This window comes from Cyanistes caeruleus, chromosome 6 (assembly GCF_971803275.1).
Source record: "Cyanistes caeruleus chromosome 6, bCyaCae1.hap1.1, whole genome shotgun sequence".
Lineage (NCBI taxonomy): Eukaryota > Metazoa > Chordata > Aves > Passeriformes > Paridae > Cyanistes > Cyanistes caeruleus.
Window position 1 is genome coordinate 6,762,216 of NC_141706.1, and position 269,383 is coordinate 7,031,598.

Here is a 269,383-nt window from a genome sequence, read left to right on the forward strand (position 1 = left end):
TTGGATTCTTATACAAATATCTCTGCCCTTAAAAATTGCTAGGACTGCTTACATAATACACAGTGTAAAGAGGGCTGGCTAGGTTTTGGCCATTCTTGGTGTAAAAATAATTCTGCAATAGAAAGTTTTTGGGACTTTGACTGATAATGGCTGAGGTCTGGAGTGGTCTTGCCCAACCTCCCAGTCTGTTCTCTGTAATGCTGGTGGTTTCATTTAAGTGTTATAAGATTGCACTGTGTGAAGATGATGAAGAGAGTTTAGCTCATAACCGGTAAAGTGTCTGAACGTTTATTTTCTGTAAGGGAGTCACTGATACTAAATAATTCTGCTGACAGCATGAGGGCTTGTGGGCTGGCTGTGCTGCAGAATATACAAAAAAATGGTTACAGACTAGGGAGAAGCGGTGTATTCTTCTCCCTAACTGCAGTCATCCCTTCATCTGTTACATTGTTTTTATAGCAGTGAATTGAAACATGCCTTAAAAAAGGCAATTAAGTGTTCCGAGCACCTCCTCCCTCCCCAAAAATCACAAACAAATCCAACCAAGCAAAACATCAACAAATGTCAACTCTGTCTTTCTTTTAAAGAGGATGTGAAAATTAGGGATCTCAGCAGAGATTAACAGTAGATTTCTGCATTATACTACAGCATATTTTTGATAGGCACTTTGTAAGAAAGGGGTAGAATTCATTAATCCTTCCCCCTTACCGTGAAAGGAGAAAGTTGTAAAGTGATTTGACTTTGGTTTGTCTCAGCTTCAACCTTTCTGTGCACATTTCAAACCTATTTATTTGTCACACCCTGTGGTGGTAAGCTTTTTAAAATTTTCCTTAATCTGAACTGTAACTGGTGCTGTTTTTTGCCCTGCAATTAAAGGCAGAAGCCTAGAGGACACTGAGCTCTCTTAAAATGCCTTTCCTGCCCCTGCAGTCCTGCAGTGCAGTAGATCCATGGGGAGTGGAAAATTGAGCAAATGTGTGGCATTCAAAGTCAGGTTCTGCTGGGTTTAAACCAGTGAGGTCAGGATGTCCAGTCCTGGGAGAAACAGCTCTGGCAGCCTCCATAGCAACTGGGAAACACTGGCAGCAAAGGGCTCCCTGTGTCCAACAGGCAAAAGGATGAGATTTCTGCATTCAGACTAAATCCAATTGGACTGGGTGTATTGTTACCAGTAGCTGGTAAGTCTAAAATACTGCTGTGCCAATGTACTTGGAAATTGTCCAAGAAAAGCAGCATAATTGCCTTTGTCAATGCACTGTTTTTTGTAAAAACAGGGGTCCTTACTCTGTGCTGATGTGCTTTAATGTAGAAGTGATAGTTGCCTTTCTTTGCAAAGTATTACTGATTCCATCTTGTTTTGGTTTATAACAGGAGTTTATGCAGTTGTGAAATAAGTGGATATATTGTGCTGATTTTCTGACTTAAATATGAATTTTGCAGCTGTTAATCCACTCTTCTTACTGGGTTTGCTGTGCTGGTTTTCTGAAGTTATGTATCTGTCTGGGAGTCTCCATAAAAAAAGACCTCCAGATCATATTTCTTAGATAAGAGACAAAATATCATCTAAACATGAGTGCTTAAACTGCATTTTGTAAAATAAATTAAGCACTTAAATTTTATAGGTTGTTGAATTTCCATGCAAATTTTTTTCTGAGTGTTTCTAAGCAATATTTAAAAAGAAAAAAATTAATGGAAGCTTGCCTACTACATCTTTTGAAATTACCAGAGATAGCATCATATCATTGATCTTACTGTGACAGCCTCTGAATAGTTATCACTTGTCACATCTGAGCATCTCATTCTTTCTCATTGCAAGCCATAATCCTACTGTTAATAAAACATGACAGGACAGCTGAAAGATCAAAATATTTCCTCTTAATACATCACTATAAATAAATAACAGGGAAATATAATCTAACATCAAGTTCAAAACCTGTCACATTTACTCAGCTTGTCAACTTCAGCTCTAATTTCTGTCTCAACTTGTAAAATAGGGAAGGTTTGCCTGGGTTTGTGTACAAGAAAGCTTTAAAGGAAGAATGTAGGTACAAAAAAACAGAGCTGGGTGTTACAGAAGGAAACAAATATTGGAGGGAGATGAAAGTTATTATTTTCCTGGGGATTTTCACAGCATTTAGAGTTTCCTTGGGTGTTTCTACCCTTTTCCAGGTTAGGATTTGGGTGAGTGAAGATCACTGAAGTCAGTGCTGTAGGCTCATCTGGCCAAATGCCAGTCTGAATATTTTTAATTCAGTGTTTTTAAACAAAAACAAACAATTAATCAAAATTACTGGATTCTTGAGGCAGCACTTGCTTGTGTTAGAAATGCCAATATGCTGTCTCTTTTCTTCCCACAGATCACGACTGAGTCCTGCAGGTAGCAGCTTTTCCAAGCATGGCTGCTTTGGAAGGGTGCCTGCCTGGGGGTCCCAGGTACTGCAGTGTGAGGCCAGCTTTGAACAAGTTTTCACGTTCCACTGTCATATCCACAGTTAACCCCTGCTGCAGGAGCTCTTTTCTTGTGTATCCTGCCTGGATTGCTGAGCCCCTTGCCCCCCAGAGGTAAAATCAAGTTCCTGTTTAAGTCTGTGGTTTGTTTTTTTCCATGATAACTAATAGGATAAACCAGGCTGGTGTGTCAGATTAATAATTAACAGCTTGAACATCATTTGAGCTTTCCCACGCCTGCACTGGCTGTTTTTGAGATGTATTAACTAAAGTTATTTGCTGCCTTGGCGATTATGAAGAGCATAGCCTGAGTAAGCCTCCTATCAAAGAAACATTCCTTTAATATTATTGGGATAAATAAAAGCATCTTGCATTAACAGTCATCTTCCATAAAATGTTTCTAATGCTTTGTGACAGGGGATTATTTTCCCAGTTTTGAGCTAGAATGTGTCATCAAGCAGCAGCTTTGTTGTTTACTTCTCTCCTTTGCTGTTCCCTGAATGCTCCAGTGTGAGCCACCAGCTCAGGACTCTGGAGCGCACCTATGCCGTGCTCTGTGCTGCAGATCAGGATCTTTTCTCCTGATCCCAAGGGTTGCATTGTCTTGCTAGCTAAACAGCAAAGGGGCTGGGGCAAGTAATGCTGGCCCAGGATGCCATCATGCTCCCGGCTCACTTCCTGTAATCCCCGAAGCAAAGAAATCTGAGTAAAAGCAGGCACTGATGTATTTTTCCCAAAATCAAGGATTTATCCCAGCACAAGCAAGTTTTCTGTTTCTTCCTACACTATTTGGCCTGTGGGAGTGCTACAGAACGAGGTGAAGTGTTCCAGTTCTTAAATCTTACAAGGTTGTTTTTTTTTCATGACCTACAGAATCTATTTCTTCCAGGGCTGACCCATTTTCTTTTCTTGGAGGTGCCCGTGGATCAGCCACTGCGTCCCCTCCCCTGGCCCAGCATGGAAGAGACTGGGACAATCAGGAGGCACAGACAGCAACGTGCCTGTGCTGGCTAGAGGGGAGCAAGATGGGTTTTATTACCATGGCACAGTAAAAGAGGAGATAGAGGTGAGTGATGGTTACTGTGTGGTTGTTGGGGGGGATGTGTAATAGGGAGCAGTCCTCACACACCACCTGAGTTCAGTGTAGCACTTTCTGGTTCAGCTGATGAGCTGAGAGAACAGACCACCAGGACAGCAGGTGCTTGAGCAGCCTTGTGCTGGTGCTGGGCACTGAGCCAGGCTCAGCCAGCCCGAATGCTGCTGCCAGCAGTGTAGGGGCTGCTGTTGTGTGTAGACACAGAACCATGAACAGCACAGGAAAAGGGTTTGTGTTTTATGTACACACGTCCAGCTTGAGTCAGCCACAGACCAATGGCTCAGGGTCTTTCCAGAAAGGTTAGTGAGAGCTTTAATTCATTGGTTTGTTGGCACTTAAAACTGAACACAAAAAAGAGCCTGTTCTTTCTCAAGAACAGGGAAGTACCATGTCTCATTGTTGATGGAAAGTCTCTTGACAGGCCTTAATATAAAAGAAAATAAAAACTCCCAACAATCCCCTCCCAAGAAGCAGAGCTAGTGTTGTATGTAATGAGGAAGGAATTGGGCATGACTGAAGAGCAGGTCTGAATGGTGTCAGTGTCCCTTGTTCCTTGGCACACACAGCATAGTTTGTGAAATACACTTGTCTGTAGCTTTTTCTCTTGGGAAAGGAAATCCAGATCCTAGTAGCAGTGAATCTGAACATATGCTTCACTCATCTTGCTTTCAAGGTGAGGCTCATGGAGGTTTTTTGGGCTGTCTCAATGCTGAAGTCACGCCACACACTAGCTGCTGTTCAGGCTTGTTTTGCCCTACTCATATAGGCACAGGATGGCCTTCTAACAAAAGTTGCATTACCTGGCACATTATGGACTGTTCTTCAGTGGAATTGTTATTTTCTTCCTGGTAACAGGGTGAACGAGGCATGTTCCTGGTAGAGTTTGCCAAACCACTTGTGTCACGTGGAAGGCATCCAGTGAGTGTGCAAAAAACAGCACAGGATGACATCCTGGAATATGTGAATGGGATGAAGCACTCCTTGCTCCCTGGAGACAGAGTGCTGGCACCCTGGGAGCCAGACAGGGCCAGGTACGGCCCAGGAACTGTCCTCAGGGGCATTGAGACAAGGGATCCCTTACGAGGTAAGAAAAGAGCTGCTCTCTTCCTCCTCTTGTTCCTCTGGCACACCAGGGAGGCTGTCAGGATAAACTCTTGTCAGGGTGCTGCTGCCAGAGAAATAACAGAGCACAGCCTACAGCTTAGTGCTGCTCCAAGCCTGCAGGAGCTGATGGATATCTGTGTGTAACCTCACCAGAGGGACCCTAAGGAAGTTGTGACCCATAAAAATGAAGTCATCTGTGTCTGTGGGTGTAGCTGGGGCAAGGCTGTGTTTGCCATGTGCAGGACTGTGGCCTTTTCATGACAGATACAAGTGAGACAGCTTCCAGGAAGCATTCATCAGAGCTTAAATGCTCACATTTGTACCAAATGGTACATCTGGGGGTGATTTTATCACCCAGACGTAGGAGATTTCAACAGCTCATTCATTTTTCCTGTGTCTGACAGTCAAGCTCCACTGACTTAAAAAATACTATTCTCAGAGCACCACTGCTAACTTTGGCAGCAACAACAAAAATTACTGTCATCGTTTTCTTGTTCATCTGATGACAGACTGGGAGGAAAGATGCTTCCAGGCCTGTTGTTTTAGTGATGGTGCCCAGGCTGCCCACTCACCTCTGTGACCCTGTGGTGAGGTGTTAGAGAGGGGCAAGAGTTGATCCTACCTCTTGAAAGTGCATAAAGCTGCAGAGCCTGATCTGCCAGTGTGCACTGCCCAGGCAGGCCAGCTGCTTAAGGCTGCTTACTTTTTCTCTTAACAGCCTCAGAAGATGAAGAAATTGTTGTCCAGTTCTGGAATGACAAGCAAGTGAAACTCCCCTGTGGTGTGGCTCTGTGGATCCCTCCTAGCCTGTGGGAGAGGATTGTGGAGATGATCCACATGCCCTTCACCAGCAGGGTGAAGCCCAGACCAAGCCAGGACACTAACTCTTGTATTTTTCCCTGCAGTCCTAAGCCAGCCCTGATTCCTGCTTGTGCTGTATGTAGCCTTGCCAAGCACTGCTTACTCTGCTCTCCCTGCTGGCCACATTTCCACCAGCGCTGTGCTGGTGGGATCTGCTGTTCATCAGCCTGGGTAAGGAGCATCTGCTGCTGCCATCCCTGTGCTGGTGCCTGGTGGCCTCTTCCCTCCAGATCTCTCATCTTTCAGGACAAAGCTGAAGAGGCAGAGTCCAGCAGTGAGCTCTCTCCAGGCCTTCTAGAACTGAAAGGCACAAAACAAGGAGAAGCTGCAGCTGTGGCAACATCTTCTCCCTCTTCTGATTCAGAGTGGGATCTGAAGCCATCCCTCACTAAGAGTACTGTGGGGGACAGTGCTGTTAACCCAGGCTCCAGCTGTCTTGAAAAGCCCAGGCTAAAGGATTCTGCAAGACCTGAGGGGAAGTACTGGAAAAGAAGCCACCAAAAGTCCCATTCCAGTAATTCAGGTACCTTCAAACAACCCCACAGGGAAGCAGTTGTCAGAGGGAACAAAAAAGTCTTCTGGGCAGGGCAGTCACTTTGCCTGCAGGTTATTTGAATTAATACTGTGAATTTGCATATCAGACTGATCCAATTCTTCTTCTCCCCAATGTTTCTGCTGCCTCATCTGCCTCCTCCTTTGGCAATTCCTGCCATGGAAAACTACCAGAACAATTAATTTCATTTGGAAGCACAGATATCCCTCTCTGTTTCCTGTCATTTTCCTACGCCTTTTATGATGCTAACATCTTCATTAACCTGCACAGTTCCCATTCAGAATAATCCAAAAATATTCCTTTTAGGCTTAAAGTGCATTTTTCTCTCTTCTGAAATGAATGTGTCTCCATCTCAGTTCTGGTTTCACTCTTAGATACGATTTTGCTCCTTCCCAGGACCTGGAAGTTGTAGCAGCACATGTACAAAGGGCCAGCTGGAATCCAAAGCCGTGTCCCCTGGGGGCACATCTAGCGTGGCCCCAGCTCAGCAGAGTGCAATGTTTGAAAGCATTGAGCAGACCCCCAGAGGGCAACTCACACTGAAAGAGATCCTAAGAGACCAAGATTTCAAGCCATCATTGAGGGTAAAGTAATCTGTATTAATACTGCAGTTATGTAAGCAGGAGGCTTGTATGAGTGAAAAAAAATATTGTAAACTGTTTGGAACCTGGCAAGAAAACGACATTGTAAATTAACTGCTTCCTAAGGCCATCCACCTGTTTTGTGACAGGTAGGAAAGTTCTCCACTAATGAAACCAAAAATCCCTAAGCCTTAAGGAAGGGTTGAAGCTACTTGGTAAATTGGAAGCAATTGTCAGTAGCCATGTGAGCATTCAATAATTCAGATTTCAGTTCAGAAACCTGCCAAATGCCCATTGACATGTACCCAATGAAGCCCTATGTTAAATCCATGGAAAAGTGCTGTGCTCTGCCAATCAAACTGCGATAGTCACAATCTCTGCCTCTGAGAGATAAAAGCAGATTCTTTAGTAAAGAGTCTTTGCTGAGTTTCTTCTCTTCTTCACTAGAGGCAGCCAGTTTAAACAGCAGATTCCTACTGTGAAGCTGGGGCATACAGAGTAAGTAAACTGTGTCACAGCTAGGAAAACCACCACTACCCTGGTTTGTAGGCCTGGTTTCTCTCATACTTGAAAAAAAAAAAAATTCAGAACATGAATGCTAAAAGAAGCAAACACAGAAATGAGGAGGAAAACAACTTACAGGAAGAAGGGGAAGATGAAAGAGAATGTCAGGATCAACAGAAACAGTGCTCTGCACAAGAGCATCAGGGTACAATTAGTAAATTATATACGTGAAATCAAATATTAGCTTCTCTGTACCTTCATGCTCTTGCTACTGTGAGCTGACTTCAAAGTAAAACTTGAAATGTTCTAAACTTGCATGTTTAGAGATGAATCCATTAATAACATGTCTCAGTGAATGGAGAATATAGGAATACATCTTGTATTCTCACAATTGTACTCATTCATTTTAAGCAGATGCCAGCTTTTCAACTGTATGGTTCCTACTTTCTATTCTACTTTATTGCTAAAATAATCATAGTTACATAACTACACACCTTTGTAATTGATTTCCTAGGTTTTTCAGGCCAGTATGGAACTCCAGGCAGGCATACTCTGTGTTAGCAGTGTCAGAGCTGTGCACTGAAGTGACATGAGTTGCCTTTCGGTAAAACTAATAAGAAAACAGAATTGTTTCATTGCAGCCCCAAAGCAGCAGCATGAATCACAGAAGTGGATGCAGAGTGGTAATACAGGGCATAATGACAGAATTTCGTTCCTGTAAAATAGCCCTTGGTGATTTTAAACCCAGAAGATCCATTGCTACTCTGAGATAGCTGAAGCAGTTTTATCACATGATACAGGCTGCATCAGAATTGGCTTGCAGCAAACAAGTGGAGTTAGAGGACAGGCTTCCCAGAGGAACTCTCTGGGGGGCTGATGTCCCCTCACTGCAGTCAACAAAATCCTCCTGACTTCTGAAGTAGGAAAGTTTATAATCAAGCCCTAACAGCTTCTGAAAATCCTTTTGTTTTGTGAAATTGTGTGTTTCAACAGTAAAGTTTTAAAGTCTGCTTTCTGTACTAGCACAGAAAATAGACTAGAAAGGCTATGTGAGGCAGAGGTACAGCCAGCAAAGCAGCAGTTAACAAAGACACTGATGCTTTTTTTAGACCAGACTTCTGAGGGATTTGTTTTCTGTCCTCCAGGAAGAAGGCTTTGCAGCATCAGAAAAACAAAGTTATAAAGCAGCATCAGATGATAAATGTAAAGTGACTTCTGCTGGAGATGACAAACCTGATGTTACAGACCCTGTCAGACCTCACTTGCAACAAAACTGAGAGTCAGTTTTGTCTGGTCAGCCAGAATTCAGTACATGTACAACTGATCAAGTTCAGGGGCTGAAATTTCAGGTAAACTGCTTCTACTGTATCAGTGTTATATCTTTTAAATTAACCAAGTTCTGATTTAGGTACTGTTTCAGTAGAATATCTTAATGGATGACTATATAATTTTAATAAGTGAGAAGCTCTTCTTTCACTGACATCAAACGTACGCATTCTCATTCTTTATTCCAAAGTGCTACTATAAATTCCTAATTATTTGGAATTGGCTTTACAATTCTGGAGAGATCAGATGAACTAGTATAAGCACTAAAACCTGAACAGATGCACAGTAAGAGGCCAATAAAGCAAGAGACCCCCCACTTGTCTACAGCTCTCTGGAGTGAGGCACAAAAATTCAGCAAAGCAGTTTCTGTTTGTAGAAAGCCAGGAGGAACAGAGAAACAATACAAGCTGGCAGCTGAAAGAATTTTTTTCAGGATTAAAGCACAAGCAGAAGTAGCCAGAGGCTAAAGGACCTGCTACTGTAGATACAAACAACAAAATGATTAGCATTCAAGCCACTGATTTTTATTTCTGATGAAAATGAACTGAAACCTTAGTACTATCAGCTACAAAAAGATAACATCTATGTAGATCACATCACTAATTCTAAACATGGAATCTGGTCCTTTGGGAAAGTTAAGCATCCAGGGAGTTCTGTTAGTGTTAGCTCATGTTTAAAGCATATGAACTCGGCCCCAAGCTGCAGTGTGCAGTTGCTCAGCACTAAGTTGGATAATTTAGGGTACCCCAGAGCCATCAGAAAAGGGGTTTAGCATGGTCTGCAAAGAGACAGAACTTGAATCAATAACTCACATGCCTAGACTGAACAGCTGACACGTTTCAGCACATTTCTGAGTTGGGGTTCTAGGGTAGTGAATTTCATTTGTATTTCACTTTAGCAGACTAGCAAAAGTACAGATAGGAGAGTGGCTGGTGAGCCAGCTTCTCTAAAATCAGTGCTAGCCTACAGAAGCTAATGTCCACCCATATTCATACCACATGGGTCATTCTTTCTCTGGTCAGCACTGTGACATGGGGGTTCTCTCTGAGGATAATACAAAAGAAGCTGTCATCACAAAGGCTTGATCATGTATTTTATTCCACTGATTGTATCTTTAATTGTTTAGAGCAGAAGAATCTGGAATTACAGTCACATAATTAGATTTAAAAGGCACACAATGTACAAATATTTATAAAAATCAATGTACAAAGTGAGCTGCATATAATTGCATTAAGTAGAAAACAAATATACAGGCCATAAAAATGGAGTCCCAAAGAGGAAGCTACTATTAAAGTGCTAACAAGAAAAAGATATTTACAGTTCATTAAATGCATTAAAATGAGCCTCGTGTTTTATTCCTGCTATTGCCAGGAGACAACAAATATCACAGAACAAAAGTTAAATCAATACTTTGTCCTGCATTGACATCTACTACGTGGGTTTGTTCCACCATGTCTTCTGAGATTGCTGTGACAGAATAGACACCAGGAGAAACTTCAATGTAGAAGTCTTTGGAAGGTCTTCTGGGCTTTAAGATAAAAAAAAAATATTGTGTTTGGGTAAAAAATTATATTTCAGCTGCTGTATAAATGTACAAAGATTTTTCTAAATATATAGAAGGCAGTGCAAACAGAACTTCAAAATGTTTTTGTCAGTACAAAAATTAGCAAATGCCATACTCAAAGTATTTCAGCTAATGTTTTGATCAGTGGAAGTAATCACTGTGCTGTAATTTATGTCTTATAAAACTGAAATTTACCAACCTAGACAGTTCTGAACATAAACCTGGGAATTCCCATTCCCTATATCAAGGGTGCTCTCACTAATTTATACTGTGGTACAGATTCAGTGTTTCTCATCTTTTGTGGCTTAGAAGTTCCTGAAATTGAATTGCTGAGGTGTTAGGCTTTGAAAAATAAACAGTTTTGTTCTCCTTGAGGAACAGGAGTCTCCAGAGCCTGTGGGAGGGCCAAGTGCAAGAATGCCACAATCTGGTTCCTAACTAACTGTGCAGGTCTCTGTATGCCCATTTGATTGACATGATTGTGAATGCACCGTTGGTTAAACTTCTGTGCCAAGGTCTCCAGATCTGTCACAATTTTTAACCAGCTTGATTCAAAATGATAAAAGAAATGCTAGTAAATGCTTCCACTTAAAACCAAAGTATTCTGCACACTTACTCTTTGACAGCAAGTTTGAGCTTGGCGGGGTTCTACAGAACCTTCAGTCCTCTGGAAAGAAAAATATAATTATTTTCTAATGATCCAGCACACAAGGCAAATCCAGGCCAAGAGAGGGGATGCTTTAGGTGCATGAAATTTTCCCCTCCAGAAAAGGATGGATAGGACACTGATTGGTGCCACAAGAAGTGACTCTGCCTTCCCCCAACCCAGCACAGGCTTGGATCAGTCCAGGTGTTTTTATGTCCATAAGGTCAACCTACATACATGAGTGTGAGTGTCACAGACATCAGGGGGATATAACCCATGCCCCACAGCAAGGGAAAGGAATAACCTTCCATCAAAACCAGAAGTTTCCTACTTACCTCTTCTTCTGTGGAGTCTGTCTTTCTTTCTGCTGACTTGCCATGGTATTTGCAGAAGTGTTTGATTTCATTCTCTTTGTACTTGTTGGCTGCCACAGCACCATAGTACTTCTGGACAGAAAGAAACAGAAAATATCATGTGGGAGGTATCAAACCACACTTGCAGCTGCTGCAGATTGACAATTGAAATTAGAACTACACAGATACTGATGCTGTGTATGAGTTGGCTGTTTGTTCTCTGTGAGGGTGAAAACAGTGTCTGTATCTCCAGAGGCCACCTGCCTTCTGGTACAGGACTCCATCAGACAGGCTGATTTGAGCTGCCTGTTTCCTGACACAATATGTAGGGCAGGGACTCCGACACCTTAGAACTGAATTAGTGAAAATGTCAGAAGGAATACTCTGGAAATGCCTCCCTGACCAGGCAGGTCAAGAGAAGCCCTGGTGGAAGAAGGCATTGTGTATGAGTCCTTAGGAGGATATGTATGCAAGGCAGGTGCAGTGAAGATGGGTTCTGCAGGGCATGTACAGCAGCAGTGCTCTAAAAGCAGAATATGTTAATACTGAAAATGAGTCAGTAAAGAAGCTGAAGTGTCTTCAAGGCTGGTTTTCACAGCAGATTTGGGAAGTGTATTTAAGCACACAGCAGCCTTCTTCTGGTCCTACTGCAGACATACTGGCATCTTCCTCACTGCAAATTCAACACTTGAGTACAGTTCTGCTGCCATCTGTTGTCACCACAGAACTCCTCACAAGGTTACCTTTTTAATCACAGGGACCAAAAACATCCAAAATATCTCTTATTTTACTGATGTTTTTCTTGTCCCTGACTGTCAAGACTAAATATAACAAAAATAAGGCAAATAATTCTTGTTTCCAAATCTGCTGCTGTGCTTTATTTCTTGAGCTTATGCACAAATCAACGGATCTGGTTGCTCATATTGCAGTTTTTGTGAAGCTACAAAATATATCAAATGCTCTGACCTTGTGCATAATGCTTCACAGAGCATCTCTTTTACATGATGGCACAGAGCAAAGATATGAAATCCAACTTTTGGTGAGTAATGGGTAAATTTTGATGCCTCAGTAGCCCCAAACATCTCATCTTAAACGACAAGTTTAATTATTTGCATTCAAGTGCCTAAATTGTTGTGTCCAGCTGTGGATTTTTATTTGCACTTTGTAAACTTTACTTTCATGGTTTCTGACAGTTCCCCCTTTTTATGACTCTTCTCTACAGAAATGACTGAAGCAGTACTGTCCTGGCTGATGCATAAATGTGGAAGTCATCCACTGCTTGTTACAACTTTAATACTCTTAAAAAGGCACAAGATAGACCCAAAGAATAATTTAGGTTGGAAAATACCCTTAGATCAGAGTCCAACTGCAAACTTAGCACTGCCAAGTCACTGATAAGGATGAGTCTCCTTTGTTTCATCTTGTGTAAAACTCTATTCTGCCCCAGTTGTTTTAGGATTAACTGGTTACTTTGAAATTACAAAGGAGTTGCTTAGGAGCTAATCGCTTGGTGTGCTGAAGTACTGTTTTCTCTAATTTAATTGCAGACTTAGGCTCTGTATTAGCCCTGCAGGCAGTGAGCTCCCTGCTGTGTTAGGATAACAGATCCCAAGGGGCACAAACTGCTATGGAATCCTCAGACATCAGTGCAGTAGCTGGTCTGCAGGGCTGTGCTCACAAGGATGGGCTGGCAGAGGCTGGCTCCCAGTCTGAGCAGCAGAGCAGTGACACCTGCCAGAGCCAGCACGAGAACAGTGACCTGTGCATCCGGGCACCGAACCTCTCAATTTCTGCTCATCCCAAACAAAGAACTGAACCCACACTCCTTACCCAGTAGCAACTTCCCAGATCCAGTTTGACCTGGTTTTGTCTGGGCTAGAGGAAGTTTTCCTCCTAGTTACTGGCATGGTGCTATGTTTTGGATTTAGTACGAGTTAGTGTTGATAACAAACTGATGTTTTGGTTTTTGTGGAGTAGTGCTCGCTCTAAGTCAAGGACTTTTCTCATGCTCTGCCAGTGGGGAGGTGCACAAAAAGCTGTAAGTGAGCAGGGCTGTGACAACTGACCCAAACTAGCCAGAAGGAAATTCCATACCATAGAATGTCATGGATATAAACAGGGAGAGTTGTCTGAGGGGCTGAGTGCTGTTTGGGGACTGGCTGGGCACGGGTCAGTGGGTGGTGAGCAACTGTAGCGTGCATTACTTGTTCTTCTTGGGTTTTATTTCTCTCTCCCTTTTCCACCACAATTATTACTGTTATTATCATTGGTATTGTCTTATTTTACTTTGTTTCAGTTAATAAACTGCTCTTGTATCAACCCACGAGTTTTATTTTCTCCAGGCTCTCCTCCCCATCCTGCCAGGGGAGGTGGGCACGGAGGCAGTGAGCTGTATGGTACTTAGTTGCTGGTGGGGTTAAATCACAACAGCAACACTGCTGGGGGGAGAAGGGTTTAAATTCAAAACAAACTCAGGACACAAAGCATCTTCTTCAGTCAAGATTCAAACTCTCCCTTACTTCCACCACCTGGAGCAGGACAGCAGCCAGCATGAGTGGCTCAGGTTCCCCTGAGGACAACAAAAGGTTACCATGTGTTCAGGCCGCTTCCCAGCAGAGATACTTTGGAGCACTGGAAACATTCCATACCTTGTGACACAATGTATTTTGTGATGTCACCTGACATTTCCGTCCCTCTAACCATACTGCCCTTCCACCGACAAATGGAGAAACCTTCTGCTGAAGTCTGTACCGAGCACATCACGAACATTCCCCTTTGGACGGGCCCGGGGGTGACCCCTCACCTGGCATTCCTTTGAGACTCCTCTCATCAGCTTCACAGTCGAAGCGAACGCTGCATTCAGGCGCTCCCGCTCTTCGTCCTGCAACGAGAGACGTTCCTGGTCACGGAGCGTGCCGCCCGTCGCTCAGAGCCCGCGGCTGGCGGCACCGAGCCCGGCGGTGTGTCCGGGCAGGCCGCGGGCCGTTTGTATCTCTGTGCATCCATGGATGTGTATCTCCCTGTGTCTGTGGGTCTGTATCTCTGTCTGTGCGTGTGCCCGCGGCTGCGCGCGCGCCACTGACCGGGGCCGCGCCCGCCGCGCGCCGCCGCGCCCGCTCCAGCACGTCGCGAGCCGCCTCCATCCCGCCTTTGCCGCCGCTGCCGCCGCACTGCGCATGCGCCACGCTCCTCCCCGCCGGGGGGCGCTCCCGCCCCGCCCCACCCTCAGCCCGGCCCGGCCCGGCCCCGCCCCACCCTCAGCCCGCTCCGGCCGCGCCCGGTCCGGCTGGGGGCACCGGTGCAGCTCCCGCCGGGATGAGGCCCCGCCGAGGGCTCCAGGGGCTTTGTTCGTCCCTTACACCCGCGCCCTGCCCTGCCGTAACGCGGGAAAGACGCGTCCGGACAGGCTTTCCCTGAAAGGGTCAGTGAGGTGCCCCTGGATGCTGCTCCCCGGATGTCGCCTCTGCGCTACAGCGGGGACGAGCCCATAGAAGCCGGAGGTGCCGAGCCCCGCCGTGCCCCGTGGTCCCTAGTGGGAAGCGGTGCTCCCCGCTCCCTTTTCGTTAAAGTTTTGCGGTACGAGCTGGCAGCGACAGCAGGTGGCGATGTCCGGCCGAGCGGCGCGGGTGCGGGTCAGGGGGCAGAGCTGCTGCGGCACCCGCTCCGCCAGGGAAAGCCCTGGGGCGGTGGGAGAACCACACAGCACTCGGGCCCCTGCCAGCAGCGTTCGCCAAACAAGCCGGTTCTCTCTGTGGGAGCTGGGACTGTCCCAGGAGTGACCAGTAGCCAGGCTACGGTCACCGCTCGGAGTTACCGGAATGGCTTGGGAAGTGGCTGTGGCTGTGTGGGAGTAGAGCTACTTTGAGCCTTCGCTAACCTCGTGTGCACCGAGGTGACGGTAGGAAGGGAAAATAAGCACAAAAACTTCCTTTAAGTCTCATATGGCCAAGGTTAACATGGAGGCCCTGATCCTTCAAGTCCTTCATTCTTGTTGAGAGCTTTGCTAGCTGTAATCTCTTTGACAAGCAAGAAAAATAACCCTCTCCTAGTTTATATTTTATTGTCATCTCCCAGTTGCTTAAGCAGAGCAGCAGCCAGTCCCTGCAATAAACAAGTCCTTCACAGGCTGCCTGTTCGTTAAGACATTGAAAGCCCCCATTCAGTGTTGAAATCCAGCTTAACTTTAAGTTTGGTCTCCTGCACTCACAAGAAAATTTAGGAAAGTTGCTGGAGCGCTTGAGGTCTGGAGAACTGAATGCAACATAAAGGGGGAGAAAAATAATATTTGATAAAAGCAAAGTTAGTGTGTTTGATGTGGTGGAGAAGCAGCCAGAACAGACTGCTTCCTGCTTAATTGGGAGTTGAACATCTTGGCATCGTGCCTTGTTAGCAATGGTCTCCTGGAGAGGTGAGTGGGTTTGCTATGTTGCCGCTCTTGTGAAATAGACTTGGAAAGGCCCTCCTATGTCGTTTTCATAACACGGAGAGAAAACTGTGTTCATTTTTTATTCCTGTCAGGTACTTGTAGCAGTAGCTTGTTGCTCAGTAGGTAAATTATTCGTGCTGTGTTGAAATTTAAACTCCCACCATTTTTTGATGTTTGGTGACACAGTACTCCTTTTGCAGCTGAGTAAATACATCTGTCCCAAGAAGGCTGACAGCTGAAATAGCTTTTGCTTTGAAACACACATTCACATCAGAATCCAGATGAGAGTTACCCTTATTTCCTGTACATTCATTCTTTTGAAAAATAATGGAAGTTTGTGAAATGCTGGGCATTTCCACCAGATTCCTTGTTGTGTGGGATGACAGATCAGAATATCTGAGGACAATGTATTTCATTTTGCTGGTGAGGTGGCAAAGGCCAGCAATAGTTTGTCCTGAGCGCTTGGTTCTGGGCTCAGGGAAGTATCCTTGAGTCGGAGAGCTCGTAAGCATTTGCCTGATGCTGAACACTATTTTGCTTCCATTTCAGTCAAAGGAAAGAAAGTCAGCAAGTGTTTAAAAGTTCCAGAAAGGTGTCGTGCTGGAATTTGTATTTCAAATTGCAGAGTACATGCTGCTCTTCATTTTTCTTCTGTACCTAATATAATTTGGTTAATCTATTGTGAAGCGACTTGTTTTATCAATGCTTACATAATGCTTCAAGATCTAGGAGCAGACTCTGTATTTTGCAATACTCGTGGTCCTGCTAAGAGCTAGCATCCTTGCCTCTTTTGGATTATTTTATATCAAACGTTTTGGGTGGGTTTCTCATCTGCCAAACCATCAGAAGCCGTGGACACGTGTGCCCGGGAGGTTGCCCGCACAATGCTGTTGGTGGCCTGGTAGCCAATGTGCCATGCGGGGACTTTCTTCAGCCCCGGTTCGCACGATGCCCTGGGGGGCCCTGGCTGGCGGGGACACCTCGGGCTGCGCTGCCCAGGGAGCAGAGCATTCCACACGGCTGCTAGGAGCTGCTCCCGGGGTCTGGATCGGAACCGAGGCAGCCGGCATGAAGTTCAGAGGCACACCGCTGCCTTCCTCGCCCTCCACAGGTGCTGTTAGAGCGAGGTACCCCGCGGAGCTCGGAAAGGCCCGGGAGCTCCGTGGTTCGCAGCTCCCTGATGGGAGCGGAGCCATCTGCCCCGCGCCTGGCGCAGGAAGCGCCTCCCGCACTCCTCCTTCCTTCCGCTCTGCCCCGCAAGCGGCTCCGCAAGGGCCGAGAGGAGCCCAGCGCTTGTAGTGTTTTAAATAAAAACCAAGCGATATCGGCCCTCTGGGGGAGAGCGAGGAGGAAGGCTGTCAGTCGCGAGGCTCGGTCCTCCCCTCCTCCTCCTCCTCCTGTGCCCGTCGCATCTCCCCGCTGACCGGCCGGCCCTGCCCGGCTGCTCCCCTCCCTCCCGCCTCCCTCCCCGGTCGGGGACCCGGGTTTGGGGCTGGGGGCGGCGCCCGCCCCTCGGCCGGACCGGGGCCGAGCGCTGCCGGCGGGAGCGGTGGCTCGGCAGCCCGGGGCTGCAGCCCGGGCCGGGTTGCGCTGCGCTGGGGGAGCAGGTTTCTTTGTTGGCTGCCGGGTGACTGGTTCCCATTAATCTCCCGCACTGGTCGTGGCCGTCTCCACTTCCTGCCTTTGCATACTTCTCTCTCCCTCGATTTCAGTCCCTTCCCACCCCTTTCCCTCCCCCCTTTCTTTCCCTCTTCCCAGCTTCTCCAAAAGAGCTACGATCGCCCGGGCTGCGGGACGGGGGCTGCAGGCGGCCGGCGGAGGGAGCGCATCCCCGCGCACCTCGGTAAGGGCCGGGGAGCCGTGCTGCCGAGCGGTGATCGCCTCCGGGGACCCGGGCAGGGGAGTGGGACTGGGGGGAGAAACGATCGCTCGTGCTCCGGGTGGCCGTCCCTGAGCACCGAGAGTCTCTCGCGAGCGGGGCGGGCCGGGGATGCGCGGCGGCGGCGGGGGCTCGCCGGGCGCTGCGGGTCCCGGACCGCGGAGCCCCCGCGGCAGCGGAGCCGCCGGAGGCCGTGGCGGTGCGGACCGGCCCCGCGATCCTTGCGGGACCCTGCCCTGCCCTGGGGGAGCGCAGAGGGGCGGGGGTTCCTTTAGCACGGGTGGAGCGGGGACTCGGTGCTCCCGCGCTGGTGCCACCGTCGTGCCTCGCGGGACGCTGCTTTCTGCGTGGGTAGCGAGGGCAGAGGCACCGCGGAGGGACAGAGCCCCCGGAGGGACAGAGCCCCCGGAGGGACAGAGCCCCCAGAGGGACAGAGCCCGAGGGACCACTTTGGCCAGACTAGGGTAACTCCAGCCCGGCTGGCGATCCAGCGCGCCGAGCGTGGGGCTCTGAGCTGCGGGAGACGGGGAGCTGCGGCACTTCTCTTCCCTTTCAGTGCCCGTTCGCATCGTCGGTCCAGCCGGCTGCGGTGTTTGCGTGCGTGCTGAAAAGTGTAGAGGAGCCACCTGGACTCCGGCGGAAGACTTTAGGATCCCAGGACAGATTTGGCTGAAGAGCTAAGGGAGTTCTGCAGCAGTTCACTTGGTGGGAAAATCAGATGTCCTGCTCTTGGCTCGGTACCAAACGTTTGCGTTACTAAGGTCACTGCAATCAAAGAGTAGCAGTTACATAGGAGAGAGCTTTCTTGTGTTTACTCCAGTTTTATCACCCGAATGTACTTCAAATTTAGTAGTCAAGCTGAATGAAGCTGGGTTCATAGTATTACTGCATGGAGTATGTCAGTAGTAGTGTTTTCTACACCCTGCGCTGACTTGTGGAATAGGTTTTCTTTCATTTTTATGCTGGCTAGTCAGACTTTAGACATACATTAAATAATCCAATAAAACTGGAGTGATCAAAACCCATGGAAGATGAAGGATGAAAGTTAGTTTCTGTCTGGTTTTTCATTATAAGATGAATTGAAGTGAGGTTGATTTACCTTTACGACTTAATAATGTTTTGTTTATATATGATTAATTTATAGTTGGTGGATGAAAATTTCCATATAGTGGAAGGGTAAGTTAACAGGGCAAAGGTAGGAGCATCACGCATTCAAGGTGAGATTTGAGGAAATAATTTATGTTTTAGAAGCACCAAAATTTAACTTTCATTGTGATGATCAGGTTATGCAGGTGACATAGTGGAAATCTGTTACCAAGTTGACATTTAAGAGTAAGATTTATGGGTTTGACCATTCATTGCCCTCTTTCTTTAAGATTAGTTATTTAAAATAAAACTGAAACATATTTATAGCAATGTGATGACTTGATAAAGTTATCCAGGAGTATAGTAAAGCACCTTTTAACATTAGCTACAGTCTGTCCACTGTTAAGAGTGACTAGACTGACATGGAACTGATACCTTGCTTCTGGGGTGGAACCAGTTTCCTCAAGATTATGGAGTGAGGAAAGGGGCTTTTGGGAAGGGTTGACAGGGATGGTGGTGCTGGGCCTCACTGGGGCATGGAGACTGTCCTGCTCCGAAAGAGATGTAGCATGTGTTCTCCTCTTGTGTGCAGAAATGAGAGCCCTTGCCTGGCCTGGCTTTCTGCTGCTCCCTTCAGGGTGCTAAACTCCCCCAGCCAGCTTGTGCAGCGTAGTCACTGCCCTTCCTGGCTCAGGGCAGGGGGAGAGGTGCCTTCTGTCCTCTCCTACCCCTGCAGCATGTTTGTGCTGCGGTTGCCAGCATGTGCTCCAAGAAGCTCAGGATCAAGCATTGCTCTTTCCCTTTAAGCAAGTGCCTTAATGTACACTGTAGCTCTTCAAGGAGAGTGTGACCCCTTATTATTGGTGACCCTGTAAACCATTGTGTAATCTATTGACTGTAACATACCATGCCAATTTATTCTTGGTTGGGAAGTCTTGCCAAGGACTTGATGGAATAGCATGATTTTATCCACTTTATTGTTTTCATTGTGTTTCATAAACATCTAAGACCCTCTGGGAAGAATCACTGGGGCGGCTGGGCCTCCTTTTTTTTAATTGCTGGTTAAACAAGTGTTGCCAGTTTAAAAAAAATTAAAATGGTATGCAGGATCTCAGAATGCCTGGAACTGCTAAACATTCATTTTTAGGAAGCAGGACTATTTTTAGTGTAGGGGCATTTAAAGAAATGATACAAGCCCCTTGTGAAGAGGTCACTGTGAAGTACACTGAAGAGCCTGCTTTTAACTGGAAAGTAAACCCAAGTTTCCCACAGCTGAGTAAGGTAAAAGAACCAGATTCGTGCTTTTCCTGCCTAACTGAAGAGGGAAAGGATGGATTTTTTTGTTAGTTTACTGTAGTGGGAGTAAGGATGCCCAAGTTCTTATCATACAACTACAAAAACAAAAATGCTGGTCTTATTGACACCCTCACCTCTGATTTCCTCCAGTGAGTATCTGCAATGGAGATGTAGGACTGAAAGACATTTAACACTTCCAAAGAGGGACTGGGAACTGACAACTAAGAGTATGGTGTATCCCTTGGGATGTGTGTTTGTGGGAGATCAAAAGTTCCTTAAAAATGAATCCATGGTTGCCATTCTTATCTATACTTAAAAGAATAGGGGTAAAATTAGAGAAGATCATGTGTGTTGAGAACTCCAGGTCATCTGGGCTCCTAAATCACTTCTGAATATGGGATTGAGGTTGCCAAATAAATTACAGTGATTCCATGAAGTCTGTCCTCAATTCCTCTCCCTGAAAAATGGAAGTCCTTGCTTTGGATGGCTTAAGAGAATGTGGTTTAGGTCAATGTTATCACTGTGTGCTACAAACATCATGTTGTCTATGATGTCTTGAGTAATCTATCTATGTTTAATGTAACCCAGGCTCCTGCAGGGCAGAGGACCAACATCTGGACTGATCAGACTTTCAAAATGTATGAAATGATAGCAGAGTTGATTTTTGGTCCAAACTTCCTTGATGTCTTGTTTAGAATAAGTTTAGTTTAGATTACGAATTTGGGGTTTTTCCTTTTTTTTTTCCTTTTCTTTTTTTTCCCCTGTTGCTAAGTGCCATGTAGTTAGTTTTGTCTGTGTACTGTAAAGTGTGTGCAACTGTTGCTTTTCAGATTTTTTGGTCTGCAGTTGGGATTTAGTTGGCAGTCTAGATAGAGACAAGTTTGGGGAACTGAATCCAAATATTTACATTCTCAATTTGGCCTAGTTTTTGTGCTTGTAAACATTCTTAGTCAAATTGAACTTTGGTGAGGTTATAAGTGGCTTTGCCAAACCTTGGGGAGTCACACCCTACAAGACCTGAAATTCCCCGTTTTGGCAAGAGTTTTGGATGCTTTTTGGGTGTACATGCATCATCTGAGAGTTAGAACTCATCATTTTCACCCCTTATTTGACTGCAAAATATTTTCCTGTTTGTTGCTTTTTTTTTCCATGTAGAAATGTTTCATGCTAGTGTGCTATGTCAAGTTAAATGTCATGGAGGAGAAGTCCTGCCCACTTATGAGGTCCTGTGCAGATTCCATAAATCCTGGTCTCCTATGCTGCCCTAGGCTCTGGCCTGGCAGAGAGGGGCCATGGTGGAAATTCCTCTCTCTCTGTAGCTACTCTTCTCCTGGTCCCTGGAGTTTCATTGTGCAGAAGTTTAAAGACTGATTTGAGCAATGGGGATGCTTGCTTATGGAGCTTCAGATTAAATCCTCTCTTCATTCATGTAGGCTTTGAACAGCTGTCAGATTTTGCTAGAAACCTTTTATTCACTGAGGACTGAGCCTGAAAGATGTGTTCTCCATTAGCATTTGAACTTTCTGAAGTCAACACTACTATAAACTGTGGGGATAGGGATCAGCTACCACATTAACGCTTCATGGCCAACCCTCCCTCTTGTGTGGGGATGCCTTCCTGTTTGGGGCTGCTGCTGATAATCTGAGTTTGCAGTTAGGATAGTTCAGTGGCAGCGAGCTGGAGACTATTCTGGGATAGAGGTGACTGAGTTGCAGTGAGTTACAATAAGAGTTCTTGCTCATCAGCTGAGGTCTGGAGCTTTGTGCTCTTAGCCAGCCAAGTCTGGCCTGCCTTAGCATAATCCACGGTGAACATGTTTAGAGTAATGTAACTTGTTCTCCATCTGAAGTGTATTCTCAGATAGTTAAAGCTGTTCAGGGAAATGAATGGTGTAATTCCTACAGCTGGTGCTTTTGCTACATTCTGCTGTGAGCTTCTGACCTTGGAGATGTGCTTGGTAGGCTGAGGAGCACAGGACAAGAGTAGGTGTTCACTTTTAATACCACCTTGTAGATATGTTTGGTTGAGCTGTGTCTGTAGGCTGAAAAAGCTGCTGCAGTCTAGTTAAGAATTCAGTGAACTTTTGCAAATGGAGAGGTCCTTAAGGACACAGGGAAAACACAGTGGGTTTCTGTCAGAAGTGCACTTTGTCTGTGTTCACACAGACAGGAACGGGATGTTATTTCAGTGTGAGTATATCTGTCTCCTAATTGCTCTTAAAATGAAGATGTAAGAATGCTTAATGTGTTAACATTTAGTGTTAGGATTGGTGCCAGCACAGGAAACCAGGTCTTTGAGTTGAAGCTTTTAACATTATTTTCTAACTCCCACGTTATTAAAAACAGTCAGTGCATAAAGTTTCAAAGCTATAATTCATTTTATCATTTTGATGAGGTTGTCACACTGAATTACTGGTTTGCATTTTTTCCCCTTAGGAAAAAGATTAGTAGTCTTCATGGGACACCAGTGACAATCACAGGGGACAGATGTTAACTGACTTGCACTGTGCAGAGCACTCTGCTCAGTCTGCTGTTACAAACATTAGGGCAGAGACCAAAGATTTTGGGAGGATTGGCCTGGAAGATCTTGCAACCTCCTTCAGTGAGGAGCAGATGTTTCAGACTCTGACTCTACTCATTGTTCTGGGAAGTCCTTCAAGTTAGGAGATGAATCTATCTCTTGACATTTTTGCTTTCAACATTGTTATTACTTGAGGGAGTACAAATAGTTTTTGCAATACAGGGTGAAATTAATGAGGAATTCTAATGATTTTGATCCTTTGTCCTGATGAAAACTCCTATCATTTGAAGTCACGGGAAAGGGCCTAAAGTTGTGTTTCTTTCTATGTGGGCACAAAGAGAAATGAGACATATTGACTGACTCACTGTATGTGAAAGTGCTTCTCATTTGTGCTACAGGATTTTAATGATTGAAGTTTCCAGTTTGCCTCATATCTTAATCCTGACTCTAGGCTCACAGCATCCTGCTATATCCAGTGTTGTTCAAATGAGCTTCATGAACCAGGAATATTGTTCTGAAGATATGGCAAATGAATAAAGTGCAAAAGCTTACCAAATAATCAGCAAGCTCTGATTATTTCCACTGTGAAGTTGCAAATTGAGCTGCAGTTCCATACCACAGCTTGTGTTTTTACTCCCTGCTGTATTGTTAACTTGATCTTTGAGCAGAACATCACCTGTGCCACTCAAACTGTCTAAGAAATTACTGACTTGAAAAAGAGTTGAGGTCGGGATAAGAAAGGAAAAAAAGGGATCATAAAGAGGAGGTGTAAAATCATCTGCACCTCCCTGAAGGCTGCTTGTAAAGATTACTTACTTAAAAATCTCCAAAACTATTAAAACAGCATTCAGTTGTCATAGATAGAATTCGTGCAGCTTTAGGTTAGTGTGCATATTTTTGTTGGTGTTTTACGGATGTATCCATCACCATTTCTCCTGTGGAAGTGAGTAAATATCTGGAATCATTTAATTGCACTTAAGGGAAAAACAAGGACAAGCACAGGGAGCTCATGTTGTCTCTTTCTTGTCACCTGTCTTGTCTGAAAGCCCTTGGGACACTCAGGGGTACTTGCAAATTTTAATGGCACAACCCTGATTGCCTGGTTTTGTTATTACTCAACCTCAGGGTATCTTCCAACCTCCCTCCTACAACACAAGGTGTTGCACTTCAGCTTTTCCCTTCCCAGTGCTAAGGACTGGTGCAGAGGTGTTTCCTGCTGGCTCAGTGTTTATTAGCCTCTGAAACAGCGCTGCTCTTGCTGATGTAGTTGCAGAGCAGCTGGCAGCGTAACTGCTCCTTCTCTCCGGAGGTGTCCTTGGGCCTGGGAAGCAAAAGGGGATGTTGCCAGGTGGCAGAGCTATCTTCCCATCTAGTGCCAAAGTGAGCTAGGAATAATCTTCTTTTGCCTGCTCTGCTTTTCCTGTGGCTGCATAACTTGGATAACACAGGTAACTCTTCAGAAAAAATAAGTTCAGAAGAGGCAAGAGCTCTCCAACTCCTGCTGTTTTGCCTGTAAGGCTTCATCTAAACCCTTGTTCTTTGGGCAAAGTTGTCACTTAGCTTCCAGGGAAATGTTGGGAATTCTTTTCCTTAGTGTTCTGCTTTTCTTTCTCCTTTTAGCCCTTAGCTTCCCTCTGAAAGCACTCCAAGCACAGCAGCTGGGCTGTAATGAACTCTGTGTGTGCCATAATCTCGATTTGTGCTGCTGCTTTCAAGCTGTAGACGGATGTGAGATCTACATTTTGTGGATACCACTTCCACTGTGTCTTGGGATTTGTTAGGCCATAGAAAGGGGATAAACAGTGACAAATTCTTCATCCACCTGAGAGCATTGGGGCTTCCTGTCTGTCACAGACACTCTGTGATAGCAACTACTTGAGCTGCTGGTGACATACTCCTTTGTTTATCTGTTCTGATATTGATATTTGTATTTTGTGGAATGCCAAGAGAGGTATGAGACTGTGCTTTGCACTGTTAAAGAGTATCACATAAGATTTAATTGTGATTTCAGCTTTAATTCTGGCATTGTTAGCCATTGAGTTGTTTCCCTGTGAGACAGTTATCTGTGAGCTAGAGAAACCAACAGAGAAGTTGGTGAAAGTTCAGCTAAGGCTCTGTCTCCCAAACAAAGCAGTGAGAGAACCATGGAGTTTTCAGTGACAGGCACATGCTCCAGAGAGAATAACAGTGGAAGGTAAAAAAATACGAGGTAAATACACTGTCTCCTATACACCTCCAAGAGGTTGCACCTGGAGTGGGGGAAAACTGGGATATATGGCTGAGGGGCAGTGTGTTTCTTTTCACTTGTGTAGATCATTGTATATTGTGATATTTCTGGCAACTGAAAAATGACAGGAGTTAATATGTAGCTTAAAATCTTGGTCTGTGAGAAAGATGGGCGAAGCCTCTTGCTACTCTGGGTGAAATCAGCTTCTCTTTTGAGGTTTAATGGTTTATATTCAATCCATTATCATTATTTTTAATAGAGAGCATGATTATCTACAGAGAGCGTGAGATGAATCTGACTGATTTTTGGCATACTAGTGTTGACCCAGAAATGCTGTGGGTAGACTGATGTGATAGAGGAAAAAATCTGGCCTATTCCTAAATTTGGAGAGACAGCAGAATGTTTTGCTCTGTAGAAGTGTAGCTGAGCCACTGAGCTTGGAGGAGTGCTCTGGAAGCAGGACAATTAGAGGTTAGTAGCATATTCATGTGAGAAATTCAAATGTGTAATGTATATTCATGAGCCTATGGATAATGGCTAAAACAGCAGGAATCCAGCTCGGCAAAGCCAAGTGCTTTGTCTTGGACTAAAATCTTCCTTTTCCCTTTCCCGTGTGCTTTGCAGCAGGACAGGTTGGCAAGCACATCTGCCTGTCCAGCCCAGACAAACATGTAGTGGGAAGGTCAGCTGGGGTGGAGACCACACAGAGCAGCTGCTTAGGACCAGATGAATTATCCCAGCAGTGTCTGCTCACCTCTTCCTCACCTGGAATTGTAGTTCTGGCCGGTTTTCCAATTTTTCCTGAATCTACTTTTTAAAAATTAACTTTCCCCTCCTAGTTAGGCAAAGAGTAAGGGACAAGTACATGTTAAGGTTTTTTTTCCTGTGGAGATTTAGGATAACCCTAAATATTGGATAGTCAGCGAGAGATGTTTTGATCCAGGATTCATTGACATAAATGAGATTTTATAAATAAATAAATAAACAAACAAATAAATAAATATGTTTTTGTTTTCAATACACAATGAAGGCTTACCTCCATAACTTCTAAAAACTGAATGGAGTGTTCCTTTACTGGGTCTAATGCATATAGGTTATTTTTATCTCTAGGCTTTTTCATGTGGATTTAAAAACCTGAATAATGAGGGCCTCTGAATCAAACTAAGATTGGTGGCTTTTAGGAGTAGAGCAAATGACAATAAAAAGCAGGAGCTGAGTTCAGATAGTAGCAGAAAGATGATGAGCTATAGAAACAGAGTAACATCTTTCATTTGTTAATCTAAAAGCATTTAAAAAAATGTGAACAAATGATTAAAGACTGCATCTGACTTTGGTGGATGAGGGAAGCATCAGTGCAGATGAAAAGGATTGGGAAGGTAGTTCTGGGAACAGATATTTTTTTTCTTTATTTTCAGTGTAATTCTTAGGAAAATCAGAAATATATTTTGAGGCAAAACATTTTCTTTTGTATTGAACTACAAGTATGCAGAGTAGTGCTTTTCAGATGACAATATTGCTGCTACCCTTCAGTGCTTCACAAATGGCTTCCCACTGCTCCCACGACATAAGATGTGATTCTAAGTGAAGTTACTTTTCTTCTAAAGGTCAGGTGATGAGAATATCAGGAAAATTTAGGTTTTTAAAACCGTTTCTTCACTGTGTAATCTCAAATGTTTATTAATGGACCAATGTATATACAAAAATATGATGTTAATACTTCTTTTTTTCCTTGAAAATTATGAGTCTTCTGTCTCTACTTATGTCTGATTTTTTGAGTATTAGTCATAACTTTTATTTCTAGTTACAAGGAGGCAGTTATTTTGTATCTACTATCCCCATCCTTCCCCCTATTATAAACCTGTGCCAAGAGGCAAAGATACTTTCTGGTACATCAGTGTTCAGCACAGGCTTACATCTTATGTAGAGTATATTTATCATGACTATTCAAAAGATATTAATTTACCCATTTCTTTTCACAGCTATTTCAAATAGTGCTTTCTGTATGTGGATTAAATTAGCCCTTTTTATGGATGGAAACAGAGGTTTGCTTTGACACACAAGTTATCACAGCAGATGTTTAATTTATCCCTAAAATTCGTTTTTATCAGGGAGTGGAGGACATAAAGACCCTTTCTGCCTTCACAATTTCTGATCTTTATTAAGAAGTCCTCAGTTCTCTATAAAGCCTTTACTAGGTTAGATTCAAATAGAACAAAAAAGGCTCTGGCTTTTTATACAACCCTGCTGAGATTTTCTAAGTCACTTATGATAGTTAGATGCTCATTTTCCATTAAAGTCAGTTTGAACCAAATACAAAAATCCTCAGTGTGGCTTTGGCCTAATTGTTTAACAATAAAACATCCACATGTTCCTCTTAGAGGGGACTTGAGACCTTCACATTAGGAATGTGCAAGCAAAAGACAGCAACTTATTGTTTCAGTGTTTTCCTTGTATTAAAGATACTTCTACATGTCTGTATATATTTCTGTTGAAGCAGAAAAGTACCTCTTTCTTAAAACAATTCGATCCCAAAATACCTGCTTTGCTTCTGTTCTCACACTTGGAAGAAAACAGGTTTGCTCTGTAGTGTTGGTGTTTCTGTACTTTTCTCCCTTTGATTTTTAACCACTCTGGGAATAATCACTCAAGAGGAAGAGCATGCTGATCTTTCTCTAAAAGAGAATAATTTATTTTTCATAACAACTAAGTACACTTTCCACACTGTCTGTGGAAAGAAAGAAAGACAGAAGGAAAGAAATATGGGTAAAGAGTTACTACCTGGCAAATCTCTTGTCCAGTTGCTGCTTTTTTGCCCACTCATTCAGAGGTCCTCTAAGTCATTCCATTGCCTGGAACCTCAGTTTCCCTGTGTGTTTGTAAAGCAGTAACTGATATCTCCCCACATATTCCTGAGATCTGCACACTGAAGAAGCAAAAATAATCAGATGTTTGTATTTCGTTGTATCTTATGACCTTAGGTACCTTTGCAGTTTGCTGCATTTCTTTTGTAACCTGGAAAGGCTGTGATGAGCTGTAATTGCACTCTGAAGTGTGGTGGCAATTTTCCTGTACAGTTTTGGTGAGCCTGAGCAGTGCACGTGGCTCTGAGAGCTCTGAACTTGGGAAGGCTGAAACTCGTGTTTGTTCTGCGCTGACACCTCTGGCTGAGCAAAGAAAAGGTGTTGACGTTGGAAGGAGCTGCGGCTCTGCTCCCTTGCCAAGTATGAGGTGAAACCCTGAAGGAAGGAATAGCAATGATGTGTGACCCAGCAAAGGGTGTTCAAGACTTCTCCCTGTGAGTAGTTGGACCCTCCGAGGCATCACCATCTGCCAGCCAGGTACTCTTGTGAGAGGCTCAAAGCACCCAGGTTTTATAGGCCTGTTAAAGCAGTGCTGTGCAAGATGCTATTTTTTTGTGATGCAGCAGATCTCTGACTTTTCTTTTTCTCCTCGTATTTCCCATTGTCCAGGAACTGTAGCATCTATCAGGTTACACTTTCATTTAAACAAAATGCTACCAATATGCTTACAGTTAAACATGCTACATAAATACCTTATTTTACTGCTTTATTAAATGTGTAACAAATCTGTTTGGCAGCCACCTAATAGGAAATGGTGTATAGGTCTCTCTTGCGCATTTACTTGGCTCTAAAGTTTTCAGGTTCAGGTTAAATTAGGTTTTGGATATCACTTTCTTTGAAAAACTTTTCATATAACCTTATTTCTTTCTCAGTCCTTTGGATTCTGTAGGGAATCTGATAGTTTTTCATATGTGCTGTCCTTTTGAGTTGACTTGAGTCCCCTGAAGCAAACTTTGCTGCAACTTATTTCACTTTTGTGTAAATGGATTGCATTTGGGTCAAATATTTTTAAGCTACACACATAAAATATAGAAGGGGAGAATAAACAGGTAACAGGAAATTTGTTTACGTCCTTAGCTGTGCTTTGCTTTTGCTGTATCTTTTTACAGATGTTTGGTACCACAGCCATAGTTTTTCTCCTGTACCCTCTCCTGTGGAGGGGATGCAGGCTGGAGAAGTAATCTGCTCTCTTTTCCTCTCCCAGTATTTTTTCTGGTATTTTTCTACATTTATGTAGACATTTCCAGAGCTTGTATCACAACCTGGGTTAGCTGATCTTTCCTGACAGCAATTTATTGTAGTTACTAAAAATTTCTTTTAGTACCTTACTAGGTTTGTTGGTACTCTGGAAACTCTCCTTTCCTTGTAAACTGATGGTGGGAGATAGTTTCATCAGGAGACCAGGCTGGCTGTCAATTTCTGGCTCAGATGGAGGAAGAAGGAACATTAAAGGGACAGAAAATGCTTTTAACTTGTGTATTGTAAGACTGAATGGAGGTGATTTAGTATACTGGCTGCTTGTTTTCCTCAGAGCTCTTCACTGTCCTAAGGGAATCCCTTCTGCAAAGTCTTGGTTTAGGCAGTTTGTGACCTAGCCCTGGCCCCACAGCTGCTCCATCCTCAGGCAGTTTGGGCATGTCATTACACTGGGCCAAATGCCAATTACATATTTGGGACTGAAACCCCATCTGGGTGGTGGTTTGTTTTTTGTTTGGTTTTTTTTTTTTAGCCAGAAAAAGAAATCCTGAAAATGTGTCTGTTTTATGTATTTTGCAAAGGATGTTGTTCATAAAAAGGGCAATGGAAGTCTAAACCTTGAACTACATTAACACACATGCATTTTGCTGAGGTAACTCAAGTGTTTAAGTGCATGCAAAGAGCATGATACTGTGTTTCTTAGAAGAGAATGATGAGGCAATGATAAAACTCCCAACAAGGTGAAAGTGGATTTGAGCCCTTCCAGTGGTTTTGTTTCCCATTTGGAAACCTGATCCATTGATTGTTTTCTCTACTGTACTTAGTAGCAACAGCAAGTGAATTGAAAAGCAGGGACAAGCATCTGTTTTTCCGTAGCTGATACTTAAGGAGATCAGATTCTATATCCTTCTGTAAGGCTGAGTGATGCCGAGTTCATGCCACCTGGGAGTGTAGTTGTAAGGAAATCAGTGCCTTTAATACACTGGGTTTCTGCTCCATTTGTTTAGAAAGCTGCTCCTGGGGCTTCGCTGCACAGTGAAGATTGTGCTCCTGGCTGGAATTTGCCATGCCCACCTACAGTGTCCTTCCTCACTCTGGATGTCAGTCTTTTCTGCAATGTTGTTTGAAAGACCAATGCATGAAAGTAGCCCGTACCCCACTCCCCTGCTTCTCAGGGTATTTCTTACTCCACTTAACGAAACAGGGTGAAAGTATCCCAGTGTGATAGCGTGTTACCCTTGCTTGAAGAAGCAGGATGACATTTACCAGCAGGCTTGGAAGCAGAGTGGGATCTGCCTTTGAATAGGACTGGTGGCTTTGGGAAAGCAAGATGTGTGATATGAGACTGGTTTTTGCAAAGTCCTCTAAAGCATTTTGACTAAACAGTTTCTTGTAGGCTAAACAGACTGGGAAAGGCTCAGTCTGTGGGCAGGAGAGCTCCCAAGAGCCTGCTTGGTTCTGTGATTCAGCTCATGGCATTCATCCCCTGACCAGAGAAGATGTGTGCCAATGGTCCAGCAAGGAGCTGAGGGCTCAGTCTGCTTGGACATAATGGTTTTCAAATGAGATCTGGATCAGGTGCTGGGCTTAACACTTGTGCCTGTCTGCTCGAGGAATAATTACATCTCTTGGATCAAGAGATCAATTGTTCAAGGCACCCTGAGCTCACAGAAATGTAATGATGACTGCCCTGCAACATTAAAGTGTCATCTAAAGATAACACAAGACCAGCCCACCAACACTGTTAAACAATCAAAAACAGTACAGATTAAGTTAGCCACTAAATCAAACAAGGAAAATGCTCCCTTCTACCCTTTCCGACCCCTACAAAGATTTGTTGCTTTTGACTCCTCCTTGGAAGATTACCAAATTTGGAAATGTGAGCTATTTCTGACCAGTTTGGCATCAAGAATAGGGTGCTATTTAAGCGCTTTTATTTTATTTTATTTTGGTTTACTGCACTTATGCCTCCACAGACTTCCCTTCTTACTCTAAATGGATACAACGATATTTTGTCCTTTGTGCCTTCTATGCTTCTGTGTTTTTGCACTGTTGAATGAGTATTGTGGTTTTTTACCTTCAAAAACATCTGTATTCTAGCAGATGAAGCAATTTGTGTGAGTGCCCAATTTTCACTATTTATTTTTCAAAGGTGTTGCAAGGTTAGTAATTGTTAAATGACTTGAAATTCTTCCTTGAGGAATATCCTATGACTTGAAGCAGTGTTTAAGTCAATGAAGGCATAAAGATGTTGCCCATATGTATTTTGAGGTCTTTAGCTCATATTTGTGTAGGTAATAATACCTAGCTCTGATACTGCACTTTCCTATGCAATTCTCCAAAGTGCTTTGCAAAGCTGGATGGAACCATAACTAGAGTTAATGAAAAGGTTTTGATTCAATGAAGCATGATTAAAATATGCTGTTTTGCTTGTGCTGAACACTTTCTGGAATTCATTTGATGCTGGGAGAGCTTTCTGAGGGGCCAGAGTGGGCTAAAGACCTAACTGAAACAGCAACAAACCCAGCAACTGCTTTTTATGAGAGAATGAACATATCAGCACAACTGGTTTGTTGTGCAACATCAAGTTTTTTGGTTTCATTCAAACATGAGATAAAAGCAAGGAATGACACTGCGGATATTGTAACGTCCTTGAATAACTTTAGCCAGTATCTCCATTTCATAGGTTAAAAAATCAAAGTGGAGGAAAATAAAATTACTTGCATGACTTGAATTGCCCAATATGCCAAAGATGGAGCTGGGGCTTTGAGTCTTGTGGCCACAAAGCTGCCTCTGATGCTTTACCATAGTTTAACAAGGCACTTGCTTTACCACTTTTGCATAAAATCCATTATTTCCAGAAATTAACATTCCAAGCAAATTGAAATGTGTAGACCAATTGTAACAATGAATTTCTCCTGATCAAAGAAAAGGGAAGTTAGGTCTACCTGTAGTGTTAAGTGCTTATGCTGCAAATGAAGACAAAGCATTCACTGTTTCACTGCTGATGTATTGCAATTTGTGTGGAGCTTCTTGGAGTTTGGGAGCGGAAATGGAACTGGAATTAATTTCCTCAGAATTATAGAAAAATAAAATATATTCCTGCTGTTTATCAGTGTCTCTAACAACATACCTGTTACGACATCATAGAATCGATGCCAATAGAATAGTGAGGTATACCTGTGACAAAGTGGATTTCAACTAGAAATTTTTGAAGGTAATTGATCCAGCCAGGTATCTCTGTGCTGCCCCACTCTTTGTTGAGGTCATCCTGAAGACTGCTTACTCTGCAGTGCTTTGCTGCTGGGAAGTGAAAAGAAGGTGCTGCCCTCAAGTCAGAAAAGGCAGAGATTCAATGCCCCATTTATTGTCTTGACATTTTGTTTTATTGTTCCAGTTTGCAGAGCAGTCTCCAGAGGTTTCTAAAGTATGCATGAATAAGAGAGAGAAATGAACTCCTAGTTTATTTTGGGAATTTTATCTTGGAGACAGCCTTGTCTATTGAAACACATCTCTTGTTCCTATTTGCTTTGTCAGGAATCTGGGTGGCACAGTACCTTCCTACCTCATCTTCTACCTTTTCTCTATACCTACCTTCATTGTGCATGCTGTTTGTTAACAAGTCTGTGGTCTCCTCAGATCTTTTTTTAATTTGCTGTCTTTTATTGCTTTTATTTATATTCCAGTGTAGTCTACAAGCACCAATTGGTGATTGAAGCCCGATTTCTCAGTCTTTCTACATGCATGAACCATGTGTGTAAGCAGTATCAAAGGTCACTTTTTGATGTGAAAAAGTCAGATACAAGAGGTGGACAGGAAGCAGAGAAATATGTGTTAACTTTTATTAATTTATTGGTAGTATACTAAAAAGAGGTCAATGATGTCACTCACTAAAAATTCTCAGAGGTTGTGGGGTGACTGGGCTATAAGTAGGTTTATGCGGCGCTGGCCTTGAAAAATTATATATGGGAATCTTCATCACATATGGGAGAGAAGTTATGTTTATATCCCAGAATATAAATGAGATGCTATCTGGAACAGCTTTGTAGCATGGAATGTCTCTCTTTCCTTCACAGCTTCACATAGTTCAGTGCTTCCCCTTCTTCATGCCCTCATGCCTAAGGAATGCAGACGAATAGCTGGAAAAGGTTTGTCTTAGTGCTGTTGGGTCATTAAGGTTCTTGGCCAAAATACATCCCTGACCTCCCTGGTCAGAGGAAAGTTCATCAACGGCAATAGTTTCACTGAGACTTTAGCTAGAGTGTCTCAGCTGTTGAGGATGAGGCCTGAGGGTGCTGAAAGGGATAGATCAAAACCTGCTATAACTCTTGCTAAGTGTGTGTCTGGTGAAAAACTTTATGCCTCATTTCATGCAAGGAGAATGCCTGCAGACAATACGGAGAGGCATTCTTCCTGTGTCCATGTTTTTGTAAAACTTTAGAATACCTCTCATCAAAATCCCTTTCAGGTGACTGTAAGGGAGTGGACCTTTACAGCTTCATTAGAAAAGGTCACATGAAAGCACTTGGTCCTGTGCAAAGTGGAATACCTGAATGTATATCAACTGAGCCCTCAGCAGATATTTCTGTGATGCTGGAAATCCTCTCTCATTGTCCCTCTGAAGAACATGAGAAGAGTAATGGAAGAACATGTACCTTAATTGCAGATCAATGTGCAAGTCACATCTGTTATTTGAGAGTGTATTGCTTCACCCTTTCTGAAAAGGAACCCATATATGGGGAGTTGACATAATCTTCCTCAAATCATTAGTAACAGATTAGTTTCAGATAAAGTTTATTTTCTTGCAGTTATTGTTGTTCTTAGTCCCAGCCTTTCCTGTTTTGTGACCCTTGTGGGAAGTTTAGGTCTCATGATGGGGCCAGGCTAATTTTGCCACATCCAGAAACCTAATGATTTAAACTTCTGTAATCAGTTCCAAATGACCTCTGTTCCCATAAGGCTTGTGCTCATTGCTGAGCATTGTTATATGTATTTTCTCTATTATATTAAAACTTTATGAATGTGGTCACTGTAATATACAAGTACCTGCAGAACTGACTGTCTTTTGGGGAAGCTGAGTTTTGGGTTTTTTGAGCAAGCATGCAGTGTTGAAACAGAGCAAAGCAGAAAATGTTAGAGCCCTAACTTTGTCCTTAGGGAGAGAACATACAGGATCTCTCTTCTTCCTCCAGGTTTCCCTCCTGGAAACCTGGACTACCTGTGGGACTCCCAGGACAAACATTACAGCCCACTTTTGCGCTTTATTATCTCATACATTCCTTGCACATGTCCGCAGAATATGAGTGTGACTTTTGTAGTCATCTGTGCCTGAATAACCATCAAAGGCGGGAGAGCAAAGCCCCCTTTTTAACTTCAGGGGAATAAAAAACTCTACAGTCTTCTTCCTCCCCCCCCCCCGCCCCCAAACCCCCAATCCTCCCTGCAAAAAATAAGAAACCCAGATTATGTAGGCAGTGATACTGCAAGAGCTTTTGGTTGGTTATTTAAAGACACCACTATCTAGGGGTGGGGTGTGGGTGGAATCAAATAATGCAGGTAGATGACTTAGAAAATAGACAGCTGTATGTATTTGGTGTCTCTCCCAAAACAAAAGAATCTGTCTCCAGAAATTTGATCTTGTTTTGCTGGTAGCATATAGTGTAGAATGTCACCTATGAAGGTGCCTATACAGTTGATACTATTTTGAAGAAAACCCCAGATTTGAAACCTGCCTGTGTAATTTCTCTGTTGATCATATTCTCCATTTTTGGCTTGTATTAGTTTTGCACATCACTGTGCCACTTTGCAGAACCTGCAATAACTTCTGAAGTTCATACAATGCAGCTGGTTCTTGGTGTCTGCTCTTAGTGGAAATCAGCTCTCTTGATTTCTCTGCCTGTGAACAGGAAAGAGAGAAAAAGATTTGTTTGTTTGTTTTATTTGAAAGGATGATATGCAAAGTGGAGGAGTAACTCTCCAAGACCAAAAATAAAACAGCTCCAAAACTGGACTCCAGTTTTCTTCCAGTGCTTCCAGCCTGCACCCCCAACAGGCAGAGAGAAAGGCAAGGCCAGAGTGCTCACAAGGATTGCTGCATACCCTGAGGAAAACTCTCTAATGCAGTTCTAATTTTGCTGTGGGGCTGTAAGGATGCTCCCTGCTATATTGCATTCAGTGCAAATGGCAAAAGCTTTTGCAATTTTTTTTCTGTGGACATAAAAAACTTATTTTAAAATTTTGGTCTTACCTCAGGCTAGCTAGGAAAGTCTGGATAGCTGAGAACCTTGCTGAGTGCGAATAATTAAATTTATCCATCAGTCCTTTTTGTGAGCAGAAAATTGTTTGTTTCTGTGATGCAGTATTTCTGTTTGAAGAGAGATGATTGCTTGCAAAGGTGCCTTTCCTGTTCATACACGTGATTGTATTAGTAGAGATGTTTTGAACTCTGTCTGAATATGGGTATCTTACCCTGGAATTAATCACCAGGAAAACCAGTGACCCAGTTTCCCAAAGCTGCTCTGATACCAGGTCAGCTGCTACTTCTTCACGTTTCACATGGGTCAAAACCAAAGTGCTGAATCCCTCTGAAAAGGTGTTCTGATATTTCTCCTTCCTTCAAATTTCCCTTTTAATGTCAGCCCCCAGCTATCATGTGATGCTTGTCCTAATCATGCTCCAGGGTCCATCAAAGCAGGGAGGGTGACTGGCAAATGGAAACAGTGTGGGGTGCATGGCACTGCCAGGGAGCAAAGGCTGGACCATGAGACACGATGAGCCAGGAGCTGAGGGTGACTCCAGCACAGGTAGGACAATGCTCTCACTGACCTCAGCAAAGTCCCATGGTGCCCAAGTGGGACCATGTTGGTGGCAGTGCCAGCTGTCACTGGTGGCCCAGTGATCACTGTGCGGATGCAGAGAGAAGAACTGGGCCCAAGATAATCCACACAGCAAGTCAGGCCCAGCAAGGACAGGACTGGGGAGGGGGGTGAACCTGCAGCATGGCTGAGCCTGAGCTTACCCCGGGCTGCTGGTCCCTTGGGCAGTGGCTTCGGGGGTGCCAGTCCCAGGTCTGGCTGGACAGGGCATTTAAAGGTTTTTGGTGCACTTGGGGCCCTGACAGCTGCTCTGATGTGGGCCAAGCACTGACATAATTAATGGCACATGTTATTTACTATGTAAGAATTTCTTCTGGGCTCTGTGAGACAGCTCAGTGACTAAAGTGCTACTGAGCATGGAGCAGCAGGGTTTCTTTCTGGAGGCCAAATGATGAGTTACAAGTGTACCCTGGGCCAAAGCAAGGAAGAGTCCAATATCTCACTTCCTGAGGAGCAGACTGAGAAAGTGTTTGAGTCTTGATGGGCTGGAGCTTCTGCCTGTTGATGTCCACTGCAGTCCCAGGGTAAAGCTGCGGTGAGCAGTTGTGTGTCAAAGAGAGGGACATTTCTGTGTTAATGAACGGTTTGGGTGAATGCAAGTTTTGGAAAAGGGAAGGAAAAGAAAATGTTTTCTCCAAATTTCTAGCCTAAGACTCTTCATGGCGAGTTTGTGTCTAATTTTTCTCTGTGTTGGTGAGAAGAAAATGAACACAGTGAGTGCAGTGAATAAGGTCAGCCTTGAGGGCTTGTGGAAAAAGCTGGCTGAGCAGGTCACTCTCCTGGCCTTGCAGCAGTAGGGTGGTGACTCAACACTTGCCTGAAAATCAGTACAGTTCTGATGTCCTTTAAAATGTAGGAATGTGGGTCTGGCCTCAAGCTTGAAGAAGCCTCTGTGGAAAGGCCCATGATGACTTCAGTGGTCTTGAGAATGAAGCTGTGCAAGGTTTGCATAGATCTGGCGCCAGATGCGCCTCCCACCCAGAGCTCTGGCGATGAACATGTGTGCACAAGGTCGCTGCAATTATGAGAGAGTTCAAAGGGAGCTCCACATCCAAGGAGAAATGTTCACGGCTGATCTGTGCCTCAGCAATGCACTTCCACACAGCAGCCATCCACAGCAAGGGGCTTCCCCACAGAAGGGAACATCAGACTCACCCTGTCCCCCAGGGCTGAGCTGTACACATGTTCTCTGGGAGATGAAATTACTGCATGCGGGCTTCACAAAATAAACGTGCAGAAAAGTCCTGCAGCTTTCTTGCTTGCAGTTTGATCTGTAAGAAAGGTCTGTGGTAGCATGTGTTTTTGCAGTCAACACAGATATTTTTGGGGAGTGAGGCTGAAGTGTAGGCAGCACGTAATGATACACGTGGAAGCATTTGCAGGAGTCACTGTGGAGGGGGTTACAAGAAGAGCTAGTGAATGAGAAGAAGATGTTCTTAACCATCATGGCCTCTTGAGATAAGCCTGATGTGCAGATGAATATGTTGATATTTGCTCCAGGAAAATACCAGAAAGTTTGATGGCGTGATGCCTCCTGCCCTGGGTTGGTGGATCCCATCTAAGTTTTTGTTTTCCATCTCTAGAAGTGCTCTGGTGGATCAGGGAAGAGTTGACCTTCATTAGGTAAAATCTGGTGGGTTTTGTCACATCTTGAATCTCTGTAAGGACACTACAGCTGTGTCACACCCCCAGAGTGATGGCTGCATCCTGCAAGAAAGCTGTCAGCTTTCACATAGAGAGACAAAGCTATAATTAAAACACTGCATGGTTATCAAATATCTCTCATTTGTGTCATCAAAGGTGGCATTGCTCACATTGGGTCAGGGTGTGCTGGTCTGGCCCTCCAGTATTCGATTTCCAGACTGGTTGATTTCTCTCCTCTTCATCTTTACACATCCTGTGAGGCAGCCATGCTGTGGTCCAGGTGCTGCTGTGTTTTGCTGGTGTGTGAAGCAGATCTTGTTTGCTTTGTATACAATTACAGTGACTAAGGAATTTTAAAGTAAGACCTAGAAGTGTTGTCGCAATGTGCTCTTACCCAATGTTATTGTGTGGGAGACAGTGGGTGGTAAATGCAAAAGAAAAAATCAACCGTTTTTCTTCCTTACTCTTGTCAACTCTGTCAATTTTAATGTAGGGTTTTTTGTTTTGCTTTGTTTGTTTGTTTGTTTTTGTTTGTTTTTGTATACAGGTTTTTTCCTACCTTCTTTTAAGGCCTGACTTCCTGGAGCTAAGTGACTATCAGAAATTTTTACCCTCTCTGGGTTTTTTAGCTACACAGGAAAGCTTTAAAACATGAGTCCCAGAGGCCTGAGATCTGTAAACCTAATAGGAAGAGCACCACCTTTATCTATTCCTAAAATTCTGTGATTAGTTTAGGTCATCTCACAGCATCTGGGGGATTTACTTCAAGGCATAAAACACTTAAACCCAGTAAAATTAACTTCTTATTTTCATTGCCCACTTGTTGTGTGGTGTTGGAGAGAGAGCAGGAGATGGGTCTGTGACTCAGCCCCTCTCCCAGCAAGCAGAGAGGTGTGACAGGAGAAAATTGAGTCTATCTGGAGTGGTCAGAGATTGTGTTCACTGAAGGGAAAGGAACTGGCACTTTGCTCAAGGGCTGGGGTGAAGAGAGAACTTCCATTTTCTTTCACTTTGCTGAGTATCAGTAAGGGATGGACAAAGACACATTTTTTTCTAACTTATTATTTACAGGACTGTTACTTCCCTACTGATGTCACTGGAAATATATTTAATTGCTGTAACCTCCAAGCATGTCCAGAGGTCATTGAGAAGAGAATCTGGTACTCCAGAATTCCAGCTTTGTGTAAATAAACAAATATTTTGGTAAATTCCTGAGAATGGAAGCTGGGGGCCATAGCATGACAAGCAAACCCATCAAAAATAGACTTGTTGTTGTTTTTTGTATTTGATTTTATTAGCAGACTGAATTTTCCAAGCAGGAGGATAGCACATACTGTATGCAATTTGTCTAAAAACTACTTTCTCTAGAAAGCTGGGGGAAGGGGAACAGGAGAAAATGAATAACTTTTCAGAGGCATTCTCCCACTGCTTTTGTCTTTCATTTAAAAAGAAATGCTGACTCATAAGCAAGAAGCTTTCTCCTGCATCAGGGTAGTACAGCCTTATGGCCATGATCTCTGCTTTGCTCCCATTTCAGGAACTGCACTGAAGGTGAGCAGGGCTGTTTGCACCCCAGGCACTCTCCTCCAACAGTATCTGCTTTTCAGAGCAGAGCTTTGCAGGAAATCAGATGTGATTCTGCATTGACACTTTTTATCTTCCTGCCACTCAGATGAGGCTAATTTGCTTCCAGAGTTTTTAATCTGGAATAAAGCATTTTGAAGTTTCATTTTCAGACCCTTGAAAGTTTGATTGGTCCTTGGCACCTTTCACTGCCTATCCAATAATATTTGATAAAATACAAACAGGTAAAAAACACTGAACTATTAAAAAAAATAAATTGATCCAATCCTCTACCAGCCCCCTCCCTCCAAAACCCTTCCAGGATTTGAAATTCCATAGAAGCTCACCTATTGATTCTGGTGGCATGGCATGTGGGAGAAAGATCTCCTTATAATCAGTGACAACCAAATTGAGTAGGGAGTAGCTAGTCACTCTGCTGTATGTTTTTTGGGTGTCCTGTAATTTGGCTGCATTGTTACAGCTTTAAAACTGGGCAGATTTCCAGGGTTCTGTGTATATATTTAAATAGCTGTACGCTCCTGGTCAGCTTGGGAGCCCAGTGGCTGCTGTGGTGTCTGCGTTTTTGTGGGCCCATTAAGGGCAAGAACAATCATTCACCTTCAAGTGTCTGCAGATAGAGCTTCTTATCAGTTATTTCAGCTCTTGACTAGCAGGTGCAAGCAGGTACTTGTTCCTCTAAAACTCTATCTGAATGAACTGTGCTTTCAAAGCTACATACCCCACTTAAAGAAGCAGCCTCTCTTGGGTAGGTGCTGTGTCTTTGTAGAGGACTAGCACAATTTTCCCTGTATTACCTGAATTTACAAGCTTAAACCAATATTGCCTAATATGTGTTTGCTTTGTTTTAAATAGGTTTTACAGGGCATCATTTGTTTCCTTGATGATCTCAGTGTGCAGGTAGTGGTTACAGCTTTATAAAGCATCAGAGGAGCATTAAACATCTGCAAATGGTAACAATCTGGTTATTCTAAACTGCATCTTTATCATAACCTATGTATTAGGTAAACAAGTGTTATAAACAAGTGCAGTGCCTGCACTGAGACATTGAGATGTTCAAGTGACTTTGGATAGGTCAGTGGTACCACGTTAAAATGGAACTTAGGAAGGTCCATGCTGTCACTGGCTGACTCGTGGCTCTGAGCTTGCTTCTAGGTGACCTTTTTAACTGAGGATTGCAGAATCTCTTTCTTCTGACATCTAGCATTTTTTATTTTGAGGAAAAGAGGCAGAAAATCAGGACAGTTACAAATAAGCTAAATATAGCATTGTCAGGAACGAGAATGGCTTTACTTTGCCAGAAGAGAGTCATACGTCACATGTGAATGATCTTCTTTTGACCTAAACTTAAACCATGAGTTCAGGGAACAGCCATTTATAGAATTGGTTAGGTCTGTAATTCACTGTGTGAATAACAGGATGGTCTGAAAGAGAAAACAAAGATCCTTATTTCTCAACAATGAACAGAATAAAGACTATCAAATTCTCTTGGGTTTTCTTGTTGCTACTTGTGTTTTTTTGGCTGGGTTGTTTTGGGTTTTTTTTTTTTTTGTTTTGTTTTTTTTTGGTTTTGTTTTTTTTTTTTCATGGAGAAGAACTGGTGGGGGTTTCAGAAATACTTTCAATCAGTGCAAACCATTTCCTATTGTGGCTGGCAGCTGTCCTGTTTTTCAGATGACAGGCACAGCAATACTCCTTAAGAAACAATTACTTGCAGAGAACAGATGAGTCTGAGGTTATGGTTAAGGGAGAATACACTCCCATAAATTACTGCATTATTATATATCAAGAATACTTTTGTCTGTTACTAAAGCAACTGTTGAGTGGGATTCTGCATTCCATAATTGAAAATGGTCCCAGCTCAGCCAAATACTGGAGCATGTGCTTGGAAGCTGAGCATTAACTTCAGCAGCTTGCCTAAGGGCTGCCTCAGGTTCCACGCTGGCCTGGAAGGCTAATGGAATTCTCACAACAGCTCTCATGTGGTGTTTCCTCTGGTGAGAGTGGACAGCAATATTTGTGTGCTTCCTGTGCTTGTGAAATGCAGGGATCACTCCTCCTTCTTTTACAAAGCTTATTACCTGGCTGGATCACTGAGGAGGTGGGTGGGTGGCGTCCTGGGGTGATGTTGATCTGGAGTGGCTTGGGCTGTGAGTTGCTCGAAGCTCACCTGCTGCGAGATACGGAGTTGTGTGACACAGGGAGCAAGGCTGACATGGAGCAATTGTTTAATTGGTGTAGCTGCCTCCCATTAAGGAAGGAGAGCCAAATTAAAAGATACGAAGATGATTGCTGAAGACTGATTAATGCTCTTGGTTTTCTGTGCCACCAGCCTGACTCTTGCAGCATGTGACTAGCAGGGGTGATATGCTTTAGTCATGATGTCTCACCCTGAATAGCACAAGATGTGGTATTACTGTGCTGAGTATGGATATTCCCATAATGATGTTATTTTTTTCCACCTTCATAATATTGTTTTATAGTTTTTTGGTTTTTTTTAAGGATAGGGATGGGCTGTAACCTATTGAGCATATACTAGCTCAGTTTCTGTACAGATTGCTGGGAGATCAAATTCACCATGCTTATTTATTCCTTCTGAATTGATTCAGAGTTCTAAAGCAAAGATAGTTCAGTGCAGAGATAATAAAGAGAAAACAAGTCTGACAGACATTTTGTCATTTTTGGCAAAAGTAAATAACGAGTTTGCAGAGCTGTACAGCCCTGCCTTTGTGTTTGGAGAGTGCACATGATTTACTGCAGGAATCAGTTTGGCATAGCATAGCTGTGCCGATTCAGCAGGACCTACCATTATCTTGTCATGTTTTTTAGCAAATTGACTTTTACAAGGCAGCCATTCAAAAACATGAAAGAGAAATGTGCTGAGCAACCCATCCCTTCTTGTCCCCCCATCCAGTGTGTGCTGGCAAATCTGCCACAGTCGTGCCCACGGGCATGATGATGCTCGGTTCCTTCATTCGCTCTCAGGCTTTGGGCGTCCAGCATGCGTGAGCTGGTGTGGGTCTTGACTTTATTATTGTGTTCTCAAGCTCCCAAGTTGCTGACTTTTCAGCTGAGTGAAACAGTTCACACATGACTTTCTGTCGTGCTTCACTTTACAGACTTAATAGGATTTTAGCGGTACAGCAGGAGTAACAAAAGCACTGTTAGCAACATTTTGTAAATCTCGCTGCTTTTCAGCTCTGCTCACCCACAGCTTGCAGTCTCCCATGGACAGAGAAAAATGGCCAGAAAGCAGCGAGGTTCCTGGGCTTGTCCTGACTAGCACTGCCTTTCACTGCTTCTGAAGGCAGAGTATTGAGCTAGAGGCACTGCTGGTCTGACCCTGAAGGGCATTTTTGGTGTTTTTAACGTACATCTCTATTCCAGTCTTAGCACTGAAGTAGCTGTAGACAGAGTATTTCTGCATTCTTATATGTTTGGCAAATGTGCATGGACTGTGTTTATTTTTAAGGAGTTAATTTAAAATCTGGAAAACTTTCCTACTTTAAGTAAATTTGGGATGTTCAGCCCCATCTATACCTCAGTGAATGGCTTCTATTTGATAATATCTTTGTACATTACCATTGAGAGATGGTTATCTCAGAGAGCTAATCTGTGGATGTGCCCAAGGGTGAAAAAAGAGCCAAAAAAGTGAGGCTGAGAGGAGGGAAGTTGGGAGAAGGAACATTCTTTGTGCAGGTTTTTTCAATGGATAATTGTGTGGGAAGGGTAGGGACAGAGATGCTCAAAGAGCACTCTGAGATAACAAAACAGCTTATTTAGCTAACCAGGATGGAAATGACAGCCCTACCCATCCTTCTGTCTTGCTCTCCTGTGAACTAACTAGTGCTCAAGCAGCATTCTTCATGCTTGGGACGGGACTGTGCACAGCTCCTTTTTCTTTTCCTTTGGGTTTTGAGATGACACTGCAGGGCTAGTGGGGTTTTCCCTCCAGCTCCTGAGCACAGCAGCTTCTGTCTGGAAGCTGATGACACTGCCAGCTCCTCGTGTTTTGACAGGTCCTCTGGCACCAGCGTATGCCTGTGTGTCATCACACTCCATGAACCTGCTCCACAAACCCTGTCTCAAGCCACAGTGGTCTTTTACCTGAAGGCATGACTATTTCCTCAATAGAACTTTCCTCTGCAGTAAGTACTTGTTTCCTTTCCCTTCCTCTGCAGAAAATATTTGTTACTTAAAAGACCTGTTCTGAGGATTAGCCAGGCACACCAGAGATGCCAGTGAGGGAGACCCATCCTGAAGCAGCAGGTTTTGGATCATGCTGCAGCCCATCACTTGTGTAGGTTTCCCTTCCTCTCTCAAGTAAGGTCTTAAAATCCTTTGGATGACTCACTCAATAGGAAAAACTCTACTCTGTACTAATGGGTCTTTCTAGCAGATGTAAAATGCAGTGAAACATAGGCAGTTTCTTTAGTTTTAAAAGGAACAGATGATTTAATAAGCAGCTATAAATCTCTTGGGAATGCACTGACATAGTCCAACAGCAAACTTCTGCCAGATTTTTCACTGACTAGACTTATAGCCTATGAGTCATAGCAGTCTGCTCTACTCTCCACCTCAACTGCCTGTTGTTGTTTTGGCTTTTAGAGGTGCTCTGTGCTGCATATGGATTTTTTATCACCTTCTCCTGTTAATGGGCTTGCTCTTTCATCCAGGAGACAGCCTGCAAGCAGTTGACTCTTATTCTCTGTCTGTGCATGACAGTGCATGACATTTCTTTTCCATTCCCTAGCTCACCATGTGATTTTAAAATTGTATAAGGAAAATGTTCCAAAGGAATGTATTAATACAGCCTCTTAAATGGATCTAGTAGGGGGAATCCAGTTAAATTAAAAGATATAGCCAATCTCTTCTTAATATAGTAATGCTTTCCTTCCAGCAGTCTGTGGCCATCTTATGAAGGTTGATAAGTTTATTGTAATAGTATTTCCAGTAGATTCAGTTATTATCAGCTCTTTAGCGATAAGGGAACAGGCAGAAAGCAGAAAGTTGTTTCAGTTGCCTATGTCTCATGCTGAATTGCAGGGGATGCTTGTATTTTCTAAAGTATTGAGCTGCCATTCCAAAAGGATGCCAAATGACACAGTGTTTTACAAACATCTTCTACACTGTGCTGGCCTGCTGGCTCTCTGTGAGTGTCTGAGATATCTGGGAAGGGGAGCTGCAAGCTCTTGCTTTATTTTATAGCTGGTTCACAAGTGTGAATTATACTTGGGAGCCACTCTAGAGGCAGTGAGGAATTAAAATTGCTAAGATTTGCTCCTGGTCATGCCCAGGTAAACTGGAGATAAAACTAGTGATAAGACAAGACTTTGTGAGGAAAATTTAACCATTGTTGAGGCTTTTACAAGACAAGTGCATTGCAGCTTATTTTGAATGCAACTGGGTGGAGGAGATTTTAAAAATGACCCACAATATAGGTTTTTGATTTTTTTTGTTTGTTTTAAATCTGACAATGTAACTACAAAAATCTAAGAAAAAAATCTGCAAAATTCTGACTTAGAATAAACAGGCAGTAAAAATCAGGTTCTAATTCTTTCAGTGTCTCAGGGGAGCATTTACATTTGTTGCTCTCTGAGACCATGTAAATTGTGAGGGAAAATTCTTTTTTCAGTGGTAAGGATGATAAGGAAACCCTGTTCATATTTGGCATTTTTCAGGCTGGAGTGAGTAGCAAAAATGTATAGAAGTGAAGCAGGTTAAGAAACTGTAAACAGCTTAGAGGTTGTTTAATGTACAGAAGTGTTTAACGTGACCAAAAATAGATGCTGTTTGAAGTTCATGGTGGGATTACAATTTACTGCATTCTTCCAACACCTTCAGAAAGCCAAACAGCCTCATGTTACCAGGCAAAGAAAACTATCCAAGGCCATGTACCTGCATGGTGTCAAAAGCAAGAACAGCATTTGACTCTTGTGACTCCTTGTTAGGTCTCTCCACACAGGACAGGAGGAAGGGAAGAGGTTTTCAACACCATGCATATGTGCAAAATAGCACTTTCAGCTCTTTCTGGCAAACTGAGAGCGTTGCTTTATGCTTTCAGTAAGCACAGAGCTCTCATGTTTACTGATGGGACTTTCACACATCAGGAAATCAGAAAACTGGAGACGTAATCAGCGTGTCTGTTCTTGAATGGGGAATTTTCCCCAGAGCGAGTTGTGATGCTCGCTCCTAATGATTTGCATCTTACGGTTCAGACTTTCCATGAGCTGCTTCCAGCACTGTAGGCACTAACTCGTGTTTGCAGTGCACACACACACACACACCCAGCTGCAAGGGTAACAGCCATAGCTGGAGCATTTAGATCTTGGCACAACTATGGGATTGACTGGGGATGTCCAATTCCTTGGCAGCCTGGCCCAGCTGTGGGGTTTAGGTGGAGATGTCGGTGCAACATTCAGTGCTACCCCAGGTTAGAGGTTAGCTAGAAACCAAGGCTTTTAAGAGAGGTTTTTTTAAGAGAGGTTTTGTTTGCTCTTCTTCACTGGCAGCAAGATGTTTTGCAAACTTTCTGGTGTGTGGTCTGTGCACACTGAATGGCTGACACTGAGCCTGTGTTGTGGGATTTCACCACTTCCATAGTATGAACAGCAAGCAGCAGCAATTCCAGGGAGGGAATTTTGTCCATCTTCTTAAAACAATGTACATAGCAGTGGGGAACATCATGTGACTACATGGACCTTATCCAGTGTTTTAAAGGGAAAATATCTCTAACAGTGCCCTGGTCTATGTAAACTGTATAGTTTTCCCAGATTTGGAGGAAAAGCACTGGTACTTTCCCAAGTTCTGCCCTTTTTAGTTTGATGTGGGAAAAAAAAAAAAAAAAAAAAGGAGTTGATTCTTGCTTTCCTTTTTTCTCTAAAATGGAAGGTAGTTTAATGAAAATAAGAAATTATGCTTTTTCATGTCACAAGGCAAAATCTTATCTCTGAGCTCTCTGTTTTCATGAGAATGAAGCAGAATATGTACTTTTTTTCTTAAGTAATAACCTCTACTCTTAGTGGTGAAGAAAAATATGTTGGTGTGTGATTCTCCAGCAGCCTAAAAGTGGATGTTGGGACGGCCCATCCTTGGGTGTGGGGTTATTTTCAGAGATATCCCCTGGCTTTGTCTTGAAGAATGCACAGACTTGAGGGAGGAAGGATGAATTTGCTTTTAAAGCATTCATCTGGACCTTGGGTGCTGGGAGCTGAATTTCCAGCGCTGGGACTGGCTTCCTCTGCAGCCTGCAGTGTGTTGCTCTGGGAATGTGTGTGCCACACAATGGATGTCAGCACAAAGGGCCCTGGAGGTGACTCCAGGAGGTCTGCACCACCTTACACTGCAGTGGGGCACTGCGTGGTGCCACGACCCCCTTCCCAGAAAATGCAGCTGCACCAGTTCAAGCACTGCTTTGTGCTGTTGGAGCTGTGCTGCTCCCAGTTCTGGAGTTAGGGTGGTCGTGGCGCATTTGGATGTCTCTGTACCACACTCCAACTGTAAACCCAGGAAGCACTGAAGTACTCAGAAAGAAACACAGAGTTCATAAAATGTTTCTGAACTGTCTGCATGGTCTGGTTTCGGATTTCTTTTGTTTTGCACAAGCTCGTCCTAGTCACTCCAATGTCACTGACTTTCATTCCCTCTGTGGCACTGGAAGCCAGCTAGAAAAAAAGGCCTTGTTTTGGCTGTTTCCCATGCCCAACCTTTTTTCCAGAAAACCCCAGTTTTGACTGACCCCAACTGCCTTCCAGGTTCTAACTCTGGCCTTGGGGCAAGCAGCAGAGCCTGGTGTTTAGAACACTGTTGGTCATTCCAGGGGGTCACTGTGCAGACTTGCACACAAAGCCATTGAACTCCTTTTTTCCCAACAGCCACACTGGAGTGACATTATGCGGCTTTGCAGAGCACCCTGAGGGCCTTGAATAAAAGGAGCTCTGCATATTCAAAGCAATATTATGTTTATCTGTTCTATCCAAAGTAGAGAAGAAAATGCTTTATTGTCTGTGGCTTAAAATCTGCCTGCTATGATGTTTATGACAGTACAAAAGACAAACTCTTTTTTATCCCTGAGGAAACACACGCTGCCACTGGCTTTGATTTCCATGGGGTGAAGGTGATGGGAGTAGTCCTGGGCCAGTGCTTGCACTATCCACCTTCCTCAGACATGAGAGATGGGGCTCACAGGCATTCCCCTAGCATGTTAGCAGCAGTTCACAGGATCTCCAGGCCAGTCTGGAAGTTCAAGTCATGGCTAATATAAAGGAAGCCAACTGTGTTAGCACACAGAGAAGTCATTGCCTTTTGTCCAAAGGAACATCAGGCTGACACTTTTTTCTTGGAGTCTCTTGGCTCCTACCATTTGGAAGATAAGATCTGTCCAGTAAGAGGGGGTTGTATAAACTTCCTGTGAACTTTCATAGCTGATGATCAAAAGGAATCACAAAACATGTTGTCATTATTTATCTATTTATTTATCAATTTAGAAGTTCAAAGAGTGTACAGTGCTATTGGTTGTGATTTTTTTTTTTCTCATGTAAACAAGGTGATATCATACTGGATGCACAGTCTTAGGCCCACATTTTCCATTTTGAGTTTACCTTAAGAATTCTTTTGCTCTGGAAAGCATCTTTGCAGGGGGAAAAATGTGAAAAATGTAACCACCACCCATATTCTGCTTCAGAAGTAATCCCAGCAATATTATCTGTCCTTGTGTCCCTTGCTTTGCTAAAAGATTCTCTTCCATTTGTTAGCTTCATATAGCCAATAAAACAATAGAGATGGTTCCCAACAGCATCTTTTTCTTTGTCCCACTACCTGGATGCAAGTACGGGTAGTGGGATACCTTGACAAGGGTTTGAAAAGTTCCCCTTCAGCTGGGGATTTGGCTTATATTCCCATAATTTATGTGCTCTGAGAAGGATTCTGCCCCTCTGTTCCCATTAAGTCAAAGCTTTGCAGTACTTGCTCAGATTCACACAAGATTTAGTCCTCCCAAAGTTATATTCTTGTGTGTTCTGCTTCAGTGCAATTCCAGGTGTGAGTGGATCTGTTTTTTGAATTGTCTTCTAGTCCCACGTGTAGCATTCTGTGTCACAGGATGTGTGCTGTGAACAGGGGGAACAGAAACTTGTCCTCTCACTTCTACTTGAGAGAAACAGTAGTGAAGTGAGACAAATGGAGATCTCACATTCATGTAGGGTCAAATCAGAAATCCTGTGGAGTTTCAAGAAACTCATTGACGTCTCTCCTGATATGGATGGTTCCCAGAGGAAACCTACTTGCCTCATTTGCCCTTCTGCTTGGGGCATAAATCCACCCTTGCTGGGGATATACAGACAGGACAAATAACCTCTCCTCGAGGGCTTCTCCCCCTCCATCAGTTTTGGACCTACAGCTTCCTGTCTCTCCCTTTTGGGCATGCCTGGGATGCAGCAGAGCCATGCAAGGAAGGGAGGAAGGGTGTTGACTGGAAGGAAGATTGGTTGCAGCCAGGGCAGGCTCTGGAGAGTTAAGGAGCAGAAGGACTTATTTACACGAGATTCCCACCTTTTGGTTATCCCTCTGGCTTGTCTTGTGCCTTGGCCAGGTGCCATCTGACACAGTTTGCAGCACTGGGATGTTGAGGGCTGGCTGAATTGGCTGCCTGGGCCCAGAGCCAGTTTGTATGGCTTGTTTGGCTTTGCACTGCTTTTCTAGCAGGGTGAGCTGTAATATGTGTCTCCTGTCATGAATCAGACCATAGGTATGGATAATTCTCAAACCAGGCATTCGCATGAGTTAATTCCACGCTGTTCACATTTAAAGTTGTTTTATTAAGGAATTATTCAGCTTATTGCTCAGCAAATTTTCAGCATCATCAGTAGATTTAGCATGAGGGTTGTGTCCCAGTATGACCAAACAGTGCCTTAAAGCTTTAATTGCCAAATAAAAGCTCTTTCCACTTCTCTTCTCTAAAATATATGACCTTACTAAACCACCACTTTGGTAAAATATTGTAGCCCACATTTGGTGTATTTTTAAGTTCTTTTGAAGTCAATGTTTAAGTGCTTTGCTGAATCAGGGCCTAAAATAATAATAGCCACAAAGTTAAGCCACTTTATTTTTGAATGAGTGTTTGCACAGCAGTTGAGTGCATGTCAGCTTCTTGTCATGACCCCCAGGTACAGATCTCCCCTTAGTTTTAGTGAATTAGAAACTTTTTCAAACTGCTGTCTTGCACACAGTTGCAGTGTCAGGGTCAGATGCAAGAATGGCAGGCTCATTTGCCGAATTAGATCAAACTGAAATGGGATATAGGGCCATAAAAGGGTTGGCAGCATCTCAAAGAGAGCACAGCTACGATTAGTCATTTCCTATATACATACTATATAAATACTGGGGATATACACACACAATTTTTTTTTTTTTTCTGGGTTAGTGAAACCAGTACAGTGCTGCAAACTTGATCCTTGCTAGATCATTGAGGAGGTCATGGAAATTTAATTCTCCTGTTAGAAGAGAGTTGTGCATATACTATGAGTAATGGATCTGAAATGGGGGACGAAAACAAGTCCGTAGCTGACTGATCTTAGTCTTTCACCTGTGCAGTCCCTTTGCAACTGGGGAGCTCCTATGTTGAACCAACTCTTTTGCTATTGTTAACAAGGCTACAATCTTCTTTTGTGCTACTTACTTGGATACCACAATCCTAGCAAAACACACAGTGGGGCAAAATTGAAGTTAACATGCCACTGAAGGCAGTGGAAGTTTCAATCACCTCAGTATAACAATACCTTTGGGGTCAAATGTGTTATCTTTTGCCACTTGCTTTGTTGTTGTGTTCTTACACCATCATGTTGGAGTGTTACCAATAAGGGCCTTATTGAGTTCTGTTAATTTAAAGAACTCAGTAGTGCTATGGGACTGCTTCAGAGTGTGTGGTGCCTGCTGCCCTGCCTGTCATCACTTTGCCCCACCTGGTAGTCCACAGAATTCCCCATGCAAAAGTATTGAGTGCTGGCTCTCTATAAAAGGAGCAAAGAACACAGTTTTTGTAGTGCATGTGTGCTTTACATTAAGAGCTGGCTCGGGCTTTTCCCCTTATTTCCATACCTCTGCAAGTCACTGCCTGGTGGTGAGGAAATGCTGCTCCCAAGCTCCCTGCCTCTCCCAGTGAGGTCAGCAGGAGCTGCAGGCACTTGCAGCAGTATTGGCTTAAAAACATACTGGGACAGACTAATTAAGTTTCACTTTTCGTTGTTGAGTCTTAAATGATGGAATTTCAAACAAATACATATTTGTTGAGGTCTCTGGAAAGACGGTCAGTAAATGTGTAGAGATGACATGAGGTAGAGCAATCAGATGGCCATCTTCAATGGAAAAGGCGAAAAAGCCCTTGTGAAGGGCACAGAGTTATTTGAGAAGAGGAAAAAAATACTAAGTAACATTGCAAGAGTGTTTTTTATCTAAAAAATGCAAAGGAAAATGTTACTGAAGTTGTAGCAGTGATTAATTTGAATTTATACCTACCAGAGATTTGTGCTGCTGTTGTGGCTGGTTTAGTCTGGAGCTCACCTCTGATACTGTGTTTTCACCTACTGAAAGTGATAGCATTTCATGAGGAACAAGTCTGATTTTTGTTTTCACTCCTGTTGCTGCTGATGGCTGCTTGGAAAGCATTCAGGAAAGGATCTCAGGCCGGGCAGCTCATGTTTCTCTTGCTGGTCTCCAGGCAGAGACTCCAGGTGCGCCTGGTGGGGGCTCCTGCTGTGCACTCACCTGCCCAGTTCGTGTCTGCTCCTGCGCCTCACGTGGCTGCTCCATCCCAGGGCCAGGAGTGTAGGAAGGAGTGTGTTCAACCAGTCAGAAAGGGAAGTGTGTCAAAAACAAGAAACCAAACATCAGCTGTGTGTGAGTAATGGGTTGTCTGTCTCCTGCAGGGGGTGAGGGTACACACTCTGATGCCTTTTGATGGCAGGGTAGCCATGACGTTGTAATTAATGCAAAATCAGCTGTTCATCATGTCCTCTGTTTATGATTTCAGACTCTGTCCAGAGCCTAAATTGTGCTCTGAGGTATTGATGTACTGTGATCCCAGTGAGTAAAATGTGGGAATGGCTCTTGTTTCACTGGGATCAATCTGAGTGACATATGTCACCTTTTGGCAAGGAACTAATTTTGGGCGTTTTCATGGTATTCATGGGGCTTACAATAGAAATGTGCTTGTCTGAGGGCTTCTGTTGTAGTCACCTGCCCAAGGCCAAAGCTTGGGTCATGGTTTTACTACTGTGCCTTGTTCCTACACATTTGTGTGTGCCTGATATGTTTTAACAACTTCACTTGCTTTGCTTGGAATTTTAAACTGTAACAGAGAGTGTATATAATGCACACAGCATTTTCAGTGATTTATGAGTGCCAGCTTGCCTGCTCCCCCAGATCCTTGCCATATATGCAGATGTGATCATGGAATGAAGTGCCACAGAGCCTTGCCATGAGTGCTGGAGATGGTACACACATATACATATTTTCCAATATGATGCAGATGGTACACACTCCCATGTTATCAGTGGTAGGGTCTATAGAAGAGCTGAGCATGATTAGCCATTTCACTTGTCCATTGATCAAATTTTAAGAGTGTTTTTTTTTTAATTCAGTGTCTTTGAACACTCCCTCTGCAAGTGATGCTGTGTAAAACGTTACTTTCCTGTGAGGAGTTAGCAGTTCCCCTCTTTCCCCAGTCACACTGCTGAAATTGTGCCCACTTGCAGCATGTGATGAATTTATCTTGGTAAATACACCAAAGGAACTTTCCAGGACAAAACCAAGTCAGAATTCCTTAATATTTGGCTCTCATGGCTCTGGCTGGGCATCACTGGTGCATTCTTAGTGTATCTTAGTGTGAAATTGCAAACTTAGCATATGGTATTTTCATATCTAGGAACTATTTGATGTGTTGTCATTTCAGCATCTTCTGGATCCTTGACAGCTTAAGTAGGTGTTTTGTTTTATTTATCTACCTGTGAGCAGTCTGCACACAGTTTTTGGTAACAGTGTAAAATATGCCTATGTGTATAGGCATATTTTTTATTTATATATATATATATATATATTATATATGTGTGTGTGTGTGTGTATGCTTTTGTGTGATGTTCTTGTTAGAGAGAGGTGATTTAAGTGTGCAACCTACTGGGAATCACAAAATTCAGAGTTTTCTGAAGTACAGGCAGTGTAATATGCTCTGGTATAGTTTGTATGTCAGGATGGCTACATGGAGAAACAGGTGTTCCCATGAAACATCTTGGCTATCTCACACAACCAGAGGAGTAATATATTGGAACTCTTCAATCTCCTCATGTAGAAACCTAATTATGTTGGTTATATCATGTATGTTTTCTTGTGTTCAACTTCCAAAATAATATATAAAGGTTTTCATATGCCAGTATTGGGTTTTAAATGCAGGGGTGGAGCATTAAAACAGCACAATGAAGTGGTTAATAGATACAGAAGAAATTGATTTCCTATTTAGCTTGGCATAGGCAGCTTTGCAATTTTCTGCCCACTAGAGGGACTGCTGCTTATACTGCTCATTGCAGAACACAGACTCATGAAATCCCTTCAGTATCTTTAAAGAAGTCTTAAAACTTTGAATGACTGACTCTGATTAAATCCTCTGAAGAGTAGGTCTTCAAGGTATTTCTCAAAGTGTAAAAACTTTGGGCACAGTACCCTTACTCTGAGTCTCCAAATATTTTTTTAACTGAATTTTCTTAATAAATGTTCTTTCTTTTTTATTAGGTATTTTCTGTTCTCTTGATTTATCAGCCCAGACTTTCCTATATTATGTTGGTGGGGATTAATTTGGATACTTTTTGTCAAGGAAAAATGTTGTAGGTTTTTATTTATGTTTGGAGTAAGTTTTGTTTTGCAACCATGGTGCCAGTGAATATGGTAAACTAATCAGTTCTTGTATTTGCAAACGTCAGTGAAATGGGTTTTTCCTTTAACTGGGAGATAACAAGTTTTGGGTAAGCAACACTTAAACTTACAGTCAGTACGAGAAAACTTCCAGATGTATCTCTGTGTTCTTGTTTAGCTGGGGGATTTTCTTCTGTTTGTTTGTTTGAGCTGCATGTTCCTGACCTGCCCAATTTTCTTCTTAATTACAGAAACATGAAAGAATACAGGAAATCCTGCATGACCTTATGAATACCTGTGCTAATTAAGTCACTGGCTTGGTACTGGAAGAACAGCAAGGTAAGCAGTCAGGCCATGCCAGCAGCATTTCTTGTAATCTGCATGATTGTATTTCAACAAAGCTTTAGTGCTTTCACATATCAAATTCATACCCAGGCAGGCAAAGACAAATAGCCTGCAGGTCTGAATGAGATAGATTTACTTTTAGTTCAAAGCTTTGGTGAGCAAACATCTCTTTTTTTACTTCGGGGGAATTAAAAAAAAAAAAATCAGCAAGTTTTGTGGTTGTTTTCTCTTTTTCAGAAGACAATATCTCTCATTTCCACAATCAATTCCTGCCCAAATCTCAGCTTCCTGGACTGACTCTGGGGAGGGGCTGGAGGAGGGGTGGAATGTTTCAAAACTTAGCTGATGAAAAGGCATGCTGTTTTGTGGATGCCTCCCAGAATTGTTTAAATCTGTGTGTGTGTGTGCGCGCGCGCTTATGAAAAGGGGGGGTGGGGGGAGAGAGATCTCCATGACAACTGGCCTGGCCAGTCTGTGTTCTCTGCAATCATTTTAGCTGGAATCAGTGCTGTGAGAGGTCATATGAAGGAGTTATGGGAAGCACAGCAGGTATTAGACACTAAACGACTGGTTTTCTGATTGCCTCAGATAATAACACAGAGTTTTGTCTGGGAAATACAAATCTGAGAATGGAGTGGAAAGGGAAATGCTCCAAATTTCAGGTAACAAAAATTGCCTTTTTAATGTTATGTCCTCCCATTGTAAAGTTTGATGATTTTTAAATTTTTTTCTTTTTTTTTATTGGTGGTGGTGTTTACTCTCAGCCGAGAGTGCTGGAGTGATCTTGGATTCCCTAACTCTGGGGAATGATGTCATGCAACAGTTGGATTCTATTAGCCAGGAAAAGAGGAAACATCCTGCATTTTTTGTTTTTGGGGTGGGAGGGGGGAAGGGAGTTACTTTGGCTCTTTGTTGAATTTTGTGCAAAGGCTAGAAGAAGTGTTTTAAATAAAAAGTTTGTAACAAATTAACTCCCAGAAAATATCATTTAGGACCCAGACAGCACCAAAGCTTAAACCCACTGAAACGATTACTCCTATATGCAAGAAAATTATTATGTAAATATTACAGAAATCAGAAGACTTTTCTTTCATCTTGAATGCTTCTATATTCATCTTTAATGAGAAAATTAATTAAACTATAATTAAACAGAGGATTTGGAGCCTCCCTGCACTTGGGATCCTTTAGTAATTGTTTGGAGAATGTGCTGCTATAGTTTCTTCTGGGTTGGGCTCTTTCTCAAGCGACTGCCCATGAATAGATGATGCCAGCACATTGTCCTTAATAAGGTTTTCAGTCCTAGACTGTGTATTTTATAGCTGTAGACCAGCCTTTTTGGGAGAAGGCAGTGAGGAAAGAAAGCAGAAAACTCATAATTTCAGCAATTTGGAAGGGACTTTCCTTCCCAGCTTTCCTTCTGCAAAATGCCGTATAAAACACTCAATGCTGGGGCATGATGCATAGCATTTTAAACTGAAAAATACCTAATGAGTGTACAACTGCTGTATCCTAATGAAAAGACTTAAAAATTTAATATAATCCTACTTTGCCAAACATCACAAAACCACATGGTATCAGCAACCATGATGAATATATTAGGTCACCATTGTGCTGTTTAAATTCCCCTTTGGAGATGCTCATTTCTACTTTTATGCTGCTTTGTTCCCTTCAGTGTGTTTCAGGCATGATCCAAAGCTTGCTGGAGTCCATGGGAGTTTTCCCTTCAACTTCAAAGGGCTTGGGATCAGCCTCTGCCTGAGAACTTCCCAGCCTCTCTGTCAGTCTTTTGACTGCAGGACCAGGCCACAGGCTCTGCCTTTTCTTTCTTGAACTTTCCAAACAGAAGGTCTTTTGTGTTGCTCCAAACAATGCCAGACGCTGCTGACTGGCTTCTGCGTGGCTGCTAATAACACATGCTGGAGATAATGGTGCTGCTGATCTCCACTTTCTCCTCAAACCTTCCTAGAGGGGAAAGAATGGAAATCAGATCCTTCCATCCCACCTCCCCTCCTCACACATGGCTGTTGTGTACGAGCCTGTGTGTGTGCAGATTGTTCCTCGATTAAAGGGCTGTGCTTCAGAGGGGAATCCCAGGAAGACTTTAGGGAAAAAGCGCTGTCATAGCGGTGACCTACCCTAGAGCGCTCATGCAGGAGCAGCAGGCTGTGCTGGAGCAGAACTGACAGCTGTCATCTGCAAACTGAGGGCTCACCAGCACTGCCTAACTTTGTGTCTACACCTCTTGCCTGCCAGATCCATTCCATCAATAAATACTACTGTTAGCAAGTATTGTTAGACTGGTTTGAAAACAATTTTATTTTCATCTCTTTGATGGTTAGGACCAGTTTAATAAGAATCCTTGTGCTGTTTTTTACTAAAAATGAAGTATCTGTGGAGCTGGTGTGCTAATTTGAACCAACTCCCTCCTTAAGAAGGAACACTGTGATCATTTCCCAATTTTAAGGTCCATTTGAGGGAAAAATGCTATTAGCTGAAATTTCTAAGACAGACAAATCTAATGATTTTCAATGTTGCAACCACTGCTTTTAAGCACTTACATTTTACTGATAATCAGCTTGGGAATCCTGAGAGATCTCTGCAAGGTGTTGCAAACCGGGTACTCCAAAGGCAGCAGTGGGTTTTTGGTGTGTTCCTGTTTGCTGTGATGCAGCAGGAAGCCTGGTGAATTCTCTCCCAGTGTTTCTGGCTGAGTGGCATTTCCCTTAATAGTCTGTGCTGTAGCATTTGCAAGTTACTTTGAAAAGTGATACAAGGCATCATTCACTTGGTCCTTTAAGATAATTTCCATATGTTCTAGCATTCTGAATGGTTTCAAATTAAGTTTTCATACATTATGTTATGTATACCTTACAAGTAGGAAATAATAATAATAGAAATTATTATGTATTTGTAACTACAATTGTAACAAGATTGACCCATTGTTTTTTCATCTGTTGAGGGAGTGGGCAGTTCAGGAAGGCTGCTGGTATAGCTGGTAAGGCAGGTGGAGTTCTTGCAGGAGTCTGTGCAGGTGTAACAGCTCTGTGTTCAACACAGCACCTCTGGAAAGGTCCTTAGCTCAGCATTTACATTTTTGTAGTTGTCACTTTAAAAGTGCATTCATTTCTGTATTTCAAAGACAGTTTTGTGTCATCCTGATATAAATATCCTCACTGGTCCCAGGTGTCCACCATGTTTCTGTCAGTAGCTGAATGTCTATATTCAATCTGTGAATAATCAGTGGCTCTGAGTTTTGCAGAGAAATTGGTGAGGTTCTTTGGTGGGATTAATTGCTTTCTGTCTCATTGTACTTAAAGGAAAGTGAAGGGACACTGTAGAAATATTGTTTGTTCCCTGTTCTTGACTGTCTGCTGAGTAATTTTTATATTCTGAGGTATAGTGTTTTAATTGCTTGTTTCATCTTGCATAGATCCTGTCTTCTGTAACTCCTTGTACACCCTCTATCCATAGGCTGACAGCAGATGTTCATGTTGTCTATTGAGGTCAATTCCAGGTTAGCTGCTATCCTGACATATTTGTCTTTATTACTTAGAAATACACTGCTTTGCAAATGAGCTGAGGCTACCTAGAAGCCTAGGACTGACTTTGTATCATTAAATACTAGTTTCTGCTCTTATTCCTTTCTTTAGATTACTACAGATTCTATTTTGACATTATACAGATTTTATTTTTCTTCTTAGGGAAAGTCTGTGAGACATCGGAAAAACCCCGTAGTTTTCTTTGGTTCTGCTGTTTCTGTTGAAGGTTGATCTTTAGAGCACCTGGTGTTGTGGGCAGATGTACCTTTAAATTCTTGAACACAAGATCAGTATTCTTCATCTGTAAACTTATGCCCATTATGGGTAGAATTGGATTGAAAATAGCACTGAAAATTGGATTGAAAACAACAGTGCTGCATGTTTGTTAGAGCTGCTCATGAGGATGCTCAAATCTTTCCTGATTTTCTATAAGTTAATTTCAATTCCAGTAGTATGAACAGTGAGTTCTCAGTTGTTTCCTCTCATGTTCTCTTTTCTGGTCATGAGTGACTTCCCAAGGTGTAAAATCTGACACACAAAAAATCTGTTTTGTGCAGCTCACACTGGAAATGGGTATGGCTACCTTTAATTACAGCAAGAACCTCGACATGATGGCACTGTCATTCTGCTCTACAGTGAAGGCTCTCATTAGTACTAATCAGTGATCTCTCTTTTGGCTGTGCATCTTTGACCCAGTTACTTTGCTGAACTTAACACAGTTGCTAGTATGACACAAAGCAGACTCTTGGCACAGCCCTGATCACAGAGCAGGGCAAGATCTGGCAACTTTCACACAAATCCATTATAATTAAGGCTTCCGCTCTGGGATTTAGACTGCTTCTTTCTCTTAAAAGCCTGAGGCTTTTGAAAGTATTTTTTCAGGCTGAAAATGGACCCACTTCTGGTAGAGGCAATGTCCCCAGGTGGTACTAGGTTTATGCAGACCTGGAAGAGGCAGGTGCTGCTCTTGTTCCTTCATCAGGCTTTGCAAACATACTTCCAACCTGAGTGCTTTTTGAACAGAGCCTCCCAGTTGTTCCTCAATTTCATGTGACAACAGAGTCCCCATAGCAGTTACAGGAGTGTTGCACAGTTGGCTTTGCTCCAGTGCCAGCTCTTATTCTGAGTTCAAGCCTCATGTAACATCAATCTTCTCTGCCCACTTGGAGCCAAACTGCTGTAGTCAAGGGGCTGTTCAGAGGAGCCCTGCTATCCCATCCTCTGAGGCAATGCTTCCTCCTGGAACCCTTTTTGCCCATCCTGTTGCAGTTTGATGACAGGAAGATGAATTGGAGGTTACAACTTCTGCCAATGGCAAGAGCATAGTTTGGCATCCCCTGTGCAGCTGGAATCCAAAGGATACAAGCCATCAAGTTATCTGTGCTCCTGGACCAGCTGAGCCTGATGGTTTATAACCAGAACATCCCTCCTCTCTTTAAAGCTTCCTTGAAATTTAAAAGGCATCACTAAGCATTTACCGCATTTAAGGGCATGGTGAGGACAGCAATTTTGATAGTCCTGTTCCCTACAATGCTGTTTCATGCCTTCTTGGTAGAGAGTAAAAAGCAATTTGAGAGCTGCAGCAGTATAGAAACATTTGCAGCTGCACAACTCACATTCCCATGTTTCAGTCTCTCACAGGCTCATGCAGACCTTCTATTATTAGTTTTAAAAGAATAGCTGACAGCTGATTAATTTGAATGGCGTATTCCAGAGAGAGCTGTTTTATGACTGTCAAGGGTGGCAAGCCAAGAAAATATTGACTGAAATTACAGAGAGAGGTTTCTGATGTAGAGCACAATCCTGTTTATCCAAAAGATTTGTAGGGGACAAAACCATCTTCATACCACCCTGCTGTCAACATGTTCAAACCCATTCTGGGGGAGGTGAGAAACTGAAAAGCTCAGCCAGTTTTGCATTCATCCCCTCACAGTTTTCTGGGAGAGTTCCTGGGGTTTTCCTGGCATTTTGTCACAGAGCAGGGGCTGTATTGCAACTCAGTCTTTAGAAGCCCACCTGAAAAATAATTTCAAGTGACTCATTCTGGTGTTGGTTTTCGAAGAGTCAAATTGGTTTCAGAGGGAAGAGTGAAAATAAAACTACTCTTGGACAATGGATATGCTCTTTGTAATCAGCTGATGCTCTGGATTAGGGCTGCTCTGCTGTGCATCAGACTGGGTTTCACTGACCTTGCTGTGCTTAGGCTCAGGGCAGCAGAGGGGCTTTTGGAAGGGTGTGAAGATCTAAGAGCACACATGGGTTTTTCAGTGGTGTCTGGTCACCCCTTTCATTTCCTGTGGAAAGCACTGCCCTTAAGTGCCACTTGTAAGCAAGACTCTGCTCACAGCCTGGGCAGCTGAGGCACAGTTACAAGACTCTTGCCCTGATCTGAGGCTTCAGTGGAGTAGGAGAGCCAGTCCTGTCCCTGAAGATGGCCCATTTAGGCCTTCTGCTCCCTTCAGCATCAAGCCTCTCCTATGATGTTGTGATGTCCCTTGCTTTCATGGGCCTGTTTTCCTTGCCCCACCTGTGGGACACTCTAATGTGGCAGGAGTCACAAAAGGTTGGAGTGAAAAGAGGCTTGGGGCAAGAAGACAGAATTGTCCCCTAGTCATGAGAGTTATTTTATATAAAGGTTGGGTGAAGGCAGAGGTTGAACCAACTGCATTTAGAAACACTGATTTTGTGCCCAGATGTTTAGAGGTCCTTGTGTGGTGAGGGGGCTGTTCTCCAAGAGAGAGCAGAGAACCCCATCAGCAGGTTACACTCTTTTCTGCTCCAATCTCGGTGCACAGTAGAATGTACTGTCAGATTTGGCATGCTCTCCTCTCCTATAAGAAGACATTATCCAGGTTTCTGCTGAAGCACATCAAGAGCTGAGGTCCCTGCTGTGATTTATTTACTCTTGGCTGACGTGTAAGGATAGCAGAAGACAAATGTAGACATGACTCAGTAAACAGATGTAAACCTGACTTGGTGCTGTGTACTGCAATAGCACAGGATGCCTCCTGGGATATACAACCACATGGAAGAGCAGGGCATTCAAAAAACAGCCCGAGGTCATCAGCCTGCAGCACCATATCATCAGTTCCCAGGGCAGTTCCTGTGTTTGTGACTCTGATAATGGGTGTGCTACATGTTCAAAAATTATGGTGAGATCCTCAGGTAGAGGAAGGCAGTTATGCTAAAGGTTTTCATAATTTTTTCTGGAAAATCTATGCTGTTCTTGTTCTAGGTAGGGCAGGCTGATTGAAAAGGGTGTGTCTATCCAGAGATTTCAGGAGTCAGGCAATGGCTGTTCTGGTCAGGCTGTGAAATGTCCTGAAATTCTCAACAAATTCCTCTTTCTCCATCTCAGTATTTCCATCTACAAAACCAGGCTGCATTAGATGAATTATCCTCTTGTACCAGCCTCTTGCTGAACTGTGTCAGGAGTGTAATGTTGTTTTGGCAGCTGTACTGCTGGTGTAATCTTCTCTACAGTAGCAGTGCATGTGGGCTGGCTGTCTTCTGAGACCTGGCATCACATGGGCTCCTCAGGGATGCAGTGACAGGACAGACTCCAAAGTGAGCTGCCACTGGTTCCTGAGCAGGGTGAGTTTTTACTACCTGTATTGGTGCCAAATGATATGCTGGCTTCTGGAAGTGTTAAAGTGTTTACAATTAAGAAATGATTTGTCACAAGAAAAGAACAAACCTGTTGCGTGCAGTGAGGGAACAGTCAAGTGCTCCCAAGTCTGGGCAGAAAAGGAAAATGCTAGGAAATAGCTGGAGGAACGGGGCAGGAAAAAAATCCAGCTGATATTGTGTAGAAGTTGAGAGAACCTTGTTAAAATATAATTATTCTTCTGGATAAGAGGTGGGCTTTGTGCAAGGTGGGCAGAAGTGGAGCAAAGTCAAAACCCAGGCTTCTGGCTCAGCTTATCATTTCAACACCTATCATTGCAAGATTTGCTTATGATCTGATTTAAAAACAAACCGAACCATCATTGTATGGGAATCCTGCAAAATATCACTTCATGGACAAATGGTGTTTCCAAAACAAAACAGTCCAGGGCACCTGGAGCAGAGGGATGATGCTGGGACCTGCTGGGCTCTTTCACTGCTGAACAGGAGCAGCAACACTTGCCTCAGACAGATTGCCCTTGTGACAGTGGCTCATTAAAGATTGCCCCACCAGTCATGTTTCCATGACAGCCTCAGGTCTGACAAATGTGACAAAGCTGTGTTTTATCAGCAAATCCCCTGTGGGACCTAGTCAGGAAAGCATATGGATAAGGAGAGAAAATTATTTTTCCTGCTCTTTGTTACTGACCGATGGTGCTTTTTGTGTGTGAAGCAGCCAGCTATGACTGGCTACATTTCCCTGCAATTTGCAGTACCTCCTGTGTGGGGCTGAACCAGTGCTGACTGAATATTTTTTCCATTTGTTAAGAAGTTTTATTTGTTGTTTTGGGGACCAAGTAAGCTCTACTCTGAAGTTCTGGAGATTGAAGCACCAGTGGAGGTGCTACAGGGAGACTTTGGCACCCTTGAATTAAGACATGAAATCAACTTGAATCAACATTAAAATTTTTTTTGCAGAACAGTTACAGAAATTCAGATAGCTATGTTGGCCAGGGTTGAACCTGTGGGGTGAGCAGTCAGACTTGTTCTCTTGCAATTACTTAAAATAAGCAGAACAGGAACATGTCACTTATATTCAACTAGTATCTCCCTTTGAAATTCCTCAGTAAACACTACAAGATGTAGCACTCTGCAGCCACTTGTTTTCTGTAGGTTATCTATTAAAATGTTGTATACCAAATCACACTCATACAAAAAACATGGAGAAAACAAAAGGATAAAATTATAGACATGGAGAGCTCTCTTTCTGTAATGTACATATCAATCTTGATTTCTAGAAGGATCTGTAATAACAGAATTTTTCTCCCCTATCCAGGGAACATAAAATAAGGGAAATAATAGTTGTATAAATAAGATAATATGACATAACTAATAAAAAGGAGGAGGGCTTTTTGAAGTAGAGCATGATTGCCCTTTCCTGAATAGTCAGATTTGCTTAGAAGCATTCAGTCCATCTCTGAGGGGAATTGCAGACAGGATGCAGCTTTGCTAATATTGGCAGGTATTGGAGTTTTTTTTTAACTGAAGTGGTAGACCCTGGGTCTCTCTATCAGAAGGTCATGAGTTGAATCCTGGTGCTACACTCAGGAGGCTAAAGAAAAAGCAACCAGGATGTCTCTCAGACAAAATCTTGTCACGTACAAATTTCTCTAATTTCTGAGGGAGTGGTGAGACAGAGCAACAGGTTTCCCAGAGAAGCTGTAGTTGTCCCACCCCTGGAAGTGTACCAGGCCAGGCTGGATGGCACTTTGAGGAACCTGGTCTAGTGGAAGCTCCCTATTCATGGCAGGAACTAAATGATCTTTAAAGGTCCCTTCCAGTCTATACCATTTGATAACTCCATAAACTTTGTGACACACCAAGCACAGTCAGTGGGTAAATGAAAGGAATGCAAATGAGTTTGTTCACAATGGATGCTATGTACCTCAGCACAGCTGGGTATTTTATGAGGGAATACCTTTGTTTTGCAGTTTTAACAGCATCAAATATCTATTTTTCAGAAAGAGGAAAAAGATTTCTTAAGAAGGAGAAAGTGTTGCTTAATGAATGAAGCATTTCTGTGCAAGATTGACATTCTGTTCTGTTTTTGGCACTGAAAGTAGAAAAGGCAACATTTGAGGACAGTCAATCAAAAGGAGCTGACAGCCATTTTATAAGGTGTGACCTTTGTATGTAGGCTCTGCTGGCAGCAGTGGTGTGCAGCATTACCAATCATGTTGTATATTCTTTTGCAAAACTACAGCAAAATGAAGCATTAGGTGACTCATGAAGTTTATTGCAAAGTTTTCTTTGTTGCCTGGTAACAGCCAGCCCCAGCAATGTACCTCTTCCATTGCACCTTTGCAGGGATGGTGTAAGAAACTGTGTGGATGACATCACTGCAAACTCAAATTGCCACAGTGTTTGAAGAGAAACTACTCAAGTGAGACCAATATTTTGAGTTTTGTTTGTATAGTGTTCACTATGCTAAGCCTTACTCTGTTTCTGAGGTAGTGAAGGTAATAATAACTGGGTTAATAAAGGTCAGGCCTGAGGACCACCACTGTTAAATTGAGTAGAGTATTGCCTTTTTCTAGCTGTAGCTTTTCTAAAGATACACACATTTTGATCCTCAAGAGCCATGAACTATCTTTTGGTTAAAAGGAGAGGCAAGGTGAGTCAATGCATAATCAACTTGCTCTTCACTTTCTTCCAATCCTGTCACAAATCTGTGGCTGAAAATGCAGTACTTACAAAATCTCTCCATCCTGTATCTTAACAGGAAGTTTGCATTTCTGTTGTTTTTCTACAGCCAGCACATTCCTGTTGGCAGTACAGGTGGGGAAGTGGAAAACCAGCTTAGAAATGTGAAAAAGTGCTTTGTCTCTGCTGGCTGGATCATAGCTTGCATTTTTCATTCTACCTTCAAAACCTTTCTTCCCCCAGAAAAATGACTCTGAATCCCAGACAGCATTCCTGTAAAAGCAACTGAGTCATCTTCCTTGGGAATTGAGAGAGCACTGTGATGTGGGGTTACATTCTTAGTGGCTAAGATGAATGGGTAGTTAGGAATTTACTGTAAATCTGTATTATACTGTTCATTATTGGGGTTTTTTTTGTGTATTCATACAGGGAGAAAACAGACAACATTGCTCTGAAACAGGTTGGGTTTTTTTTCTGGGTTTTATTTGTATTAATGTAGTAGCAAGCAAACCAAAAACTGGTGTGACTCATAAGATGTGAAGTGGAGAATCAAGAAAGATATTTCTCTTTTTTCCTCTTTCCTCATCATCAAAAACTTCCAACCAATATATTTTTTGAAGCAGTTCATGTTTCACAGCTAAGTGTTAAATTTCCCCCACTTACACTAGCTAGTTGGATCATACATTTGCAGTTTCATAGCTGAGATTATTTATTAATAATCTTACGTATTCAGGTAAAAGTACATGTGGCAAATATATTTTTGCAACAAATCTGTGGTGTATGCAAAGCAGCACCAGGTTTCAGGTCTCAGCAAAGTGTGTCTGTGAGTAGGTGATTATACAGATTTTTATTCTTCCTCTCTCCCTAGGTAAAAAGGACTATAACTAAAGGGGATGTGCAGGCTATTGTATTAAGTTCTCTTCTTGATCTCAAAGCTGTTATGGGTGGGAAAGAAATAGCCTGCACTTCCAATTGTGGGAAAGACATGTGGACAAATGCCCTGAAGGGCAAGAGGTGTGTAAGGCTGTCAAGAAATACGTAAAAGAAAGACGTTAAGACTAATTGAATAATTAGATCTCATTCAAGCAGTGATTCATAGAACTTAGTTTTGGCTGTCTTTGGATAGAAACTTTGGAAGAAGCAGTAGCCAACAGATGAATGAAAATGCACCACAGATCTCTTGATATATTGCCTTCCAAAATAGATGGTGAAGCATCTCATGGAGCTATTAGCTGCTGTGTTAAAAATGTTTCTTGGTCACAAACAGAGCTACCCAGAGGAGTAGCAAAGGAGATGTGGCAGTGGCTTTGACTTATCAAATGGAAAACTTCTTACTGGCATGTAAAAGTTTTGATTGTTAACAGATTAATAAATTTTACTGTATAAGAATTCTGTACCTGATAGTTGTCATAATTTCCTTTTTCTTCATTTAAAGGTTTATGTTAACTGAAGTCTAGTTTCTACTTCTCCATGTACTGTAGAAATCTGATTTATGGTGTGGTATAAGTAAATTATGATCAACCTGGAGATTTCTGGTTCAATAAGATCTGTGAGAAAAATTAGTATTTAGAAATGACATGTTAAATCACAGGTTGGATTGCTGGATCACGTCCTTGAGCTGAATGTCACCAATTTCCCTTCTCTTTTTCCAGAAGAGGAAATTGTTCTAGCCCAGAAGTTGATGGGATTTTTTTTGTAATTATTTAAATTGCTTTTATCTTGTTGTATCCTGGCAGTAGATGCTTTCATCTTGCTGTATGTGGGGAAATCTCAATGAAAATGTTTTCAGCTCTGTTGCAATTTTGGAGAGGTCTGTTTGCCAGAGAAATATTTCAAAACATTGGAAAACCGTAGACAACTGGTGCAAAAAGCAGTGACCCTATAGACTGAAATTTGTCATACCAGTGTTTTTGAATCATAAAATTCCTTTTAATTTGAACATCAGAGAATAATGATTACCTTGAGAGCCCTAAGGAAGTTCCTGAAACAGCTCAAAGTTTAGCTGATGTAAATAAGCCTGTGCCTTTTCTAGTTCATCTTTGCTGCAGAATATGCAATGACTGGGAAGCACTGGTTATTTATTTTGGGGTTTGAAGTTGTCAGGGAGCATTGCTGTGATCTTATATAGGAGTAATAGAGCTGGGCTGCTGCAAAGACAGTCTAGTGGTAACTTAAAGACAGAGCCAAAGTCTGAGACCCCACTTATGCTGTTATTGAGCAAAAAATTTGAGATCCCATTTATGCTGTTACTAAGGAAAGGACCTTTCTGATGCCTTTCCAGCTCAGACTGTTGAAGCTGTGTTTACACAGTAGGTTTTATTTTCTTTTAGCCATGTGGTGAATAACTGGACTTGCTTCTTCATGTCTCTGGGCAGTTGGATCCTGCTGTATTTTCTCTTTATGGATGGTCCTGGTTGAAAAGTCTGCTAATCTCCATTGGACTTGACAGAAAAAAATGTTAGGGATATGATTTTGAAACTGAAAAGTGCAGCACTATAATAAATTGTGGCTCTCTGGTTGAACATGAGGATAAAATTCATTCCAGACCCTGTGTTCAAATGGAACAGTTTATGAATGGAAGCACAGCCCCTGGATTGTATTTCAGTATTAGTCTCTGGTTTGGAATTGTGCTGTTTCCAACACAGACAAGGATATATATTTTGTAAGCTTTCATTCTTCTACTCTTCAGATTGTTTGAGATAAAATCTCTTGTGCTGGAGTTGGCTTATATTGGAGTGGATTATATGCCATAGGAAAAATATTTTAGTTTTTTGAAAATAGCTTTATATTTGGCTAAAAGAGAATTGGCTAAAACTTAAGAGATATCATATTTTTAATTTTTCTGCTTTGCCCTAATTTCTTACTATCCATGTCTTGTTTTATGTTCATCACCTCTGTCCCAGCTCTGACACCTGTCAGATGGGGATAACTCTGTCAGGTGAAATCACAGCCATGTGTGCTGTCATTTGAACAACTGATCCTCAATGGAAGGCACCAGCTGCAGTAAATGTGAAGAAGAAGAACTGTTGGTTGTATTCAAATGGGCAAGTTGGAATACAATCATGGTGTAGTTATTAAAGAAACAAATCAAGAAAAAACATGCTTAAGAAGCACATATTAAGAAACTAGGAGTCTTGGACTGAAGTCTATGAATGTTTCAGCCTCTGCTGCAGAGAAACAGCAGCTGAGTAATAGATGTTTAAAGATGGAGCTGGAGCCAAAACCTCCTGTCAGTTTAACATACTGTGGTTTCACCCACTGCTTAGAACTGTTTCGTTTTAAATCTCTCAGATGCTTTATGTTACAATGTTGACAGAAACAAAAAGGAGATGCAAAAAGAAAAGCTTAGGAAAAAAAGCTCAAGGTGTGACTTTACATATGTTAACTGCAAACTTAATTTTTTAAAAATATATTCCTTCTCACTGGGATATTTAAAGATGCTGAGTTCCTATAACTTTGGCTGAGAAATGTTTATTGATGTCTAGCAATTTTTTCATCTCAACTGTCAAGACAGAGGTTTAGTCTTGGTTTTACTGATTAATAAGGAGGTGAAAGACCTTTGTTCAAATAGGATGCTTATTCAGTCTTTCAAAACATCAGTTACTCACATTTTTTGAATAATTAGAAAGAATTAAAAGGGGGACTATGACAAGGCTTGTTATTTCAAGTTGAAAATTGTGACAGAGCCACAGCAGCTAGTTTGTAACATCAGATGGGCTGGATTGTTCAGGTACCTAAATATGAAGGACACATGAAAGCAACTGTTCCAGCAAAAGATCCTCTGGAGATATTCAAACCCCACCCTGGACAAGATCCAGGTGAACCTGCAGCAGAGATTTGGGACTGGATGGTTTTCAGGGGTCCTTTCCAACTCCAGTTATTCTGTGATTCTGTGACTTTTATAGCATGCTTGGAAATTGCAAATACAGTATATTTTCCAGAAGAGGAAAACTGAGGTCAGTGATTCTGATCATGATAAACCAACTCTGAGGGAAAGGACATGTGGATCTTTGGAGTTTCAAAGTAAAAGATAGACTGTGCTGGGCAGTCTGATAACTCTGATCTCTCTGTTGAAGACTCAGAGAAGTGGCATATTTGGTCTTTTTGGACTTTTTCTTGGTAGCAGAACCACAGAGAGAAATTTAGAATCAGTAGAGCAACTGGAGAGTGCATTGATAAGGATGTTAAGAGAAGACTACTGTTGAGAGAACAATACCACGTTGTACGGAGCTTATTGATAAACTACCACAAAAGTATCTTGAGACTACTTTCATCCCCTATCTCCATAAAAATGTTCATTAAAAAGAATATGCAGTTAGAGTTGCTCCTCATGCACAGCTGAGTTGGTGATTTTACAGACTGAAATACAGGAAATGGCATGACACTGCTGTCACTTGAAGATGAAAACAGCCTGGGTGGGACGAGGACAAGCCAACACAAATTTAAGCTGAAACCAGTCTTGTCACAAGAACTAGGGACTGTATGAACTGGAGAATAAGCCAAGATTGCTATTGTGGCTGATCCTTCAAGTCCCTTGTTTAGTATGTAGAAGAAACACCCTTCCTTTCAACTACTGATTATGACTTAAAATTTTTCTTATTTTCATTTTTAGTTCAGCTTCTTTTAATAGCCCTTATTGGTAAGAATATGTGTAGGCAACAAAGTGGGAATGGATTTTGTGAGTCTTTTACTGACATTTTGAAAGCTGTAACACAATTGAGATAGATTAGTACTACCAACAGCCTGTGAACTCTTCCCAAGAATGTTCTCTTAAAACAGAGGGTAGGAATCTGGGTCAAATCCATTCGTTAAGTGATGTACTTTTTTTTTTTTTTTCTTGTTGCCAAAGGGTTAGTTTAAATAGTTATTTGCCTGCAAGTTTCTATTTTTTGTTTCTTAATGGAAGCATTAACGTGTCTTTTAAAAATGTTTTTCTATCTGTAAACCATAACTTGAATATTTTCCAAAAGAATTTTTAATAATAGTTTCTGCTGAAACTAGTTCTTGGGGGATCCATTCGCTGTTTGATGGAGGAAGTGTAGGTTTTCTTTGTTGTTTATAGTGCCCAAAGAGAACTTTAATTTTCACCCCCCTCAACAAACCCCAAAACCCCATGTTTTGCCCAGGTTCTCAGAGAGTACTCAGTGATAATCAAATTGCTTGGCTAATCTGGACAGGGCTGTAGGACCCCTTCAATCAAAGTCAACACTTCTTTTCCCCTTTCCAGTTCCTTTTAGAGAAGAGTATTTCTAATTTAGTTTTTGTTTCTCCTTAGATGACTGAGTTTCCAGGTGACTGGGTAAGTCAGGCAATAGTAATAATAGAAATTTTGCACTATGTAGTTCTAGATAAAATAAAATACCAATCAAAAGTAGATAAACTTTATATGAAACAAGTAAAACTCTTGACTAAATTAGAACTGAGTAAACACTTTTTACCTTGGTTTACCTTGACCTTATCACTGAATTTTTCAGACAGCTTGCTGTCTTAAATCTCCTGTATGATCTGTGGACATCAAAGCAATCTTGTCTAACAGCACAATGATTAATGGGGCTTGGATGAAGCAGGGTAGCTTTGAAGGAAAATATTTATCTGGCAAATAGCTTTTACTTCTTCCAATAGAAAAAGAAAATTATTTATTAAAATATATTTGCTTCTCCTTAACATGAATAAAGTACCTTGCTGACAGTGTTTTGAAAGATTTCTGTCATATTTTTAATGAGATTGTTATGGTGTTTCCTCATGTGAAATTTTGATTCCATGTTTTTTTGTCTATTTTCATTGAGCATTCACATGTGGAATTGCTCTGAAAACTGTATTGAAAAGCTGTACTGAAAACATGCTGTGTTGAATGACATACACTGAAAGTCTCCCCTCTTTTCTTGTAAGAAACAAGATTCCTTTTGCAACCTGAAAGCCTCATTGTGTGTGGCAGGAGTGAAATACCTTCTGAGAAACATGAAGCTCAGCAGATGCTCCCTTGAAGGTGCCTGTGCAGCCATCCCCTGGACTGACTGCTGAGCTTAATACTTTTGTGTTGAATGAATTGTCTGCTTAAAGCAGCACTGAAAATTAATCCTCATCCTAGCACTTGTACAACACCACGAAACGCATAAGATGCAGAAGAAAATACTCTTCCTTCCCCACAAATTGTGTGTAGGGGAAGGATGGATTGATTAATCTCAGTGTAGTGAAACAAAATGCTGGGTACATCACTGTGCATTGACTCATCTTTAGTTATAGATTTAAATGTTGTACTGTCATGTAAGAGTGTAGCCATAGTGAGCATCTGAAAGGACTCACTGTCAACAGCCTGTTGAGTTTCAACTACGTTATTCATAAGATTCTTTCCTCCCTCCAGCTGTTTCCACAAAATGGAAAGGCTTTATTTCAATTTATAAATGCTATTTCCCCATTGTTCGTGCCCACAGATATTTTCCATGCCCAAATATCCATCCTCCCGAGAAAAGAACTCCTGGCCCTATAAAAGAAGCCATGTGGAATGATCCTTTGAGGAGAAAGTCCAAAATGGCACAATATTGGATTTGCCATCTGCAAAACTTCAGCAGCTGGTATTCCTCTGTTGTGTATCTGTGGGTGGGGACATACAAGAGCAGAATATGAGGGGTGTGGTTGCATTTCCAAAGAGCTCTCATTTTTTGTGTTGTGGCTCCAGCTTTCCCATTAAAACTGGAAGGGCCAAAAGTCGCTTCTGTGAGAACTGAATGGAGTAGTTACTTGATGTTTTGCTGCAGCATGAGATGAATTTATCACACTCACAGAAACTCCAACTGTATTGGCTTTTTGATGAAAAGACTGATCAAAGTATTAAGAAAATGCAGCTGTGTGAAACAGCAGAGATAATGCCTTGAAACTGCCATAAAATTAAACTGCAGTTGGAAAAAAAGCTCTCAAACCTCAAACCATTTTCTCACATATAATTTCTTCAGAGCCTCACCTAGACTACAGCTACTGTGAAGAATCAGCCAAGGTGAATTTCATGTTTTTTCACACCTTTAGATTCCCTAGGACCAGAAAAAAACTTCTTAACGTGACTTTTGCATCTAAAACATAGGAGAATGAAAACCTGCTGCATATGGATGTCCCACTGTTTCTTTAGGCTAAATAGTAGAATATTTGTTTGGGGAAAATGAGATAGAAGTTCAGATATTAAGTAATAGGCAGACACTAGAAGACAGAGGCAGTTATTCCATCAGGAAGCTTCAGGAATTCATGCTCTGTAGGAACCTGTGAATCCTGGTGCATTTAGAACACCTACAAATTTCAATACAAATTATCAGTTAAAACATCTCATCCCTAAATCATCAAATGAGTAGCTAGCCACAAAAGGTATTTGAAGTGGGTTCATAATCTTATAAATCTTTACCTTTTGAAGTAGCAAAAGGCAATTATTTTTTTGCAGCAGGGTGGAATCTGCTGTCCACGGTACACTAGGCACAGGTACACTTTTATCTGCCTCTATAATACAAATCACCTTCCAGGAATGACGGAAATGTTCATAGGTATTTATCTACCTTTTGGAGCATTAGGACTGAATTTTGAATGAACTGTGGCCAAGTTTGTGGTACCAACTGGAAACCACATGGAATCTGGAAATGCAGATTTCATGCCAGACAAAACAGTTCAGTATCAGTCTTGAATGTTTTGATTTGTTCATTAATCAAACACATAAAATATGTTCACAGGAAACTGACACCGAAGAGTTTCTGTGTAATAGATTTTTTTTTTTACCTTTAAAGATGTATTTGTCTTGTGATGATGGAATTTTTAGTAGGAAAGTGTTGTTTATACTCTGTGTGTATACTTTATTCTGCACAATTTACTTATTGGAAAAGAAGTTTTATTTGTGAAGTTTTTTTTTATTAGATTGTGTATGCAGTACCTCTATCTGTAACAGTTTGTGTATTTGTAGTTGCACACTTCTAAATTCTCTGTTTACTGGTACTGGGAACATGACTGTGCATACAACTGAACTGAAGGAGGAGCAGTGAAAAGAGTAGGAAACAGGAGAGAAGTCTTAGCTGTAATTTCCTTTTTGGTATCACCCTCTGTGAACAGTAGCAAAGGAGTGTCTGAAACTAGAATTAAGGTGAAAACTATAAGCATAAACTCCATGAAAGCAGAATAGAATTGCAGTTTTCCCTTTCACTAAATGAACTATATGTTATCAGAGAATAAGAATGAGTTGGAAGGGACCCATGAAGACCATGGAGTCCAGCTCCTGGCCCTGCACAGGACACCACAAAAGTCACACCATTGTCCAAATGCTTCTTGAGCTCTGCCAGGCTTGGTGCTGTGACCACTGCCCTGGGGAGCCTGTTTCAGTGCCCAACCACCCTCTGGGTGAGGAACATTTTCCTGATATCCAGCCTAAACTTCCCCTGACACAACTTCAGGCTGTTCCATAATTGATCATAGCAAAACCTGCTTTGACATTTTTGTTGTGAGTAGACAGGCCCAATTCTGAAGGTCTGGTTGATGCAGAGTTTTCATCTATAGTAACCACACTTTAGAAGAAACAATAAAAATATTTTTGTATAAGGAGCAGATCCAAATTTGACTTCTGCTGCATTCAGCTTAAAACCATAGGAAAGAAGAAAAGAAGGATGAACGCCAGCTTTAGTGCCAGTGCTGTACTAAAGCTTGCTCAAATATGGATTCCCTTGAGATGGGGAAAGTTTGAGTCAAACTCTGCTGTAGGCTTATGTTCGAAGTAGGAGAGTGTGTTCAGATAATAGATTTTACACCCTGACCTTGTTGTGAAGAAGATATTTCCATATGGGTGCTATACCAAATTTATCCTACTGTGTGTGGAATGCTTTCTGCTTGGCAAAAGGCCAAAACATTCCCTGCAAGAGAAAAGGGGCTGAAATTTTATCTTATCAGAGTGTTAATCTGTGTCCCTTAGGCTTATCTTGTGGCTGTCTCTGTGTTGCAAGGGCAATGCTGCATATGCCTTTTCAATGAGATCACTGCAAAATCAAACTGCTATTAAATGATATTTTAGTCACAGTTTTGAACTGAGCTAAAGTAGGAGCACCAGTGGTGAAACTTTGAGTAGAAATGCTGGTGGCTGGAGCAGCATTCCAAACGCTGTCTGGATAAAATTAATAATTTCACACAAATATTTCAAGGTTACATGTTTCAATATTGTTAAACATAAGTGGTAGCACATTATGGCACAGCAGCCAACTTGGAAACAAGGAATGGGACCCTACTCCTGCACGCTCTGGCTACTTGTTATTCCTCGACACATCCAGCTGACTGTAAGGGCATGGGATCACATTTTCTACCTGACACTTTTCTGAGCCCATGTTCTTCCATGCCCTCTCTGCTATTACAGATGTTCAGAATTGGATTGCAAGCAGAGAAGTGGGATTTGGGAAGCTTGGGAACATTCTGCACTTGCCCGAGTGATGGGGGCAGCGCTTGTCTGACAGCCCCTGTGGGTCTCTCTCCCCAGTCTGAGAACAAAACAGTTCAGGCTGTAACGCTCCTTTGTGTCAGGTTTACTCCTGCTCTGCAGACTGTGAAGAAAGATTGTTCCCTCAGCAGAACTCTCCAGCACAGTGGGTCTATTCAAGCCTACATCTGGGAAGATAGTTAGTGCCTTCATTTATGAAATTCCTATCATAGAAGTGTGAGTTCTTTGGAACAGCGGCTGGTCTCTTGAGAAGTCTCCAACATGTCATGTACACAGCTGCATGTAAATCATTTACATAAAAGAAGAGAAGCTACTTCAAATCATCAAATAGCATCTCCCAGCATGTGAAAGTTTAAAAGATATGTGATACCATTCACAGTTTGTGGATTTGTTTTTGTGCATTTGTTTGCCTCCATCTAAACCCCTGTGGTTCTCTCCTGCCACTCTGGTTGCAGCTCACATGGGAACAGAGCTAGAGTTTCTGTGGCTGCTGCTTGGTTTTCTATTTCTGCTGGGAAATAGAGTCACTGTCCAGAGTGGTTTGGTGGCTGCAATCAGCTCCAGTGGGTGGATGGGGAGGTGTTTCTCTGCCTCCTTCTACAAAGAATGTTAAAACAGGTTTAAGTATTTCCAGCTGTTTCTCTGGCTAGTGGTTGGAGGCCTGATGAAAGGTGATTTATAACACTTCTGCTTGTGGTAGCTTGTTGAAACTTTCCTTTCATGCAGATGACAAAGGTCAGTGCTGTGGGAGCTGAACCCTTTCCTTGGGAAAAGCGCCTCTGCTGATGGCTGTGTATACCTGTGGCTGAGCAATAGGTGTGAAGGTACTCTCTTCAACTCACAATCAGCTTGTAATAGTAAGGGAAGAAAGCTTATTTATTTACACGGTTGTTATAAAGCCAGGGGATATCACTGAGGACCATGATATCATTTAATTTTCAATGCATCCAGTTCTTTATCATTTTATCTTATAAAAATATTCTTTCTAGGAAGAAATTGCTCCTTCTCTGCTGTATATTACTGGCATTTTTTTTTCATTTGTGAAGGGCAACTCTTGAAATTCCTTATGTTTCTTCTACTGGCTTTTCAGTATAGATTCACACTTTCCCCTGGTTTTTTTTTTTGTTTTGTTTTGTTTTGTTTTGTTTTAGTGTGGAAGAGTGAAATTCCTGCAAGGCTGACTTAGTGAAAACTGAATTAGTGTTGATGGCTGTAGAGAAATGTAACTTGATCTTCTGTCTCCAGCGCTTGAATCAGGAACTGAAATAATTGTTCTAAGACTCTGCTCAAGTTGCCAGAAAATGGAGCGGTGCTTCTGCCAGATGGTCACCGCAGAAGTGCCAGACATTCCTCCCCTCTTTGAGCTCGCAAGTGTGTGTATTTGAGAAGGAAAATACTCACAGGCAGCAGGGAACTGAAATGCTTTTCTCCCCGAGATGCTTGCTGAGTGTGCAGGGCCGTGCTGGGCAGCATCCATAGGGATCTCAGTGTGTGATGGCTGGCCAAGGGATGCAGGCACAAGGGCTTGAGCACAGGAGATGTCTCTGCTGAGCAGTGACATTAGGCACATTGCCACAGGGCTTGACAGGCTATATGAGGTAAATCCACCAGAAATAGGGCTTCAGGGCACGCCATACAGCAAGAGAAGCTAGTTCAGTCCCTGAAGGAATCGTGGCTCACTTGAAGAGATGATATTGCCTGTCAACTGCTAAGCCCAACTGCAGTGGTTAATGATTGGTGCCTTTAATTGAAACCATTGTGCACTACTGCAGTCCTGCCTTGTAGGAGCTGCTGGTGCCATAAATCTTGATTTTTCCATATTAGAAAGCAGTGTTCTTTGGGGATATTGAAAAGTCTCAGGCTTTTTTCCTCCCTGCCCCCCTTTTTGTTGCTATAGCTACTATAATTTTGTTAACAAAGGTAAAAAGTAGTTTGCTGTGCTCAGTTTGTTAGTGTCATTCTGCTATATTGTCATTCTGCCAATATTCTCTCGGTCATTTCTCCTCTTTTTCCTCCAATCTCCCTTAGAACCAATTCTGTAAAGAAATTACAGGAATCTAGGAACTGCAATTCTCCTGCAGTCACTGCAGGGCTGTGTGTGTGGGGGATGAGGGGGAATTAAAATCCCCCTGTGAATCAGGGACTCAAAAACTGGAATTTAGATTTGAGTTTGTGTATTGAATGACCAGCTATGCAGACCCTGCACCCACTTCTCACTCTCATGGACTTGCACCTGCTTTGCAGGACTGCAGGAATTTCTGTCTCTTTTGTGAAGTCTCATGTCAGGTTACCACAGTATTGCAGATCCATTTTTCTTGAATTATCTTCAGAAAAATTCAAAGTTTATTCTGTGAGGAAGATTTATCTGTGAAATGAAAACATCCTGGAGCATGAGGAAAGGTGGGCTGCTTTTCCTGGGGGACACAGAGTGTGTTCCCAGTGTGGAGGGGAAGAAGGGGGCTGCATTTCTCTTCCCACCTGGGGTTTCTTATTGCCTTATCATCTTTCTAGAAAAATCTCTTCACTTTCTTCTTTCCCATTTTTTTCTCATAGTATGTTAGCTATCCTTCACCTCACCTTTTCTCTACCAGTCTTGAACTCTTCTGAAGTTTGTCTGGACCTCACCCCTCATCTCTGCTGCTTCTTTTGCATACATCCTCTGTTTCAGCAGCTAGGAGGGAGGCTGGGATTCACTTGTTTTGCTGGGTCCATGCTTCTCTCTGATAATTCTTTACTTAGCTGTCTGAGGTGGGAACTTAGGCAGGGCATGGACTGCACCCTTTCAGTCAGGCTGCTCACACCTCATTGTAGTTTATTGTCCTTGGAGCAATGGGAACTTGGGTTTGTTTTTTTTGGCTTGGAACATGTAGAGTTTGAAGGAGAGGTAGGTGGTAGCCAAGGTGTTCATAGACATGAAGGGGATCTGAATCAGAAAACCACTGTGCATGAGAGATCTGCTCAAATCAGGCCAGTTTTAAGCCTCTACCTCTGGTACAGCAGTGATTTTTGGATAGATTCCTGAGGTAGTAGGAAAAATAGGAGTACCTTTGAGAAAATGGGCCATTTAGCCAGATTCCAGAATGTGGGTGGTGGGCTTTCATCTCTGGCACTGAATTTGCAGATCTTACCTCTAAGCAGGTTTGCTAAGACTGCAACTGAACTCCATGTCAGAGCTCCAACAGAGCTCAGAGCTTCTGCATCCTGCAGATGTTGCTTTAAGTGCAACAACATAATTTCTAAATGTAAACAGATACCTTCCTGAAAGGTCCCTGCACAAATCCCTAATACAAACAATGGATTTACTTGCCATCCCATTTGTTGCTGCTAATGCCTGTGTCCAGGTTCACTTCTGGATGTACTTTGGATACAGGGGAATTAAGATCTTCTCTAGGGGAATAAAATTTTTTTGTGTGCCTTTCTACAGATTCCCTGGGTAACTGCCAAGAGGTAAAGAGACAGACCCAATGTTGTTCTCATATCTTTGTACAAGCCAAGACAGCTTTGGCCAGTGTTTTCTACTTACATCCATGAGGTCTCCAGCCCATATCTCATTCTCCCAGAGTGCTTTTATATCATAATATTGAGACAGTCCATGCAAATTAATAGTTTCTTCACTGGAAACATTAGCACTGGCAGCTTGGATATCATGGACAGGACCTGCTTCTGGGAGATGCTGGCTCAGAACCGTCACTAGCACACAGTGATCTAACCAGAAGGAGATTCATGGTATCACCACATATCAGCTCTTGACTTTTCTGAGGTATCCAAAGATGATTGCCCTTCCTCCCATCATGTAAAACACTTTGCAAGGCCTATAACTGCTAATAGTTTTACAATTCTTACTCTAGCAGGGCTCTGAGTGGGAGCCGTGTGTGCCTGACAGGCAGGAAGGGAGCTGTGCTGACAACTCTGGGCACAGCAGCTTGTTCTGTAGGATGGCTGTGACCCCGTGTTTTGCCTCAGATGATGCTCTAATAAATCAAAACCTACAGCAGCTGCAAAGCCAGGATGCTTCTCAGCTGTCTGGCATGCTTTGTCAGTCAGACTTGGTGTGAGGAGGGCTCAGTCATGGGTGTCAGCTCAACTGGGAAGTTCCTTCTAAGACTTACTCAGACTTCCATCTTTGTTCACTCTGTGAATTGCATTGGGATGTTTTTAGGGACTGGTCACATCTTGTGGGAAATACTAAAGAACACTCTGTTTTCTCATTTATCATATCCTTTGTGACACAAGAGATATTAATGAAAAAGAATCTTTGTTCCTCAAAGCTAACCAACTCTCATTCTTTAGCAAATTTATAATTTGTTTTTTGAGTCACAGGAAGCAATTGATTATTGTGCAAATGGTGTTGATGTTGCTGTTAAAGCATTGACTTCACTGAGGAGTAAGCAACAGGAACAGGTGTGATCCTGAGACTTAAATGGTTGTTTTTATGCAAAAATCCTGAGGATGAAGGGAAAGAACAAAGGAGGAATAATACCAAAGAACTGTGATATATTAGACATAGTTTCTAAGTAGACCCTTCCTACCCTGGTATCTCAAATCAAGATATTTAAGCTTGAAATAGCCAACATATTTTTTAAAACCCAAACCTTTTCTTTAGCCTACACAGGGAAATACTAATTTCTGATTTGATAAGAGACATATTTTCTGTTCATGCCTCCTTCTCTAAATGTATTCTTCCTTGATTTTCATGTTCTTTTCCTTCCATTTGGATGCTGTGATTGCTCTAGGACTGCTAAGGACAATAGAGGAGCTTAGCACTGAGCTCTTACCTAGTTCAGGCATTAGGTTTGAACTGCAGTGTATATCAAGTGAGGTCTGTTCTCTCCACCAGGTATTGCCCATTTTCAGTTAAGGGGAGGGGCAAAAAAGAACAGCTTGAGAGAAGAGAAATGAAGTAATAGGAAGATAAAGTAGGGTGAGCAAGGCAGAATAAAGGCACAAAATAGAAAAGATCAGGACCATCAGGAAAGGGAAAAGCATTTTAGGTGGCAGATAAGCAGGAAAGGAGAGTGAAAGGGGAGTGGAGAGCTGTCTTTGCTTTAGGCAGAGTGTCTGCTTTTCATCTGCCTGGGGGAGGTAACTTCTTTCCCCTCCAGTAGGTACTGTAACATCAGTTTCCCAATCAGTACCAGAGCGGTTCAGTGGAGACTGAACTGCTGAGAGGGTGGTTTTGGCATTGCAAGGGTCAATGGCAACCAAGTTCACCACTCCTCTGGTTACAGGAGGAAGTTTGTGCTAGAAGTTAAGTTGCCACCTAGTTGTGAAAGCTTAGCAGAGAGACTGGTCACTGACTTGGTTGGAAACAGGCTGTGGATTGTAGGAAGGGAAATTTTGGATGAGACTGTGGGGTTAGTCTGTAGAACAGGTATTCCTGATGTAGTTCTTCTAAGAATGTTCTCAGGAGTCTCTACAGGTGCCTTCTCAAGGCAGGAATCTTTAAACGTTTTATTGGACTTTCCAGTTCATCAGAACTGACGCTGTTCTAGAAGGGCATATTTATCTGTTTTACTGGAAGGGAGTAGGCAAATTGCCACAAAGCAGGCTGCAACTCCTAAAGAAGAGTTCAGCTGTACTACACCACTTGACACGTGGGCAAGCTCTCTTAAAGCAGTAAGAAAAGCAAATTAACATGTTAAGCTAACTTCTTAATGGCTAAAGCCAGTTGCAGCTACTGTTAAGAGAAAAATAAGTAGACACATCAATTATTATAAATATATGAAAGTTTGTATTCATTGTAATTTTTCAAGAGCATGAATTTGTTTTAGCAGCCTGTAGTTCTTCCCTGTTATGACTTCCTGTTATGTCTCCAGGTCTCTGCTCTGTGGGGCAGACCAAAGGAGTAATATTTTCCCATATTTTCCAGATCCCAGATCAGTGGAATTTCAAGGGGAAAACAATCTGCAAGAAAAAACTTCAGAACTCAAGGTCTCAAGTAGATTTCAAGCCATGTTAGTGATAATGCCAGGAGAGGGCTTGGGAACCTACATTCAAAGGCTCCCTTCTCAAGTCATCAGACACCACATGTAAATTCTTCTTCTAGGTTCAATAGCATTCACCTTCACCACCACAGGAGGAGAGGAAGGAATCAGTTCTTAGAATGTGCTAGCTGATGGGCACTGTGTATAAGAAAGCAGGAGGTTTTCTTGAAGCTATAAAGCAATTAAAGCATTCTGTGTTGCCTTGACTTTCCAGGTTCTTGCTCCAAGCCTCACTCCTCAACCCACTCCCATTCACAGCTTTCAGTGAAAACAACCTTTCCCTTTTTTGGCAGTGAGACTGAGAGTGGGGGCTTCCAAAGTGTTGGGATGTTTTAGGAAATTAAGAATAATTTCAAACTGCAGTGAGCAGGAGGAGGAGAGGATTTACCCCTCCCCCACTAATACTTGTTAATGGAATTAGACATTCAGTGGCACTGTAATGTTCATTAGCCCTAAGTGTGATGGGTTTCAGTGCCTCATCTATCCATAAAAAAGCCTCAGGCCACACTTTAATTTTAAAAGAGTAAAAGTGTATGGCTCATTAACAGATGGTCAATAAGGAATATTCTGTCATTGGATCTTCCTGTAATGATAAAGATCTGTTAGGAAACATCTGGCATGAGCAGCAGATCCCCTGTTGCCATCGCACCATTTTTTATATTTGTCTGTCATCTTTACTTTTTCATCCTGATAAATGGCTTGTGGAGGTTTTAGGCAAGTTGATGTAATGATTCTACCATTTGGGCTCATTAAATTCCCAGTTTGAGAGTTATCCTAAGCAAATTAATGAAACCATGTCTGGAGCAAAGCACAAATTATGGCTAAATAAGGGTTTCAGAGGAATTCTTTACATTTACAAATAGAACAGAATTCTGCATTTTTAGACCAGGTTTGTTAGATGGTTTATGAGGCAATGCAGAATCTGTGGGACATGACAATGTTTGGATTTGTTTCCAACAGTATGTCACAATACTTGAGAGATTTTGGTTTCCATTGCTTTGTGAAGAATAACTTGCAAATACTGTAGTGAGGAATGCTCTCACCCAAGCCCAAGGGATGTGATTCTGACCCTACAAAGATTCAATAATCTTGGAGGCTGTCAGACTCATTTGAAGTCTCTAAAATAACTTTCTACTTAACAATAACATTTAGTTTAGTTTTTTTTCCCTTGTTTCTTTGTCCCTGGTTTTTTGTTGTTTTTTTTTTCCCTTTATTTTTGGGGTGGTCAGGATAGGTGGATGGTTGGGTGAGTTTTTCTGGGGTGATGTAAGTATATAAGTCTTTTGTTACAGGCATCTCTGTAAATACTGAATGCTTTTCTGCCATGTTCATGTTGTTTGCATTTTCCCTGCATATGGTGGGATGATACCAGCATCACCTGCAGTAAAATATTCATCCAAAATAAGCATTAAAGGAAAATTGAATAGAAAGCTCTGTTGATATGAGCATATATACAACCATAGTCTCCACTGCATGGGAAAGAACACACTTGTATCACTAAATCAGACATATCTTGAGAAATTGTCTTTAGGAACTCAATTTATCTTTAGTTGAAAACAAACCACTTTGTTCTACTTGACATTTAAGGTGGCTTTGAAATGTAAGATTTAAATAATCACTTAGTTTAAACCTTAACCACAGTAATTTTTATCAAGCTTTGTCATACTTTTTTTATTCTCATCTGATTTTGGGTATGCAAAAATGGACACTAAAAAAACAGCAGCATAAAAGCACACTGTATTTTTTTTTTTTAATGTGTCAGGTCAGTATCCATATTTTTGAGGATCTCTTCAGCTTATTTTTGCCTTGAACAGAAAAGAAAATCTTGGAAAATTAATGTTATACATGCATGTTAACAGTTCTTGTTCTCCTTATGCCATGTTTATCTCTCTTATTTCTCTCACATTAAGTGCTAATAAGTGATTAAGATTCAACACAGTAAAAGTGTTGGACTGGTGAATGGAAAACATTAAAAAAAACTGCTTACTCCCTGTGGAATGTACAGTCCTAGAAAGCTTGGCCAGCATTAGCAGACTTCCTTTTTTTGTCCCAAGCAATCCCTTTTCCAGTCGGAACAGGCAGTTCTGTAACAGCCCTGTAATCTTGATAATGTAACAGTAACAATAACAATGAGACACTGGAGGAATTTAGGGAGCTTTGGTGTAGAAAAAAATGTTACCAACCAGAGGAAAAAAAAAATAAATCTCTACTTAATCTGGGAAGATTGATACAAGACAGTGGAGAAGGACAAATAGACCTGGAGTCTGTGGTCAGCATGATTGACTGCCTCTGGAGCTGAAATCTGCAGATTTTGTGACTGTGTTTGTAGCAGAACTGTTTGGAACAAAGTGGTTTAGAGAATGTCCTTTAACTGTGATAGGTCTGTTAGTACAGGGATTTTTGTGTGTTGTCAGTCCCCAGCATGCTCTGCACCATCACTTTACAGTGGCTTCTCAAGCAGTCTGGACTTCCTGTGGGCTTGAGTAAACATCAGGTTTCATAACACTCCTTATTTTTGCATTAGCTATGCTGTTAATGGTTGTAAAAATTGGTAGTTCTGGTCAGACCCTGGGTGGCAGTGCTGTAAACTGTGGCAGATATTTTAGTTTATAAGCTAAGCAGCATCTCAGAAACCACCCAGACTGGTGCCAGCAGAGCCACAGAATCCTTCATAAGTAACCCCTGTGGCATCAGGTGGAGTAAATACTGTTCATTTTCTTTCTCAAGGGACTCTGCTGGCATTTTAGGAGTCTTATCATGATGTGAAAATACATTCCTCCCTCATTTTGCAAAATATTTCTCAAGGGATGACAATGATGGAAGAAATGGCCACTAAGAGCAGTGCTTTACACAAGAGAAAGATGGGATATAGTCAATGTAGGGGCATGATATTAGGGATTCCTGCTTTTGCATCCCTTGGATGACATCCTGGCCTTAATCCATATCATCATGTTCTCCCTTCAGTCACAGCACATTGCTATTAAGACAATAGAATGAAGGCAAAATAAATCATGCTACTGGGCTGTTTCTTTGCCAGTGTGCAGCAATGTCACAGAAGTGAGACCCATCTTTTGGGCACCCAACTTGATACACAGGGCTGAAATTAAGTTGGCTGCTTTTGGGATTACCAAATTGCTAAAAAGCCAACTAGGAATTGATAAAGATTCTTTATATTACCTGAGGTTTTAAAAGCATCCTAAGACAGCTTTACTTAAAGAATCCTGAGGCCAATAGAGAAAACCACTTGTGATATTTTTATATCACAAGCAGATTTGAAAATTATATTCAAAAGTCCATCACTGAATAAATGTCACTACTAGAAAACACTTCCATAATAGAGCTCTACTTTAAAGGTGAGAAAGCCTTCTTTATTCCTTGAGGATAGCTATGGTGTGGTCAAAACTCCAGTCCCAGCTATGGAGTTTGCAAGACACACACCAAACCTGTGATAATGATATTTTGTGAACTTGGTGTCAAGTTCTGTTCATCAGACAGGCCAGCACCTGAAGCACACACCTACTTTTCGTAAGTTATTTCCATTTATAGCACTGGGCTCATAAACTTGGCAGTGGATGTGCAATAGCAGTAGCAGAGAGGTAGGATTTAGTTTTTCAGGATCATACCTACACTGATTGTATTTTATAGAATGAAAAGCAACCTGGAGTTCTGCCTTTACACAGCATTGTAGTTCAAGGAGTTAATTGTCATTTGGGTTTGCTGTAGCTTAATTGACTTTTCTTCTCACAGATATCCACATTTCTAGAGAGCAGAAATGACCATGACTGCCAACAAGAACAGCAGCGTCAACAGCAGAGCTGGAGGGAGTAAAGTGCCTCAGGACACTCTGGATAGGTAAGTGGAGAACTGCAGGATTTGTAGATTTTAAGTAAAGATTGTCTGTGTTTGGAACAAGGTGCCTGTTCAAGGATAAGCAACCTCTCTTCTGACACAGAGAGCTTTGCTGGGCTGAGAGGAGTTATTTGTAGGGAGAGGAGGAGCCAAAGTATGAGGAAAGGTTGTTTCTTGTTGAACGATGGCTGGTTATGATAGGAGTGATTGCAAGGAAGGACCTTGTGTGGAAGGTGCTGTATAGAGCTCAGAAATTTTGGGCTGAATTCCTCAGGCATGTGATTGCACATCAGCCTTCCTTCACTGCCAGTCTCCAGTCTGTGTTTTGTGTTGGTTTGTGTCACGTTGCCTCTGCTGTATCTGCCTTCACAGATCATGGTCAGTCTGTCTCCTGTTGCAGGGCAGGCAGCAGGTGGGAAAGGGCTGAATGTAAAGTACAGGGCTCATCTCTGTTGCTTTGCTTGTCCTTTCTGTAGCATTAAAATAATTTGCAAAGTAGATTACCTTTGTAATTCACAGTTAGGGGAAAAACGAAACTTTTTAAAATATGCAGTCAGAGGAAGGTGCAGACAACCAGCATCCATTCTGGTGTTTTTTTATTAGGTATATTATGCTGTGGTGAAGCTCAGCAGAGGTGGGCTCAGTATTCTTGTACACTTCCCAGATTGTGTGTTTGCCATCTTCTAGTACAAAATAGTAAAAAGATAAAATAATGAGGGGTCAGGGTGGCTTAAGGAATTTCTAGAGAGATATTCATATGTAGATATTAAAAACAGTTCCCTGATGATCTCTGGAATTTTCAAGTTGTTTATTGTCCTTCCACCAGTGCAGACAGATTGGTGCTGTGAACTTGGGTCTAGTCTTTGCCAAACTTTGGACAAGTCTTTTGTTCCAAAATCGTTTCCATTCTGAATAGCTTAGAAAGTACTGTGGGATACTAAGTTATTGGATAGTAACTGTCAAATAAACTGTCTTTCCTTATCATCATCTTTTTCTGTTTTGATTAGAATTTGTCAGGAAAAGATTTTGCAAGTACAAGTAAGAGACTGAAGCTAAGGAAAATCTTTAGGTTGCACTTGCACAACAAGTGAGGAGATGAATAGGTGGTCATGCACCATTTCTCCATCCATTATTTTGCCTTATGTAATCTTCACCTGTCTCTGAGAAACCCTGCAAAAGGATGTTATTGGAGTCAACCATGAGCATTCTTCATTTGAGTCAGACTGTAAATCAGTGTTGTAAGTGCTGCCATCATAAAAGTTTAAAGCTTGCAAAATTTATTGTAAACACGTTCAAAGATTCACTTAAACTGAACAGTCACTGTCTCTGTTAGTGTGGGATTTGACTGGGCATTTGGAGACTTGCAAATGTACTTTATAATTTGTGGTAGCAGAGTTAGTGCTGATACTGGCATTTCACAGGTGTAGCAGTCTCCTGCTTGTTAAGATATATTTTTCAGTGTTATTTTCTTGTCAATCTTGGTTTTGGTGTGGTTTATTGTTTCAAGATTGTTCAGCTGATGATCTTAAAGGTCTTTTCCAACCTCAATGGTTCTGTGATTCTAAGATGCAAGGTGTGATTCGGGGATGTGGTGACATCAGCTGGTTAAACATTTTTTGATTCCTTATAGGTCAGAAGCAAAGGTCAGTAAAGTCTCTAGAAGTCTTTCTTGTTACTTTGGCTGTGATTCAGATCTCTGTAGATCATGGGTTTAAATTTTAGTAACAGAAGTTCTCAGTGGAAAGAAGCTGCCTCCATGTAAACATCCATACAGCTGCATGCTTTGCAGCATTAAGATACTTGCAGTAACTCAAATTCCCTTGGTCCTCACCAGAGTGGGAATTACCACTCTACCATGAATCACCAGAACCATTCTTCCACCAGAGTTGTTTGAATGGTGCTTCAGGAAATGAGGGAAAGACAGAGAGCAGAGCAAGGACATTACTGGGGAGGATGACTGTGAATTTCACCTGAGAATTTGGTTATGGGTTTCTGCTGTAAGCATAGGAAGGAAAAAAAAAACCCTCTTGGATCTGAAGTGTTTTAAATAAAACAACACTAATGCATGCTTTTTTGAAGTTACCTGAAGTTCATTCCCCACTTGTTAAAAACTGAGATTTTTCTATATGTTAGGAGAGAAAACTTGACTCTGCTCTGAATGAGAAAATTTTAGAATTATGACGGGGGGTGGCTGAGGGTTGGAAACATTTTCACTACATGACAAGGGTAGATTGATTGTGACTCTTTATCCAGGAAAGGAAAGGATTGAAGGGGAAGAGGGATATCTGAAATAATATATGGACAGAGATGATAAATATGGAAAAAATACTCTTTTCATTTAAGAACTAATACAAATCCAAGGAAACCAGAAGACAATAGGTTGAGAATCAGTTGAAAGGAAGGCACTTTTCAGCAGCATGTTTTTAAACTAGAAACTTACTGTTATGCCATGCTGCAATCAGACAAATCCATGGAAGAAAAATTTTCCAAAGCCTTTTAGTCACAGAAATAAAATCTGTGAGTCAACAGACTCTTAAGCTGGTTAAGTTACACTACACACTCTTATTCTCTTCTCCAGGCACCTGCTAACTCTCTTGGTCAGTGATTTAACCTAGGACCAGGAATGCTATTTTGGTCCAAGCCAGTGGGAACATTCTGATGTTGTTTGGAACAAGAGTCAGGAAGCAAATTGGAGAAGTTGCAGAAGGGTTGCTGTGCTTACAGAAGGAGACTCTGGCATTCAGTGAACTTCCAGGGTACAACTTTAATCCTTCCTTGTGAGTCACTGAGGTGAGTGCCAAGGAATGGAAGGATAGGAAAGCACCTTGTGTGTAGCTGGAAGTGAGTTTTTAGTAATTATGTCAGGAAACAGCTCTGTGAAATCTCAATCCTTCAGTAGGGAACAAAGGAGCCCATAGCATGATTGCAGCTAGTGCACAACCATGACCCTTTTGCATCAGATGAGTTTGATTGCACCATATTTATGAGGATCAGTGTAACTCTGAGGAAATCTTAAGAGAACAGAAGTCACAGAAAGGCATAGTGGTGTTTGTACCTCTCTCTCCTTACAAAGTGGCTTGCTTTCCCTTAGCAAATGATTTACTATTTATCTGGAGTATTTGTGTTTTATCAGAAACTCTATTTTTTATTAGGTATTTGTCCAAAACTTGTGTTTTCTCCAGTGCAAAAAAGGTAAATGTAGAAATGACACTACTACTTTTGACTTAAAAATCACTTCTATGCTGTACTGTATTAAAATAAGCCAGTAGTTGTGTCTATGAAGTCATGCTCAAGTTAGCAAAATACAGCTTTCAAACTCATAGGTTGTGTAGTGTAACAAATACAAGGAGTAAAAAAATTCCTGAACTAAGTAATTCTATATTAGTATATCATTATATCTTGAAATTGCACCTCAGTTTGAGATGATAGATGCAACAAGGACCAGTTCAGGGCTGAAAAATATTTAGAATTGTGTGGCTACATAATTTCTGTAAATAATTCTTAATGTCTTTGTCTAATATTCCATATCTTAACTCTGACATTTTATACACTTGAGTCTTCTCACCTGCTGCAGTAGCTGAAGTACAGGAAGGGTTGTTTTTTTTGAGAGGATTTAGTTGATTTAGTTTTTCATCTGAGTTTACTGCCTGAGGAATAAATAACATCAGATTTTGGAGATACAGACTTCTTCCAGTGTATTTGTAAGTGGCAGAATTTCTCTTTGCCTGTAAAATTTTCTGTGGTGCAGGGTGTGCCTTATGTTATGGGTCCCACTTTGGAGGATAGGAGAGAGGTTTTGAAAGGCCATAAACATTTTACAAAAACAGTTACAGTCAAGATAAAATTAAGTTTTCTGCAAGTAGATGTTTTACTATCATGATGACTCTGGTAGAATATATAGAGGGCCTGCCATGATGAACCAGAACAAACATCTTTCAAATTTAATGTCTCTGAATTTGATTTGGGAAAATAGCCAAAGCAGAAACCAACCCTGATTCAAGTTGTGAAAAAGGACTGTGTCTGAGAAAAACTGTTCTCAGAGGCTATGTGTTCAAGGAAAGCTGTGCCACTGGAATCACAGGAGTTTTGTCACAGACTGGATTTTGTGATGTGGATTGTTGTCTTTCCACCCAGTCTCCACAGGAAAGGTGTTGTCCTCACTGGAGGATGTTGGTGGAGGATGTTCTCCAACTGAGCAGTCATGATTTATTGGCACAATAAAGTGGGGGTGCTGATGTCAGATGGTCCTACAGCAGGACACCAGAGATTTGTGCAAACAAAGGATTAAATCTGCAAATTGCCATGAGCACCAAATTGCAAAGTGTCTATTCAAATAACACTCATAAAACTTCTCCTTTCTAAATGCTTTCAGTTTAATCTTTAAACCAAACACACTCTTACTTGGTTAAAACTGAAATCTGATATCATGAGTTGGATCTTCTTGCTTGGGAATAACTGAGCCAAGTACCCACAAACCTCTAAATATAGGCTTTGGTTTTTATCTCCCAGCAGTGTGTGAGGACATTCCTGCTGTCACTGGCAGTTTGTCACCCCCGTTAGCCTAATGTGCTGAGATATGTTTGCACTGGCTTAGTGGCTCAGAACTTTTTCCTTGTTCAGAATTTAGGTTAATAGGACAGAATTTTGATTGGTAGAGCTACCTTACCTCCAGGGAAGGCAATAGAGATGCAACACATAGTCCAGACTAATATAATCAGAGACATCTCAAATGCATTTCAGATGGATTGTTTATAATTCTTTAAGTATCAAATAAAATAATGACTTACATTTCTCAACAAAGTAAGCCCATAGGTTGCTTACTAGGAATATTGTTTTGGGTTGGTTTCCTGTCTCCGTCATGCACACAGTTCCATGCTCAGCTGTTTCACATGCACGTCAAGGTCTTGTGCTTTATTACTGCATTTCTCTCAGGGCACAAACAATCTTAGAAAGGTGTTAGAAACTAAGAAAACTTCTAGAAAAATCTTAGTTGAAGGAAGACTTTGTGCCTTAAGAACCTGAGATGTATGACCGCTTCCAAAATCAGTCATACTCAAGCCAAGCTCATTCAGTTTTACATTAAATGTATTTATTTATTTTAAAGTGAAATTAATTCTTGGTCCACATTACTAAATCCAACTGAAATACTTTGTTTCCTTTGAAAGGATTATGTGGTTATGGGCTGGGCAGAAATCTAGAAATATTTTGCCTGAGGAATTGACACCTCTAGAATTCTTAAATAAAAGAATGTATAGATACATCCAGTGCTGGAGTTAAGCAGTGCTCTGCTCTCAGTGCTGGAGTAGGGCTGGCACTTTTTCGCTCTGCTGGCTTGTCCTTAGAGTGCTTTATTCTCTTCCCATTCCACAGCAAATGTTTCATTTCAAAGATAATCTCATGTCTTGAGGAAAACTCATCTGTTTACAGAGAAGGGTCACCTTTAGAGAGGCAATGTCTGTGCAGGACTTGTTTCTCTTTTAGAGACATCCCTTCATGGATGTAAATGCAGGGCCTTTTGTTTGTGTTATCAGATACGTAACAACATGGCTTAAAAGGAATTCTTATTTATTCAATTCTTCTGCTACTCCTAATACAAGAAAAAAGTGCAAACTAAACCAGTGCTCCTCAGCTCTGTGTTGAGCTGTAGGCACTGCCCAAATTTATTGTCAGGTCAATCATTCAGATGTGGTCCAGTCTGCACTGATGATGAACTGTTTTGTGACTAACGCAGAAGCTCTGTGCTCACATCCAGGGTGGATGACTCCTGGGGCAGATAGGGCAAGACAACACTGAACAACTCCCTCACCATTAGTTACAGAGCCTTGGGAGGGAGGTAATGCTGCATCCACCACACTGGAGCCCTGGTCCTACAGTAAAAAAAATATTACGAGTAAAATAAACAAAATGTAATTAATTGCATTTATGTATTTCACTTGAACATAAATTTAAAGACTATGAGATTTATTACATACCCTCAGTTTTCTGATTGGAGAACATTGTGAAGAATGCAATAACTTGCAAATCAAAAGATGCATCTTTAGCTCTCAGTGTTGCTCTAAAGCAATGAGGTTTTGGTCTTGAATTTTTCCCACATGTGCAATTTTCCCACTAATTTTTGTGTGATTGCCATTGGCTTACCACATTTATGATAAAGTATTTTCTCATCTCTTACACTTTCTTTGCTTAGTATGTGGACAGTCCTGCTGTGAGGGACAGAAAAGCTGCTTGTTTCCCTTGTGGATGGCTGCATTTCAATTACAGGTGAAAGGCTGCATTTTAATTAAAGATGAAAGGTGCTCTTTGCCTGGGCTTATACACAAGAACAGGGGAGGCAGCAGGTCTAAAAGCAGTTGCTTGTTCACAACTTTTGGGACACTTGTGCGTGGTTTGGAAGGTTAGTGGATGCTGTTTTGTGCATATTTGGGCATGCAAGTTTTATTTGAGGGCTCTGAGGAGGAAGGAGTGAGAGCAGCTTGAAAAGGAGAGTCAGTTCTGTGTGTCTAAAGCAGGAAGTCAAGGCTTTATTTTTCATTTTTATTTTAAAATAAAAACTTCCGTTGCCCCATCAGTTGTGGAGTGGCCTGGGCTAAAACGTCTCCCAGTTTTTCCAGCCAGAGCAGCTGCCAGGGACTTTGTTAGAGCAGCAAAAGGCCAGCGTTGTCAGTTAAGCTCACACGGTCTCAGCATGTCCCAGCCTCTCTGCTCTGCTGCTGGAGATCTCCTGGCAGCTGAGCAGGGCTCAAGGCAACGAGGCACTCCACACTGAACTGCTGAGGTGCATTTTCCTGCCAAAAGTATTTGCCTACTGCTCAGAAGTACTAGTGAGAACTTTTATGAGCTCTTTATGAATTTGTGAGAAAGAAAAACAACAAACCCCCTGTAGAAAATGTTTGCTACTTTAGAAGAGAGCCAAGTTTTAATATTTTGACAATGAGCTTGGGAACAGGAAGAATAGCGATTTAATAAAATTCTAAGACTAAGAAATATGCTCAGTTATTGGAGATGTGATGAAACACAGCTTTTTTATTTTGTTTAAACCACTGAGGTTTAGAAAACTATATGAGTAAACCCGCCAAATTACAATGAAAACTGAATAACTGATATGAAATCTATTGGCAAATATTGTAGTCTTTACAAGCAGAAACAGCCTGAACCATGCAGCTGACAAATTTTCAGCAGCTCAGTTCCCAGCAGCGCAGAGTTTCATTTGGTTCAGAAGGAAATAAGAGCTGTTCTTTAAGCTGTAAGAGTGGAGGTGCATTTGGGATGTGAAGCTCTGGCAGCTCAGCTCTGAACTGAGCCATGGGAGGTGGGAGGGCACCTACTGCCATCAGGAACAGAAACATTTGCATGGGAATGAGTCAAAGTGCTGGTTCAGATGACCCTGAAACTGGGAAAGGTTTGAATACAGGCTTTGACTGTACTGCTGCCCTTTATCTGGGCGAGTGGCAGCGGTGCTGTGCTGATTTCCGACGGTCTGAGGCACGATGTTCCCCTCCCTCGCTCTGCTCTGCACTGACCCTGGCCTGGCAGAGCTGAGGCCATGCTGGAACCTCACAGAGCACTTCAGCAGGGCTGCAGAAACATTCTGATGAGCACAGCGGTCTGCAGACGTGAGAGGAACAGTTTGTGAGACGAGGTGACAGCTTCTAGCAAGAAGAGATAGAACTGGAGAAGTGGACCTGCTCCTGGATACATCCTTTGGGCTTTCTCAAACAGTTGATAATGGGGAATTTTGCTGTTCCATTTCTATTGCTGGCTGGTTTGTTTGACTTTAATTTTAAAAGTCCATTCAGGAAGAATACACTTGTCAGTCAAATAAATCACCTTTTCTTAGCTGGAAATTTTATCATTATCTCCTTCCCATTTGCATAGGTTCCTAAGAAAACACCCCAACAAACCCTAAAATTTTGATTGAATTTTGCTTCACAAAGCTTCAGATATAGTTAATTTTATTATTAATTAGAGGCTACAGGAATGTAGTAAATTCCTTACCATTGTAATTTAATTCTCATGACACTTTGAATGCCGTATGTTTTTACATGAAACAAATCATACCTTATCATTAAAGTTACCTTTTCTATTAAGGTTTATATTTGCCAAAACCACTGGAAACTAAAAAAAATAAAAAGATAAACTAACAAGTCTTAAAAAACCAGAGTTTTATATAAGAAGTTACACTGAAGAGGCATTTTTAGTGCAACTGTTGCAGTAGGAAAACTACATAGACTAACACTGCAATCGTTATTTGTTTAATCACTGTATTTACAATAATGTACTTGGGCTACTAAGATATGAACTAAGATATTTTTACAGAAAATTATTACAAGAGCTTGTTTTTGGAAATGTTTCTGATACCGTTCTAGTGCTTCCACTGCACGGAGCTGTAGTGAATAGAAGCAATGAGCAAGACACTCACAGGAGTCCCCACCAGAGCAGTATCAGAGAATCAGCACAAGTTTTTGAATTTGTTTTTTGGGTGGCAATGAGGAGTGAGACTGAGGTCCTCAGGGAGTAGGGCATAGTAGTCACGTGCATAACATTTTTACATCATAATGGCAATATTTCAATTTTTCTGGAATGAAACTCTATTGCTTTCTGGACCAGGGAGATGCTCAGTGAGACCAATCTCACTGAAAAGACCATCAAAGATGCAAGTGATGAGCATTGCAAATTATATTCCCTGCTCTGTGAATATCTGTCCATTTGGGACCTAAGACACTCAGCTCTTTACACTTGAGCTCTTGAAAAGCTACCAGTGTGGGAGAACAATTTCTGTTCAGTCTGGATTTGAATCAGTGGCTTGGAAATGAAAGGGGCTGTGTTGTCTTATCAGTTTCCTGCACTGTTTGGTTATCCTAAAAAGATATTTTCCACTTGGGCAGAACAGAGCATTAAAATAAGACTTAAAAGCAGAATTTTTGAAGATTAAATTTAAAAGTAAGATCTGAACATAATAAGATAGATAATATGTGTTTCTCTCCTGACTGGAAAAAAAACCCCAAACATTTGCCTGGGAAAACAGAGCAAGAAATGCACAGACATGGCATCCTCACAGGCTTCATCCTCTAAACAACATAGTCACTATTCACCAGGCAATATTGTGTGACCAGGCTGAGAATTAGCTCAGTGCTTGATTCAGTCTCCACATTGAGCACCACCTTCAGTCTCCACACGAGGAAAGAACATTGAGAGCAAATGGCCTCTAAAAGCAAAATAAACTGTAAGCATTTTTCTTCAAGCAGGAAAATGGGGGCTAATGGAAATACAAAGATAGCATCCATATTATTACAATATATACCTGAAAAAATGCCCATAGTTCCTGGGAGACTTTTTCAAAACTTTTGTCACAATTCCCATTATGCACTCTGAGGTTATTTCCATTCTGGCCAGGTCCTGTCTATAGAGCTGGCAGTGTGCCACAAGGGAATGTGTCACATTCCCTCGGCACCAGGGCACCCTGGAGCTGTTGAGCAGCAGGCAGCAATGTGCAGGCATCTGGTAGGATGGGCTTCAGTGCTGAAAGCACAACTAAATATAACCATTGTAACAGATATGATGCTCCTGATAACTAAATAGAATTTAAAAAATGGATTTATTGAGCCAATCCATAAAACTCTATTGTAGTCAATGGGAATGTCAGTTCTTGTAACAGCCTGACTGCTTTTTCTTAGAGCCTAAATATCCTGTTTGTTATTAACCAGATATGGAAATTTTGCCCAGAGCATCCATATGTTGCTCTTGAAGCTCTTTGTTAAAACAGTATTTTTACAAAGGAAATATTTTATAATAATCATATTAAATATGAACTTTAATGCCAATATATGGTAGTATTTTATTGTGAGGCAGCTGCAGGAAAATTGCTGAAGTAAATGAGGATCATTAATTTGTCTTCTCTCCTTAGTTATAGAAAGAAAATGTTGAGTCTGTAAAGCAGGGTCACTTCAACAAAGGTGATCCTCAAGACTGTGGCTGTATAGCAAGTACCTTTTTGACAAAAAATTAGCATCAGCTAACAGATGCAAATGTTATTTTTCATTTTCGATTTCTACAATAAGCCACACATCACAATTTCCTAAAAGTAAGCTTTTTCCAGGTAACAACATAACTTTTTGAGCTGTAAAAGCAGAATTAATTGCAGTGGCAGTAGCACAGAAAGGCTCTGTGGTTCAAACTAGTGAAAAGCCCAGAAGGTCCTTTTAACAGCTAATGCTGGCAGGCAGCTGCTACAGGGGACTTCTGTGCCCGGCACGGGGCAGTGTTGGTGACATGGGGCAGTGTTGGTGACACTCAGGTAGTGTTGGTTAATCCTCCTGATGGCACAGTGTGGATGTCTCCAGCAGAGTCCCCTTTTCTATTGTGCAGTGGGATGCTCACCCCAGGAGCCAGCTGGGCCAGAAGAGGAGCTGCCAGCCCAGACAGCTGAACAAATGCCCAGGGATGAGGCTGCTCTCACACAGGACCTCTGCCCCCTCGATTTGCTGCTGAGTTGGGAAGCCACTTTATGTCAACACAAAGGGGTGACGGCAGAAAGCCTGTGGCCATTTGTTGGCAGAGACCTGAAAGCGTTTGAATGTGGATTTTTAACCTCTCCCTTTCCTGTCAAACAGTGCTGTCACCCCTGTGGGCTTCAAGATAGGGGCTGAGCCAGGCAGGCTGTGTGTGTGTCTGTGTGTGTGTGTGTGTGTGTGGTTTGGTCTCTTACACAGCTTCTATGATTTCTTTAGCATCAGGCAGCAGAATCACCTCAGTTCAGAGCTTCAGGAATGAATTGTAAACTGTTGCTTTCTGTAACTTTAAAATAAAAGCTCATTTTTTGTGGGCTACCAGGAGCAAACTTCTGGCTTGCCAGACACACCGCTCCCTTCAAAGGTCCCGTGAGATTGCGGAGAAAGGCTTTGCTCCTGTTTTGTTAAACATTAATGGCAGTTTCCTCCCCTTAAGCACACAAAGGGACAGAGGTTTGACAAACCCTCTCTGTGTGTCATTTGCTGCTTGACAAGTGAAGCAGGCAGCGTTCAGGGAGCATGGAGGCTATGGCAAAACACGCCAGATTGAGAATTCCTGCGTCTCCATTCTGCGTCTTTCCAGGAGGGAAGAGCTTCTGAGTAAGTCTGGGTAAAGTGATCGCAGTGGTGGGCAGTTGTGGGCTTGTCAGAGGCGAGAGGAGGAAACTAAATACAGCAGAAGGGAAGAGCATGAAGTGCCATAGCACTGAATTCCTTAGTGCTGTTTCCCATAACCAGTTTTGCAGGAGATGAACTGTCTATTCACAGGCAGGAACTCAACACCAACCTTCTGCTTACTGAAAGTTGCTATAGCAGTAGCTTTAATTTCCAGAGTTTGCAGTTCTGGTGTAGGACAAGTGACTTTGTGGGACTAAATCTCATTTTTATAGCCCTTCTCTTCCCTTGTTCCCTCTACCTCTCTTGCTCTTAGGCAGAACCTCATCTCTCTAAGGCTAAATGCCTGTTTCTTGTCTATTAGATGAATTCCTTTTTATCCTGTTTAATTCTTAAAGGTGATTTTTTAAGTTACACAGCAGTGTTCGTGCCCATGCTAAGCTGAATTTGTTTTTATTGTATAGAAAGTATTGGTCCATTAGAGAGAGCCCGTAGTTGTTTATACTTAGGCTGAATATACCTTAAAATGACTGTACTTTTCTAACTGCTGAGATGAAAACACAGCATTAAATGAGGTGCTGCTGGCACACACACGCACTTTTGTGTGTTGTGTTGGTTTTGATGCTTGGTTTTAGGTTTTGGGTTTTTGTGGCATCTTTTTTTTTAATAGGCTTTCTGTGCAATGTGCTTTCTTGGCTATGAGACAGCTTGCATTTCTTTTCCATTGAACAAAGAGCATAAGTCACAGGTTTGTGCTTTTCAGGAGAAAATCAGTATTATGGATCCAACTCTGTGCGGTTCTGAGTGATGTAATTTAGGGTCAGAATCTGGACTTCAATTTACTGCTTCAGATCTTCATTTTCTGAGACCCCATGGGTAACTGGGAAGAGCTGGTTACTTGTGTTGTAGTCTGTAGGGAGCAAATATTTTCAGAGCTGGTAAGCTTTTAAATGTTATTTTTTCTTGCTGCTATATACACAGGGGTTGGTATTGCCTCACTTTCACCATAGCATTTTCATTTTCTGGATGCTTTGCCTGGTGCTACCTATGTAACTTTCTGTAGGGACAGAAACTTAGCTTTGTCCTGGAAGAAAAGGATGTGTGACAGGAGAAATGTCTTCTTACTTTTAGTTGCTCTAAGTTAACATTTAGTTGCCCTCAATTATGTAAAACTTCCAGTTTACTGTGCAGCATTTCTGTTGCAGGGCAGTGGCCACAAAATATTTTAATCCTTAGGGTTATACTACATACAAATTCTCTCACAAGAAGTAAAAGGTGAAGTGAAATGTTAATATATATTGGCCAGCTCCTTATAGAACCTAGTGTAAAACTAAATCCACAGTTTTATAGGAAGCCAAGGTCTTGTGAGCATTAATTGCTTATAAAGGATATATAAATCCCCCAGCTATTATTCTGATTCCAAATTAAAGCTTGAGATCCCACAGCTCTTGTAGGTGTGGTGCTGAAATCTGGTCTGGGAGGCTCATTTCAGCTGGATGAGTAATGGACACGTTTAAGTTACCCTTGATCACGGTGAACAAAGTCGTGGGGAGTGTCTTTCTCTGACCTAACTCTGCTCCCTCTGACAGTTACGGGCGGCAAAGTGCAGAGTGAAGCCAATGTCTGAATCTTTTGGAAAATTTCCTTTAGATCATGTTTCTGAATATTGGTGTGCACAGTGCTCCAGCACTGCCTGATTGTTCATTTGTTAATATGCAGTGAAACTGAATTAGGGCCAGATGTAGCCCTTGGTCAAGTTAAATTCGGCCTTGTCTGGACTCTTAGGTAAATAAGTATGATAGCAACAAGAACTGCAAATCACAGCTTGGCTTTTTTCTTTTGCTTTTTCCCACCCCTTCCTTTTTTTTTTTTTTTTAATTTTCCTTTTTTTTTTTTCCTTTATTTCCATTTTTTCTTTTCTTTTTTTTTCTTTTTCAGTTTATATCTATATGCCAACAGATTGGGGAATAAATAGATCAAAGAGTTTTTCAAACTTTTCAACTAAGGAAAAACCCCAAAAACTTTTGGGGGGCAAATTTTTTCATGTAACGCTCAGTTGTGGGTATGCCCAACACATTTCCTTGTTTTCCTGACTTGTTTAGCTAAAAGTAGAGTGAAGCACACTGTAACCAGTCAGATGTAGTAACCTAATTTAATTTTCAGTGCTAATGTTTTTTAAAGTGAAACTTTGTTTTTCGTAAGTGTGCACGTGCACCAGATCAATGCCTTTAATCTCCCTGAACTAACTTTTGCATCAGTTTGGATCTTTAGCAACTTCTCCTTAGCAACACTTGATTTGTGCTGACATAAACCAGAATAAAATCAAGCACTGGTTAATAGATTTTTAAAGGAAGTGAATGAAAAGAAATTCCCTCATAAATTCAAGTCAAGTCTATAACTTCTTAATCTGTACAAAGCCATTGTATTGGCCAAGGCTGAGCCCATCAGCGACGATGGCAGCGCCTCTGGGATGACGTATCTGAGAAGTGAAAAGAGTTACTGTGCAGGAGCTATTGCAGCCAAAGAGGAGAGGAGTGAAAGTGTGTGAAAGGAACAGCCCTGCAGGCACCAAGGTCAATGGAACAGGAGGGGAGGAGGCGCTCCAGGCAGCGGAGCTGAGATTCCTCTGCAGCCTGTGGTGCAGCCCATGGTGAGGCAGCTGTGTCCCTGCAGCCCATGGGGGCCCACGGGAATGCAGAGATCCACCTGCAGCCTGTGGAGGACTCCATGCCAGAGCAGCTGGATGCCTGAAGGAGACTGTGACCCCATGGGAAGCCCCTGCTGGAGCAGGCTCCTGGCAGGACCTGTAGACCCGTGGACAGAGGAGCTCACCCTGGAGAAGGATTGCTGGCAGGACCTGTGATCTTGGGGTGGACCCACACTGGAGCAGCCTGTTCCTGAAGGACTGCACCCTGCGGAAGGGACCCACCTGGAGCCATTAATGAAGAGCTGTAGCCATGGGAAGGACCCACCTTGGAGAAGTTTTTGGAGAACTGTCTCCCGTGGGAGACAGCACATGCCGGAGAGAAGGAAGACTGTACCTATCTCCAGTGGGAGAGACCCCATGCTGGAGCAGGGGAGAAATGTGACTGTCTCCCATGGGAGAGACCCCATGCTGGAGCAGAGGAGAAGTGTGACTGTCTCCAGTGGGAGAGATCCCATGCTGGAGCAGGGGAGAAGTGTGACTGTCTCCAGTGGGAGAGATCCCATGCTGGAGCAGAGGAAAAGTGTGACCGTCTCCCATGGAAGAGACCCCATGCTGGAGCAGAGAAGTGTGACCATCTCCCATGGGAGAGACACCATGCTGGTGCAGAGGAGAAGTATGACTATCTCCCACAGGAGAGACCCCATTCTGGAGCAGAGAAGTGTGACTGTCTCCAGTGGGAGACACCCCATGCTGGAGCAGAGGAGGAGTGTGACTATGTCCCACAGGAGAGACCCCATGCTGGAGCAGAGGAGGAGTGTGACTATCTCCCATGGGAGAGACCCCATGCTGGAGCAGAGGAGAAGTGTGACTGTCTCCAGTGGGAGACACCCCATGCTGGAGCAGGGGAAGATTATAAACGTTTCCAGTGGGAGAGACTCCATTCCAGAGCAGGGGAAAAGTGTGAATGATTCCAGCGGGAGCAACCCCAGTCTGGAGCAAGGGAAGAGTGCAATGAGTGTCTCCAGTGGGAGTGATCCCATTCCAGAGCAGGGGAAAAGTGTGACTATCTCCAGTGGGGACAACCCCATTCCGGAGCAGGGCAAGAGTGTAACTCTGTCCAGTGGGAACGACTCTATTCCAGAACAGGGGGAGAGTGTGAATGTCTCCAGTGGGAGAGACCCCATGCCAGAACAGGGGAAGAGTGTGACCATCTCCAGTGGGATCGACCCCATTCCAGAGAAAGGGAAGAGTGTCACAACTGTGTGCAGTGAGAGTGACCCCATTCTAGAACACGAGAAGAGTGTGAAGAGTCCTCTCCATAAGGAAGAAGCAGAAACTCCGTGTGATAAACCAACCACAGCCCCCATTCTCCATGGCTCTGAGCTGCTGCGGGAAAGGAGGTAGAGAAAATGGGGAGTAAAGTTGAGCTCAGGAAGAAGGGGGAGGGATGGGAGAAAGGTATTTTTAAGATTTGGCTTTATTTCTCATGATACTACTCAGATTTGATTGATAATTAATTATTTTTTCCCCCAAATGGTGTGATGGTAATTGGTAAGGAATATCTTCCTGTCCTTATCTCAACCCATGAGCTTTTTATTATATTTTCTGTCCCCTGTCCAGCTCAGGAGGGGGAGTGACAGAGCAGCTTTGATGGGCACCTGGTATCCAGCCACATTTATGCACACTGGAAAGTGTACCAAGGGTCATGTTTGTCATCATAGCTGGAATATATTTTGCATTCCATAGGATCAGAGCCACTGAAGAAAATTATGATAAGAGAGGCCAGGGGTATAAACCTTGAAATCTTTCCTCCTTCAGATACAGGATGCAACCTCCAAAGATGAGACACTTTGTATACTCAATTAACTCGCTTGCTTCAGCACCTCCAATGAGTCATCTTTTACTCATTAACTGCTCCCTCATCTTTCTCCTTTACCAGGTGCTAAAAAATAAAAAATCCTGCATCTGATTTCTTTCTTTCAGTTGTTTATATAAAAGAGACATACTGTGTGTGTGTGAGAGATATTACTACTGCTGCTGTCTAGAGTCTGTTATGAATGTTGGGCTACTTCTTAGACAAGTGAAAAAAAACCCCCAAAAACCAAAACTTTTGGTAGGAAAACTGTTTTGCCTATCCTCAAAGGTTGCAATGAATGTGAGTGTATGTGTGAGAGACAGACAACTTTTGAGATGCAATTGCATAACTAAGTGACTGCAAAATTCGCAGAGGATGGTTGTTGGAAAACATTTATTTTGTTGGAAAAATAGTCCTAGTTTGAGACACACAGATCTTAGCTGGTTGAAGCAGGTGGTAATCCACTTTTCTAAGGGACGAAAGAGAGAGGGCAAAACTTATAAAATGAAGTTAAAGATGAAGAACAAGGGCACATTTCTCTAGCTGTGTCATTCTAAGAGTAATGTAATAACAAACAAAAAGCTGTCAAACTGCTTTATCCATATGACAGAAACATGTACAAAAAATACCCTTCAGGGAACAGATAAGTTTTCCTAGTGTGGGGTGTGCTGGTTTCAGGGCAGTGCTTCAGCTTTCTGCTTGGAGAAGGTTGCAGCAAGTTGAACAGAGTTTACACTTGCCTTGCCAACAGGATGGCACCCAGCTGCTGGTCAGAGATGAGTCGGCCCCTCAGAGGCCTGAACTCTCTCAGAGCAGAGTTGGAGATCAGAATTTGATATTTTTCCCTGCCTCAGATGGTCCACATGGCTTGTGACCTCCCTTCCCCGTGCATGAGCTCCCAGTGCACAGCAGTGAGACAGGCTGGGTCTGACAGGATGTGTGGGTGATGTTGAGGTTGTTCTGGATTCACAGAGATAGTGCAGGAGGTTCTATTCTGCTGGTATTTTAGATTTTATTTTATTCTGTTTTTTATTTCCTCTGCAGTTCAGGAACTCCAGAAGCAGCAGAGATATTCTCAGATCTTTTCAATCACTTTAGTATTATCCTGTGCAACATATTGTATTTTCTCCAGATATGTCGGGCCTCAGACCTGATGGACTGTGATACTGGTAGTTGAAATTATGACAGAAATTAAGAATACCTATTTAATAGCAGACAGATGGACAATGGCTTTTGGTTTTATAAGCTGCTTTTCTAGGATGCTTTCTCACTGTGTTAAATAGACTAATTTGCAAAACTGGACAAAAGAAACCTCTACAGAAAGATGCCACTGGACACTGGCAGCACATTGGGGCTGACAGCTAAGCTGGTGGAACTGGAAGGAAAATGTGGATACTGGTAGGAAAGGCAAATAAAGTATTTTTCTATTTTTTTCTGAAACAAACTCCTCCGAGTGGATAAGGTTAAGAAAGTTTGTAGAAAACGAGAGTTCTGAATTCTTATTATTTTTCTGTCCCTGTTAGATAGCTATACTTGAGTCTATTTGATAAGGTTTTACATGGCCTAGAAGTTGATTTATATGTGAAGCAGGGAAAGCAGACTTCTCTCTATTCTGGATCAGTGTGCAGCCAGGATTTAGGACTTTTTGACCTCCTGTTCAGTTTTTTTCTCTGTGGATACAGAGTATTTCAGTAAAGTCTAGAGTGACCTTGTAAGGTTTTCTGGCTTGTCAGAGCAGAATAAGGATGTGCCTATTTTACAACAACTTTCCAACCCCAAATTTCAGATTTGGAGGTTGCCAAACCAAGAATGCCCTCTTGAAAACTGGGTGTCACAATTCATGAAAATAATTTTTTATGCTTCCCAAATTGCACTTGTGTGAGCACAAAACTTGGAAAGCTTTGTCAGAATTAGGACCACAGAGTCTGTTGCTTTGATATTCCAGGTCAGATGAGCAAGCATGTTGAAAAATCACCTGTGCTTTGAAAAAGCAAAGTTGAGAGCCTCTATGTGCACTGGGATTTTTAGCAGCCAGCATGTTCAGACACGCTGCTAAAGAACAAGTTTCAAGGACTGGCAGCTCTTAAATAGACAAATGAAGGTTTGTGCTTTCTGCCTGGTTTAAGAAAATGCCATCACTTGCTGCGTTGCCACTCCCTCGCCAGCAAAACCCCCAAGATCTTAAGAAATCAGATGAGACTAAAACATACTGAGCCAATTCCAGAACAATAACAATAATGGAGCTGTAACAGCGGACATATCTATTGCATAAATTATTATTCTGAACATATAATGGGAAAAGTGTAACTCCAAGGGAGGCTTCCCTTTTTCAGCTTTGAATCATATTTTTTGAGGAGAAAGGAGAGATGTTCCTGTGAAACTAGTGCAGTGTTCTTTGAAAAGAGAGAATGGCTTACTCTGATACTTCTGTTCTTGCTTTTTGATTTTCTCACAGTCAGCTTCTGATGCCAGTGATGGGAAGTACAGCCTAGGCTGGTATTCTTTACCTTGGGTAATTATTTCTGTCTGAACAGAAGAGGAGAAAAAGGCTTATTAAATGGGGAATTGTTTAAAGACCATCCTGCCCTTGCCTTGTAACAGAACAGAAGATGGCCATAAATCTGGAGTGGCAGGGAATCTAACCCTCTGAGTCTAGATGATTTCACAATTTCCTGTTATCTTCTTCCCCCTCACTTGGCAGAGACACCTAGTGCATGTTGATTGATGGCATTTTATTTTACAGTTATCCCTCATGGTCAGATTTGTCTTGCTGTCTTGGCTTTACAGATCCAGGCTAAATCAAGTATTTAGGATCTGACTCATCAACTTGGATTTCTTTGCCCTTGTTTTGTACAGTGGTAGAGCATAGTTGCCACTTCATGTAATTTACTTTGGCAGAATGATTTCTGCATTTCCCTGGTGCAAATCAGACCTTTTTGCTTCTGAGCCATAAAACCACAGTTGAGCTGCAGTCAGCTGTGATTGTGTGTACTTCTCTTCATGAACCAGCTGCAAAGGCCCAGAGCTCTGGGGGGTGTTAAACACAGGAATTCACCACAGCACCCCTGCAAATCCACCCCACAATTGTTATCATTGACTCAGTACTTCTTGGGAACACAGACACTGGAGCTTTTAAAAACCACACACAGAGCTTGATCTTTTTTTTTGTTTGTTTCACAGTCCTATCATTCTCTAGCTAGTTCTAATATGGTTTCGGTTTTTATTTAAATGGAAAGTATCAAAAACCCTTGGGGAAAAAAATTCAGAAGTACAAACAGGAAAATAATTGGCGTTTCTATTTTTGTTCTATCTTTAAACATTTTGTGACTTGTTGTCCACTTTGATTTTATTGCTCATTCTCTCTAAATGCTGGGACTTTTCAATCCCAGCCCATGTTCATGAAAGTGAGCCTATTTCAAACAATCTTATAATGCAGACTCACTGTTCAGTTTAGAAAGTACAAGTTTTTGTCTTGTTTGTGTCACAATCCCAAAGTCAACAATTACAGTGGGATGTTATCTGGAATGCAGATTTTTGGGGATTTTTAGCCAGACTCCTGGTGAAAGCTCAAAGATTACAAAGGGTCTGGTGCAAGACGGTTTGTTCTGCTACCATGTACATCCCTTTATTTTCCAAGACACAGGCAAGATGTGACAAGTTGCACCACTTGTTCCATCACCAGGCTGAATCAGCTCAAAAATCACCTTACTGGTGTGTGCCAGCACTTGAGTGTGAAAAGTTCACCTCCTTTATTCACCATAAACTCTTAATTAGATTTAAGATAATTAAATAAAATCTGTAATTATCTACTTGAGTTATGTAGGAAATTAAAATGCTGTGTGCTGTGAGAGTGAAGAGTATATTATGATAGAAAGGTTTACTGCCTTTCTAATGAGAGTGGATTTAAATACTGTAGTGCAGGAGGTCCCTTTGGTCTTAATGTTCCCATAATCCCTACAAGGAGGGATTGTTACAAGGAGTAACAATAACATAGGTTTCTAAATCCTTTTCTGCTCCTGGAACGATGAGTACACTGAAAGATTCAATTTATACTCTTTGGTGCAGTATACAAGGCAGCTGTCCAAGCCTAGTTGATCACTTATATTTGAAAAGAAAAAGTCAGAACTCAAAGGATCATCAATACATGGGATCCTGGTGGGCCACCTCAACTAAGCAGCAAACCCATTTCAGATCACCTATTTTGGTGATGGTTGTACATTTTACCCTCATGCTGACCCAGTTAGAGCAGCCTGACTCCTTGCATTTGCCCCCTGCCTACAGCAATGCCTGGCTGAGTCTTTGCAGTAGCCACTGTCACTGCCCCTGCCTGTCTGTCCCCTCTGGTGAGGATGCAGTGAGGGGTGAGGAAAGGAAATGGCACATTGTTACAAGCAAATAATGCTGAATCCACGCTGCTGTGTGAAATAACTCATTCCATAACTAATCTCAAAGTGCAACCACACCACTGACTGCTGCTGTTTGACAGCTAAAGCTGGACTTCTCACTGTTCTTTGGAGGAAAGCATAGAGGAAATTTATTACTAGTTCTTGTATAGAGAGAGAAAAAGTGAATTTTTGAGGAAGTGTCCCTCATCATTGCCTCTAACAAAGTCCTCAAGGTTTTTTTTTTGTCTGCATTGAATTACTCTACCTTATTACACCTGGGAAGGCCTGGGAGATGGCTGTACTGCAGTGGTGTGTTCAGTTTCTGTTGGTGCAAAAGTATTGATTCATACTGGGAGCTTTCCAAAGGGTGTCTGAAAAAGGCAGAAGAATTTATGTGCTCTGTTTGTTTGCTCTGTGATTTCCTGGCAGCACTGCCCTTGGTGGGGTGTGAAACTGTACTGGTTAAAAGGAGCTATGGTTACTGAACCTCTGCAAAAGTGCTTGTTCTGTCCAGGTCACAGAAGGAATGGGACATAAACACCAGTTCTAATTTGAGCTTCTGTTGGTCTCTACATGTATTCTCTCCTCTGCCTGCTTTGTCAAATCAAGTGGAAGTTTGATGTAAATGAATATCATAGTGAGCCATTATGTCTGTTCTCAGCAGCAGTACATCAAAATGTGTGTGGTACAGTGAATGGTTCCAATTAGCAGGTGAGCAGGCTGTGCTTCCCTCTCACTTTGCCCTGCTCTGGGAAGGATGGATTCCAGTATCTGCACTCGGAGTGGCTGGCAGTTGGTAGCTGAACATTCCTTAGCATTTTCTCTTCCAAATTTCCAGATAATTTCAAAGTTACATCCTCATTTACCTATCAGGGCAGCTTTACTATATGTATTAAACATGAGTTTTACTGCCCTTCCAAAGAGGCTTTTGTTTCAGATCCTAAATATTGGCTAGAGCAACAAGAAGTCTGTAGTGCTGGCCAAATCTATTCATTCCCAAACTCACAATCCTATGGTCACAGCTGATTCTGATGTTATTGTTACCCTGAAACAGGTTAGGTTGTTGTGATGAAATGGCACAATGCCCTGAGAAGTACTAGAAATAAGAAAAAAAAAAAAAATCCCTAAATAAAATATTAAGAAAGTAATATTTTTCCTAACAAAAGTGGGGGGAAAGTCCTGAGGAGTAAAATCACTGCTGGGAGTCTTTGCACCCAACATCAGTGTCACTGGGAAATGATGGGATCTCAACAGGAGCCTGGAAAACCCAGTACCTTTTTGTCATCGTGTTCTTTGTTCTTTTTTTCAGTAAATAGGCTCCCATGCATGAGTGTGTTGAAGTGGGAAATTCCCTGGATCAGAGAGCCAAAATCTGTTCTAATATTCTGTACGTGTTGGTTTGAGATGATGGGATTTGCAAAACTGAAAAATTGCTGAGTGGCTTCTTCCAGCTTGCCTTTCCTCAGGACAGGATCACTCCTGATCACTGTGGGGTCACTCCTGACACTTCAGGAGAGCTAAAGCCATGCTGCAGAGTCTGAGCTGCTTAGCTCAGAGGTCAGAACACGACAGTGAAAGTTGTGAGTCCTGTAACTCTTTCAAGGCAAGTCACTTAAACACCCTACAGTCACTTTTAAAGCTTGAAATGCAACCTAAGATTTTTCTTAGTGTATATAACGTGTGGATCTTGGATGCAAATGCCTCAATAAATGCACGTTCTGATTATCCACCCATATTCTGATTTCCAAAAGACACAAACCCAGCTCTTGAGCCACCCTTCTGGTCTCACATTGCTAAAAGTTACTCATGAAGTTGTGGGAATTTTCTGCACTCATTTCTTCTCTTTTCTGGAATTGATGGAATTGGCCTTGGAAGCAGGAAGAAGCTGTGCTTCTGTTCAACTGGATCAAAAGGCCAAGCCCCCTAGTTTTAATACTAATTTTGTATTGCTTACTTTCAAAGCGGTTTCCAGGAATTAAATTTTTCCTCTTCTACAAACAGACCAATGTTAGCACCCACATTTTGCAGGAAGAAGACTGGTGTCTTGTCCAAAATTGAAGACTTTTTGACTTTTGGGTCAGATAGAGGGTGAGAACTCAAGCACTTTTGGCACCAAGAATGAGCCCTTCTCCATCCCCATAGATTTTTAGTACAACTCAGCCTTGCTAAAAGGCAGGAACTCAGTTTTTTCGTCTTTTGCCTTGTGATGAGTAGGTTGCAAATTACCTTAAAGCAAGTGTGTCTGTTCTCTTCTTGGTGCAGCTGAGATCAGCTCCACTGTTATCCACATGTGCTCACTGGACCTGGTGAAAGGAGATTTTAAAAAAGGAGCCTCTAATAGAGAAAACAATAGAATATATGAACATTTGAGAGCCACCCTCAAGAATTGCAGTCTTTGTAAATTACAATTTTTTTCTGCCTTTGGGTAAGAAAAAGAGAAACTGAAGAGAAGACACTTAATTCTAATGCGAAGATCAGCTGTATCTACAGTTTATAATCCTACAGAGCACAACTGATATTATCAGTTTCCTCCTACTGTGGGCAACTGCTGATTTCTCAATGAACAAATCACAACAGCAAAGCTGAGCATGGTCTGAAGAGCTGGAAAGCACCTCTTGGATTCTTGGTTTCTGTCTGCTCTCCTTGGTGAGCAGCGGTGAGTGTCAGCAGAAAGGTGGTTCCAGGATCTAGAGGACATCGTGGGCTGCTTGGCAGCCTTTGAGACTGCAATACACACCTGGTTTGCCAAAGGTTTGGGCACTGCACACCTAAGTGTTGGAAGGATGCCCTTAGGGAGCCAGAGCAACTTAAAATGGTGAAATTCACTTTAGTGAAATGCTGATATCCTCAAGGTAATAATCCTTGCCCAGGACAAAGGTGTTGGTCAAGGGAACTTGTTAAGAAAGCTAAAGTTGATTCCATAACCTCTGTTTATGCTGTTTGTATATGATATTTGGAAAGTTTATGTAATGATATGCAATGTAAGGTGCTGCACTGTACCTTTCTGTGTGTAGAAAACTTAAATTCAAAGCATTTTGCCTTACAGTCTTTTTGTGGAAGGTTGCAAGTTTCTTAATTATTCTTCTCTGTCCAGTAATACTGGTTTTAAAGCCTGTGCCTTCAAAAGAATATTCTTCTAATGGAAGTATGTTTCTTGGGGAAGAACCATTTTATTGTCCACTGATCAACTTTTGGACTTCTTTTTCTTCTTTCATTCTGTTACTTACCAGCATCCTTTAGAGAATCCATGCTGAAACCTTTGGGATAAAGTTCCTCTTTGTTGTTGAATAAGTCCTATAGATTCTCTTTGAATTACTCGAGTGTAGAGTGTAAAGCAGTGTAAACCAGATTCTATTTCTTAAAGGAGGTAAGCCAAGTCTTTGAGGGCAAAGTCCTGCAGGAAGGCCTGTGGCTCTACAGCCCCAGTCTAGCACAGTGATTGGGATTTTGTAACTGAATTTGGGGATTCAAGATGAAGCCTTAATTTCAGTTACCTCACTGGGAACCTGGGGTTTAAAAGAATGGCTCATACCTCTTAAGAATAAATGTTTTGCAACTTCTTCAGGTTATGCAAACCATAATTTTCCCCTTTTCCTCCTTCCCTGATGAATCACCAAACCTTTCTCTGACAGTGGAAATAGCTGAATAGATATTTCTTAGATTGTAAGGAGATAAAGGACTATGCCTATAGTATTTTCTGTGCAGTGTGTCAAAGGCAGAGAGAGGTGTCTATGATTCTCATGTTGTCAGCATGTTCTTCACCTCTGTTGCTCCATTTTACTGACCTCACCCCTGTAATTTTATATTTTATTCTTTCTATTGCCAGTACAGACCAGAGTCCAATAAGCAAGTTGTAACATGCTAAAACATTCCACAGGCCCTCTTCTGTCCCTGTCCTGTAGCTGAATCCTGACAGTGGATTTAGCCAACAAGCAGCTTCTAAGGCTGTAGTGGAGGCTGTAGTCTTTGGATGTAAAATACATTTCTGCTGTGTGATCCTGTTTTCTTGAGAGAAATGTCAGTGCAGCTCTGGGATGGGTCTGCATGACATGAGAGAATAAGGAGAATGTGATCTCAAATCTAAGCTAAGGCAGTGTTATGAATAATATAAAAAATTGGCCTTGTGGTATTAACCTGAAGAAACTGAGATGAGACAGGCTGAAATAATGAAGGATCAGGGTGCCCCATAAAGCTTGAGGAGGCTGATTTAGGTTTCATCTTCAGGCACTATAAGAGTATGTCTGCTGAGGTAATTCCAGGTAATCCAGTACAAACTGAGCTGCAACAGCCAGCCAAAACCACTCATCATCTGTCACCTGCTTTTTGATCTTCTGAGATCTCTTAAGACATCAGTCTGCAGTTGTATAGAATGGCAGGAAATTCAGCTTCTAGGATGCAAAGAGCATATTCTGGCATGTGTCCTGTATGTCCTAAAATAACTGCCTTAGGCAGTTGTTGTAGGAGTATTTGCCATTATCTTTGACATGAGATCTCTTTTCCTACAGGCATGTTTATCTTTCAAAACAGTAATGAAATAAAAGTCACCGAGTGGTGTAACTTCTGTGACAAATGGGCTTTGCTTGTCTCAGGCCTCTGAAAAAAAAAGATCAGTTCCCTTTTGTGATAATTTGATTATTGTCTTTTCCTGACCAGAACTTTCCTTTTTTGTGATATTTTTGAGCTTTGATTGTGAAGTATCTGCTGTAGGAAACTGGAATGAAATATGATAATTTTGGCTTGGGGTTGCATTTGAAGGAAAAGAAATATTTCCTGTGTCAAAGTAAATTTTTCAGAAATCACCCCAGTGCTCTGGATTTTTTTGATTAATGCACAGAAATTGGCACTTCTGCTGTAGGTATTGGCTGGCTGTTGGGAAGAAAGCAATAGAGCAGCAGAGATCTTCTGAATCTTGTCTTCCTTTGCAATAGCGTAGGCATTTGCTCCCCTGATTTCTTTTGGTCAAGCAGTTCTTTCATTTGGATCTTGCCTCTGTACAGGAGAGTTGATAAAAAACAGCTTGCTGTCCACAGTCTTCACACAGCATAAACTTAATAGCATATGCAGGGCATTACTTATGGGTCTTTCCTCTTTTTCCTGTACTGTTTGGAACAGAAAGGAGTTAATGTTAAAGGAGTTGTGATTATTTCTGCTATGATTTTTATGGATGGATTTTGTCAGGGTGGCAACCCCCGCTTTTTTGACACGGTTTTGGCTTAACTTCCTTACTGCTAGCTTATCCCTGATGAGACAAATGATTAATGTGTTATTTAATTTCCTTGTGTCTTTCTGTTCTTAAAAGTCCTTGCAACAATGTACAAAACCCCAGTAACAATAGCTGATTTTGAAAACCACAGCTAGATTTTGTTCCAAGGGTTTTTTCCAGGGTAGCACTGAGATCTTTCTATTTAGAAATATATTTCTATATAGTTTATATTCTTCAACACACAGTGTGAGCAGATCAATGTGTTTTCTCAGTGTGTAATATTCTTTTGCTAAGAAATTACTTCTGTTTGATAAAAGGAATTTAACCTGTTGGCCACAGCATCAGACCAAAGATGAACCAGGTCCACACATCTGCGGGTGGTAGATGCTGTCAAGGCAGAGGTTTGCTATGAGAATCTCAGCTGGCTTTAAGTTCAGGAAACTGGAAAAAGATGGGGGTCAAACAGAAGTGAGGAAACTTGTTTTGGACGTGCCAAGTGTCCTGCTCATGGCCCACCTCTGATACCAGTTAAATGCTGCCACCTCCCACCCCTGACTCTGGCAGAATGCCCACTGGCATCTTAATGATGCTTTGGCGTGGTCTTGCAGAGTGGAGTCCTGCAGCCAGAAGAAAGTTGGCAAATAACTCCAGTTTCCCCAAGGCCTTGATTTTTTATTTCTTTCCATTTCCAGGTGCCAGTCAGCCACTCTGCCGCCCCTGTTGTCCCCTCAAAGAAGCCCTGCCTACCCCCTCAGTGACAGCGAGGACTCTTCCCGCTCTACGGGGCTCTCCAAAGGCTCCAGCTCCAGGCGGTGCCTCAAGGACTGGAACAGCCGCACGTCTACGCTGCGAAGCACCTCCACGAGCCCCTCGGACACCGACTCCCCCAGCCGCCCCCTCAAAGCCATCAGCGTGGGTGCTCTGGATAAAAGGCTGTCCGTGTTCAAGGCTGACCAAAAGGAGAGTCCAAACAAGGGTCAAGACAGGGAAGCAATAGGGAGCTATCCACTCAACAGGAGCACTCTGTCCTTGGGCACTGCCTCCAAATTGAGGACCCTCTCCATCAGCAGGGTGAGCGTCCGCTCGCAGGCGCTGGACATCCGGCAGAAGATCACAGAATGGGAATGCCGCCGGGAGCTGTCCCCCAGGACGAGCGTGTGTATGGACAAGAGGGATGCTGGGGAGAGGTCGGGCAGTGAGAGCTGCCCCAGCGTGCTGACCTCTCCCTGCAGCGACAAAACATTTGATTTCAAAGGGCTCAGAAGAATGAGCCGAACATTTTCCGAGTGCTCTTACCCGGAAACAGAGGAGGAGGAACTGCTGGACAGGGATTCCTGCCATCGGTTTGAAAAGAGACCAGGCAGGAGCGAACCTCCTTTCCTTAAGAGCCATGTGAGGAAAGAGTCCTCAGCTGTGCTCAACAGAATCCAGAAGATCGAGCAGGCATTGAAGGAGCAGTCAGGCAGAGGCCTCCCCCAGTTACCAAGTAGCTGCTACAGTGTTGACAAAGGGAGGAAAAAGTCTGGGACTCTGAGTACTGTGGAGGGACTGAGCGAATCCCTGAGCGATAGCAAAGGAGGGGGCGTTATTTTGGGGAGTGAACCAGAAACACCTCCTGAGGCTGAGAAAAGCAGTAAAACGAAACAGGGGGTCACTGCGAACTCAGCTGGCCCCAAAGTGCTCCTGGAAAGCGCGGCTAACAGCGCCGTCAATCCCGTCCCCAAGCCCAAACGCACCTTTGAGTATGAGGCAGACAAATCCCACAAAAGCAAACCAAGCAATGGCCTACCTCCATCTCCCACACCTGCTGCTCCTCCTCCCCTCCCGTCCACTCCTGCGCCCCCCGTCACCAGGAGGCAGAAGAAAGAGTCGCGCTTTCACAGAAAATCCCAGAATAGGTAACAGCCAAGGAAATGCGCTCGGTTCTCCAAACCAATAAATAAATAAATAGACTATATTTTTGCAGTAGCAATATTTTAAATTCTCCCTCTAATGCAGTGCTTTTGACATAAGATAACCTAGGAATTGAATGCAAGACAATTGTTTTTTTCTGCTGGTCTGCACAGATGGAATGCACTGGTACAATACCTTTGAATGCCTTCAGTTCTGGAGTTCTAAAATCTGCATCCTTCGATCCCCAAAAAATGTTCTAGGTTAGGTGTGCTAAAGGCTGTCTAGTTCATTCTGGCACAAATGCCCTTATTTGTCATTATTAATGGACCATAATTTCATTATTGTCTGGTAGTGAGACCATAGCTGATCCCTCACAATCTCTTCTTCTTGTAAAATGTATTTGCAGAGGTTTTCTATTTCCAAAACTCATTGCTATAGCAATTGTGTCAGTTTTATGCAAAGTAGGTGATTTTATTTAATTCAGTCCTTAGGAATATTATCCTAAATTATTATCAATACCTGTAGAGGATTAGTGCTGAGAAAACTGTTTTATCACAGAAAGTCCTCTATGTCATTCCTGAGTTAATGATGGGGAGAGTGTATGGCTACATTTCCCCAGCAATTTGTGGAGCTTGGCTTGCTCTAATCGTGTGATTCCTCTTGAGTTTTAGACATGGTAAAGCTCATTCTGCTCATTGCTTGGAAAATTGTAGGCATAGTTGTTGCTAAGCATTCAAATTGCAGCATTTTTAATGGGTTTACCTGTCTGTGCATGTGTATGATACATACACTCCCTTGATATTTTGTGATGAGATTTGCAAAGAACTGCTAAACAGCATCTCATATGGACACTATCCCTTCAGATTCTGCTTGATGTTAGCTTAATTATTAAAGATTTTTTATCCCAACCTCACCTGAATTACACTGGGACAGGAAGAGAAGAGGAGCCTTCAGGTTCTGTCCTCTTCTCTCAGGAGACACCTGCTTCTGAAAGATCAAACAGCTCTGCTGAGGCATGTTGTTTCTTCCAGAAAGGTGTGAGGGGATGTGGAAAGTCCACAGATAAGCAGTGCTTATCTTGGAGTCCTGGCAATAATCTCAGAGGAAGGAAATCTAGTCTTTAAGGAAAATTTGTGAAGTAAAACTGCTCTCAGTTTGTTCAGCACAGCATTTGCAATGTGCAGAAGACAAACAATAGTTTTTAAATGCTTTGGTGTAAAAGATAACCTTTATTGGAAAATGGGAAAATCATCTAAGAATCACAGTATTTTATCACAATGAGTTTTTGAGATGAAGTTTTGAAGCTGCTTTCCAGAAGAGGTAAAATTCTGCTTGAATCTGCTTTTCTGCAGATCCCGTCTCCTGTCATAGCAGAGTTAGACAACAGCACAGTTCAGCAAAGGCCTGGGCTAGGGGAAACAAGCCTTCCCAAAAAGCATTATTTATCAATTTAAGTTGTAGAATATAAACTGTAAGGATTAACAGGCTTGTCGTGTGTATCTGATGATTCTTGCAAATCAGTTTGACATTTTCCTGGGTATATATCCATTCATTTCTAACAGCTTTACCCACTGTAGCTTAATGATTTCTCTGGACAGAACTCTTGTCAATCATGATCTAAATAAGTTTAAATCAACCTCCCCAAAATCTCAGGTTTGCTCTCTGACTTCAATGCTGAGTGGAAATCCTTCATTAAAAACTTAATTTTATTGTCCTTGGTACTGTTCTTCCTTCAATTACAGAAAGAAGAACTCCAAGATTTACAAAGAACTTAAGACCATAGAAGTCAACTAAGAATGACAGTATTTGGTTGACAGTAATTACTGAAATCTCAGTACATAAACTGTTCTTTTTTTGAGAACAGACATGACTCATTGTGCCTGCAGCTTGTAGCTGTGTGTTTCAGACTGAACATACATGTGGTTTGCACTCACTGCAACGTCATGTGAATGGACTTGAGGGTATTTATTTTCCCAATACTTCAGTTGAAAGCACCGATTTTATTTTTGGTGGCTAATTCAACACTCTAGCAGTATGGAGGAAGTCTCTCATGTTTGCCTGCTAGCAAAAAGCCAGGCTGGATCTGGAGAACCTGGTGCCAAGAGCAGCTTTAACATTTCAGGGTGGTGTGAGCTGGGTGTTCCCCAGCAGTTGGAAATCCTCTGGCACACACACAGTGCAGGAGAGGAGTGTCACAGGAGAGACTTGGGACACATGGACCACAGCTGAGTGTCGGTCCACAGAGCCATTCACATCATAGTGGTGCCTTAAAATCTCTAGGAGCTGGATATTTAACTACTTTAGAAAGTCCCATTTCATACACAGCTGTGCCTCCAGTGTGTCCTTTGTAACTGTGAGTAGCTGTGGAGGAGCAGGTGTCTGGATCTGACACGCACAGACTGCTTATGCCACAATCCTGATGTGAATAACTTGGATCTGAATATTCTGAAGATTAGGGAAAGGAGAAAGAGGAGGCTCTTAAGCCTGATCCCAGACATAAACCTGCTGCAGCAGACAAGCAGGAAATGCTCTTTTCAAATGCAGTGTTCTGTGCATTAGTCCCTGTGTTACCTGTAGGGATGCTCAGCCCGAAGTGTCTCGTGGGACTCTGTCCCTGCCACATGGATATGCTGTAGCATATGCTCCACTCCAGCTGGAAAGAAGAAGAACAAGGCTGGGTTTGTGGCAGGATGATTTATTGTTAATCTAGTTTGGGGCTCAGTGAGCAGATATAGGCACCAGCACAGTCCACGCAAGCTTTGTAGCACCATGGGATTTACGCTCTGACCTGAGCCTGTTTTTGTCACCATTTCATTCCATTTTTGTCATCATTTAATTTCATTAAATCAATCTAATGAATGCCAGCCCCTGTAGTGCTGCCACTGCAAATCATCCCACCTTGAGTGTAGATACTGCCCCAGAGTACAAGGGCTAGGTGAACTGGAGCATGGGAAGAACTTGGGCTTTTCTCCCTGTGCTCAGCAGCACTGGGGCAGGTGTGGGTGGGAGGTGGTGAATCACCCTCTGAGGGAGACAAATTCATCTGGTCCTCACCCTCCTGCCAGAAAGGCCAAACCTTCAGCCCCTGAGCCATCAGCTCAAGCCGCTCATGCACCACAGAGAGCACTAATTCCCTCAGTGCTTTCTCCTTTGCTGCCAGCGCTTGGCATGGGGTGTCCAAGGGATTTGGGTGACTGGCACATTGTCCCTTTGGCATTTGTGCACTGAGCTCTGCACAGGAACACATCCAAAGGTTCAAAGGCATGTGAGTGCTGTCAAACTAAGGGCTACATCTCCCGGAGCAACCAGTGCAGGAATGCTTCTCAGAGACCGTGTCTTTCTTTGGGACAGAGGGCCACATGTTTCTGGGGCCTCTGAAAAGAGCAAAGTAATTTCTAATCTGAGGACTGTGCTACTAATTTACTCTGTAAACTTCGAAAAAAGAACATATTTTCTTGGTATTTTCCTCCTGTCTGCATAATGGGGATAACAATATTCCAAGTTCGTAAAACTGACATAGATGGCTCTACTAGAGACTGCTGTGAGCACAGGACTTAGTGTCCATTAAAACCTAGTTCTTAAAGCATGATGGAAGATTTTTTTTTTTAAATTGTGGTTAATTTTATATATATTTCTTATCATGCAAATGCTCTTCTAAATGTTTGAATATTTTTTTAATTTTTTTTTTATTAATTATTATTGTTTTAAACTGTAGAAAATCCTTTGAGTTTGAGGATGCCTCAAGCCTGCAGTCCCTGTACCCTCCCTCCCCGACTGAAAATGGAACCGAGAGCCAGCATAAATTTGGATCCAAGAGCACTTTAGAAGAAAATGCCTACGAAGACATTGTAGGTAAGAAGCTGCTGCAGAACACAGGCTCACAGCAGGATGTTGAGTGGCTGTGGGCAGGCCATGGTATTGCTGAACACGTGCCCTGTGCAGGAAAGTTCAGCGCTGTCAGTAAAGAGAGATTAAATGGAGGCTAAATGGGTTTGATCCTTCAGTGCAATTGTAGCTCTCAGGCTGCATGCAGGAAGCCTTGATTCTTTCAGACTTCACTAGGTAGTACTGGAAACAGACTGGTCAGATTTTTGCCAGTGCTTTTCAAGAACCAAATCGTTCTCTTTATCGAGGCCTTGGCTCGAAGCCTTGAGTGGTGTAAAAATGTAAAGAACAGGACTGGAGACAGCGTTTATGGAACTATCCAATAGCAAGATTAACCTCAGAGGCCTCGTGTGGTCAGCCTGAGCTTTTCAGGACTCTGGTGTGGACTGCCCCAAAGCAGTTGTTTGTTCCTGGTCTCCTCCAAGTCCCAGTTCCTGGTTAAAGAGGAATTAATTTCCTTTAGCTATACACCATTGGGAACGCACAACAAAAAACACTGTTTTCATTAAGCTTCATAAGAAAAACATGTTTCTTTTGGTCTTAGAAGGAAATGTATGGCCTATGCATACATTCTTTTAACATCAAAAAACAGTTGTTATAATTACCAAAAATTGGGCAGCCCTTCAGAGCACACATTTGCCACACAAGTGATGAATATCTGCATTGTTTTTAACTCTTTCAGTGTTATATTATTACAACAGATACAATGGGGACTTCATTTTACTTTGGACAATGAATCTTTATATACTGAAAGCTGGAGGGCTACCAAGACAGCCTGGGACCCTGCAGCACACATCCTCTGAAGAGATACTGACAAGCTGGGCCTGTTTAGTCTGGTAAAAAGGCACTGTAACAGTGCTTACAAATGCTTGAGAGGCAAACCAAGACAACAGAACAAAACTATCCTTGGTCATATCAGCTGATAGAGCAAACTGGCCACAAATTGGAGCCTGGGGCTCTTTGTGAGACCCAAATTCTGTCTCTGGTTTGTCAGCCATAGTGAAAACAAGAATTTACTCCTTCCATTCTCAGCTGTACACTCCCTCTATGTCATATAAAAAAAAAAAAACCAAAAAAACCCGCTTTCAGAACCAAAGCTTTCAGCTCCTGCTCAGTGTCTGTCAGTTAAAATGAAAACTTTTGTAGATACTGAAAAATCTTTTTCTGTGTAGATCATCCTCATATGATCTATAGTCAGCCCTTTCTGTGACAGACCACCATGCTATTCACACTTAAAATGTATTGTGTGTTAATTACAGTGCTCATCTTTACTCAGGACTTGTCTGTGTGGCACCAAATTTTAGGTGGTAATGACTCTTTTCCTTGTCTGGTTTGTCAAATATCAAAATAAAATGTGCATGATTGGTAAGAAGCTTTCTCCAAATGAGAAGAAATCTTGGGTTCTGTAAAACAAAATCATAATGGGCTTTTCCAGCTCATGGGTACTATAAACCAGCTCCTTCAAGACTATAATTTGGACATTTTGGCAGGGCAGTGGGAAAAGAATGCAAAATTCCAGATCTGTGGACAAACATAGGACTTCATTGTTTTGTACTGCTTTTTAACAACCTCTTTCCAAGCACTTCATTCAATACAGCAGTGTGGGGGGAATACCAAATCAGTATAATTCCTATAAACTGTCAGGCATGATTAAAGACAAGCCAAAGTGGTTTGATCTCCAGCTTTAAAGAAACTCTCGTAGTTTTGTGTATCACATCTGCATAATTTATACCAGTGGTGCTAGACCCCAGTCTCCAAGTAGCACTTTTGTGCTCATGCAAACCAGGTGTCTGCAAGAGTGAGTTTATTTTATAGATCTACATCTGCTTCAAAGCTATAAAGGGCTCTGTCACTGTGCTTTGAGTTTTCTTTGCAAACAGTTTCCCTAGAGGTGCTGGTGGGTCTTTTTTTCCTGTACCTTGTTGAATCTCCTCGCCTCCCTAAAACTTGTAGGTGATAAAAGCATTGTTGCTGTAGTAATAAACTTAATTAAGTGTGTCACGTTCCCCCATCCATTAGAATTAATATTTGTAATGCAAGGAAGTGTTAAAATACAAGAAAAGAAAGCTGTGAATCTTAAGCAATGCTCTAAGCAGTCTAGTGTGAGACAGAAACATAAAAAATTCAGGTTGGAAGGGACTGTGGAGTCAGCTGGTCCAGCCTCTGCTCAAAGCAGGGCTAATTTCAGCTTTGGATGAGGTTGCTCAGGGCTACATCTGGTTGAGTTTTCAAAATAACATGGGAGGATAGCTTCACTGCCTCCCTGTGCAGCCTTCTCCACTGCTTAGTCTCCATTGTGAAGAATGTTTTCTTGATGTCTCTGTGAACAAATTCTTTCCATTCAGTCTGAATGGAACTCTTGTTGCTGTTTGCGACTCTTGTTCTTCATCCTTTCACCTCCAGGAAGTGCCTGGTGCTGCCTTTTCCATTTGCCTTTCTGGGCAGTGGCAGGCAGCAGCTGGGTTATCCCCCAGCCTTTCCCTAAACAGGTTCTAAGCACAAGAGTGCTAGGCCTGGAGTCAAACCTTGGTTTTTTAGTTACCACATGGCCTCTTCATGTGGGGCATATGCACATTAAAGCTTTGTTTTCCTCCTGGTGCCCTTGCACTGCTTCTTCTTTAATGACCAGGGCAGCAATATACTGCTGTGTGTAGTTTATCTTATTTTGAGACCTGACTTCTAAAAAAAATATAAAAGAATAGTAAGTTTTAAGGTATATTGAAATCAAAAAGGATTGTGCTTTGAAATCCAGTGGCATCATGAACCAGACCTTTGTTCAGTTTTGTAATATTTCTGTAGACTTTAATAGATGAAATACCTGCATGATAAGTTCAGGACAGGTATTGGATTGGAACATAATGATCTGCATTAATTAAGCCGGCGTTGTATAAAGGGATGCACATGCCTAATATAAATCAGAGCTGTATTCCATGTGCAAGGTACCATGTGGACTTCATTCATCTTCTGTACTAGCACTCATAGAAATGTGGCAGTCATAGTAAACTTAACATTGTTTTGCTTCTTGTGGTTTTGAATGAGCCTTTAATCAGACCAAAATTGATGTGGCTTTCTGAATCCGGCTGGGGAAACCACGCTTGGCTTTGTGTGAATTCAAGAAACCATCACAGTATTAAGAGATGGCTGAAATTGTTGCTTCTGCTGTGTTTGTGCACAACAGTATTTCCTGTCATATGGACCACACGGCTCCAATTTCCCAGGCTGCTCCCCCAAATGCAGCTGAGATGTTGGAATATTGTTATTTAAGGTCTTGTGTCTCTGAAGCATTGTTGACCTGACATCTACGACAAAGCACTTGTTATCATCACCAAAAAAAGTTGAATAAATAAAGTGAAGTCAAGGTCAAGGGCCAAGTTTGAATTGAGAAAATCTAGTAGAACTAGGTGAAAGAAGTAGCACTGCATTTAGAAATTAAATGTAGTGGAGGAAACCTCTGACAAGACAAACCTTCTTACTCTGTAACTCCCCAGAGTGCTGAGCACAGCAGAACAAGTGGAGATTTCCTCCAAGAGGACATGACAGATGTGCAGGAAACCCACTGCTCAACTGGGCTCCGTGTGTTGCCTCCTAGGCTGAGAATGTTTAATTGAATGTTGCACAGCTCCATGTCTGCTTTGGCAGCTGGAGCTGAAGCAGTCTAGACAGTAAGGCAATGCCTCAGAAACATTGCAGTGAATCTCTAAAAGCAGGATGAATTTCTAAATGGGATCTTGCTGGTGGCTTCCCATTGGGAGTGTCCTACAATTCACTGTCCCAGGGGCAGCTGGCCCTCTTGGGGAGGGTTTCTTATGCACACTTCTTCTCTCTGGGCCTGTTCAGTGTCATGTTTAGAAGATTTTGAGCCCTTTCAGTAGCTGGACACTTCTATTGAGAGATATTTTTGTACCTTGAGGACAACTTAACCACTGCTTCCTGTAGGGGCATATAATATAATTGCATCTTGTTACAGCTGACACCAAAGGTGACTGATAAGTGAAACAGTGGAGTCATACACAATTGTCTGGCTGTTTTTCTCTGTCAGTTTGACTATTGCTTCAGTTTGGGATAATCAGCTTCTTGTTTACCTCTGCATTAAAACAGGACAAGTCACTCCCTTTATCCCTGCTGGTAAGGCAACTCATTGCTCCTAAACTAATTAGCTTGTTTGATTTCTCATGTCAATTTGACACAGTGCATGTCATGTAACAAAACAGGATGATTTAGCTGTTCTACTGAACCCTTCGCTGTGTGTGATCAGAGCTGCAGCAATGATGACTGAGGTCAAGCTGGAAAATGTTCCAGCTTCACATTGCTTTCAAATTAGAACACTTGCAAAGTTCTTCCAGTAAATGTGGGAAAAGGTTAGAAAGAGAGCAAGCTGATCTTTCGAGTAAAATCCTATCCTCATATGTTGCATTATCGTTGTCAGGCTTTTGTAGCACATTTTAGTCTGTTGTATTATCATCCCATGACAACTTAGGGAGCAACTGGAATTGCTGGGTTGCTGTGAAGCTGAAGCAAACTTGGAGAGATTGCAACTCTGCCAGCAGTGCTGTGCTAGCTGCTTCTCTGAAGACATTTTGGGTTTTCAGTCAGACACCAGCAGGTGTCTGGAGCAAGAATTGATGCAAAATGATGGTACAAGCAGTGATCACAGAATAATATATTCCTGTCTTGTTCTGCACCCACAGTCTGCCTGTGACAGCCTAAAAAGAATGTGAGATGTTGGAAGTGTAATAGTGGCACATTTAATAATAGACACTGTAGGGTAATGGCAGCCAGAGCACATTAAATCTAACAGTGTTCATATGGGCCTGTCAAAGAGAGGCCAAATACTTCAGCTGATCCTATTGACAATCAGCCTGCTGCTCTGGATTCCAGTTATTTTTAATAATCATCTTGTGCCCTATTTAGATATCAGTTTTTCTCTGTGGAGTCTGTCTCATCACTGTACCATCCACTACAGCTCCTCATGACAGTCTCTGTCAGCTTTACTGCCTGGCTTTCCAGTCAGTGCTGCAGCTCAGGAAAACAGAAAAAAAGACCATGAGACTGCTCTCCCAAACCCTCCCTTAAATTCAGACTGCGTTGAAGTCAGCAGGGTGACACCCCTGAAGTGCAGGCAGTTTAGGCAAGCTGCTGCTGTACTGCATTCACAGTTGCTCATCAGACATTTTCATGCACATAATTTTGGAGCAGTGAACAGGTGATTTTTGGGGGTAAAATTGTTCGTTCATTTATCAGCCATGCTAATTATTTTCCCTTATGCTTCCTTATAATTGCACTCTCAGCAGACCCTGCAGAGATAACAGGGAGCTGGAAGTATCTGCAGTATAAGCAGTTTCTTCTGCTTATTGCAAGGGCTGGAGAAGTTCAGAAAGCTCAGGTTGTTGCCTACAAACTTCATGGACCAGAGTCCAAAAGGCTGATTGCATTTTAGACTTGCCACTCTGCTTGCTGTAGATGCTTTACTGCTTTTCTGAGCTCACAGTACTAGGTGGATACACTGGGTGACAGCACTATAAACAAGTAATGGTCTGTAACTTAGTGCTGTTCAGCAAGAGCTTTTCAAAGCAGCTGTAAATGTGTGTTAGCTGTAATTTGAGATTGAAATAGTTCCCCTTTCTGCAGAGTCCTGGGGTAAATTCCCCAGCTGAGATGTACAGTTGCAGCATCTCTGACACTGAAAAAGCTCGTCCATGTAACAAAGATCTAAGCTTGGATACTTTATGGGAGCGTGGAGATTTACTGGTTTTCATCCATTTGGTCTGAACATGCTTGTAAACATCCCAGTGGTCCAGTTTCCCTCCAGCAGTGGTGGTGTGGATCTGTGTTGGTGAAGTTTTATGACTGAAATGAATGAGCAGTGCACGTGCACCTCATTTGTGAGGTGATAACACCTTCTGGCCATGCAACTCAGGCCCCTGGGCTTTGTAAGCAGCCAGGAGGAAAGGCAGCAGCCTTTTAGCTTGGGCATCACCCTATGGATCCAGTATCTCCTCTGCAAGTGTTGGTTCCCAATTTAGGCACTCAACACAGGTTTAGGAGCCCTTTCCTTTACTCTGTATCTGCTGTTCCATTCTTCTCTCTTCCTGGCAGTGCAAAAGGCTGGAGTTACAATCAGCACTCTGTGAATCACTTAATTCCTCTGATAATTGCTTCTCCCATAGAGAAAGAAATGATGCCCTTCCCTGCTTTCTGCCATTTATAGAGAAGCATCTGCCTGCTTCGTTTTTTTTTCCTCTCAGCCTTACTTTTCACTCCTTTCTCAGTGAGATGGGCTTGCAGAGTCTGCCTCTGCTTCCCATTTGCCACGTGTGAGAGGCTGAGCAGAGGAACACTGTGTGCTGCCTCTGGACTCAGTGGGGCTGACTCGCACCGCATCACGGCGTGAGCAACTGCAGCCCCTGGAGGAAACTCATCCATGCTAAAGCTCAAGGCACTGCATTCCTCAGGACTTTTCTAAATATCCGTGGTTATTTTATCTTTGTTTTTGTTTTGTTGTTGTTTTTCTTTTCTTTCCCTGGTGGACCGTTCATTAAATTGTCTGTGAGATCTTCTGAAGATAAATGTCGTGTAGATAAGTGCCCTGTGTTAACTCAGCACTTTGGTACGTAGTATTTGAAAAAATGGGAAACTTGGGAAAAAATGCTTATTGAGGGAACTGATCTGGGAGTAGGCATGGTGATTAGAGACAGTATTTGCCAAAGACTTACTGTTTGTGATCATATGCATTCTGGGGGTATGATTCAGCTTCCTTTGAAGTCAGTGATAATCTGCTGTTGTCTTGTGTGGCTGTTGGATCAGACTCATTAAGACGAGCCTGGCCTCTACAGTGAATAATGTTTCTCCTTTTGGCTTCCAATAGAGACATCCATATGGCAGGAACAAGGATGTTTCCTTGCTCTTTCATGGTAAATGTGTTTTCCTTTTGCAGCGAATCCAAGCCCTGCAGCTTGTGAACATTCCTTGCCTGAGACTTGGGACTGGAGAAGTGGTGCTGCTGAGGAGAAAGCTGTAAACTCTGAGCCAGCCAGTGATCTGGGAACTTTTCTCCTTTTTGTGCTGCAGCTCAGCAGTAGCAGTCACCACCACAGGTCTCCCCCAAGACCTCACTCGCACATGGGATGTGCATGTGGTGGTGACCACCACTTCCCAGATGTTTGTTCCATGGAAGGGAGTCACTGTGCAGTCACAGGCAGTTAAATGCTGCTTTAAGCCAGTTTGGGGTATTTTCAGCTTCTCTACTTTACTTGACACCCTTGATTCCTTGGCACTTGTACAGAAACCAGTCTGGCCTGCCTCTTTTTGCATATCTGGTCTTTTGTCTGTCTACCAGGGACAGCAGATACTAAGAAATGGTGGTTGAAAATTGCTGAAGAGATAGTTTGTCTGTCTCTTCTAGTTCACAGCTTGAACCAAATATTTAATTCAAAACTCATGTCAGCAAAACCAGGTGGTTTGTGGTGGATCAGAGTATTCCATAATCAGAGATTTGGTGTAGGAGGAGGTTCTTGAAAAAAAAAAACTTAAAAAAATTGATGAGGCGTGTTTGATATCAAGGCATTATTTTAAACTGGAAAAAAACCCCAAACCCTGAAATAATTTGGTTTTTAAGCAAATGAGAGAAAGAATAGATACAAGAGCTCTTGAACAGCAAAGCAGACATATGCAGAAGCTCTCACAGCTCTAGGGGAAAGGGTTAAAATCCCTGTGGTGTCTCCTCTGGCCTTCACATTACACTGAAGAGGGATTTGGCCCAAGATCTCTTTTGGTAGAGGCTCTGACTCAGAAAAACAGCCTCTGCTCATGGTTCCTTGCTCCTCCCTCTTCTCTCATCCAAGACTTCTCTGGGCCCATTTCTATACTTAACATGTCAGGTCAATATTATTTATGTTGAGTTTAACTGGGTTCAAGCAATTCTGTTTTACATTGTGTTTTGGAGAGAGAGAATCCCCCTAACATTTATAAATGCTTTACACTGTAAAAAGGGGTTTTTTCACTGATGGGCTTGTTTCTTCTCAAGAGTTTGGACACTCTGTATAATGCAGTAACATGTTTTCACAAGGAAGCCTGTGTTTGAGCTGTGTCTCATGTAACTGGGTATTTAGAAATCTATTAATCCATTCCAAAATGCTTGCTTGACCTATACTTGACTTGGGCTTACAAGAAATTTTATTATGCTACTAGAGCCCGGTCAGCTGTAAGTAACAACGTTTTGCAAATTTTACTCTTTATCATTGCTATGATTATCATTTCTAGAGCTGTAGAGTCTACAAGTAACAGAATCAGGGTGCAGTATCTATTTTTATTCCCACAGGAAGAATCAACCACTTCTATAGTCCTTCACAGCATGACATTATTTTTAGGAATGTATGTAGCTTAAGATTTATCCTGTTCATTTCATTAATCAGAAGGGATTTTTTTCATATAGCCCACACACCTGAAGGTGTTTTTTCCATGTGGCACAAGGATTGGCTACAATGATAGTGCAGCCTCTAGAATCAGATTCCCTCTGGATGAAATAATAATAAGCTGTGATTGCCAAGTCAAACATTCTTCAAGAGCAGCAGTGATTCAGGCTTCTAATTAGAACAAACCTAAAACATTCATTCCTGTGCTTATGTTTGACTAGAAATCTTACTATGATGCACTACCGAAGCAAAACTGTATTTTTTTTTGTATTGTGAATATGTGAACTTGCTCAGCAAAAGTTCTTGTGTCTGTAATTGATGAATCAAGCAACCTCACGCTTCCAGGCTCAACAATAAAGTAGAAAGCTCAAACTGCTTTTTGTTGTTTTTTTTTTTTTGTACAATAAGGAAATTTAGTCTGCCTAGAACAACATAGCTGTTAGTTACACAGGCTGTGCTAACCCAGGCCTTGCTCTCACTGAAAACACCTACATCTCAGCTGTCATCTCCTTCAACACTGCGAATATTTCTGTAACAGTGGGAATAGTGAACCGTGCTACCGCTTTCTGTCTTCAGTTCTCAATTAAATTTCTTACAAGAAATAGCTTGTATTGCAATATGTGTATTGTACTAAACCCATGGGTTTTAAAGTCATCTTCAGGTATAAAACCAAAAGCAAGTTGGTTTAAAAGCTTTTAACTTCCTGTATATTTCTATAAACTCAAGTCTTGAATTTGAGTAGATTTTTTTTTTTTTGAAGTTATTTTTTGTTTAAGATGGTTGGAAAACTGAAATGACTGTTTGAAAAACCTGAAGTTCTAAATCAGTTGCTGATTATCAACTGTCTGAAAAAACACATACAAAACGTTAATTTTATTGATGGCACTTCTCTTCATGCTACTTTGTTTAGTGAGAGGTCTGCTAAATTCAGGAGTTTTGAGAAGATGGTGGGTATTGGATCTCACCTAAATATGGACTATAAATTTTGGTTCTGATTTTCAAATGGTAAAAATTCAAAAACTGGGGTCTGCCTTTTAATGTATTTTTCATTTAAGTAATATTTAGTGATTAACTGGTTAAGCCTCTATATATTACCAGCAGGATGTGTTTCCTTCTGGGAGACAGGAATTTCACATAACTTGAAAAGAATAGCTGCCCGATTTGAAGACAGAATAGATTTTAAAGAACACTTTGAGGATGCAGAATGGTTGGGACAGAAATTCTTCTCCTTTTGCATTTTCAGTCTTGTCCCTTGGCACAGCTGAGCTGGAGTGTTTATTCTTTCTTTGCCATCTCTCAGGAGAAACGAAAAATGAAGGTTGCATCAAATAAGAATTGTCTTATTGTGTGTAAGGGTGGTGTGCTGAGCAGAGTTATTTATCGGTCTTCATGTCACTCCAAGAGTGGATGTTACAGATTTATAAAATCTACTGATACACTTTCAAGAAGTTAAGTGCCTTAGCTTTTATATATCAATAAATTTTCCACAGCTGCGGATGCTCAGAAGCACGTCTTGTGAAATCTTCACATTTTAGTTAAAAAAAAATATATATATAAAAAATTAAAAGGGGACAGTAAAAAAATCCAAAGAAACTTGTCGATCTCATAGCCAAGTTCTCCTCCAAATACTTCCAGCTGCAGCTAGAGGGATGAGTCATGCTGAAAGCTGAGGAGCTTTTCTAAAAGCCTTTCACTTGGTTCACATGATTTTTTTTTTAAATCTTTTTTTTTCTAATTTTACATTCCTGTCTGTTTTTCTTTCCTTAAAAAAACCCCAAAAAAACCCCAACCCAAACGTGCAGGCGAGTCACCCAAGGAAAACCCGTACGAGGATGTGGAGCTGAAAGGCCGTCACGCTGGGCGAAAATCCCATCAGCTGTCCGAGAACTCCCTAGATTCCCTGCACAGGATGTGGACGCCGCAGAGCAGGAAATACCCAGCCCCTCCTCAGGTAAAGGCAGCGGCTGCTGGGGCTGCCCCGGCCCGGCCCGGCCCGGCCCGGAGCGCGGCGGAGCCCCCGGGCCGGCCTGCGACAGCTCCGGGCGGCGGCGGCTCCGCGTCCCGCAGCGCTCCGAGCTGCCCCAGCACAGCCCTTCCTCTGCTTGCTTGAATCTGCGCCTCAGTTAACTCCTCGTGTGGGGAATCGCCTGTGCTGCCAGGCAGGGACAGCACGGGAGAAATCGGCTCTGCTGCTTTTGTCCCGCTGTTGGGCCTGGCGTGGCTCTGCTCGTGGGAAGTTTGTAGTGTGGCGTGTTTCTTGTAAAACAGAGAATGCCAGGTAAAAGCCCTGAATATATACACGAGTAATAAAATAGTCAGAAAAACCTGAGTGTCTGCAGTTAACAAGGCTGTATAAATTGTGTTTATAGCGTAAAAAGAAAGATGAGGAGCTCTGTAGACTTTCCCTTTTGTGTTGAATTTTTTTTCCAAAGCAAGGCTGTTCTTTTGTGAACACCATGAAATAGCAGGTTGCTTTGTTGTTTATGGGATCACTATGTTCATAAGAAAAAATACAAATCTCATCATGTACTTAATTTTGAGATTCAAAGCACCCTTAAAGGAACTTCACTGCACTGAATTAACAGAAAATTTGCAGTTGAACAAAAGGTCACAATTTACATTTTTGTCTTGTGAAGAGACCTAGAAAGAAAATGGAATGCATTTTCTGTCACTTGCATCACAATCCAAGAGACAAAAGAAGCATCACCAGGATTCTTAGTGTGCTCCTAGCACAACCTTTGTAAACCAGGAGTGACATGAGCAAAGCTGCTGGAAAAGGAACAAGTGGAAAGTGGTAATCGGGCAGAGTGAGGAGAAATAGGCACTGCAGTCGTGAGGATAATAGGGAAATGTCCCTCATAGTGGGACATGGTGCATAACAACTATTCCTTCTGGCTGTGTGTGTGTTAAAAGAAGTTGTGGAGCATCCAGAGGATCCCTGGGGGTGTGTCATTAGGCTGGGAACCATACACATCCATCGGGAGACACTGGCCAGTGTTCCCTCTTTAACAGAAGGTTACCAAAGAATTTACAGATTTAAATGGCTTCTGTAAAGTTGTTCAGTAAACAAGAACTCTCTGGTACCCTTTGCAACAGGGCTGTCTTTATTCTGGTAGCTTCTTTTTGAAATGCTGCTGGCAGTACCCTGACAGGAGTCAGTCCTGCCATAATTGCACTGTCACTGTGCTGATATTTAAAATGAAGTGACACTAAGAATGGGTCAGCTTTGGGCCTGAGTAATTCTCCAATGACCAGAAATAGAAAAGTCTGAATTTCCTGAAATATGGTGGCTTTGGCAATGATTTATCACCCAGTTTTTCCATCATAGCAACACAGCTGGGTTAGCAACATGACTTTTCAGTCATGGATGATGATAAACAAGATGGAAGAGATCAGAAGGTCAGTGAGCTTCCAGCAATCATCTCCAAAAAGAATTCCTTTCAATAAAGTATAGATTGGCACCAGTTTTCCTGGTGTGCTAACCTGTGGTATGCAGAGACCTCAGAAACACTGGTGGTGTGGTCTGTGCCTTTTCCCGTTGATTATTTTCAGTTTTTGAAGACATCAGGTACGAAAGGAATGTTATATGAGGACATTGTATTTGTGATGCAGCCCCTCTCCACAGAAACACCTGTGCTTAATCCCGGGTAGGATGGCACTGCAATCAGTCAGCCAACAAATGGGACAGTTATTGCTGCAGGTTTATAGCTTGTAACAGAGCTGATAGAATATTAGTAAATGCCAAATGACAGATGCTTGATGTAATAGTACTTTTTCCTGGACATGCTGGTGAAGTTTCTTTACAGTGCTTGTGTTTGGGAGGAAAAGGCAGAAACCTGGAGCTGGGCAGAGCTGCTCCTAGGACTGCTCCAAAAGACCCTCCCAGTTTTTTAAAGACAGATGTTACCTGGTGCTTAATCCTTCTGTGAGATTTTCCCTTTGCCCTGTAGTGATAACAGTTTCGTGTTTTAAAGGGAATTCTTTGGGAATGCAGGGAGAGTTGTAACTGCACCTCTGCTCATTGTCAGGTCTTAAAACTTCTTAGCACAATGAAAGCAGAACGAGCTTGATTTTTCTACTTTATTTTTTCGTGTGTAAAATAGCATGAATTTGCTATTTTAGTTATTACTTTTGCACTGAATTAATATTACACTGAATTGTGTAATTACTCTTTATTTTCACTCCTGCAAGACGGAGGAATGGACCAGGCCTGTTGGGTGAGTGCTCCGCTGTCAGCCAAGCCTGACAATCAAGTTAGATTTCAGGGCTCACAGGATTGATGGGATGTGTGTGCATGGAAATGCAGCAGGTCAGAAATGGTGTTGTTTTCGAGTCTTCGAGGCTGACCCCTGGCCCTTCACCATGACCTCAGAGCCTCTCTGGACACACATCCTGTGCAGTGGTGCTCACCTGGCGTGGTGTCCCTGAGCAGCCACCACTCTGTCACAAGAGCTGCCTCTGCCCCAGGAGTTGCCAAGAGGGGCAGAGCTCAAGTTGTTCTTGTCCCTGCAGCTGCCCTCCAAGGCCAGCAGCCACTCCCTGCGCGTCGGGAACTGGTCAGAGAGGAAGAGCCACCGCCTGCCGCGGCTGCCCAAGCGGCACAGCCACGATGACATGCTGCTGCTGGCTCAGCTGGGCATCCCCTCGTCCCCCTCCAGCCTCAACGAGGACAGCCTGAGCACCGCGAGCGAGCTGCTGTCCACGCGGCGCGCCAGGAGGATCCCCAAGGTACTGGGGTGTCATCAGGCTTGTGCTAGGGAGAGGTCACCTGTCTCCTGCGAGAGCTTGTGCATTTCTAGCCAGCCTTTAGACATCACTGAAAGCTCTCTTTGTACCCTAATGGAACATTTAGAGCAAAATCCCTTCCCTAGAAGTGATAACTTCCAAGTTCTCCAAGAGTAACAAACATGTGATGGCCATCTTCGCACAGAATTGATTTTAAGACAGATCTGTTTTCCACTCTTCTTTAAGCTCTGTGAACCAGAGCATTGCTGTGTATATAACTCTAAGATTTTGAATGGGTGATGGCCAAGCAATTATTATTTATAACATGCAGCAACATCTGAAGGGGTTTATTTCCCCATCATTTGTTTCCAGGAAAATAACTAACTGGCCCAATAGATTTCCCTTCATTTACTCACAAGCGACCCCATCCTGATAACCATGCTGTCGTGATGGATTTGAAGTAAAACTTAATTTTTCATTTTTCAAGGGGTTTTTAGTTTAAAAATGGAATGTGAAAAAAACCCCAAGCCACGAGACAACAACCAAAAAACCAACAATGCAATAGCAACAGAGAGGGGAGAACTGCCAGTATGCTTCATTTTGGCTTGTGAACAAAGCTAATTTTTATTGTGTATTCAACCCTTTCCTGTTCCTATTAGAGAGCATATTTTAAAGTACATGGCTATAAATACTGTGAGCAGAGGGAAATTTTTGTGTTTCTGTGAATTTGTTGGAAATTCTGTTTAAGGAGGAAATTAATCTTACGTCCTTAATATTTACTGTATTTTTAGTTTCTTGGAATATATCGTTATACTTCACAAATGGGCACACATCTCTGGAGGAAATCATAGGGTTACTTACAGAGTAACTTACTACCTGATTTTGAATAAAACTTGGAAAGTTTGGCTGTTAATTTTATACCAATTTTTTTTTAATAGAAGGGACAGACAGTCTCCTTATGTGAAATTATGATTTCAGCATATGAATGTTCACAGTTTTATTGCAAATCTTGAGATAATTTCTGTTTTCTTTCTACTTTACCTTTCAGGATCATGTATTCCTGGAGAGTATATTTTTTTAAATTGAGATAGTGTTAGTTATTAGAGGGAAAACTTAAAAAGTTTCGCTCTGTGCTCTGTTACTGCCCTTTTGCTATAGCAAAGTGCATCTTTTCACTCAGTTTATTTCTTTCTGGAAGCTGAGGTGAAACAGCATTTGCAAACTCTTTTATAATTCTATGAAGAAATCTGCTATGGAATGAAATATATTATTCCTGATTTATAAAACATCATGAAGATTAAGTGCTACATATTTGTGTCTCTCCTGAAGTTACAATATTCTGTTTGATGTTGGATTCTTAGTAATCCCAGCCTCTTGCTGAAGACAACAAACAGAAGTCACCTCATTAATGTTTGCCATCATCTCAGGTATTTTTGGGGCAGACAGTTATTATCTGCGTTAGCTGGTCTATCATCCATGTTTTCTTTGAATACATTAATTAGAAGTCTCCTAGGAGGAAAATATTTAGTCTTACTGATCCCTCATTTTCTTATTTTGCAGCTTGTCCAAAGAATTAATTCCATCTACAGTGCAAAAAGAGGGAAAAAACGACTGAAGAAACTTTCCATGTCCAATATTGAGACAGCGTCCCTACGAGGTATGGTACAAGTATCATGGTTCAGTGAATCCATTTGGATGCTACAGGATTAATCAATTTCCTTTTTTCCTCCTCATGTACCCTGGACTCCACTTATTTTAGAACTTTTTCTGTGAAAAATGATAATTTTCTCTCTGTAAGAAGAAAAAATGGGGATGAGCCAAAAATAAATGAGATTCTCAGTATTGTGTATCCTATTAATCCCATGGTCAGCTAGACTTACCCAGCTTCTTCTTTAGTCCACATTTGCTGTAAGTTCTGTCCAAAATTCACAGTTTTTTCTGCAGTCTTGCATGCTTTTTCCTAGCACTCACAGTGTGTAACTCACCCTGTGCTTCAGACTGCTTCTGGAAAAATGGGGGCCAAAAAGGAAATTCAGGCCCTGTTTGTAATAAGAGTACAATAGGGCTTTAATACAGAACCCCTCAGTAACACATTGTGTCATAAGGTTACTTTTGCCTGTTAACTCTAACTCAGTTTGGTGAGTTCTGGTGCTTGGGAATGTTGCCCAGGCAGACAAAGCTCGTAAGGCTTACTTTGACTTCTCAAGTGCTGCATAACTTAAAAAAAAAAAATAAAAAAAAAAAATTAAAACCTGAAAACAAGAAGTGAAAGGGTTAAGACCCACATTCCAAATGACGCTTTTGCAGCTCAGCATAGATGGGGATTCAGTGGAAACAGTTGTTGTAATGAATGCAGAATGAATTTTGCCCTTTCATCAAAATGAAGTTCTTACTCTCTAGCAATATTGAAACTGAATCCAAGGAAAACACAATCTAAGGAGTCATTCAAACTGTTTATTTCAAGATATTTTAAGACTGAGGAGAAGTGCATGTGTGTGTCACAAGGCTCAGAGATGTGAGATAGGATTTTTCCCAGTTGCAGCACAGCGAACGGAGTTTGTTTGCTCTGGTTTTGCATTAACTGATGCCTCTCTGTCCTCTGCAGATGAGAACAGCGAGAGTGAGAGTGACTCAGATGACAGGTTTAAAGGTAAGGGACCAACCTTCAGTGACTTCTAGTTAGACCCTGTCATACCTTATCAGTGTATGTTCTCCTGCTGCTGCACATTGTTCCTGGCCATGGCCTGTATTATCTATTGTTTCCTGACTCCATTACTGCAGAGATCCCAAAGTCCCAACACAGGAGCATGAATGTTGAAAGCAAGGACAAAATAAGCTGTGAAGATCTAACAAGGATTTGGCAACTGTGTCTTTTAATGAAGAACAGGACCTTTGATAGATTGGCTTTGTCAGCCACTTCAGAGATGCTGATCTATTCCAGACTGACTACTGGGTGCCGGCTTAGAGGGATGAGATTGGATAAAGATGCTCCTTTCTTGTTCATATGCTGCTTTCAGTGTTTACTGCTCGCTGCTGTTGGAGGCAAGGATCTGGGTCTGATCCAGTGTTGTGGCTCTTAGACTCTTTTGTAGGTCTGCAGTCTTGTAGAAATTGTGAATTGTAGAAATTCCTTTATCAGCACCTGCACAAACCCAGTAAATTAGTCTCTCCTTTTCCTAAGTCTTGATACAGAAAGAAGCCTGTAAAACAGTTGAATACAGCTGCAACAGCATTACTAAAAACCCATCGTGTTAGTAGGTGAGGGGTAAAAAAGACAGGGGTATGGAGCTGTTATAAGATATGGGGTGATCATCCATTCCTATCTACTGCAGATGACACCTGCTTACTGTACATGCAGCAAAGCTTTCTGGAAAACATTGTCTTAGGGAAACAGATTTGTGCCAGGTAGGTGATGGTAAGACCATCCAAAACAGGCTGTATGCAACATTGTACAGTCATGTGTGGAAAATGGCTCCTTGCTCCTTTGTCTACCTGTACCAAGCCAAAAGCATTTGCTGTTCTCTTTGTGTCAGAAAATAGAGGGGTTGCTTGTTGTCATAGGCCATGAAAGAAGAGAGACAGGGCCTGGCCTCTCTCTTGTTACTGGGAGGATATTCTGATCTCACTGGAGACTGGGAGGCTTTTCAGAGAATCTTCATTCTGATGTCTCTCTAACCAGCTGCTGCTGAGTGACTTCGTGTTTACATTGATGCTCTCAGGGCATCCTTGCCCTGCCTAGCATGACAGGACTCACTGGGTGCCCATCTGGTGGGGTGGGCTCTTTGGTTTCACCTGCAGCAAACGTGAAGCAGTGACCTGCAGTGTGGGGCTGCCTCAAGGCAGGAGCAGGCAGGCTGTTTCTGGGGATTTAGCTTCCTTAGTCATGCGGTCACATCGAGACCCAAGTGCTTTATCAAAGTAATTTAATTTTCTAACTTTTTTCTGCTGAACCAGATGTATGAGGGCTGGTCATCAAGGGCTTTTCCTTAGTGCTTATAACACCTTATTTCCCTGTCACAAGGGTCAGTCAGCCTTTGGAAGCTGTGGGCACTGGCACTGAGTAGAGCCTGGAGGGTTTGAGGCGTGCTGCTAACAGTTCCTTTGCCATTGCCTAGAGATCCTTGTGTGAAGAGCTGGGGAAGAGCATGTGGGGAGCTGCTTTAACTGAGCTGGTTTTGGGTTTTTTTTTGGTGTCCCAGAACTGGTAGTGATGTTAATGACCAGTCCTCCATAGGTATCAAGCAACAAGTCACTGGATGAAGGCACATCTTTGCCTTCATGACCATGAATCTAAGATCAATTAGATTGAATTAGCAAATAACAAAGCAACCCACAGGAGGCCATTGGCACATCTTTCTTTCCTCCCTGCCCCCTTCCCTGGAGATTACTCCATGGCTTGCCTTATGTGGCTGGTAGCAAAAAGCTGTGCTGTGTAGAGACAGGGCACAGAACTGTTTTTCACTGGGTTAAGCCAGGCCTCAGATGTGTCACCCTGGAGGCCCCAGTGCATTTGCACAACCACATAAGGGCTTATAATCCAGTTTTACGTGTGAAGAAAAGCTAGACCTTTGGTAGGGTAGCAGTTACAAACTGCAAATTATCTCAGTGACCGAGTGCTACATAACTTCAGTACTTGGAGAGAGTTTTGCTTTATGGGTGCAGTTAGTGAGAGAGGCTACAGAAGGTTTACTACTTAGAAGATTTGCTTTTGAAAGGAGAACACTGAAAATTGAAAGTCCTTTGTGAATGGCTGTGTCTTACACAAACACATTAGAGTCTCAGGTAATAATCTGTCTCTTTTTTTATTCCCTTTTCTTTTTAAATGGCAGCTCACACCCAGCGCCTTGTACACATCCAGTCAATGCTGAAGAGGGCTCCAAGTTATCGAACCCTGGAACTGGAGCTGATTGAGTGGCAGGAGCGGGAGTTGTTTGAGTATTTTGTGGTAGTGTCCCTGAAAAAGAAGCCCTCTAAAAACACTTACCTCCCAGAAGTGACATACCAGTTTCCCAAGGTAAAAGAAAAATTCCTCTGTACAGCTCATTCTAAGATCAGTAAGGTGAATAAATGGAAAAATGAATAGAATTCCAGTTCTTAAAAGGAGCTTTCAGGATTGTTCCAGAGCAATCTGTTATAAAGCAAAGGGCATAGAGAAGGTAACTAAAAGCTTTCCCTGTTTTCAAATTTATCTTTTCCAGAGCTGGAGAATTTGGCCTGATGGTGGATGCTTTAAGGACTGTGTTTAAATTCAGTTTCTAAATATTTCACTTTTAACTAATATTGGCTATATTAGGATTTGTTCCAAAACTCGCTGAAGTCATTGGAAAGACTTTTGCTGATCTCTGGCATTTCTCTCTTGCTCTTGCAGCAGAAAGGTATTTTGAGTCAGGGCTGTGTTTTAAGTGGCCATCGTACAACAAGGGAGTTTCAGACAATTCAAAAAATGTAAAACCCTAGCAGTGATTATTTCTGTTGTGCAAGCACAAGGCTGTCCTGGAGTCATGCCTCACTCTGCCAAGCACAAATACAGGACAATCTGATGGGTCCTGGCTCTCAGAGCTGCTCAGTGACCCTGCCCCTGGGAAGGGACACTCCAGGGACTGACCCAACCTCACTTTTCTCTGGGCAGCTGGAGAGACCAACCAAGCAGATGCGGGAAGCGGAGGAGCGCCTCAAGGCTATCCCGCAGTTCTGCTTCCCTGATGCCAAGGACTGGCTCCCCGTCTCTGAGTACAACAGGTGAGTGCTCCAGAGCTCCTCTGCACGATGGAGTGATGCTGGAATGATGCTGGAGTGCACTGGAGCAGCCTCAGCCTCGTCAATGCCCAATTAAGGAAGCAGCAGTTTGAGTCTTGGCCACTTTGTGATCAAGCAGCTGTATTTAATTTTTCTTTCTTTTGAAGTTCTGTGTTCTTTTTCTTCCCTATTCTGCCTGCCTCACAGGCCTGTGTGGCTGAGGGCAGAAGGTTTGAAGGTTCTTCTGAGTGCTAAACTCAAAAGAATAAATGGAAGTATTTTAAATAAATCTTTAGAAGGATGAGGCCCTGCCCACCCCCTGCCCTAGTCATTCACCTCAGAGAGCTTGTCTAACATTGCAGGTTACCCATTCATTTGGCTCAAAATGTTGCAGTCTCAGAACATTCTTGGAGCTGTGCTCTGTTCCAGCAGAGGAGCCCTCTCTTCCTCCCATTGTAGATGAATGACTGCAGGAGAAGGGCAAAGAAAAGGAGAAAAGGCTTGCATTTTCTTTTTCATTCAAAGTGACCTCAAAAAAATGTATAATTTTTTTTCCCCTGCATTGATACATGAGAACTGGTTGACCCAAAGGTGTAGAGTAACAGGATAGGCAGAAGGGATGGAATCATGGAATGATTTGTGTTGGAAGGGACCTTTAAAGGTCATCTAGTGCAACCTTTCTGCCATGGGCAGGGACATCTTCATCAGGCTGATCAGAGCCCTGCCCAGCTTGACCTTGAATGCATTCAGGGATGTGGCATTCACCACCTCTCTGGACAACCTGTCCCAGTGTTTTACCACACTCATTGTGAAACACTTTTTCCTTTTATCTAGTCTCAGTCTACCCAGTTTTAGTTTCAAACCATTATCCCTTGTCCTATTGCTACAGACCATATTAAAAAGTCTATTCCCATCTTTCTTAGAAGCCCCTTTTATGTATTGAAAGGCCACAATAAGATCTCCCCTGAGACATCTGTAGTTACACAAACCCTGGCACTTCAGCACTAGGAAGTGTTTTATATAATGCAGTTTAAAACTTGCAAAGCAGTCAGGAATGTTTCACAGCCCAGGCACAAATTCACAGATCCATCCTTTACCTGTTCTGTAACTGCAGCCTTAAACTGTTGTTTTACTGCTCTGTCACAAATGGTATTTATCCTAGACAAAGACATAAAATGAGTTGGATTTTGGAAATCTGTGTTGTTTCTGGATTAGAAAATGGTTTCTCTACTCTCAGAGAGTATCTAAGGTTTTCCTTTTAAGAACAAAGCTTAGAACAAAGACAGGATTATACTAAAGGTAAAGGAGCACTGGATTACTGCCCTCAGAATCTGATTCTCATATTTCTTCTGCAGTCACTGACACTCAGCACCCATCTCTTCTAAGACAGATGGGTTGTCCTTAACCATACTGCTGGCAGAATTTTTCCACAGAGTGTGTCCTAATGATGAAGACCAGTGGGAAGCATCTCTCACTTGATGAGTGTCCCTTCCTAAGGGATCTATCTTGTAGCCATGCTGTAGTTCTGATGTAAGCTCTGGGCAATTCACTTTCTCCTAGTGAGACCTTCTCTTTCATGCTGACTGGGGAGGATGGCAGCCGGCGGTTCGGGTACTGCAGGAGGCTGTTGGTAAGTACATCACCCTCCCTTCAAAGGGCAGAATTCTCTTAAAAAAGATCTCAAAACTACAGTCTGAACTGAGGGTGAAGGTGTATTTTTAAAGGAAAGAGGGTTTTCTCATTCTGAAATTTGGAAATGTAAAATTAAATTAAAATAATTTGTAATGCCCATTTCAGTCAGATAGATCCCAAGAGAATGTGGAAAGTTTCTTGTGTGAGCACTTACTTCATAAATTCTTTGTTATGTACTTTCAAGCACAATCAGAAATACTACAACACTGGAAACAAAGGGAAAGCTGGTATTTCTAAACATTTGTGAGTTGTGTTTATCTCTTGGGCCGCTGCTTACATCTGAAAGGACTCTGCCAGTGCTGTGTCATCAGTCTGCAGCTCAGAGCCAAGCAACAGGCTGGTGCCAGCAGTGGGAAGTCTGGTTTCTCATATAATTTTCAGTCCTCATGACCAGGGGTGCTCAACAGGTGAGGTGGGGAGCCTACAGTGTTGTCTCATCACCTGGAAAATCTCTGGACACTCGATAAACTGAGAGCGCAGCACTGTGTATATCAGGGGGAGGAGTCTGCACTGAGGCTTGCAGGTGTGTTAGGGGAGGTGGAGCACAATGCAAACAGGAATTCTGTTCTCATCCTGCACACGTGACAGGATGGCAGCAAAGCAGAAAGCAATTGGTTGTCCCTGCACTGGCCTCGCACCTCTTGGGTAGGTTTGGAGCTGTCTGAGTGACTGGGTGGGGAGCCACGGCTCCTGTCATGTTCTCATGACTTGTCCACACTGGGCTGGGGAGCTTATATGGATACTGGATGCTGCAAGAGTCTTTGGCTGACTCTGTGTGTCAAATGAATGTCTACAGCAGTTTGTAAATAGGTTCCACCCTCTCTAAGAGTAAGGCACACTGACACTTTCCCCTCCCTTCCCTTTCTGGCATAATTTCCCACCTTTTCAGACAGGGAAAACCTGCCTTCAATAGCTTCCAGCAAAGCAACTCCCTGTCACTAGCACAGCACCCTCTGTCCTACAGTGCTGCTTGTGCCTGACCCTGCTCTTCCCCTGCTCTCTGTCTGGCAGAGCCCTTGGCGTGCAGACAGCAGATGCTCTGTCTGGGAGGTATTGCTGTGTGTGGTTCCTCTATTTGTAAGAAGTTTCATTAAGCTAACATAACAGAAAACTTGTTTATCAGTTCTGGGGGCGGTGTTTGCTATAGGTAGTCTCAGAGGGACTCACTCTGTATAAAACAGTGTCTCACAGGGGGCCACCACAAGGTTGATGTGTGGGCAGGAAATGTCACTGAAGGCTTGTGCTGCAGTAAATCTAGGGCTGGTCAGGGGGTAACTCAGGGATGAACAAGGAAAGCACCTAGAAGTCATTCTTGCTGGTGTAAATAAGCATAATGATGTAGAGTACAGTACAATTACATTTTTTAAAATGAATTGTCATTTAAAAGGATAATAAGGTCCATTAGGGAAAAAAAATAACAAAATCTCAGAAAATGTTGGTTAGAATGAAATTATGGAATGCTTTCACTCTACCAGGTAAAGGTGGTTTAAGACTTATCTTTCTGGGAGTCTTGCACAGAGCTTGCCTTTGGGAAATGCCACATGGCTGGTCCTGGACCATGCTGAGATTGAAATAACCAGTGATAATAAAAGACATTTATACACAGGAATGTTGGATCAGTTTTTCAATGAAACATTACCATAGACTTTTTTTACTCATTTAAAGATCAGTGAAATTCACACTGCAGTAAGGACAGCATAAAAATAGAACACTTACTTTCAGCTGGTTCAAAAGATGGCTGAGTGTATTAGGAACAGGATTAAATTAATTAGGAACAGAATTAAATCAATAGTGCACACTTTTATATAATGGTGTTTTGAGACAGCATTGGAGATTTTTATCCTCCACTGGATAAGGCGGAAATCAATCAAATAGCAAAAAGAAAAAGGGAAGATAGATAGTGCTTTGTTAAATCTAACTAATAATTATAAAGCCAGTTTTAAAGCAGATTTGCTGCTGCCACCTTTGGTGATCACTAAATTCAGGTTGCTTAATCTGGATTCCAAGCCCTGGCATAGAGAAGCTGACATGTCTCACCCCACTGGCACAGCCTGCTCAGCCAAGGAAAGGAAGGATTGGTGCCAGTGCACTTCACCAGCTTTGCCCTTTATGGGGCAAATCCAGCCATGCCCTTCTGAGAGCAAAACTGGGGCTTAGAAAGAGAGGGGATTCTGGAAGCTGCAAAGAAACATCTCAGCATTTCCTCTACCTGTGGAAAAGGCAAAAGTAGCAGAGATCTTCCTTTTGGGTGATGCAACCTCCTTCTGTCCTGCTGGGAGAACTGTGGAATCTGGGTGGTTACCTGAAGTGCCTTTTCCATAGGGTTTGGCTGTGCTCACAAAGTGTGAGAATTTCATGTCCCCTGCAAAGGTTGGTGCATGGTGGGACAGCCTCACTGGTGTGTGCCTCAGTGTGATATATCTCTTTACAGAAAATACAGATTTTGTGCAGGCAGCAAGGGGCAGGTAAATCCCGCAGGCATTCTTTATATACCAGTAACAGATTTTTGTGTTTGGGGGTCCAATTTCCTGAGCAGGTTTTGGAAACTTAGGCCAGGACGGCTCTGATGTCCAGGAGGGCACAGCATCTCCTTCAATTAGTCCCATTCCTGACCTGCAAATTCTGTCAAATGCAATAACTATAACTTGGGAACTGCATGCAGTTTATAGCAGACATTATGTAAGGGAAAGGCGAGGCCACACTGTAACACAGAACCATGAAACCCCCCTAAAATTCTTACAAACTGCTCCCCTTCAAGCCAAGCCAACTGCTGTGAGGCTAATTCCTTAGAAAATGTTCCCCAGCTGTCCTGGTGAGGGATGCTCTTGTAATACCCAGCAAGAGGTGTCTCACACCTTCTGGTGCATTTGGCAGCCTCGCTGGCAAAAGCTCTGTGGCTGGCTGATCCTGTGAGGATGGCTGGCTGCTCTTCTGCAGGGTCTGGTGTGCAGATTCCTGCATTTAGGAAACAATTGTGTTTTGTCAGCCTTGCTCTCCTTTGGCATGTTGTGATATGAACAAACTGTTCCACTTTTTCTCCTTCAGATCTCAGATTATTCCAGACCTTTTCTGGGGTCTGTGTGCCAAAACGACCTCGAGGGATACAGTGACAATTATGTTTTGTTTGTTCTACAAATCCTGTACAGTATCCCCATTAAATGTATTTATATTGTTTTGTTTCATTTTGGAACAGGATTAGAATGGAATGTAACCTATTGTCCCACAGCAGACAATCTGCATTTCCATAGATAGCATGAAAATTTCCAGTTACATCTTGATACCTCCAAGGCAATCCTACAACAGCTTTTCTAGTGACTGCACATGTCAGCAGCAGAGATGATTTGGGCACCCTCGCAGGGGCTGTTCCATCCTACACCTCTCTTCCCTCTCACATAAAATTTGATCCTCCACCACTTTTTTAGGCTAAGACAAGCCAGTCCCAGGAGTCCATGGAGGAGTAGAAGCCTGAATGTGAAGTGTGTACCTGAAAACATGGAAAGCAGTTGTTAGGTGGGACTAACCTGACATCCTGCATTTGTTGGGAGCAGGAGAAGGGCATTCATTACAATGTGAAAGCAACTTTTGTGGGATGCAGACTGTTTATGGAGCTACAAAAAGCTTATGGGAAGACCCTTTTTTCTCCTTGCTCCCTTCCATCCTGCCTTTGCCCAAGCAGTTTGACAGCCCTGTGTACACCGAGTGCTCTGGCACACAAGGTTCATGTTTCACAGAACAAGAAGTGCTTAAGAAGAGCTTTTGGATTTACAACACCCACAGTTTTCTCATGGTCAGCATTTGGATTGGCCCTAACAAGGAATCAAGAGCCTCCATAGAAACTGGCTTGTGACTGACTATGCATTTTAGCCTCCCAGTGTTTGAATTGTTCTGATTCCTGGCACCACTAAGAAATATCTCTGTTTCTGGATATGCTGGCTAGTGTATGTGCTTTGCAAAGGCCACTTCCCTCACACAGCTCAGTGCTATGGAAGACTGAGAGGAGATCTCTGAAAGCTCCATAGAATCCAAGAACATGGACAAGGAGGTGGGATTTGAAAGAGAAAAATGGGAGGCTTATTTTTTGGACCAAAAGCCTCTTGTTTCTCCTGCCAAAGATTTTGGAGTGGGCTTTAGTCAGTAATATTCAGATTAAATTCACTATAAAAAAAAATTGTCCTGAGCCACGTGTAGACCAGCCCAGATGCAGAGCTTGGCTTTTCCATCTCAGCCAAGTTCTTGTCAGTTTATGTTCATCATTCTGGGAAACTGCCTTGTTATCATCAAAACTCATTACCATTTTCATTTTGTGATACTGGACTAAGGCTGAAAACATCCTGGGCTCCACAAAAACAAATTGAAAGCAAATCAAACCCAAACCATCAACCCCTCCATCTCTTTTCTTTCAGGAGCAGTGCAGTGCACCAAGTCAGAGTCACTCGGGTGCCTCTCAGCTGGGCTACTTCAGCATTTTGCTTTCCTGATCTGGACCTATTCTTTGTGTGCAGGAGCTCCTTTTTGGGAAGAGAGGAGGTGTCACTGGTACTGATGGGCAGACCCAGGGCCTGAGTCTCCCCTAGTGACGAGGGAGGAGTCTAGGCAGGAGTGTCATGTCCCCTAGGATGTTCTTTCCAAGGAAAGAAACAAACTAAAGCACAATGGGTGTTTAGATCAATCTAAAGTGGGGTGTAAACTGATGGCTGAGAGGGGAAGTTATGTGAAGGGTTGCCAGCACTATAAATTTGAGAAGTTCTGCCCCTCAGAATGTCTCTGCTCAAGGGTTTTGCTTGCTGCTCTTACAGCTGATGTGTGTGAATCTCTGAGGCTGTGATGTTTGCAGGAAAAGGTCTCTGAAATAACAAAAAAGGATGTTCTACACAGTGAGAGCAGGGGGGAAGAATCCCAGCTCCCACAGACACGTAGCCTTTAAGACATTTGAAAGCAATGATATTTCATAAAGGAGAAACTTGGAGTAAGTGCTAAGCAGTTATTGTTTCTGGTCTTATAGATGACCCAGGAATGTGATGTTTTTACTGGCACTCAGTGAGACAGCTCTTGGCTGGGAGCTGTCCAAGGCTCCTGGCATGGCTTCGGCATTCCTGCAGATTTGACACAATGATTTTAACCAAAATCCCACATGCTTGATATAATCACTCAGTGCCTTTAGAAAGGATTTTATACCTAATATGGACAAAAAAGGGCTCTGCTTTTTCAGAGATGTGACGTGGAGTGAGCAGGTTTGGATCCAGAAATAGACTCATCTGTATTCACTTAGCTTTGGTATTTTTTTTGTGGTCTTTATTATAACAGGCAGGCACCTGCTGACTGTCCAAGTCTAGTGTGCAATATTCAGGTTTAAAAAGCACAGCTACCCCTCAGTTGCTCTTGATTGTCATCTCTGCGGCATGTGAATTTCAAACACTCCACAGGGAAGTTGATCACTGTACCAGTAGAGTCCAACAGAGAGATAAAGAGAAGTCGAATAGGCAGGGTAGCAGAGTCCAGTATGCTGAGGAAGTACCATTTGCTTCTCCAGGATAAATCTTATACAGGATGGTTATAGAGGATGGTCTTTACAGTTTCTCCTGGGGAGGGGGTAAGATGGATATGTATCATTGATTCATACTTGCCACTGTGTAAGTTATGTGAGTTCCATGTTTATCATGAGTTGGTCTAAGGAAGTTAATGGTCATGCAGCCTGCTTTTGTTAAGGTTGTGAGCTCACTTTCTGCAGGCTGAGCTCTCTCTGAGCACCACGGAGTGAGGGAATGGGGACCTAAAGCCATCAGGGCCTCCCTGAGTGTCGCAGTTCTCCTCTTGCGGCACACAGCCCCAGGGTGGCCCTGCTCCTGGTGCTGCAGCAGGAGCAGGGGACAGAGATAGCAGAGGCATGAGTTACAGCCCTGCTTCCATGTGCTGGTGTGGCTGCAAGCTGGAGCCATGCTGGGATCCAGCTCTGACACGCTGTGATTTCCAAAGGGGATAAGCTCTATCTCTGCTTTTCGGTTTCCTGTCTTATGGAAGAAATATGATGCTTTTCCAAGAGCAGCTATTTGTTGGAGAAGCAGATAGTGAGAGGTGTCACATGATGGCCAACTGTGTGGTCAGAGAGAGAAGTGTATTTCCTCATGGCTCCACATTAATATGTAATTCCCATCTCCTCTTTGCTGTTATCAGCCCAATGGAAAAGGCCCACGCCTACCTGAAGTTTACTGTGTCATCAGCCGCCTGGGGTGCTTTGACTTATTTTCTAAGGTAAGGACATAGTTTTTAATATTGCTTTTTAATTTGATTGTTTACTGAGACACATCTGCAGTGATGAACCAGACTGGAAGAATTCCTTCTTTTGATGAGAGATAACTACTTTACAGTTGCTGTTTTGGATATTCCATCCCTATTACTTGGTTCATCAAAGAATGTCTTATTATTTCTGTAACTGAGGCAGAAATTGATTCAGAAAACATCTGGGTGTCTGTATGATCTGGCTGACTGCAATTTTTTCCATTGTTTTCTACAACTGTTCTGTGCTGAGCTGTAATTCTTGGCATACATAGTTTGGATGATGGGCCAGTACCACTTTTACTCCAACACCCTGTGGAATGATGACGTTGAGAAAAAAGATTATTTGATATGTGAATTCTATACACTTAACACTAGTGATGCTTTTTTTTTTTTTTCACCCTAGGAGCCTAGGATAAAGCACAGATGATATTTTAATTAGCCCAATTTTAATTGATTGTGTTTTAATTTACCAGAGGTTTTCACTTCACATATGGGAAATCTCTTATGACTTTCACAGATTTTACTTGTTAATTTTCATAGGAATAAAGTTGAAAAGAGCATGTAAATCATTGATGTTAATAGAAAATCATAGCACTTACATTTTCATATGATCTAATGTTCATACAGAATATTATCTTTAAAGCATGTTTCAAGTTTTTCTAGATAAATCTTTTAACAGAAGCCTTATGTGAAGAGCAACAGTTGGGTTACAAATAGTTAACTGCAATTTTGCTTCTGACTTCTTTCATAAAGCTCTGAAATCAAGGGTTCGACAGTGTCTCTTAGATACAATATGTATCCAAACACAGATATCTGTGAGTGAAATGGAATGCATTGTTCTGGGAGGATCACCCAGCTCACCACACTCGTGGTGTGGACAAAACTCGTGAGGCTCTTTGTTTGCTTTTATGTTTTTACCCAGTTTTGATAGTGCTCAGTTTTTCAAAGGAAGACTTGGGAGAAGGAAAAATAAATTAAGTATCTTCCTTACAACCAAGTATCACTGCAGCTGAGGTATAAGGTCAGACAACTGGCCCCCAATACAATGAATAGCTGTCTCTACCCTACACTGTGAATGATGAAAGACCGTGGGATGTTAGATCTTGGATATTATTTATCACAAAAGCAAAAAGATTCCTCTGGTGTAAAATGTTTATCATCCTATTGCTGATAACTTGCATTAATTTAGTCTTCCACAAAGCCTTTCCTGCTCACTCACTGTTGTAATACCTATTGCTCAGACAGACTTAAGAACCACAGATATTTTAACTTCCAGCCAGTTCATTTGGTCATGGTTTCAACAGATGTTTTTGACCATTTTATCTCTTGGGATCTCTGTTCATCTTTTATTTGGTTTAAATGCTCCTTTTATTTGCGTTGTGAAGGTCCTTGGAGCCAGGCATATGACACACACACAACCCCAAACCCAGCAACAAAAAGCATCAAATAGCCAATCCTGTGGCTGCAGGAACAGAGCTGAGTGCTGGCAGCATGCAGGAGCACCAAAGGACCTGGGGCACAGCCCTGCATCACTGCTGCTTCCCAGTAGGCAGCTGGTTTTGTTTGCTGAGGATGGCTGTGCAGCAAATTACATCAAGAGTGAAATCCACGTCCTCATTTATTGTTATCTGCCACTTCCAAGGGCTGGAATGTGAGTTATGTACACAGGGGCAGCTCTGCTTTAGTTAGGCCTTCATTATGTCACAGGGAGGAAGGGGAAACTATGCACCAGTGAATGCCTCTGCTGGCATTTGGTGTCACCAGCTCTCATTACAGGTCACCAGCTTGGGCTTAAGTGTCTTTTAATGTTCTGCTTCAGTGAAAATCATTTCCAAGAGAAACAAGAGAAAATGTCTGGCTCAGGCTCACTAACTGTTGTATGGCCTTTTACTCTGGAGTGGTGGTTAAAAGATCACCATTGCAGGTCAGACCTCTAACTGCTTTGAACCTTGCTTTCTGTCTTTAGCTTTATCATCTATATGCTCTGCCTAATGTGGGAAAACTTAGCTGTGATCTAATTTATGTTGCCCCATGCGATCAAAGAGAGAAGAAAGTAATAGTCTCTTCTATCTTTAAGAAGTTCCATCTGGTTGTTTCAAGGCTAGATTGCCTGCTGTTTCATCAAGAGAAAATTACCTTAATGCAGGCACTAGTGTGAACAACTGGGTGTGCTTCAGGGGTGAATAGTGGTCTCCAGCTCAGCACAGACTCTGACCTGACAGCCACTGCTGGGACCCTTTCAGGAGCTCTGTCCTGCTATCATAGTGAAAGCATTGCTTTCTTTGCTACTCTGGCTTTTTTCTGCCCTCTCAGTTGAAATGGAAGAGATGCTCAGTGCAGAAGAAAGTTTTTTCTTGATACAAATTTCAAGATGTACCATTGAGATGTGATGCTGGTCTGGGCTGTGATCGTGGGATTTGTCTTCATCTTTCTCTCCTTCAGCTCACCATATTCTTCAGCCTTAATCCCAACATATTCAGATCCCTTTAGTCATGTTGAGTCTTCTTCCTCTTTTCCAGATTTGTTAATTCTTCCTTGCCTCTGTGTTAATTACATTCACAAACAGGCTTCATTTTGTAACCAAAAAACATGGATTGATGGTAATGAAGAAACACATGACAGAGGAGACGTAAACTTAGATCTGCCACGTGTTTAAGCACACGTGGGTCAAAGGATGCTTCAAAAGTCTATGTGATGCTGACATGTTCTGTCTCTCTCACTTATGTCTTACTCATGGACCAGATCCTGGATGAGGTTGAAAGGAGAAGGGGAATATCTGCTGCCCTGGTTTATCCATTTATGAGAAGTCTGATGGAATCTCCTTTTCCTGCACCTGGAAAGACAATCAAAGTCAAAACCTTCCTGCCTGGAGCTGGAAATGAGGTAAAAAGCAACTGCAAACATTAAAAAGCAAAGCCTTACCCTTTAACACTCCAGCATCACAACAGCAAAAGAAAAACCAGGAGGAGACAAACAGGTCCTGCAGGGATGTGGGGTGGCAAACCCTCAAAATGAGCAGAGCATGAGCACCACTGTGGACATGCTAATGCTAGTTCCCATTGATGAGTATAAGCCAATTTATGGTTATGTATTCATTATTTTATGTTTACTATTAAGTTGTGTGTAAGAAAAAACAGCCAACACAAATATCCCAGTGTGCCTGGCCTGGTGCAGTTTAGAGACTGCAGTGGTGCTGGGCTTTATCACAGCAATAACAGGCAAGTGTGAGTTTCCCATGCTGACTGTACCTGAGCACTTCAGCAGCTGCTTGTTATTTCAAACCTTGTTACTGCTGATCCTGGCCATGGTAGGAGTGACCAGCAGCATTTAAATGGCTCTCTTTGGTAATAAATACCTTTTAACTGGCCCTCAAAGAAAAACACGTCACGTAAAACTTTTGTGTGTGAGTGTGTATGCACATATAATAGATGTAATTTCTTTTTATTCCTGACTCAAGTAGCTAGAAGCTTAGCATTAGACATATGAAACATATGAAAGGGTGATTGGCATAACAGGGAAAAGATCTGACAATACTTTTTCTGTGTGAATGTAACTGGGAGCCATGGATCTGTAACTTCTCTATCCTCTGCTCAAGCTTCTGAACTCTCCCAGAGAAAAATATTGAGATAATTCCAACAAACAAACAAACAACTCTCTTCTGGCTGAGCTTTTCTCTCTGTTGTGCTAGTACAAACTCGTTATTTGAATGGAATGCATTGGCTTAATTAGGAACAGAATCTTGTCCTTCCATTGTGGCTCCTCTTGCCTAAACAAAGAAGGCAATTAATTGGGAAGCAGACAGTATATTTCTTTGTGATGAGCAGACTGAGGCAGCAGGCTTTGCCAGGCAGCAGAAAACATCCCTGGTATTTGTAAAAGCTGCCACAACTTGCATTGCATCCTACCCTGCAGCAAGATTTTCATGTTGGCAGGTTTGCAGTAGAATCAGCTCATGATTTTGGCACATACACTTGATTTGAGCTTGCAATCCCAGTGCTAAGGAATGGAAGTGGGCACCTTTGCTGATTGTGAGGAAGAGTTAGGCAGCATTCCCAAGGAGCCATTCCTGGTACAGTCATTCCACGGTTTGTTTCTTGCTGCTGTTTTGGGGCAGCAGCTGAGTGATGGACGTCTATACATCATACTGTTCCTGTCTTTCAGGCTTAAAAAACCAAATCTATTTGATTTGATATGTACTGTTCTATGAGTGGCTTTCTTTTTACAGTTGTGTGTTACTGATCACAAACAACATCACAACTACACTGATATGAACTTATTTTTATAGTATCCTGTGATCTTGAGCATATCTTTAAAACAGTGTTTGTGAGGAATTTTGTAAGTGCTACTCCAGTTAAAACCTGATTCAGTCTGCTTGTGAAAGGTGGTGTCATGTGCATGAACACATAAAATTAGTCTAAAGCAATAAAATGATGGTGATTTTTGGATGAATTGAAAGAGGAAGATGTATGCATGTTCCTGTTAATATATATTCAGAGATTTCAACACAGCTTCAAGCTGGCCAACTTTTTCCCTTTCCCTTCTGTTTCCTCAAATTCCTCAATAGTCCATCATTTGCTGTCTTGTGCTTCATATTTTTCTCCTTCTGTTACTCTCTTCTTCACATTATTTTTCCCTCTTCTTTTTTCTGTCCTCTGCCTTCAAGTTCCACATCTGAACATGTCAATTGCAGAGTAAAAGGAAGATAAAATAAAGGAATCAAGGAAAAGGCATTTGAGAAAAGGAAGGAGAGGGCCTGAGGTCATGGATGAAGTATGAAAATTAGACTGTAAAGGGATGTCACAACTCACCATCTAAGACCTTGTCCTGACTCCCCAGTTAAGTATATATATATATGTACGTATCTTTAAATGAAAAGAGAAAGGTTTTAAACATTATCTAGTGAATTACACATCACAGGAGAATGGAAATGAAATAAATTTGGTTTAAAGTCTTCCTGGCCTTTTAATTGAGTCCCAGGCTCCTATCTAGATGTTAATATGAATCATTAGCCAAGTTTAGAACCCAATTCACCTGGAGTTTATGGCTGTTTCAGCCCCGTAAGCTTCCAGCTCCAGTGGTTGATTGTTACTTGCTTTATACTCTTGAGTCAGCCAAGCTTTACATCTCTTACAGAATGTCTGGAAGGGAGAATTGTGCTTCCCTTGGAGATGACAGCAGACAGTGCACACAGCTGTATTCTGGGAAGAGTGGCATGAAATTGTACAATACACCGTTTTTCTGGAGCGCTGTGCCTGCAGCCTCAGTTTGCCCGAGGGGCTGGGGTTCCTCCTGTGTGCCCTCAGCAGGCAAGCACGGGGCAGTGCTGGAGGGCCGGGCTGGGCTTCCAGGCTCTCGGCACTGCCAGCCTCTCCCGGCGGTGCTGAGGGCTCTTTGTTGGCTGTGTGCAGGTCATCGAGCTGCGGAGGCCCATGGACTCCCGCCTGGAACACGTGGATTTTGAGTGCCTCTTCCAGTGCCTCAGCGTGCGGCAGATCATCCGCATCTTCGCCTCCCTGCTGCTGGAGCGCCGCGTCATCTTTGTGGCAGACAAGCTCAGGTGAGTGGCGCCGGCACCTGAAGCACACCTGCAGGACAGTGCTGTCCTGCATGCAAAAGGCTTTAGAAAATGGTTTTCGGATGTGAGGATCCTCTCATTGGAGGATTGAAATGTCTTTTTACAGCCATGGGTGTTCTGTCTTTTTTTCCCATCTGTAAAATGATGATACAACTTCTCACATTTCTCACAGTCAGCAAATGTTTGCGCAGCTTTTTGATGCAATGTCGTGCCAGCAATGTTTCCCTCGGGTTTTGGATGCAGAGTACTCACAAAGAGTAGCAGAAGTTGTCACTGAGGTGCTTCACCTTTTGCTCATGCAGTGCAGGCAGGCAGGGAAGTGGGCTGCTGAGAGCTCCCCTGATTTGCTCTGTGCAGTACTGAGACTTCATGCTGGGGCTGTGTTTCAATTCCTGCCCTACCAAACCCATCCAGTGAGAGTGTTAAACTGCTATCACAGTCCTTCCCAACTCTTTAGGATATTTCTCCTCGTGCACACGTGACCTGAAAACATTTCCTTTTGGAAGCTCCATCTTGGGCTCCTTGCTAGAACCTTTCAACACACCTTTTGCTTCCCTGCCCTTTGATTGCAATTTTCCCTCTTTGTTCCTCTGAAGCATGGACTCAGCCCAGGGTGTAAGGAGTGAGAGCAACAGGCCACAACTCCACATGGCCTTTCCCAAGGAAATGGGAGCTCTGTGTAAGCTGCACCCCTGCCCCACAGCAAAGAAACATCCTATTTTTTAGATGCTTTTGTAATCCACGCAGAAGAGTGTGGGTAATGTAAAGAAGACATTATTTTCTGTGGCATGATACATTAAAAATGGCAAATAAAAATAAAGCCTGTCATTTATTAGACTCAGGAACATCCAGCATCTTTTAAAAGGACACCAGAGACTGTATGGGAGGTTAAAAACACAGATGGATCTACCCAAACAAACTCTGCTAAACACTTTATCAGTCCTGACCTCCTCTGAATGACCGCCAGAAACAATAGCTGCACTTAGTGGCCGCCAGTGTATATAATAGCAAAAATACTTTGCATAGTAAAAGCTTTACAACCTTTAGGGGAGAATTTCTTAAAGCTGCAGACCCTTCTCAGGTTATAAAGTTACTTCCTTAGCAGTCTTTTTTCTGTCTAGAATGACAGGAACATTTTATTTCTTCCCTTCTCTTGTCAGTAACCCTTTTGAATGACCACTTGGGATGACTTAATTTCACATAAACCCTTGAAGAGAATTGTGTGACTAGTCCAGGGTTTCTGCAGTACTTTAGTAGATACATGAATCATGAATATTGGGGCAGGTAGCTTTAGAAATACTGTTGGTGTGTTCATTATGACTTTTCCCACAGCATGTTTACTCATTCTGTTTCTGTCTTACCATTCTTTCAGCACCCACAAGTCTGACTGTAATTCAGATTGACACAGATCTGCGTTCCTTCCAGTGGCACAGTGATCTGAGTGGAAACTCATAGAAATGGTACAGCAAAAGTGAGGGCTCTGCTGTACTGCTGCCAGCTGCTGCTCTGCTCTGGAGTTCCTACTTGCTCCTCTGCAGTGTTGTGTGGGCCACAGGCACAGTCCTGCAGGGATGGCTTGCTGTGGGAAAGATCCTCAGCCATGAGGGGTGAGACAGACAGCAGCCATTCCCTGGAGCATTTCCCTGGGACAGCTGGCCTGGCCAGTGTCATATAATGCTCTGGGCACTGTGCAGAGAAGATGAACGATTAAACCTACTTTGACAGACTCAAGGTAGCTTGGCATGGAAAGCAGTTGTATTGCTGATACTGAGGGCTTGTGGTGACTCAGGACTTCATCAGGCAGCCAGGGTTTTATACACAGTGCAGCCCTGCCTGGAAGTTCAGGCTTGCCTGTACAATTACCTTTCTCTTGGTAGCTGCCTAGTCCCACAGGCCTTGGAGCACGGAGTAAGAGTTCTGCTTACAGAACTTACAGAGCTTGCTGCTCACCCTTCTGGCACACAGAAATAGGGCATCAGGACCAACAGGAACCAGAAATTATAAAGATCCCTTTTGGTAAACACATATCCCTACATTGTGCCCTCCGGCAGAAACTGTTCTCCAGTGAGCTGTTGTCTCTGTGTGAGAGGGGGGCATGGGATAAGGGCAATAACACAGGAGAAAGTGAGGATTCAGATGGATCCCAGAGGTCTGGGAGGTTTTTGGTTGCCCCTGTAAGAAGGGACAGAACCTTTCTTACAAAAAGGGCTTATGTTCATATGCTTTACTGTATCCACAGGTACCCTTTATTGTATGTATATACTTGGTTTGATTTGGTAAGAGGATGACAAAATCTGATGTGGTAGATAAGGTTCTGCATGCAGACTTGTGGATCCTGAGCTATCCTTCTGAACCCTCTGACCTGCTGAGTGTCACATGCTGGAAACATAGCACCTCTTTCTTATCTTTTGTCTGGTTTATCTGGGATCCCAAACACTCTAGCATGGAGACCGCTTCCTGCTGTGTGTGCAGCAGCTCTGCTTTGTGCCGTGTGGTCCCTCTCAGCATGGGGATCTAGGAGGTACTGTAAACCAGGAACTAATAATGAGTCCTTTGACAAGAGCCTGGAGAAAGTGACAGTGGATTTAAATTCAATACTTACTGAGATTTTCATGGTTTAAATAGGGATGAAGTCTAAAATGAAACACTCTGGCTTTGAGCTAGTAACTGTCTTCTTGGAACCTTTGCCTTGTCTGTCATGAGTTTTGTTTATGGGCATCCCGGCTGAAACTGGAGTTTACCAGTAATGTGGAAAAAAAAAAAGAGAAGTGAAATGTCTTACAGGTCCACTCTGTGTCCAAAGAACGAGAGCAGGAAATTAAAATGATTTTACAAGGGTTTGATTTCTGTATGTACCCAAAAACTAGCTTAGAAATTAATGATGTTGAGGTTTAGGCTTCAAACAATAAGATGCAATGGGCTTTTGTGGCTGCCTATTTCATAGGTCTTCCAGCCATAAATGATTTCACACATTATACAAGTCTGGAAAAGTCATGCCTGGTGAAGTGAGCTTCATTCAATAAGTTGTTATTTATGGTTCTTAGAGTGCCAAGAATGTGCCAAAATGTATTGTCCTTGATCTTTGCAGGAAGAGATTGTCAACACAGAGAGTGATGCTCCCAAACAGTGAGGAAACAACAGCAGAGTTCTGAATGTGAAGTTGCCCTGGTTAGATATGTGCAGTTAGGTTTGAGTATTTTCTCCCCCAGTAAGTTGATAATGTATTTTTTCTGCTTGAAATTGGGTGAATAAATCCCTGCAGCTACTTTCTCACCTTCAAAAATTAATGTGAATCTGCCAGTGAGCTTTCAGAATTTTGCTTTCCCTGAACAGTGAAGAAGACAGCAGAGAAACAAAACTAATGATAAAGAAACTTGGAATAAAAATAATAATAATAACAATAACAATAATAATAATAATAATAATAATAATAATAATAATAATGATAATATCATCACAACTTTTAAAGTGGTAACTTAAGGCTCCAGTTCTTTAAAAATCTGATTAAAGCACAGCTGATGTGGTATGCCTCATCCCAGCTCTAATCCCTGTCCCACTGGGAATCTCTGTTTATGTTCCCAACATTCTGCCTGTTCAGCCCAACTCTGGAACAGTCCTGTGCCTGCCAGCTGCAAGGGGGAAGCTGCTCTAGTGCCATCCTCTGGGGTTTGAAAGGCAGCAGATGCAAAACCAGCAGGGCCTGGGGCTCAGGAACATTGACCTTGCTGCAGGCACAAAGGTAGCAACAGAAAATAAATAGAAAGCAAACACTGGAGGAAAAATATTTCTCTGCTTGTTTTAGTTTTATGCTGGGGAAACAAATTTGTGGATGTGTTTGCTGAGGAGGTGGTGTATCCATGCGTGTGAGAATAGTCTCTTTGCCTTTTCCCTGAATGCTGGGAGAGGGGGAAGGAAGGCCCTGGAGATAGCAATGCCCTTTTGTTACAACCCCATTTTTTATAAATAAAAAACACTCTTGCTGTAATCCACTATATTGGGAAGGACTCTGAAGATATTTTGCTTACATTTCACATTTGGGTCCAGTCCAATGCCAGCCAGAGTCAGTGGGAGTGTTTAGATGAGGCTTGTTTTTTGCTATGGATCCAAATCCTCCAATGTTCCTCTTAGTGGCCTTTTGAAAACTTTTGGGGCGGTGAAACGCATCTACAGAGCCCCTGCTCTTGTAAAAGACAAAACAACTTTTCATTGTTCTGAATTTTGGTTTTTTTTATGAGATATTGCAGCTACTTCTCAGTGAAGCAGGAGTATGGGCCTCAGGTAAAAAAAAATTAACCCTACTCTTCCCCATGGTATTTTGGACTGCAGGAGGAATCTGTCTTCCAGCACAACTGTAGAAAGTCCAGGCAGATCCCAGACCTGACCAAAGGTTACAGGCTGGAGACAGAAACACTGACTAACACAGGACAGAGCATAAATATGTAAATAGTGGGGAAGTCATCCTGCAGGCATGTCTCTGTTAACTCTGGAGCAAAAGGGGAGCAGAGTGTACTTGCATTCAAGGGCAAAGGCTTTCAGAACACACAGCAGCGTTTCCCCATTCTCACGCACAGACACAGCTCAGGGCTGTCTGTGCTGTGCCCAGGATGTTCAGGGAGTGGTGATGCTTCTCCTCATGTTTGAATCTGTTGTTTTGGGGCCATGCTAGAAACTGGCAGCAAGAGCTGAGTGGTAGCCTGGTCCCCATTTTTCAGTGCCTACCTAAAAAACATCTTTTAACCTAGCAGCCAAAATCATAGCATGGTCTTGTAGCTCAAGTTAAAATATGCAAATTTAAATTAAAGTGGCAATGCTTTAGTAGTAAATCATTGCTCCTCAGTCTAGTAAAAAGGTCAAGTGGAAAAGCTAGAATAGCTAAACTCTGGGGCAGATTACTGAAGTGCAAGCTCATTCTCTATTTCCTTATTGTTTCTTTTTAATTAACTAACGTAGGATTTAATTCTTACAAACGAATCTTGGCCATGACAGGTCTGAACAGCTTCACCAATTGCCTGGGAATGCTCCTTTCCAGAAGCTGTCATCTTGTAACACTTGGAAAGTCTGCCAACTTGCAGCTTAAAAGGCAAAAACACGTGTATTAGCAGAGAGGAGAAGTGTGCTTGGTGAACAGACCTGAGTTTTGGCCAGCAATAAAGATTTCCTTTATTTTCCCTGTCACAAAAACCTCCAGAAAGAAAGGTGAGAGGAATTTGACAACAAATACATTCCAGAAATTGTGAGGGAGAATTTACTGCTGCCAGTCTCTGACTGGTCTGTACCATTTCTGAGCACAGGCTACAGGGTCTCAGTAGTTTTTTTAATTATCAACTGTGCATTAAAGAATATGTTTGGAGATGTAAACTACTGCACCTGTGGAATGTGTAATAGCTCACAGATCTTCTGTATAAACCCAGGAGAAGTATGGATGTCTGACATTTCTTTTGGTGTATTTTTATCCAAAGAACTTGAAGTGCTCTCTTAATACTGTCAGGATTATTGGGCTTGTCTGGTCTGACATACTGAAGATAAGTTAGAGAATTTCTTTCACTAATTTCTGCAGTGGAAGGAATGAGCCCTTGTATAATTATCCAATGTGCAATCATGCCTAGCAGACAGAATTTATTCTACAGCAAAACCATCAATTTCTCACGTACATAACCAGAGAGTTTCTGTTTCCTGCAGTGAGAGCCAGACCAGCCCCTGCTGAGGGGGTTAGCAGAGCTGGCTCCCAAGATTCTTGAGAGAAATTTTGCACTTTATTCCCTCCTCTCAAGGAGTAATTACATTTTGTACCACTCAGATTACTTTCTCCAGCACTTAGATTGTGTGATGGCTGATGCCAACAAAGCAGCTGTACATGGACAGTAGGAAAATGCGCGTCAGGCAAAGGGGACAGACCAAGAAACAAAATGAACATTCAAAGTGTCTGGTTTGTTTAATATTCCACAGTCCCAGAGAAAACAATCCAGTAGTGACATTTTTAATGTGCAGTAAACTCCAATGGCATTTTTAATATGCCATGTCCCAAGAAGGGTAGAGCTTGTATAATTTTCCTTTTCTCCCTTCCCTCCTCCCCTACTTTCCAGTGGTATTTATTTATGTCACTCCAGGCTTTGGCCAATGTTCTACAGTGGGAAAACATCATTTTTCCACTTTCAATTTGTGCAAGAAAATTCTCTCTCCCTTCCCCATGAAAGGAAATGGGATACAAAGACGACCATGCTGCTTGGTAATTCCCATCTGGATTGCTTATTGACACAATATGGCAGTAAATTGCAACATCTTCCCAACTTGACTTTTTGCTCCTTGCAAGAGGATTTAGATGCCCTCTTTTCAAATTTTAAATGAGACAGATTAGGGAGATTGCTCCTCTCCTCATTGGTTACTACCTAGAAAAAGTACTTTATCCTGCTTTACAGCTGTCCTGTTAACAGTGGAGTGATGGCCTGGGAATCTGAAAGCCCCAGTGTGAGCAAGGACTGGTGAGAGCAAAGGTCCCAGTGTGGAAAGAACAAGGAGTTAACTCTTCTCTGGAGCACCTGCTTTCGTTCTGGGTTTGTCCTGCAGGAAAGGGATTGGATAACTCTGGATACAAAGGATAACTTCACACTTGTTTTTTCTTGCAACTACCTGACAAAGCTTGGGCAGGTAGCTGATGTGTTAAAGCCATGACATTTTCCCCCAAATTCCATTTTCTTGAAAAGGCAAGTCCTCATTCTGCAAAGGGCACTTTGCATGTCTGTTTCTCATGTGCCTTGCTCACACACAAGTATTACAGGAGCAAAAAATAATGCCTTTGTTAATACCACATTTCTCTTTAATCAACTGTTCTCTGCTTTCTTTTAAATTAAGTACTTCAAAGCTACCCTCTGAACAAGAGAGAGCTCTCCTAAGAGTGTTCTCTGCTCTGCAGCTCTCAGCTCTGTGGGATGCAGCCTTGATCTTTGCATGAGCCAGTTGTGCTTTGCAGATTATCTGTGGGACCCCACAGTGTCACTCAGGTGTTCCCAAAAGGTGGGGGCTGGTTCTGAAAATGCAGCTCTTACTCAACTAAATCTGGCAAATTATGTAATTTTTGGAGATTTTTGCAAAATTTGGATGAAAACCAGAAAGAAAGCTTCCCATATAGTCAGAATGAACCTGCACTTACTTTTTCTTTGACATGTCCTAATGAGTCGTTTAATTATCAAACATTGAAAATCTGAATTACTTTATGTGACTGAAAAATCCATTTGCTTTAAAAAAAGAACTCCTGAGGGCACATCATCTTTCATGGTGTCCATCTCTGTTAAGCTGTGGGAATGTGCTCAGTCAGTGTCAGTGATGGATCTGTGCTGGTGGGGTAAAACAGCACAATCCAGGAGAGGATGTTGCACACTAAAGCTGAGGGGGATGTGGCCAGAGAAGAGTTTATCAATGAAGATGTTGCCCACTCAGTTTTCTGTCAAATACGAGAAGGAGGGACCAAAAAAGGAACACAGATGATGATGACACAAAATGCTGGGCAAGTCTGCTCCATGAACTATGCTTGTTAACACTGCAGTGAGGTAAACCATGGCTCTGTGAATCAAAGTCAGGGAAAACAATTCCAGAAATAGGGTTGTAACTTTTGGTTCAACATAAAAAATCTCCTACTAGGAATCATCAATAGCAAAAAGGCATTTCTGCCTGTGCTCTCCATAACTCACCTTCAGTAGTCACTGGGCCTGTCCCAAAATTAAATGCCTCACTGGTGCCCCACTGATAAAAGGAGCTGCAGCACTGCTTTTGCCAGACAGGTGAGGACAAACTGGGATTCCTTTATTAAGGTTTTACAAGGTTAGCTGTTCTTCTGCTGCCCTGTAGAAAGTGCCAGATAAAACCCGAAGTGTGACTTATTACTTGTAAAAGAAGGCTTGGGTTTGGGTTTAGCTCCTTTTCATGGGCCCAAATGGCCATCTGAGTGGTGTGAAGGTTAAACAGCCTCACTCTTTGAGCTGTAAGCATAATTAAAAGATTTTGCAAAGGACAATAACTGATAATTGGGCTGATGTGATGTGGAAAATATGCATTTCCTCCTCAGTCTCAGTGCCCCCCTCTCCCTGCCAGTGTTATCACTTGTTTGCATTCCATGAGATATCACAAAGGTCACTTGCAGCAAATATGTCAGCATTCAAATTAGGGGAGACACTGTGGTTGGACTCTGCCCTTCCCCTGGGAAAAGCAAAGATTGGTTCTCACTTCTGCATCAGGCTGCTGCTTGCCAGGTGGGGGGAGCTTGGCTCAGGGGGAGTGGATGGACCTGGAGGCTGAGGGCACAGGGTGCAATTGCAGCACTGCTGGGTTGACAAAGCAATCACCCACCCTAGGAAGAGTTCACTTGTTGAGCAAGGTTCTTCCTTTGTCAAGTTCCTGTGCAGAGTGAGAGGTTTTCATCTGCTTCAGGACTGAGTTGTTACCTCACCCCTGGCAATACATGTGAAAATATGTTAAGTCTGGGTAATAGATGTTTTGGGCCGTAACAAACAGGGGAGATCTGTTTGTGCTTTAGGGAGCTCTTTACCCAGTACCAGGGGCTGACTGTAGCAATAATTCTTGCAGTGTGTCTGATGATTAAGTTTAAAATGTTCAGAACTGGCTGCTAAATTTGAGATGGGCCAAATGGACTTGGCTCACCATGATCCTCACATGAATTGTATGTGTTTCCATCCATCATCACATTTACACTGGAGATTAGAATTCTTCATTTTATTTAAACATAGGAGCATAGCCTTCCATGAGAAAAATTATGCACAAATTTGTCTGTGTTTCCTGAAAAGAAGGATTTTGGGTACTGATCAGAGATACAATATTAGCTGCATTTAGGCCAGCTACTAGAGACCTCAGGTGGTAACTCTTAGTTTGCCTCTTACTGAGAGTGTTATATACTGTGTTTGCTGTATAAAATAAATCACAATGCAAAATATTACTCTAGCTTTAACAGCCCAAACTCATGCAATTTTCCATGTAATAGGAACCCACTATTTTGATTTTAAACATCTTACTGATTAATCTAGAGAAATCAGATTTATTAACAGAAATTCAGCAACTTCAGAACTCCTTTTTAGGTCACATATGCAACCACTCCATCCTGAACTTCCTGCAGACACCCAGATTTTCAGATTCACTTGAAGGTGAGGGTCAGGTGAGGAGAAGTGCTTGGCAGCAGCAGGGGAATCCTCCTCCCTGTGCACCCCTACACAGAGTTGGACCTTTTACAGAAGGATTCTGCCACAGGGAATTCTCAATCCAGGACGTTAAAATCTAATTATTTGACTTTAAAAATAAATTATATTCTTAAAATTAAAAAATGTATTAATAACACACTAACATGAAACTACAATATTAGCTTCAAAAGTTACAGTCTCTAGTTCCAAACCACCTTAGAAAGGCTTGAAGTTTGCCCAGCCCCTGAAGGGCTTCTAGAAAAGTAAAAAATTATTCAAATTTCCAAAGCTTCAACATGCCTTGCTGATGAGAGGCTGCCTTTGCAGCAGCCTCTCCCACAGCAGTCAGGGAACTTGAGGTGCAGAAGGTGGTATCATGTCTTGAGGGCTGGTCTGATTAAAACAGAAGTGGGAAAATCAAAGTCTTTGAGGCTTCATTTCAGCAAAGTATTTCAGCACAAAGAAAGTAAATTAAGGCTGAAACTTCTGCTGAAATATTGTGTTGAATCAAAGCCTAAAACAGTAATTTGCTTGTCCCCTCATGCTTTAATTGGTGAGGTGAGGCATGAACTGATTGTAACTTCTGCTGCTCTGTAATCATTAGAAAGAATTATTTCATTAGTGCCCAGATAATTTATTGGATTAGAATTAATTTAGGTCAAACAACAATATGTTAAGCCCAAATTCCAGTGTTTGGTTTGGTTTCAATCTTTTTCCTCTCAGGTACAGGTAAATGTATTTGTTTTGGAGGAAACTTTTCAGTTTGAGAATTATTCCTGATAAAACTGTGGGTTTGTCTCTGTCTGCTTAGCAGCAGTGGCTGAAGTGTAGAGCGCTGGTTATATTTTATTTCACTGGTTATATTTGATTTCCATCTGTGCCACCAGTGGGCTTTGAGCTTCTGTCACCTTGAGCAGTCCTGGTGTGCGACCTTCTCTCCTGCAGCTGCAGCTCCTCTCAGCATCTCTGCTACTGACAGAGGAGACAATTGGCATCAGACAGCCTCACATCCTTCCATCTGCCTACAGCAACAGGGAGGAACAAGTTTCACCTTGGGACTTAATAATTTGGCTGCATGTGTGTGATAGCTTTAGTCATGTTCATATTAAATGGCTTTCTCTGCTCCTTGCATTGTTCAGCCCAGCCAGTCACTCTATTGTCCTTTAATTTTACATCCTGGCCCCTTTGCCCTCTGTTTCCTTTTCACCTGATCATCAGGCTCATTTTGTCTCCCTTCCCTCCAAGTTCTACTCACAGATCTTAATTTTACCTCATTGCATTGCATTCAGCCTCTTCCCTACCTTCCTTTTCTTCATTTCCCTTCTCTTCCCTCAGGTTTCCTGCAGGAAGAAGATGATCTCTTTCTTCCAGAGGAGCCTTCATTTCTCAGTGTAGCCCAAGGTTACAAAGGGAGGTCTTGCTTTTAGTGCTAACAATTTATTCTGAAGAAATTAGCAGCTAAATAAGTCTCTTTTTAGTATGCACAAAAAAGATTATTTTAAGATGGCTTCTAACATAGCCAAATCAGAGTGAGTTTAGACATCACTCAGTTGGAGTCCTTGGCACATAGGGCACTCCCTCTTTCACAAACAAGTGCAACAAAGATGTTTAACAAAATAATGTATGATTTGATTTGGTTTTGGAAACAAAACTGATGTCAAGCAAGGGGGAATTGGATCAGTTGATCTCCTGAGGTTTCTTCCTACCTGAATTACTTACTCTATATAACTTTGCTTTAAATTGGAAGCCAAAATGGTTATCCAGAGACAGACACACAAGGTCAAAAACATCAGTGAAAACAAAATTTTGAATCTGTATCATGTGAAAATAGTGCCTTATAAATAAAAGCAATCCTGCAAATAGGGAGGTATCCCAGAGCCATCAGGAATTGCAGGCCTTATGGGGTAGTTCTTCTTGTTCAAAAATCTGCAAAAACATGCAATTTCTTTGATTTGAGTCAAAAGACGGGAACTGAAGATTTTTTCCCTTTTAAACATCCTAGAAGTGGTAACAGAGAAACAGCAATAATTTTGTACAGGAAGAAAGACGGTCATGTCTGATAGTTTTATACTGGCTGGAAAACTGGAGTCATCCTACACCATTACATCAAATGAACTCTTGGATTCTTATTTCATTCCTCTCTGCCCTTTTTAGTGAGTAGTTGGTGATACGTGGGTTAACAAAAAATGTATTCTCACAGCACAGAACCCCAGGAATGAAGGACAAACCTTTGATGTGGGGGCTCAAGGGCCTCAGGAGCAGAACACCTGGGATCAGAGGGAGTCCTGGAGCAGAGCACCCACTTTGGAGCAGGGAGAAAGCAGTAACATGTCCCCTTTGTCAGCCAGCTCTTCCAGGGCCAGGGATCCTCAAGGGCTCACTTCAAAGGCTGACCTGCAGGAATGCTGCAGGAGCTCATTGCAGACACCTGGAGTTTGGAGACTGTCACTTCTGACACTTATAAGTTTTCATTTATATCTTGTCCCTGATGCTATTTATTTAGTCTTACCAACTTGATTAATAATGCTGCTCTTATTTATTCTTACTCACCCAGAGAAACCTTTATTTTTTCAGAGCCTTAGAGTGTACTGTATCTGGCACAGCACAGCACTGCTCCAAATTACTGCCAGCACAACAACAGCAGCACTGCCTGCACTCCATTTCCACCCAAAGTCTATCAGTCTGCCATGGTTTTTACTGCCACTTGCTCTTTACTTGATGCATTCCAAGTTTTCTGCTTTGTCCTTTCCACCTCTGCAGCCTGTATGTGTTGGAGGGGAGATGGGCTGAGTCCTTGGCCTGTAGCCTTTCCCCAGAGTCCTTTACAGAGTTCTCTGCAAATATCTCAGATTATTTTATCTTGCAGGGTTGTCACAGACTTCTGTCTCTGTCAGAGACTGGAGTTAATCCAGGATCAGGAGAGGCATGGAAGGGTGTGGGAGGGAAGTGTCAGGGATCTGGTTTTGCTACGGTTCATCAGGGGCCCAAGGGTAGGAGCTGTCCCAGAAAAGCAGGACCATGGCCTGTGATGAGGAGACATCTGGGTGTGTAATACCAGTGTGAGTCAAGGGATTACACCTGGGAAGAACAGAGCCTCCAGACTCCAACCTCAGTGCGAGGAAGCTCTCCTGAGCAGACGAGGGATGTGTGTCAGGGAGGTAACTCAGTCTCAAAGTGGTTGTGGGCTGGAGCATGAATGTGTCAACAGGGCAGATGAAAGACTTCAGCAAATGTGGACAGAGCAATATCATTTAATCAGTAGGGAGAAATGAGGAACATAAAAAGGTAGTGGAAAAGTAAACAGTGGAGACACTTTTTTTGTTAATTTACTTTCTTGGCAACATTTCTCAGTGTGAGGAAGCAGGGAGCCCAGATTCAGTGTGTTGGTCCCAGTCCAGGGCAGTCCAGAGCACTGGCACAGGACAGAGCTGGCACCAGCCCCGAGTGACAGAGCTGCTGTGTGGCTTGGCCCTGCATGTAAGGAAGGGGTGGCCTCCCTCCTCTCCTGGCTCAGGAAGCTTGTCTGTCCCTCAGGGGAAGTGGAGGAAGGGATATTCTCGCCTTCTCCTTCAATGGAAATGCCAAAGTGACTGTGGAGGTGCATGTGAATAGTCAGGTGGGATCAGGGAGCCAAATCAGCAAGTAGTTGTCTATGCTAGAGACTTAATCCTGGATTTGGGAGATACTTGGGATGTGAGGCTCCCTTAGGTCTGTGAGAAGTTCTAGGTGTGGAGGCAGCAGTGGGGAGGAATATGACTGTTGGCTATTTTTAGAAAGAACAGAGAGTTATCAAGGGTATTTGTGGGCTATTTCCATTGTGAGCAGAAGGTGTAACTGAATATGACTTTGGAACTTTGAGAGAGTTGGTGACTTGCAGTGTCCAACAAGCACAGTCCTTGAAACAAACACAGCCAGCACAGACATCCCAGCCAGGGCAGTGTCCATCCCCTGCCCAACAGCTTGTCCTTCTCAGAGTGTGCTAATTGTGCTGTGATAAGATACGGATATAGCCTGAGCTTGGGGTTATTTGTTGGTTGGCCAACCCAGAAATTGCTACCAGGCATCCTCCCTATTTAAAGGACAGAAAAGGTTCTTGTTAAGTCACAGTAATTTGCTTTTTGATGTACACTTAAACCATGTTCATAAGCAGTCTCCAAAATTCAGCTGAGTCACAGATGCGTCTGAAATTCTGATGCCTCAGCTTTTAGCCTGAACTTGTGTCTCCCTAGCCAGCAACACAACAAGGAACAGGTTCTGTGTGCTATCATGAGAAAATTATTTGGGAAACAAAATAGCCCAGAGGAACTAATAAATCAATCAACATTGAGTGGGAAAGAAGCAATGACATATTTTGCCTGTAACACGATAAAGGATCTCTTCAAGAGAAATTTGTCATTAAGAAATATCTCAATATACTTGTATAATCTTGTATTACTACAAAAAGATCAAACACTGAAGGTTTTTTTTTTTAATCTAGTGAATTTAAGGCATAGAGAGAACAAAAACATTGGCAAATTCCAAATAAATTTTTACAAGATGACAACTATGGAAATAAAGAAGTGTTTTCCAGTAGAAAAATAACTAGAATATTATGCAGCATTCCTGTAAAACTGCACAGACCAAATGAAAAAGCCCACTCTCCAAACCAGCTCTCTGGAACTGGCCTAGAGTATGAAAAGTGAAAATATTTTGAAAATCTAACTTTGACTGTTCTGTTACTTAACTTTGTGTGCTTTGCTCACCTTTAAGAAAATAAACCATCTGACCTTACTGCTTAATTCTCATAAACAAGAACAGTTGGATATTGTGTGGGTTGCACATTTTAAAAGGAAAAACTGGAGCAGACTTGGTTTCCCAGGGTAGGCCTTCATTTTTTTCCTTTACTTCTCAGCAGTAATATCCCTTTAAAAGGTTCTGAGCTGTGTTTTAGAGATTTAGGCTGGGGGTTCCTTTACACCCATCACCTCTTCATTTTACCTTGCAAACTGTGGAATTTCACTGAAGTGAAAGGTGTGTATCCATTCTAAATGTGAATCTTTCCAGCTAGGGCAGAGACACAGGCAATTTGTACAAGCAGGAGTTTGGTGACAGCTGTGGGAGTCCCGCAGAGGGGTGTCCAGGAGGGATGGCAGCAGGAGGCTCGGAGGGAATGTTTCATGGGGATAAGATGTTCCACAAGGAAAGATTTCCTGAGGCTGAGTTTGAAGAGCTGTGTGCAGAATCCTGAAGCGCAGCACCAAGGTGCTGACAGGGCGGTGGTGTGACTTGTGCAGAGCTGGGTGCTGCCATGGGACAATCCACCATGGCTTCCCCTGTGCTCTGCTCTGCCCTGCCCCAGCCGGCTCCCAGGAAAGCTCGGGAACAGATTGCAGTGTCCAGAGCTGGAGCCTGAAGCCTCCCCTAGCGTGGGAATAGCACGCACAAGAGGATGCAGGGGCTGATTTACGTCACAGCACTGCGTGTAAAACAACATGTTACAAAAGGGCATTTTATAGAAAGGAAAAAAATGCTTGCTGAAGAGCAGAAGAATGTTTGCCTTTCTGCTTTTAGCTTAACATGGCTCTTTTTTTAGTTGCTCAGCTAAGATGTCTGAATTTGTAGTAGGTGAAAATGCCAGGGAGTCATTGAAGTGATCTTGAGAAAGCCTGTACCATGTTCCACAGCTCTTCCAAAACACACCACTGTGCTTGTTGTGGCAGATGCTTGAGACCAAGGTATGAGGCAATGGCAGCACCATTGTCTGTTATATATAAAAATATAAATTAAAGAAATGCATCATTTTACAAGACCCTTGTGTCAGACAACATATATTATAAATCCATGCTGGGATTGTCAGATATTAAAGGAAGTGTCAATTAAAACTAAGCCAGCAGATTATTTGCAGTAAAACAAACAAGGATTTGTTCTTTCTCAACTTTTTCTCTCTTTCTCTCTCACCCTAATTCTCACTTTTCTCATTCAGCAAACTTTGAAGGTAAATCACTGACAGAAATAAACTGAAACCTTTTCTCTGGCCTTGGAACAATCCACAGCTGAAGTAAAAATGCTAATGCAGGTTATTCTGGTAGAGGTCTGATGCCACCTAAAGTCTCCACCAAGTCTTGCAGTAAAAGAAATGAGCATCTAACAGCTCTGCAGTTATTGTTTATAGTTCTTTGTGGCTACAAGTTTGCAGTGTGAGAAAATTAATTCAGTCACGTTGGATCCAAATTTCTGTCATCTTAGCCTGCGAGAGGCAGATGTAGCTGTGATATGGAGAGTTCGTCATTATTCCCCTGATGTTAAAATTCGCTTGGTACTGATATTCCTTAATTTTTAACATTTGGAAACCATGTGACTGAAAAAGGGAATCAGATTCAGTAGATGGAAGGAAAACATATGCATGACATATTCCATGATAATATCAAGCCTTAAAGTTTAGGACATACCAACCTGTATTTTAGCGTACTCTGCTGAGTAGGATCAATACCTTCATCACTGAAGTTGGTTAATAAGCCCATTAAAATGTATTATAATAAAAATATACTGTTGTCAAAAAAACCTGCAATCTTTGAAAAACATGTTACTTTTATCAGCTTTCCTTTGGAATAAGTATTGATTGTTGTGGGCCTTTTATATCTGGTGTATTTGGTATATTTTATATTTGGTAGAGTTTTTCTTGAGGATATTTTTTCCCCAATTTTATTTTACTTTTCACTTTCCTTTGTTCCTGTGCTAGTGCTTGACTTAAGAACATTACTACTATGTACTTGACTTAAGAACATTACTATTATGAATTTTTACTACTGATGTGGTTGTAACAGCTAAGATCTGAAGCTGCTTTTGGGTTTTAAGCATTGCTCAAAATGGCTGCTTTTGGGGACATTGAATTTGACTTCTAGATCAAAGAATCTCCTGACTGCTATGAAACAAATGGATTCTGATTTGAAACCAATAGATTCTAGTTGAGTACCTTTAGTTTGAAGTCTGCTGTGAACTACCACACTGCACAATAGAGAGGGTAGGGACTAGAAGGGGACCAAGGCCTGTCAGAAGTCAGAAGAGACAAGAGAGGCAGCACCTCGGACACTTGTATTTCAACAGGCTGAGTTTCTCAGCAGGTGGAAGGTGTTGTGAACCAAGAAAAGCCTTTGCTAATCTGGTTGTTCATCTCTCCCCCAGCACCCTGTCGAGCTGCTCCCATGCTGTAGTGGCCCTGCTGTACCCCTTCTCCTGGCAGCATACCTTCATTCCTGTCCTGCCCTCATCCATGATTGACATCGTGTGCTGCCCTACCCCCTTCCTGGTGGGACTGCTCTCCAGCTCTCTGCCCAAACTCAAGGACCTGCCTGTAGAGGAGGTAGGAGCTGGCACCACAATTGTTTGCCTGGAGTAAAACTGGCTTCTCCTAAGAGAGGGCTGCCACTGGGACATAAATCCTCACGTTTAATTTTTAATCTGCCTCTTTGTTTCTTCTCTGCCTGGTTCTCATGGGCAGCTGCCTCTTGGCAAAACTGCGGCTGTAGCTTTATTCTTCTCTTTTATTCTGCCCCTCTTCCATACCTGGCACCTTGTCAGAGACAAGTGAGTATTTTCATGGTCACCAGCAAGTAGGGTGTAAATATGCTGATTTGTTCTGGAACAAGAGGAAGCCATCTGCTATGACATCTTTTAATCCTTAAGAAAGTGGTGCATGAAGCCATAGCCCTCAGTGGAAACAAAACCTTAAACAATTTTAACTTTTAAGACTTTGTTGTTACTGTATTGGAAATCAAATGAGAGTTGCACTTCATCAGCTCTTTCAGTAAAATAACACAAAAATACTCAAGGAGTCTTTTCTCTCTTGCTCCTATCAGTTCCCTGTTGTTTTTCTAAGGAATTTTCTTGTGCTCTCTTCCAAGGCCCTGTGTGCCTCTGGCCCATGTAAATCTCTGCTCTGTTTTCCTTCCGCTTTCCTAACATTGCTCTTCCACATCTTTCTAGCTGCATCCCTCAGCTTTGCTGCTTTGTTATCATGAATATTTCACATCCTTGCCCTTTGGAATCCCTGCTGCCTCCACACTGTTTTCTTTAAACCCCTCTGAAACACTTTTCAACTGCATGTTAACAAAAATTATTAATTATAATTTGTGTAGATTTAAGAAAAAAAACGCTTTAGCTCTTTTTAATATGTTAACCTAGTACAAGACCTGTTGCATCTATGTTAAATTAGACTTGTATCTCCAAAGAAAACCTTCATGTTGTTTCATAAAGCACACAACCTCGTGTTTTACAGTAGGAATTTGACTCATGTCAAGGCTTGTTCTGCAGATGATCTTTTGCTATTAAAAAGCAATGAACAAATGAATGTTTTCTGTATCTTCAGATACATTTCACTGCAGTGTTTTCTTTTCTGTAGGCTTTGATGGTTAACCTGGGATCCGATCGATTCATCAGACAGGTAAAGTACAGCTCAGATTGCTGCCATGCAGTCTAGCACACTGTTTACTCCTCTAGTATGATTTGGTTTCTTTAATCAGAGGGATTTGGCAGGAATTGTGTGTGCAAAGGGAAAGCAATGAGGAAAAAAAAAGTTCTCATTTTCTGTTCCACCTGCAAATAAGAACTTCTCAGACATGCAGAAAGGATTGAGGCTGTGACTGTCAGAAGGAATCAAGAACTGTATTCACAGTGGAAAGAAAACATCCAAAGACAGTAACATCACTTGAGCAAGAAAACTCACTGTTGGAGGTGAAAAGAGCAAAAATAGCAGAGAAAATTCCCGAGTGTGAGCACAAAGGTGGAGAATAGTTCGATGTTATGAGAAAAGCAGGAGCCTTGTAAACAAGATGAGGGATCACCATCTCCTGACAGTCATGTGGCACTAAATAATTTCAAGCCAACAATCTGCAGGTTGGATGAGGAAACTTGTGTTTAATTCCCTGGCTGGTGAACAGTGGCTGCAGAGCCAAGGCTCCTGTGCCTACTTGGCTTCTGCTGAACAAGCATAAAATAGGATGAAGAGAGCAACAGGAGCAAGACCCAGATAACAAGATAGACTACAAAACAGTAAAAACCACTGCCAAGGACCAAAGGAGCTGCCTAAAGCCAACTACAGCAGCTGTGTGTACACCTAGCAAGGCTTCACATGATGTATGTTTAGTTAAACATAACTATTTGGATTCTTTGTCATGTAAAGAACTGATTCCACATTTCTGTGTTTACCTGCTCTTTGGATTATCATTCCTGACTTTAATCTTATTAAGAGCGACAAGAAATTTTGTTCAGAAGTATTTGTTAGTTGCACATAGATTCTCATTCTTTTATTTAGGTAGCCATGGCAATAGCAGATACAAATATTTTTCATTTGATTTCTAAACCTTCTGAAAGTATTTGCTGTAGTTCCTGCATAGATTATTGTGGTTTAAAGATTTTTTTTCCCCCTCCTATCAGATGGATGATGAAGACACACTATTACCTAGAAAATTGCAAGCTGCTCTGGAGCAGGCTCTGGAGAGAAAGAATGAACTGATAAATCAGGATTCAGATAGTGATTCAGATGATGGTAAGTTCATTTGGAAACAGGGACTTCTGTAATAAACAAACATAGGTAGACCTGTGACTTTCCATGCAGGAGAAACAAAGATGGGACCTGAGCTCTCAAATACCTTTGGTGACATCAAAGATTGTCTCTGAGCACTCGGGGAATGAGACTGACAGCATCAACCCACAGTGATACCTCACCCATGATTTATTTTAATTTCTTTGTAAATGACATGGACTCCCGTGGGTCCCTCTGAACCTTTGCTCAAACAGAAGTTTGCAGTTAAATTGGCCCTAACTCAATCCAGATAATTCTCCAGGCTTAGAGGTGTGTCTGAGTTTGGAGTTGCTCTTGGCACTTGGTATTTTCAGGGGAGAGAAGCAGTTACAACCAGAAAAGAATTTTAGTCCAAGATGGGTTGGGTTGTATCTGAAGGCTCATATTTCTCTTCAGCAGTGATAAAAAGAGCCCAGGGTGAATTGAGATGCCTGTGGTTAAAAGGTATGAAACAGGCCCCTATTCAGTTTTTGAAATTTGTTTCTAGTCATATATATTACATATATAAGACTACTTTAAAATCTCAGAAATTGTGAAAACCCAAATTCTACAACAGACCCCTTTTGATCAGTTTTTGGTACAGGCTCATTATCCTCAGGGAGAAATATTTTAATGCCGAGTTATTCAGAAGTTTGTGAAAAGAGTTTGCTGGAGAGTGAAAATAGGAGGTTTGATTTTGATGAAACATCCATCAAATGTTTAATTTTCTGAGCTGTTTCCTGAGGATTTGTAATTCTCGCTGACTCTTGGTCAAGGAACACCACTTCTGCAGACTGGCACCCGTGATTATGGCGCTGTCACCCTCTCCATGTGCATCCAGGTGTGCAGGGAGCCGCTGCAACTCCTGCCAGTTGTTAGCACGGCATCAGGGAACCGGGAGATGCGCAGCCTGGCCCTGTGGGGGTAATGCTGACAGCTCTGGTAGCAGCTGATTTTGGTGTCTTATTGCCGCCTTATTTTGCAGAATGTAACACCCTGAATGGATTAGTGTCTGAGGTTTTTATCCGATTCTTTGTGGAGACAGTTGGCCATTATTCCCTGTTCCTAACCCAGAATGAAAAAGGAGAGCGTGCCTTCCAAAGGGAGGCTTTCCGTAAATCTGTGGCCTCCAAGAGTATCCGCCGCTTCTTGGAAGTTTTCATGGAATCCCAAATGTTCGCTGGCTTCATCCAGGACAGAGAGCTGAGGAAATGCAGGGCTAAAGGTAAGGGTGGGTGTCTCCCCTGCCGCGCGGGTTTCTGTAGCGCTCGGGTCCCGCGGATCGCGGCAGTGTCCATCCCCCTGCGCTCACCGGGAAAGCGGAAACGCGTCCCTAAAATGCTGCCCGGTTAACCGGAAGGTCGCCGTGAGCCGAGGCTGCCGGGGCCGTGCCCGCGGGCACCGCGGTATGCGGGATCAGCGGGACACGGCTCACCCCGGTCCCTGTCTCTGTCCGCCACAGGGCTCTTCGAGCAGAGGGTGGAACAGTATTTGGAAGAGCTGCCGGACACGGAACAGAGTGGAGTAAACAAGTTCCTGCGAGGCCTCGGTGAGAAAATTCTTTAGAAGTATTTCTGAAATATGTTTTCATTTCAGGTGATGATGGGTTTTGGTTGTGTTTTGTTTGGGGTTTTTTTTAATTCGAAAAATCCGTATCTGAGGTGGGATGAGGTAGTCAAGCGGTTTCAGAATGATGGGAATTACACAAAAGAAAACAATGAAAACATAGTTAAAGGGGATAAAACGAAATTAAATTATAGTCCTTGTTAACACTTTCATTTTCACTTGTGGGGGGGGGAAGCAAGCCATAATCAAGGAGCAGAACAGGAAGGTGTCGGAGCAGGCGGTGCTCTGTCACTCAGCTCTCCCTGCTGGTGCTGAGTGGAAGAGTTACCCCACAGCAATTACAAGTTAGACCCATTTGCTGTCACTTTTGATTGACTTCTGATATCTGCTAGAGACTGACGGTGTGCTTCCTTTAGGTAACAAAATGAAGTTCCTTCACAAGAAGAACTAGCTCCTTCCTGCTGGATCACCAGCCCCAAGCCTGTTTATGGCTCTGTGCGAGACACCTGCGGCGTTGGAGCGTGGAGCGGGAGGAGAGCAGAGCAAGCTGACAGCAGCTCCGGGCAATGACTGATGCTGTGTCAGTGATGGCTCCTCTGTGTACTTGGGTAGAGTTTGTACATAATGTGCTGTAAGCTTTTGTAACTGATTTTGTAATGAGCGAGAAAACTGTGGTAAATATTTGTATATTCCTGAGAATACCAGGTGCTTGTTTCTTTCTTTAGTATGAGTTGAGTTATGCTTGGTGCAGGAACGAGTAGCTGATGATGTGTAGCCGACTGTCTCGGCAGAACCACTGACTTCAAGGGATGTTTGATGCCTGAACACTGCGGGGTGAATGAGCTCGGGTACGTGGGAGAGGTTGTACACATGGGGCCGCTCTCGTGAGGCACAGGCGCTTGTCTGTTTCCTTCAAATTAATTTTAAAGGAGAAATAACAAAGTGACTTGATAATAAGGTACTTGGTTCACATTACAAAACCTCCACTTGGTTTGAACTCTGGTCAGTAAACTCCTTGTAACCCATTCTGCACTAAGACTGCTAAGCCTGGGGGGATCTCAGCTCTCTGACATGCAAGCTGCAGCGAGTAGGTACAGTACAGCCTTTCCTAATGTATGTATGTATGGATCCTAATAAACTCTGTAAATAGACCTCTTTGTTTATATTCATTGCAGACCTCTGCACTTCCTCATGTGGAGCAGGTACAAACCCAGCACCTTGCCTGTGACTTTTTAATGAATTTGTAATTAAAATGTAAAGTGGTTATTACGAACCTGTCTTTTGGTAGGTTTGCTGTTTCACAACATGTGGTTTGGGGTTTCTTCAGTGTTTTTCACCAGGGCTAAGACAAGTCATTTTATACCACTCTTTAAAAAAAATTATCCTAACAGAAGCATCTGTTAAAACATTTCGTCATGGGTCAGCAGTGAATTATTTTATCATTGTATCACAGATACTGCTTCTGACCTATGGTATTTTCAATTGGCTTAGTGCTGTGCGTGGTGCTCAATTCTTCCTTGGTCTGGAAACAGAACTCCTGTTGAGGTTCTAGAAGTTTTCCCATAGTCTGAAGAAGAAAATATTAAAAAAAAAATAATAAAATGCTTCAATATGTTGCAAGTCTGACAGAGAATAAAAAATAGCTAAAGCCTCTTACCTTTAAAGGAAACCCACCATGCTCTGGTTTTAGTCATTTGCAGTGTGATTGCTGTAGTTAGATGGGCCTTGAGGCTTGCGCAGTTCCTAACCTGACAGTGGTTCTGGTTTGCTATCAGCCTCATAGAGCAAATTCGAGGGGCTATTCACTAAAAAGGTGAAGTCGTTTCCTTTTTCAATTACCTCCCTCACACTCGAGAATACACAAAAGCTTCTTAAGTGCACGTGAAATGTCTGTAAAATACCAGGTGCTTTTTGATTCAGAGGAAATGTTGCCCCAACTGATAATTTCCATTAGTTTTACTCCTTACTCTGTAATACCCTCCAAGTTGCAGAATGATTCCTAGATGTAATCGCTGAGATTGGAAGGAATAACATCACTTGTACAGGTGGCTTCTGGCCTTTTTATAAGCAACATCTGCTAGTAAATGTAGGGGGAAATACATAATCCCTCTTGAGAAAACGATGGATAAAACTTTATCAGGACGTGCTGTGGACTTACTGCAAAGGCGAGACAAAGCCGCGGAATGCCGATGTAGGAGAATGTGGTGCTGTAAAACCCATCTCCTGCGCCAAAGCTGCTTTCCTCCACTTGCACTTTAAAAATTAAAGGAGAAAGCTTTTAAACATTGTGTTATCTGTCAACATGTTCCTGCTTTTGTAATGTGAATCAGAGGATACTACAGGACAAGGTGAGATCATGGCCCAAAAAATCTGTGGGTGCCTTTTTGATCCTCAGACAACAGATGTGTAAAACAATCCTTGTATTATCTGGAAGTCTGTGTTCTGCAGGATCAGATGAACAAAAACCAAGGAGTGCGTTGTTTTCCCTTCTAAATTAGTTGTTAAAACTAATGGTGTTACTGAGCAGGGAACAATGTAAGTGCACCAGGAAAATAAATAAATAAATAAATATATCCAGTGCTGAGGCCTGTGTTTAAAATTGGTGAAGTTTTGTTTAAAATCATAACAGTATAAAATAAATTTTAAAAAACCCGTAGAAACCAAGCTTAAGAAACAGTAACACTCCAGGACTTCACACTTCAGTATGGCAAGTAATTGTGTTTAAAGACGTAGTGTTCATTTTCCCACTGTTATGGCTGTATAATAAAGTGACCAAACTTGCAAATTTTCCTAAATTCTGGTCAAAATGCTGCATTTCCGTGGCGGGAACAGGCAGGGAGCTCTGCCCGGCTGAGGACTGGGCAGGCGCCGGCGCGGTCCCTCAGAGCTCCGCGCGCCGCTCCCGCCTCAGCGAAACCTCGCGAGATTTCAGCCCCGCCCCCGCGCCTTTGCCCGCTCTCGCGAGAGCCGCGCCCTTTCTCTCCCTCGCGCACGCCGGCAAGATGGTGGGAGCTGCGTCCGGGCCGGGCCGGGATGGGATGGGATGGGATGGAATGGGACGGGACCGGAGCGGAGCGGACCGCGGCCCCGCGGCCGCGCGGCCGCCGCCGCCGCCCCTCGCACCCGCGGCGGGACGGGACTGCGGAGTAGCGGAGGGTGGTGGGGAGGCGCGTCTCCGAGCCCGCGGCGGGCGGGAGCGGTGCGGGGAGGCCGGTCCGCCATGGCGCCCGGCTGCTTGGGCCCCGAGGCAGGCGCGGGGTTCTGGCGCTCGCTGCCCGCCTCACTCACGGGTGCTCTCCCCCTTCCCCGCAGCCCTCCAGGCTAAGGAAGACCCGAAAGCTGAGAGGACACGTCAGCCATGGCCACGGCCGCGTGGGTGAGTGGAGAGGCGGCCGCGGGGGCTCTGGGCCTTCGGTGGCGCGGCCCTGCCGGGGCTTCCCCAGCGCTGAGGGGATGCTGCTGCTCTTCCCGGATCCCAGAAAAACAGGGCTGTGGCTGCAGGGGCCCTCCGGCACCGAGGGAAGTAGCGAGCAGTGGTGGAGGCCGCAGCGTGCGGGGGCAGCTGCCACGGAGATGGGCTGATTAAGTCTTGCACGTTTTACCCTCGCTGGATTTATAACTTCAGCATTGCTTACTGCTCAGTACTGGATGTGCGACATCTTAAACCTACAGGGCAATGCAGTCTCCCTTTCAACTCTAGTCATTTCAGTTTTGTCACAACACAAGATAAAATAGTTAGTTTCAGTTGACATTGAAAGTGTATGTGTAATACTAATGTAACGACCTTAAAACTTTTTTTCTCAGGCAAACACAGGAAGCATCCTGGAGGACGTGGTAATGCTGGTGGTTTGCACCATCACAGGATTAACTTTGATAAATAGTAAGCTAACGTTTTAAATATCTACTGCCAACATGCATGGTCCTGAGGTAGAACCAACTGACTTTTATATGTGAATACACAAAGTTTCCTGCAATCCTACGTGTTTTTGTCCTTTAATGGGAAGTGGCAGTATAACCGCTCATGTCTCCTCTTACCCTAAAATCAAAGGCCTTTTCACTTGGCATCTTGCAGTTCAGTGCAGCATTAGGTAAAGTTGATCAAATTTGCTTGTTACAGTGTGGTCCCTGCTTAACAGTGCACACAGCAAATTCAGAATGTGATGTTAAATGCAAACTGCATCCTGTTGGCTGCATCAGGTAAAGGTGAGAGGTGCTGATTCCCGAGACTATAGAGTCACGTCTGGGCCCTGCCCGTGGTCCTGGTGTGCTGGAGTCCTCGGACAGGAACCACTAATCTCTATTCACTGGCTGTGCCCTTCCTGGCTCAGCCAGTCACCGGGTTAGTGACAGCAGTGCCAGAACTTCCCAGGCAGGGAGCCCTCCCCACGTCCATGGAGGTGGGACTTCCCTGGAAATACACACTCAGCAGTGAGGGGGATTGAGCTCTGAGTTTGAGCGGGTAGAAACACTTACAGAGAAAGTAATTTTTTCTTTGGTTTGGATACTAATCGTTATTACACCTAAATTGTACTCATATTAATATGAAAAAAGGTGTAATGTGACATTTTGGCTACTTTGATTTAGTAAGATGCTTGTTTCAGTGTTCTGCTTGTTCAGGGTGAATTAAAAATGTGATCTGATGTGTTTCTTCCACAGTCACCCTGGTTACTTTGGGAAAGTAGGCATGAGGCACTATCACTTGAAAAGAAACCAGAAGTTCTGTCCCACTGTCAACTTGGACAAGCTGTGGACGCTGGTCAGCGAACAGACGAGGCTCAACTACGCCAAGAACGAGGCCGGACTGGCCCCGGTCATTGATGTTGTGCGCTCGGTAAGTTCCTGCTCGGACTCAGTCCCGGCATTCCTGCTCTCCTGTGGGTGCCTGAGCTGGGCCTGTCCCACTGGGAAAATGCTGAACTGCAGATAAGCTTCAGTGCTGAGAGGTTCAGCAGGCCGTGAGTAGTTACAGAAGCACTTTGGCTGTTATATTTTTCCCTGTAAGAACTTACTCTGGTACTGGTGTGTGTTTGTGGACAGCTACCGCCCTCCTTTGGGTAGGTGGTGAAAGATGGCGTGTTTAAAATGGTCCTGAAGGAACAAAACCATGGTGGAACCGGTCTCACATTGTCACCTGTCCACCCTCGAGACTAGAGTCACATCTCCACATGTTTGGTTGTCTTGGTGTGCTATAGTTCTCGGACAGAAACATCTGATCCATATTCACTGGCTGTGATGTCCTGTGTCTCAGCCAGCCACCGAATCAGGGACACTGCTCTGCCAGGTGCTGATGTTCTGCCTCCCCTGTTGGCCACTCAGGACCCACTTCTCACTTCCAGTGACTTCAGCAGCTGTTTTGTTAATTGTTTTCATGTCATGATTGTCCTTTTAATGTAATGAATTGAGTGGATGGGGTGATGGTGATCATCATTTTGTGCTAACAGGCCTGAATGTAGGAGCCTGCAAGCTGATTACAAACACTGAACTTCTATTTTAAATCTTTCTAGGGCTACTACAAAGTGCTGGGCAAGGGGAAGCTGCCCAAGCAGCCTGTCATTGTGAAAGCAAAGTTCTTCAGTAGGAGAGCAGAGGAGAAGATCAAAGAAGTTGGTGGTGCCTGTGTGCTTGTGGCATAAAAGCTTTTGTTTTATTCAAATTTTTTGAATAAACAATGCATAAAATGAGGTGATTTACAGAAGTTTGGGTTGTTGTGATTTTTCTTTCCTGGCTTGTCCAGACACAGTTCACACTTCAATCTTACCTGCATAATTTTTGATCAGTGGTTTGACTGCTTCTCACTTCAGTTTGAAGTTGCCTGACTCAGTGTTCAGTATCTGCCACGTGCAAGATTCTTTATTGTTTTGTCTTTATAGGGTGACAAAATTAAGTTCTGTATTTGTGCTGCTCTTTGGTTAGTGACCCTTTCTACAGCTGTCTGAAAAGAGACTTGATGTGCTTTTGATGATTCTTGAATACTAAAATGATATCCAGGGGAAATCTGTGGGCATGGTGCCCTGGCCTTTGGGAGTGGAACAGCAAAGTGACAGTGGTGTACCAGTAACTGTTAATTAACATTTGCAATCCCTGCTCTCCCCAGGCTGGGTATGCAATTCCTGCAGTTCCCACCTGTGGGACAGAGTTGGTGCCAGCTGTCCTCAACCTTCCTTGCAGCTGGCAAAGCAGTGGCACAGCTCTAGAACTGCTCTGTGTGAAGTTCTGATGTATTGGGTTTAAAATGACTACCTGAGATGATCCTTGCTTGCTTGTAACATCAAATTCAGACTACCTGCCCCAGAAGAAAATTTTAAACACGTGTTTTTCACTCTTACCCTTCCTACCCAAAAAATTCTCGGTTTTGTACATTGATCCAAAGGTGTAAATTGAAATTCACAGTAACCTGCTTCTGCTCATCCAGCCCCAGATTTGGCTTCTGAGGTGACAGAGCATTTCTCAGTATTGGGCTTTGTTTGCACTGATTCTCTGTGCATGGATGCTTTGGGCTGTGGTTTCTCTGTGTCAACAATGTGGTGGTTTAAGACCTCAACTTCCTACTGCAGACATGACATATTTTTGTAGGTGCAACTTTGTCCTAGCAACAGGACCTGCAAGAAATGACAGCGATGAAGTGAGCTGAGAGGCTGCTGCTTCAGTGACATTTGTGTCTGATAGGCAGATGGTTGGTGAAGATGCACTGTAAAAAGTGAGCTCGTGTTACAGGCACTGATAAAATGTTAATTAAACCACAGGTACAGCTGGCACAGCTCAGTTCCGAAGGGACCTCTGGTTTTGGAATTGGAATCTGAAGTTTTAGTGGCAGGTTTGAATTGATCTAAGTGATTTGTCAGTCAAGTTGGTGGGTATCTCTTAGTTGAATGGGTTTTGGGAATGAAATAGGATGCAGACCTTAACACAGGGTCCATTTTTCTTCTAAAATATTTTAAATACTGATGACTTCAGGATGCAGTGCTTTAAAGCTACTGGTTGTTGATTTCTGAGACATTCATAATTGTTTTGCATTGTGGAATAAAAACCCAAACCCAGATCTGTTTACTAACCATTTCCACTGGAATCTGCCAGAAGACAGAATCTCTCAGAATAGATAGCCCTATGATTAGAGCTGCTGCTCTTCTGTGCTGAAGAAATCTGAAGATTCAATTACATCCTGCTAGTAGCAGGGCCACCATGCCAGGGCATTCAGCAGCTACATGGGACTCTGGAGGTTGGATCAACTACAAGAGTGACTCCAGAGGAAATGAGGCTTTTTATCCTCTGATACAACTTGCAGGAGTTGCCCTTTGCAGTCTGTATCTGATCAATATCTGACAATCTGAGAACTGAGGATGAGACATGACCTGCAAAGCTCTCAGCTGACCTTGGGGAGCTTAGGCTGGTGGGAGGAACACCAGGAAGCTCAGGTTTGGTCTAATCTCATCTGTGATCATCTTGATAGCTAAATTTGATTACAGCAAAGTGCATTTTCTATAAAGAAGATTGTCAGAAAATGCTGTACATTTTTCCAGGCAGCTTTCTAACATGCATTGCTGAAATAATGGATGTATGGGTATTATTTTCTTTACCTGAAAACTGTAAAATATTTGAGTTAAATTGTAAAAGCAGTCAGAGAATCTCATAATTTTAATTGCACAGTTTCAGTGCTTCTAGCAGGAAACGTACAATGTGTGGCAATTCAGCTTTGTAAGTAGATTGATAGAACAGATTAGTTCAGTTTTCACAGAAGTTGCAAATACTAGAGAGATAGTGGGATCGTGGTTTGTAAACCCTAAACCACGCTTTCTGGCACAACAATCTGCAAAGATATTCTCCTCTGTAAAGCAGGTATGTGATTTTCAGCTGCAAGGAACTTCTTTTTTTTCGCAGGGGCTACGTGAATGTTGTTTATTTGGTCGTGCATCCCGTGTTGTCCTCTGGTTTGCGCTCGAGCGATCAAATGTTCTGTGAAGTGCAGGGCTTGTCATGAGCCATTTTGTGACTCTTCGTGTTTTTGGGGCCAGCCTTCAGCCAGCAGGAATGGAGACCCTGGATCTGTTGAGGAATTGTTTGGTGTGCAAATGGGAGCTGCGGAGGAGGGAGCCCAGAATGCTCCCCTGCCTCCATTCCTTCTGTAAGGACTGCCTTCCGGGTCTGATTCAAGGATACAGCTGTATTCCCACCGAGTATGAAGTTCTCTATGAAGGTAACTAAAAATCTCTGGTTTATGCTCTTTGCAATACAGTATTATGAAAAGAGATGGACTGGGAAGTACATTTTGAAGTACATTCTTCCACAGCACTACTTTAAATTGAGGAACTGGGAGAGTAGAGGTTTGTGAGAGCAGAGTGGATTGGGAACAAGCCACTTTCATTATGTTTTTCATCCAACAGCAGTGCTTTGAAGAGAAAGGATACAGTCAGGCAACATTTTAACATTTTTTTCAGAATGGGATGAATGTTTCACTTACCAGGTTGACATTATGAATATTTGATTTTCTTAGCTTAATAAATAAATGCTACATGATAGCTTCCAGAACAAAATTTTTTTTGCAATCTTTTTGATATGCTGGACCTTCCTATGGCTGTGGTGATAGTTTTATTTTTCCTTCACCCCCTCCTTCAGTTCCTCCTCAACAGCAACACAAAAGCACCCAGTTGTTTCCAACAGAGGTAATAATAATTATTACTACATATGTGAATTCTGGTGCACTGAAATTCTTATCTTGCTGTGTTGTTTCTCTCTACCTTAACCCTTGTGGCTGTAACTCACCCTAACAAGCTGAGTAAAGTACTGAGGGTAAGAAGCATTTTTTGGCTGTCTTTTGAAATCTTGGAGTTATTTGTACAGTTTTCGGTTGTGATGTTAATAGAAAATGTCTAACTTTAATTTTTTTAATAAAACCTAGATGACAGAATATAGTAATTTTAACTGAATGAGTCTTAATTGCTGTGGGGAAACATCCCAGACTCATTAATAATTTATTAGAAGAGCAAAGGCATATAGATAACTTGTATTTTCACAGGCTTTGAACCTTAGTTGAGTAGGAGGAATCATTTATGATGTCTTCTGCAGCAGATTTTAGAAACATGTAGGAAGAGAAGATACCTTCCCTGAGGTGAGGGTGATCAGAATTGATGAGGTGACATAAACTAGACTAGTTCAGGTTTGAGAACAAATGGAATCAGTGTTAAGAGGTCACTGTTGGAAGGCTGGCAAAACACAAAAGCTAAAGGAAAAGGCAAAGAAAAAGACTATTCATGTGTAGGGTACAGACAGAAAAAGATATGAAGGTAGAAGGAGAGAACAAGGCATCATTGCAGGTAATGTCTCCTTAAAATTTTAATGCTTGGTCATAGTAGGCCTGAAGTCTGAGGGACCTCTCTGTAATCAAATACTGTTGAAAAAAGCACTCCATTATTTTTTATGTATCTCTTTTAACATCTCAGCCATTCCTCTCCTCATTCTTTATGTTTACCAAGTGGAAAAGTGAATTTCTACCACTTGCTGGTCTTGGATGAAGTGCAGCTACAGGTTCTCATGAGTTAAAATATTAGGTATTTCTTCAAGGTGGATCAGGAACTGTTTGTCTGTAGCAAAATGGAATAAATACTAGTTTATTTCTGTATCCCTGAAGTTTCTCTGTTTACTTCTTCATTCTTGTGTAGATGGGGAACTTCTGTGGAAAAGAACAAGAAATAATAGAGAATATATTATTATATATAGTGGAGAATAATAATAGAGAAAATAAATAATGAGCAGTGATGACCCAGTAAATGAAGTGAGACACCAGGTGCAGAGACTCAGTTAATCTATGAGCAAGGAAAGCAGCAAAACCAAAACATCTGTGTCTCTTAATTAAGCCAATGTCTGAAATTGCAGCCACCATTGGTCAAGCAGGATAAATTTTTGAACTCTTCTGATGCCATGATATTAAATTTTGCTTGTCTTTTCTGCAGTGATTGCTGAATTATGGGCAGTACAATTCCAGTTTTCAGTGTAATTTTTAAGTTTGATCATAGGCAGGTGCCAGTGATAAAATGGAAGTGCAAGTGCCAAACCATTATAGCAGAGTAAATGTAAAATATTGCCTGTAAGAAAATGTGTTCTTTACTATGAACTCCTCAAGCAAAATGTAAGGATGGAAAAAATGAATGTATTTGTAAGTGAAGTCATTCTGACATTTGTCACAAAAAGACTATTTCAATGTGTAGGTTTCTGTATGCTTTACTACAAGTAGTACTCTGCTAACATAAAACTCTTTTCTAGTTTGTTGTTTTGTATTGGTTTGCTGAGAAGCTGGAGGTAAGTGATCCTGACATTTGATGGGGGTTGGTGTTGAAACTTTTATTCCTGTGTTTAAGATGACTCATGAAAAAAATTCCTTGAGGGAGCAGCCGGAGCTCCTATGGAAAAGCTGCCCAGCCATCAGAATTTATCTATAGCTGTGAGAACTGAGAGTTTGGGAGTAATTTGAGTGGAAAAATGAAGTTATCTTTGTGACTTTGTCTCTTGCAGTTTCCCTTCTATGAAGGGAACTTTAAGCTTCTCAGTCTTTCTATTCTGTTTCTTTTTTTTTTTTTCTTTTCCTTTTTTATGCAGGCCAGTGTCGCTTTCCTATTTTTATTCCTTGTCTTCCTGTAACAGAGAATTCACATTCTCCTCCTCTGCAGATCTGCATGTTACGTGTTTCCAGTCTGTTTAGTGCACGGGAAAGAACAATTCTCCCATCTCTTGAGGTGTAAATGTCTCATTTGAAGACTTTCCCAGGCTCCTACCCGTGTGAGTTGTCACTCACGGTACAATGTTGATTCTTGCACTTTTGGGTCTTTCTCATGAAGTTCTAAATACATTTAAAACCAGATTCATCCAGGTTCCTGTGTTTATCCCTCCTCCCTGGACTGGAGTTGGATGCCCAAATAAATTACCTCACATCTGTAAATCTTCCTCTCTGTAAGATGTTCAAAGATACAAATTGATTTAGTGCTTTAAATGTCACCAACAATTAATTCCAAAAGTAGTCAAATGGGGACCAGTGGAGGTGCATTGCTGGGAAAAGTTCATGTTTTTGCAAGACTGTCCCTGCTAAAGGCTTTGTTGGTGTTTTTTTTGGTTTTTTTTCCTTAAACAAAAGAAAAATCACAGGTAATTGGTGCTCAGTCACAGTTAGGACCCCTGAGAACCAGGCAGATCAGAAAAGAGGCACTGAAACACCTTGCAGATTTCTGCTAACTGATATAACCCCTGGAATTCTTAACATTTTGTCATCAAATTGTGTAATTAGCCTAACCTGTAAAGTAAAATGTTAGTAGTAGTTGCTCAGCTTTGTAAATTGTTTTGTGAAGTGGTGGATTTAGTTGTATTATGTTTTCATATTGAACTTGTGTGTTGAGCTATTACTTTCTGCAATTTAATTTAATTTTTTTTTTCCTTTTATATTTCTCTGGTTTGGATAACAAAAACCCTGGAAAATTTCTGCCTATATTCTATGTTTCATGGTACCTAAGTACCTATGGACAAAAGCTGTCCATACTTGTGTTGCGTTAACTTAATTCCAAGAAATGTAGCAGGGTTATGTGTGAGAGAAATGCAGACAGATTGGATAAAGAGAGCAAATGTAGCTTCAGCTATTGACAGATGTCCACTTACTGCATTTTATTATTTCCTGCTGAAAAGAAAGAGTTTTCTTTAGCTTGTATGGTAGGTGATATATATATATATATATATATATATATATATGTATATATATATTTAACAGTGGATTCTTAATTGTGAACACTTGTTAGTGAGGCACACCCAAAAGTCAGCAAGGTGTTGGTCAGAGAGATCTTCAGGGGGGTTTATTTCAGGAGAAGGATTGAGCTCTAGGACTGCTTTGGCTCTAGGCTCATTTTCAGACTGAAGTTTTGGCACAGAAAGTGTGGAGCACTGGTTTCAGGAGACTGCAGGTGTCAGCACACAGTGCCTTAGCTTGTGTTCAGCCTCTACTTAAATAATAAAAGATAAACAAACAAGAAAACCATCTACAGAGTTCTCTAAACCACAATTTAGTTTTCAGTGGAGCAGTTTAGCTGCCTTGGTAGAGCTGTGGTATCTCCAGGATACCAAATAAACTTGTTTTGTTGCATTCATTTAAGGCAGATGATGCAATGCAATCATCTGTTAATTCTGAAGGAGAGCACCCTTTTGCTTTAATTAGAGCCACTTAGAACCAAGCACGTTTTACCTCTAAAAAAGGAAGTAAAAAGATTATTCTGAAGAGAGAAACTGTTCATAATCCATATATTTAGTCAACCTAAAATGGGTTTAAAGTCAGTCAGCCCTTTGCACTGCTGCACTCAGCCCTTTGTGCTGCTTGGCTGCCAGATCCAAAAGGCAAGTGAAACAATGAGGGCTTTAGTTATATAAACATGAACTGTAGAGTGGGAGGTTGTCTTCAGAGCTGTTTCCTATAACCCATAATTGGGTCTTCAAGGAAATGTAAATTATGCCTGCAGCTCGATCTGTAGTTAATGCTCTCTGAGAATAATTATTCTGATGGTTGTTGGAGGAAAAAGAGCAGAGGAATAGGTGCAACATGTGGCCAGCAAGTACAAGTGTGGTGTGTGTAGTACCTCCACTGTTTGTTCCTTTATCCTATTCGATTCTCTTGGTAATAATTAGTAAATTATCTGCATTGATCTATTTCTGAGGCAGTCAGCTTGAGGGCTCTTTCTATTTAGCCCTGACCAGACTGGAAGACCTTGAAACAAAACTATGAGCTGTGACTTCTCATGTACTTGGTGTCCACAGGTGGTGGAGAGGTTACAGTTGGCACTTCAGAGATGATTTCTGTAAATGATCCCTAGCTCTGACACTTAGAAATTAGATTGCTGTAGTATAGGTGGAGTAAAAACCTTGAAACCCCTCAGAAATTCTAGTTCTTTCTTTATTTGTACTTCTACAAAGGGACACTGTTCTTATTGCTGGGGCCAATGCAGAGTTGGCAGCTTCTATTAACAGAGAAAGCGCTGTGGGATGTGAGAGATCCGACCTGTGGAGAGCTGGGGCTTGAACAGCATGAGGCAGAACCTTGTTGTTTTCCTGAAAGCTGATTTTGGATAGCCCAGATGTGAAGTTGGAGTGTCAGACTGGGCATCTCTGTCTGACTAATGGATTCACTGCCTCTGAAATTCCATTTTTCCCCAGCCCTCTATCGAGTTACTCTGGCTGGGAGTGTGAGAATGGAAATAAACGTGGTGGCTGCTGAAAAAGGGCTGCAAACTAATTCAGCTGAATAAACATCTGCCGCTTAAGCTTTTCAGGGCTCAGAGGTGCCTGTACATAAACACAGCCACACACAGTTACACATCTCTTTCTGGTGCCTTTTGTAGTGATGTTCAGATGCACAGGCCTGCTGGGGATGATGGGGTGAAAGGAGCACTGGGGTCCTGGGAGGATTTAGGTGTAGGATTGTTCTTCCACATCCCTCATGTGCTGACACTTTGTAGGAGTCAGTTCAATACAACGTGGTCTCCAGAGATTCTTCAGTAGCTGATAACTCAAATACACTGAGAATTATTTATATGTGGTTTAACCTGCATATAATTCTGAAGTAGGGCTTAGTTCTGTGTGTCACAATGAAACTGGGCTTAAATCCAGCATTAGGATCCTTGCTAGCCTTTCTAAATTGCTGGTCATCTCTTTAGCAGTGAAATGGGATGTCATAAATAATAACTTCAAGTCCTAAACAGCAGGAGGCACTGAACTTCTAAACGGTAATTTATGCATATGTTCCTACCTCCTTCCTGCCAATTTAATTTCCACGCAAAAATAGAAGGTGTCAACACCTCTGTCAGCTTTTTTCTGCTTCTAGGGGTTTTGATATCAATATTGGCCTCCCTTTAGGTATCATGATTGCACCTGTTCTCCTAATATATTAACTGTTGCTTGAGTCCTGTAATTCCTCGTTGAATTGCTGTTTAGATCCAGAAATTGCATCATTCTCATACGTACAAACAGTGAGTCTCCAGGGCTTTTGACTACTCTTCCCTTCACCCACAGTGCTCTAATAATGATATATTTAAATGAGCTGTCTGCAAAGTGCAGGTTCTTAAAACAGATTAACAGTGTTGTTTGGAGGCAGTGGTAAGGTAGGAAGGCAAGAAAAATATTTAGGTTATGGTCTGCAAAAAGTACAGTGGGAGTGCATGGCATTGTAGGACTTGCTGCTAGCTGGATTTGGAAAAGCTCCTCTCTTTCCTTCTGCTCCAGTTTGAGGATTGACTGAAGACCCAGGCAAGAAAGGAAGTAGGACACTGCTGCTCATTTTGACTGTAGGATTTTTATTCGGGAAAAATACGACCAAGGCAAGTTTTCAGAGGCCTGAATGAATCCTAGAGGCAAGGGCAAGGAAGAAGGCAAGAGGAAAAAAACTCTGCACCTTGTAGTGACTCAATACACCTTTCCTCCCTGCTGATTAGCCAGAATTCCTGGCCAAAGAAGAGGGAGCAGCCCCAGGGAGAGGTGCAGTGACCTCAGTCTGCAGCACAGCACTGCCTGATCCCAGGGAATTTGTGTGTGTGCAGCTCTTACCACCCACCTCTCCCCCAAAACAGGTGACTCTGTGGGCAGCTCTCTGGCTCTTTATCCAGAGCACAGGTAAGGGCTTTCCAGGAAAATGTGTCTTACTGGTGGTTTGCACTCTGAGCATGAGCACAGTGCGATGCTACCTGTGGCTGTTTGTGAATGTGTATGTAATTATTTGCTTAATTTCAGGTTAATTGCTCCACAGTCCATTTTGTAGTGTATTTATTATGCCAAGCTAACTTTTGATTCTTTGGGGAATTCATATTGAAAAAGATGGGGCATTTCCATAGAGCACAGATGCTTTTATTAAGTGGAAAAGGTATCAAATAAACCCAATTAGCGAAACAAGTGTGATCTCCAAAGCCACCATGCTCAGGGAGTCCCTCTTTTAGAAAGATGCAAATTTGTCTCCTGTGCTTCTATTAAAATTTGAGATATAGGATTCAGTATTAGGTGTTTCTGATTAGCCCACCTGTGAGTAGGAAATGACTTTCGATACTCTATTGCTGTGGTGTCCCCATTATTTTTCCTCTTAATTGCTCTTTTAAAAAAAAATTCTAAACTTTTTAAAATTACGCTGATGGCTCTGCATGCCTTCTGTTCATCTCAAGGGAGTTTTAGATATGAAGTCATTATAATTTACAATTACTTGGATATTTAAGACACACTCTGTCATTTACTCAATTAAAGCTGTACTTGGTGGTCTAAAACAAAGCTCTGACCTGTGCAACTTGCTCCCTGTGTATCTCTGGAACAACACTGATTTTAGCAGCGTAACATGGATCTAAAACCTGGGAGAAAATTGTGCTGTGCCATCCAGGGCATCACTTCTAGGTGATAATAATACTAAGGGTAATATTAATCAGCAGTAATGTCATTTACCTTCAAACTGTTGATTGCATTTCTCAGCACATATACAGGGGAGGCTTTTGTGCAGAACTGAAATCCATGCATGATTTATGCTTTCAAAGTGTGAAAATTGTCAAAGTTTTTTTATAATTTAAAAACACTCTAAAGGTTGTCTTGCTCATTATCAAACTAAATGCATTCTAATTATGTTTTATGCTATACTTCAGTGGTTTGTAACAAATTAGCAGAATTTAAAGCTCATGTGAAGGTGCCTGAGGCCATAAGCATTCCATGAAGTATCATTCAATTGTTTTAATTTGATTTAACATTCTGCACTAACAGAATGGTGTTGGAACATAATAAAGCAGTAACTTCAGTAGTAACCTTTTTTTCCTTATGTAGTGTGTCAATAGAAGCTGTCCTTGCTGGGACAAAGCCCCATGCCTTTGTTTCCCAGTAAGCAGCTGTTCCCAGAAATGCTTTGTGCGTGCTCACCTGCACAGCACGTGAATGAGAGAGTAACTGTGAGAGTCATGGACTTCTTCAGAAAGTCACCTGTTGGCTATTCCCTTTAGGTCCATTTGCAGGGTATTATGTAGCCTCAGTGTGGAGGTTTTCTCTCCATGTTAGCCAGACCAAGAGCTGGCAATGCTGTTATGGGAGAAAGAAACTGGTTCCAGGTCCCCAAGGGCTCAAGGCAACTCTGTGAAGTCAGGAGCTGGTTTCCTCTTGACTGCACTGAGAATTAGAGCATGTCCTGTGAGACTTATTTGAGAAGCTGCTTGCAGAGTAGGTATCTTGCTTCCTAGCTTATCAATCAGAACATATCCATCTTTTCATTCCTGCTGCAGTTCCAGCTGTGCCACTTTGTACAGGGCTGGCAGGGAAACTTGAGGAGTGTTTCAGCTCCCAGGAATTAGCTCTGCAGTTCACCAGTGCTTGTAGTGAGCAGCATTTACAAGGAGTAGGAGGCACTGTCAGTGTAACACAGCTTGTCTCGCCTCCTCCTGCTTTTATGTGTCTCCAGAGGACAGAGCTGCTAGCAGACACCTCAAAGTCTCACACTGTAATTTGGGAAAGCTTGGAGAGGTTTCAGTGACACCAATATAAAAGAATTGTGTTGTGCTAGGGTATAACACGGGAAAATGTGATTAGCTACAAAAACTGTAGGTGATTCAGATACTTTTTCAGCTGCGGTCCTTATAGGAAGGATGCAAAATAGAGGAGCTGTTAAAAAGGCTTCTTCAGCTTTCTGCCATCGTGGGCATTTTTATCAGATAATTTTTTAGCACCTTTGTAACTCCTGCCAGCAAGCACCCTTAAACAAGACTCAGTTTACATGCCTGATGAGCAAAGTGCTGGAAATTGCTTGTTACCCTTTCCCCCGGGGTGACTTGTGGCTGAGTAGCACAGTCACCTGTGGGCACAGCCTGTTCCTTCTCATGTCTGCATGAGTGCTCAGATGTGTATGAAACACACAGTTCAACAAGTATTTTAGATAGATCATGGTCTGCTACTTGGGCCCCCAAATCACATTTCTGTTTTAAATGCAACCTGGAAAAATAGAAAACAATTGTGCTTTTGGCTTTAGATTTGGGCTAAAAAAGATCTAAAGCTCATGAAAGAGGTACTTAGTGAGGGATAGTTTTAAAAGAAGATGTACCAGAACTGTGTTTCTTCAAAACATTTGTGAGTGGAAGTGAGTGTGTTCGGACATCTGACCGGGTAGTGCTGCTGCCAGAAGTGGTAATGTAGGAATGTTTTGAGGTCTGTGTGTCCTGTCAATATAAAATGCTGCTGTTAAAGTTACAGTAGCCCAGGTCTGAAACTGGGAGACATTCAGAATCAGCATTCTGCCCCTGGCCAGGGACTGCAGGAGACATATCCCAAGGGACAGGTAATACCAAGCACCTGGAAAACAGGAGAGTCTCTGATAATGGTGTAATGTGAAGAATAATAGAAAACTTAAGGTTTAATTGACTTACAGGCCACTGTCCATGTGCAAAAATAATTTTGAGCTGAGGGAAAAAAGCCCATTGAACAGTAGAATGTCGTCATTGATCTTGCTTTAAAACCTTGCTTTAGGTGAGTTTAAACCAGTTAGTCATAGAACATATTGTTGTTAGTTATCATAAATAGATGACTTGGCAAGGTGAGCATAGCATGGAAATTCTGTTCTTAACAGAATGGAAAAAACTTGGATTAAAAAAATGATACACCTTGATAAGGTGAAATAGACTGACACACCAGCACCCTCTCTAAAGGACTGTTTTTACATCTACAGTAGTTTGCAGAAATGTGGCCAGAAAAATGCAGTATCCTACAAAAAACCCCAAACCAACACACTGGAGCTTCTAGCCAAATATAATAGAGCTCCTAGCCCAAGAAGTCAAGGAATGAAATATCAGAGGTGCAAAAATGGAGGTGTTTGATTATGGACCCATGCTTGAACTCTTGGTTCTCAGCCCAGGCAGACACTGAGATTCACCTCAGCTGTGCTCAGTTTATTAATGAGAATGAAGCTAGGTTCTGCTGCTCACTTTGCTTTGGGGGAGGTCATGTTTTGCCACCTCTAGATTTACTAATTTTCCTTATAAAACTTTCTTTTCTCTCCTTTGTCTTTTTTCTGACTTATTGTTTCTGCCAGCAGCATGTTATTCCCCTGTCACTTCACTTGGATTGTGCAAGTGCAAGTGCATCCTGCGCTGTAAAACTGGTATTAAGGAGTGTGTGTTTTATGCTTGGGTACAGCTCTGGTGGAGTAAAGCTGGTCCAGAACCACAGAAAAATCCCAGAAAGCACAAGTAGATCTGTAACAAAGGGGTATAGTTTAAAGTGCAGCTCAGTTTTAAACATCTCCAAGCCAGGTGAGAATTTGGACATGCAGGTATCATTAATAAACACAGAAATGAATCAACTGAAATATGGTGTTTTTCTAGGAATTTTGTTGCTTTGTTTTTCTTTTCTATATATTGAACCAGGTCTAGCCACTGAGGGCTTGAAGAATGCCTTGGTTTCCTGGAACTGCCCATGTGATACAAAAAAGCCACTGAAGTGTGGTTTCTATAATTTCCTGGTTCGCATGGCTGGTGTGCATTGCTTTATTTGTGGTGGTTTTCTTTTTTTTTTTTTTTTTTTTAATTCAGGTATCCTTTCCTGCCCTGTGTGCAAACAGACCTGCTTTGCAAGGGATGTAGTTGAGAATTTCTTCCTCAAGGACTTTCCCATTTGTGATTCAGCTATGGCAAAGGTAAGTGACCACTAAACTGTGGCTTTTTGAAACCCTGCCAGATGAACTCTGAAAACAGAGAAAATCTCATTTTGAACAACAAAGATTCTCTTATTGTTTGCTTATGCAGTGCTGTAATTACTTCATTGCCAGAGATAGATAATACTCCCTTCATAGTAATTTTAAAACTTTAATTGAAGAATGAGTTTTACTCTCAGTATTTTAGACAGTCCATTAAAAATATTGCTACTAATGTATCTGTGATAATCAACATATTAGGAAGGTACTGAATGTCTTGGATTCCTCCTTGTCCTCTTCTGCTCTCAACTCAAACTAAACAATCACAGAATTGTTAGGATTAGAAGGGCTCTTTGGAGATTGTCCAGTCCAACTCCCCAGCACAGCAGGGCCACAGGAGCAGTGACACAGGAACACATTCAGGTGGGCTTGAATGTCTCCAGAGAGGGAGACTCCATGATCTCCCTGGGCAGCTGATCCTGTCCTCTGACACCCTCATTTTGAGGTGGAGCTTCTTATGTTTCAGTTTGTGGCCATTGCTCCTCATCCTGCCCCTGGGCACCACTGAAAATCAGTTTCTGGCACCGTCCTCTTAGCCCACCTTTGAGATATTTATAAGCATTAATGAGATCCCCTCTCAGCTTTCTCTCAACTGACCAGGCCCAGCTCCAGCCTCTCCTCATTAGAGAGATGCCCCAGACCCCTCATCCCCTTTGTGGCCTCTGCTGGACCCTCTCCTTGTCTCTCTTGAGTTATGGAGACCAGAATTGAGGAGAATACTCTGGATGTGACCTCTCTGGAGCTGAGGAGGAGTGAGGATCCCCTCTCTCTACCTGCTAGCCACAGAGGCTGGCTCTTGACTAAATTGTTACACCAACATCACCCATTAGGTCATGTGAGCAGTTATAATTTCTGATTATCTGTATTAATGGTTAAAAAAGTGACATCATATTGCAGTTTCCCACTGGGGAATTGATTCAAAGGAAGGTATTGGGTTACTACTTTAGTCTTGAATTGGCACCGTACATAGGTGGATTTAACTTCTGTTAAATACCCCGTAACAAGCAGGACTATTCTCACAGCTTTGTAGCTGCCACTAACTTGGGTGGAGAGGAGGGACAGAGAAAGCTGGGTATTGTTAAAAAGTAAAAGAGTGTGAAACCTAATCCACAGAGCATTCTGGGGAAATAAAAATAATTAAGGCAAGCAAACTGTGTTGACACCTTCAGGTGTACATTGCTTGCAGAGTGCAACATAAGTTGGTCTAGAACAAGAAGGGGTGTATTCACATGCACTCTCCAAAGAGAGGAAGAAAATTCACAGGATACTGCTGAGTTTTTAAAATGCATTTATTATACTGAGATTTCTTAATTACTGTGACTTGCATCATTTACTTTTTAATGAGAATTTATGTAGAAAGGAAATCAAATGAGAATATCTAATGTCTTCAAAAGCACTAGATTATTTTTTCAAACCATCCTTAAAAGAAGGTTTTTCTTTTCTGTAATCCCTCAGGAGTCCTAAGAGCAGTTCAGTAGTGCAGATTTCTCACTGAAGCATAGGAGTACCCTAGAGCAACTTGTGAGCCTTCAGTTTTTGGCTTCCTTTTTATTAAGTCTAATCACATAGCTTTGCTTGCTTAGTATATTTAACCACTACCATCACACCCAAAATTACAGCCACAGTTTCACCACCAGTGACATCAAAAGGAGAAGCACCAGATCATCCACCTGAGACATGGCTGAGTTGCCATCATCCTAATTTTCCTTACATGTTCAAATATGAGTCTATCAAGGCTTGTAACAAAGAGTTTGGAAGCAGCAAGGTGTCTCTCAGTGTGTGAGAGAGTGAAGCATGAATGATAGAATGTGCTACATGCCAGCAGCAGCAGTCTCAAAAATATGCAATTCAGAATCTCTTGCCCAAAAGCCCATTTCCACATCATAAATAATATAACTCTGGGAACACTCTGCAACTTAAAAGTGATGTTAAGCCAGTACAGTGTCAATATAAATTCCAGTCAGACTGACAGCTGAACTGTTACAGGTAAACCTGTGCTAAAGCAGGCTGGGTTATGGCAGAGAGGGCAGAGCATTCCTCACCTTTTTCCTAAGCTGCACCTAGGTGGGTACATTTTAGATCAGTCACTTCTTTTTATACAGCAGTCTTTGTTGCCAAAATTAAATATTCTTGCATTTTGGTTTTATAAGTTTTATTAGGCTTTTTGGTTTAAATTATTGTATGTACCTCTTGGAAAATGTTGCTATGCAGATGACTAAAATAGCATATTTGCTTGCACAAACAATTCCCTCTCTAGATAATTAAACACATTTAAAACTTTGCTTTGTTGTCTTATTGTCAAGAATTGCTCAATCTGTTTGAGAATGAATATTTAGAAACTCTTGAGTAATGGCTTGATAAGAGACCTGTTGTGAAATGCCAGACCTGCCGAAGGAAGCAATGAAATTTAAATTAATTTTAGCAGAACAAAAGTTTTTCTTCTTGTGCTGAAGTGAGTCAGAGCTTGACACGTGTCTCAGAATTTAGGTGGATATGAATGTTCCATTTAATGTTAAAGCTGTGATTTAAAACTGAGGCAACCAGCCAAGAACTGCAATAGTTATTCCTTCAGACTTTCTATTTCCTGAGACACCATGAGGAGAAATCCTTCCATTACACTCACCAGGACTTCCATCAGGGGTTATGAGCTGAGCACAGGCTGCTGTATCCTTCTCTTTGTGTTTCCCATTGAAGAGTTGGGATGCAGCTATTTCAGTTCACAGCTGAAGTGAAGATAAGCTGACGTCCAGCAGAAAGGGCAGTGCAGGAAGTGATTTTGCCATCTATTCCTATTTGTTTGAGTAGCCCTGAGAGAAGCAATATTGAGGAGATACATGGTGTGCATAGCTATAGTAGATATATTGTAAGTTTAATAACGTGGTGGTAAAGCCTTTCTGCTTTGATGATGGTAACTTCTCTGTGCCTACTCTGCCCATTAGTACCTATTTACTGTGGTAAAATGTGGTAACATTTTAGTGGTTGTGGTGAGCCAAATACATGAATATTGGGGGTTTTAAAAGAAGGTGTTTTATTCCTAGAGCAAATCCTTTTTAAAAGAGTTATCATTGTAGCTGCCTTGAAATGACTCTTGAGTTCATTCTGGACACCTAATATTGAATTCCCCACCTCATTTCTGTGCTGCTCTGTTCATTTTCCCCTTAGTGACATGTCCAGGCAGCATGGCCTGTAGAGCAAAGGGCATTCCCTAAACTGCTGAGGCAATAGAGAGAGTAATTAATTAAGGTTTCCAGGTCTCCTCATGTTCCTGTGCTTTCACCACATGTGATATCAGGATATAAACTGAGCTCATTTCTGGTCCTATCCTCATATCAGAGGATAGGAATGAAGTTTTTCATTGATAGTATGGGGGCATCCCCATGTTGTTTTCTAGATTGTCCCACCATTAGGATGTTTTATGTGTTTTTCTGAATGTTACACAATTACATCCAGAGTCTTAAAACAACTCGAATTGCTTTAGTCTGAGGACAAAAAAAATATTAAGCTCACCAATCTGAATCAGTCTGTTAAAGACAACAGTTTGTACAGCTGATTTGTTATGTGTGTAATTGTGCTTCTTGTTCTTAGAGCTGCTCCATGTGCAAAGAGAAGAGACCTGCCCACAGTCTCTGTATAAGATGCAATAAGTGGTTGTGCAGTTCTTGTACAGAGGAGCACAGACATGGCAAGGAACCTGGAGATCGCTTCCTGTCTGTATCCCTGAAAGCCTGCGCAGGTACTGGGGACACACTGGAATTTTCTTTCTTCTCTTTCTTCTCCTATCACTTATTCAGGTGCAAAAGGAGCAGTTCAGGCTCTGTGCCACAGACACCAGGCTCAGAAGGATTTGTATGTGTCAGCAAGAGATTATGTGACTTTTCTCCAACTTCAGGGCCATTGCCACAATCAGTGTTTCATGATATTGGAAAAAAAAGTTTGGATATTTGCGTTCCACGGATAGGATCTTCTCCTTTCCAATCCATGGAGTGATGGGACAGGGTTAGGAGGCCTACAACATCAACAGGCCTTGCCCTTTCAGTATTTCTGTCCCAGTTTGGGTAATTTTATTGAGGAAACCGTGACAAAGCAATTCCTGTGCATATGGACAAGGTGTGTGAGGGAGTCACAGACAGCAAAAGGCTGTGATCACTACAGGATGTTCATTCTTTTCTTTACCTGTGTGTCAGAAATCTGCTGCAGAGTATGCTAACCTAAACTAAAAGAGCAATTTTTAACTAAAAATAAGAATTTGTGCTGCATTCTTATCCTTCTTCATAAGGAAGATGAAGGACAGAAAAAGGAGTCAAAGTAGCCCACTGATTATTCTTTTTATTTTGTTTTCCTTTAGGATTTTTCTTGTGGAAGTCTAGACTTGCCATAGATGGAGTTTTTAAATACTAGGTGGTCATATCAAACAGAGTTTGAGGTTCTTGAGACAAAATATGCCATTGCCTAATAGAGTGTAAACAAAAGAAGTCCATAAGAATGGATAATAAAAAAGCACAAATTACATTTAAATGTTTTTTGGGTCTTTTCTAGAGAATAATATAAACTGAAGTCCCCCAGTCTCCCTTCAAATGTCCTGATTGGATGGACAATATGTTTTTCTTCTCAGGCTGATGACAAGATAAGGACTGTGGTTTTGAGGCTCCAACTGTTTATAATTTCATGTCACTTTAGCTAAGATTCCTGGCACATATTGTTAACAAATACTGGTAAGAAATTATATGTGTGGCTTAGCTCTGTGTGTGTGTGTGTGTGCTATATAAATAAAAAGTTGTAGACACATAAAAACATGATAAAGAATTTTAGTTTAGTACTAAACTCCACATGCTGAACAAAACACAAACAAGGAGCTTGGTAGATCATATATAGACTAGTTAATATAGAAATTATTTGGAATGTAATTTGTGCTTTTTTATTTATGCTATTATTTATGTAGGTTGTTTCTATTTTGGACATAGATATCCCTTCAGAATAGTTCAAAGAAAGCAAATACTAGGATATACTAGAATTCAGACTGTTGTTTGTTATTTTTCTTCTTCTGAAAATAAACACACAGTATCATCAGTCTGTATAGGGTGTTCTGAAAGCACCCACCTTCTCTTAAGAGCTCTTGCAATTTTAAACTGTTCTATCTTTTGGCATTTCCCTTGTAAGGACCAGACTTTCTTTGGTCAGTGCTAGAGTCCTTGGGTCAGAAATGAAGTAAAGTAGCAAAACACCTTCACCAAACACATTAAATCCTTCCCATTTCTAGTCATTTTAATAAACTATTTATGAAGTGACAGAGCTAGAGGAGCCTGGCTCCCCTGGGAAACCTTTCTGCTATACTTTTGTTTTCTTTCAAGGCAGAGTGTGTGCCTGTAAAACCAAAGTCTGAATCATTGGAAATTATGCAAGTGGAGGCAGAACTGTTAGCTGGGATTGCTTTTCCAAAGTTGACATCAACTGATCAGAGGAGCAGGGATTTCAAACTTTCTGTTAATTATTCAAGAGATCCACCTGAGATAAAGAAAATATAGGCTGAAGGAAATGGTGACTCAAATGATGAATTATCAGAATTTAGGGCAGCTGAGCTTTATCTGGTCACTAAGGGAGGTTCTTTTTAAGAATCTAAAATGGGTAGTTGTGGTTAGATACTTGCTTCTAGAAAAATCAGGGTTGTGCCCTTGCTTAGTACCTGATTTCTAAGCATTAAACTTATTTCAAAACTGAAAAGTATTGCTCTGAGCTGAGTAAAAAGTAGGTCAAGAATACCATGGCTCAGTGGCAGTTCTCACTGATGTGTCAATTGAGTCAGGGGATTACTAGTGGCAGAGGCTGTGGGTCTGTGTTGCAATTAGATAATACTGATTTTATTCTTGGTTTGCATTTGAAATCTGCTTGTCTCTTAAATCTTCCATGGTATTAAAAAACCCCAATGAATTCTCTGGGTTGATTGCAATCACCCAAAGGCTAAAGAACCCTTCAGAGAGAGAAAAAGAGGGGAGGAAATCATTATATAGGACTTCATGAAACATTGACCTTAAAGACCACATCTTGTTATGAATTTGAATTTAATATGGAAAATTTGATTTGGGTTTATAGAAAAACAGCTTGTCTGCTCTGCAGATGCTGAATACTTTGAAAGGCTTTTCCAGTCCATAAACCTTCAGAAAGTTATTATGGTCTTTTTTTTTTTTTTCCTTTTAAGATCTGATCGCGTAGGGGATGATCTTTGACACCCTTGTTGGATATATCTTGGTTGTACAACCTCGTTATTTGCTTGCCAGCTGCAGGTTTTAATACAAAAGCACATATTTGCAATATAATCAGAAAAAAAAAATTGCTGTCAAGGTGAATTCAGATTGATCCTTTCTAGTAGAAAATATTGGAGTGGGTTAAAAAAACCTCAATCTAATTTCTTCCTTTATTATTGCTACCTATTAGCATTTGATTTAATAATGAAATAAACCAATAAACTTCCCTGAAGACCAAAGCATGATACTGCAGTAAATAATTGATAAAAATGTAAGCTATGTAAGGCTGTTACACAAAATCTTCACTTAACCTGTCACAAATTATCTTCTTGCACATTGTTAAGAAGGTGGAATGAAAGTCAATTGAACTGGAGGAAATAAATCAAGCTCCTCAGAAATATTTAGAGTAGATAGCAATCTAAAAACTGGGCAATTTGACACGTGTTTTTTAGAGTGTGGCATGGATTTTCTCCATGTTTGCATTGTCACTGACATTGTCATGTCAGCCATGAGATTTTCTTAGCCTTTCTATTTTTCTGTTGAGAATTTTACAGTTTGAAAATGGAGTGAGCCAGTATAGCTTGCTATACTCTGTGGGTCTGTGTTATTGCAATAGTTATCACTTCTGAATCGATAAAAGGCTTCCTTTTGCTACAGCATGAGAGCATGGCCTGTGCCCCAAGTTGATTTTTTTTAAAAATTGTTTAGATAAGTAAGAAGTTTGGTGTGGGAAAATGGAAATATTTCTTCTTATTTCATATGAGCAGATAATGATGTATAAATTATTAATGCCTTTCTATAATTTAAAGTTTTTATCATCTAAGAATAATGGTTTTGTTTAGTTTCTCACATGTTGGTAAAGAATGATGTCTGTTGGAGTACTGTGAGGAAGCAATTGAGCCTTTCTTTGGTGGTGGAGGGTTGGCTTTGCCATGGTTTATCTTTGTCTTTTTCTGGCATCTTTGTTGACAGTGTTCCTTCTTTTTAAAGCAATTCTACCATTCAGAAAAAAGGCAAGAATAGATTGTACACAAATAAGGTTTCCAGTTTGCATGCCCATTCTTACTCTTTATCACACTACTCTTTAGATAATCCTTTTAAGGACAGATTTTAGGGCCTAATATCAGCACCAGCTGCTGAAGTTTATGAACAGCATTGCAACAAACACAAACTTGGGAAACAACTGCTCATGTTTTAAGAACAAAGGATTCCCTTGCTTCTGCTGTGACTGCAAGTTTATTTAATATATTTGCTATTCTACGTTTTACAATAGTTTTGTTGAGTGGTTTACCAGAGCAGGGCATTTAAAGTTGTGAGGCAGGTGCTCCAAATCGTGATAGTTTAAACTCACAAGAGTTTAGAGGACAGTATGATTCGTTTTGATGCCTTGTTTGCAGCTCCATTTGTAGGACGTGTAAGGGAAAAATACGAACAAACCCAAAACTCGAATCATCAGCTGGCTCCAGGTTCCGTGCCTTTAAAAAATGCCATTGAGACTTTCCATGGAATTTGGCGTTTGGCTACTGTTTTTCTGGGCTCTCCTCCTTGTCAGTGACACCTTTGCTTTGCACTCCTCAGCAGCTGAGGATGAAGCAAGGGAGTTTTCCTCGTTTTGCCTGGCGCACCCTCAGGAGCCGCTGAAGGTGTTTTGTGAGAGCTGCGACACCCTCACCTGCCGCATCTGCCTCCTGTCGGAGCACAAGGAGCACAGGTATGGGAAAAACCAGGTTCACATGTTTTCATGTGGAATTTAAAAGTTTAATGGAAAGGCAATTAGGAGATAAAAATAAAGTGTACAGATACGGCCGGGTGTCTCTGCATTCAGCCAAGAGAGCACACCTAGTAGCAAAGGATTGTCCCTTAAAAACAGAACCTTACTACATATCCATAAATTCTCATACATATTCAGACATTCTTCTTAAGTTTTTGACGTTCCTTTGTTTAGTTTTTAACTTGCCCCCTTCCCAGTAGACCAATCTTCTTGGCACCACTGGGTTTTACATCCTCTGATAATGGGTGCAATAAATTCCTCCCTTGGAGGACCGCTGTGTTCATCTGGACAAGATAATCCAAAAATGCAGGGGGGGTCTCTGACTGTCTTTTCAGTCTCTGGGTTATATAAACAAAAGTAGTTTGTGCTTTAATATCATGTTATAGCCTAACATATATATGTATTATACCACTATTTCTAAGTTTCATCAATAACAGAAATAAAACTCTGTTAATACAACAAAGTTTTCTAACCTTATACATATAACACTCATGTTAGTATTTGCGAAAAGCCAATAATATAATATGCACTTACAACAGGTACCTCACTGCTGAGCAGCTCAGCAGCATTTAGCACTTCTCAGCTGTGTTTTCCAGCTGAAGCTGCAGTGTGGTCTGAATTTAAAAGCCACAGCAAACTCAGTTCAGTTGTTTTACTCACGAGTGGTTTTACACAGGGCTCACAGGAACCCTCCCTGCTCTCACCTGTTCACTCCTGAGCATGGAAAACCACAGGGTGAGAATTTCCCCTTCTTCCACAGGTTCAGGCATCTTGATGAAGCTCTGCAAAATCAGAGAATTATCCTGGAGAATGTCATAACTAAGGTGGAGGAGAAAAAGAATGGGATTCAGGTTTCAGCTAAACAGATTGAAGACAGGTAATTTCTATGCTCCCTGTTTTTTTTTTTCCCACTCCATGGAAGTAGGTGATCTGTAAAAATAATATTTTCCCTAAATGTAGGTTAACAGAATTAAATGCAACTGCTATTGATTTTTTTTCTTGGAGGGTAGAAAAGAATGGGAAGATTAAAAACATCAAATTCATGTTTAAATGGTACTGACAAGTCATGGCGTTGTAATTCATGATTCCATACTCTTTGTAAGGCATGTGACAGCTGACTTCAGAGTTAAGATTTCTTTGTATAATCTGTTTCTGAACTAGAATTTGACAATATTATAAATAAAGATAATTTTTAAGATACTTATTTCTTCAAGGAACCTCAAAATAAGGTTCAATTTCAGTCAAGCTGACTATAAAAATGAAAATATTTAATTATTTGAACTGGATTTCAGCTACTGATTATGGATTTAGTAGCTGTTGGATCTCTCTTCTGCATTAATAAAACCATTTCAAGAGCACAAATCTATTTATACTGTTTAAAATCCAGTGTAACCTGGAAGTTTTGGATATATTATGTATGTATTTGTTGAAAAAGAACTAAAGAGTGTTCTTGCCATGATGTTTGAGAGACTCCATCAGCATGTCACATCCAGAGAGGGGTGGTTGGGGTTCAGAGAAGTGGGGGAGAGGTGATGGGGAATGAGAGAACTCTCACTGCAGTTCTGTCAGCAGGCAGATCAGCCCTTGTAGCAAACAACTGCTGAGCAGTGAATCCGTGGCACAGCTGGCTCATCCAGGGATTTGTACCTCTTACCCATAGGCTGCTTGAAGTAAAACATCTGTACAAAAAGGTGGAAAACCAAATAAAAATGGCCAAGATGGTTCTGATGAATGAAATTGATAAACGAATGAATATCCTCCTTGAACAACTGGAAGTAAGGCTAGTTTATTTTGATATCTTGGGAAATCAAACTAAATTAAATTTAATCCCAGTGCCAGTGGAAAGAATATAGACTGTGGGAGCTATTGTCCCATTCCTTATATTTTAATATATAATATTAACAGAATATTATTCTATTTATAATACTAATATTTGTGTGTGTTAATAATAATTAATTAGGATGCAGTATTTAAAATTATATATATATTTAAATATATAAAATATATTGAATGCTTAAGTATATTATTTATTAATTCATCTTAATTAATATTAATTAACATAGCATTTTATATATTTATTTATAATATTTAATAATAAAGAATATATAGTATTTTCAAATATTTGGGTTTTTTTCTGCAGGCTTTTATGTGGAATCTGTGGTTGACAAAGATTCAGGGCAAAGTGTCAAAATGTTTCCTTATCATGAGTAACATTTTCTAATGCCTTTACAGAGAATATTTGTTTGTTAGAAAACAAATCAGCTTCTGATTTTAATGTTTAATTTGTAGGAGCCCACTTGTAGCACAATTAACACCCTGTTTCAGAAATAATTATTTGGTCTAATTTCTGTAACAGCACTTCTGAGTTTTGACTCTTCAGTTTTTGGATGTTCAGTTGAAGGATGTAAGATCTTACTTTGAAATGTGCTGAGGGGAAAAGTTGCTGATCAGAATTTCCAGGCAAGAAAGTAGCCCGGGTGCAAATTTGATCCAACTTCTGCAGCTTTCTTGGGTTATGTTAATTCTGTTAAACCAAGGCCAGAATGTTGCAGGTTGTTTGCTCCTGGGGAAGTCATTGCTCTTCCTGAATTCAGGCTTATCTTCTGAGTTGGATTTACTTTCCTTTCTGTGGGAAGAACAGCATTGCTGCAAACACTAGTGCCAATGATTGCGTCTATTATGTGTTTCTGAAGAATGACAGCCCTTTTCTACTGATTCATGTTATTAACAGAAAATCACCAGTGAGAGGAAGCAGAGGCTGGAACAACAACTGCAAGGTGTTGTGGTTTTAGGCAGACAGGTAGAACACGTCCAGAACTTCATCAGCTGGGCCGTGTGTAGCAAAAAAACCATCCCATTTCTCTTCAGTAAGGAGCTGGTAAGAGCAATGCTTGTCGTGCAGTAATTGTGAGAACTGTTTTAAGGATTTGCTGTTGCTGAAGTGAAGCATTTTTCAGGATCTTGGAACTGTGAATAAAATCGTTGTCCTTGAATGTGTCACCAGATTGTGTTTCAGATCCAGCGCTTGCTGGAGACGAGCTGTAACACGGACACGGGCCCTCCTCTGAGGATCAGGTTCACTTGGGATCCCTCCTACTGGACCAAGCAGCTCTCCAGCTTGGGTAAGAGAACTGGAACAGGCAAATGCCCAAAGCTAGGCTAGACAGATGTAGACAATACAGTAGCTCCCCTGAAGGGCTCTCCCTTTTTGTTTTGACATGCAGTTTTAAAACTCTTGCTAGGTTCTGGAGAAAGATGAGTGTGGCTGAACTTTCCCATTGTTCTCCCCATTTATAGCCATTCACCAGAAGGCTACTGAGATGTCTGGTGCTTTCACTCTCATAGTGGCCCAATGAGCTGTAATAATTATAATTATTACAATAATAATGGAATTATTATAATAATACTAGTAATAATATTACCTAATACTATTATTACCTATATAACTGATGTCCATACAGTGACTTTGTTTCCCAGCAGCTACAGATTTCCCAGCTGCAATGGGAACTGTAAATTCTGTAAATTACTGTAAATTCAGCTCAGTGGGCTAAACAATGATCTAAAAGATAAGTTCTCTTCCTATTTAAAGGTATTAAAAACTGATAGGGGTAAAACACTATCAAAAGTATTGCAATAGTCATCAAGAGTACTCTCTTGATGACAAACATGGACAAGATCACTTAGATAATTTCATAGGTCACTTCTATTTCCAGCCCTTGTGAGTCTCACCTACATAACATTAATCTTTTTCATTTTTGTCACTTGCACCCTGGAAGCTGTCTTTTGTACCTGTGCTTATGGATGAGAAGATAAGCTCATACTTCAGTAAAAAATGAAAGGGCAAGCCATGTGCATCAGTTAAGATAAAATAAGGTCAATTTTTCAAAGTGTTTGCTGGGTAATTCCATGAGTTCCTCTGATATCAGTGGGAGCTTGGTGTGAATTGGAATAACTAGATAAATATTGGAAAATTTGTCTTGAACATATGTTGGCAGACTGTTTGGATAGGATATTTGAATATCTTTTATATTTGAAATGTGAATGATGGCCATTTCCTTGTGTACAACTTTTATTGTATAAATTTTTCAAGCCCATAGCAGGGAGTAAATTTGCTTTTTTTTTTTTTTTTTTCCCAGGGGGTTTTACAGTGGAAGGAGGACACATTTCTCACCCAGACATGCTACTGTGTGGAAATATCCAGGGGTTACAGCCCTCTCTGTACCATGGGCACCGCTCCCCAGCCTCCCAGCTGGAGAGCAGCCAGCCCCAGCAGTTCCCACCTGCCATGCAGTGCTCTGCACCCCTGTGCTGCTCCCACTGCCTCAGCGCTCCCCACCCCAGCAAAGCCCAGCCTTCCTACCAGGACATGAACCACCACAAGAGCTTCCACCAGCCTCCTGCCCTTCAGCAGCAGCACTTCCCTCTGCAGTACAGCCTGCAGCACCAGGACAGAGAGCCACGGGCTGTCCCCCAGCCTGGGAAGGTCCCGCAGGCCGGGCTGGAGCAGCGCCTGGAGCTGGAGAACGTGTCCGGGAGGGTGGGAAAGCCCTTCCCAGCCCAGCAGCTGCAGCAGGGCTGTGCTGGTGTCTCCCACGAGGCTCAGCAGGTTCACACAAGCCACCCACAGGCTTCTCTGCAGACATCAGCTGTGGGAGTGCAGCTGGGCCATCTCCAGAAGATGAAATCCCACCACGTGCTGCAGCCACCCCAGCAGCAGCAGCAGCTGCCACTGACACCCCCCACACCAGGACATGACGAGAGCAGCCACAAGCAAGTCATCCAGCAGAGCCTGGACATCATGCACCACCAGTTTGAGCTGGAGGAGATGAAAAAGGATCTGGAGCTTCTCCTGCAGGCCCAGGGACAGTCCAGCTTGCAGCTGAACCAAGCCAAGCCACCTCAGCATGTTCAGCAGACTATAGTTGGTCAGATCAACTACATAGTGAGGCAGCCAACCCCAGCACAGCCACAAGTCCAAGATGAAGCACAAGTATGTTGTCTCAAAGTAATTTCCTACTGCATTTAGTCAGTGTAAGTTCAGAAATTGAACACAACTTTGAGAGTTCACGTATTTCTCTGAACTCTCTGTTGGTGTTCTGTCTATGTGTGCAGCAGAGAGGCTTCATGCCTCATGCAGATTGGGCCAAAATTTTCTGTATAGTGCTGCATAACCACCCTGGATCCCAAAGGACTGAGTGTCTCAATAGATAAGGGTGAGCAGCAACATGGGAGAATAAAAGCACCATCACTCCTCCTATGTAAATAGGTGACTGCAGGACTGCAGTAGTTTCACTCTGCATTTCAACTCTTTTTTACTGGAAACATTAAGCCCTGAGTCCTTAAAAAGCATTAGATTCTGTATTATTATTGAAGGGAGTGAAAAAGCATTAGATTCTGTATTATTATTGAAAGGAGTGAAGACAATTTCTTGGTATGAGAGTTATTTCCCATTCTCTTGCTGCTGCACCATGTATTTAAGATTACTGTCACTGTCCACACATGCTGTTGTGCTATAGCTTTGTCAGCAGGGCTAATCTCTTCCCTTTTCCTCTGTTAGTAAGAATCCTTCTTTTGAAAGAGGGACAGTGCTTGGTGGTGAGCATCCAAGCTACAAGGCAGATCAGCTGCAGAATAAAGTGAAATTCATTTAAAATGGTGGAAAGGTGGCTTGGACTTCCCAATGTGTAAATTCTGTGGAACTGCCACCTTGAATAATTCTCAAAGTAGATTACTTGCAAGGGCAGACTGCAGGCTTTTGGCATAGCTTTGCATTTTAGCATCTTTATCAAGTCTTTTTTTTTTTTTTAGGACTTCAATAATGTTTGAGAGAAATATTTCTCCATTTATCTCTCTGCTTAGGGTTGCCTCGAACATCTCTGCTGTTTTAGTCTTTTTGGGCTTGTCATAATGTGTATGCTGTGAGTTGTTGTGAATTTGTTATCGTTTTTCTTTCTGAGATGTTGAAAAGACAAATTCTCATTTGTGATTTGTAGGCCTGTGAGAGCTCCACAGAGGCTGATGCCCAGAAGCCTGTCATTCCTCTTGACAAAAGTGACAGTCCCTCCTTGTCGCAATCATTAGATGAAGAATCATTAGTCCATGATGTCAGGATCCACTCCCCTGAGCACACACTGCAGCAATCAACTTCACATCCAGTGAGAAAGGTATAAATAACTTTTTTTTAAAAAAAAAAAATTAAAGGGAAAACACGATTTGATAATATTGAATGTGGCATTGGAGTTTGCAGTGAGGCGGAATAAAAATTGAAATGCACTAAAAATCAGCTAAATGGCTTGAAAGTTTTGGAAAGTGGTCACAGCCTAACCTTGTGTGCATCTCCCAGTGAGGTGCCAGGATGAGCAACTCTTTTAGAGGCTGATAGTGTTTAGGTCTGGCTGGCATGGTTTCTAGACATGAACTGGCAAATAAATAGAGGCTCTCTTTCTTCACTACTTAAATTCTGTCTGGCTCCTATGTCTAGGGATTTAATTACCAGGACTTGCTAACTACCATACTAGAAGTGGTTAATTTGAAAAAAATAAATAAAGCAGGAGTCAGGGGTGCTGATGAAATCAGGCCTGAGCAGCAGTCTTCCAAACAGTTGCCCCAGAAACAACACCACTAATTACTGCTGAAAACAGGGTGCCTTAAATTCTGTTATTCTCCTTCACATTATTCTTGCATAAGCAGAAAAATCACAATTTCTGTATATCTAGAATATTTTAATATAAGATAGAGCCAGGCTTTGGTCTTCCCTCTTACTGTGAGGCTCTGACCATTGAAGAAGCAGCATGAGCACAACCAGGAAGGCCAACAGTTATCAGTAGAGCCTTGCTGGCTCTGGATATCACCTGTGCTTGTGAAGCAGAGAAGCTGCCTTTTACTTCTCTGTACAGTATGTTTGAAACACTCCAAGCAGCACATCATATTCTGTTTTTTAAATGTGTTTGTTACTTCAGTGCATGACTAATTTTGTGTACCATGTAGAAGACTTCCATAGTATTTTTTTTTTCTTGGAATTTGTCTGTGAAATATTGTGGAAGTACTTGTCTTTCTATTCTCAAAAAGCAAGTTATTTTTCCTTCTGTATGTGACTTTGTTGATGCAACATATTTATGATGCAATACCCATCCAGAGAATTGCTGGAGATTCCTTTGGGAGCTGCAGAGATACAGGCCTGGAAGCAGTGTGCAAATCAGATTTGAAAGCCACAAAAAAATCTGTTTTGTGAACCTGTAATGGAAGGTTACACAACAGCTTAAGCAAGAAATGTCAAAAAGAGGGAAGAAAATTGAAAGAGATGTGCAGGAGAGAGAGAGACTAGTGTGGTCTGATGGGAAAAGCAGGAGTAATAAAGGAGAAAGGGCTGATTTGTTGCTGTAGAAGCTGAGAAGGTGGCAAAAGGAGGATACTCCTAGGGAAAAGAAAAAAGGGTTTTGTTTCTAATGGTGCTAAGAAGTCTATGCTCTTGTGCAGAAAACATGGGGGTGTCTGTTTTTCTGAGGTGCCCAGTACCTCTTCAAGAAGTGAGATTGTTCAACAGCTACAGAACCCCATCTTTGCTTGTATTCATCTCTTCTAATGAGCTGTTTGGGATGAAGACAGCTGGGGGGGATGAAGATACTGACAGCTCTGGCAATGGCAAATTGGGAAAAAAAAAGGGAAAAAACACAGCAAGTAAACCCTTGAAATATATTGTCCATGAATGCTCCTTAAAGATGTCTCAGTGCTTTTGCTGACAATTGGATTAAATCTGAGTTTAAATGGGAGATTGGTTCCTGTTTAAGAACAAGGGAATGTGTCTGTTTGTTCTTATCTGGTTCACCTGATTAAATGTCCTCACACCCATCTCCAGACAAAAATTTCTGAATAGGTGTTTGTCCACGTGCTCTCACATGGCCTATGTTCAGAATATTTCATCTCTCTCAAGATCACCTTGGAAGACATGGAGAAAATGAATGTGGACAAGTCTGACATACTTGGAAAATATGGTAGAGAAAATGGCTAGATAAAGCTGCTGCCTAAAGAAGAACTGTTCTGTCTCTTGGAGAATAATTGCTGTTGGATTTCTTGGCCTCCTGTTGCATTTCTGCTGAGCTCTGACAGCCTTCAGCTGAGCCCAGTACTCCTAGTGGAATAAATAATTCCCTGTCTGCTGAGATTCTTTCATTAAAGAGAAAGCAGTGTGCACCTGAATTAACGGCTTAATGAAATGGTTGCCAAGATCTGCCCAAAAAATACAGAAATAAAAGCTTTCATTAGCTCAGCGGTTTCTTTTATTTTGGAGTGGGGCAAGGCTTGGTTGCCCATGTAATTAAACTTCTGTGCATTAATTCTGAAACATGTTTATGGTATAAATTTGATATTATTGACTGATAACTAGATGACTTGCCTGCATGCAGAATTATATTTATTTGTAAAGCAATGTTGGAGAAGATGCTCTTAATAGCTCATGATTTAAATGGTTTGGGATAGTTTTCATTTGTTTTGCTCATTTTGGATCATTAATGGTGATATTTTGTCAGGCTTTCTGTCTTCCTGTATATTCCTCTAACTATTCTTTTTCTGTGAATTATTTTTTTTTGTGCAGAATAAATGTTTCTATACTTAGAGCATTGATTGTTTCATATAAGTCAAGTGCTGCATTTTGCATAATTCCAGGCTGGATTAACACCTTTTTAAGAATGCCACACTAGGAATGAAAGCCTTCTGCTGATGTGGAAAATGGATATAGTTTTCTCTTCGTATTCCTCTATCAGAATACTTCACTTACACAGCCAAGACCTCTTGGTTCAGCTTGGACCAATAACATATATATATATATGCTATGCCATATATAATATATAACTTCCATTTGTACTGCATTTCCAGGGAATTGTGCCAAACTCTAGCAAACAGATTTTACACAAGCTATGGAATTGCTAAGTTGCAGTGTGAAGGAATGAGCACAACGATTTTGTGGAAAGGGTTACCAACCTTCTGCAGTGATATGATCTTGCTGCTTTTATGTAGTATGATACCAAGTTATTAATTTGTGCACAGGACTAGAGAGGTCACCTATTCTGGAATAAAGGCAAGAATAATAAGATATTTTGGGCCTAATTGTGTTTTCAGGATTAATAACAGGAATACAGTTTCTGTTTTGTTTGCACATACCTCATTGTCATTTCTGGCTGTGATGAGCAAGAGTGGTATAAGCTGCATTTGAAGAAATGTCATCATTACTGTACATCTAGAGCACAAATTTGTAATTTGAGCCTCAGGCACCACTGCAACAGATGTTTGTGTTGATGCAGGGCCAGCTGGACATCTCTCCTCGTCATGCTTCATAAAGTGCATCCCCTTCTGTAGTTTGGAGCAAGACCCTTAGCTCTGTTAGCTCATCTTCTGCTTAAAGTGAAACTCTGAATATGTTGTGCAGTAAGTTATCACTGGACAGCTGATCTGATCCTTTATAAATATAGTCAACAGCAGAACCTCAGGGAAAGGCCTCAGAAGAAGACAAATATAAACTGATGGTCCACTATCCCAGATTATGAAAGCCAGCACTTCAGGGACTTTCTGACCTGAAGGTTGTACCCAGACAGTTGTGGTTTAGAGCTCTTTATAGACCCCTTGTCTGTGGATTTGTCTAATTCACTATTCTGAGTCTATTTTAATATTACTGTAGAATACTCTTCAGCATTCTACACCAACTGAGTTTTGCATGGAGTGAAAAGTTCTTCTGTTTGCTTACTTTAAGTCTCTTGCCTGATAGATCAGTCAGATGCCTTCTTGTTTTTGTGTTGAGAAAAACAGTGTGTATAATCACTCTGTATTCATCCCAATGATAATATCTGTATTTTATTGGTATACATTGAATTTATTCTTGAAAGTTTCTTTATGAAGCTTAAAAGTGACTGCTTGTCTCTCTAGAGTTAGTCTTTCATGAAAACCATTCTGTACTTTGGTCCTTCATTTCCCCACACATTGTGGTTTTGATAAATAATTTTTGAGGCAGGGTGACCAAGATTAGTCATTGAAGTGTGAATACATGGAAATGTTGTGTAGTGCATTGTACTTGTGGTATTCTTTTTGATTCACAACAAGATCCAGCTTCTTAATTCAAGAGCTCTGTTTGTCTCAAGCACCATAAAGTACCTGAAATGGGGAAATCCTAGGAAATATTCTGTTCTATCCAAGGTGTACTCTTCAGAGTGCTCTGAGAGTCTTCTCTTTTATATATTCCAAGAATATGCTGTGGTAGCATTTCATGAAAGACTAATATGGTGACAGGTCATGGTGGAACTTTTTTTTTTCTTTAAAAACACATGACATTTGGGGTGACTGGAGGACAATGTTTGTTTAAGTACAGATTTTATTTGATGGTAGTATTGCACAGAGTTGTGATTACTTAGTGACTGAAAGTAATAATAATTTAATATCCAACCCTAGCACTTCAGATCTGAGCTTGGGAAAAAATGGACTTGGCAAAATGGGTTTGTTGTTGCTGTTTTTTCTCCTTAATTACTATTAATTTTAGAGGAATTAGTAATGAAGAAAATAATTGCCTGGGGTACTATAAATTTCTCAAGTAGCAGAGTATGTTTTTTTTTTACTTTACAGAATTGAACAGAGCACAAATACATTCATGCTTAATGCAATTAGGTACATTTCCCAGAATGTTAATTTTACAAAACCTTTTTCCTTTGACCTGAAAAAAAAAAGAGATAAATAAAACATGATGCTGCTCCCTCCATACAATCTCTTCCTCCTTCCGCTTTAAGCCCGCTCCAGTTTATTCAGACAAAATGTTAATGAAGATTTGGATTCTTTTTTCTCATGAAAGCGGAAAGGAAATCCTTCGGATTCTGTTCTGAATCTGGGAATGGGAAGCATGTGCAGCCTGTGTTATCAGTGCTGCTGTGTTAAGCAACTGGATTGGAGTAGTACATTTGTTTAACCTTCCAGCATAACGAGCTGCCAGGGGGATTGCTCCACTTAATAGCAGCCCTTCATTACTCTGCAACCATTTGCAGCGTGGTGTTTCTCCCATAGCAAAGAGAATTGGCGGTTCCCAGTTTTAGCTTCCTTTATCAGTGACACTTAATGTCAACAGCCCCGAGACTTTGCCAAAACAATCCTAACAAATCCTAATCCCACTGTTTCAAGGTAAGTATTTGCTTCTCAGAATTCTTCTGTATTGGTGCTGCATGTTTACACTGGACCTGTTTTGAATGCAACAGTGATCAAAGAAATATTTAAACTGAGCCATGTGTTTATTTTTTGTTCTCTGAAGGCACTTTGCATGTTCTCTTTTCTTACTTTTCACTACCATAGCTAAGAAAATTGTGGTAGGAGGCATTTTGGGGTGGTGATGCTGCTGCCATTATATTTTAAGGATCATCAGACCAAAATTAATTATGAGACAATGAGAATTCCATTTATAGTGACACAGATGTAGTTCAGTGTACCAGACTGTACATTAAAATGTCAAAAAAGTTCAAAATTAACCAACAGCTGAAGCCACCCTCTGCCCAAGAGCATAATTATTGCTTGTTGTTGTTCAAATGTTGCAATATAAAAGCAATAGAGCTTATATAAAACAGATAAATCCTTTAAAGGCGTCCCATTTGCAAAAACTAGCTGAACTGTCAAGGGAAAAGAGAAATTTTTGCTAATGGCAAAAGAAATGATTATTTTAGGGAGTGAATTAATAGTCTATTAATGAGCCTTGTTCCCAGTGCATTGTTCACTTCACACTTGACAGCAGCTCCATGGATCAGGACGGAATGTGTCTGTTCTTAACTGTGAGTTTTAATATTTTGCACTGAAAGATCATAATGTTGCTTCATCATTAAAATAACCACAAAATTAACTTTTGCCCCAAGGGAAAGACAGATGGCAGTTTGATGGCCTCATTATTCTTTTTAACAAGTGTAAGGTTTTACATTGGCTTATATAATCTAAAAAGATCTCAGAAGCTAGCTAGAAGAGTAAAAAGGGCATAGCCACACCATGCAACTGAATTTCACCTTTCTGAAAATTATAGCTATAACCAAATCTTACGTGTGTGGCTCCATATAATTTTTTTCCTTCAGTAGGAGTCATCCCAGTGGCTACTCTCAGTAAGTTAACTTGTCCCACTGTAGCCAGGAGTAATCCTACATTGCCTTAGGAGGGGGAACATTTCACCTGAGTTGCACACAGAAGGTCAGGTCTCAGTACAGGAGATGATGGCACGAGTCAAGGAAGATGTGGGTAGTGATTGGAGGAACTGAAGGGCCAGAAGGTCTCCAGTTATCTTGGGAGCAAATTTGGGTGGTGTGCCTGTCATGTGTATGCCTCAGAATGCCCATTCCCAATGGAGTACAGCTTTGGGTGGTTCCTATTGACTCAGGAGTTTGTGGATGCTCCATGCTTTGGAGAACTTGACCAAATAAATACTTAAGTACCTCACAGGGCCTTAATTAATGCTCACAGTGGACTTGGAAATAAGGGGGAAAGGCAAGGGCTGATCACAATTCATCTTCGGCTCAAGCACGAATTGTGCTTGTTTGCTTTAGTTATGTTTGTTTAGTTTTTTTGTAAGTGATATGGGAACTATTCACATGTTGATTTTGTCATCTGAAAAAGGCTTGTGGTAAAATGAGTGATGGAATGAAACTGAGAATATGTACTTGGTGGGTCCCATTTCTCACTGTGACTGCAGGACCCTGTCGTAAGCGAATTGTGGCAAATAAACAATTTTGATCTTTGTGGACTTTAGGATGCGTGGCCATGAAAAGTGGATTCCTTGCTGACCTATGGAGGTAATTTTGGTTTGAAACCTCAGCATTCTTAGGAATGCTCTATCAAACAGACTATATGGCAAGTTTGGGCCTCCACTGGTGCATTTCCATATTAGCTGTGTTCTAGTTTTCAGCTCAAATGCAAGGTGGGATCAACATGTGCGTCTACTTCCAGCTGCTTCCAAAAAGTTGTGACAGCTGAGATTCAGGGGTGTCCATTTGACTCAAGAGGGGGAGAATGACCAATTCCTGGCTGCAGGAACCCAGTGCTCCCTGGGATGCCTTCTACATGGAGGGACTGTTTAAAGCAGGCTCACTGCAGCACTGTGTGAATGGCACAAACCTCCCCTGGCTCTGCAGAAGAGCTGACCTCTTTCTGTCTCAAATGCAGGCGTATTTTGTCTCATCAAATTAAGTGGTCGCTCTTCAGGCAAAGCTCCTGTTGTAGCATCTATTGCAAATTGACAAAGAGGAAATTAAATTGCTTCCATTGTTAGGTGGAAGTTAGTGTCTGTGGGCAGTGTTGTCTTAGCACAGAGTTACTGAGCACTGCAGGCAGAGGAATTCAAGACTGGCATGAGGTAGGATTTACACAGACACATCTGACAGCTGAGTCTAGTCTGCAGTCTTTACCACTGTGGGGTTAAGATGGACAAAAGTATCAAAATCCCAAATGGAGTATAAGTTGAGAAAAATACTAATTAAATTTAGGAAATATTCACTTCTGAGTCACAGGCCTCTAGTGGAGAAATAAGTACAACAATAAATTTAAACTCTAATTCAGATGCAATGGACAAATTTCTGTTGTCTTGATTTATATTAAAAGAAGTGCTACCTACTGTACTGCAGTCAAGAGAAAAGGATATAGTCAGTCAAATATAGAGTGAAACACCAATGAACTATAATCAAATCAAGGGAAAGTTGTATATTCAAGTGAGACAGATCTGTATACGTCTTAAAATTGCTTCTATTTGCTTCTCATGGATACTAGAAGAGTCTTGTTTTCAACACAGTCCCACATTCCAGGATATGAGGCAGCTTAGGGAAGTCACCTGGACGAGTGGATTTGCTTCAGTTTGTGTAACAGTGTCTCTGGGTTTGATAGTGACAAATCATGACACAGTAAAAAAGGCATTTTGATACTTTGGTAAATATTCTCTTTCTTTGGAAACTGGACATATTTCATCATTAGTGCATGTAAGATATTTCTGCATCTAATCTATGATATTTAAAGGGGAGATGCTTAAGGTTTTAATGGGACTGATTCACTAAGCATCATAAAGTTTTTAGCATCATTAACAGGAACAATAACTCCATGTACTTGTGTTACTTATTTCTTCTGAATCTTCTTTCTGAATGATCTGATGATCTTTTAATAAAATTACAAAATTTCTGATTTGGATCTTATTTCTTTTGGGAAAATTTAATGGAAAATAATAGGGTTTATGCCAAGGATTAATTTGGTACAGTGTTCTACATAGATTTCCCAGTCACTGTAGGAGTTAAAACTCAGAATCCCTTGAATACATCTAAGGAACACATTTTTTTTGTAAGCACCAGAAGAGTAACCCAGTTGTCTCCTTTTCCAGTTTTCAGTTTTAATGGTGGAGAATCTAAAGCTTTTGGAAATAGTGTAGGATTACAATAGATCCTTACAGCCCTTGTGACACAACTGTTTGATTATGTCAAGCTGAAACCGAGCATCTCATCTATTACAGACAGAACAGTAACATTTTGCTGCTGAAAAGCTTATTAATGTATTGGATTTTTTTTCCCCTTTTGCTTTTCCCAGCGTTCAGCATCCTTAAGCTTTGTGGGCTTTCCAAACAGCACAGAAATGGAATTATCTCAATCTCCAACAAGGTTATCCAGCTCAGCTGACCCAGAGGCGAAAGGTGCAGCTGCTGTGACACTTGGCCTGTCCCCAAATGCCCTCTGTGACTGTGATGCTGCACCAGAGCCCCTGCCCAGCTACAGCCTGGCACTGGGCAGGGCTCCCAGTGACCCGAGCCCTGACCCTGCTGGCCTCACACCAGGTGATGCACTCCAGGGAGGCACTAAATGCAAGGTAGGGATGGCTCAAACTGCTCTGCTGAGAGGGAATCCACTTCCATTTACAGCGTGTTGCTGTTGATCAATCAGTCAAAATAAATTACTATTTCAATAAGTAAAGTTTTCCTTATCTGCTATTTGAATACTGATTACAAATTACTTTCTTAACATGAAAAGAAAGAAAACTGATAATAGAATTGTGCATTTCTTTCTCCCCCACCCCTCACAGCTAGAGAATGAAGACCTCAGTGTTGTGGATTGTCTTCTAGAAAACAGCTTGGCTACTGCTGGGCAAGAGGTAGTTAATGAATTAACTCTTTCTATGCAAAAAGTGATGGAAGAACCTATTAATCTTTCAATCAAAAAGTCTCAGCATTGCACTGCTCCGTCTGAACTGCTCAGCAACACTTCTTTCCTGCCTGTGAGTGCCAGAATGAGACAATCCAGAGGCAAAGAAGGTACCAAGCTTTTAATTATCTCCTTTAGGTGTTTTGGGTTTTTTTTTCTTAGCACTATGCATTGCAAGCATGGTAAAGCAGTATGCTTATTAATATACTTACATGTAAATGTGCTGTTCCAGTAAGCTTCAAATGTTATCAGAGTACTTAATCCAGTGGAAAAGTGTGTTTGATCTCATTTGTGGAGGAAAAACATGGAAATGATATGCTTTGAATTTGTAACATCCCTCATCTGTGAACCAGAAATGAGTGTGACTGTGTGAAGTACCTGGAGTATTAGTTCTCTTAGAAGCACTCCTGTTAATGAGACCTGCAGTTATGACTATTGAAGAGCTGGTTTGAAGAGTCCAAATTCAATTAAAAAAACCCACATTACTTCTGAAATGTAATGTGCTTTCTGCTAAGTCCTTCACATCAGTAGCATACCAAATTTTTGTTAACACATCGCACAGCATGTGCCTTTGCTTGGCTCTGTCTACTGTGGAACATTCACTTCAGCCAAGGCCTGTTTCTTCAGCCCTAATGGAGAATTAGGCTTTACTTAACTCTTTTCATGGGCAAATTGCCAACATCATGCTGCAAAGCCTTATTCCTGCAAACTCTGAAAGTCAATGGGACTATTCATGCAAGCAAGGGATTGCAGGATCAAGTTGTTATCCTGTGACTTATGCCAATATTTGGCTGGATTTCTCTATAAAAGATGAATTAATATTTCTCTCTCTGTGCTGTATTTTTATTCAGAGAACTCTAATTAGTACAAAGGAGGCCTAGCCCAGCGAGCCAAGGAAATGTATTTGTCTTCTCTTCCATGTCCTCTGCCAAACCGTGGCAATTACGCCACAATCGTTTGTGTGAGGTGTAAGAATCAGGAGCACCCCTGAAAGCTGTGCCTCAGTCAGGCTGAAGGGTCCTGGGGAGGAGCAGCAATGTAGTGTCTGGTGTGGGTTGTGTGACACCACACACAGAGGCAGCCCCAGCATTCAGAATCTCACTGTTGATAGCGGATGTTGCAAATTTGCTGAGTATAAAATGCAGGCCCTGTTGTGCAAGAGGGGGGAGGAAGCCTTGAGTGTTGAATTCAGTGCTGCTCCCTTTTCACAAGGGAGGATCAGAAGCAAGCAAGTCCTGTCCTGTCAGTGTTTAAGGGCCTGCAGTGAGGGGAGACCTGAGGAGGTTCAGTCACCAGTGCACCATAAAATGTGAATTCTGCTGCAAAGGCAATGTTAACTCTGCTGGTGACTCTCGGTAGGACTTGCTGGCTTCAACACTGCTGTGCTGCCAAGCCTCATTCCTTCTGGTGTATGTCTCCAGTGACTCTTCCTTTTCTAATAGCAAATCTAAACATTTCAGCTTAATTGAAAACAAAATAATTCTCATCCTAGGCACATGGGATGTGGTAAAAATGGTACAAAGTGTGATCATTTTCCCTCTTACAGCCACTTTTCTTTCTTATGAATTGCATAAACACCCTCCCCTCCTCTTCTCTTTCCTAGACTAAACAAATCTGATGGGTTAAGTCTCTCCTCATGGATCAGGGGTTTGATTTGTTCAAAACCACCTCATTCCTCTGTGCTATTTTGGGTTCCCTGCAATTAAGGAGTGCTGCCCACAGCCAAATGCAGAGCTCAGCTGAGGCCTCTGGGGTGACATGCAGAATCAGGGTATCAGCTCCTTGTGTTTTACATTCCTTGCTGCCGGTGATACCCTGCTCTCTTCTGCAGAAGCATTAGGGGTTGAGTACTGTGTAGAGAACAGCCCACTTTAACTCTTATGTTCCTTCCAAGGACATTTTCCCAGCCAGTTGTTTTCCTTTGGGATTATGTTCATCTGACCCTTCATGAGCAGAGTACAGTTATCTCAATTCAGTCTTACTGATCTAGGAGATTTTTTTTCTCTGATGCACTAAGGTCTATTTTTAGCTGAAAACATTCTCCATGGTGGAACCCCTCCAGTTTGGTGTTTCCCACAAGTTTTATAGGCACTATTTTTTGATGGGCTCAGCTGCTGATGGAAATGTTGGTTAATGTAGGAACCCAGGACCACTGGAGCATCTTCTGTTTGACAGTGTGCAATGAGAGCTGCTCCTGCAGCTTGGTGGGCAGTCTCCTTTTAGTAATTCTGTCCATGACAGGGCTACCCACCCTTCACCTGAGTAACAATCACAAGTGAATAATGCCTTAGGTGTGATGTGAAATGCATCTTTCCCTGTTAGTCTTTGTTTTATTCTTGTGGCTGGAAAAAACAGAGTGCTTTAGGGGCACGTTGCTTTCAAGCCATGGCTTGAGGTACTATTACCCTGAGCTAGATTTTCTTTTCAAAAATCACCTTTTCCTGGCCCTCTCTTATCTCAAGAAAACCACAATATTGTGTTTGTTTCTTGTTTGTATTGGCTATGTCAAACTAATTCCTAACAAAAGTAGGTGAGATTATGAAATTTCTCAATGGACTTGTATTTCTGAGGGCATCCACCAGGACATTTCTCTCTATCCTGTCCCATCTCCCCAGAACTGTGTTTAATGTCAGTTGAAACTACAGCCATATGCTGATACAGCTACATAAAGCTACAGCTAAATGCTTATATAGCAGATAGTTTTGAATTTGTGCGTTTATAAGTGCCAGATGCTGGAGGAAAGAAAGGAATTATAGTGTAACTTTTGTCCTGTGGCAGCACATGAGAGACACAATTTTCTTCTTGTTTTCAAGTAACTGGAATTATCCAGAAGCTGGAGCTGGAGACCACAAAGATTTCCTGAGCCTTGGGGGTTCAGACCTCATTGAGTCTGCTTTTCTAAAGTGAAGGCTGTATAGTAAAGAGGATTACTTATGCTGTTCCATGTATATGGATGCATGTGATATAGCTGTGTACATACATAATTCCCTGAGAATGAAACAATTTCCATGAAATATTTCATATGTACTCCTCATATTGGGAACAGAAGCTGTGGTTAAAAGTAAAGAAGAAAGACAAAGGCTCTGCACCAGAACAGAAAATAGCATGCACATTTTCTATACATATAGATGAAATTACTCCATAATTCACTTACAATATCATATTAAACACCAGTCAGAAGTACATGAATATTGAAGTACTTTCTACCCTAATCTGCCTGTGATATTATAAATATTTTATTCATTTTCTTATCTTCTGTTCCAGATTCCAATAACTGTGAAAAGGAACATTTTGAAATGGATATGAAAAGCAATCAGAATGTCAGGTAGCAGAGTCCTTTTTTTTATACAAAAGCACTGGCTGTGAAATCTTATGCATGCATTTAGAAAACTTGTCATACTTAATGATGATTGAGAACTTAGAAAGAATTCTAGATTCCTTATAGATAATAGTTCTGAAGTTGTAAAGTGCTCTCAAACTTGAGAACAACCATGGAAAAGAAGTGGTGAATTCATGTATTTCTGTGTAATTTTCCAGAATGAATAAATATTTGCAAACTTACCTCACTTGAACAATTAGAAAATGTTAAGCTCCAATGAAAGCTAAAAGATATAATTGGAACAGGATTAACGTTACCTCAACAATTCTATAAAATTTGATTTTCATCCACTACTGTGATAATATGGTGAAGTTGATGATATGCTGTGTTCCTGTTGAAGCCAGCCACACTAAAAAGTATAAAATATTACTTTGTGTTAATTAAGAACATACAGATGCATGAGCATACATGCCCTCATACAGGGCAGAGCTTTAGCAAAGGAGTTAGTAATGTATTGACACATATGATTAATTTAAAGTGATTGCATTCACATTTCTTAAATAATCGGTTCATGAAAAAATATCAAGATTTTCAGTGTTTGGCCACCACAGTCATAGTTACAGAGGAAAAGGAGCACAAACAATGGTGCATGAAGCTGAGTAGGGAGGAGAATTTTGTGGAATGTGGATGAATTTAATCATGTGTCCTTTTGACTCTAGAGCTGCCCCTAAGGAGCAGAAGATCCCCTATGTGCGACTGGAACGTCTGAAAATATCTGCCTCGGAAGTGGGGGAGCTCCCGGTGTTCAAGCTCCAGCCACAGGACAATGAGCAGGAGGGCAATTTCCTCCTAGTAATTGAGTGTGGGACACGGTCCTCAAGTATGTCTATAAAGGTGAGTGGGATTTCCTTGAGGTTTTACCTGCCTTCTCCCCTTTATCCCACTGGTTTGTAGGCACATTTTCTGGAATATTGTACAGTAAAAAAGTCTGCTGATTTGTTTGACCCTCAGGGACTTCTGTGATGGGTTGTGGTAAAGAAAATACAGCTTTGAGCTTGCTGTGGAGCTCCCTGCATCTTCCATTTCTGAGAAGTTTGTAGTGTTTTCATACAACTTGGCTCACCTGTCTGTTTACAAATACAGGATAAATAGCTTAAAACTGGTCTGAATATATATTTGAGTGGTAGGAACCGATCCCAGAAATCACAGTTTAATAGATTTTTAAAAGCTTTATATTCTATTGCTTCGGTGTGAACTTCTTTCCCCAGAAGGAAACAGGAATATCTGGTGGGAAAAAATCCCTGTACTTTTTTTGTGTTTGGGTTTTTTTGGGGGATGGTGGGGGGTTTGAGCTGTTTACCATAAAACTTACAAGTGAGATTGTAGAATTTCCTATCACCTGGTGTAGAATCTGCACAGCTCTCTCACAGTGCTACTACACTGGGGTACAGGGAGGAAATGACCTGACCAAGATGACCTGGCCAAGAAATGCCAAGAGTGTGGGCCTGCTGAGCCCCAGTGCCCTCCCCAGTAGAGATCACTGCAGAGAGGTACTTGGAAGCACTTGTTGGGAAATTGTTGTTGGGAGCTGTGTCTTCCAAGTTCAGGAAGTACTTGGTTATCTGCAGATAACCAGTGAAGCTGATGTGTGAAAATGATGATTGTGTGATCCCAAATTTTTCTTCTTTCAAGATAAATAAAGATAGTCCAGCTGAGGGACAGAAATCCAAAGAGGAGAGCTCAGAGGACAGGAGATTTCTCATCTCCCAGACTGCAGGACAGACACAATCTCCATCATCTGCTGATCAGAAGCTCAGCAATGGCATCCCCAGCACGAAGAAATCCCCAGTTACTCAGGAAGTCAGTCCAATTGAAAATGAGGATTTCTGTGCTGTGTGTCTTAATGGAGGAGAACTGTTGTGCTGTGATCATTGCCCCAAGGTCTTCCATCTCTCCTGCCATGTTCCAGCCCTGCTCAGCTTTCCAGTGTGAGTATGGATGATATTTCACTACTGTGCTGTTCCTGCTCGCTGCCTGGGGCAGACAATATCCTCAGGGATTGATGTTTCAGCCTTATACAAGGGCTGCATCTCTCACTTGCCTATTTTGATAAGTTTTTGTCTTACATACTAGGAACTAGATGAATTATAAAAAGAACTCTTTCCCACCACTGTGCACTTTCTGCAGTTAACTGGCCAGTACAGCAAAGGAGGTGGCAGACCTGAACTTAGAAAACTTTCATGTGAATCACTGGAGAAAAATAAAATCCTAACTCTCATGTAACAGCTGAAGTGTAAACATCAGCTCTTCTTGGCAGAACAAAGACTAGCACAAGGGAAGGGCAATCAGTGAGTTTTTATTCAGTTTGTTAGCAAATTCTATGGGAAATTTTAGGATTATCTGGGTTTCTGTGGAAATATTTGAGTCATTGCTTTCCCTAAGATACATTCTCTCACATCTTATCACAGAGAGATTGTATGCAATGAACCAGAAACAGATACACGTCCACATACCAAACTTTAAAGTGGGCCTGAATAATGCTCATTACTGTGGTATGCAATTCTGAATTCTGTTATAAATCATTACTAAGTGGAACCAAAGCCCACTTCATTTGAGCAAAGCTCAAATAATTGTCTCAGTAAGGTATTAATTTGGAGATTCTGGTTTCTCTTTTCTGTTCAAAAAACAGGACATTTCAGTTCTTGGCTTTTCTTTCTTTTCTCTAGTAGTGGAGTTATTATTAACTTCTAGTTTCAAAGCAATATGAAAACCAAGTTTTCCTGTTAGAATAAACTTTTGAGGCAAAGTTAAACTCTATTGAAGTGAATTAATTCCCTTACCTAAAGCTCTATATTAATAATTCCTGAAAATATCTTCATCTGTGGTTATTCAGACCCTGATGTTGTAGAAGTTGCATCACTGCCTTCATGAAATTCTTCAAGAGGTTTCTGAAAATGCATCTACTAGCATGGTCACACATGCCCTTGCAGGATTATGTCTATTTGGTTTGGGGACCTGAGTATTATCACACCATTTCTGATTATGTTGGTTTCTTAGAAAAACATGTCAATTATCATATTGATAATAAATATCTCAGTTATCAAAAGGGTTTGGGTTTGTCTCATGAACCAATTGCTGCCTGCTTTTCCTTAGTGTTTTTTTTTTTTCAAAGCAGCACTTGAATCAGTGCAGCTGTATGCACTGCTGGTAGATGATCTTAAACACAATTTTATCATTTCCTTCATGATGGGAAAAGAGTTTTGAATAGAATCCAAAATAATTCTACTTCTAAGTGGATTCAAATCCAAGGAGGAATATCTAGTACAATGGGCTTCAGATTGCCTGCTATCATAATGCTAGTTAAGGATGAGGCTTTCCAAATAGTGATCCCTGAGATTTGCTGTTTGACAAGGTTGTGTTAAAAATGCCCCACGAGATTTTTTGGTTTCTTGTTCTTTGGTGTTGCAGGGGAGAATGGGTGTGCTCACTTTGCCGTAACCCAGTGAAGCCAGAGGTGGAATATGACTGTGAAAACACACGCTACAGCCACAGCTACAATGCACCATATGGCCTTGGTGACTGTGACCAGAAGGTGGGAATAATTATATATTGCACTATTTAGAGCAGGCCATATGATCTCAGCATGAGGCTTTACAGTAAATACAAAAAAGGCATTGTTATTATTTGGTTGTATCATTCCCTACTTTCTAGACATGGCTGTTAGATTAAAAAATGTTATAGAAAGATGAAGCAGGCAGATGTGGAATTTTTTCCTACTTTGAACAGGGAACTTTCAGTAGGACTGAAGTCATCATACAATCTTCTTCATATGTCCTGTTAGTCCCCTTGAAGATATTTAGGCTCTCAACTCAGCCTAGACGAAAGCTTATCGCTTTATATACCTATTATTAGTTTTCTCTATTAAATCTTCTATTAAATAAGTGCCTTTTCTTAAGGCACTTGGTATTTTGAAGGCACAAATTTGAGATAGATGTTGTGTATATATTGGTGATAACTGGACAGAGGAGTCCACATATCTGAGTGCAGATGCTGAGCTGGCCCTGTTTCTACTGGACTTGGTACAACTGGGATTTGTTGTTGGGATTTGGGTCTCAGATAGTGAAGTCCTATTTAGAAAATTGAGTTGATTAAAAATTCCATTGTTTGTGAGAAAGTATGGCTTATAATGTTTATGTGATATTTTTTTTTGTCACTAATGAATGAGCCAAGCACTAGTAGAAGTGTTTTACAAATTCAAGGGAATAGTTTTCATACAGTATTATCAACTCTTATCAGTTTGCATGAATGGATATGAGCAGCAGGAAACATTGCCCATTTAACTCTTTACACATTGTTGTTGCCATTCTTTCAGCTGAGAGCCAAGGAATAGATCTGTAGTGCACAAAATAAATAATGATAGCAATTCCCAAGAATTTCCAGGAAAATGTTTCTTTTCTTGCATTTATTGGCTATCCTTGTTTTCCAAGCTATAACAGTGCTATGAGGCAGAATGTCCCCCTGACTGAAGTGTGCCATTTTGCATCAGAAAGGAACAGTCTATATGAAAATTCTCTTTTTTTTTTAGTATGATTGATTAACTAAGGGTGAGAATGAAACTCCCTTGTTTTGAATTAAAATGCATTTCAATTTTGGCTTCCACAGAAGTGTGAAAAGCTGGTGCTTTCCCTGTTCTGCAGCAGTATGAGCCTCCCGTTCCATGAACCTGTCAGTCCCCTGGTGAGTACTGCACATGCAGGGATCAGAGGCAACCCAGAGAACTCCACAAGTTTCTCCTTTTTCTTCTTGAAGTATATTAATGAGGTTTTTTTCTGAACAGTATTGCTTCCTAGGGAAGGGTGAGTGCTTGCCTCTTCCAAGGGCCTTGAAGGTGTCAGGGCAGGGAAATTTTGGCCAGTGTTCAGGTTGTTTGGATGCCCATTTAAGAAGCTGGAAGAATGGCAAAGGTGTATGAGGGGTTCCAGTGATTTAAAAAGTTGACTTGCCACGTACATGGAGAATGTTGTACTGTCATAAGAGACATTTGCTCTAGAAGCAACCCTGAACTCCCTCTTTTCTTGTGCTGTGCACAAAGAGGGTAAATGTGACTGTGTGCAGGGGAAGATGTAGAGATATCTGCTTCATCCATGTACTCCACATTTACAATATTAACTGTCTGCTTCAAGGAAGATGGAGACTCACACTATTGTAGCAATAGAGCACCATGTGCTAAGATTTGAAGGGGAGAAAAATAAAGCTTTTATGTGAAGGAGTAGTTCAAATAATGCTATAAACCCCATTCCACCTAATAAACCTTGCAATGAACTTATGGGACAAATTACCTAACAAGTAGGTAGTAGTAGAATGAGAAAGATTTAAGGAGGGGGATATCCTGGTAGCTGATGCCCATTGAAAAAGACTTCTGTTGAACTTTTAAAAGAGTGCACAGAATCCTATTTTGAGTCACTCTTGACAGACTACTTCCCACATTATCAGCTGAAAGTATCACAGCACTTTCTTTTTGTAATTGCTTGGGGAAAATGTCAGCTAATTATCAATGTTGTATAAATTATTGATCATGGTTAAATTTGGGTTATAGTTATCTGGGGATAAACTTTACAAAGTTCAAGCAGCAGAGTAGTCTGTGAAGTGTGCTATTTTTAGGATCAGTCTTGCAAACAAATATGCTTTAACCAAATCTAAAAACACCCAGGAAGATGATGTGCAAGTGTAGGCAGTAAAAGATTAGAGCTCTCTACCTTGATGCAATGACTCCTCTGCAATGATTTCTGTCCAAAATTGCATCGAAGTCACTAGAGAGGAAATGTTTTAATTAAAAATGTCACATACCTGCCTTTTATTCTTATTGCAGGCTCAGCATTATTATCAGATCATCAAAAGGCCAATGGATTTGTCCACCATAAGAAGGAAGCTGCAAAAAAAGGACAAGTCTCACTACTCTGCACCTGAGGAACTTGTGACTGACGTGCGTCTCATGTTTTGGAACTGTGCAAAGTTCAATTATGTATGTTTCTAATATGCATGGGTGGGGGGAGACAAAGCAGGGGCTGGCTCTTTCAGTGGCTGTCACACTGGTGCAACTACTGGTTCCATGGAAATCAGATATAGGATTGGGATGAAGTATTAGTCAGTTTTATTCTTTGGAAATTATGTTAGGATTTTTTTAATGACAGGAATGAAGTTTATATGAAGGTTTATATGTATCTGAGAACTTGAGATACGTATGGATCTAAAATGAAAGAGGGACATCTTCACAGACAGCTCTATGGAATGTTGCTGTGTTTGCTGTGAGAAGCCAGTCACAGCCAGAAAAATAACTAGGGAAAACAAAATGTTTTAAAATTCCTAAGCAGTGATGACTGCTGTTCTTTATAGTTCACTGCACATCTCTGCTTCTTAGAGGTGCACAAATGTGTTCCTTAACAGCAGCAGCTGGTTTTTACTTCACTGGAAATGCAGAGGGACTAATGGGCTGTGGAAAGTGTGCAGAGACAAATGGAGATGTGGCAGACAGAGCCAAGGAGAGATACTGGGGTGGGGCAGCTATCTGGGTTTGGTGCTGGATGATTTCTGCATGCGGTAGCACTGAATGGTTATCCATTCCCTTACAGCCAGATTCCGAGGTTGCTGAGGCTGGACGATGCCTGGATGAGTTCTTTGAGGACAAACTGAAAGAGGTTTACCCTGACAGGCATTTCCCTTCAATGCAACGGGATGACTCTGATTCTGAAGACGTGGAGAGCCAGAGCAGCCAAGTGCCATCCCAGGATTTCCAGTGGCCGTCGTACGGGCAGGAGTGCGTGCAGCCCAAAAGGAAACGGCGCCACGCTGTAAGATTGCAAAAGCAAAAGCATTTGGTTGCCAAGTGGCCTCCCTGCTAACTCTGTTTGCAGCTAATGATGGGAAGTTCTGGCAGGGCTGTCTGGGAAAACTGTCAAGCTTCTATCACGGATGTGTGATCAGTTCTACAATTTTATGTCACGGTCCCTTGAGTGGAATAAAGTGTCAGATGTGTATAAATGTGCAAGCAGGAGCAAATGAAGCCTCTCAGGCTGCACAGTTATCTTCCTAGGAGAAAGCTCTGTCAAGGTTTGTAAAAAGCCCTTTAGCTGTTCATTGTTTGTTTCCTTTGTACACAGGAAAGTGAAAAAACTAAAAGAATGATGTTTCAGCCAGCTAACAGCCTTCCTCAGGTATGAGCTCCTCAAGATAAGAGATTTGAGGAATCCAGCAGCATGACTGTCAGAGTTAAGGTGTGTGGGAGGAAAGCAAAGCGCTTGGGCTGTTTATTTAAACTCTTCTATTCTGCTGACCATATGCCTTATTTCTAGATCTTGTGGATAGACAACAGATCCAAAATGTTTAAATCTGTCAATATTCCTTCTGTTAAATCACGTGTATGTTTCACAGTGTTTACACTGAAGTACTAAAGTCTTGGTCATAGGTAATGGTAAATAATAATAATAAAAATAACATGCTAATAATACCTCATACTGCAGTACCGTTTCATAATCTGTTCAATGTGACATCTCTATTTTATAGAGCACAGGTAACCATGTAATAAATTTGCAACCTCAGTGTGAATGCTGGCCATGCTTTGAGACAAATACAACATGTAGCCATTAAAGCTGTAATCCTGTTGTCTTATTCAATGATTTTTCTGGGAGCTTGGCTGCTCCAAAGCCTGTGAGATAATGTGATTATCTGATTAACTGTTTCTTTTGAAGCACAGCATTTTCATTAAATCAGGAAAGAAGAAGTGCTAATAGTGCTAATACAAGGGCTCTCTGAGGGATAGTTCTCTGTGTATACTGGGTGCTGTTTGCAAGGCATCATTCTTCTGGAATCTAATTCATGTTTGGTAAAGCAGTGTGGGATTTCGTAGCTCTCAAAGGCAGCATTTTCATACAACCCAAGGCAGTTGTTTTTCTATAAAGCAGATATTGGAAATCAGCAAATTAACTACAGAGTGAATTACATGGTTATAGAAGTGCCTATAAAATAATATCATTAATTTCTGATTTTCTTTTTGCTTATTACCTGTAGTTGTGATTACCAGCAGTACTAGAAGATGATGATAACGCTATATATGTAGAAGCTCAAACAGAAAGTCTGTCTAAGATACTTGTTTCTTTTTTTGCTAAATTTCACAATGTATAGGCAGAACAGAACCAAGAGCAGATTTAGAGTTTGCTTGAACAAAGCTTGCATGTCACTGTAAAGTCTGAAGTGTGGGAGGGGTAACAGGACATCACACCTGAGCAGAGAGTGATAGTTTGCAAGCTGCTTCCCACCCCTTCCAGCAGCAGGTGAGCCACATCTCTGCATGGCCAGTGCTTTCTTCGCGTGTGTGAGGGACGTCTTCCTCCTTAGAGCTCTGCCCAGCAGAATGATCCGGGCTGGCAGCCAGCTCTGAGACAGGAGGTTGTTGCAGACCTCAAAACAGAAATCAAACACAATTAAAGTTGATTTTCTTTGGTTCCTGTAAATAAAGATGCTATTTTCAGCATAGTTTATATGGGCTATTTTGTCTGGTAATCATGTATGTTATTTTAGATAACACTTTAAAGTAAAGGTTTATATATGAAATAATAATAAGATGTGAATGTTATATTCTGCTATCTGTGTGACTTACTGTTTGCCCTTAACTTGGTAGTGTGCTAATCTTTTCTTTTCTTTGAAGAAATGAAAATCTGGATATTAGAAACCAACTGGCAAACTGTGAGATGAAGGGACAGCCTTTACATTTTCTAAATGTGAATTCATATATGTTTGCTTTCTATCAAATTCCTCAAAATAGTGAGAGTCTTGGCACAGGGCAATGAGTGCAGGTTTATCACTGAATTAATCACACATGTCTGTGCTACAGGTATGGCTTTTTCTCAGTTCCTCCACCAAAGACCTTTTACAATAAATAATGAAAAAATTACATGTTTTTGAGATTTCATCTTGGTGCAGTAGTAGGAATGTGAGAGAATATTGATGGCTTCCTTTTTTCCTGGAAGAGCAGAGTCAACAAGAGCCTCCTGTTCCTTAAAGGCTGTAAGGTTATTAACTGTACCATTAAACTGTAATAACCATTAAACAGTTATGAACTGTACCAGTTTTGGAGAATACCTGTTTAAATAAAATTTATCCAGGGTATATTACACTTTTATTAAAAATAGAAGTTTTCCAGTTTGTCATCCTAAGTAAAACACCTTTTGGGTGTGTGCTGGCAGGACTGAATGACCTGAGCAGTCTTAAGGCTAACTTAGATTCTGATTAATACTCTAAGACTAGTAACTATTGAAAAAAGCCCTCATAAACCTCATGTCATGTTGGTAAGCAGGAGAAAAACTGAAGCCCTACATATGGCTTAATATATTTTCAAACAAGAATCCATGGGTCAGCAAATTCACAATACAGTGCAGGTTATAAGAACAACATATTTTTCCTACATGTAATGGGTTACATGTATAAAGGGAAAATCCTTTCTGTGTTTAAACAGTTGGAAAAGAGATTAATTGCAGTTTCATAATAGGTCTGCCAAAGAAGAAATGGTAGCTACAGATTTGGCCTTCATTCCCCCCCAGAAAATTTCAAAGATCTGCTGGGTCCAGTATCGTGGCAGGAGAATGAGATCACAGTTAAAACAAACAGGTGTTTAAACATACAGATTAACCAATGACTGCATGTTTATATGTGTAATGTGCATTGCTGAACAATAAAACATGTGAAATGTCTTTTTGCACATCAATCTGAAATTTTTGATCTCAGTACATCTGCTTTCAATTCATGCACAGATCGTATAATATAATTTAATAATCATTAGCTAAGTTGCTCATAACTTTTGATAGCAAAACAGAGCAGTTATGAAAGCAACTGTGCTAACACAGGAGACAGCTTGCTGTTTGTGCTAATACTCTCAATACCAAGTAGATATTTTGCCTTTTTGTTTTTCAGTTGCTCCAAGTTATTGAGAAACAAACATGACAAGAACAAGTAGCAAGAAATGTTTGTTGTTTAAATGTCTGTACACATAAAGTGCCAAGAAACATGCTACTTATTAGTGAGAGGAAAAACATACTGTGATGTATTAATCTGGAGGAATCAGAAGAGATACTCTAAAACTGAAAATGCCAAAAATTGGAATAATTTACCAAAAAGGAAAAGAACAAAAATCCTCTATTGGAAAGAAGTCAAGCAGACACTGCAATTGGTTCTATATTATTATTAGTTCATTTCTGTTTGGTTTATGGGAAAATAAAACTATCAACATCAACTTTCTGACCTGTGGGCCTTTTGGCTTGAGGAGTAAGGAATTCTCCTCTCAGGGTTTCAGCTGTGCTGATCTACAGACATAATTAGGAGGTAATTTATAGTTAGAGGTAACTTTTTTATTCTATAAATAGGAAAATGTAGAAAATCTGGACATGCAACTCCTTCAAGTGTTAAATACAGACAATAAACTCTATTATAGACAAAAAGCTAAACACCAGCTGAATTTCTCTGATTTTATTGAGCTATCAAATGAGATGATCTAGGGGAAATAAAGATAGGCAGTAGTCATAGGCAGAGGAGGATGCACATCTTTTGAAGCTGTATTTGTAGCACAGGACCAGGAAGTAAGAGAAGTTTTTTGAGAAATACTATCCCACTGTCTTTTCCTGTCTGTTAGTGAAGGTTTGTGGAAGTATGTTTTAGTGTGTAGTTGTGTGTGTTCTCGTGACAGCACTTAATAGACTGGTAGCATTTAGACTAAGGAGACTTTTGTAGAAGCTTCTATTAGGATATGTAAAAGTAGGGAGACGGTATTTGAATGGCTTTTTTTGTTTTGGAAAAGTGCTTGCTATGGTGGGAAAGTTGTGGTGGAGATGAGAAATTGCAGTGTTCAAATTCGTTGTCACATATCCAGGTCCAGTTGTTCCCTTTTCATTTCAAGTGTCTGAAAAGAGATTCTCGAAAAGATAATTTTCAGACTACTTCTTCCTGTTTAGGGTGGAATTTGTAACAGACTCCCTGTAAATTTTCAAATCTGAGTGTTTGGGTTGTACCTTTAAAATGGTGAGACTTGTGCATTGTGGAATTGGCTTGTGTCCAAGTCTTGTGCTGACTGTCCGCACCTGGATGAGCATTTCTCCTGGCTGAATGAACAAACACAGCACCCTAACAGGGCTTCAGGTGTTGAACTCTGCTCATAGAAACTTAATCATGAGACTTAAACATGGAACTTAATCTTGTTTTATACTGGCCTAGCAAATGTCAGTGTCTAGAGATCATTAAAAAGCATCAGAATTGTAATATCTTCAGAAAATTACAGTAAAACAGATAGTTGTGCCAGGACATTTTATGCAGTTGTTGCTGGATTGTATGATGATTTGTAAGTTAGTGTTCATTATGTAAATAATCACATTTTTGCTATTTATTTTATTTATTTATTACTTTTAATGTTTCTTGCAACAGCATTAAAACAGGCCTAGATTTAAGTCAAGGAAATAGTTTGTGTACTTGTCTATACCATGCTATGTAGCCTGTGGTGCACAGTGCAACTCTTCTGAATTTACAGCCCACTGGGCCAAGCTAAGCAGTTCTTTCCTGTGGCAGAACAGCAAATGGAAAACATCCTTAATCTGTAATTCTGCAAGTATTAATAGAATGGGATGATCACTATAGAACCAGCAGACTGTACAGGTGTTCTGTATATCACAGAAATTAAACCAAAACCTTAAAGGATATTTTATTCTATGGTATAAATAAAGGAACAATATAGAGCTTAGATAAAATGATAATCAATTCAAAATTAATCTTTAAATCCTACCCAAACTCCATCCTGCATCTTACATGTAATTTTGAATACCTCAGGCATCTGCAGTGCAGTGTATTATTAGCATATACAGGTGGGCTTTGCCTTATGAAAAGTAGCATTAAAGAATTCAGTGCTTTAAGCAAACACTGGACACCCCTCTGTTTCTTTTCCCCTCTGAGGGCTTTAGAAACATTGGTTAACTGGCTTTCATCCATGTTTGTGATGTACTTATAAATATTTCCCACTTATAACTGTGGAAAGCAGCATGACAAGCTAATGGAATGAGTGAGCAGCAGGGATGGAAATTGAATGCAGCCCTCGGACCTGGTTGCAGGATTATCATGGAGCAGTGTTAAATGAAAGCATTGTGAGACATCTCCGCTTTGGGATACCAAAACCTTCCATTATGGAAGAGGGGATTTGGCTCTGCCAGCATGCTGCAAATGGTGCTTGGGCTTAGCACCTCCAGTCCTGGAACAGTGTCAGGAATCACACAGAGCTTGTTTCACCTGCAGGGCAGCTCTGTTCAGTGAGGGGGAATGGGGCAATGCTCAGTCCACTGCTGCAAACTCACCAGTGCCTTACAGCTCCAGAGCAGCTGCAGTGGCCTGGGCAGTGCAGATACTACAGCCATAGCCTCTGCCAGAGCCAGGTTATCTCAGGGATGATAAAAATAGCATGGATTTTCTCCAGAGAATGAACCACATAAAGGCTCCCCAGAAGTAATATCCCATACCATTCAAGACAGCAGAAGGCCTTAATCTTTATTTTTTATCTTTTAAATACCACCAAAAAAAATTCTGCACTCTTAATTGGAGTGAGCTGGCTGGACAAGGAGTTCATAACAATGGCCTTTGGAGGTGGCATTCTCACTTTGTAGCCCTTGCATCATGTTCAGAGCTGTTCTCAGTGTGTTGCATCATGCATCATTCCTGGTGCCATGGGGCTAGGAATCCCTGGGGCAGGGAGCGAGCCTGCACTGCACACGTGCTGGAGAGCTGGGAACACCCTGGAGATGTTCAGCCCCTCAGCTGAGAAAAGTGTTGCTCCAGCACACCCTTCATCTGCTGTCTAGATGATTATATTGTGAAAGGATATTTAATGAAATGGGAATATGCAATTTCTTCCTTTCACTGGTCCTAATTAGGGCATACTGTAAATATATATTTATAGCCACAGAACTCAACCTTTTACTCTGCTTGTGAGAAACCTGCAGAATTAACCTGATTCTGCATTCTTTTACTGCTTCCAAATAATGCACAATTTACAAATAAATTTACATTGGCTGCCTCACCTCTTCCCAGATGTCAGTACTATAATGCCCTTCTCATTTTGAGTCAAGTTTTCCTTTATTAATTCAGCAGTTTGCAATTAAATGATTAACTAATCAAATTCTTTCCTCCTGAGTACCTGTGCAAATGCATTGAAGACTGATTGATTTAACTGAGGTCACTCAGATATAAATTGAGCCTTATCATTATGAAGTATGAGAAACAAGGAAGAAGGGGCTGTCCGAGAAGGCAGTAGGAGGACTTGTGACTTTTAGCCTTGTGGAGGTTTTCTTGTAGTTCCAGTGGGGAGAAAAAAAATGGTTCTGGAACTAGAGATCCAAAAATTACATGGAAATTTGTATTACTGCTTTACCTGCCAAAACTGAGGTTCAGGTTTTAAAATGTATGTGACAGCATTGGCTGTTTCCCCCTTTTTGTTTATGCTGTCTCATCATATGGGAATAAAATGAGAATTCTTTTGATGGAATTGAAGGTGAGTAAACACCAATAGCGATGGTGGGGTTTGAGGGGTGAAGGGTGGCACTGCAGTCTTGTAGCTGGTTTGGTCAGAGAATTTCTGTGTATAACTTTACTCACTGATTTAAGCAAAGGTGTTTCTGCAGCTCTTATGAAAAGATAAAATTCTCACACAGATGTAAAGTGGGGAGAGATGGAGATGTTTTTTTATTTCTCACTCAGTTGTATTTTGCAATTGAATGGGTATTTTCTCAGGTTCCTGAGGAGCATTTAGGTGCTGCTCACTGCGAGAGGTGGTGGTACAGCCTGAATGGGGCAGTAAACTTTAATCATGCAGCGAGCAAAGCTCAGCTTTTCCTAATGTTTTGTCTACAACGATACAGCCTCTGGGAACAGGAGATTCACTGTTCACGGGGTAAAGCAGGTGCTGGGCTGGCTGCAGGGCATCAGCAGTGCTGGTACCTCCAAAGCAAGGCAGCTGGCTCCCTCTGCTGCCTTCAGCACGATCGGAGTCGTTTTAAGCAAGGAGAATTTGCCTCCTGCGGGTTCCAGCATCTTTGCACCTCCTGGTTTTAACATGGTCTCCTACCTCATGTGAGGTAACTACGGCACTGCACATTCCCCCTTAGCTTAAAATCTGTGCAGACCTTTACAAAGATTAATATATGTATTTATAACTGAGAATCAAACTGTAATATGGCAGCTGAGCGTAAGCATTTTAGGTAAGGCCTCCATAAAACCATAATTGTACCCATCTGTTTCCCTTAAGTACCCGGTAGAAAACAGTTAGCGCTTATATATCTCTTGATAGCTCTTTCTCAATCTGGTGTTATGGGGAAAGAGGGAAGTTAATTTCCCCCTTTATTTTCTTTCTAGAAAAAGATAGTGCTTCGATTCAAATTTGCGAGAAAAGCAAGCTGAAAGTGTTTGTCAAAGGAGGTTGATTTGTAGATGGAGACTGTCAAAGCAACAGTTTTTCTCAGGTCTCTCTAACCCTTAAGCACCAATTATGGGAAAGAAAGTTGTGGCCATATAAATAGATATTAACAATAAAAACTCCCACATAATATTTCTGAAGAATATGAGTGGTTTCATCAAAACTTTCAGATATGAGAAGTGCTTGGCAAATGGCTGTAAGCTGAATTCTCATTGAGATGCTGCACAAATGAGCCTTACCCTTATGGCTTGGCTGTTCTGTGATTATTTGATCAGATTATCCTCACTTGGGGTAAGCTGGTGACCACCTCAGTGGAAGAGGGGTGTGAGAGGCCAATTTCTGCTGTGTCAGGGCTGATCAACTGACTCTGAAACTGATATATTTTACATAGCAATATATATATAGCTTCCCAGGGAGGGTACGGCTAACCTGGCAATGCCCAGGGCAGGCTCTCCTCATCCCGAGTGTGTCCCGGCACAGGCTCTCCTCATCCCCAGTGTGTCCCGGGACAGGCTCTCCTCATCCCCAGTGTGTCCCGGGACAGGCTCTCCTCATCCCCAGTGTGTCCCGGGACAGGGCCTCCTCATCCCCAGTGTGTCCCGGGGCAGGCTCTCCTCATCCCCAGTGTGTCCCGGGACAGGGCCTCCTCATCCCGGGTGTGTCCCGGGACAGGGCCTCCTCATCCCGGGTATGTCCCGGGAGAGGCTCTCCTCATCCTGAATGTGTCCCGTGACAGGCTCTCCTCATCCCCAGTGTGTCCCGGGGCAGGCTCTCCTCATCCCGAGTGTGTCCCGGGAGAGGCTCTCCTTATCCCGAGTGTGTCCCGGGACAGGGCCTCCTCATCCCCAGTGTGTCCCGGGGCAGGCTGTCCTCATCCCGGATGTGTCCCGGGACAGGGCCTCCTCATCCCGGGTATGTCCCGGGACAGGGCCTCCTCATCCCGGGTATGTCCCGGGGCAGGGCCTCCTCATCCCGGGTGTGTCCCGGGACAGGGCCTCCTCATCCCGGGTGTGTCCCGGGGCAGGGCCTCCTCATCCCGGGTGTGTCCCGGGGCAGGGCCTCCTCATCCCGGGTGTGTCCCGGGGCAGGGCCTCCTCATCCCCAGTGCGTCCCGGGTAGGCTCTCCTGGTCCCGGCTGCCGCCTCCTCCCGTGCCGGTCCCGCGGCACCAGTAGATGGAGCTCCAGGATCCCGATTGCTGCAGGGACCGTGAAATGGGAGCGGAAGGGCCCGGGGACACCTTGCTGTGTTCCTGTGGAGCTGCCGCTTGCCCTTTGCTGTGCCGATGAACTTGAGCTGGGAAATGGATGCGAGCGAGGCGCTTCTCCGGATCTGAGAAGTCAGGTTGGCTAAAAACAAAAACAACAACAACAAAAAAATTCGTCAAGCCTTTCATAGAATGATAGAACGTTTTGGTTTTTTTGGTTTGGGAGGGACCTTAAAGATCACGGAATTTCCATCCCCCTGCCAAGTGTAGGGATGCCTTCCACTATCCCAGGCTGCTCAAGGCCCCATCCAACCTGGACATAAACATGAGCAGACGGGGCATCCACAGCTTCTCTGGGCAACCTGTGCCGGTGCCTCTCCACCCTCAGAGGTAGAGAATTTCTTCCTGATATCCAATCTAAACCTACTCTAAGTTCAAATTCATTCCCCCTTGTCCTAAAGAATCCGTTTTTCTCCGTCTCTCTTGTAGCTCCCTTCAGGTATGAGTAGGCTTCAATTAGGGCACCCTGGAACTTCCTCTTCTCCAGGCTGAACAAACCCAACTCTCTCAGTGTTTCTTCCAGGAGAGGTTCTCCATCCCTCAGATAAATTTGGTGGCCTCCTCTGGACTTGCTCCAGCAGGTCCTTGCTGTGCTGGGGCCCCCAGAGCTGGGTGCAGCACTGAAGGGGGGGTCTCAGCAGAGCAGAGGAGCAGAATCCCCTTCCTCACCCAAAGGGCTCTGGATACAGCTCAGAATAGAGTTGGGTTTCTGGGCTGAGAGCTCACTCTGCTGGGTCATGTCTGGTCTTTCCTCCACCATTTATTCCTGGGTGTCTCTCCCCAAACCATACTTCCCAAATTTCATCTGCTGCCAGTGACACTGCAGCTCTTAATACCAAATTATCACTGTCAGGGCAATTAAAGATACTGGCACTCAATAAGCCTATTCTGTATATTGTGTCTAAAAATTTCTGTGCATCCACATTTAGGCTCTTGCCAGAATCACACTACTGTATGATAAAATACATAATTTTCCATCTCGGAGAAGCTGTTTCCTCAGGTGTTGCTGGGGCAGGGTGGCTGGTGGCACTTTATCTGCTGTGTATTTCATGCCAGACCTAGTGAAAATAAAAATAACTCTCTTTAGGCCCAAAGGAGAGGAGCAGGTGTATTCACACATCACAGGATAAATATTTAGATAAATAGCAAGGATATCTAAAGCCCTATCTAAAGCTTTCCCATGGACTTTCTGTTAGTACACACTTGTGCTGGATTCTGTTCAAAGCACAGCTAAGTAGCACAGAACAGTCAGAGCTTTCTAAATTCCCCTTTCAGATAAAGAAGTTTAGATGTCACATGTCAAATGTAATCTGACCTCAGGGGTTTCAGCCCAGTCTTTAACAGGCATTTCTCACCCTTGAGAAAATGCCTGGCTTTTGAAACAATGCTTCCTTTCAAGAACTTCGGCTTAATATTGTGGCATGAAGGTCAAGATTGTCTTGTACTGACTGACAGGAGCACAGCAGCTTTCACAGTGGTTCCTTTCTTCATATGTGGCTTTTACTTGTGCTTAACATTTTGAACCAGAAAATGAAGAGAAAGTATAATTTTCTGTGTGAGGCTTTGATGTGTTCTGTCTTTTAGCCTCACTATTGTTGTCATATTGTCATAATACTGAATTCTTATTCTCCTATTAACTGATGCCCCTTATTTGACAGGACTGTTTACTTTTGTTGGTCTTAAGTTTCTGGCAAGGTACACAGACAATTTTGACTTGGACCTTTCAGTGGAAGGACACAGAGACAATTCAGTGAGTCTCCTCTGTGCAGGCTACCAATGGAATAAACAAAGAATGGCCCTGTACAAGTCAGGTCAGCTCAGCCCAGACAAAATGAAGGTAAGTTACAGTGCAGGCAGGCTGGGAGCAACCACCAGAAGGGCTGGAAAAGGTTATATCAAAATGGTTATGTTCTTAGATCTGAATAGAGGTTGTAAAAGGAACCTGCAAATTGTACATGTGCAATTGAGCCCCAGAGGCAGCTAGCCAGCAGACAGCTGTCTGGGGACCGTGTGGCAAATTCCCCTGGGAACAGCCCTGCCTGGGCTAGGTTGCACGTCCTTGCCATCACCTGTATGAAGTCCTACTCTTGCTGTGGTGGCTGTCAGGTGGCTGTGTGAGCTGGCTCCTGGCCTCCTTTCCTGGGGTGGGACAATGTGCCAGGAATAATGCACTTGTTTGGCAGCTGTGGATTGGAACATGAATCTGCAGTGTGGGGGTCTTAGAGGAGCCTGTGTTGCTCTTGATTCACAAGCCACAGTGGTCAAACAAGCAGGTTTTTTTTTGATGTAGCTGACATGTTATGTGCGACCTCTTCTACTGGAAATGGCCTTTTCTCAGAGGTACCTGAGTCACTCACTGTCACCTCAGGCTACACTTGCTGTGATGTATTTTTTTCTCAGACTGAAACTGAAGTAATTTAGAAAGGGTGCCCAGAAGGACAAGAGACAGATAGCTTAAGTAGTAGGGCTCTTCCCAAACTCTCAGGGATGGCAAATGTTGAGGAATTGAAGGATACTTATTCAGTTGGTTTTTTTTTTCCTAAGTTTTGAAAAAAGTTAGAAGTCTTTTTCTAAGTTTTTCTTTTTGCCTGAAAGGCACTGCTTTTTATTAAATAAGCTTTTGCAAAAGCTCTCTTAGCTTTTGGTACTTGTGGTCACAAGCCAGGAACAGAATTGTAGGTGATGTGCCTGAGTCACTGTAACACTAAATGGGGACTCCTCCCTGAAGCTCACTCCATGCAAGGAAAAAATTAATACCCCTCAAAAAATGAGACCACAAGTGGTCAAATTTTAGTGGGAATGCCATGAAATAGTATGCAAGACAGGGAAAACCCCATTTTCTCACTAAATCACCATTAGAGCCACCTGTTTTCAAGTTTCTCCAGGGCTGACAAATACATCCCCGTGTCTTTACATCTAGGAATTTCATAATCTTTCTCCAGGAAAAAAATAATGTCAACTACATTGGCATACAAAGAATGCATAATAATCCACCTGGAGAAATGGATGCATCTGTTGTCTGAGTCCTAAAAATCTCAGTTTCTAACTGGGTGAATATCTGAGATCTAATAGTAAACTTTGGCAAGGTGGCTTATCTGTTTGAATTATACTGGTTTCAAAGTCCTGTGTAATATGATGATATCAAGGGTTGGGGAGAATGTCTTTAAGCCTGGCTTTTTAAGCTTCTCTTCTTTAGGACTAATTCTTTCTGAAGCAAACCTGGGAATCAATAGTGGGTTTGGTAGGAGATGCCAAGCTCTTAAAAACCCACCCTGAGGTAACTCAGGGAGACTGCAGCAAGCATCTTCAGATTCCAGTTTCATAATGTATAATGAGCAGAATACAAACACTTAAAAATAGAACCTTTTATTTATTTATTTTTATTCTTTTTTTCAACTGGAAAATCAAATATGTTTCAATCAGTTACTTCAGGCATTGGTACTTATGAAAGAAAAATGACATTATTTTTGGCATGGAAAGAATGTTGGAAGACTTAGAAAAGAAAATGGATAGCTACTGCATAAAAGTAGCTTTTAATATGCTGATCCCCAGAGGTGCTGCCCCTTGGGCTGGGAGCTGACTGCAGGCACAAGAATTGATGTGATGTTTGCTGCCTCTCTAGTGGTGATTAACTTTAGGAAAATAAATGTAATTAGTTGAAGTACCTTATGTGTCATGCTCCTAATGAATGCTATCATTTAAGAATAGTACTTACATTTATTAGAAACACCTCCTTAAGAGTATTGTTTTCTTGGGGTTTTTCCTAAAATAAACTTATCTGGGTCTTAATAATGCCAATGCCAAGGAGTAGAGTCTCTGTTACAGGCAGCCCATGCAGTAGCTCCTACTGTTCCACTTCTCCCACAGAATTTTGTGAGTGAACAGGGTGTACAAACACACAGCACCAGGCATGGATTCTCCAGCAGGATGTGTCCTGTGTGCAGGGACAGCCTTGTCCCTCCAGTCCTGGGTGAACCACGGGTGGATTTCCTGGATGGTTCTGAGTTTATTTACATGTCAAAAGTGATTTATGGGTCATGGAGTTTGCTTTAAATGAGTTAAAAAGTAGAGAGGTAATTAATAAATTGTAAGTGTCTAGATTTTTCTGGCTTACCAGCTGAATATTTTGGTATTCTCTCATATTTAACAGTCTGTCTGTTTTCATTATGAACTGAATTTGCAATAAAGTACAGGGTTTAATTTTGATAAAATTATTATTGGGTAATGTGCATTGCTAACTCTCTTTGTTTGCCTGTAATAATCCAGTTTATCCAGATATTGCAGAAAAGGTCATCTAAGAGTTACTTGACTGAAGTACAGTGTGTTGGCAATGTGAAATGCCACCTTTTCAAATCAAGGCATAAATAAGTCTTTTAACTTTACTGCTACTTTTTCTCCTCTTTCCCAATAATGTAGCTACGTTCTGATTATATGGCAGTACAAACATTCAGATTCCTTATTTTCTCCATAGTTGTGCAGACTGTGATCCTATAAAGCCCTCACATTCTTTGCATAGAAGGTTTGTTTTGTTTTGTATTATTCATTTAGAGATGGAAATGATTGTTTGCAGTCAGTTTATTTTGATATTCTGGAACCAGTAAACAGTGTCGGGGCTAAGACACAAAGGTTAGCTGCTGAGTCTGGCTCTGTTGCATAGCTCTTCTGGGGTTAAGATATGTATTTAGTGTTCCAAATCTCTGATATTATTCATAATTCTAGAGGAAAAAAAAAGAGTCAGTTAATGAATAGCAACAATTTTTGAAAGATGTAACATTATGTCACTCAAAAGACACGCAGGGAGAAGGTAGGATTGCATCTGAGTGTTTTCCAGCATTGAAAATATGGCAGAAGCATTGTTCCTCAAAAGTAATGTGCTCTTCCTGAAATGTATTATTTAACAGAAACGTGGGGGTTGTGAGGATTTGGGTTGGTGTGGCGGTGATTTTAATTCACCATCTGGCTCCCTAGACCCTAATAGCCTTTCATTTATTTCATATTCACTAGGGCATAGAAAATGCTCAAGGTGTTTAAAATATTACGTGGTTTAAAAAGAACTAGGTAAATGAAATTATAATTATTAAGTAGGGGAATTACAGTGGAAAGTTTTTGAGTGCTTTCCAGGAGGATGCACAAGCTCAGACTTGCCTGATCTATTTCCACCTATGTCCTTTCATGGTCTCTTTTTCCAAGCCATTTGGGAAGCTTCCTTATCTGCACATTGCTCTGTAAGGGGTAGGTGTGCCATCTGCATATTATTGTAAATTAGAGGATCCATCCATCTACTATCTTAGATGAGTATGGCTTTCCTGCAGGACTTTGTTAAATTGTGTAAATTTAATTTTCATATCCCTTCTGGAATATTGAACAAAACTAATTTTATGACTGTAGGGTTTGAAAGCAGAAGGGGCAGTAAGTTAATATAATTAATCATTGTGTCATTGCTGCAGAATAATGGACTAATTCTCTTCCTAATTTCCAGTTACTTATCATTTGAAATCTCACAGGGAAAACAGCACTGTGTAGAAAGAACAACCAATTAAAGTAAGTGTTTTGTTTCATCATCTTAAGCAACTGTAACAGAACTGAGGAAACTCTGGTTGTGATTTATTAGTTGCATTTTTTGAGTTTTTATATACAGCTAGATATTTGCCTGAACTGCTTCATATGGAAAAAGTAATGAATTTCCCCATATTGACATATTTTTGTGCATCAAATTTGCATTTTAAGAAAACAGTCAAGTACACAGAATAATTAGCTTGAGTTAAAAGGAACAAAACAAGCCATCTAAAACTCTTTGTTAAATTTTTTTTATTCCAGCTCTGAAAAATTAAACTCGCCCTGCAATTATGAAAAATCAGCAGTGGTCTGCCAACAGGTCCTAATTTGGCCCCTTAAACTAACTGCTTATGTTTTACTTACAGGACTGTTTCAAATATTTATTTTATAGATGCTCATTTTAAATGTACTTACTACCTGTCACTCACTTGAGCGTGGGACTGTGGGCTCTACTAAACCTTTGCAGGTTCAGGGTTGGACTGACACAACAAAGATATCTCTGATATCCCCCATTGGGTTTGGAGTTTGGATGATTTTTAGAGAGAATATCAAGAAGGTGAAAGAGAACAAACAGGAGTGAAGCACTGGGAAATACTGGATCAGAGGTAGAACTAAGGGGAAAAGAGCATCACAGAAATGACTGTGTGGAGTCCATAAAGATGCAGCTGAGTGCCAGGTGAGGTGATGGAAAAGCAGAGTGGGAATGGAGGAAGGAATAGGAAGTTTTGGCACGTGTGAGATTAGACTCCGTGGGATGGGCAGGACAGGAAATGAATAGAAGAGGAAGATAATGTGGTAGCTTCTGTTGCTGTATAGAGTTCAGCATCATTTCTGGCAGCAAGCTGGAAAGCATTTAAATGCTGAGCTTTCAACTAAAAATTCTCATTAAGTTGAGGCCCAGCAACCCTCTTTGAAAGGTTAAAGCAAAAACACCAAACAAGGCAGCATTTTCCCCACTGTTTTTTATGTAAGTACAGATAATTGAACTGAACTTGGAGGAAATACTAACTTGAACCTTTTTATTTTCTTTCCTTGAACAGGAATTCAGCATGAACTGTTTGCTAGTTTGAAGTTTTATTAATTTGGAGCAACTTTAGTCACTGCTGAACCCAAATGAGAATCAAATCGAATAGCTAAAACACTCGACTGTCTAAGTAGATGTAAAAATTCAGGATCAGTTTGCGGCAATACTATTTTCTGCATTTTTAGTTTTGATCCCACTTTTCATTTATCCTGCCCAGATTCTTTCCAGGCTCCTGCTTTGACTCAAGGGTGCTATGGCTTGTAGGAGACCTTCTGGTGGGATGAGCTGGAGAGATTTCATGTTGGGGTTTAAACTGTGTGAGTAGCATTGCTCAGAGTCCTCTTTCTTTGATATTGCTCGATTACTGCTTTCATCCTCACAATGAGCTTCAGGAAGGGTGCAGAGGAATGACTTACCTGCCTGCCAGACACTAGAGAGAATATTTCTCCATGTTGTGCTGTGCTGCGGAGTCAGCTGTCCTCACTGCCTAATTGTTAGATGAGCACTGCTGTGACAAGCCACTTGGAAAAAGCAGGTATTGTGTGGGTTTTCATCTAGAGCTGACATCAGGTGTTTTTAAGAAAAAAAAAACTGGGAGATTCACATAGAAATTGCCACTCAAGAGTTCATGCCACTTTTGTTGTTAGCAAACTTAAATGCTGCACAAGCAAGCTTTTGGAGTTTGATTTTTGTTTTCCTCTGTCTGGGGAACATGATGTCAAGTGTCCATTTTTTATTTTAAGAATAGTCTCAAAGACTTGATTGTTCTTTGATCCTAATGCTGTGCTGAAGGTAGTTCAAAGTTATAAGGAGTTATGTATGCTGTGTCTTAATGAAATGCTTGTCTGAAATTGTACTGATAGCCTGCTGTGAAAAAATCAATTTGCCATCAGCAACTGAATGTACTTGATGCTCAATTTAGTTCACCCAACTATTTCACGTTCGTTCCCTGTAGTAAAACAAAAGGGTCCTGAGAATTAATTACAGTGTTAGCATCTGCTCGTGGCAGCTTTGCTGATATACTTGGTGGAATAAGATACTTGAGGCGGGAGGGAGATGGAGTGTAAAGTTTCTCCCACTGCCATTTCTTATGCAAATATCTTTTGAAGGACAGGCTCCTCTGGTGTTTCTGGTACTTTTTCTTTTGGCATTAGAGCACTCAGTTGTGTTCAAAACTAGCAAATACTAATTGCTTCCAGATAATTTGTGTTATGACACTTTTTTGTAGTTCATATTTCCATAACTGCTGGCTGCACAGTGGAGTATTTTTTGTTTGAATGTTGGTAATGATATTTCTTAAAGTAAATCCTAAACATTTTGGGGGATCAGTAGATGAATGAGAAGTTGCTAAAACTGCAGGTTCCTGAGATTCCCAATGTTGAATCTTGTGTTAGTGTAATTCCAGCCTGCTGTACCAAGCACATTGTGGAGAAGCCTTGAATGCTGGACAAGAATACTTTTGTCTTTTGCAAAGTCTTATTCAACAGTTTCATGTTTTTTAACATTAAAAGTTGTCAGTGTGCTCACATGCACTGAGGTTTTATTGTGCTGAACATATAAACTGAGCAGAGACACAAGCACACAAAATATCAGTAATTTTAGGATTTTAATATTTCATAATTTTGTATTTTCATGCATATTAAAGTAAATAAACTTTGGTCACTTGGTCTAGGAGAAGGATCAGGTCCTGTAATTTTTGCCTGGGCTTTTTATTTTTTTATTTTTTTTTCTGAACCATCACAAGGTATAAATTATCTGTCTTAGAATGCCTGAGAAAACATGACCTCTCAATTCCAAGAGATTTTATTTGTAAGTTGTCTATAAGTTCTGTCATGTTGGATTTGAAATGTGTTCATCCACATCACTGCATTTGAGAGAGGATCATCTTAGACTGCTGTGAGAGAGGGCTTGAAATTTAATCTACTCATGGATGATTGTGATGCCTGTAATGGTGGTAGAGTTGTCTTATTTGCATTGCAGAATGATTTTGCTTCATGTAATTATAATAAAACCCCTAAATTTAGTGAAGTCAGACCAGGTTCATTTAAATTTTCTGTCCATTAGGTTGCCATGTACCAAATGGTTTTAACTTCCTAACTTGTAAGAAGATTGTTGAAGCAGTACCTGACACTGGTCAGGTGCAGTGGTAATTAATACTGAAGTGAAAAGAAAAATACATAAACTAAATATTTAATAAATTAATACTTTTCTAAAACTGCAGTAACATAGTGTGACATTTAATATGCACACCTGCCTATCTTGTTTCTTCTACCCTCTAAAATTTTAACTGAGGGTTCAAAGAGTTTTTCTTTGCTCCCCATTGGCTCAGCAATGGAAGAACATTTCTGTATTTTGCAGATATGCTTTATTAGAACATCACATGGCAGGAATTTAAACTCTCTGCATATGGAACCATTTTTAAAAGAACATTTGCTGCTCCAACAGAGTAAACATAGCCTCTAAATAATTATTTTTGTATCTACTTAGCATGGCCATCCTAATCAGGAAAAAAGTCATATTTCCTTATAAATGAAAGGTGGTTATATATCAAAAGTGCTGCTGAGAGTGTTTGTGATCTCTTTAGACATGAACAGATACTCAGGTGAATTGAAAACTAGGGTTTTTACAGTTCTTGAATATAGTTTTTATCAAGGTATATGCTTCAAGTGTTGTTTGGCAGTATTGAGGGGACAGAAAAGAAAAACCTGTTCTATCATTCTATAATTTTTATAGTACACGGTAATTGTTACCATAAAAATACATTATATATGTTTACATAAGCTGTAAGACTTCCAAACCAATTTTTTTCTGTGTTAGCTTTGGTCCACAAGGCAAGCAGAATCTTCTCATCATCATTCCTTGCCTGAGAAATAATTGCCAAAAAGAAGTGGGTTTTTTTTGAATACTTCAGCAAAACAGAAGTGGGAATTTGTATGTGCTTTCAATTTGATAGGTAGGGAAACAATTAATAATTTTCCTTTTTTCTTTTTTTGGTGTGGGAAAAGTATTCCTGATAGCCTAATATTTAACACAGCTGGGAGGAAAACTGTAGGTTTTGTACACCACTTAATTTCTCTAGACATTGAGATGTCTTCACCTGGAGAAGGAGCCTATTTTGTGTCTAGCATTTTTCATTAGAGGTACTAATTAGCAATAGCTAACAAATGATGCTGTTATGCATTAATACTCAGAAGTGCATCCAGGATGGATGGATCCACATTGGATCCATCACTGAAATTGGGAACACCTGCTCTCAGAGCTCTGGGCAAGATACCAAATGTAGAGATGCTATTGAAACAGCATGTACAGAGTATTTAATATAGTTTTAAATAGATTGTTTTGTGGATTATTTTGAAGTAAGCATTCTTAGTGTGGTTGCCTGCACTGCTTGGAATTGGACTTGATCATTCAGATTGTCCCAGGTCAAAGGTCCAGTGGAGGGGTGAGGGCACTATTGTCTTTATCCATGTTTGGTGTCAGTAAAATATAGAATATTTTGTTACATTCCTATTTAACATAGATCAGTTTTCAAGCCCTGATTAACTCCTTACTGCACTTGTCTATCTCTGTGGCAAAAAGACCTTTTCTTCAGCTTTGAAGGGCCTTCATTACTTATCTTTCCTTGATTTGTGGTAGCTGCATACATCACATTGAAACCCTCACCTTCCTTTATGGTAACAGAAGGGTTTCAAGTCCACCTTAAAATACTTCAGGAGTTGGACTCATGTGTGTAGTTAAGAAAAATAAATTAAATAAGGTCCTTCTTTCAAATAAACCCCTCTCTGTTAACCATGGCTGGACGTACGGGGAAAATGCACACATTACAAAACTCTCTTTTCTTCTGTTCTTATTTTAGTCCAGCTCATAAATTTGCAGATATTTATTTTTTCCCCCTAAATGTTCCTAAAATAATAAATTATAAACTCAAATTAAAGTTAATATTTATGGTTTATTATCATTATTTATATATTATTAATATAGATAAATCTACATAGATATATATTAATATATTATATTATTATTATTTCTATATTTAGTTATTCTAGTTATTATTTATGAAAGTTACAGCTGCTAATTTTTTCGTGCTCCTGTACCTACCAGAAAACCAACCAAATGGACTTTTTATTTGTGGGATGTTTTTATTTTATTGTTTCCTTGTTTGTTGGCTGCTTTGCACTGAAACAGTATTTTCATCTGCTTCCTTAACCAAGGCAGAAAAGTCTTGATTTGGACTTGCCAAATTTCTCATGTTTTTAGCATGTAGGTATAGAAAGGTTACAGGGTTGGATTTTTTAGATGATTTCTCTTATCATATATTGTCTGCAAACCAGAGGTTTAGAGGGAGGGTGGGGAATTACATTAGAACAAGTCTTTAATAAGCCATCACAACAGGTACATATATTTTATTGGAGACTATTTCATTGCCACAGCCCAATGCCTACTAAGATAAATATTTATGTAAGAGGGTGCTTTCTACCTGCATATCTTATTTCATTTGTATTAGTTTTTTAAACTATGGAAACCACTTCATATTCTTTGTACAGCAATCTGTACAAAAATTCTGCAATGACTTGTGTTTTAACTGAAAAACTTTTAGGGGTCTTCCAGTTGAAGAAGTTTGGAACAAATGCATTAAATTTGATGGCAGGCAACCTTTGAGGAATATAGACAGTTGTATTGAAAAGTAAAGTAACGGTAAGAATTAATTTTTACTCTTGACATTTCTCTTCAGTAAATAACTTTCTTACAACTGCTCTCATAATTCACATGCCCCTGTTTGTATTCTTAAATTTTGATAGATCTCTGCACTTTACGACTGTTCAAACTGCATGTTGATGGCAGTAAAAACGAATGACATTTAATTTAGTACCACTGAGTTTTCATTTTCAAGGAATATCTTAAGTAAATGCACCAATGTGGTACACTCTGGAAGATCCTAGGAACAGTTTTTTGTACCCTTTCCCCCTTTCCAATCTTTGAGAGCCAATCTTTGAGATTATAGATGTTATTTTGAGATTTTTGCATAAAGTAGATAGCTGAGCATGTGTTTGTGTGCACTAAACCATGTGTGTTCCTGGGAACTTTTTTATTTAATGTTAAAGAGAAATTGGTACCTTCCCAGTTCATGATAACAAAGTATGGAATTAAGGAATACATACATTTGATTGTGGCAGAAAACCAAATGGAAAAGAACAGCACTGAAAACAAGACAGCAGGGTTAACATAACTTTTAGGGGAGAAAGGCATATTTGGTTGCTTACCTTTTCCTTCTACTTAATATAATTACCTCATTTGTGACTTTTCATTAAAATCTGCCTTACTGTCATGTAGAAAAATAAATTTTAATTGGTGCTACCTTTAGTGCATTTTCAGAGACCCAGCGAAATCTGTAATTACTTGCAATTTTATAATTCATTTTAAATACATAATGACATAGCTATTTGCCTATGTAATCTATGTACTGGTATGCCACTTCATGCAAGGAAGAATGTGTTTGTTTTTTTTTGCAGGCCCATGTTTAGGTGATGCTTGATTTAATTTTTTAATGATAAACCTTAGATAGCATTTAAAATTGAGATTTTTTGTGTACGTGCTGAGTGACTGAACTGTTTTGATTGGTATCAGACAGGTTTAAGGCTGGCTTTACATGTTTAAGCTAGCTTTATGCAAGTTATAGGGTTTTCATTATGAAAGTTTTAACACTGAGAATACCAAGTATCAGTGCACAAAATACCAAGAGATTTTACTGCAATCACATCTAAGACATTTCTCTTTCATATTTACTACAGGAAAAGTTTTGAACTGGATGCCATGACTCGCAAATTGATCCCCATCTCAATGGTAAAATCAGTAAATGTTTGATCTGAAAGGAAGAAATATTGATGATTTCTGAATATAAATTCTAACACATCATTGTACAGTGGCCTCCACTTTTCATTCAAGGTCACATCACCTTTTATAAAGGATAGCTTGAGCCTCTCTAGGCTATTGAAAAGGAAATGTAGAATAAAGATGCCACCTTGTGGGTGAACTAAATGATGCAGTAGATGATTCAAAATGTTTGACAAGCAGATTCTATGTATTTGTGACTGGCTGCTGGAAATTGAGTTTATTTTTTCTTAAATATTTAAAGTTATTTTTAGAGTTTAGGTTCATGAATTTTTATGAAGTGTCTAAGTAACTACAGCTGGGCCATTCTGGAGTAGGTGTTAAATGACTGCTAAAAATCATGCTTGTAACCACCACATAATTTTGGCATCAAATTCAATGCATTGTTCCTAATGTATTAAAGCACAATTTTAATTGTGTCATACAAACCTGATTGAATGACAAAAAAACAAACAAAAAGGGGAAGATTTTGCAGCTATTCCCCTGTGTGAAAACCGAATGGTGATGCATTCAGGTTCCTGTGCTGGAATTTCCAATACATACCAAGATTAACACATTACCTGTGTTAATTTGTCATTCTTAACTGCATGTCATGGATTTCTTGCAGTGTTCAAAGAAATACCAGGTGTCTACAGACCCTGGTGCCATGGTTTTGACTCACCTTTGCCTTGGGCAGGTTTATATAGAATGCTCTGGATTTTTAGGACTTTATTTCAGTGTTTTTTGACACATTCAATGGTAATGGCCTCTCCCAGCTGCTCTATATGGGGAACACAACTGAGAGAAATGGTACTAATACCTCCATTCTTGTTTAGATTTTTGGAGATCCATTCATTCTGGATTTTGCTTTGGAAAATCCATGTTTATTGTGCACCCCAGGTTTCTTGCATAAGAATCTGACAAACTCTTCAGTGTCGCTTAGACTTGTTTGTGGCATTGTGAATCTTTGATGTGACACTGGTGTGAGGAACACTTTCTGCTTATTTAAGGCACTGTGAGCAACATCATATTCCTTTGGATTTATTTCTTCCTGGCTTGTCTGCAGGTTTCAGGAGGATTGTTAATGTAACTGATGTAAATACCTCAGTAAGGTTCTCTTTTTCCATGAAATTTGGTTCAGATTAGGCAAAGGCAACTGCTGTCCTCTCCCTTTTTTATGGACAAGTGGGTTAATGCAGGAGGGGGCTCTGCAGTGCAGCTGAGTAAGTCATCACTGGCAATTAATTTCTCCACATCTGGCATCTCAGATTATTTTATAAAGGCATGGTTTTGCTGGCCAAGTGGTAGAGATAGACTCTTCATTTGGTAGCTGGAATGGCAGAGGAATTCCTGATACCTGGTCACAGCTCTGAAATCTGCTTCTTGTCCACATGCTGCCCCCTGAGCTGCTGAGAAGACTGTGGGAAGCTGCAGTAGCACAGAGTCTTCCCTGTGAGCTCTGCTGTCTCAGGGGTCTCCTGGGGGCTGAATGTCTGGTGGCTTTTCTTGGCTGATGTTGACCATGAGAGGTCAGGTATTAAAAAAATTTATTACAGCATACTGTAAAATATTCCTAGCCTGAAGATGTTTTAGGCTGTTTTAGGCTTTAGATGTTTTAGGCTATTCTGTGTTATGCTCTGAGTTATCACCCTTAGGAAATAATCTATGACATCAAAATCATCCAAGAAGTCAAGCAATAAGTGCCAGATGCAGATTATTTTTTGAGTTTGGTTGTGTACACCTTTTAAGCGTGTCAAGTTTTAATAATCCCATGCCCCATTATTTCAGTGGTGTTTATGTATATTTAAACACTAGTGCAAGAAATTAACATTGTATTTGCTGCTTCAAAATCTATTACTGCAGCTGCCTATTCTTAATGTCCTGTAAGTGCTTGTGATTTGAATGATTTTTTTCTTCTATGGCAGCTGAGTATTCTGAACTTAATGCCTTGTGCTCAGGCTCAGAAATTACAGGGTATACAAAACATATTCTGAAATTCATTCAAACTTTTAAAACTTATTATGTCTAGCAGAGACAGATTTAAGATTACTGTGGTTTCTGCTTGAAGTACTCCAAGCAGAAATCCATACTCAATTAGGTTCTGAAACATTATGTGACCTTAATTTTCCACGTATTTTGCCCTTCAAATTGAAGATAGTATTTTAATACTATTTAAGTCTCCTGAAGAGCCTTGTAATACTATAGGCTTAAGTTGTGAAACATTTGAACAAAATGAAAGATAAAAAAGTAATTTAGAATTTTTTATTTTTTTAAATGTATAGCAACATAAATATATGCATCAAATAACACATTGAAATTGGTGATAAAAATTGCATATTTTCAGTGCGTTTTCCAGTGAAATTATGTGTACATGCAATCAACCATATTTCTTGTATGAAGGTCTTTCTTTGCATTTGACTTTTTTAGGCAGAGGCATTTCCAGTGATTCGAACCTAGGGATTTGTCTTTTATGTTGTGGTGTACTTCACATAAAATTCTACCTGCAGAGTAGATGTAGGATCACATCTCAGGAGATGAAAGACAATTTCAGAGCTAAACTTTCTTTGTGTGGAAAAAAAAGAGAAGAATTAGCTTTAAAAAATCTTACAGAAAATGTTAGGGGAGAAACGGATGTTTTCCTATTAATAAATGCAATGTTTTCTTTCAGCAATATTAAATACAAGGAAATGAAAATTATCAGCACCTGCTGGTATGCCCAGCTCCATGAGATGTTAGAACTGGACCTAATAAATGACAGCAATGGCTTCTGATATTTTATCCCCTTTAACAAAATCCTTGAGCACTCCCATGGCTGTGCATTATGACAGAGGCAAAATGCATTAATGCCAAAAATCTGGACAAATGGAAGAGAATGTAACTGAACTACAAGGGCACTTATTCTGGATGTGCAATTGGATCTATTCATGTGTATATTTTGTACGTAAAAATATTTTGATAATAATAATATTTTGATAAAGTGTGTATCTCAGTGGTTACCCTAAGTTTTGGTGCTTTGGGTTTTTTTTTGTCTAAAAATCATGTTTTTTTCATATATAATGAATATGATATGTTCATTGATATGATGTTTATTTCATATACAAAAAAGTGTTAATGGCAGGGTTTTCTGTAAATGTGTAAGACACTGCTTGCTATTATTTACTGTAACAACTTAGTGTAGGTTGTCTTACCTAAAGATTTTCATGAATTTGCTGATAAGCCCAAAGGACTGTTGAATGAAACATGCTTTTGGCAGGCCTGTGTGCTGATAGCTGCCTAACAGATTATACGAATGTCACAACCTCAAAGAGAATGGCCAGGGATGTGGCTGTCAGCACTGAGACATTTTTCAGTCACAGCTTCAGGTTGGGCATTCTACTTATTGAGCACAGGAAAAAATATAAAACATAACCCAGCAGGCAACCATTAATTGCATTTTGCTTGTCTGAGCTGCTGTTTGCCTGTTCTAGGCTGCCAAACACAGAGCTTTTCCCACGTATTTCCTTCACTGTTTCCCAGTCCTGGGGGTTTGCTGCTAGTTTGGGATCCTTCTTTGAGAGCTGCAAGTGCAGTGGTCACTGGTGGCTACTGAACTGGGTCTTAGTGGCTGGTCCAGTTCTGATGAAGTCAGAATGAATTCCTTTTGTTGACTAGACTGCCAATTCTGGTTTTGAGCATTGCAGGCTGCCTTGGCACTTGGTGAGTGTGAACATTCACCCTGTATTTCTGCCAAGCTAGGAGTAGGACAACTGTGAGTGCAGAAAGGCAGCCAGGAATCTTGAATCAGAGCTGTGAAAAATTATGTCCCCTTTAGTCTGTGCTTGTGGGTTTTATTTTGCCAAAAACTGCAAACTTGACCTCTGATTTGCTAAATATTCCTAACTAGCAAGTGCAAGCAATCTAAAAAAGGCTGTTTTAAATGATTCAAGATAGTATATTTGTTGATTTTTTTAAAAATTTTTTTTTGTTTCATCTAGAAAGCTGAGAAGTTTTGTGTCTACTTTACTAAGAGTGATTAGCCCAGCACTCTGAAATGCACAGAGTGAAAGGAGGAAGTCTGGAAGATTGTGGAAAATGCCATCAGAATATGAAAAGGTCAAACACTTATAAAAATTAAACACTTATAAAAGTTTCCAGTGTTGGTGGGGTTAAAGAAAGATCTTTGTCAGATTTCTAGAAGTACTGAGTGTACACCATAACACATTCACTTACTACTTAGAATTTTTGTCAACCATAATTTTTGTAATCATATTAATCTTTATTAAGAGAAGAAGCTTCAGTCTGATACTGGAAGGGTGGATCTGTTTTTATATCTTACTCTCACTAAGAACTAAATAAACTTGTGGCCACTGTTTCTGGCAGTTGCAGAATTTCCTTACAGTGTTATGTCACTTGTAATTGTAAGCTTGTAATCTCTGGTTTTGCATGGCAAATTCTCTGGCATTCCCAAACAAAATCAAACTTCCCTGTTCTTCACATTCCAGTCACATATAAAATGTTTTATCTCATAAAATACTGGGGAAGAATGTTCCTATCTATCATTTCACAAGAGAAGAACAAAACTAAGTTTTATTTTTGAAGAAACAACATGATCTTGTCCTTTTAAATGAAAGAAGAGATCATTTGCCTGTGAAAATTAAATCCTCCACAGTTTGTAGTTGCTTTTCAAACTCCTCAGCCTGACAGTGAAATCGTGTAATCTGATAATAGCATGCCTGAGGCTTATTGTGATTTTTTGGGCAGTGGTATTAGCAGCTGCTGTGCTCTGTTGATTTTAGTCACTTAGGGTTTGATGCTGATCTCACTGACCTGAGTGTAAATGTAGTGTGACTACACTGACTTCACTGAAATTAGCATAAACATTTTGGAGTAACTGAAATCCACATTTATTTAATCACACTTGTGGTTCTGCTGTGGGCTTTTCAGAAGTCACTAAAGAAAGAAAGGTATGGGTGACTTTCCCCATCTCTTTGTGACAGGTTCCTTAATTCAAAGAGTGTTTGTTGCTGACCAGTTGTTAGAATTGCTGTTTATCTGTCTGTGTGTTTGTACTGACAACTCAAGGTCTTTGTGCTAAATGCACACGCTGGTTGACTTTCCCTTGTCTTACAGCCAATTTGAATTGCTTTAAGATTCCTGTGCCTTGTCACTAGAATTTCTCTTTATTCATGAACCTCCTCACTGGCTTTATAGTCATTTTGAATGATATGAATGTATTTGAGTGTCTGTGGTTGGATGGAGTAATTTGACAGGTTCTAGAAGTGGTAAGTGGTTGGTGTTGGTAAATGGCCATAAATATAAACTAGTGAAATGTAGGATCTAATCCCACAGTCATTTTTCCCCCTCTGATGCTGTGGGATCAGATGGGAGATCTGTCTTTATAACAGGGACTAAGGCGTCAGGATTGTACAGAACAGAAATTGCAGCTTGTTCACAGCAGATTTTATAGCACAGATGTCTTCAGTGGCACAGACATGAATGTTTCCTATTTAGTGAAGTCTTTTTCTTAACTCTGGAGGCTTTTCAGACTGGTAAACCAAACTCTCCACAGCAGACCCTTCAGTTTTTTCCTTATAGTAAGGCTAGTTAATTTGAGGCTGAGCCTCATGTGCTTTTTTCCTCCTTTATTTTACTGACCAAAGAAATTTAATGGGAATCTTGTGCCCCTTTGTTTCGCATGGCTCTCTAAATCTCCCATTTCAGTATTTTAAAACTTCAAGTAAAAGATGAAGGTGTTAGAGATATCTGTGTTAATAACTACTGACTGCTACTCATAACTGGTGATTAAGTAGTGACCAGTGTCTGTAATCTCTGATAATAAACTGGTTCGCTGTATCTTTCATGCATCCTCAGTGTAATTTAGGGATAGCACAGAAATGTTAAACAAAATCAAGAGGTAAGAAAAGGAGGAGAATGAAAGAGTTTTTTGAGCTGTTTTTTTTCCTGGTACAAGGGAGGCTGTCTGGAATACATGTGAAAGCAGGATTTTAGCTGTGTCCAGGCTTGGAGGAACTGCAACACACAGAGAAGGTCACCCTTGTCTTCTGCCTCCTTTCCTTTGTGATTCTGATCTCAGCAGCCACAGGAGAAAGCAAATGTGTTGGTCTAGGAGAGAAAGTCTCCAGAAGTGTCTGACCTAAACCATGGCTTTCTCTTGGCTCAGACTGACAAGTTCTGCTTTTGTCACTGAGGGCAGGGGTGACCCAGTATTCCAGTGCTTCTGCTCCCTGCTCAGACAAAAGCTGATGCAGCTGTTAAAGGGCTGTAGTGCTGCACAGGACACACCTGGCTCTGGGAATCTCTAGGAAAGTGTTCATGTGTTTTTTAGGAATTCCTGGCCTGCTTTCTAGGAATTCACCTCTCAGATTTCCAGGCATTTGCACTGTGCTTTCTAGGAAATGCCAGCTTCTGCTTTCTACTTATATTTTCTCATCATTTTCCAGGATTATTTCCCTATGTTATTTTGTGGTTTTTTTCAGTTTGTTTTGTTTATTGTATTTTTTCCCCTGTGCTACATCATGATAATTCCCCTCAATTTACAGGAATCGCTTATGTGCCTTCTGTAAATTTCCTCTTTCATTTCCAGGAATTTATCTCTGGTTTTCAGGAATTCTCCTTGTCTGCTTGCTACGAATTTAACCTCCCATGTTTTGTGAATTTTCTTTGTGCTCTCTGAGGAATCTCCCCTCTAGGGAGGTATCCTTCATAGATTTTTTGCTCTGTACTTTGTAGGGATTTACTTTGCATGTTCTAGAAAATTTTCCTTATGCTTTCAAGGAATTCTTCTCTGCCTTCTAGAAATCTTCTCTGTGCTGCATAGATATTTTCTCCTGCAAATTCAAGTAATTTACACTCTGCTTTCTCAGACATTCTATATGTGTTTTGTAGAAATTTTCTGCAGGTTTTTGAGGAATAAACCCTTTACTTTCTAAGAATTTCTCACACGCTTCCTTGGATTTCACCTTTCATTTTCTGGGAATTACATCTTTTTCATTTAAACTAAGGGCAAAAAATGGACTACTCACAAATGGTTAATTTATTAACTAGTAGAATCAACTATTTATATGGTTTATAGCTCAAGCCTTTTGTGTTGAGCCTTTACTTATTGCAAGCTGCAATGGGGTCCTGGCCCCATTTTTTTCCTGTTCTAGGTGCTGCTCTTTTATAAGTAAAACTGTAGGATGAGGCCTCAGTGTGCACTCATAGCTCTTGCAGTACTTGTCTTCTTGTATGAATCAATTTCCATGTAATAATATTAGAACATTAATTGTGATAACTGGTGTTATCTTAATTTAACAGATAAGGAAAATTGTAGCAGGAAGGTGATGTAACTTCTCAGCTCCCAAAGGAGCTTAGGGAAGATTTAATTTCTAGCTCAATTTAGAAGCAGATCCGCCAAAAGTAGAAGTGAACAGTTAGTAAGGGTTGAACTCCAGCATTCTGCTTTGCTTCAGGTTTTTTAGTCAAGTTCAGGTATTGCAGATGCTAAAAATCATGGAGGAATTGAAACAAAAGAACTAGAATGTTAGATGCTAATATATTGGCCACATAGTTCCCACCTTCCAACACCAGAAAGTTCAAGGGAGCTCCCAGCATGGCCATTTTTTATCCATGATGGACAACATCGTGTCCCTTGGCATGTCCACCTTGACCAGCAACAGCTAAACACATCTATGTGAGCCCTCATTTTCTTGGATCCCTTACAGTTTAAACTTTGGTCAAAAGCACCTACAAAAATCCTGTGAGTTGGGAAAGATAAACAACTTCAAATTTCTCTTTGGTCACATTGTCAGTTCACAAAGGAAAAGAAAGCAATTTGTGTTAGGAAAATGCCTCTAGGTGCTGAAAGCTGTCACATTCCTCCTCCCTTTTCCTGTTTGTGTCACATGATATTAAAAAGAGGCAGGTATTAATCTGCTCCTCCTGTACAACTCTAAGTTGTATAAAATGTGCTTTTATCATAGTTACCCTGAGTGGTTAAGGCAGATAATTCACTGCTGGAGTGTTTGAGATTTTTGTCTATCCATGGGGCAGTCTGCTACACCATTTGCTCATTCTTTAATTGGTTAATTAAATATGTTATAGCTTCTAGATTTGGAGATTAATAAAATCTTGCAAAATAATCTGTTAGGCACATAGAGATGGGGTAGGCTTTGCCTGGTGTCTTGCCCTGTGGTTCTGACACCCACACGATTCTGAGAAAGACCACGTGACTCTCATGAGGGAATTAAAATAACATGAATAGGAAATCTCAGTCAAAAACTAATGTAAAATCTGTATTTTTATTTTTTCTTTATTCCTTTTTTTTTTTTTAATATTGGTAGTAATCTAAATTAAGAGAGCTGTAAGCCCCTTCCTTATTTATTGTTTTGTTGATTCATTTATTTTGAACTTGTAGTATTTTCTTGTACCTCATTTATTATTTTGTTGATTTATTTATTTATTTTGTTGATTTATTTATTTTGAACTAGTAGTATTTTCTAGGGTTTACAAAGGTGTTTGTGAAAAAGTTCCTATTCCTCCTTTTTCTTGAATTGTCATATTGATAATATTAAAGAGAAAAAAACATATCCTTCACTTTATTGATTTATTAACAGAAGATTTTACTCCAGTCAGAATTTTTTAATGCAAAAATTTTGTTCAGAAGCAAAAATGTAAAATAAATTCAGGATTTTAGCCCTTTTTAAATGTTTTCAGAACATCTTCAAGAGAACAAAAAGATTTCTACATATCATTAAGCTTATCTCTTTTTTGTGTTAGTTATCACATTTTTTTTCCTGGTACATTTCAGAGAATCAAGAACTGTAATAACTTCATCATATTACAGTTAAAAATTTCTTAGATAGTAGGACTAAGAGTATTAATATTGTCAGAGACTTAAATATGGAAATAGGGTATTAATCACGTTTCATGTAAATTGCAGAACGTAGGCTATTGAGTGAGATTAGAAGTTATCTCATGATAAAAGCACTCGATCAGAAAAGAACATTCTCTTAAGTAGTTTTTGTCTCCATGTAAGTATTTTGTACTATTGTTTTCTAATAAATCACCTGTCATTCAAATAGAAAAGTCCTAGATCTGGGAAATGAGGGGCTAGGATGGAACCAAAGGGCTTAAGGATGTTGAAATGACATCTGAGATTATCTTTGAGGTTCATCAGAGGCAATGGAGCAGAGGAGCTTTCGCAGAACGCCTGCTGAAAACCTGGTCCTTGTTTTCTGTGGGAATGCAGGTTGCATGATCTCAGCTTAAGCCAATGTTTTCCATTTTCTTGCAGCTTGGATCCTTCTTTCAGCTCACTGATATCTCCCTGTGTCTACTATACCACCCCCTCATGGTCTCCAGAGACTGAAGCCCCCTTCACCAGAGGTGAGCTGTGCTGCTTTTGTCACTGCCCAGGGCAGCAGCTGTCTCAGCATGGGGAGCAGCTGCTTTCTCTGAGGCATGACCCCAAATTTCGGCACTGTGATCCCTGTCCTGCAGGAGTTGAGCCAGTTGGAGGCAGTTCCCTGTGCCTCACTTACAGTAGCCATTTGCAATGGTAGAATGAGTCTCTTTATTAAAGAATCTCTTTATTAAAGGTGGGAAACTTGTTGGTATTTCAAAAAGGCTTGTTAATCCCCTAACACTTCAGAGATTGCTTCTTCTCTTTTTTCTGCTGTGGAGCAAATGAGCTCTGACCTTCTTGCCCGGAAATGTTTAGCTAAGCTTTCCTTCTTTGGAGCATTTTAACTCCCTCTGAGCCTTGTTGTGCAGCTTCTCTTTTGGGAAAAGTAGACTTGGAAGAATCATGTGCAAATCAGCTCTCCAGGGGAATTGCAAGAGTACCCAGAAATCCTTGCATTTGTTATCCCTGTTTTGGCAGCACTGCTGAAGGATGTCCTCACATGATGCCAGTTAGAAGCAAAAATTCTTTTTTATTGGGTGCTCCAGATCAATGCTTCCCAGGTTTTTTGAAGTATTTTGAAATCCTCTTAAAATGTGTTGTATTCCATTTGCTTTGAAGGAAAAATCTATTATAGTTTTGTACTGTCTGGTGGGAAAAAAATGTGCTTTTTCCATCTCTGAATGCACCCAGTGATTCTAAAAAAGCTGAAGTATCATTTTTGACTGTGTGTTTTTTGTTTTTGCAGATCTGCTGTCCAAACCAGCATGCTGTGTTATGCCAACCCAGTGCCTTGTCAGCATGGCAGACAGAATACAGGGCTTTTGTGTTCCACCCACCCCCTCATCTCTCAGGTTTTATTCCACTTCTCTGAACAGTGGACACATTCCTGCCAGTCTCAGTGTTTTAATTTAATTTGGGCACAGGCTATATAAAACTGAACAGATGTCTGAAAGAAGTGAAGACCATAAAATGAACCTCATAATCAGCTTCATTTGAACCAAGCAATATTTTTTTTGTCTCTGTTGCCACAAAGTTCACACATGACTTGGGTGTGACAAGAGGATGCAACATGGAGAGAGGAGGTAAAGAGACTGGAGTTGGACCTAATTTTCTTCGCAATGTATTTTTGTTTTCAAGACTAGGTGTTTCTTCATCTTTTACAGTTACCAGTGCTCATTTCTCTGAAGTAAAGTAAGTTAAAAAGTAAAATTCCCCATTAAGTTAAAAAAAAAATATTAAAGAAAAGAATAAAATGTCTTCCACAGAAAATATTTTTCAACTCTTGCCCCCAAGAGACAACATAACATTCTTTTCAATGGTCATAAAAAGTGCTGGTTTCCAAGAAATTCCTGGAAACACGGGGTGGTAGTTCCATCCAGTAGGCAGGCCAGGAATTCCACAGCACAATATTTCACTGCCTAAAATAATCCATTCATCAGAAGATAAGCTGAAAAAAAATTTCGCTGAAATACTGAACTTTTGAAAATGTTTTATTTTTAAGACATTTAACATTATTTTTTTTTACCTGCAGGTAATGTAATAAATGAGGTTAATTATATAATTTTTTGAAAAGATGTCATGGTTGTGACATGACAGTGATATTCATATGTGATATCATGCCTTAAGATTGAGCCAATTCTTGCAAAGGTTTGTCTGCAAGAATGTCTCCAGTAGATATATTTTCTTACCAGTGTCTAAACTGATGAAGAAATACATGCCCTAAAACACTTATTAATCCTACAAATAGTCTAACACAGATTAAGTTTACAGGCTTTAAAGGTATTGTGTTTTGAACATAAAGCTTTTGTTTTAGGAGTCAGAGGTTGCATGTGATCAGCAATTTTCTGGTTTTCCTCCCACCCACTTGTACCTTGATGTTTTTCAATTATGGTTCCCCTCAGATGTAGAGAAGTGTGTAAATGGTAATATTATTACAAAGATAGTAGGTGAAAAAACTGAGGCTGAAGCTGGATTTGAAGTTGATTGTCTTTAATTTCTCAGTATTTCACTCTCATTGATGTACAGTCTCTTTTCTTATCATTCCTGCAGTAGTTAACATTGATGGAGACATATTTATCCTGTATCATAATCCTCTCTTTGGGCTTTAAAATTGTTCAGTTGAAAACTTTAAAAGCTTTTGTTGGAGGAGTTTGTTACATGTAAATCTAAAAAGAAAATTGAAAAAGGCACTGAAACTGAAATTTCAGAATTAAATGCATCATCTTGGAAAGCAACATAAATGGATCCCCTTCCAGGAGTACTTCTACATATACATTTCTTTATATTCATCTACATGGGTATAAAGTAACAATCACCCTAAATTAGAAATATCTGAATGTGCAATCAATTATTTGCTTTTGTGACTTATGTGGAAAATGTGAGTAGGAGGAGGACACACAAAGTCTCAGCAAGGAAAATGAAGATGGTGTAGCCATAGATGTTGGTCACTACTGCAAAAGCAATGTTGAATTATATTGGATAGTCAGCCCTAGCAATTGGAAATGTCATAGCTCTCTAGATGTGTTACTGGCATCTAAACACTATCCACTTTCAGATCTCCCAGGAGTTTTATGAAAATGCATGACAAAGTTTGTTTAAATGACACTCTTTGAAAGAAAATATGCTTGGGAGGCTGTGGGGTTTTTTCAGTATTATATTCAGGAACTGCCACTTCATTAAGAACAGTTTTTAATATGTAAGTTCTCAGCTATGGACAATTTTTGCAATTCCCAAGCCAAAGGCACCATGGAAGGTGGTTTTGTTTCTTTTTTTTTGGTTTTATTTACCAGTAGTTTTTACAGAGTGACTACTCACTCACTTTGTCTTGTTTCCTAAGACAGCACCTGTGAAATTTCTGGAAATCAGTAGGAAAATGCATGAAAAGCAGCTGGGAAACTGGGAAGGCATTGGGAAATTTTCTAGGAAGCACTTAGTAAATTCCTGAAAGTTAGGACAGAATTCCTAGAAAACAGAGGGAGGTTTTTCCAAAAAACACGTGGAGGAAAATACCTGCAGAGAAAGGGGAAATTTCCTGAAAAATGAAGTGGTATGGCCTAGAAAGTGGAAAGTAGAAAAAGTAGAAGAGCAATCAAAGTGAATACTTTCAACAACACACTTAAAATTTCTAGGTAGTTGGCTGTGGATTCCCCAAAAGCACACAAGGAAGTCTTATAAAGCAAAGGGGGAATTCCCAGAAATCCCATGCCAAGTTATGGGCATGGGGAAAATTGTGGAAAGTGTGGAATAAGTGGAAAATTTCCCAGAAAGCTGAGGATATTCCTTTAAAACAGTGGCATACACTCCTGCAAAGAATGAGGTAAATTTCTATGATTTGGGGTATGGATGGGCACTTGTAGAAAGCAGGAGGGGAATTTTCCAGAAATCATCTGGGAATTTGATGGAAAACAGAGAAGAATTCTGGACAATGACAGGTGGCAGCTCATGATACTTTACAAAGTGAAGCAGAAAACTTGTACCAAACTCTGCAAGTAGCTGATCCTAAGCCTTACAGCAAACATGCATGAAGACTGAAACATATTGAGTAGAAAATACTACAAATATTTTTGTTGGAAAAATCAGATTGCTTCTCTTTGTCTTTGATAGCAAAAACATCTTTTGGACATACGATTGCAAGGTTTAAATTAGTTTATATTAATGGATAATCAATAAAGTAAGATTTTTAAGTAGTTGCAGTACTTGTTATGATTATCTGTTTTTTGATGAAATTCATCCATTTGGAAGGAAACTAGAAGGTGACAGCCTTGGGATGATAACTGAAGTGAAACACAAGACTACTGTCAAAAAACAAGCCACTAAAAAAACTTCAGGAAAAGAGTAAATATCTTGTAGATGTGCGATATTCTTTAAATTATTCCTAGCTTTCTTATTATCTGATGATTCTCCTCTTCCAATATCTGTTTGAGCACCAAGACAGAGGTCATATCAGATAAAGAATTTCTCTTTTCAGTTATGGAGATGTATATTATTTTTCAGGTAGTCCTTTGTGTCTCATTCATTGCCCATGTGGCAGAAACCTGAAGCAGTATAAGTTGTGAAAATGCTCAAACTCTTTGTCTAACTTGTAATTCAGGGCTTTTATTCTTCCATGAAAGAATAATTGAGAATGTATTTGCATATTAGATTGCATAGTAACCAAACCTCTTCAAAGTATATATGCAATTGAATAGTGTTTCTTGTGTAAGTATTTATTTGAGTTTTTATCAATAAAGCAAGGTGAAAATAAGGAATAAAAAAAAGCATTCCATTCACAAATCAGCATGAATACCATGGTGCAAATTTTTCACTAAAGTTTTGTGGCTGAGCTGACAGATAAGTTTTCAGCACTTAATAATGGCAGCATATATTATAAATACTACAGTAAGATATGTAAAGCAGTATTTGCTGTTAGCTGCATGTGTAGGAATTTTTTTTCTTGGGATATTGAATTGTTTGGAAGTCTCATTTGATTCAAGTATTACAGTTTTAATTCCTGGTTGCTGAAAAGTTGAATTTTACTTTTTTTTCAAGGGTTGGTAATCAGGCTTTCTAGAAGCCATTTTCAATGCATTAAATGGAAGAGGCTTTAAGCTAAATCCACACTTAGCCCTTGATTTGAAATCACAGTATTTTTGTACATTTTAAAAATGTGTATGTTTTGAAAGCTTCCGGGTTTGTTGTAGTAAACACAATACTGACAATGTTTGTGGCTGATCAATTGTCCTTTGCCTTCTGTCCATAAAATACTAAGTGCATTGGGGTTCTAGGTCATCACAACAGCTGTAGCATTGCAATTAGTTATATATTGTTATTATATTAGAAGAAACTAAACTCAGAGAGTACAAAATCATTACATTCTCCCTTTTATTAATATTAGCAGACATATCTTGTAATGGAGCTGTGTGAGGATGGAGAACTTAAAAAATGCTTTGTGGTAAAGCGCATTTTACAGAAAATGAGACAGGACACATCATTCAAAGCCTTGCTTCAGCAATAGGGTGTCTGCACAAAAACTGTAATTACATTCCTCTGTTTCTCTCGTATGTTCATTGATTTCGAGTGTTCATACATTTAAAAACAGTTACTGATTGATATTTTATCTATTATTTATTTCATAGGATAAAAATAATCCAGTAAAGAAAAAGTAAAATCCACTACATGAATGTTTTTTTAGAACTTTACTTTTCTTACAGATGCAGTATGAGCTGCCATTTTCTTTTATTTCTCTTTCTGCTCCAGCTATGGAAATAACTGTGTTATTATTTTTTAGCTTGCAATTGCTTTGCATAATAACTTTAACTTAGTTCAGTTGTTATATGTACAGTGTATTACAGGAGATAAAAAAGCAGAAGTGGATTGCTCCTGGTACTTCCTAACAGCATATGTTACATTTAGGGTTTAATAAACATCAGCATTTTCATCCACCACGCAGAACTATTGCAGTCCTGAACAGTCCACAGCAGAATTAACCTATCCATACAAAAATTTAGAGTTTGTAGACAGTGCCAGGCTTGGAATTCTTAAGTTTTTTTGCAAAAAAATTATTAATCTTTGTTAGAACATAGTGCTTTTTGGAACCTTGCCTTTAACTCTTTTTCCAGAGAGATATATGGCATTATGGAATGGTTCCTTTTATAAGGCCTTGTTTCTTCTGGGCCCTCATCACAAGGGCAAAAATGCTTGACTGGTTTGGTAAATAAAAATGGATTTCAGGTATGAAAATAAGGGCAAATAAATAGACAAGATATGCTTTACTTTTTTTGTTAGGTGATATCAGATGATCTGATTTTAATAGACTGAACCATTTTGTGCTTTTGCCTTTCTCACAGGATTGTGGTGAGGAATGAGATTTCAAGATTTGAAATTCTTGTATGACTCCCTGGAAGAAGTAAGGTAAGGAAGATGGTTTTTGTTAGGCTGCCACTAGTTTAGAGTAAAATGCATGGGAACTGCTCATAGGAATTGATCAAAAGATTTAAAAATGTTTCAGTCAGAATATGTTCACTGTAACTGATAACACTTTATTTCTTACTCTCTCTTGTCAGGTATTGTTCGCAGAGATCTAAAACTGGAAAACATTTTAGTTAAAAGCAGTGACATCAATGAAGTAAATGCAGTGAAATTAAACATAAAGGTAAGATGACAATTGTAGCAGTTCAGCTTCAAGAACCGTCTTTAATATCCAGGTATTACTTGGAGACCTGACTTTGATACCTATAAGTAGGTTTTGAAATGAGTCACTAAATGGTGTTATTAGGGAAAAAAAATCATTTGGAAGCTACAAGCCACTGCTAAAAAGAGTATTTTATTTTTTTTAAAGTTGTAAGTACATTTCTTGGTCAATCAAAAAAAAAATTCCTTTAAGTAACCATACGTTGTTCATCCAGATCTACATTTGCATAGTCCCAAGCCATTAGTTACAGGAAGCCAGCAGATGCTGTGAGATTTAATTAATATTTAAATTAGGAATGTTCTCAATTTAAAGTAAATCTGTTAGTAATTCAGAAAAAAAGCCTATTTAGATGGTATCTTGATTGAAATACAAGTATATTACAGGATTCTTTTGATATTAATAAATATTTGCTACCTAAACACAATATTCCACATGCTTACATCTTCTTTTGTATTGAGGACAACAGTCTTTGATGCTTTATAAATCTTGTGTTAATTGTGCATCACTAATTTGCTATTTTAGTAGTAGTTACTGTTAAAATGTAGGCATCATCTTGTAGAACTGAATTGTTGGATCAGGAATTTACTGAATTTATCTGGGATAGAGGGCTCCAGGCTGAGAAGCATTTTAGGCACTGAAGTGGACAACTCAGTAATTTATAATGGATAATTCCAGACTGCAAAACTCTGTTCTCTTTTTCTTAGACCTGTGTATTTTTATGTAATCTCATGCTCATCTTAAGAAACATCGTTCTGGATTTCTATGTACCCTTCAGTTTGGGGCAGTGTACGTCTTTCTTCCTGAAAATGCCAGAGGTAGGAAAGACATTGATGAATTTTCTGTCTTTTCCACAGGTTTTCCATCCTTTCAGTCAACTCACCACTTCCATCAGTAGAAACCACCATGGCCAGCTGCTCTTTTTTCATGGCCTTGCTTTATGTACTCATTTGGAACAGCAACTAGCACCCTCTGTCATCTCTCCTGCGAGGTGTAAGCATTTTTCCTACGTTCCGTCCTGTGAATGAGGTCAGATCTTTCCTTTCTTTGCTTGTTCCTCTCATTTTAGAGGAGAATAACTCCTGAATGACTTTAATGGGAGGAGTGGAAAATGCAGAACCAAGCCCCAAGGCTGGTATGGCCAGCAGCAATTAAAGTGACTACGGGAAAGGAGAGGTCCGTCACACAATGTGAGATTAAAAAAACAGCTAAAAACAACATTTAAGTACTTCAGACACTTCAGGCAAAGGTTCACACTCTCCTGTTTTTGGCTGTAAGAAATTCTTCCTGGACCTTTATGATTTTCTGGTTTTGGGCAGGATATGCAGACAGTTATGGGACAAATCCAGATGTAGCTTGCTCCTGGTGAGAGGGGTTCTTCCATATGGCACACGAGTACATGGCACAGGTACATACTGGCTTGGGGCTGAGATGAAATTTTGTTAATATGAATAGAAAGAACATCTTTTAGAAGCCACCTGTCAGTATCAGGACATTCATTCCTGAGCTCACAGATATTGATATCTTCAGGTGTATGTATTGTCTCACAGACTTTGATATGAAAAGTGTAAAATATAAAAGTATGCTGAAGAATTTGATTTCTCCATGTATTACACTTGAATAAGGCTTTCCATACAGGATAAAACCCTATGTTAAAAAAAAAAAAATCAGCATTTTTTTCCACCCTTTGAAATGTTCTCTTCATGGACAGTTGATGTGTAGTACCTTTTTGGCACGACTTCTTTTAACTCTATATCACTCTGGTGGTAGCCTCTCTCTGGTGACATAGAGCTAGTTTGTGACTTCTGATGTGCTAGAGAAAAATATAAGAATCTCCAGCTAAACAGTGGGAATAAATAATATTTTTTTTTTTTTTTCAGCCAATTTCCATCCCAAATATGTGCTTACCCCAGTGTGTGGGACTGATTAATATTTGGTGCTGAAATGGAAGCTGAAAATCCCCCAACACCACAAAAGCAGGTAAATATGACATAACCTGCCCAAAGCACATGGTTTTCGGGACTTTTCCCTTGTCTATTTAGGCAATGAAAACTCTGTATTCCTTAATATAAAAATTTGTAGGCTTTTCTGATTTATTCTGCATGCTATAACATGCTACACTACATTATCCAACATAGCATTCATTTTTTAGTTCTGTGGAGCCTTTTCCTCAGCAATTTATGCCAGCAAATTTCACATCTTGCTCCTAAAGAACTGAAGCAAAAAAATAAATCCTTTTTGGGGGAAGATAATTAGGTCCTTCCAACATTCTGATTTATTAAATACTAGTAGCATTAAATACTCTTTAAGTGAGGGGGTTGTACAGGATAAAATTACTTTCCAATTTACCAATCATGACAGAAACACAGAGTCTCATCACTGCAAGGGGCCTTGAGTTGTCTGATTTATTTCTCTGTCCAAAGGAAGAAGCAGCTGTACTGAGGTCATTTCTGAGGAATATTTGTGCAAAGTGGACTTAAAGACCTCCAGTGATGGAGACTCCATAACCTTCCTGCACACTCTATTCTGATACTTCATTATCCTCCTAGAAATTTTTCCTGCTGTCTGCCCCGAACCTTCAGTTTGACAATCAGCTTAAACTTATACCTGCAGGCTGTGATCTAATCACTTTTTTTCATTATAAAGTTTCAGCTAACTCACCTGCAGCCACATAATTGCTCTAGCTGACCTAAGGGAGGTGGTGGAATCCTGTGTGTAGGAAGAGGGTGGAACTGCAGTTCACATTTTCAGACTATTATTTCCTCCCCTATCCAGATATGAAGAACAGGTAGGCACCTTCCTACTGTCAGCAATCTGTTATTTCACTTCTCTCCTGGTCTCTTGTTCTTTAAAGAGAACAGACAACTACCAAACATGCCTTGACACAGTGATAACACTTTGACAACAAACAAGGTACAACTGTTTTCTGAGAAGCATTTTTTATGGACCTGTGCATTTCTCCTGAATAATTCATTATTTAAGGTATTAAATTATTACATTAAACACAGTAATTTGAATTACAAAATAATTTAAGGGAAACAGTATCAAAATCCTTACTAAAATAGAGATAAGTGGCATTTTGTGTTCCTCTTGTAACCTCAAACCTTCTTGTAACCCTGTCTTGTAAGCCTGTGCTGCATGGAGGTTTGTTCCTGACAGGTGTAAAATATCTGTTACTCACCTCTTTGTTTTCTTCTAGGTGCCTATTAATTCCAGTATTTCCCTGGGAGTTAAAATTAATGGGATACTTCTGTAATTCTTTGATGCCAGCTTTTCCACTCTCTTACAGATAGATACCATGATTACCTTTTTTCAGTTTTCAAGTATTTTATCTGCCTTCCACTAATGGTTCTTGAAGAGCTAATAGCTCTGAAAAGTCTTGTCACTTTTAAAGTACTCTAGAATGAATTTTATCGGTTATGTCTGATTTTAAAATTTCCAACTCAAGTACTTGCTAACCTTTCTCTTCTCTGTAAAAGACTGAGGTCTTGCCCCTTCGTCATTGATATTGATTGGACTATCCACTGCTTGCACTTGACATTTTGGTTAAAATTGATGCAAGAAGACATTAAATACATTTGCCTTCTAAGCATCATCAATCAATTGTGTTCTTGGTTGAATACAACACTGATGTCTTTATTCACTGTCTTCCCACCACTCATATTCTTATAGATTATTTCATTTGGAGTTACATCCCTTGCTAGCTGCTCCTCATTTTTTCTTTCTGATTTTGCCCCTCTATGCTTCTATCTTCCTTTTGGTCTTATTTCCATTTTCTCTATCCTCCCTTGTTCTGTGTGAGACTCATAGAAATTCAAAATTTAATCAGACTGGTTTAGTAATGAAGAAAATATATAAAAGTAATATCAGCTTCCTGAGTTGGTAATTTTATTTTGTGTAGGATATGTATTTAGGGATATAAATATATATAATTTTATAACTTTTCTCAGTATTTTAATAGCATGAATTACTGATAGCATAAAATATTATCAAAATGATTCATTAAAAATTAGTGCCCACAGCAGCTATGGCCAGTTTGACAATATTAATGGTTAGAATTTCCTTTAAAATCTTATTTACCAATTGTGGTATTTTCAAACTATTAAGTTAACCCTTTCAAGATCCTTGTCATAATAATTAGATATTTGAAGCTTGATGCCTACCTAAGACATAAAAAAATCTGAGATCACAGTTCAACAGGATGTTTTTATTTGGTGGGACAACACCAACTAAAATATTCACTGTCAATCTCCCCTTCCATTGTGTGAAGATTTTTCTATTTTGTTCCTTACTGGCACTAAGTATGTCACCTCCTTTGATTCTTGAATTACAGCCCACAGATCTTGCTGTGAACTCAGCCATATCTCCCATGATGCAGCAGATAAAAATCTCACTGAGATGGCCCCAAACCAGCATCTTTCTGACATGTGACTGAAATAATATGAAGTGAGTAGTGAAAAGGTTCTAATTTGTGAGTTTTAATCCAGGCCTGAAATTGTGGGTTTGAATTTTTTTTTATTTGAAAGCATTTTGGCTCAGATTTTGTTCATCATCTGATGTGTTCACGAAAACAGAGGCTTTGTGTTTTGCAAAAACCCTGTGTTCTGATGTGCTACCCTTATGTCTGGTAGAAAACCAAGTTCATGCGATGTCTTGCTTTAAGTCAGAACTTTAAGTCAGTGTGTTATGAATGCTGCTTTAATAACTTACTGTGGAGAAGAAAAGTACTAAGTTTAATCACACAGCTGATGTCACAATTTCACCACCCCCTTAACAGCTAAATGATAAAAGTGAGGACACATCAACATGAATTGTTAAGGCCTGTACATTATTCATTTAAACATCTGCTGTTGGTTCCTCTTTACATATGGGAATAAATTATACCACATCAGCACATTCTTCATGCTTTGTGTTTAAGCATTTAAAAGTTTTTTTTTTTCTATTATTAATACTATTTTTTCTGCTTGGTTGGAAGCCCATGAAGTTATCAGTGCCTGTGACTACAGCCAACAGTGTGACATTTGGAGCACAGGTGTCATTATGTACATGCTGTAAGTAGCTTGTAAAAGTAATATAAAATCTACAGACCCATTTATAATACAAGTACTTACAATTTTGCACTGAAATAAAAAATAAGCCTGTATGCTAAGTCTTCACAAAAGAGTGAGCTTTTATAATTGCTTGTATGTAAACACTAAAAATTTCTATTCAAAAAGAGATAAAAGATACAGTTCAGTGTTAAAAATTGAGTATTTGATTTATGGACCACTAAATAGTCTGGAAATAACAGAATGTTGCAGTGAAGCACCATAAAATCAAACTGTGAGTTTAGGCCTCCTTTTTCATTGTTGTCTGCATCTAAAAATGAGGACTGAGTGGTTGATTTACGGATTATTGGTCAAATTCTGACATGGATCACACAAACTGTGCAATCAGGGTAAAAGCTTTTCTTCTCCACCTCTGGCTGTGGGAACTCTGTAACTGAGATATTCCAGGGCTGCCAGGTCTCCCTGTACAGGTAACTGTATGTCTTAGAAGTTTATTAGTTTGCTGGTATAAGAGGAATAAATGAAACTTTACATTTGTAAGACTACATGGCTATTTATATTGAAGTCTTTGATCATTTAAAACGTTTGTCTTAGCTACAAAGTAATTATTGCTCTCTGAAAAACCATAACCCACCTATACTAGCTAAAAAATATGATAAGGTACCCCAGTAATTGAAAATGAATTGTTGTAAAGGATGTAAATTCTTGTGCCTGTGATGAAACTAAAACGTCACATATTTTTCAGGCACATTTCTCTGTCATAATGCATTTGCATGTTTTTCCTCCCCAGTTTGTGTTTTTCTTCTCTGTTTAGTAATGAAGACTTCTGCATTGAAGTATTTTCTGTCACCAGAGAATACTTCAATGCCATTGTTTTAGAACACCAAACCATTATTTCATTGGTTATTATTTCTGTTCTGTGATTGTTTTGCTTTTGTTGCAAACAGCTGAGTTCTTTAATAACCTAAGACTTTGTACATGGACACATGGATACAGACACAGTTTCACAACCTCCTCTTTTTTGGATTTTCTTAGTTTGATTTTTCATTTTATTTTGGTCCCTCAGTTTCTTTTCTGTACAATTAGCTCCCACCTTTCTTCTTGTGTCAGGACAATGAAATGCTCATAGCTTTATTTCCTTTATTTTTATTCTTTTTTAAAATTTCTATAATTCATGTGTACAATTTATGCTGATACAGACTGAGTTTTATTGTCATAATTCATGACATTAATATCTGCATCATAGTAGTGAGATTTGTATAACATAGTAGAATATATTACAAAATGTTTGGTAGAACTGGGATGGTTTGACTGGCTAATAAGAATCCAGAGCCGTGCCTGCAATCAGCACAATTCACAGCTCAGAACTTGTAAAATTCAGAGCAGTGAACTGTGTTGATTGCAGCTGGAGCTTAGAACTTCTGACCTTCTTCCATAATTAGCAATATAAATATTTCTTAAAATTAGCATTTTGTAATCACAACAGTGTCAGAACAAAGTAGCATTAATTCACCCCTTGTTGTGTTGACTACCCAAGAATGAAAACACCGTGTATGAATTAATAGAATGCAATTCACACTCCTTTTTATTGCTTAATTTGAAAACAGTAATACAAAAGCCATAAGATCATCTTCTGATTTTAATTCTGCTTTTACAAATTGCTTTTCTTCCCCCCCTGAATAATAGCTCGTGCTCCTGGTGCTCCTCTAATGGGCTTAAGGATGCTGTTAGAGGCATTATTGCTACCAGCGCCTCTTTGACCCTTCCTGGCTCCAGATAATTCTTCCCTGCTAAATTCCTGGCTGCCCTGGCTCCTTTGACCATGCAGGTGGCATATTACATATTGGTACCAGGGCTGTTATTGCCACCTCAGGCTCTGTCTGCACCTAGATGGGGGACACGAGCCCGGAGGTGACTCTAGAACTCTGTTACTGCTCAGAGCTTCCTCTGCACGACAGGGCAAGGCCACCCTGCTGGATTTTTATGTGCAATTTAAGGTGTGCTCTACACTTCCCATTTCATTTCTATCTTAACAGATACTAATAGAAGCCTCCACAATAGTAACCAGCAAAAAGAAAATCCATTAAAATACAAAAGTGTGCCAGCACATTGAAGGATTAGAGCAGCAAGAGTCCTGCTGCCTGTCATGCCCAGAGAGTGTGGCCCATGTGCTGCTGTCTAATAGGAAAGGGTCAGGGGATTCTTTTTCATGGGCAGTCTGCACTATTGGATTTCTTCCTCATTCTTCCAGGTGTGCTCTGGCCCCCATAGTAGTTCTCAAAAACCTTTGTGCAGCTGAAGAAGCCTGGGAAGCCTAATAAATTACTTCCTGCATTACAGCAATAAGAAACCTATTAAGAAAGTGTGGTAATTCTTGCTCCTTTCTAAAGGCACAGAAAATTTCTTCACAGATTTTCGAGGTGCCATGTGATATGTTTCACCTACTTAACTTGATTTCTTCAGCTGAAGTTATCTGTTGTCTGTCACTGCCTTAGTCTGGAGAGAATTTAGTCCTATCTGTGCATAGCAGAATAATGGGCATTGTCACCAGCCAATACTTGGGGTATCATGTCCTGAAATGAATTCATTCTGCCCCTTTTCTGTTCCTTAAATTGAGTTCCATGTGGATTTGAGTCCTGAGGGAGATTGGGAAGGAGAACTGGAGGATAAAAGAAAAGAGCAACTTTTGTCAAAGACATTTTGAGATTAAAAGTTTTGGGGAAAATGCACCAAAATATGGATTTATTTTACCTTAAAAATTAAAACCATGTGAATGAAACAACATGGTAATTTGTTTTGATAGAAAGTGACAGGCATCCCTCACTAGGATGTGACAACTACATTTTTCAGTAGTACTTCTATGTTTTGGGAATAGAAATAAAAAATTATTTGTTCCAAATAATTTATTTGATGAAGTTAGCTTCTTTTTTTTTGTTTGTTTGTTTGTTTGTTTTAAATGGTCACAAAAAGGAGTATTAGTTTCTCAAAAATATTTGCTACGTAATTCTTGCAAGTTAGTTGTGCATAATTAGTATGATGTAAAATCTGTTAGGAATTTAATCTTTGTTAGTTTTGATTGAAAACACAGACCACATGACATGGTTTCCATTCTATGTGATTAGTAGAACACACAGATCAATACTTACTTTCAAAATATATTCTTATATTCTCTAATAGTAATTTAGAGTTGATGTTTCTGGTTAATACTCCTGCTGGTACATAGTCACAGAAACGAAATACCAAATGTCTGATATTGAAACTTCTTTTTTTATATGAATATATTTGTTTTTAGTTTAATATATATATATTTCCTTTTTTATTTAATTGTTTCCACATCATTAAGAATACAGTCAGTGTAAAGGAATCAGATGACACAGAAAGATCAAATTGAACATACAGAAATCACATTCATATTCATATTCAATCATATTCAAGTATTTTACTCAAAATAACAAAAAATAGATACAGGACAAGAATGCAGCTGAGGTATTTTTTTATGAACATAGGTACTCTTAGTATGGACACTTATGGGTAGGTCTTCACATTTTTCTGAAATTTCTTTTTTTATTATCCTATTTCTACTGATAAATAACTTTGGATGAGGCCAAACAAGGCAACAGTCACACTAAATAGGTAAAGAAGATACATCTAAATAGCAAAACAAAGAGTGAAGAATTGAAAATTATGCTTTTTTTGCTCCCAGTATTTTCTGCTTTATCTTTTTTTGTTCTGAAAAATATATCTTGTTACAGGAGCAGTAAAAGGATATTCTAGACTTTGGTAATTTTCTATGGATCAGAGTTGTTTTAATTTACTCTTACTCTATGAAGAATAGCACACTAGACTGAGAATTGAGCACATTTCATAGGTTTTTAGAATTTAGAGCTGAGTTCAGAACATCAGTAAAATTGACTTTAGGGATACAAGCACCTGCTATGTATTATTAATCTGGCATATATAAAAAATCTACAGAATAAAAGCCTACAGAATCAAAGTATCTAGTAATTGCTATAATGCATCCATGACTTTTGTTTGAACTAAACCCTGTTATTAGAAAGCCAGCTGATTGGGGCTCCAATGATGACATTGAGAGTGGTCTGTTCTGTCTTGGGGCTCTTGTTTCAGTTCTTGTGACTGCTGTTAGCCCACTAAAAACATTGGCCCGTGAGTTACTGATGGTTCTTGTCACTGCAACGTGGTGGCTCTTAGGACAGAATTGTTGAATTGTTTGATAGAAGGTATTACTTGGACATGAAATCAAAAGCAATGATAAGTATACAGTGTTTGCAGTAAACATTATTTCTGAGATAGACTGCACACAGTGGCAGCAAGTTAGCCAAGGGATTTGGGTGGGTGAATTAGGGAGTAACAAAATAATCCATGTGTTCAGTTTAACATTTCCTAGCTGATACTTCAGTTGTTTCTTGGTAAACCTTTGGCTACTACTTCAAAAATCCATATAAAAGCAATTACCTTTTGCCTCTGTGGATACCTAGTGACAAAGATTAAATCACTTCTTAACCTCATAACCTTTTCCCTTTAAATCTCTCTGAGAGACACATTTTTAGAACTTGAATCACTTTTTTAGAGTTCTCTGAAGTTTTCCTTGTCCTACCAACTTTTTGATTTCAGAGTGGTCCCATAATACACAGTTTTTGCCTTACCTGGGAAAAATAGTAGGTATTCATTCACCGACCCTAATTTTCTTGTTCCTTTTATAGCAAACTTGGAAGAAAAGCTTTTGAACTAATAAGAAGGGAAGACCTCTGCTTTGAAAAATTTGGTCTGGGAAGCAGTTACCAAGGCTGGTAACTAACACAATGGTCTAACAGAAGAAATGTTGGCTCCATTGCAATGAATTCCACAATTATAGTAGTTGTGATATTTTTCTTAGCTTTTAAGTAGTTCATGTTTTCTGAAGAGCAAAAATGATGTTAAAAATAAATTGACATAAATGATATTGTGAACTAATTTCATGGCACTGTAAGAAGAAAGATCTCTGTTGTATTAAAGCGCTCAGTTGAAAATGTGTCTCGTTGTTAGTAGAAATGAGAGGTTTAAAGTTGTGGTTTTAGTTCCTAGAAGAACAAGTTTTGAAACTACTTCTGAAAGCTGATGCTGTCCACCAAATCACAGCTAATGACTTACTTGATAATTACAGGATAGCTTAATTTTGAAGAGGTGCAATTTCCTTCCCTCATCTTGTACCTCTTACTTTCATGGTACATAAAGTTGCTGTATTGCCTCAGTGGAGCCTATTAGGTTGGAAAATTTTTAAAAAATGCAGTCTAAGCAACATAAAACTTGTTAGGGGTCTGATCCAAAGCTCCCAAACCCATTAGCATGTTTTTCTTGTGACCCATGGGCCTCTGATAAACCTGTTAAGTAAGAGAATCTTTACACTGTATACCTTGCCCAAGCCAACTTTACCTGGTTTCCCATAGGTTTTGACATAATGTGGAAGTATGGGCTTGGGACAGGTTTGATTAATTCAATGATGAAACTTCTTTTTCTTTTTTTTTTATTATTAAGTAACTTTGAGCTACAGGCCCATTCCGGGGGAAGTGAAATGTAGTGCTGGAAGGGAACCTGAGAGCTTGCTGGCTGGGCTGCAGATCCTGTCACTGTGAGAATACTGAACTTTCAGCTGTCTCATGGAACACTGGTGCTCTTTTGTAGTTGAAATTAAAGGGGAGGGAATGGACATAGCTTCTACTGAAAGATAGCCCATGATAGCAAACCCTAATTTCTTCCCTAGATGGCTTCTGTACCATTTAGAAAGAGAAATGCCGATGAATCACTGCAAAGTATTCTGGCATGTGGGAGGATAAATAGCTCTCTCTATTCAAGATGGAGCATTGGTTTTGCCTCACACCTTCCCCTACAAAAGAGCCATTCTGGGCTAGCCTGCAGCTTTCTTCCTTCCTGCTAATTGAGTAGAGCTGAACAGGAAGCTTTTTTTCCCAAGGTTTCATTGCATTCTTGTGTGTGGGAGAATAGCCACAACCAAATGTGTAACTCTACAATGGCCTGGAAAATGAGGCACTTTTCATCCAGCTCTGCCCTGCCAACCTATAAGTACCACACTGTCTTTGCTTCATGAAAATGAAGATATGGAAAAGTGCCACCCAAGTGATTTCATGATTTCTCACCATGTATATTCATGGAGCTTGAGACTAATTTCCATGTGAACATCATTGCATGTAACAAGACCTTCCTACAGTTCATAGGAAACCATTCCTTATCTCCATACTATGTAACATTTCAGACACAGTAGATTTTAATTTGCAAAAATTTTCTTCTTTTATGAAGTAGGTAGCAGGCTTGATATCTTCTCTACAAAATGCCTACAAATGCAACCTTGTATTAGGGAGTTTTCCATTTGCACTTCCACAGTAAATGTGCAACAACTTTAAGCATTGGTTGCAAGGCAAAATTATATTTTAGATTTTCTTCATCAAATTTGAACGGTTTCTAAATCTGGAGAGGTGGTTCTCATAGGCTGATGACAGAATTCCCTCACACTCTGAGGCCTACAGACACTCTTGGGTCAGAAACCATCAGAAATGAGCTCTAGAAATACACTGAAGTCATTTGTACCTCCAGCTGATCTACTTCTAACAGTTTTACCTGCTTCCTTAAAGGAAAATTTTCTGGATGAGACTGTGCTTAAGTCAGTGATTTTGGCTTCATGCTTCAGCCTTTCCTGTAGGTGATCAGCCAGTGTTGTCTATTACTCAACCCTTTTTGACTCTCACTAGGCACCATAAAGGACTGTCCTGGTTTAGCCCCAAGTGGCATCTAAGCACCACACACCCAACTCACTCCTGTAAAAATTTACTCCTCAGCTTCATTAGGCAGATGGTTCTCCTGTTCCATGCCTTCTACATTCCATCTGCATGTTCCACCTGAAGCCCCTAGCTGCTTTATTGGCATTTTCCTGTGATGCTTCTGGTTTTCACATATATTACATAGTGCAATGTTAAATGTTTTTTCCAATTCTAGTGCAAACTCTAGGTTTTCAGAGGAGCATAAGAAGAAGAAATGGGGACTTCAAGCGACACTTAAAGTGAAAAGCCTCACTATGCCAAATTCTTAAGGAAATGCTCCAGAAGTTATCCTAATAGCGACCTGGTTTTCAGAGCTCTGGAACACCTGTGGCTCCCTCCTTACTTCAGCAGGAGCTGCAGATACTCAGCACCACTGAAAATCAGGACACGAGTTTCTACTTCATGCTTGTGCCTTCACAGCCTCTGTGATTTTACAATAGCCAGATGGGGAACATGAAAGTGCATTATCATGTAGAGAATTCTGCGTGTAAAAAAATTAACCCCTTGGAGCCATGTGACACATGAGCTTCTGCATAGGAGAGAAATGCATTTGGCACCACAGTCTCCCACCAGGAAATCCCTACCATCTGTACCAAAAATTCATGAAGTCACAAGTCATTCTCTATGATTAAAACTGGCATTTCAAACATAGGTGCAGCAATTTTATATTCTAGAACAATACTTTAGCAATAAAAATTTTAATTTAAAAGTCACCATGTTCTTACAGCTAAACAAATGACCTCAAGCTCAATCCAAGTTAGTGGATACCTCTGGAGGTTTATGTGTTGTCAGTTTGAGACCATATAGAGTTTTGGCCGGGGGCTATGCAAAGGGTTGATGATTAATTATTTACCAGAAATACTAATTAATGCAGTCCTGTTACTAGTTTTGATTATTCTGCTCTCTGTACCAGTTAAAACTTTTCCAGACACATTCAACTTTTTACAGTTGCTGAAAAGTAAGAGGCAGATAGATGACAGCATAGCAGAATATTTTTATTAACAAAGACTGTGTTACCACTATATGGTACTTCTGCATTATCTGCACAGAACATTACATATACAATGAGTAAAATGTTCATGAAACATAAGTCTAATTTTGCAATAAATATCTTTATGGATACATATAATTTGGTTTGGTATTATAATTTCCAATTACTTTAAGCTACATTTAAAAATAATCTCTATTTCCTACCTATATATTGTATGGATTGTTATATTTTTTAATTTATTATTATTATGTTAAATATATTATTATAAAAATATTCTACCTCATTTTCTTAATTTCTCACTCTGAAGATTTGATATTTTCTTAGCTCTGGTTTAATGGAACTTGGTGTTTCTTTTCAGACAGTGGGGTGGTATAGTTTTTTTTCTTCTCCTGTGTTGATTTTTATTTCTATCAGAAGAACTTTTGAGCACATTGTTTGTGAGCTCTGAATTAGAACTCTGTATTATTACTGTGATTTTTGGTGAAGTTTACAGGTATGTGAGTATGCTTGACTGAAGCAAGATCCTAAAATACAAAATTTATGTGTACAGCATGTGAGATTTCTTGTTTCTTTTCAGATTGACTTTTACAAGGAAGCCAAATGCCTAAAGCTCAAATCCTCTTGTGTCTGAATTGCAGCTCCATTTCAGCAAAATGCTTGCATATCTGTTCTGCAAATTATTTAAGCACATTTCCAAAAGTATGTAAGGACTTGAAAAATTTGACTCAATGAAGTACTGAGATCCCTAAGGATGCTTAGCAATTCTGGGAAGAAATCCGCTTAGAGCTCTCACTTCCCTGTCTTAAATTTTCTCAGCTATCTGGATTTGGATCTTTTTGTGCACCTGCACTCTATATCCTGGCAGTTCTGGGCAGTTTGGAGCAGAGTCAATTTATTGCTTTTAATTCAACAGTTACATTGGGTTTGTTTTTAGACTCTAAGACTTCTCAAGGCATCAAGAATTTTCTCCGTCTCACTCAACTTTCCAGTAGTAGCAGAGGTATTTCCAGGCATCTTATTCTTCCATTTACTGTGTATCATAACTAATTTGAAGGTTTTTCTGTTTACCTCTACAACATTTTAATTCTTTCAGTGGAATTATTAATGTATTCTCATTGTACAATTATAATAAATGAAGAATTTTCTAGTTCTGTTTCCTGCTCTTGGTATTAGCTAAACTTTTTCCCCCTGAATTGATAACTGAATTATTTTCCCCTAAGGTGTCTATTTAAAATATTCCAGACTAATGCATTGAACAATTCTTGCAAATGACCACTTTAACCAGTCCTTCTCCTAGGTGTTTTAAAATTGGTGTATATGTCAGTGAGATAAACAGAACACGGGTACTTATCAGGCTTCAACCTTTGTATATTATATGTGTTCATGGAGAAAATATTTCATTGCATTCTCCAAGAGTAGCTGGTTATCTCTGAATTTTTATCTTGAATCCTGTTAAAGTTTGCTTACTAAAAATTGAGTAGAAAAAAAAAAAAAGTTGAAATTTAAAAAAAAGAAACATAAACAACATAATCTGTCAATTAGTGACCCCCCCCCAGGCCTGTTACCCGCAGCTGGCTCCAGGTGCTGATGAATTAAACCCAACAGGTGTTCAAATGAGCCAACACAGATAATTAACTTAAATGGTCCCATTTTCTTAAAAACTGTCATGAAATAAACCCCCTCTTCTCTTTTATGGGGTATACAATTATCTGGCACTTTGTAAGGCTTAGCTCTTTTTAAAAGGGCTAATCTCAGCCTCTGATTTTGTGGGTGCAATTCACTGCACACTGCACATTTAACTACATAATTGTTCATGCAAAAGAGGTTGTTAAGATGTGTGTCATCAGTTATGCCCACAGTTGT

The 269,383-nt window shown here is 41.1% G+C and overlaps 6 protein-coding genes, 3 long non-coding RNA genes and 2 other non-coding genes across 47 annotated transcripts; 8 read left to right on the plus strand and 3 right to left on the minus strand.

Annotated features, from left to right (window-relative positions):
• The first annotated feature begins 2,362 nt into the window (after positions 1-2,362).
• C6H11orf16 (chromosome 6 C11orf16 homolog) lies at positions 2,363-9,621 on the plus strand. The gene is made up of 6 exons (XM_086892064.1): positions 2,363-2,562; positions 3,364-3,514; positions 4,400-4,628; positions 5,367-6,032; positions 6,459-6,646; positions 8,293-9,621. The coding sequence occupies exons 1-6, from the start codon at positions 2,396-2,398 to the stop codon at positions 8,422-8,424; spliced, it is 1,533 nt and encodes a 510-aa protein (XP_086748190.1). The 5' UTR covers positions 2,363-2,395; the 3' UTR covers positions 8,425-9,621.
• Positions 9,550-14,289, minus strand: AKIP1 (A-kinase interacting protein 1). The gene is made up of 5 exons (XM_086892069.1): positions 14,120-14,289; positions 13,840-13,917; positions 11,019-11,129; positions 10,654-10,704; positions 9,550-10,001 (listed from the first exon to the last, which is right to left on the minus strand). Exons 1-5 carry the CDS (start codon positions 14,177-14,179, stop codon positions 9,858-9,860), a joined length of 444 nt encoding a protein of 147 aa, XP_086748195.1. The 5' UTR covers positions 14,180-14,289; the 3' UTR covers positions 9,550-9,857.
• On the plus strand, positions 14,235-166,960 carry DENND2B (DENN domain containing 2B). Of its 33 annotated transcripts, none has more exons than XM_086892049.1 (23): positions 14,235-14,457; positions 52,776-52,863; positions 53,458-53,531; positions 81,894-81,998; positions 84,574-84,785; positions 107,901-109,106; positions 112,817-112,953; positions 123,200-123,348; positions 125,910-126,125; positions 127,683-127,779; positions 128,728-128,772; positions 130,952-131,136; positions 131,752-131,861; positions 133,419-133,488; positions 139,722-139,799; positions 142,569-142,709; positions 145,235-145,383; positions 161,745-161,922; positions 162,961-163,002; positions 163,995-164,106; positions 165,107-165,346; positions 165,584-165,670; positions 166,104-166,960. In XM_086892049.1, the coding sequence occupies exons 6-23, from the start codon at positions 108,370-108,372 to the stop codon at positions 166,136-166,138; spliced, it is 2,808 nt and encodes a 935-aa protein (XP_086748175.1). In that variant the 5' UTR covers positions 14,235-14,457; positions 52,776-52,863; positions 53,458-53,531; positions 81,894-81,998; positions 84,574-84,785; positions 107,901-108,369; the 3' UTR covers positions 166,139-166,960. The 33 variants fall into 33 exon arrangements, 31 of the variants coding, with proteins under 31 accessions (XP_086748175.1, XP_086748157.1, XP_086748182.1 ...); XM_086892036.1 differs by lacking the exons at positions 14,235-14,457; positions 84,574-84,785 and adding exons at positions 16,970-17,305; positions 17,898-18,078; XM_086892037.1 differs by lacking the exons at positions 14,235-14,457; positions 84,574-84,785 and adding exons at positions 16,980-17,305; positions 17,898-18,046.
• Positions 154,114-160,323, minus strand: LOC111930545 (uncharacterized). Its single transcript, XR_015287713.1, has 2 exons — positions 156,812-160,323; positions 154,114-155,605 (listed from the first exon to the last, which is right to left on the minus strand). It is a non-coding gene; the product is annotated as an uncharacterized LOC111930545 (long non-coding RNA).
• On the minus strand, positions 161,286-168,603 carry LOC147652393 (uncharacterized). 2 transcript variants are annotated; one of them, XR_015287716.1, is made up of 2 exons: positions 167,362-168,603; positions 161,286-167,254 (listed from the first exon to the last, which is right to left on the minus strand). It is a non-coding gene; the product is annotated as an uncharacterized LOC147652393 (long non-coding RNA). The 2 variants fall into 2 exon arrangements; XR_015287715.1 differs by having other exon boundaries at positions 162,102-167,254; positions 167,345-168,591.
• A 2-nt stretch (positions 168,604-168,605) lies between these two features.
• On the plus strand, positions 168,606-171,382 carry RPL27A (ribosomal protein L27a). Its single transcript, XM_023928619.2, has 5 exons — positions 168,606-168,692; positions 169,000-169,063; positions 169,492-169,567; positions 170,344-170,518; positions 171,192-171,382. The coding sequence occupies exons 1-5, from the start codon at positions 168,690-168,692 to the stop codon at positions 171,318-171,320; spliced, it is 447 nt and encodes a 148-aa protein (XP_023784387.1). The 5' UTR covers positions 168,606-168,689; the 3' UTR covers positions 171,321-171,382.
• On the plus strand, positions 169,907-170,039 carry LOC111930688 (small nucleolar RNA SNORA3/SNORA45 family). The gene has a single exon (XR_002865270.2). It is a non-coding gene; the product is annotated as a small nucleolar RNA SNORA3/SNORA45 family (small nucleolar RNA).
• On the plus strand, positions 170,828-170,959 carry LOC111930689 (small nucleolar RNA SNORA3/SNORA45 family). Its single transcript, XR_002865271.1, has one exon. It is a non-coding gene; the product is annotated as a small nucleolar RNA SNORA3/SNORA45 family (small nucleolar RNA).
• Positions 171,383-173,595: 2,213 nt separating the features above from the next.
• On the plus strand, positions 173,596-218,547 carry TRIM66 (tripartite motif containing 66). 4 transcript variants are annotated; one of them, XM_086892061.1, is made up of 21 exons: positions 175,533-175,834; positions 175,942-175,977; positions 184,236-184,339; positions 187,982-188,129; positions 192,214-192,346; positions 193,167-193,283; positions 194,067-194,181; positions 195,138-195,284; positions 195,411-195,528; positions 196,543-197,396; positions 198,400-198,570; positions 206,969-207,244; positions 207,458-207,686; positions 210,841-210,901; positions 211,615-211,789; positions 212,588-212,883; positions 214,364-214,487; positions 215,558-215,632; positions 216,765-216,917; positions 217,525-217,743; positions 218,053-218,404. In XM_086892061.1, exons 3-21 carry the CDS (start codon positions 184,331-184,333, stop codon positions 218,110-218,112), a joined length of 3,480 nt encoding a protein of 1,159 aa, XP_086748187.1. In that variant the 5' UTR covers positions 175,533-175,834; positions 175,942-175,977; positions 184,236-184,330; the 3' UTR covers positions 218,113-218,404. The 4 variants fall into 4 exon arrangements, with proteins under 4 accessions (XP_023784386.2, XP_086748187.1, XP_086748189.1 ...); XM_086892062.1 differs by lacking the exons at positions 175,533-175,834; positions 175,942-175,977 and adding exons at positions 176,346-176,454; positions 179,926-180,020 and having other exon boundaries at positions 192,217-192,346; XM_023928618.2 differs by lacking the exons at positions 175,533-175,834; positions 175,942-175,977 and adding an exon at positions 173,596-173,878 and having other exon boundaries at positions 218,053-218,203.
• A 7,936-nt stretch (positions 218,548-226,483) lies between these two features.
• Positions 226,484-249,676, plus strand: LOC111930547 (uncharacterized). Its single transcript, XR_015287714.1, has 12 exons — positions 226,484-226,729; positions 228,311-228,489; positions 231,069-231,171; positions 232,132-232,193; positions 232,675-232,884; positions 233,249-233,767; positions 236,050-236,185; positions 237,830-237,927; positions 239,022-239,073; positions 243,075-243,192; positions 248,375-248,466; positions 249,231-249,676. It is a non-coding gene; the product is annotated as an uncharacterized LOC111930547 (long non-coding RNA).
• Positions 249,677-253,373: 3,697 nt separating this feature from the next.
• STK33 (serine/threonine kinase 33) lies at positions 253,374-259,706 on the plus strand. The gene is given in 5 exon segments (XM_086893272.1): positions 253,374-253,401; positions 253,404-253,496; positions 254,527-254,594; positions 254,597-254,615; positions 259,627-259,706. Coding segments are annotated over 5 exon segments (288 nt in total).
• The last annotated feature ends 9,677 nt before the right edge of the window (positions 259,707-269,383 follow it).

What these genes read in the sequence shown, in the direction of transcription:
- C6H11orf16 (XM_086892064.1), top strand. Translation starts at nt 2,396, where the DNA reads ATGGCTGCTTTGGAAGGGTGCCTGCCTGGGGGTCCCAGGTACTGCAGT. An exon ending in GTCCCATTCCAGTAATTCAG is followed by an intron (nt 6,033 to 6,458) that starts GTACCTTCAAAC and finishes GCTCCTTCCCAG; the next exon opens with GACCTGGAAGTTGTAGCAGC. An exon ending in ATTTCAAGCCATCATTGAGG is followed by an intron (nt 6,647 to 8,292) that starts GTAAAGTAATCT and finishes TCTGTCCTCCAG; the next exon opens with GAAGAAGGCTTTGCAGCATC.
- AKIP1 (XM_086892069.1), bottom strand. Translation starts at nt 14,179, where the DNA reads ATGGAGGCGGCTCGCGACGTGCTGGAGCGGGCGCGGCGGCGCGCGGCG. An exon ending in GCGCGGCGGGCGCGGCCCCG is followed by an intron (nt 13,918 to 14,119) that starts GTCAGTGGCGCG and finishes CTCTCGTTGCAG; the next exon opens with GACGAAGAGCGGGAGCGCCT. An exon ending in GAGTCTCAAAGGAATGCCAG is followed by an intron (nt 11,130 to 13,839) that starts GTGAGGGGTCAC and finishes CTTTCTGTCCAG; the next exon opens with AAGTACTATGGTGCTGTGGC.
- DENND2B (XM_023928609.2), top strand. Translation starts at nt 96,060, where the DNA reads ATGAAGAGCTGTAGCCATGGGAAGGACCCACCTTGGAGAAGTTTTTGG. An exon ending in GGTACTGCAGGAGGCTGTTG is followed by an intron (nt 133,489 to 139,721) that starts GTAAGTACATCA and finishes TGCTGTTATCAG; the next exon opens with CCCAATGGAAAAGGCCCACG. An exon ending in AGATAGTGATTCAGATGATG is followed by an intron (nt 164,107 to 165,106) that starts GTAAGTTCATTT and finishes CTTATTTTGCAG; the next exon opens with AATGTAACACCCTGAATGGA.
- RPL27A (XM_023928619.2), top strand. An exon ending in CCATGGCCACGGCCGCGTGG is followed by an intron (nt 169,064 to 169,491) that starts GTGAGTGGAGAG and finishes TTTTTTTCTCAG; the next exon opens with GCAAACACAGGAAGCATCCT. An exon ending in AGGATTAACTTTGATAAATA is followed by an intron (nt 169,568 to 170,343) that starts GTAAGCTAACGT and finishes TTTCTTCCACAG; the next exon opens with TCACCCTGGTTACTTTGGGA.
- TRIM66 (XM_023928618.2), top strand. Translation starts at nt 173,659, where the DNA reads ATGAGCCATTTTGTGACTCTTCGTGTTTTTGGGGCCAGCCTTCAGCCA. An exon ending in TCCTCCTTGAACAACTGGAA is followed by an intron (nt 194,182 to 195,137) that starts GTAAGGCTAGTT and finishes TGTTATTAACAG; the next exon opens with AAAATCACCAGTGAGAGGAA. An exon ending in TTCTCTTCAGTAAGGAGCTG is followed by an intron (nt 195,285 to 195,410) that starts GTAAGAGCAATG and finishes ATGTGTCACCAG; the next exon opens with ATTGTGTTTCAGATCCAGCG.